At 36.7% G+C, this 288,358-nt stretch overlaps 1 protein-coding gene across 3 annotated transcripts; it reads right to left on the bottom strand.

Moving 5' to 3' along the window:
- Positions 1-128,099: 128,099 nt before the first annotated feature.
- ADGRD1 (adhesion G protein-coupled receptor D1) lies at positions 128,100-288,007 on the bottom strand. Of its 3 annotated transcripts, none has more exons than XM_033008431.2 (26): positions 287,410-288,007; positions 287,277-287,313; positions 283,136-283,219; positions 279,713-279,808; positions 276,667-276,789; positions 271,851-272,030; positions 270,417-270,671; positions 266,832-266,896; positions 265,854-266,009; positions 262,975-263,034; positions 261,599-261,716; positions 260,536-260,646; positions 260,273-260,348; positions 256,590-256,731; positions 203,354-203,427; positions 201,295-201,418; positions 185,087-185,190; positions 182,176-182,287; positions 176,036-176,189; positions 168,910-168,976; positions 167,830-167,896; positions 159,926-160,017; positions 136,484-136,610; positions 135,204-135,245; positions 132,140-132,232; positions 128,100-131,430 (listed from the first exon to the last, which is right to left on the bottom strand). In XM_033008431.2, the coding sequence occupies exons 1-26, from the start codon at positions 287,476-287,478 to the stop codon at positions 131,335-131,337; spliced, it is 2,724 nt and encodes a 907-aa protein (XP_032864322.1). In that variant the 5' UTR covers positions 287,479-288,007; the 3' UTR covers positions 128,100-131,334. The 3 variants fall into 3 exon arrangements, 2 of the variants coding, with proteins under 2 accessions (XP_032864322.1, XP_032864323.1); XR_006166755.1 differs by having other exon boundaries at positions 131,410-131,430; positions 132,140-132,227; XM_033008432.2 differs by lacking the exon at positions 279,713-279,808 and having other exon boundaries at positions 287,410-287,493.
- Positions 288,008-288,358: the final 351 nt, after the last annotated feature.

Raw genomic sequence — 288,358 nt, 5'->3', positions numbered from 1 at the left:
TAACAGTCAAGAGGCTTCTGTGGATCATCCATATTTCATCAAGTAGGAACAATTCCCACTGAAGTCAAAGGGATTTTACCTATGGTGTCTTCAGATATACTGGGACTTTTATGATGTCTGTGATCTAAAAATATACTTTTCTTGTGCACAATTTACAAGGTGTTCTGAAAGGTTAAGGATAGACAGATTGTCAATTGGCAGTCATCAGTGTCATTTGACACCATTTTGTAGGTGGGAAAATTGAAGCACAGAGGGGTTAAGACATCTGATGCTGATGTGGTGAGAGTGATAATCCAGAGATGAAATCACTGTTCCTCTGAATGGGAACATCTACTGATTTCAGTTGAGCTAGCAGTGACACTACAGACTTTGACTTTGAACCTCATTTTTGACACTTTTGTAGTCTCTACATATAGCAAGGGAAGAAGAATCCATTTCATTTCTGAATTACAAAAGCATCGTAACTCTTCTTCCTCCAGGGAGAAGGAAGCACATAGTTCCTTTTTACCATTATGTAGCAAAACCAATACTTTCAAAAAACCAATGCTACAGATTCATGGCTTTAAGGGATACAAGAACAATAATAATACTATACCTTAACTCCTTTGGGGGCCCATTAAGCATAGTGAACTAATCCAACTTTTAAAAAAATCATAAAATGCAATAGTATACCCAATGAAGACATATGTCCAAACAGTTAAAGCACCATATTGTTGACAGTATTGAAACAAATGATACATTTTTTTTCTAATACAAATGAATGTAAGAATGTAGTCTAATGGTCACAGCATAAAGGTGGGAGTGAGAAGACCTTAGATCTGAAGACTTTTGAGTTTTTCATATTGCTTAATTGTTTGGCTGGAAAAGACACCTTATCTTAGTATGATTTTCCCCTGTATATAGATAAACATATATTTTCAGGTGGGACTCCCAAATGTGTTTCATACAGGCAAAAAATATCATTTTCTGAGCCTGAATCCTTTTATGCTTCAGCGATTTATTTGACTATAGTTATCATTTACATTGATGTATATTAGATAGCAAAAATATCCATTACTGGAAGGGGTAGTTGTTTCAGTCCCTCTCACCATTTTCAACTAAAAGGAAATGCATTGTGTAAAACAGTAATGAAAGTTTTCTAGCCTTTCTTTCCTGTGCTTCATGCTAGAAGACTAAGGCACACTGAAAAATGATGAAGAACCTCTTTTTCTTGCCCAAAGGCATATCATCAATATTGTCAGCTTTCCTCATTGCTGATGTCTTTTTCCCTGGTCAGTGATTTTCCCTTTCTCAGACCTTTTTGAGGTAAATGTAATGACAGTATCCATAGGTTATACTTGTAAAGAGTGCTTTGCTTTTTTGAATGATGAGTATGGGCCATCTTGCTGTTAGAAATATGAACACTTAGACCTAGATCACAAATGTACTTAGGTGATTGATTACAGTTAAAAATTCAATGAGAATTTGATGCCAAAATGGTATTGTGGTGCATGGCTTTACCCTATTTGTTTTGTGTCTGTATGCAGGACAGTTGGTATGCAGACCTACCTCTGCCTAAACTGAAAGACACATGAAATGTTTTCCAAATTATTGCTCCAGCCTCTGCCAAGCTTTTCAGGAGTAAAATGTTGTAGAATACTCTACTTTTTCCTTTAATTGAGTGTGGTAGATACACTTGGACCAACTCCCTTAACCAAACCAACAGCAGTTTGGTACAGGCTCTAAAGGAGTCAAAGGCCTGAGATGTAGCTAGCCCAAGAACTCCCCTAGGAAAGCCTCAAAGGAGCAGAGTGACAAGGAGTCTCGTGCATACCTGTCTCATTGCACACAATTTGACTACAAGTCAACCACTTTATCCCATAAATATGGCAGCCTAAGTGAGTCTTCTTTGAACTCTCCCTGCTAGGCAGAGTGGCTGCATGGTGGTGATCTCCCCTTGAGCTGGGACACCTCTCAAGTTTGATCCTTGTTGCTTCAAGTTCTTTTACCAATGACAGATCAGTGGATGAACCCAATTTGAGTTCTTTCTGGATGGAAACTGGACCGCATGCCAGGCAACAATTCCCTTGAAAAGGGATGCCTCTCAATGTTAAGAGATATTAGTTGTTTAGCTTAAATAAGTAATTTTTAAATAGAATGAATCACTTAGAGTTATAATGTTGTGTGATTTAGTATTTACTTAGCATGAGTAGTTAGATTCGCTGAAACCTTAGGCCAAAAACTGTAAATTTCCACTTAGATTTACTGAACACGTACCTATTTCGTCAAAACAGGTGCCTCCACAGCCGGTGTAAATCAGGAGGCTTCAAGACTACAACTATCAACAGTATCTGCAACTTGACAAGATAATGAATAGCCTATCTGAAGACAGTGAAGGAATCTAATAAGGTGTCAGAAGATGTCAAAAGAAGCTCAGACCATCATTATCATTGGACCAAAGGATGAGTGGAAGGTGCATGAAGAGAGCGCATGAGTGTGGGTGAATAGTCTGTAAAGGTATAATTGCACAGGGATTTCTTTGGGTTAGCCCCTCTCCAGAAGCACCAGCTTAAGCTGATCCTGCTATTGTACCACTCTGTTAAGTTATTTATTATGAAATCTGATGCCTAAGAATCTGTTTCGGGAAACCTTGGCACTTTGGAGTGAACTAACACTGGACTCCCAAACTGAAGGGTTCAAACTTCAGAGTGAACTAAAACTGGATGCCCAGTCAGAAGGTAAGTGAATTGGGAATAAGCATGATGAAACTTTGAAATCTTAGCTAAGTGATATAAAGAACTGCCTTTGTACATATAATCCGTTAGCCATAAACACATAGAATCCTTTAAACATAAACCATTGACCAAGTCTGGGACTAGGAGTAGATCCAGTGGCACCTAGGCTCCATCCAGAGTTTAGGATGTCCATTCCGAAACTTGTGACTCAGTGGGAGGGTCTCCCTTACCTTTTTACACCTCCAATTTGTGTAAATGATTCAAAATTGATTTTAGCTCGATTTTCCTTTGTATGTTTCCTTCATGCAGTAAATAATAGAATGAACCTTGCCATCAAACTATGTTAAGTAGCTTTAAGTGATCATAAATCAGGATCCACGACAAATTGGCAGGATCATAATACACCCATCCACAACATGCAGGTATTCACCCAAAGCTGCCAAAAAAACCTGTTGCAAACAGGAATTAATTGAACTTTATGGTAGTGTTGGGTTAGTATTATTAAACCTGATGTATTATTACTGATGAAAAACCTCAGGCAGAGAACATATTAATTTTTCCTGTTCCTTTAGTTTGAGAAGTAGATCCATAAATAATACATAAATCTGTGGCTACTGTTCCTCTCCTCAAGCCATTTCTTATTTTTTGCAGATGTATGATTTCTTTAAAGGTTAGTAGGACAACATTGCAAAAGAAACAGTATAACCCTAGGAAATATAATTGAAATAATTTCTAAATTGTTGTGACCTTGTGATTGCAGTTTCTGCTGACAGCAGTTGCTCAATTTTTTCTGAAGATCATGAGTGAAATAACATTCTTGTGCTGTAAAAGAAACCTCAGTTATTTGTACCAATATGTGGAGAAGCTAGGCACAAGACAGTTTTTTGAATACTTCCTAGCACCACTCAGAGAAATTCTGAATGGTGTTTGGCAGTGGGACGTCAGTATTATCTAGAAGTTGCTGTGTAATTGGGCACTTGACACTCCCTGATGGGCTGCAAATACCTAAATTAATATTCTCATTGTGACAGGGGGGTTAATATGCAAGATATATATTGAGACTCATCATATAAGTTGTCCTGCAAGTCTCCAGTTTTCATTGTTGAACTTCAACTCTTTCCAACTTAAACTACAATTCATTGCTGAACACTAAAGTAAAACGTTTGTTAATCCCTGAAGTTAATTCCAGGAGGGTGGGTACCTCTTTTTCACTGAGTTTGAAGGTATTCTTAGAGCTGATGCACCTCTGTCCTCTGAAAGAGGCTTTCCCATTCTACACCATTTTTACCCAAATCCCAATTTTGAATTTAATATCTCTCAGTCAGAGCCTTACTACAGTAATTTTCCTATTTTCTAGTTGGCTAAAGCAAAAAATCTATTATAACTTGGATTAAATTTTCACCGAGTTTTCACATTCTGACTTGACAAAATTTTCCACTTAAATACTAATCAGAACCTGATGTAGAATAAGATAGCTGGTCATTTCTGAAACTTTAGTATATGGAACTGATTTTCTAAAACAAATACAAAAAATTGTTTTGTTGTTCAAACTGATTACTCTTTTGTTAATTAGTGTAGTGGGTATGTGGATACTATTAGAGAGGCAGTGGAATGACAAATGTTCATGGCTACAAAGTTAATGTCTTGACTCATCAAACATCAAAGCACAGAAGCCATTTTTTTAAACAATGCATATAGAGTCAATACTGCTGACTAACTGAAAATTGCCCTTGCAAAATCAGAGTAATTCATTGCTAGTGAGCTTGTGCTAGAACTTGGCATAGTAACATCAGGTATGCACCTAGGGGTTTGTTCTGTGTCCGTCATTGTTGTAAGAGTGAAGAATATGGCTGTAAAGAAGTGTATTTCTTTTTCTTTTTAAAATATTAATATTTATTTCGTTAAGCTATGTGGAAGTAACTTGCTATGCTTTTTTTTCCTGATGTACATTAGAATAATTTTTCTTTCCAACTAAATTCTGGTTTGCAATGCATAGTCAATTGATTTTTTTGATATTATGATAGTAGAAGTTGAGCACAAGGTTTCATAGACAAGGTGTTGCATATCATGTTTTATTTAGTTTAGTATTGATATGTAGGAAGTAAAAAACCCCAAACCACAAGCTACTGTAAAATTAATTCTTAAAGTTCTATTTTGATATTGCAAAACTTAAAAAAAAATATTTCATTTTTTTGTCTAATGATATTCTGTCTTCACCAAGAACTTTGTGTAAGGCTTGCAGGAATTGTTATTTTACATGGATTAACAGTATGTTTATAGCAAATACTGATTAGAGTATGTTCAGAAAATACAATGAACAAAACATTTTCAGACTGTTAGGCATTAATTAACTCATTCTCATCTATACATTTAGGAAAGGAGAGATCATGTATAATTTTTCACAGAGGAATTAAGAATCATACATAATACATGCAATTTGGCCTTTGCAAGCATTTGGCAGAGGAGGTACCCATTACCTGAAAAGGAAGCTTCTATAATAACAATAATCCCTTCAGTTCATTTTCAAAACCAATATGTTTTTAATGTTTGATGAAAGAGAATTTGTTTATTGCTGGGATTATTTATTTGCATCTGGTTATTTATGCAATTATTTATTTGAATGTAGAATTGAGAATTCAAACAAATGCTCACTGTCCATCACAGAGACATTTTAGAGGGATTTATCAGTATCACAAGTAATTATGATTTTTTTTTTTCCACACTAGTGCTTTTGAAAGAGTCACATGCCAGGCAATCAGCTTAATACCTAATCAAAGGAGTTGTCAGAGAGTAGTTGCTAGGAGCTTTCTGAATACCAGGCCTTTTAAAATTGAGTGTTAATATTGTTAGAAGCTTTTTAAAACCGTGTCCTTCTTTTTCCTTCAGTGGCTTTGACTGAAGTTAAATACAGGAGAGCCATTATAGCAGCTACCTCTCAGGTAAGCAGTGATGATTTGTGAGGAAATTAGTACAAGCAAGTTAGGTAAATAGGGATTTGCAGGAGAAAGGACGCTCTTGATATATGGAAAGCAATAAGCCACAGTAGGGGTAAAGGATGGCAATAAATTCCCACAGGGAAGTAAAGGACTTACTGATTACAATGCAAATAAGTGTAAAGGAACATCTTAAATCTGATTTAAATGCCAAGAAGAGTTTCCAGGAGATGGTCAGATATTGCAACAAGGCCATATAAATGAGATGACAACCCAGAAAAAAGTTAAATTCAACTGTCAGAAATATCAGCATGCTAAGGCCTTTTATATATGACACAAAACGATATACCAGAACAAAACCAATACAGCATCAGTGATATGGCAGGGGCAAAATACAGAGTATTTAATGGCACATGGGATGCTGAGACAAAGGACTCAAGAGTTTCTCACTGTTTCCTCTTTTTCAGATACTTCTTCTGTATCCTTTGTTATGTCTCCTACCTTTTCTATTCCATGTGCCTGAGAACAGTAGAAGGAGCAGCTTTGTAAATTGTTACATAGAACTGAAATGGAAATTTTGGAACATGTTTTTTGTTGCTTGAATTTTACTGCAGATTAACATATTTGTACTTCTGTGCATAAAATAATATAATATGAAGTACCAAAATGCTCTCTGACTCTTCATATTTTTGTTTATTTGGTATATTAGATGTACTTTTTTCAGAAGAGCATTCCTGTCCTTCTGTGCACATTCTAGAAAAGATGCTATTCTCCTCATATTGAGTCAAAAGGAGATTTCACACTTTGTATTTTAAAGGGTTGTGTTGGAATTATATTTTGTTTCAAATATGTTAATTCAATGAAACACCTAGGCAGTAGAGGCACTTTGGCACTTAGCTGTTATCCATCTCACTGGGATTTGGTACTCAAATGCCTCTGTGGATTGGCCTTAAATCTTGTTTAAATATTTTTGGTATCAATAATTGATTGCTATAAATTGCCATCGAAAAATATGTTGGGTTATGTCTTGAGCTGTAGATGAGGAGCTAGTCTGTTTCAAATTGTGACTGCAGGATACACTGGCCCCCTCACATCATTGCTGGAAAAGAGTGGCTGCAGCCTTAAGAAAAGAAGGAACACACTAACTATATCCACAGCAGTGGAGTAACCTGTCAGGTCCAAGTGCAATCTTCTCACCTAGTGTCTCTGCTCTGGAACTCAAAATCTGAAGATAGAACTCTGTGTAACAGTAAATTAAAACTCAGACTCAAATTGCTTGTCCCTGCAGAGATACCAGTGAAGCTACCTGAATAGTGGGAGATTCTTTGCCTTTAAAAGTGGACTGAAGTAACCTACTTACCATGTATGGATGTCAAACTACACTTACATATTTGCTTGGTTTGGAAAATCAAATTGAACTGGTGGAATAATTTAATGCATTTTGTTTATTTAGTTTAGTAATACATTAGGTTGTAGAAGTTAATTAGATGGCATCCTTTGGAAGCCAGGTATTAATTAAACACCCACTAAGTGCAAGAAGGCACCAGGGTTAAATTCAAAATCATGATGTTCAGTCACCACTTACCAATGCTACAAGGTGACCAAATAACTATAATCCATCTATTATTATATTTGGTTGAACTGTTGATTAATGAAACTGTTGACAAAACAGAAAGGAAGATTACTCCATAGAACATTATCAGGAATTAGGTGAGACTGAAAATGTGGTTCAGGTGTCTAACATCTGTATTGTGACTTCTGACAAGAAGAGAACAAAATGGCCTGGCTACAGAGAGACCTGGCACAGGTATCATTTCACTGTTACCTTTGAGTTGAAAGCTGATAAATTCACTTCTGTAGTTACATGGGTTGTTTTAATTGCTTGTTGATGGAGTAGTCTTTTTTTATTTCAGGACACAGGAAAATTCTAACAGTGGATTTGTTTCAATTCTGAAAATTACTCTGTCAGAGAAGGCTACTCTTTCAGATTTTTTTAACCAAACGTTTCCTTTTCCTTGGCCAAGTGTAAGATAGGTATAATATTAAAGACTTCCATGCCACTTTGCAATCTTCTGGAGGAATGACTGCACATTGTTCAGAAGGAGGAAAGGTCTCCACAGATTAGGGATAGCACTAAGGCAGTACAATACAGATGTACCTGTTGAAAGGGGGAAGAGGCAATGTCCAAGAGAGACTGGGTTTCTTTTTGTGGAATAATGAAGGCATATTTGATTATAGCCCATGTTTTGACCCTTTCTGTTTTCTAAAGAAACATCTTCTTTTATGTATGACCTTGAATGATGAGAATGCTGAAGCATATTTGAATCACTTCTGTACTTCTCTGGTTGGAGGAAGAGAAGTGTTAGGCTCCTAGTATCTGCATTTGTTTACAGCTTGCATCTTGGAATAAATGCTTTAGGTACCAAGACGTTGCTGGGCTTTGTTTAACTTATTATCTGTCTGAACTACCAGTATATTTTGTTAGAGTTTATACTAATTTGGCTGCAAGAGTTATAAAAAAACCTACAAGATAGAATTCTGGTTTTAATGAACATTTATGATGCATTCTGGTATAATTTCTCAGTGAAAAAAACACTTTGTGCTTCTGAAATGTATTTTTGCACCAGTTTCTAATAATCCTGTTTGATTTATAAGGCTATCAAAAATAACAGCATGAACTGGTCTTGAAGATAGGGTTTATGAAAAAAAAAAAAAACATCTAAAGGCTACTTTGGTCTCTCTATCCTTCTTCTTTCTCACTAGTATCACTTTTTTGCAACTGTCTTTCTCTATGCTTTTACCTTAAGTACTACCAATAACAATCCATCCGCTGTTCCTTTTATCGGTACTGCTTGACATCAAAAGATGTTATTCTTTTTTTTTAATACTCATCTTATGTCTATTGAGAAAGAGCAGTGGTGTTCAGTGGTATTGCCATGACTTACTCTCACCCTTAGGCAGCATGGTAAAGCTTTAATTTCATCCTGCCTTGGACAAGGATTTTGTGGACATGAAAGTTCAACTTAAAATAAAACTGGACGTTATTATTATATTTACTGCTCCCACTGGATGTATTCATATAATCTATTTGTTTTGACTTTCCAGAGAGGAAATCATTGTGCTTTCTAGTTTCCTTCACAGGATGATAAATCCAAGAAAACTGTAATCTGAAAACAGACTTTCAGAAATGATGTACAATTCTCTGTTAGTACTTTTAAGATGCTTGAAGAAAAAAATTTTTCATATGTCTCATATCTAAAAGCTAGTGATGTTATCACTAATCTTGAAAGCAAAAGCTGTTTATATTTTTCCTGAAGCAATAATTTTCCCATAACTGATTTGTTCCAAAGATCTGAGTGAAACTGATTGAAATTGTGGTAGGCCCCTCCAAATCTTACTAGTTGATTTACACATACTCCATCTACATGGACTGTTCTCTGAGAACTTTTTTGTAGTAGATTAAGTGGTCTTAGGAGCTGCCATGCTGTGAGATCCAGCCCTGGATCAAGTCAGAGGAAAGAGAAGTATAAAGAAAAAAAACTCCAGAACATTTCTGAATTGGAAGACAGATTTCATTTCTTTACTTTGCAGTTTTCATATTGATGAAAATATCATTGTATATGATCTACAGGAGACAAGTTTTCTCAAATCTTATGTAGTCATTACTTGCATGACTTAGCCTGAATCCATTTTGCCTTTCCAACAGGTAATTTTTTTTTCTTTTAAAATCTGAAAATGACCAATTCTATTAAAAAAAAAAAGTAATGATAAAATGAAATGTAGAAAACAAAGTGGCTCAACTCCAGCAAGGGGTTTAATCATTTAATGAATTAACTTTGTTAACACAGATTGGGAAAAAGCTGTTTTCTCTTCAGCAAGGATCAAAGAAGTCTGGAAAAAATAACAGCTTCCCTTATGGGTCATGAGTAACTAAACAACCAAAAGCTGCCTCTGAACCAAAAAGTCAATTTTATGTGTAACTGAAAAAATAGTGCAGTATTTTTCACCAGGATATTGATTTTCACCAGGATATTTTTATTGCAGGTAGCACTATCACAGCAGCATTTTCTTATTTCCACTGCCTACCAAATGTCTCCATGAGATATTGTGTCCTTCAGAGTGACATCAGTACAACCCTATTAGACACTGAAGGTGATGTAAATGTTCTCAGAATGCTTATGCAGGAATTTTCTTTCTGCAGACTTTTAACACTGTTTAGTACAAAAGGTTAATTGTGAGATAAGCTCCTATCTTTCTGTTTTGACTTTGCAGCTCTTGCAAAAATAGATGATAGGAAATAATTGTGATGATCTCTAGACCTCAATTTTAAAGATTTCATTAAACTTTAGACAATGCAATTCCTTCTAAGCTTCTTTTTAACATGCATTTGCCAAACAGGTATTTATCTGCTTGTAGAACAACGCATCTGATAGAAGGTGGCTAGTAGTGAGTGTCATTTCTCTGGCACTTTAAAGGCATAATTTATCCAATTAATAGTTTTCTTGAAAACTGTGTGGGTAAAATAACCCACTGAATAATTAACATTCAGATATAAAATATTGAATAAAGGTTAAAAAGTGTGTATCATAAAAGGCTATCTTCAAGTGAGTTAAAATGTTCTTACAGAATAATCATTCTAAAATACGGTACATAACTGGCAGTAATCCAAAATAAAAATAATTTAAAGAAAAAAGGTTTATAGCAGTTTTTCCTTTGTTTCACTAGAATCTCATTGGTTGCATTTGATTAATTACATTATCTTGGCTGTTCATCTTGGGTACATGCTTTTAATAAAGAATTGAGGAAAACGAAAAAATAGTTTTGAAGAAAACAACAAAATCATTAATTATGAGGACTAGACCAGTTAAATAAAAAGAAGGCTGTGACCTGATCTGCTAACAGCCTTTGCAGATTAGACTGCTGTGAAAAGGAATGGCAATTCTTCCTTCTTCATGTTTTTTATGCATAGAAGAGGATGAAATTGGTCTAATTTACACTGAGAGGTATGTAATTTTGAAAAGCCTTCCAGAATATAAGACTTGTAGAAAGAAGATGCCTAGTCAGTTTGTGGAGTGTCCAATGCCGGCTAATGGCATTGCTGAATGTTTGCCAGGGGTGCTAGAGATGACCTGATGAAGTGCTGGATAGGAGGAAAAGGTAGACTGCACTATATTTTTGAACCCCATTTCAGCTCATATTTCAATAACGCTGTAACCTGAAAATCCTGATTTTCTAATTAAACACAGTTTATATAATTTTGTTCTTTCTCTTCTGTATTCTTTGAAAGAGGCTTGTTTGGTAATCTATATATTTCCTTTCCAATGCTGACACATGTCTTCCATTTCTCCCAGCTTATTTTTTATTCAGGGAGAGGGAGCAATTAATTTTCCACTCTCTGATTTTATTAAATTATATATATATATATATATATATATATATATATAAAAATCATATATATATATATAAATCATATATATATATAGTCCAGAATAAAATATTTGTATATAAATACAGAATAATTTATTATATAAGTAATTTGTATAATTAATTTTGAAATTTTAAGATGCAAAAATTAATAGAATTGAGATTATTTTCTTTCATAAATATATTTCTTTACAGATAGATAAATGTCAAATTATAACAGAAATTGTTTGATTATATTGTTGTTAGCAAAAAACCATTTTTAAATAGAAATGTCTGATATCAGTACAGAAGAAAGATCAAGATGTAATAAATGTTTGCTGCATTTTTTATTTGCTAGGACAAAGAAAATTCAATGTCCTTAAAACAAATGTATTTTCTTTCTGTTTTAAGTTGACATTAAAATTACGTCTCAAGAAAAATACACTTAATACATCAGTTAAATAATTGTATTGATCAGACTGTCCTGCTAGACAATAGATTTGTCTTATACTGCTACTTCTTAGTACCTCTATAATTTTCTAGCCTTTCTATTATCAAATAATATTAAGTTAAAGTTTAAAATGTATTTAAAATACTCAACTGTCAAGGAATTTGAAACACCAGGAATCATCAATAATCTCTGCAACAATTAGGTCTCTAGTGATGTAAGAAAGTCTGAAAATAAAAAGTCAAATTTGGAGGATAGAAGTCAGACTCAATACTATTTTGCTGCAGTATCTCTAAATGTAATACCTAATTTAGTGCTGCTGATCATCACTATTTTTGAAGACGACCAACCAGCAGAAAAATATAAGAACATTTCTTAGATAATCAGTGGAAAAAAGCCATTACACACATGCTTCACCTGTAAATTCAGAGCAAAATTTTTTGGTAGAGCGTTTCTTCATGGTCATAAAATACTTCAGACAAAAAGCACTCAACACGGTTCTACCTGACAGTAAACAGAAGTACAGTTAGCACTGTAACCATGGCAAAAAGCTCTCGGTGTGGATATTGTATATGTGCTGTCTGGTTTTCAGGACATAAAGCATTACAATTTCTTCAGGTAAAAAGGCTTAGTCATGTGGCATTCTGTGATGCTCATCTGTCATTACATTTCAAATAATTTATATGGAGTATAATATATTTAGCTTTATCTTTTTTCTGCATGTGGCCTTTTTTCCTCAGAATATTTGTATTAAATCTGTTTTCCCCTTCTGTTTATATGTGATACTTCACTATTTGATTCTTCTGGATGCTTGTTTACAAACAAAGCCAAAAAATAATTGGTATTGAAATGCCAATGCAATATAAGAAACCTGCCTTCATTGCATTAAGATGCATAGAAAAATAACCATTCTGAGCTCTGAATGTGCACCCAAAATAAATAAAATCCATCACTAAATACTTTTTTCATCTCAACGGCCCATTAGTGAGCTGTCTTTGTATGCCAAATAACAGCTGAAAGCAAACAGCAGGAATAGGCTAAAAGTAAACATGCCACACTTGGAATTAGACAGGAGGCAGAGTTTTGGCTGTCTTCACACTTTATATTCACTGGCTTCTAGGGAGCAATTCTGTAATTATTACCAACCTAGGGGAGAAGAAAATCAGACTAAAATATAGTTTCAGACAGCATTATAGTGGAATATACAATATAAATAGAATGGGACTTGCTGCAAATGTTGTTACATGAATGTCATAACAACAAAGGAGATATGTGATGCCTAAGTGTTTAGAGGCTGTGGAAGTTTTTTTAAGGGGTCAGTTTTTCATTGGAAAATGCTTATTCAGCGTAATTGAAGAATTCTGTTAGCTCCAACAGGTCAAGTCTGCTGGAAGAAATCCTTCCAGCCATTTCTGGGCCACTCACCCCCCAGGGCCCCACACATGATTGTTGCTCTGGACTGCTTGGCTGACAAGCACTGCTGCCAGACCCCTCAGGTTGACTACGGACTCTCCTTGCCATACAGAAATATTAACAAATATCTGTTTACATTCTTCCAACTTTTTTTTTTTCTTTTTTTTTTTGAATTCCCATCTCTGGAAAATTGGTTCTGATGCTGAACAAAAAGTAGCTTCATCCCTTCCCCCTCCTCTTCTTGCTACAGTTTTGAAAATTAGACATTTCTGCAGGATGGAAATTTTGGCTTAGTGTCTGTCCTTTCACAAAATTACTATGAATTCTGACAGAGCAGAGTAACCAGCAGGCTACCACTGGAACTGTAGATTGAACATTAGATTGGCAGAGTAATTCTAAGGGGGAGAAGTACATTGAGGTCTAGCTGAAACTGGGAATTGTCATTACAAATCAGAGTGACGGTGCATTGGCAGAGCAGTGTATTGGGAGCATGATCTGGCTGCTTATCTTTCTAAACAAGTAAAACCTCCGTAAGCTTTCCCTGATTGATTCAGTCTAGTAGATATACTGTACTCAGAGCCCAAGGTAGAAATTATTGACTGTATTTTCTGTCTAATTTGTGAAGCTTGATGGTGATATTTATCTTATATTGGAATCCTTATGTATTGCAATAGAAAACAGACCACAATACAAAGTTACACAGAGTACATAAGTTTTTGACCAGATGATTTAAGCGATTAAGAGTTTGCTTTAAATCACTAGCACTGGAATATTTATTCTTTTTGTGTTTTTAGAAGTAATGCAATATTTGGTCTTTAAACTTGTTTGGTAGTCTCTAAGCAGTATTATAATAAATTGTTCCCTGACTGAGCTAGTACAGAACTTGCCAAAAATATTTTCTCAGATAAACACAGACTTATTTCTGCCATTCACTTATTGGTATAATTTCTTATCTTCAGCTTTTTCTTGCTACATTTGCAACAGCCTGGGAATCAATTAAGCCTTGAATTGCTTGGATGTTTACTTAGAGGAAAGAAACACTTGCATTTATGTAAATCAAACTATAAAAAGATCAAGAAGCTTGACAACTGTGAAGTGTTGAGATGATCTCTAAAAATATCAAGTAAGCAGCATGTTAGAATTTAGCTTAGCAGATACTCAACCTTTTATTTTCATGCTATCAAACAAGTCAACTCAGCATCCAGGGAGTTAATGATAAATGAAACTGGCTCTCTGGGGAAGTAGAATAAATGCTAACATAGTGTGTACTTTAGTTCAGATTCTGGTAAATCCTGCCTGCCTGCTTTTCTGGGTGGAAAGAGGATTGTACTGATACTTTCCAATTATATTTTTTTTTCTTTTTCTAAATTTTATCTGCATAAAAAGCAAAAAAATTTGTTAGGGATATCTGGAGTTATTGATCTTGTTGGCTGATAATCTGCTTAACTTCATGAACAATAGTGGGAAGAGTGATATTTTGAAAATTCTCATCTGCTAGCAAACCTTGTTGCAGGGAGAGGGACTTGCTCTCTGTTTGCCAGCATGGCTATTGCTGCATGTGCCACTGTGTGCTGCACTAGGAAGGATGGAAAGGCAGATCTAGGAGATCACGCTTCAGACTAGCTCAATTGTTTTTAGGAATCAGGTGGAAGTTACAGACACATCATCTTAGTCAGTGTTGTGAACCACACAAAACCAATATTAAGTGCAGTAAAATTATGTTTTTCTGTTAAACAACAAAACCACCTAACAACAGAAATTCCATGTTCTATATTTGCATCTTGCACTGGACATTCGCATCTCACTGAAAGAGGAAATTAAATTATTTCTACATCAAGGATTTTTGTGATCTTGCTTTTAATGAACCACTGACCGACTAATTTTTCTTCCTAAAATAGCACTGTTTCTCACATGGAACATTACCATTCCAATCTTTATCCCTCACACATGTTATACAAAGCAAATAATGTTAAAAGATATTTTTGCTATTGTTTGGTACAGAACATGCTTGCAATATATCTAGAAATCCAGAAGACCAAAGAATACCATATTGAAGAACACACTGCAATTATTTGTTCAAAAGGAATTTGTTAACTTATAAAGTGCAAAAAGGAGAAACATGGTTCACTGGTGTTAATACAGGAGCTAGAAAGTCTGGGTTTATCTTTTTACTTGCCATTCTCTTCTTCGGTGGCTTTCAATATGGCAGTGGATTCAGCTGAACCTCTGCTCCCTCTCTGCAAAAAATGGGCAGCAGTATCACAGTATTTCAAAGTGTTGTGCTAGAGAGCTGGAGTGCTCAAGATAATAGCGTAAAAGATAATGAACAAATGAGATACGGCTTTTGCTGAAATTTTAAATGGTATCAACTCCTGCATATTTATAAATATTACTGCTGTATCGACATTCAAGAGGCAAATGCCCAAACTGACAGATCATAAAATTTGATTTGCCTCCATACAACGCTTTCTGATTTGAAATATGTGCTGTAAATATGTGCACATCTGTATGCATGTATGCATATAAGCATGTATGCATCTATGTATGTGGATATTCATAGATCACTATTGGCCTCCAGAAACATTGTTAAATCCTGATACTGTTAATAAGTTTGAAACAGTTTGTATTGCAGAGGTCTTGCATTCATTGTCTACTGTATTACTGAAGCAGTAAGGGACTGAAATAGGCGTATCTGCTGTTTTACAAGGAAAAAGTAAGAGCCAGTCCCTTGTTTATTGAAAACAAAGGATTTAGCATAGAGAGCAGGGAGGGTCTAACTTTGTATATGTGTTTGCTTCCCAGCCCTCACAATTCTAGAGTTACTTGTGCATGAGCTATCTTGGGTAGGAGATACAGGTAACTTCGATTCATGGGGGTATTTATGTATTTTTCTATAAAATATCATAGTAACAATGAAAATATTGAGAAAAAGTTGAAATTTTGAGTGAATCAGCTTTGATTTTTTTAAATTAATATTAGATTTAATTTGTTATTAATTTTATAAACTATAACTACATGATAAAGATTCTGAAGAATTTTAGATTTCCTTATGTAGTGGTGTATATTCATATGAACACAGAACGTCAATTTATGTCATAGCCTCACTGACATTTCTGGAACTATACTTATTTAGCCCAGCTGAAGGCTTGGGACTGATGTAATACATTTCAGATAACGTAACAAAGATTTATATAATAATCTTATTTAATTATTGACTTAATTGATGTTTAATGAAAGTTACATTTACTTTAAAAATACTGTATTTCACCTCTTTTTACAGAAGCTATGGACAATTTTATCTAAAAGTAAAACTTGGAGAACATGTCTTTGAAGAGAGTCATCAGAGTAATTTGACCCCAAATAGAAATCTTGTAAATTGTTTTCACTTTTCTGTTTCATAAGGAGATCAGAATTTTAAAAATTCCATTCATTCCCTAATCTCTTAAAATAACCATAAAATCTTAGACATAAAACACTGATAGAAACAAGTTCTAATAAATCTCAAGGACAAAAACATTGTCCTTGAGAGTCTGATGCTGGTATTAATTTCTGCCATTTTCTCACCTTTGCCATTTGTGCTAACTGTGCCAGCTCTGCCTTTAAAAAACAACACACAGAGAAGGCACTCAGGAATAGTGAGGATCTGGCAGCCTAGCTGGCTAGCGGGCATTTTGACATACATCTATTGTTATCTGATTGCTGCATGGATAACTTGGGAAAAAAATTGCCACTGCCTGGAGAGGAGAGAGGTGGAAAGACATTGCATATTCTGCAGCTCCCACGAGGGCTCCCAGGCACGCACACCTCCTTCACTGCACTTGGGACCTCACTTTTCCTCTATAACGTTAACCGATGTCTCTGTACTGAAACTGGGGTTTGGTATGGGGAGAAGAATGACACTTGCAATGCTGATAATTGCTTTAAAATATAAGGGAATGAACTTTAACAGCAAATATTTTATCTTCTTGACAAGTAAACACTTTAGAGTTCCTTTCAAAGGGTAATAAAAATGGAGTGGCTTAAAGAAAAAAGGAAAAGAATAAAGGATGTATTTTGTGTTTGCTAGCAGGTCCTGAGCTGGTGTAAATCAGCTCTGCTCCGTTCAAGTCAGCAGACTTCTGGTGATTTATACCAGAAAGGATCTTTACCTTTTAACTTTAGTCCACCCATGGAAGAAATGCTTTATATGGAAGTGTTCCATTTCTAAAAAGGTAGAGATAATTTTAACCAAAATTTGTCTTATTAAAGCAAAATCAGAAATGAAAAAAAGAGGAAAATACATGTATACATGGGTACCCATTAAGGGAAGAAAGATAATACTGTGCACATAGGCTCTGCTGGTTATGGTGTACCTACAATGCTTTCTATTCAGCCATTGCAAAGGGAACCCAGGTTAATTAAAACAATTTTTTTCTCTGTTGAAGAAAAAACATGTTAATTTCCAGTGTCATTAGAATGTGATGACACAAATCAATGGCTATCTAATGGAAAAAAAGACTATCTGAGATCAGTGGAAGATTACTTTTCTAACACAGTTCTACCAGAGGCCAGGGACTTTCAATGGAGGGAGTGAATTTACATGCTTGAAAGCATGCTCTTGTTGAACTGGTAGGCAGATTTAAGTAATGTGATCAAAGGTAATTGTCTGGAAATGATGGTTACTGTTTGAATGCTGTTTTGTATGAACTGACCTGATGTAAGACACAGTTCTAGAGGAATGCACAAACCTTGAGGCACTCTAAATAGGGAATTGAATTTCCCTTGATAATTCAAGTTTGCATATCAGATTTGGAGCAGGGAGGCAGACTCTATCTAGGAAGACAGAGGCAATGTTCATATGGTTGCAAGTGTCCTCCTAAGGCTTAGGCTGACACATTATATTCTGCTTTGCATTTAAGTGCCAAGGTAGACAAGGTTAATCTCTTTATTTCATTTGAGGAATGATAATTTAAGTTGCTTGTAATCTGTCATTTTTCCCTCTAGGACTAGAACATTTAACCTGATTTTTAAGAGTATATCATTAGCAGAACAGACATAATTATTAAATCAAGGATGTAGATATCAGGTGTGAAAGATCTGGGCATGCAAGACTGCTGTGCTCCCAGTGTAGTTTGAATGTCATTACGTACGATACTTGGGCCCTCAAATATCCTTAAGAGATCCCACACTTTTATTAGGCTTTTATCTTTCATTTATTGTCACCACTAAGCAAAAAATACAAGAGAAGAAAAAAAATCATATTATTATTTCTCATGACTTATTAGGAGAAATTAAATATAACTGTAATGGCAGCTTCTTCATGGTGAAAAGATATGAAATCTTGAATGACAGTGTGACAGATGACAATTTCTGTCACATCAAATGGCCAGAAATACTGAATTCATTTTAACACTAAGCTACTTAAAGACTTTAGCAAAGAGGGAAGGAAGCTAAATTATTCAGGACTTAGACATACGCATAGACTTGCTCAAGATCAGTGCTTGGCACATATGCTAGTGTCCTGTTTTAATTTGCTTCCTCTGTTGTATTTCATTGCTTGTCTACAAGACCAGACTTCTTTCTTGTAGGCCAGTCTTTCTCATTTTACTCTTTCATGATGCAGTCTTCCAAGGTAATCGGGACATATTCTAATTAACTTTTGTTAATTTGAAGAGAAAGGGCCATTATATACCTTGGATGGGAAATGCTATACAAGGGTCCATTATTATAATGATGATTATTATTAAGCATTTCAGACTGTGACTGCCTATCTGCTTTATTGACAACTTATTTGCAATCATTATTTTTGTATGAATATTCATAAGGACTGTAGAGATATAAAGTATGATACTTGGCAACATTTATGCAATTAAATACACATTTAAATTCTGCTGATAGGAGTGGAAATTAAAATCTTCAGACTGATTAGAAGAAGGTTAGGGCCTATTAATCTCCACCATCTATACATCTATCCTTGTAGCTATCTGTCCTCTTTAGATGTTTCAAAGGTGTTCACCTATGCTCTGGAATTAAAGAATAATTTAAAGTTTTTTATCATATTGTAAAATGGCACAACTTAAAAAAAATTAAATATGTATTAATAAATATTATTTACATAAATATCCACATTGATATCTTAATCTCTCAAATGTATAAGTGACATTTTTCGTGCAATCACAAAATTTAATAGCTTTTCTCTGTGAAGAAAAGTATCTCATTTGAACAAACTAAAAAGAGTAAGGAGATATTAGACCTACGTTTGTATGACAGATAGAAATTTCATTTGAATAAGATCAATAATTATTCCTCAGTTTCTGAAAGTGCCAAAAGTTAGATTTCTCTAGTTACATTCTAGCTAATTGAAGCATTCCTCCTTTTCAACTTTTGCTCAGGGCTTCAGTGAGTGGTGGTTGTTTCTGGTCTTTTACTACACCATTAAAAAAGTAATAAGAAACTAACTTCAGTTTCATGATTATCTGCTGTTATCATGAAAAAAAACCACATCAGGCTGCTTGCTCTGCTTCTGAATTTTTCTCACTTTGCATCAATTTCAGAGAAATGGGAGATTTGCAGTAGAATTTTTTCCCAAATGAAATATTGCATTTGTTGAATTTTTGTTTGTGTTTTACAGCCATTGTCAGGAAAGAGAAAAGAATGGCAGTGGTAAAAGCTGGCTTAAAATGTTCCTATTGTATTTGAACAGACAATGCTATTGCATTCATTTGAAGTATCTTTCAGAGTGCCTGTTCACCCTTTGCATAGCCCTGAGAGTACATTTATTTCACACATCAATTACACACTTGACATTTTAACACTGTGTCTCTGATTTTAATGGGTTTTAGGAACTGCATTATGATTAGAGAGAAATGCTTCATTCAGGAAAGGAGACACCAATCACTTACATTAAGAACAGAAATATACATTGCAAAATGTTAAAATTAATGTAACTATAACTCAAGAAAAAGATAAAGTACTTGTAGAATTTCCATCTCTTAAGTTGTTTCTCCTGTGTAAGTCCAGAAAGTACACTGCTTGCTGTGATACTTAAATCTTTTTTTGGATCTGTGCCATTAAGAACAGGATTTCCCTCATGGTTATTACATGCCACAGCCTTTAGCATTGTTTCAAGGACAATTCAATGGAATTAGAATAGTTCTGAAATCACTACAAATATTGTTCTGAGTTAAAGAATTTCCCAAGTGGTAATTTGATATTTTCTGCTTGTTTTTGTAAGATCCGTCATTTAGTTTGAATGTCAACTACATGTGGCTAATGTTTGAAATAATCTTTTTAGGTCTTGCCTCTAAGAGTGTTGTGCTGTTTGTTTATTTCTTTTAATAAAATACTTCCCACTAATAGCAAATAGTCCAAAGCAAAGATACTTTTTTTGCATAACAAAAAATTTTTAAGTTCTGTTTAAATTGCCTCAGTCACAAATGACCTACAAGTCATTTTACAATGAATTTGCTTGTATTTTATTAGCAGTTGCATTACAAAAACTTTTGTAGTAATGGAACTTGATAACTGGACTTTCAACCTTTGCTGAGTTTATTCATTTAGTGTTTAAACTTCACACAGGGCTCCTAACTTTGCAGAAGCTGGAGAAGAGAATACTTGACAAAAGTAAACTATTTTAGTTGGTGGCTATCTGAGAATAAGGAAAAGACAAATGTATGCAAAAAAGCTTCAGATAAATAGGAGAAGTCAGATTTATCCTACTTATTCTTACTACTTTGGGTGGTGCTTTAGCTACTTCAGGAATCTCTAGAGCTGAGATATTTTTCAGCCCATATGAGCATCGGTATCAGGAATACTTCTCTTGTTAAACTAGATAGTTTTCCCAGAAAAATGAGACATGAAAAGCAATCTATCCAGTTTGCAGGCCAAGTCTAGCCAAGTATTTTCTCTTTGTCATTAATAATAATAACAGAGTGTATGCGAATTTAATTTTAAGTGAACCCAATTTGCACTTGCAAGTGAGCAAGAATTCATCCCTTTGGGAAGTCTATCTCTAAACTTGATAGTATGAGCCTGTAAGTGATGTATGTGTATCAGTCTCAGTTACTCTGGGCAGAAGGGAGTGAGTTTACATAGAATAATTCCATTTAACCTATGTGCATGTGTCATCCCTTATTTAAGATACTTTGCATATTCTTCTCAAAGTGTCCATAGAAAATGAGAATGCATTAGCATTTCAATCCAAGGAAATTATGACTAGATTTTTAAGAGTGTCTTATGCTGGACCAGAATTCGTAATGTTGTATTTGATTGAGTCTACATAATAACACCAGTGTGACACTTGGCCTGCATTAGGACTTTACACCCTGATCAAGTAGTCTACTGACAGACAGCTGAGAATCTCACTTCAAATAAAATCATTTGGCAAAGGAAGAACACCAGGACTCAGATGTGAAAGTCTAATTCTTACCTCCCCATATGAATGGGAAGATGGTAGAGCAGAGCTCTAGTGTGAAATGTTATAATTAAGAAGCTGCTTAGATTCCAGCTTCTCATCACTCACAATCAGTTAGTCAGTGCTCCTATCTCCAGCCAGGAACTGCCTGGGTGAATGATCCCAGCACTTTTGAAGGCAAAGTGTGTAGGGTTTCTTTTTTTGATAATTTAAATTAATCTGTTTGGCTGAGCGCTAACAGGGACTAGGAGTGCCCAGACACTCAATAACCAGGTCTCAGATGAAAACATGTTTGATGATTGTTTCAGATGTGTTGGCATCTCACTGCACGTCATGTCAATTTATTGTTCTACCCAGGGAGACAGGACAGGAGACCCACATACAATGTCCATATATTAGTGCCTTGCTGCTTATCAGTATGTCTAAAGCAAAGGATAAGAAGGGTATATGGGCTGTCCCTGTTACAGCTTCTAACCAAGAGAATTGTCTCAGAGGATGAGGCACCATTTCTGGGGTGAAATATATATATATATATATTTTTTTTTTCCCTGCTGGAATTACTTCTGACTTATAAATGAAAATGTGAAGTTTTATGGGGCTGCTGTTTAATGTACTTAAATTCTGTTATGGCAGACTATACTATCACTGCAGGAGGTAAATTAAATCTTCATCAAAGTGTTATGTAGAGCCTCTGGGCTAGGCTATCTAGGACATAGTGCATAAATTATACCACTTGGCTCAAGGCACTATGCATCATCTACACTTCTAGGTACAAATTTCTCCGTATTTTCCCTAGCTCCAGTGTGCAAATATGGAAGATGAGCAGAATCTTACTGGTTTATGCAGTGTTGGCCTCAAGACTCAAACCAGAATGTGATTCACTTAGAAGTCACAAGGAATTCTACAACTAAATCTTGAATTCATTCTGATGGCTATTTGATTTCTGAGTGCTTAAAGTATATTCAAATCAGATTTTTAATACTCAGAAATGTATTGATAATGAAAGTTGAAGTTCTCAAATTCATTTGCAGGAATGGGATCATCAAGGAAAACAGTATAGTAGATCTCATAGTCTAAGCACAACTGTTAACTACAGGTGCCATATCAGAGGTATAAGAGGACACATGCTGCACCATCCAAACACCTACTGATCTCCTCCCATAAACCACCTGTGTGGCTCAAAAACAAGTGGTGATAGGGGCACACTAATTGCTGTTTGTTGTATATCTGCAATGTGGTATTTGCATAGACTTCTAAATAATGTTTATATTCTCTTCCAAGTTGCAGTATAAGCATATAGATTAAACTCTATCTAGGATCATATATACAAATATTGGGGAAGTCTTTTTGGCTATAAATTCGTAAGGTCACATATTGATCTTTTGACTTAGTTATATACTGTCTTATTCAGTAAATGCCTCAATGGGAAGTTAAGGGAGTAAACTATTAATGAGGTTAACTGGATGTCAAATGGCAATTAGAACTGTGTTGTTAAACCATATTTTTTTTTCTTTTTTTTTTTTTTCCAGAGAAAGAGTGCTGAGTTGTAATATAATAAAATACTAAGTGTTTTTTTTTTTTTTTTTAAAAAAAAAAAAGAGCAACCCCCCATCTCTTCCTGCAAAATGAACACTAATTATAAAAAGGGAACACCTTTTAATGATAAATTGTTTCTGTAATATAAAATAAAATCTGTTTTAATTGTTTAGAGGAAAACCATGGAGCCATTAATATGTTCAGATATTCATGCAGAGCAGTTTTTTCCTGTTAAATCTAAATAATTATTCTCGCTCATGATACATTTAATTGATATTACATTTACATTAATAAACACCAAGTATACATTTGACTTATATTGCATTGATGTTTAGAAACTGTACCAACTGCCGTTCCTGGAGGTTTACAGACAAAAAAATACAGTACACAAGCAAGGGAAAGAAAGGAATAAAATATTCTTGGTGAAATTTATTTTCTTGCAGTTTTCAGTTCCAAAGACCTGCTCAGTACTCCCTGTGCTGCTTCATCTGTGATGAGTTAAGTTTTTGTGCCCATGGCTGAGGAATTAAGACACAGACATTATCCAAACTATTACTATTTCTGTAACTGGTAAGTCATAATAATCTAGAGGGTCTGTTCTTTCAGGGATGAGAGGTTATGCCCTCAGAGATGTCTGTACATCCTAAATCAGAATTAAGAGAAAGATTTTGATCACTAGTGCACAAGTCTATATGCATTTAAAATGCAAGATGTGATGCAACCTTTCTGTACTGATAGATTTTTTTTTTTTTTAATTGTTTATAAAGTGCTTTTAGGTCTGTTTTAGTAGACTGCAGCATTGCCAGATTCTATCTGCAGTTACAAGTGCAAACATCTTATTGATTACAATGACAGTTTTCTCTGATGGAAGAGTTAGAAGTCAGAGGGAAAGGTGTGTTTTGAACACAGAAACTGGCCTATAGTTCATTAACTGATAACTGTCCAATTATTAGAACATAGATAATGAAAGAGAGAAATGGCTCTATGTTTTTAGCACTTCATGTAATTACAGTATTTCCTGGTGCATGTTTCTTTCCCTGAATGGCTGTAAAGCTGACAAAGACAGCTTTGTTACTGTCTTGTAGCAAGAATTATTCCCCTGAATAATATTTTGAAAGAGCCAATATGCCACAGAATTACTGAATTTTCAGTGTATTCAGATTGGACTGTGGTTGTTGCCAAGCTCTTTCCTGCATGGTTCCAAAGGATCAACTAGGAAGATAACAATGATCTAATTGCAATAAATATGAGCAAACAGTTTAATTTGAAGAGCACTTAGCACTTTTAAGTATATATGTAGTCCTACTGTCTTGAGGAGTACTCTGAAGTCAAAGCTGTATACATCTTCTCTCTTGTTCCATTATAGCCTTATGGAAAAATGGATAAAAGCTCTTGATGCTACAGCTAACTAAAAATTTCAAAAAGTCTGACTTTTCAAAAATCAAAGCTCCCCCCCCAAAAAATTTAAAAGCCCTCTAACATTTCTGGTCAAAACCAACCCAATAAGATTCCAAGATTAAAACTTAAGTAAAGCAATGAATATAAAAAGAAGCAGTAAGTCCTAACCTAAGACTGTTGTTAATTGTCTCTTTTGGTTATGACTTCTTGTGTATCTGGTCCGATGGTCAGTTATTTCTGCTGCTTGATAAAAATCAGGACATTTTGAAAAGCATCTTTCATTTTTCAGGGTAGATTTAAAGCAATTCAACCACATCAGTATGATCAGAGAGTATCTGATATTCAGGGCTGTTTGAAGAGAGATTGTAGTTTCCATTTGCAAGCAGCTGCGCACAGTCAAGGTTGTGTGAGGTATTGAAGAAAATCTAATTTCAGACGGTCAGACTTCAAAGACTAGTTTACATATGTTCCTTACACAGAGGTAGGCTCCTGCCGAGTTAAGACCCTGCTCTAACCCATTTTCCGTAGACAAAATCAGGCACCCAGGGAGTTAAACTTTCTAAAATTCAATTTGTGCCTAAAAATAGATGGTAGAAACATTTCTGTGTTTTAGATAACAACAGGCAAGCCAGGCTTGCTAAATAATAATTCACCTAAACACTGAAGTGACTCAAAACTTAACTTATTTTTCAAAGCTTAGTTCTTAAGTGAATTGTACACATTACAGGATTGTAATGGGGAGAAGAAATGTGTTTTGTGTTCCAATACACTAACTTTATGCTTGGATCCATGCAAGAGGCTTAGTGTCAACTTCTTTTAGGTAGATCAGATGTGATTTGGCTCCTGAAAGCAATTTTTAATCTAAATGTAAAATACTGATTGCTTTGTTTAACTTCAAATTTATGACCAAGTGCTAGGTTGGTGTGCTAGTCCCCAGGTGATATGAATTGATTTTGAAGGGTTTTTTCTTACATGAAACTTTGAAGATATATATTGCCTGTTTTATTCTTGATACCCCCCTCTCTTATTTAATATGTATTATCAAATGTGATGTTTGTTTTGAGTGTAGAAAGATCTGAGCTTTTTTGACTCCTGGTGCTATGTTTTTTTTTCAGTCAGGTTTTGATGTTCTTAATTAAACACTAAATATCACTTGATATCACAGACAGTCACACTTGTCAGCTTCATACACAATTAAATGAGTATTATCTAACTGAACTTTCACTGCCAGCAAATAGATTCTGTATTTATGTTTCATAAGTTTGTTAGGATCTGATTTGTCCTTCACAAGTCCTCACGTATAATTATTACTGGTCCTAATATTGCTTTGACTAGTTCATTAACTACTCTATAATGAATTTCTTAAGGTTCTCAGTGCATACTGTTCCCTATTTTGGTCTGAAAGCCTGTTTTCTGTTGAAATCAACACATAAAATACCTGGGTCTTTGGGGGAAGACTGAGATAGTAAATACCTTGAATCCTTCAGCCTTCTCTGTTGTCTTGTATTTGCTCTAATTTCCTATTAAATAATCTCTACCTTGGTTACCTTCTCAAAGGAGTGAAAGAACCTTTTTCTTGTTATCGCTGATATTTCTTGCTAGTAATAACTCCCTTTAACCTTTATTTTTCTGATTGTATACTTGTCTAGTTGTATAATACCCTTCCATTCATCCTTTATGATGTGTTCTTTTAAGACTTTTAAGTTCTTTAAAAAGTCATGCTAAGTCTTTCTCTTCTATGGTAGACTTTTTTGCTTTTGTGTTTTTAAGATAGTGCATTTTAATAACTGCCAATTCTCCTGCACTTGTTTTTCCATTAGAATTTCTTCCCAAAAGATCCAACCTACTAATTCCCTGAATCTGTTGAATTTCACTGGTTTTATTGCACTGCTCTTTACAATAGAGAACTCTGACAGTTTCTTGATATTTTTCCCCCAAATTTCTTTCCACATTCAAATTCTTTCTTAACTTCTCTTTATGAGTTAAAATCAAATTCATGACACCTATTCCCTGAGTAACTTCCTCTGCCATCTGAACAAATGAAAATGTCCCTGAAACACAGCAAATACCTTTCAGGCATCCTGCATTTTCCAGATTTTTTTCAAGATAGAATTTGGTAATAAAATCTGGTTTTACAATTTTGTCCTTTGGATTCATTTATTGACCATAACTGAGCTTGATTTTTATCTTTCTCTGCTTACTGGTAACTTGCTTTATACAAACCCCTTTCAATAATATTGTTCTTTAACTTTTTGGAGAAAAGGAAAATGCTAGGGGCTGGATTTGCAAAGAATGAGTAATCCTTCACTCGGTGTTCGTACAGTTAAGCAGATAAGACATCCTCAAAGCAAAAGAGAGTCAATATTATTGCCATCTCTGTTTCATAAAGGGAAATTGAAACACAGTGATTGTCCAAAGGTCATTCTTGATGTCTTTGGAAGATTTGAGAATTGCTTTAAGTCTCCTTAATTCCAGTTCAGTATCTAAGTGACAGGTAGTTTTTTCTTGTGTTCATCTAGCTCTAGTTCACTTTTTAACAGTTACTCAGGTACTTTGTCATCTGATTTTGATACAATTTAATTAATTGCTTCACATTTAGGGTTTTTTAGTCCTTGCTGAAGAATAAATTGCCTTCTTTAGGGTTTCTTCGGAAAGACAGATTACAGAGAGAAAGGCAAAAAATTTGGCGTGAGGTTTAAGTGAATCAGAAATGGTGTTTCTGCTTCAAATGTTTATATAGCTGATTTTCCTGTCCACAAATATTTTATATATGTATATATGCATGTATATATGAATATATGTATTTAATGTTATATAACTGACTATTGGTTTTCTATCCATCAGTTTAGATGATAGTGATATATGCTTTTTATCCAGTTACTGAGTAGTCTTAGATGTGAATAACGTATTCTAAGCCTTGCTTTTCACAGTTAGCAGGTGGAGAGAGAACAGACTGCAGGGCCACAGCTCTCAGAGTCAGGATTTTATCCTTGTAAGAAGGATGGAAGAAAAGAAATAGTCAGAGATCCCTGCTACTCACACTATTAAATCCTACACAGCTCTTGATCAGCTGCATACTTTGATCCTACACTTATTCCTAGAAGGAGATACCTTGGATTCATACCCAATGAACTTGGCTTTCTTTTTTTTATATATATATTTTTTTTTTTCTTTTAAAGATTTTACACATAATCCTATCCCACCTCTTTCAAATGCAGAGCCTCTTGTTCCCCTCCCAAGCTTAAATCCAGAGGCTCCACACAAGAGGAGCCCTGCTGATTCCCATGTTCCAAGTACCTTGTCTAGAGGGGAGCCTGATTTACTTTTGAATGTTGGTGGATGTGATACAACTATTGAACCTATTTTCTAAACCCCATGAAATTGGATCCTTTAGTGACTCAGGTGGTCTTGCTGTTCATAAGTAATAATATCTGTAATAAACACACAAAGAACTGCCCAGAAGATCAAAACTAACATGTTATTGCCAGCAGCACTGAATTTTGCTCATCCAACTACCAAAACATAAATAATTTAAAAAGTAATTTCCCTTACTATTTCTCAGAATGAAACAGCAGCAGAAATGGGAAAGAAGAGCAGAAAAGAAAGGAGGAGAATGTGTTCATAAAAGCTGGAGGCTGATAGCAGTGGCCAAAGCAAACTAGGGAGATCTATCAGTTTTCCTGGTGCTTAAAATGCACTTATTTTGGTTTTCCATGGTAAAATTTCTGCTGAATATTGATGTCAAATGTGCCATTGGCTTATGTAACTGATATTCATTATTTGTCATGCAGCTTGGGGATTGCAGCTATAGGCTAAGACCTTTGTTGCCTGCCAACATACCAACTCAAATCAGAAGGATATTTCCTTCCATAAAGAGGTTAAAGTAACACAAGGATAAAATGAGCAACATACAGATGCAGACAGCTATGCATCTGCAAACTGTTATCCAATTCTGGATAGCAAGTTGTCTATCAGTCAGTTAATCATTTTGCTGAAGCTAACAGTATAAAAGAACACACTGTATTTAAGTTAAACGTGATATCCTAAATTTGTAACCATTTATAGCTGTGTTGGAGCAGATCAGGGACCAGGTAACAAAACCAAGAAACCCTCTTCACCCTTTATTTTTTTGCAGGAATAGTAATTTGCCTGCTCATAGCAAGGTTTCCTCTTCACTGGTGTAGCTGTACCTGGTGAGTACAAGAATCCTTACTCAAGCCTTTTTTATTGCTCTTCTCCTCTATATGGATATGAAGTTCAGCTGAAGTCTAGAAGGAGAAAAATATCTGTAGTTTTATGTCCATTTCATGCTGTTGTAGTTTATATAAGGAAAACTGAAACTTTGTCAGCATGGTATTTATTCAGTTCTTTTACATAATTCCCAGGGTTGAATATGGTAAAACAGGTAAGATGCGGAATTAAATTAATGAATAGTGTCACTGTTGTTTTAGTAGTTTAATCTAAGATGAAGAATGGGTGATGACTGTGGAATGATTCATTTCTGATGCACACTGACAAATTAGCATTCCTTGTGCTTGCTTTTGTGTGTGTAATTCTGCACTTCAGCAGAGAATTATAAACTGTAATTGGTTCACAACTGAAAATACAAAGGTTCAATGGTCTCTTCACTATATGGAAGAACTGTGCTAAGAAATTTGCTTCTGTTTCTTTATGTCCTTTAAGAGATAGCTGATCAAGGGCTCAGAGTTCTCAATGACATATAAATGATGAATATAGAAAGAGTGCAGTAAGCTCTGGAAAGCCTGCTTAGACTTTTGTAATTTGGGAGTTGTAATGCTTAGAGAAATGAGGTTTTGACTGAAATGGGGTGGTTGAAGGTCAGGAAATTTTCCAGTATGGTAGAATAAGATACCTGAATCCTGTATGTGATGCAGGCTCTAACTAGAGCCTGTTAAATAGTGGGAACCACCAGCTATGGGCTTTGTCTTAATCCCAGCCCCATGGGGCTGCATGCTGAGTGCTTCTCTCTGCTACAAGTTCAGAGTCTGGACTCCTTTCCTGCAAATCACAGACCACCTTTTGTGACATATTTAAACCCGTCATTCAGTATGTGGGAGGGCAGGATGACAACTCCCACTCATTTGACTATTCACTATACACAAGTGCACCAAAATCCAGAACTAGTCATAGGAGACAGTCTTCCTAGTTTCCCTTTGTGTCACAGCTGCAGGGTCATTCTTGTTGGCTTGCTTGCTCTCCCCTGACTTAATCCATATGCCCTTGGCTACAGAGTGAGGCAGTCATGACAAGTCTGGAGGGCATTCTGGGGCTTTGTAGCCCAGTGGCTGAATGAGGATCCATTACTATTGATCAGGGCAATGAATATCCAATCTTGCTCTCGAAGGGGAAGTGCTTTTCCTACTAAGCTACTATGCAATCTGGGTACCAGCACCAATCTCAGCTGTCACCTGTGAGTAGTGTTGCAGTGGTTATATTTGTTTTGAAATATGAAATGCTGGCAATGTATCTTAGGTCTTGTTTGAGCACTCCCGTGGGATTTTTTAGATATTTCCTGACTTGTCTCTGGTTTCCAGGTCTGGGGCAGTGATAGGAGCCATGTTTGTAATCTTTGGTACTTCTATGCAAGCATTACTTTAACATTTACAGGACTTTTCAGTGCAGCGTGTTGGAACTGAACTATTTTGGAGGGACCATATTTATCTGGTAAATACTTGGATATTTAATGCATGCAGTTCACATCCTACCGTAGATTAACTGCCGCCAGTTCCCAGATCAGCTCAGACGTATGTTCAGCAGTCTTTGGTGTGACTGCAGCATAGACGTACTGCACTTTCTAACAGGAAAGAATAGTGTTTCCCTCCTAAGCAGGGTTGCAGTGAGGTAGGAAACATTGTTATTTGTGTTATACACTAGCGAAGAGTTGTTGGATGAATGCTAGTATAATACGGTATAATATCTAGGAATCTCAATTCCTAGTAATCTTACCTTGCTTGAAACTCTGACACCAAAGTGTATCCCAAGGTCAGGTCATATGTGGGTAAGTGGGAGACAGTGGAACAAATGGTCTGTACAGCTGCGGTCCAGACTTGTTGGCTATAGGATATAAACTTGGACCGATTTTGCCACAGGCTGCACATTTATTTTCAGATCAGAAATTTAAAAATATTATAATAGGCTGTAGCAGTATTTATATATATATACACATAGATATATGCATATAATATATATACATTTATTTATGTACATTTATATATGTATATAAAGATATTCTGAATATATGAGTTTCTCTTCTCTTTGGATTTTAAAATTTTGATTCTGCTCTCTAATTGTCTTTGGAGTATCTGCAGGGTTTTCTTGCATTTGCAGGGAATTTACATTTTAAATTGCATGTGATGTGCTCCCTTTCCACTACTCTAATTTCTGAATGTCATTTTGATTATTACCATTTTTTTGACACAAGTCGAGGTACTTTGCTCCTTTCTAGCCACATAGCTTTTTTTTGCACCCCAAATCTAATTATTTTCCAATATGCTTTAGTATCCCTTTCTATAGGTAGATATTTAATTTTCAGTTGTTCACTTGCAGATTAGCATGTTTTATCTAATTATTTCTCCTTTTTAATCTTTGTACTCCAAGGGAAATGAGAAGATATGTGCTATCTGAATTTTTCACATCCTGAAGTTTATTTTAATTGACACAGCTCTTCACTGAAAAACAGCTGAATCCTTTTCAGCTCTTGCCCTTCCCCAAGGTGAGCTGGAGGGGATGAAGTCCATCCCCTGTCACCAACAGAACCTAGGGGCTGTTGCATCCTGGCCCTCCTACAGGGAGCCCTACACAGTGCCCATCTCCAGTCCAACTCTTTCGTTTTCTTTGGCTTCTCTAATTTGAGTTTCTGTGTAATGTTTATTCCTGGCCAACATTGCTCACAGGCACTTTGATCCTTGCAAAACCTCTCAAGAAAAAACAATATATAAAGCATCACCACAAGCACTATCTCTGTTTCTTAATGACATTGAACAGTTTTTCTAAAATTAAACAAGTGTCTTGCACAATTTACTTCTAGGCAAGGCTTCGAAAGATAGAGTTCATGTCAGATACTGTTGGCTTGTAGATGCCTCCCTTGTTGATCTTGACTTCTTGTCATTCTTTGTCTACCTGCTTAGAATTTAATTTACATGAAACATACATCATGACACAGAATTTTATGACAAATAGTTCTTGGAGGAGTTTGGGTGTTTTCTCCCTTTACCCAAGTAAGCAGTAATACAAATTCACAGGTGTAGGCATTATTGAGGTTGGTGTTTACTCTGTTGGGTGTGAGTCTTTGTGACAGCTAATTGTGTGCTCATGAAATACTTGTGATTGCATCTTTGGGAATAATTCCTATTTTGGGAACTCTCAAGCATAGATTGAATCAAATGGAATTTTTGTTCAGGGGTTCAAAATAGTGCTGCTAATGATGTTATGGGACATTCATTTTTACACACAGTGATTACAGATATTTACAGAAGAAAATGCTCTTTCTGTTTGAGAAACAGAGACAAGGAAGACATAAAGACATGTCAAGTCTTCATCTTGAAAAATTCAGAGGTATGCCATTTATGAACATAGCTGTTACAACAACTGTTTCTCTTCTAGTGGATTTAATTATTCTCTCCAGTGTGGTTAAGAGCCCCAAAAGTTTTATAGCTGTTAACAGCAGCTGATTCTATGCACAGGCTTGCATTTGTTGTTGGATTGTATTTAATATTTATTTGCTATTTCTTTGTTGGATTTCAGCAAAAATCAGTTTGTAGGAATTACTTTTATTATTCTTATCAGTTTGAAGCACCATAACATTTGCTTATATGATCATTCAATTGAAGACAATACCTGTTTCCATTACAAATAAGGGTGAGAAAAGTGGCTCATATAAGGGTTCTCTTGTCCTAGATTTCATTTTAAGTGAGACCTAGAGCTGTAAAAATATTTAGATAAACGTTTTAGAGTTATATCTATATATTTAGCTTTTGACTCATACACGGCTATTTAATTTCTTCGTGTCTTCTCAAATAAGGCAGTGTTCAGTGGGAGAGTGAGTTTCTGAGTCTGGCTATTGAAGTCAAAAGAAATTCATTTGAGTTGTGTGGATAAGGAAAAACAAAGTTGTGAATTCTTGCTAAAAATGAGGTTAAGGAGTACTGGTTGTTTACACAATGTACAATTGTACAATGTAATAGTAGACATTGCAATTGTGTTTGATTAACTGTTACTACTTTGGAGATACCAGTGTTATATCTGTTATCACCACTCACTGTCAAATGAGTAAAGCAGAGCATGCACAGTGGGACCCAGGTCCATTCGGAGGAGCTGAATTGGCGGCACTGCAAACTAACTTCAGGCTGCCTGACAGGACAGAGAGCGGGAGCAGACATACAGATCACCTGAACTGGCAAATAGTAGATTGCAGTGCAGCAGTATGCTGGTAACCAAGCACCTGATATTTCTTTCCCAGGAACAATGACTTCATGCATTTTCAGTCATTAGAGAGAGAGAGAGACCATTTCATGTATCTCATGAGCATCGAGTATCTAATACTGCTAATAGCTTACATCTTGTATATATATATGCCTTTAACTGTCTAGGACACACACATATTCTAAAGCTGGTTTAGTTTCATTTATGAGGTTTCTGCCTTCCTAATTTGAGCTTCTAACTAGAATCCCAGATGATATTAAAGAACTATTTCCTCTATTAAAGACCCAGAACCTGATAATTTTATTAATACTGCTGATGTTATCCTTCCTCAGAGTGGCTGCTCAGCAGTGCTGGTGGTGCTGTCCCAGATGCAGCTGTCTAGCAACCACTCTTGTAAAGTTTTAGGCTGGAGCTCTTGTCTAGCACCTCTTCTCATCTGGGTTTTCTTTATTCTATCACCTGACCATGCATTAAAACCTGTCTCATCCCTTTTACCTTCAGGGTGGGTGTCACCTGTCAGGTCTGACTTCAGTTACAAGTTCATCTTAATGTGTATTTTTGCCCTCTTCTTTTTTTTTTTTTTTTTTTTTTTTTTTTTTTTTTTATTATACAGGGGACTGTAGGGGCTAAAGTGATTGTGAATGAGTTACTGCAGTAGTGCCAGTTACATGGGCTCTCTGGACCATGAGGAGAGTCTGATAGGACAAGTGTAGATGGTGAACTTGTACAAACAGCCATTGCAAAGATTTCACTAGGAAACACACAGAGAAAAAAGAGATAATAAACACAAAGGAGTTCTCTTACTCTATTAATATGCATAACAGGAGTTATTTCCTGAGGCATGTCTTTATTCTAATAGAGTAATTTGGAGTACTTTTGAAAATGTATGCAATTAACATTGATTTTTTTTTTCACCATGACACTACTTAAGGTACCAAAATGAGAGCCTGATATGTACTTTTCTTCTTTGCTCTGAGTACTCCAACATTTGCACTTCACTTTCTTTCAGGTGAAAAACATTTTGTCTGCCATCTCTTTGCAAGCTAACATGAATGTCTCCTTTCTCTCACTTTACCACAGTGGTGATTAATGTACTTTCTGAACCAGTGAGATACTCACATTCCTACAAATCCTTTTTATTATTGTTACTTTTATTAGTTATCTATGCCCCATTGTGCTATGTATTACAAAGATGTAAATTTTCAAATTTCTCAGGACTGGCTTTAGTATGTACAATTGGATTGGAAAGTCCCCATATTCTCAAAGGTTAGCAATCTTTTGGGCCTGGAGTTTGGATCTCAGAAAGCTGTTTTTCTCTGGCTACTTTCCAAAACACAATAGCAGATGACCACAACACATACTTTGGTTACTGGTCCTGTGCCCATCTAATTTGTTTCTCTGTGTTCAAGGCACTGATACTGCCTCCCAGAGAGCAGCTCTCTGGGGTTTATCCCCAGCAAAGAAGGCTGGGCCCTGCCCCCTCCCTCCTGTGAGATTGGAAAGCAGTAGGGACACAGACCTGCACCAAGGAGCTGGAAAGACCTACAACCCCTATTTCAGATGTAATGCAAACATCTCTACTTGCCAAATGGTTCTCCAGAGGTGACCCTAAATAAGAAATACCTCACAGTCTGAAAAGTTTAGGTACCACACTGGCCAGATGTTCAAAGAGTATGCATACTGGTGTGCCATTCCTATTCACCAGATGAGAAACCAAGGCACAGAGAGTTTATGTGCCTTGTTCAAGGCCAGAGCAAGTTTACTGCAAAACTAGCAACACCAGGAGCTTTGTCCAAATTTCCTCAGTTTCCATGATTAATTTAATTCCTAATAATATTCTTAATTTTCATTCATAAAATGTTATGAATAAATCATATGCTGAATTGATCTTTTATGTATTTATTTACTTTGGGGCATATGTTGTGGCCTTAAACAGTAGACAGCACTGCAGACTCTTAATTGCCCTAGCAGGTAAGCTGACAGTAATTGCAGGAGTTTCAGAACTGACTCTCCTTTTAAGATCTCCTTCCTTACACTTCTCTCTGCAGTTGCAGAATACTGTTTTTTCCACTTTTCATTACTGTGACATCTCACTGAAGGCAGAGAGTTGACATTGCAACTAATGCTGCTATGAGGATTATCTGGCAGCTGAGAGAGTGATGGCCCCATCACTCTCTTCCTAGGTGGAACAAACTTCCAGCACTGCAGGAAGAAAAGTCTCTCATGCATATCTGAGAGGAGGTGGGAGGTCTGTACTCCTGTTTGTACCCAGAAATGGGTACACCAGCTTCTGGGGGGAGGGACAAGAGAAAAGAATATACCTTTGAAATTTACTATCCAGGTGCAAAATGAATGGAAGAAACTTGGAATGCAAAATGAATTTTCTCATAACAGCTGTAGAAAAAGAATACAGCTGCTGATAAATGCTCTTGTTTTGTAAGTGCAATGTTCTTTGTCAACTCCATGTTTTCAGCTCTCAAAAGCTCAGGAGAATTGCTGTGAATGATGTGCTCAGGATTTTTAGGAGCTGTACTCTTCCTTACACTTCTCTCCTTATCTTATTTATGTGAGGTTAGACAAACACATTATTTCAACCCCAAGAGAAATAGGCCAGCTCATTTCAGCATTTCAAAACTAGATGAAAAGGAGACTAGATAGTTTAGATACTATTTTAAGGCTCACACATTTAAGATTCTCCTGAGATAATGAATCAGTCATTGTTTTCAGAGGGGGGATACAGAACATTATTTTTGTACTAGAAACTTTCAAAAGAAAACCAGAGCTGTCTTCTTAAAATTAAGCAAAATTGCTGTCTGCTAGAATCTATACAGTAGAGAACTAATTTGCTCCAAATGCAGTGCAGGCTCATCCTGATCACCGTCTTTCCCAGGGTGCCAGCATACAGCCTTTGAGACCCTCATCTGAGGCAATGCAGCCAGCTGCATGGGATCACGGCTCTCTGCAGTCCTGGGTAGGGTGAAGCCTGGAAAGTGTGGGGAGCTTCTCTGTCCCATCACTCAGTGAATAAGGAAAAGAAAAGACCAGACATGACCAAAGACTCCAGGTGGAGAATGAAGAATACTGCCTCAACTAAGCTGAATTTATGCGTGTTTTTCCTGTTCTCTGAAGGTATTTCAGTTTACAAAAAGCAGATCAAAATTAATGAAATGAAGTTCAGTTTTTTAGTTGGGATCAATCTAGCAAAACATGAACAAAATGTTTAAACACAGACATCCAGATTCTGCCTCTGGTGAGGAGTCACTCTGACCTCACTCTGCAGCCTGAACTGGTGAGATAAAGAAGCTTGAAGAAAAGAGTTTGCATTTTATTTCTTTTTGAAATGAAGCAGAAAGTCTCCTTTTTGTGGATATGAGTACTTGAGACATCTGGGCTCCTGAGCTCTTTCTCAAGCACTTGAGCTCTCTTCTGTAGAAGTAGGCCCGAAGATTTGGCAGTGCACCATAACACAGAAAGTATGGTTAGTGAGATAAATTGTTTAAAAATATTAAAATTAGTATTGTTTTGTTTTGTTTTGCAGGATATCAGAATTTATTCCATTTAGAAAATCTCTGGAAAATGGAAGAGTGAATTTACATTGAAGGTAGGAAAGCTTGGCCGTGATGGAAAACATCAAGTTCATATTTTCCAAGCACAGTTAAGAAATCCTGATGCTTGTGTAATTCTAAGCATTGGAGAATAAGGTATAATCTTACACTGGAAAGTTTGTGGTCTTACAAACCTAAGTCATTCCTGTCTTACTAAATTTGCAAAACTAAGAAATTGTGCAGCACAAGCTTGACTTATTGAGTAACTTAAAGTATATAAAATCACTCCTGATTAAAATCAGTGGATAGGCAGCATGGATTGTTTTGTTTCATTTATTAAGAATATTAATGACCAGTATGCAGGCATACTAGATTGCATGCTTGTTCTGCACTTCAGTCTACATCAAACACATTTTCCAGGTGTTGAGATGCTGCAGCTGAGAGAGCAGGACCCATGTGCTGCTGTCATTTTATTTATTCCCTGAATTAGTATGAGTCACCTAGCAAAGCAATGGCAAAATTTTCAGAAACATGCCTGTGTGGTTTTAGAAGATAACAGTATACCAAGAGTAGCTAAAGAGATGTGCTTCTCTTTAATCAATACACATATAATATGGAAAGTTTTACCCAGATGACTGTATATATGAAGAATCCAGAGAATACTACCATAGCTCTGTGTGCAGTGCTACACAGGTAGAGAACTGTAAGCACCACAACACTAAAATCAGGATCCTTTCTTAAATAAACATTATGTTTTCTTTCATTGATATTAATTTTTACAGTATTTTGTGGCACATGAAAATCATTAAGTTCAGGCCTAAGTGGCCATTTTATTGAGTATTTAAATCCATGATGTTCAGTCCCATGGGAGCTGCCTACCCTAATGCACTCTTCATGAGGCACTGTTTTGACAACAGACAAGCATGGGAACTGCTGGTTCATACATACAGTCATGACTGTAAAGCAGGAAACACCTCTAAAGATACAAGCATATTTAAAAAGGAATTTGAACACCCAATGCCCATTTATTTTTAATGGGATGTAAATCCATGAATTTGTAGATGTCTTGCATTACCTCATCCTTGTTTATTTGGGAAATCTGCCAAAAAGTATGGCCAGTTATTTGCTCTGGAATTACTGTTATTGGTTTTGTTTGAAGGGAGAAGGAAGGGGATGGAATATTCCAAACACCTGCCAAACAGGACTGACCTGGAGCAGACATGCCCTGAAAAGTTACATTTTCAGGAGTGGGTTTTACAAAAATTAGGTTGTAGAACACAGAGTTTTTCTAAAGACGGAACTTGCAAATCACATAGTGTCACCTTGGAGTGATATTTTATACTGTGACATTCATTGCTACTCCAGCTTTCCCAGTGACTGTATAAATTGCTTTTGCAAGCAGAAGTTTATTGCATATATGCAATGTGGCTCTCTTGATTTTGCCCCTCCATCACTCCCCGAACTCCTCCCCAAAACAGATGTTTCTATAAAGTGATACGTCATTTGTTCCTGAGCTTTTCTTAATGACTGTGGTGGCATTTCTAATATTTCTTAGAGGCAAGCTACAGCAGCTGCCACTGTAATTGTTTCACTAAGTCAGTGAAATACATTTTACCACCAAAAAAATCCAGCTATAATTTAACAATTATTTCTTTCCTTGTTCATTTCCAGATCTGGATATTCATTCTGGTCAGTCTGGATATTCCCCATTTCTAAATCTCAGGATCCTACAAAACCCAGTGCTATCTACTTTTTGCTATTCATGTTGAACAAATACCTCACAGATTTGAACAATTTTACTAGACTAATTTTTCAGGAGACATTTTGACTTTATTTCTTTGTTCTATTTCAAATTCTCCTATTTGACTAGCCTTTACGCAGACGCATCATACTTAACTCGGATTTTTCATGAGGCATATTTAGGCTTCCTTTCTGGTATAGCTTACTTAAGGTGAGATCTGTCATTCTGCTTTATCTGTTGTTTTTTGTTGTTGCTTTTGTTGTATTTTTCTTTGTTTGTTTTGTTTATTGTTGTTGTTTTTGGTTTTTTTTCTTTTTTCTTTTTTCTGATTCTTCTTGAACACATTCATAGAAAAGGATCCAGGTAAATTTGTCAGCTACTCTGTAGGGTCTTTGATCTTTATTTTCTTTTGTTTTCTACTATATCACTGAAACAAAATTAAAATGTCTTATACACATTTTATACTACAGGCAAAGATCAAGTAAGATGTAAGACAGTCCATACTTTCTTTGACTTTGGTACCACCCTTTCTTTACTCTTCACATCTTAGGCAAATGCTGTACTCCAAGCCAATACTGAATTTCTTTCAGTAATTACAACACCAATTTATATAAAATTTATTTTTAATATCACAGCACAACTTCTCAGTAATTTTCCTTATACTTTTGAAAAATTGAAGTTGTTCATAGCAATTATTCCATAGTTTTATGTAATTAGCTGCTGTGGAAATATTTCTAGTCACCTATTTTAAAGAACAAAATAATAACTCTATCTCTGCAGAGCACTCATAGATATTCAAAGCCCGTGATTCTGCCATGACCTGCTGAATTGGTCATGGTTCATTAGGTCATGTTTTGAGGAGCTGCAGATGTTTGGACATGGAGATTTAATTTGATCCATTATATTAACTCAGGCCAGCTATGAAACTATGATCTGTATCCACATCTAAATTCTGAAAATGTTACAGTCCCATCAGTGCTAAAATTATTAAATGATACATATTTTGGATATTTGGGTTTGCTGTCTTCTACACTGTCAGTTGCAACTGCCACTACAAAGCATTAATGTCATGATATCTTTTCTGTTAGCTATTTATAAAATGTCCATAGCTGTGAGCATCATTCTCAGGGACAACCAGAAAATAGTAATGGTGCAATATTTAATAGCAATGTGTTTAATTCTAAATACTAATTAACACAAAAGCATTGCTGAAACTAATGTCTGTTGCTAAGCCAAATTGCAGAAATTGTGCAGTTTCAACTCTCATTCCAGTAAGCTTAGCAGTAGCCTGTGGGAAATGCAGAAGCTGTAACTAAAACTGTTTCAATTTTTAGAAGGGGCCTTTGAAGACGTAGATGTATGACTTTGATATATTTGAGAAAATGTAATTACAATGAGCAGTGATTTCCAGTTTTGTTTTAGCATGTTTGTGAAGAATTCAATCTGTACAATCATCTATATTTTTCCAAATTCAATCAGATAATAAAATGTCTGGAGTCAGAAAAGACCACTGCTTATTACATTGTCTCTGGGGAAAGGAGTGTCTGGTAGAAGATTCTTACTTCATTTGGCTGCTGTTGACTCATCCAGCTGATGTTGTTTGAATTTTATACTAGAACTGGACCTGGTACTGAAACAATAAAATCTTTCTTCAAAAAAAAAAAAAGGAAGAGTATGTGGGAAATTTTATTTTATGACAAGACAAATATCTGTAAATGGAAAAATATCGAGATTTTAGTGATTAATTTATGGATGTTAGAAAATTTGGATAAACTCAGACATATAATTTATCCAATGAGCAGACAATACAGAAATGCAACAGGCCCCAGGAAATGAAACTGCAAAGCATTGCCCATGTTAATAAATTATGGATGTTATCTTGTCTTTTCAATTATCCTGATCTAGTTTTGACAATTCAATTAATCAAAGAAAATTGTCTCTTTTAAAATTTGCTGTTTAGCCTAGTGTTCACTTTTGATATTAAAAAGAAGCTAGGTATATTAACTGCAGCATTCATTTTTTACCATTAAGAGTACTAGTGTGTTTCTTTGTCTTTGATCAAAGTTGTGGTGTGGTGAATTCCAGGCTACTATTTCTCATGTATTTCTTGTACTCTGCTGAATGAAAGTGCTATGGCAACTTTATATCAAAACAGACTTTAGAGTTATTGCCTACCTCTACACACAGGAAAATGCACTAAGGTGTTCTTTTATGCTATCTATTCCATGTTGAGCCTGGACAGAACTGTAGAAAGCTGACTATCCTTGTCCCAGATACATGTCTTTTGAACTTTACCTGAAAGCCAAGCTTTGCCGATCTTCTTCTGTGGGCTTTCATAGTGTGAGACTTGATTAGATTGTTCTTGATTATTCAGATAACTGTTCAGAGGTTTCAGATAATATAAAAAATAAAGAAAAAAAATCATTTGTACTACTTTCATCCCTTTTTTTTGAGAGGCCTTAGAGGAGTACTCAGAGAAAAATGGGTCAAATCTCAGAAGACAATGAAGCAGAAATTGTCCCAGTTCAGTGGGAAAGAAACAACAACAAAAAATAATAAAGGGACCCAAAGAAGCCACACAAAAGAGAACATTCTCCAGTACGCTATTCAAGTCAGTATTAGAAGCAAAACTTTCTTATCCTTTATTAAATAATCTTTAACCCAGGTTAAATTAGCTTCAAGCAATGCCATCAGTAAAGCACAGCAGTATCTCTACTTTAGAGATATAAACAAGTCTGTACATCCAAAGTATTTTGATAGATTGGAGGCTTAAAAAAATGGAAAAACAACCCCGAATTATTACCTAAAAACCAATTTCTACATGATAGAAAGAAAAACATCATTGGCGTTGTATGTCTCAAATCTTTAATTGGTCAAAAAGCAATATTTTTTAAATGGGATGTGTGGAGTCTGTGTGGGGGGTGATGTATGTAGGCATGCAGAAGAGGAGAGGGGTTTCCACAGTAATGGCTGGCAGAAAAGAAAAAGAAACCTTGTAAAAGCCACATAGTGCATAATTTTACATTTAAGTAGTTAGTTCTGACTCTGTCACTGTGGAGAAGCAATGGTTTCATCCAACTCTCCATGATCTGATTTTGTGTGATAATAAATCAGCCCTTCCATCATCACCTTTTTTCCCAGACAACAACTATTTACACAAAGATCAGTCTTTTGCTGGAAATACTTTCATTTAAATGATTCATAAGTTCATGTTTATTATGATGAAAAGTTGACATGAATTTGTACAATTCATTTTGATTCATTGACTTTCATTTGGATTCAGAATGAAAATAAATGTTGGAATGAGTTATGGAGGAGATGTTCCATTTTCTGGCCAGCCCTAGGGTTGCCATCAATTATTCACAATAACACTTTATAACTTCTGGTAAAGTTTTCTTACAACAACACTGTGAATCTGATGGAGGTATCTACAGTATACAGAAGGAGAAAGCAGACATGTTATGTGATTTGCTCAGGAATGACACAAGAACAAGCTGTAAACAGAGAAGTCGTGGACTCAGTTGACATATGACATGAACTCATCTGAGAGATGACAGTTAACAAGAGATTTCGTATTAAAAGAATAAGTCCTGATCTCTTCAAGTTTGTAGCTGGGTCATTCTGTTAAAAATTATAATGGATTTAACAGTCATCAATGAGCTGGGAGGGAAAGGGATGCAATATGTGCTGGCATATACATAACACACATAGATTAGAACCAAGTGCCTATAGGACAGGGCAGTCAGGAATGGTTTCCCAGAGCATATAACACTGGACCAGCACAAGTTGTAGTCCAAGGCCTTTAACTGGTCTGTTGCTGAGTATTCATGGAGCAGGCAGGCTCATCAGATCAGATATCATGGACTTTCTAGGGAAGAGGTGGGTTTCCTTATGCAAAACTATGTGATAGCTATGGCATTTGCAAGGGATGAGCATTTTCTTAGCTTAGACACTGTTGTAGTATTTTAAGGTAAGAAAGATGTTTCTAGCAGCTCTTATCCATGATGTAGTTGCAGCCCTTAACTGAATTTCTAAAAGATTTTATTCAGCAGTTTCCTGTGCTTGTACAGCAAACTCTCTTCTCCCTTATTTACATGGATCCTTGGTCTGTGCTTTTTCAAAATGGGGTCAAATATACGGAAAGACACATAGCAATTAGAGAAAAATAAACATAAAAGTTTTCTTGTAGTCTGAATATGACTTGTTTTATTGTCCCAATAGCTTCACAGTTCTTGAAATGAAATTGTCAGAATGAGGACTATAAGGGAGATTTAAAGGCATTTAGGCACTTTAATCCTATTGAGTTAGCCACCTGAATATCCTAAAAATGCTGACCCTCTCTTCAAAAAAGAGTTTCATTAAGCTCTAAATGCAATATGCAAATTGACTCTATAACCTCTTCCTTTTTACTGTCTGCTCTTGCATAATGTAACAACAGGGCTTTGAGCTTCGTGCTGTGTTCTGTTGCTGCTGGGTAATCCATATATGTACTCATGTTGCAGGACACTGATAAAGCTTTTTCTCTCCTGATGTAAGACCAGATTATTTAAGCAGCAGCTGTCTTTCTTCTGAGGGGAAAAGGCAGAGTAGTTATAATTTTTAATAAAAACCTACTCAGAATTTTTCTTTCCATCCACCATATGCTACTAGAATGTATCAAGTAGAAGACTCTCTTGGGAGAAAGAGTTAATAGCCTGTTTCTCACAAAATCGAGTTTAAAATTCAATGATGCTTATAAAAAGTTTATTTTAACATAAACATTTTGAAATAAACTGTATGCAAATAAACGATCCTTTTGTTGATATTCATTTTAAGGAGCCAATAAAGACTAACACGCAGAAATAAAGTTATTACATATTCCTTATCAGGCTTTCCAATGTCCACTGAAGTCAGGGGGGAGCTGCTATCCTACTTCAGCGTGCAGTATTGCAGACCTGAAGGGAGAACAGATCTGAGAAAAAGGGTTACCTGCTGCTTTAAATGGGACCAATTTAAACCCTTCCCTGCCCCTCCCTTCTTGCTTTATAGAAGCCAGCTGAGCTAAACTCCAAACAGTTTTCTCTCCACTGAAGCAGGTTGTAGAGCGATGTATGAATTACTCTCGAGAGGTAATCAGTCTGGTTTTAACATATATTTGCTTCCCCCCTTTACAAATATCCTTTTGGTGTTTTCTAGCTCCCCATTCTTTCATTTAGCTCCTACTCAGCTGACAGCTGTTATCTCCAGCACTGTTCTGAAACATGGTTGTGCTAAGGTGAATTAAACCACCTTAATATTTTCTAACAATGGTGATTTCAGCTCAACTGACTGTATAGGCTGGTACAAAAAGGTAATTACTTGCTTGGGTATTATTTGCATCAGCTATCCCATATTTTAGAGAAATGGGATATAAATGTTCAAGGTTAGTGTCATGTGGTTCCCACTGTATATTCTTATAACACAAACAGGCGAACAGCAGGTGTTTTATGCAGAACAGCCTTTACCAGAATAAAGCCATAATTGAAATGGACGTTGATGTCACTGAACAATTTATCTTCCTTAAAAGGGTTTTGCTTTACAAAAGAAGCTAATTTAGTCTGGGAAATTAAATTGATAGCCATGTGGGAACATTTGTCTAATTCACTTACAGAGTTGTATCATTAACCATGATTGTTTGATCAATATTTACAAAACAGTAGAATTTACTCAGTTGACAGATGTCAGAGTTCCTCTCCTCATTACTGAAAGTAGATTCTTTGTGAGTAACCTGCAACAACATCTAACTCCTTAGAGACTCAAAATGCTAACACGGTATTAATAATGGATTTTAAATACATGATACAGTCTTCTACAGTCTTTCAGTAGACAGCAAAAAAAAAGGAAAAACTCTTCTTAAATCCATAATATTAATATGTACCAGATACAGAAGTTTTGTAGTAGCCTTGCAGTATTAGATAAAACCTGGAAGATGCCAAACCTACTAAATCTAACAGCTAAAAAAATAACTACTTCTGTTCTTGGGTCATGTGGATACCAGCAAAGGGAGTGCTTTGAAGAAGGAAATACTTCCGCAATTACATGCATACTGCTAGGACTGTGTATTCTCGCTTTTTAACTGTGCCATATTTTAAGTCTTGTATCAGTTTTACTCTACTTCTGTCTTGCCCATTTTGACTTTTATATCTGTAGAAATTGATAGGAAAGACCTGTGGAAGCTGAACCCATGACAAATGTATTTTAGACCAGTAAGAGAAATTATTCAGGTCAAAAAATTTCCTATATGTTCATAATGAAATAATACAGAAAATATTTTTCTCTGAGCCTTCAGAACTTTCTTTCGTTTCATTAAAGCTGTCCTTCATTCCTACAATTTGTCATCATGTATTCAACTGTACATTCTGTGAATCATTACTATAAATCACTTAAAATATCTTATCTGATCTCAGTTCAGCATTGTCCTAGCTTGGGGAGAATATTTTTTATCAAGTGGCTAAAATATAGAGAAATATTATATCTTCCTTTCTTCTCAAACAAAATTCACTTAAGAACCTTTCTTTTTACTAAAGCTTTAGAAAGTTCTTTATAAGATTTATCTTTATCAACACTAGAGTCTGGGTGCTGCTAAGAGGTGTGGTATACTGTATATTCAGAGTAAATCATAATCGCATATTTTGTCAAATAACTTTTTATATAAAGGAATTTTGAATATTCTCTACTAAAAATGACTGTATTCATGATGGAATCTGAGCTGCAAAAATTGGCACATATGTTTGGATTTGGATGTGGGAATTCAGAGGAAGGAGCTTTGCTCACTTCTGTTACAGACAGGAAGGCTGTCTCTTTCACTTGGTAAAAATCTGTTGTTCCACTGTAGCAATTAGAACAATGGTGATTTTTGGGCAGGATACTACTGTTTATCAAGCAGTCTAATAGGAGAAAGACCCTTGTTTAAACAACATGGGGATTTTTTTCTGTGAATCCTGTTTTCATTGCTTTCATATATTTAACTTTCATGTTTGTGGCTCAGACTTTCACTGAATTAGCACAGGTATAATACTGGCAAAGGTTTGTTTGAAATAAATGGAAATTATTCCTCATTTTCCCTGACTACAATTACATCAGATTTTCATTATTTATTGATTCTTATAAATTTTGGTGCCTCCCCTCTCTCTTCCTCTCCCCATTCCTCCCTCTTCTCTTTAAATAATGGATTTCCTTATTGTAAGCTTTTCTGCATCTTGTCCTGGTTTTAAAAAAGGTATACTTACTTCTGAATGACAAGCAACACAGCAGTAGTTTCCTTCATTTTCTTTTTTTCCCTCACTTGACTTGCCTTCTGCAGTTAAAATAATATATTTTCCACTTACATAATTTTATGTTCTTCTTAAACCAACATGCAAAAATACATAAAACATGAGTAACTTGGCTAGTTCTCATTGACATTTAAAACCAGAAGCGTGACTGTATTAGGTAAAATATGCCTTTCTTTTCACTGCATTTTAATGTTATTGCTTTTCTCATACTGTAAATACTTTTTTAAAAGTCTATATCAATCTAGTAACAAAATACTATGATGCTTTGAGATGCCCAGCCATCATAGTAGGTATATAACCATGTCTCCTATAAGGAGTTATAAAAATTTGTGCAAGCTACAGGTCTGTGTTGGGGGCTAGATCATGCCTTTAAATGGTATACGGTGATTTTACTGACACTTGATCCTTGCCTCAGGTATTTCCTCCTTGCCTCCTTTACTAAGTATTTATCATTCAAAGGGTAAAAGTCATGTCTGTAGAAGTATTCACCGTGCACAGGATATGGGGGCATGGTACCTGGCCTATCATCCAGCTCCCTCTCTCTATTTAGTAAATGTGAAGGTGAAATGGAGCCAGATTTCTGCCTATTACTCATACTTTCATGCTCAGCTGTTTCAGACCAGGAGTTGAAAGCATAACTCCTCTCTGTAACCTGTTTGAATCTAAGGCCAGGATGTCATGCCTAGTATAAAGGTGATTCTTTAATTCTCTTGAGTAAGAAGCCAACCCCAGCTGAAATCTACTCTTTCATATCTTTTGGGATAAGTCATTCAGATTTATTGAGTAAATAGTTACGTAAGAATGCAAAAAGTTTGTGCAGCCCTACACTCAAATTCCATTTCTTTAGGTCAGTGTACAAAAAGAAACAACGCTAGGATTTCCAGGTAATGGATTGACATATGCTTGAACTTGAGACTTTAATTATAGTTGTCAAATCAGTGCTTTTGATAAGTGTGCTTCTTTGATTTCCTTCTATTCTATTTGGTCCTGACTTGAAAGTAGGAAAATAGAGACAGACATGGTGATATATTTGACATCTGACCTATTACTCTCCAAGAAAATGATACCATGATGGACCTGCTCTAATAAGAATTCAGAAGGTATTAATGTCTCTTTCAATCTAACAAATGTTTGACCTTTATTATGGTCTTACAGAAATGATAGCTGCTCATACTCACTCTTCAATTTTAAATACATGCTGAAAAACATTTAAATGTGGAAAGCTCACAGATTCAAGGCAAGTTCAAGAAATTGTTTCTGACTTCAGGCTTTTTAATTAATTTATGAATGATAGAATAAACTGGATCATGTTGAAGGTGGCAATCTAAAGAAATAAAAAATTTGTTTCACAAAGCTACGTAGAAGGCTTTTCTTTCTTTGGGAATCTGTTATATGATTCTACAGATTTTCATAGGTGTACTTTCATTCCAAGTTCTGGGAAGAAAGCCAGAAGTTTAATCCCATTTTGTAAGTGATTGGGGCCAAATTCTATTCCCAGAAAATTAAATGAGAGTTCTGTGATGGAGTTCAAATGAATTGGGAATTGACCTCTATCTAATATCTTTCAGAATAATTTATTAAAACTATTTCACTTCTTCCACTACTGCATTGTGAATGTAAATTTGTGCATTGGGTTTCAGACTCTGGGGCAGAGGGGAAAAGCAGATAAATAATAATTGAAATTCCAATTATATTAGCTTTATGCTTAATTCATATTGCTCCAAAAACAATTCAATGCACAAGTTCATGACATTATAGAAAAGTGTTGCAGAAGGGAGCACATCTGCAAAGATGTGCTAAATAAAAGAAAGCTTGAAAAACATAATGCCCTGATCTCAATAAGTCAACCTATAAAACTAAATCTAAACAAACCCTTCAGGACCAGGTCTACAGAGGCAGTTTAAACTTATCCTTATATTTGAACATGTTGTACAAGAAATGCTTAAAAGATGGAGCAAGTTTAATATTAAATAGCAATTTTTATAATACATTGCAATGTGATTAATTCTCATCTGTGAAATTCCACCTTTCTTTCCTGTTTAAACTCTCTTTGAGAAACTTCTTAAGCTTATTAGAACTCATTGCTTTATTGAACTTCTGTGATAAGGCTAAGCACATGAAATACTTTTTGTTTGGAACACTCCATGGCAAAGTATAGTTGTTCTACCCAAGCAGCTTTGCCTGTGACACTCACTTGAAAATTTCATTGGTTCTTATGGGTTTGTTCATACTTAGCAGATAGATAGGTATTTTATATATTCCAACTAAATGTAAGTGTATGGATTAAATTAATGCTTGGTCAATATTGTTATAATGAATGGTTTCTTTAATGAACAGGCAGCTCTCATTCTTTTAGATTATGATTTTCAAAGTAGTTTTGAGGGATTAACATATTAAATTTCAACAGTGTTTTTAAGATAATGGAGCACCTAACTTTCTTGTGTACACGTAACAAATCCTCACTAAGTTTTGTCTTAGATTTGTGTGCAAAAAAGAGGGAAAAGAGTAGGAGGGTTGGGATTCTCCAAACTTTTAAAAATTGTTTTGGAGATTTGCCAACCCTAAATCAATTAAATGGTGTTAGCTGCTTTGGCTGTCTCTCTTGGCTTGTCAGTTAGAGAAGTATAAGACCACATGGTTTAGGAACAAACAACAGTTTCAATACAAGTATCTTTTAAAACAATTATTTGGAAAATCTGTGGCAAGGAATAGTTCAAGCTTCTTTGGGAAAAGGGATAGACTGACTTGATGACATTTCCAGACTTATAACATATTTTATTATTATATGTTATAATATTTTAATATATTACAATTTCTAAATATAATACATTAATGTAAAAGCATTCATTTCTGCAGTCAAAATATGGGGAGAAAGCTGATATCAGAGAGTAAACTGATTTCTGAGATAACTGTCTAATGTTGTGGGATGGCAGTCTATGTCTATGCTCTTTGACTACAGAGGGGAATTAATCAGATGAGAAAAATCCACTTTTAATGACCCTGACCCTCAAAGCACACCAGTAACATTCCTCAGTTTTTATACTAATACTTATGACGAGAATGTGCCCAGCTTTAGGGTTTATGGAAGAAATTCTGGTATCTAATTTATTTATTTAAGCTTTTATGGGATGAGTTATGATTTGTCTCAACATCCACAGAGAAACTAAACAATATATGTTAACAATTTTTTATTTTTAAAGTACAATTGACAGGGAAGCCAAGGGGGGAAAAAAAATAATTAAAAACTGATGCTTTTCTTCACAAGTTTTTTACTAGACTTGATGATATTAGCATACTAATATTGGGATTTTTTTTTTTTTTTTTTTTTTTAATACAAACAAGGGTAATTTCAATGCCATATTTAATTGAACACCCTCAGTGGTCTTTGGACAAAGCATCTGAGTTTATGAAATGTGTTATTCAGTCACACAACAAAAAATCTCCATAGAAGATGGTGATGTTAAAGTTTGATTTTCTGTCATTTGGCACACCAGCTGTGCATAAAACAGAGGTGCTCTACTTCAGAATTATTCTAGGTATCATCCTAATTATTAGGTTCCTTAAATCAACGTGTGCTGATTTATGATGGTGCCACGTATCATTTGAGTTCATACTATCCTTATTTACCATCCTGTATTAATTTACAGATTAGCTGTCCACTTCTCCAGTGTTTCTTGCAGCCTTTACTTTGAAAGGTTGATTGAGAGGTTTTCAGTTTCTCAGCTGTGGGAACACACTTATATTCTTAAAGTTTACATTCAAAGAGGCATCTCTTTTCAGGGGTGGGATATCTGGTGAAAACCAGAGAGATCTGTGCCAAATTGCTAGAAAACTGGAGGCTGATGTGGAGAGCCTCTATTTGAGGAAACCAGTTTGAATCAGAGTGTCCTGGCTTGGGCTGAAATAGAGTTAATATTCCTTTTATGGAAGTAGAAGAGTGCTGTGTTTTGGATTTAACTTTGGGTTTGGTATGGGAAGAATGCTGATAGCACACTGATGTTTTCAGCTGCTGCCGAGATTTCAAGGACTCTCCGACTCCTCATGTCCTGCCCGTGCGCAAGGGCACAGGGAGCAGGGAGGGAGCATGGCCAGAGCACCTGACCCAAACTGGCCAATGAAATATTCCATATCATGGCACGTCATGCTCACTATATAGAGGAGGGGTGGTTGGGAAGGTTCTCTCTCTCTCGCTTCTGGGATTGCGATTGCGGGATCTTGGTATCTCGGGGTCACTGGCCAGGAACGGGCTGGATATTGGTTAGCAGGTGGTGAGCAATTACATTGTGCATTGCCTGTTTATATTTTTTTTTCTATTATTGTCACTATTCTTATTTTATTACCATTATTAAACTGCTCCTATCTCAGCCTGAGAGTCTCCCTTTACCCTTCTAATTCCCTCCCCCATTCCCAGGTGGGGAGGGGGAAGGGTGTGTGACCAGCTGTGGTAGTTGGCTGCTGACCAGGCTCAAACCACGACACAGAGGCAGCATAACCAGAAGTCACAAGCACATCTCAGACTGGCTTTTCCTTCTGTCTATCCTTTCATATACCCATCCACAAAATCTATTGAAAGACCTTGCCTTTGCTGTAATGTGCAAAAGAAAGCTTTTTAAAAATTTCATTTTATGAGAATAGAACCATTTGCCAATTAAATTCGCTCATGCTAAACAATGAGGATCTACCTAAAGGCTGATGTAAAGTCCTGTTCAGTGGCCAGAAGGGATTATAACTGGCTCGAGGTAAAAAAGGGAGCTGATGTTCAAATTCAAGCATTTGCTTATGTCCTCACTGAAGTTAGAAGTACTACTAATATGGCTCTCTTTAATCACACTTAACTGATTTTCAGGATCACATTTTTTAAGCACACAGAATAACTGGAGATAATTACTTTGACCTATTCCAACCTTGGCAAAAAGTTTCCAGTCTAGTTCCAAAACTTACATTGAAAAATAAAATGTGGAGGGAAATGAATTTTGAGAAAGTTTTTTGTCTATTTTGACTCATCTACTTGTAACCATGGAAAGCACCTATTTACTGCTCTCAGGTAGTTTTGTGTGAGTTATAACTGCTGCAAAGTGGCATATATTTCATTTTTGTCACCATTCTGAGTTTATTAAAGCTAGGCTAAACAACTAAATCTTGATAGAGATGGTTTTTGTGAAAACTCATCTATCAAGTTGAAATAAGTAGAAAAATAGCAGAGATGGTTTTTTTCAAAACCAAGTTTCAACAATATCCTATTTTCTTAGTTTAGAATTAAATATTTAGATTGTTGCAAAATAAAATGCATTTCAAATAGAACATATATTTAAATTTTTCAAAAGAAAATTCCAGTAACTTGATAACAAATTTTGAGAGTAATTTTGTTTTGAGTTAAATATTTTTGTCATCTCCACGTTCTCTATAAAAAGAACTTTACCACAGCTCTCCCAGTTTCTGATCTCAGTTTGAATCATCAGTCTTCAGTAACTTTTTTTCAATTAGGTTTCCATACAATTAAAAGAATGTCAGCATAACATATAATTTAGTGGTGTGACTGAACACAGTAGTGGCAACTCTAACATATCTCTACAAATTTAAGTTATTTTCAAAGAAAAGTGATGTGACCACACCTTTTAGGGATATTGCTTAGCATAGTGAATTTATTTGAGGACTGTGTCATTGCATTAGGTGGAATAAAAACCAATTCTGAACAAAAGTTCATGTATACAAAGTTATGTTTCATTTCCCTCTGTTTGGTAGAGGCTGTATTTGGACTGCCAACGGATCTATATGAATCTAAGTGATTCATAATTATATTTTGGGCTCAGGCAATATGTACATATAAATCCTGACAGGGTGCTACTCAAATCTTTAGTATATTGCTCTCTCTGTGACTGTTGGTGACTATGTATGCATTGATTCTTAATAAACTCTGTTTATAAACTCCAATTTCTAAATATACCGTGCTGCAACAAAAAGCTCAAAGCTTCTTGTTACAGCTCAATATATAATAGGTCAGCATATATACAGTCTTCAAAATTTTACTATAATTGAGAAATTATTTGTTCTTATTTCTTTAAATTAGCCTACTTAGGGTACTGAATATCTTCTCTTTTGATAAAGTTTTCTTAGAAGAAAGATATTTCTATTTCCTTAGGGACATTTAGAATGAAGCAGCTAATGCTGTCCACTTAGTGACTTAGTGTCATTGATTATATATTGTGGGTGACACTTTACAAAGGAATTGCTTTGTGCTTCCATTTTCAAGAGCATATCAGCAGGAGTGTGTGTTCATTTATTTGTCTATATATCGATATATTTCTAGACACACCTTTTTTCAAAAGCACTTAATTTAACAACAGTAAAAAGCAAATCACTTAAAACTGAACTTTGATGTGTTATCAAGCATAATGTATGAAATTCAGATTGTGTAAAGTCTCTGGAGAAAAACATGAATATATGCGAAGATTTTCTGACTTCTTTGCAAACCTGAAATGGTTCTGATGTTTTGTCAAGTTTGCATGTTTTTTCTGAGTAAAGCAGAACTTGAGTTTAATTGCAGTTGATTATATCAATGTTAGAAATCATGTGCCCCGCATGTTGCACAAAATTTAAAACAACTCAGTAAAGCAGCAACCTTTATGTACTATTACTTCTGCATAAAGATTTGGATAAAATAGGACCTGAGAACAGGAATGAAAAAAGACCTGCTGCTTCTAAAACAATAAGGACTTTAAAGATTATGATTATCTTGCATATTAAGAGTCCAGAATTTATCAAAATATCTGTCTCTCTTGAAACTAGGAAAGGACGGTTTTAACAGGACATAATTCTTCAGTTAGCTCAAAGGAAACTTTATTTAATTAAAAGTCAAATGAATTTCCTTTACTAATTTAAATATTGGAGGGGCAAAATTGCAAGAGGGGAAAAAAAAATTATTATATCTGGTTTTGTCAGAGTGTACAAATAATTTTGATTTGGACATCTTTTATCTTGCCCAAAATCAAGTATTCAGTAAAAGATTAAAGAAATAGGAGAAATTGTGGACTTGTTTTTCATGCTCAAAGTAAACTCTTGATTTTAATGTTCACTTCAGTTAAAGCTGGAAGAGCTGAAAGAGAATAACAGAAGTGTAAGTGAATGGCTTGAACGTTAGGGCATTTCCAAAGCAGCCAAATTTAACCTAAAATGTCTTAAGTCATGCTTTCCTTTGAGTTTCAGCACTAAAATTCAAAGGGACAGAAGCTGTCTACAGATGACATCTCTCAGGAGCAGGGGAGCTATTTGCCAAGCACTCTGCCTCTACCTTTGAGGCACTGCGCTTTCTGACTCCTCACACGTGAGATGACTTCTCTCAGCATTGCTTGAAATGGGAGCTCTAAATGGAGAAGGTAAAAGCTACAGCAGGGATACATCTAGCTCTCTATTTCAGGTTTCTTTGCAGGAAACAGAAGTAAGACTAATAGAAATATCTGTAGGTTCTTAATAAAAAAAGGAGACAGGGCTACCTCTATGATTAAGCTCAGGATTGAGGAGGAAACAATCATGCAATTCCTGTGAGTACCTGCTTGGGAGCTATGCTCAGATGCAGCCTGAACTCTGCTAACTTTCTGTGAGGTCTTGGACAAACAACTGTACCTCTTTGTTCTGCTTTTCTGTAAAATTGAGGTGGATTTTCATAGTGCTTAATCTGTTAGGCATAGCCAAAATTATTCAATGCTTATCTTCCTATCTGAATGACACTGGGATACATATCATTCTTTTCCTTCCTTACTCTAGGAATACTAGGTTCTGAATAGACATACCGCTATGTACAGTTGTTATATGGGTTCAAAAAAAGCACATATAGTAATGTGAAACTGATTTGTGGGGTTTTGTTGATTTGGGATTTTTGAGGTAGTATTTTGTTGGGATTTTTTTTTACACTTCCTGCTCTCAGCTCTGCTGTCATCAGCTAAACTATTACTTCTCTTTGTCTTTTAAAATATTAACTCTTCCATTTGTTATACACTATTCTCACCAGAATGTAGATAACCCTTGAAAATAAAGAGGTATAAGATCTCTCAGTTCTGTCTTCTCTAAATAGTGCTTTGTTTTCTGACATTGCTTAAGAGTAGCTCCATCTGTTGCTGTAGAGCCTTGTTGGAGTGCCATATCCAGTCCAAGCAGTAGGACATGCTTTATTTGTTTTGCCAGTTTTCTTTTACTTAGTTTTTCAGCATCCAAGAATGGACATGTGTTCTTGTAGCCTGAAGTGACCCATGTGGTTTCTTAGTGACAGAGTCTCCCATTACAGTCATTCCTAATAGAATAAACGGATTTCTCTTTGCAACATCACTGTATCTTTGAGGTGAGAAGTTATGAAGGTACAGAAATTATTAAGTTCTTGAAAGCAGGATGAGGAAGACTTAGATTGACTCATTTCCTTCCTGAGTCAGTTTTCACAGGAGTTTGAGCACTGCCTTCTCTCCCAGCTAAAGGGCGATGATGATAGAATTAAAATTTGGTCCTGCAGGTGACTTTGGAGAAAGTACTGTCAACTTTTGTCTTCCCATGTGAACATGAATTCAATAGTATCATTATCCTTAGCCATGTTGATGTCTTGTGGGAACTGGCTGACATCCCTCAATATTGTTTGCTACCTGAATAGCTTTTCTTCCAGCAGAACATGACAGCTGAGTGTTTTTATCTAATAGGGCCCCATACGCCACAGGGTCTCAGGAGGGAAGAGATACCAAATGCTCTAGCTGCTTATGTATTCGCTTCTAAAAGAGGGAAGGTCACCTAGCCCCAACTCATAGATAGAAAACTCAGTTTTCCTGTTATTTCAAAATTTCTCCCAATTAACTGTAAGTCTGCAAAATCACACTGGTGTAACAAGTTCATTCTACCTTGACAGCCAAGTCATAATCCACCATTATGGAATGAAGTCCAAACTACTACCCAGTCATGGAATACGCTGAGCACATGAGCGTTTCCTGAATGTCAGCTTGGAGTCCTGGTTGATGCTATTTCATTGAAACTCCCTTGAGGGTTTTCACTTGGGGAAGCTGTTATGCAGACATCAAGTTAAAAGTAGTTACAGCCATAGTCACCTGAATGCTCAAGAGTCCTTTCGGGAAATCTGGATCTTCAAATTCTGGGGGTATTCAGATCATACAGGTGTTATGGTGATACCAACTAAAACATAAATGGATGATGACAAGGAAATAAAAGGCAGGGGTAATTGTATATCTGTTGTGAATGGAGATGGAGAGGAAGATCAACTTACAAGTTGAAATAGATCAGTTAGAAAGTGAATGTATGGCAACAGAGAATCTCTGCTGCAACATAAAATGCTCTGTAACTTTTTGTGGGCATACCAGTTGTCTTTTTAGTCTTACAGTGGCATTCAATGCTTTCTTTAGTACCTCGGCACTAAGCAGGGAAAAAAAAAAAAAAAAAGAATCAGTATATTTATATGTTGAATGAGAGGAAATGACCCTGTAAAATTTACTATCAGCACAACTGTGAAGACTGTAAATAATAACGTGAAGTGTTTTCCCTTTTGATCATCTAAAGGACTTCTATGATTTCAGCACTGTTCTGCATTTCCTTTCATCTTGGACTTCTCAGTTTTGGAGTAGTTTTGATTCCTACAGTGGATTAAAATGCAAGCCATAGTGGCCAATTCTTGGTAACTCTTGCATTGATTTCAGAGTGCAAAATGTAGGGTGATTAATACAGTAGTTTTCAATCAATTCATTATTTATTGATAATCTGTAGGTGTAAAAAATGCCAGGTAGTGTAGGCTCAGCTAGTACGTTTAATTTCTCCTGTGCTCTCAGCAGAATGCTCATGAGATGGTTAGAAAGAGCTGAACAAACTGTGATCACAATAGGAATCAGAAGAATTATACTTTGATAACAGCTAGTTAAGACCTTATTATCTATGGCAATAAAAACTAGGAGAAAGACAGAGGCAGGAAAAAAAAAAAGAAAACATCTTGGTGTCTGATGCCTAGTACCCAGAAAGCAGATCCAAGATTTGCAGTCACAACAGTTTTTCTATATGTATAAAGAGATGTTAAATTATGTGAAAGGTTGTTCACAAGAAAATATAAGTGAGAGCATAACATGAAGGTACAAAACCATTTTCCATTAAAAATAAAAAAGTCACTAGAAGCAGAAAATTGGAATTACATATATTTTAGTTTTGACTTGTGCATTCTCTTTTGGCACAGTCTAAATAAAATTTAGTAAAAAAGTAATATTTCATTTAATTCATTTAGGTCTTATTGCTTCAAAACTACCTTTCAGAGGTTCTGTAGCAATAACATGACTACTTTTTTTTTTTTATACTCCCTGTGAGAGTTATCTGTGCATTAGATAATAATTCTAAACATGTCCAACATTTTAACCTTTCCCTTTTTATATACAAACCAGAGAGAGAAATTTCTGTGCTGCAGAAAATGATGATGCATACATCAAAGGAGCATGCTTAAGTGAAAAAAATGTGTGTCTTTATTGTCTGAGATGATACCTGATATGCAAGCTTGAGCTGTGTGTTATACATTAGGGAATGACAACTTTTAAAAAGAAGCCATGAAAACAGTTTCTGAAAAATATTCTGTGCACTTCCACTTAAAGTTCTTAACCTGTTTAATGTAAGATGTCCTACTAGAAAACAATATCAAATTGGAAGTGTATCATTGTTGCTCTGATTTTATTTTATATTTTGTGATTTTATTTTTACTGGTCATTTTGTTATTACGTATTACAGTAAAATTTAAGCTCTATTTGCTAATATTGTTGCTTTTGTAAGGGGTGTGAAGATATGAGATCACTAGCATCAGAACAACACACTGGGCTAGTTGCTTAGGTAAACCAACAAATGTGCAATCAGAATAATTCAATTTATACTGCGTCATAAAAAGCACACACTATAAGGCAATTTAAGCACAGTATGTTTATGACTTGCTAGATTTATTTAGTTATTTAACTGTAGTAGAGAAACTATTAACAACACTTTCAATAAGGTATACACCCAGTTCTCAACTGAGAAGAAAGGAAATGTTTTTCCTTCTGATAGACAAAGAGCCACCAGTACAGATTGATGTTCTGAGTCTCCCAAGAAGCTTGTAGAAGAACTGGGGAAAACATTTAACTACAATTTAATGCTTGAACCTTAGAACAACTGCTAGTGGACCAGTCTGATCTAATCTAGCCATTTCCAGAAAATCTCCTTGGTATAGTCCTGCCTCTGTGGAGGTCTAGAAGATATATGAAGTTTAGATTGGTAGCCAGAACCATATGTGGAAGAAAACTGGGTATATTAAAATATGCTTGAGTACAGTACAGTCAGATGAGTAAATGATATATCTGAACCATAATAAGTTCCAAGTGCTTGTTCATTTAACCAGTAAAACTGCATCCACACTAGAAGGATTTCACAGCTTTAATTATGTTTTTGGATTAATTAAAGCAGTAAAACTTTCTAATGTAGATGAGCCCTTGTTCATCTTATTTCTTTGCTTCCAGCGTGAAGTCTATCAGATTTGCAGTGGAATTTAGACACCCTTATTTTGTCATTTTGCATACATCTTAGTAGGGCTCCTAACAACTTCACCCAGTCTTGTGTTAACTTTTGCTATGCCATTTTCTCTTCATGACTGCACACTCATTATAAATCAGCTCACACTACAGCTCTTCTTGGAAGCACATTTTCTTAGGCTCTGTGGCTTTCAGGCATGGAAGGGTTTTATGAGCAAATTTGGTACAGTACAATCAGCATTACACTTGGAATGGTTTTATTTATCTTCTGATTATGACCCCTAGATGTCTGGTATGCAAAGAGGTGCTCGGATATCTCTTGTACTGTAACAGAATTTGCATTCTGTCCACACCAGCAATTTTACTGAGGCAATGAATATGATAGATGGCCCTGACATGTAGGGCCGGTGGTGTCAGCATATTTATAATGGCTTCTTTTTGTCAGTCTTTTTTATTTTTTCCTCCTCTTCTCTCTTTTGGCCCAAATATGGAGGTTTTAAAAAAGATAACAAGGATAAGATGGGTAGGTAAAAGATGAGAGAGCAAGATAAAAAAGGACAGTAATGTATACTATACATATAAGGAGGTAGTAAAGAGGAATATGAATTGATAATATATTGTGTATTTGCTCATCTTCGGTGGGCTGCTGTTTTCCACACTTGCCATCATACTTAAAGGCTCTGTCCAGTTAGGAGCATGCAGAATAACATTTCCGCTGTATCCTGTTGTATCAGTTGAATAGCATAAAATAATTTTTTAGGTCATGGCTTGGTACTGAAGCAGTCTCTGTGCCTTTCTGGAAAGGCTTCCAACTTCTATAAAAGATAGACATTGGAGTAGGAATGGCAGCCCCGAGAGTTATAAGATTATGATTAAAGTCTACAAATAAAACTGAATTAAAATCAGAAAATTTTAAAGTTGATAATTCTCTTTTACTTGGACCGTGGGACACATATTTTGATAATTTGAAATATCTTCTCTACCATCATGAAAACTTTTGTCTTTCCTTTTACTTCTTTAAAAAGTAAAGTTAATATTTTCATAAAATACTCAGTTTGGAGACTTCATAAATTACAAGAGGCTTCCTCTTTAGTCACAAAACTATGCAAAAATATTGAAGTATTGAAACAGTCTTAAACATTTTTAACAGTAGAATTAGTACTATGAAGTAATACCAATCAAAATCAGTATATCTACAATTAAATGTTACAAAATGAGCTAGTTTGAAACCTATAATTATTGGTCTAACTGTATTCTTGCTTTTGTGCTGTGTGACAATATAAGAGTCAAACAGAATTCTGCCCTCTGGTATTGTGCTGCCACTGAAAACCTGTGGACTTCTTTGTAATGAGTTATAAAGCTTATGCATGTGCTGGTTTATGGTATAGTTCCTAAGGCTATAATGGGTCACTGAAGTGTTTAATGTATGCATATGTTTGTCTGACTTAATAACAATCTGCTGAGAAATAAATACAAAAGTGAGACTGTGGATGGTTATAAAACTTCACAGGAAAGTACTGTTGTATTAACAATTTACTGTTCTTGGTTTAGTTGCCGTTGCTGATTATGTGATTGTCATTCAGTGAAAATGCAAGGGAAAATATAATTTAAACCATGTATTGATTATTAAAAACAAAAACAAACAAAAATAACAACAAAAAAAAAAAAAAAACAAAAAAAAAAAAAAAAAAAAAAAAAAAACAAAAAAAACCCATGACCACCACAACACCTCACTCCCTGGTAAATATATTTGGAATTAAAAGATAGTGCATTAGTTATTCACCTGTCTATGCCTCACCAGACCCGGGAGAGTCATAACTGATTTGCAGGATACAGCAACTCAGGCCTTTTTCCTCCTTGGGGAGCACCACAGGTTTCCCACTGGGAAAGACACAATCACAGAAAACACTCAGAGGCAAAGTTAATCCTGTGAACAGGCGAGTGAACCCATGGCATATTCAGGTTTTTGCTATAAATGGTTTCTCTCAGTTAAAAACATATGTGGCTTCTGTTGCTGGCAGGAGTTAAAGGTACTGCAATATTGCAATTTCAGCCAAGTCACTTCCACAAGATCTGCAAAAATGTGCAATAGCTAGTTTTTATTTTTTAATAGCAGAGTCCTAAATATTGATGATGCATAGGATTAAAATATGGGAAATCTTTCTGATTACAAGAAGGAGGACAGTCTTGCATCAGCATTAAATGGATTTTAGAGGCAGTGAGTACTATTTCTAGGCTTGAGTTCATAAATAGAATGGGACAAAAGGTCAGTTTGGCACATACAGCTCATTTACTGTTAAGCCATACAAAGAGCCTTGTAATAGCTGGGCTTTATAATAACTGAAAAACCAATGGATGAGTGGGTACAGAGAATTAACTTCATAATCTGAATGTTACATTTGAATGTTATTGAAAACAATTATAATTATTTGAGTCGCTAAACTATATTTACATGTTTTGAGTTTTCCCTTTGGGATAGTTCCCTGGTTTTCTATCACACATCACTGGCTGGTAGATATTAGGCTGCAGTTAATAGCTTTGCATTACATGGCAATATTATTTTGAGTACCTGAATGTAACAGCAGCAAAACACATCATGGGTTGTAGCTGTGGTCAAATCAATGCATTCATACAAAATGAGGAGAAAATGAATGTTGTGCTGTGTGTAGCTCTAGTTAGAAAAATGTAATGTCTCTTGTAAGAAGCAACAGACTTAATAGTTGGCAGCAAAAACACAGAAGTAAAGAACATTGTGACACTGTAAGGAACATGAGAGTTTGGTATGCTGTCAAAATCCCCTGTATTCCTCTAAGGAGAAATAATTTACTCCATGATATGTTGCTTTTAAGGAAATAGAATGGCATCTATAAATAGATAAACATCTAGGGCAGAACTAGCCAAACAACAGAATCTGGGTCGGAGTCAGCCTTTTTGTAATAATCTCTCTGCATCCTGGAGAGGAACAAAGCCTGTTGGGGTGGCAGCTGCCCACAGTTGAAGGCACTGACATCTGACTGCAGGGAGTTTGCCAAAGGCTGACAAAGCTCTGAGTTTCTGTGGAAAGGACTACTTACGACCAATTCCCTTAAGCACAAGTGATATTTGTGATTCATGGGCTCATTTCTCCAGATGGAGGGGATGTACCAAGCTACAAGACAGACAGAGAAACCAGTGAGGACAGGAGAGGCTATCTGTGCAGCAGACTGAGAGGTGACCTGGGTGAAAAGCCTGTGAAGTGGCTTCTGGCAGAAGGGAGACCCTTCAGCTCTCGTGTGAAGTGAACTCTATTTCACTTAGAGGTAGGGGGTCTGGGAATATGTCACTACAAAACAAAAAGCCATATGGAAAGACTAACTGGGCATTACTGCTTCCCTTAACAGATTCAATCTGTGAAATAGAAACACTACCTGAAATACTCAGGGCTAGCAGTAACACTTAAATATCAAAACTAGCATCAACTGTAAGATGAAATGCTGTGCAGCAGTGCTTGCTGTGAGGGGACAGACTGCTACAAGTATCTTCATTTGTGCCTTGCCTTTTTTTTTGTTGACATGTGTGACCATAATGTCGTTTGACATATACTTTTTTTGTTTGATATCTTTATTTTAAGTTTCATGCAGGTTTTTTTTGTTTGGTTTGTTTTTTTTGGTTGTTGGTTTTTTTTGTTTGTTTGTTTGTTTGTTTGTTTGTTTGTTTGTTTGTTTTAATCACTGGGAACAGAATTTCTCTTGCTGCAAGCAGAAAGAAAGCTGTATTGAGTTCAGGTGTGATAACAGGCTGCTGTTTTTGACAGGACAAAATCTTAAGCATCTATTTGTAACTGCTTTAGCAAGGTTTTGGTAGGGCAGAACTTGCAGATGTAGTAGGAAACATCATTTGTTTCCTCAATCCTGAGACTGATGGCTCTCACCAGTGGACCTCTGTAAACTAAGAAAACAGTTCTTCCTCATACCGCAATCATCAGAGCACACCAAGGTAAGGCTCTTCTGCCTTAATTTAGACATTTTCAGTACAGATACCTCTAGCTGAGCTGGGCATGCGGACTGCTTTTGTAGTCCATGGAGAGAAATAGGGAATGATTTGTCTTATTCTACAGTAAATGTCTGAAGTGCCATATAAGTCATGCTGTAGAATTGCCTATGTCTCTCCAAGGACCATTAAGATGTTGTAGATAACTTGTTGAAGACTTCTGAATTTACTCACCTACCAGCAGGTGAGGTGAGACCCTTCCCCTGGCCCTCAGGCGCCGCAGCCAGATGCCCCCTGGAAGCCATGTGTGCCCGGCTGCTGCCACCTCAACGCTGCCCCTTCCCACAGGGCCCTTTCCTGCAGTTTCTGTTTCAGCTTCCCTGCAGGTTCCCCGGGCTTGCTGCCCCTCACGTAGCATCTGGTGCAGCTTTTGGTCTCCCCAGGAGAGCTTGTGTGCATGGAAATCGCTTGCTCGCCCTTCAAGGCCCCTGTTTGCTGGCTTTAACTCAATGATTTGTACCCCATATCCACAGACCATGCATAAGGCAGCGTACATAGGATGTGATCCAATTTTCAGGATTTGATTGTGCTCAGTATACTTTTATCTACCAGGCTTTTAATCAATTCAGATTACTGCACAGTATTTAGCTCAAATCCAAACCTAGCAGAAAAGGACATCTTCCTTCTCATGGCTAGCCTTAGGCTACTCTGTTTCCATCTCAGTCCCAAGGTGTTTCTCTTAAATTTATTTATAGAGGAGACAAGTGCTGAGCTTGTTTTTCTGTTTCCTTGCACCACACAGTCATTTACATTAATGAGAACAGGATTCCAACTGCTCCACAGTCAAAATGAGGACTCAAGACAGAAATTATGGGCCAGATTAAGTTTTAATTTGCATTTAATTCTGGATGAAGTACCCTTCCTTCTCTTTTCACTCATATGATCTCTGTTTCATTGCTTTAGGGTTTCCTTTGTCCTGCTTTTGTGTTGTGGATTTGTGTCTTGATTGCAATGTGATTTCAATAATATTCGTAATTGCTCAAGTTTCAGTAGCTAACTATGTTAATTGAGGAGCTGGACAGATGGCTCAAGCATCTGATATTAAGCTTACTGTGCTGAAATGATGTAGCCATCAGGGTTTGAAGTGTTACGATGGGAATGCACTTCCAGAGGCTATTGAGTGCTAGAAGCATTGCACAGTGACACTCTTGCCAGGGCTGCAGTGACACTAGCTTTTAAGAGATCAAAAGAGGCATGAAAGTGTCAGCTTAAAAAAATCCCTGGAGAAATACTGTGATATGTTGGTATCTTCCAATTAGCTGCTGCATAGTCAACCAAAGGATATTTGCACATGCACTCCACTAAGAGCATCAAAGCTCCAGTTAGCCTTTATTTCTGGATTAAAGTAGAACTATCATTTTATAACTTTCATTGTAGACTTCAAATTGAAATAAAATCTTTCTGGTCTTCTCAATCCTCTGTTCATCTCTCTGGAAAGACTTTTCAGCAGCCTTCAGAAAAGAGGATACTTTGATAGCTAAGAACTGAGATGTTATTTCAGTAGATTCACAATTTTTCAGGTTTTTGTAGGTAACTATGTGAACTGGTGTGTTGGACAGATGGCTCAAGTATCTTACATGAAGCTTACAGTGTTGAAATAATGTAGATCTTGACCTCAGAGCAGCATATAGCTTCTATTTGTATGATTTTGGGCAAGTCCTTTAATTTCTTCATAGCAGAATAATTGAAATTTAAGCCAATATATTTTACTTTACAGCTTGAGTAGACGGAGGACATGATAGCTACCATGCTCACAGAAGGAATTCCTTGCTAAGGTTTCATTCAATAGCATATCCAGACAAGGGAGCAAAGAGTAAATGTGGGCCCCAAGATCCTTCCACACCCATAACCCATGTAGCCCTGCCCTGTTATGCTGCACTGCCATAACATTTTCCACGGAGAAAACAAAAGATTTATGCATATTGTTGAGTGACATGTTTCAGAAGAGAAGGTCACTGAATTTTGTTCCCTACATGCTCTGCCAGACTTTTCCTTCTGCTTTTCATTTGAAGGACAGTTTCTGATTAGGATACATTGAGCTGGGTCCCCCTTAATTCCATGATGTAGAAGCATAGTGAAGGTGGCAGCTACTGTCACTTCAAGATCTGCAATTATCTAGTCATATTGCTATATCAAAGAGTTTCATCCATTCTCTCAGTTCTCTGCCTTTTTTTTTTTTCCCTCCCCCGTGTAGGATTTCTATGTTTTCATGGGGCTCTGAAAGTCATCCAAGACTAATAGCTGGTTTTATTTTTATTTTTTTTTTCTTTTAGTTATTCTTTTGGTTTTCTTTTAGTTCTTTTCTTTAGTTACAGTGAGCTTTTCAGCCAGTCTGCAACTAGTGTCTAAACCACCTCCTTGTCTTTCCCATAGATAATGTTATTGTGTGCACACGTTGTCATTTAATCTTTCATACGACCTGTTCTGCAGAGATGAAAATAATAAACATGGACCTAATACTGCAGATCAACTGGAAAACCTGTCAATGGCTTCAGTAGAAGGTTTTCTTGAGTAGAGAAATTATCTAATCTGATTCATGCCCATCACCATGGTAACTGAGCACTGTGTAGAAAATTACCTATATCTGTAAAAGTATTGGCACATACACTGAATTCTTTCTTCCTTTTTTTTTTTTTTTTTTCCTTCGCACTCCCCCCCACCCCCCGCCCTTATTTATATGTCTAAGAAATTCAGTGGGTTTTTCTCTATCTTTGTGAGAGTTACATGAAATGGAGAGTACGGACTGTGTTTACTTTGTTATGTAGAGTAATTCCCTAGGGTAAATATATTTACCATTTATCATCTGTTCATATACATAATGCATAGCATATGTGTAGCTGAGTTGGCTAGCAGATAAAAAGTTTTTTCTTTTTTATTTTTAACCTTTCAGCTGAAAAGATGCATAAATATAAATCCCATCTGCAGATATAACATCTTTAGTGCTGTGTATTTCCAAACCCCTCCAGCAGCTGAGCTTTATATTTGAGGTCACCTGAAATTACTTTCTGTTACTGAATTACTGTGATATATCACAAGAGTTCCTGGATGTGATGCCCCATGTGAAATAGGCATGTCTAGAAATTCTAGCCAGCTCATGAGAAGTGGACATGACACAACATAATTTCCAAATTTGGTGGGTTTTTTATCAGAAATTTTAAAGTTGTTATTTTTTTGAAACAAAATACAGTCTGAAAGGCTAGATTGCATAGTATAAGCTATACTCTCAGTCTCTTTATTTCTGACAGTGTTTTTCAACGGCAAAAAAAAAGGCTGTTCATGAAGGTCACTCACAAATAGACCTGTGTCTATTTCATCAATGAAAACACAAGCAATAGAAATGGGAAAATAGAAAAAGAATAGTTTGACAATTCTATTTTCTCCTAAAATGTGTTTTTATTGTAGTGTTTATCTTGTATTTGGTATTTTTCCATCACTAGGCGCTTTTTAGAATCTGGACACTTATTCTGGAATTTAGAGCGGAGCTGAGATATCTAGAAAAATCTCTCTCTAGAGTATAACATTCACAGTAATAGTGTGGTCATAGAAAAAGCCATGGAGAGGAAAAGGTCTGTCTTTCTGCCTGGGGTCTTGCCACATCTCTCTCACTTAGCCAATGCAATCCATGTTGCTGTGATTTCAAAGAAATGTTGTGACGGAGTGGCTTTAGGCAAGATGGCCAGCTGTGCTTGCCATTTTTTATTCTTTCTAAGTAGCAGTCCCTTTGCAGGACTTGTAGCTGGAAGGAAATTGTAAAATTGTAAAATTAATCATACTTGAGTAGAAAAGGAATATATGCCAGCACTGCTCAAGACAGGGGCTGGAACATATGAGCTTCATTTTCACACTGAAAAAAGTTATTTGGTGGCTAAATGCATTTGTGACTCAGGGTTGTAGACAAATCCTAGATCTTTTTAAATAAGATGATAGTGATTTCTGACTTGTGAAATATGAATTGAAAGCATGATGTTTTATTGTTTTCAGTGCAGTTTTGTACTGCTTGTAAAGTACCACACCTCATTCTGAACCATGAAAATTAGCGACAAAAAGGCTCCTCCTTGAATTAACCAGAGGCTCATCACCAACTGTTCTGTTCTTTAGGCTGTTTAGAGCACCATATCCTTTTATTCATTTTCTTTGAGAGCATTGTGTGTTGCTGATGTAAATTTTGGATTTTTCAAAAGCCTTTTCTATTGCCACACATATACACTAAAAGTTCTAGAAGTGCCAATACTTCTGATTCTATGCCTTGTCTGAAAAGCAGTTTCAGTCAAAAAGTAATTATATATAAATGGCAAACATTTATTCGATAGAACAGCTCCTTTGTAAACTTTGAAGTGCACCTGCTTATTTTACCTAACAGGCAAAATATGTGGGTTTTTTCCTCTGTTGTTATTGAAAAATAACCAATATAGGGCAAGTGCATTCCCCTCTACCTTGCCCATTGTCAGAACTATCGGTGATATTTTGACTATAGATTATTAGGCAAAAAGTAGAGAGCTTGGTTTTGCATGTTACAGGTCAACCTTACCAAAGGGCTGTCTTTCTTCATAATGTTGTGCTTTGAATATTTTTTTCACTCAGTACCCATTCCAGTTTCCAAAATATACTAGGTTTTATGTTTGATTTGTCCATATTTCTAGGACTCCTAATTTTTTTGAGTTTTCTTTATCTTAAAGCATAATTATTAAAAAAGGCTACAGGTGCTAAAGTTATAGTAACATTTCTTTTTTCTCATAAGAAATATTTTGGTAATGACTTTTGACCTATAACCCACAGATTAAGAGGAGATTAGGGAGTGAATTGTGGCATAACCTAAAGGGAAAAAGGACAAACATTTCAGAAGGATCTGTGGACAGTTTGTGTTGTGCAGTAGCAGAAGGGAAGAGATGCTAAAGGTAGCACCATCTCAGGCTGCTGTGTGTTTGTTGTACGTTTGATGCCTGTTTGAGACACTGGCTGTCCCACGTTATTACTGGAAGTCAGTGTGGTACTAGGCCTAAACTAATAATTGTTTTTTCTTGGTTTATCATTTTAGGCACAGTCCTGAGCAAAGGCAGATAACCTGCTTTGTCACTATCAGAGTTGGCAGCTTGTCTAGTGACTTGGTGTCTCTTTGTTGCACTTCATTGATCCAAGTGCTCTTTGAGTGCCAGGGTCCTTTTTTTGAAAATCACTTCTGACCCAAATTTAACTGAGAGTCAAAGGGGCATAGGCTGTTACAGGATAGTTATCAAAGATCTTTAGGAGCTTAGACTCCAAATGTCAAATTTCTGTTAGGCTTTAAAAAGTTTGACGTGTTGATTTCCTATTCATTTCAATGTTTACATTTGAAAGTCCTATCAGACGTCATCAGCACCTCTTAGTTGCAAGTGGAGATGCCTAGACACTTTCGAAATTTACGTTTTTATCAAGAAACATCTGTCATACAAGGGGTGAAGATGGCAATGTAAAAAAACACCACTCCATTTAAATTACCAGGCTTGTATATGGTTAAAATGCAGTCTGCATTTAGCTCCTTGATAAAGTAGGCCATTTTTGTCACATATGTGTATTTAAAACATTTGAGCACCCACACTGGGATTATTTGCTGCAATAGAATGAAATAATAAGTGGTAGTTTTGTATTGTACGACAGCATAAATTCCATCTAGACCCCATTGACCTTTGATCAAAGCTCTGCATTTCTTAAAATCTCTTTCCTAGTAAATAGGTATTGCATATCTATCACGGATGAGACATGGAAATGGGTCAGGTGCTGGCTTCACGATCTCAATAAGGTAGCTACTACCGCCAAACCATTAGATAAAATGTTAAAATTTACTAGAACTAGCGGTGCAGATCAGCTATGGCAACAAAGAAAGAAATGAGCAATAGGAAAACTGGGGCTGAGCACTGGGACTCTGGGAGCTGTGTCATTGACTCACAGGGCTTTTGAAACTAGTTCTGGCATAACACAACCCTTGTGTCACATTTTGCTCAAGGCTGTAGATAAAGCTAAACTGTTGTCCTAAATTCCATGATAAAATCACACAGTGGTCTTTAGTATAGAAAGACTGTTTAACGGTCTCTACTAAACTCCTAGAGAAAACGCTGTTCCAGGGATGCAGAAAGCCAAGTTCTTTGGTTTCCTCAATATTACAGTGATGAAAATAATAATGCAGCTGGATCATTAACTTCAACAATGTCAGCATGTTCTCACCATTGCATTTACATTAATTAGTCTACATATTATTATTTAACAGCACACTTCTCTTAGATGAATTCACTAATGTACATTTTGGCTCCCACTATGTAAGGTACCTCTGCTTCAAAAGTAAGCTATTAAATGCTAGAAAAGGTAGAAAGATTTGTGGGAAGACACACAAATGTGTTCACATTTGAATAGAAGCACATAAAGACATTGAATGACAACTTTCCTGCATAAATCTCTTGCTGCTTACTATGCGAAAGTCTTTGTTTCTACATGTTTCATGTGCAGGCAGGAAAGAAAACAAAAAGCAGACTATCAAATCCAGAGGAGGAGTGGATTCTTGTTGTCCTGAGAAGTGAGATGTATGAACGGTTCCATCCAGGTTGCTTTAGCATAAATTAAGACACTGTTCACAGTCCAGCTGCTCCCGACACATTAAGCACTCAGGTTATGAACAACAGCCAGTCTTCATTGCTTTCTTCTATTGCATCCCTTCACAGCTAAACTTAGTCACTGAACTTGGACTACATCCTATTTGGATTAAAATGCAGTATCTGTGGGTTTTTTATTTTAAACCTGTTTTCATAACCATCAGAGTTGAGAAAAGCCTTTTGGTCAGAAGTTCAAATGTGGAATATGATACTTTAGGTTTTTGCCCTATCTATGTGCTGTCTTTTTAGCTGCAGAACTCAGCCTGGTCTTGTGGGCTGGAACAGCTCATCTTGCTCTCAGTGGCAAGTGTTGCAAATAACTTATAATGCGACTAGAATGGAAAAATTGGCACGTAATCAGTCAGATAACTGAAGAATTCATGGGCTTTTCAAGAAGCACAGTGGCTTTGAGTTGTAAGGTTCCCTTTTCTTGCCACCCTCCAACATTCTTTTGAAAAGGAACAAAGAATTCTTACATTGCACATTGTGTGACATAAATCTAACTATGAGAAGGGGGAAAGGCATTATAAATATAAAAGGAGAGTTCAAGGAAAAGAAATCAGAGAACTTCCGTATCAGATTTAGGGGGTCAGAACAAGACAAACTTAATGAAGTAATTTTGTTGATAAAATATTTATGTTTGTCAAATCTCTTCGTAGGTAAGCAGCATTAGCATGGGGAGAACTAGCCTGTTCTGAAGGTGATACACAGTTTGACCAAACATAGGTTGAAATATAAGCATTACATCTTTAAATCAGCAGGGTCGTCTTTTAAATATGAATCTAAAATGTTCTAATACCCTTCTAAAATAACTTGCAGATAAGAGGCAACTGCTTATAACAGATGAGACAGTGAAATCCAAGCTTAAATATGAGAGCCCAGATTTAATATATGTTACTGGTAATGACATTAGGCAAATTTGACCAGAATTCCATTTAGGGCTGAACGTGTAACCTCCTGATGTCTTTTGCATGATGCCATTCAACAGGTTGGAATCATGCTTTAGATACAAGAACTGATAAGACATCTTTTCTGGGTGTGTATTGAAATAAGTAGCAAATAAATGATGCTTTTGAATACAAGAGAAAAGTACAAATTAATCTTATTCTTTGCCAAAGGGTCAAAAGTTCATTCATGAATGAATATCCATCAAATATAGTGACCATAGGTAATAAAAGAATGAATCAAGCAAGAGCTTATGGCTTCCCCTATACATGAAATTAACTGTTTATTCAGTAAGAATCAAATTAAAACTGTTGTATTGATTCAGTTAGTCGTGAAGAATGTAAACTTTTGATATTGATATTTTTAAACTGTAGTTATATTAGCAAATGCAGGCTCAGGACTGGGTGAATTGTATGGGTGCCAATAGTGAAAATGTTCATTGCACCCTTGTGGTGTCAACCATGAGCAATTCATGAACATAAATCTATCAATTCAGTAAGTACTTCAGATATTACACACATGCCCTGAGTCCTGATGTTGTAACACTGGTGAGAAAACAACTGTCTAAATATTTCATTATCTTTGATTTCATCCAAGGCCTGAGAGATGCAGGGATGACAATATCTTTCTGTAACCCATATAACTCTGATCTTGGTCTTGGGTTGTTATATACATCCCTAGGACAAAAAATGCACAATGGTGCCTGCTAGTCATGATACCAGGTGCAAAATTAATTGGCTCATTAACCTTAATCAGCTTTTTTTAACTGTGAAGGTCTCATGCTCTGAAGATAACACCTTTAGCTTACAGTCACAACTGAGAATTAATGAGAATTTCATGCAACGTTAGATTATGGTTTTTTGGTGAGTGACTGTAAAAGATAAGATCCAAAAATACATTTACTCATCAGTTAAAGCTCTGACTTAAGCTTATGCAGACATATCTTAACCAGGTTTACTCCATCTAGGCTGTGGACTGATGAAAACTGTTCAAGCTAACCCCTCCAAAACATACCCACTTTCTCAGACTTGTAGCATGCAATGAGATCTTGTGCATGGTGTTGTATGCGCTTACAATAATTTGTTTTGTTAGCTCCAGTTCATCTATGCAAGCAACAACTGCAGACTGATTGCTGTATAACATGGGGATATTTATGCAATTGCAATTGTATGGAGTCTAATAAAAAGTGGTGGTTGGTTGCCTGTTTTGCTTTCTGTTGTGATGCCCAGAAATGCTTTCATAAGGATTTGTGTGCATCACTTGATTGGTACCATTCATCTCAGAGCTCTTTATACTGTTCTTAAGGAAAACAGGTGTAAAACTGCAATGATTAACAGGCCCCATAGCAACTCCAAAATAGGAATGAGGTAGACCTGACATACACTATACAGTTCTCCATTCACAGGGCTTGGTGGGCATAGCACAGGGACAGGAGGAAACTAAGAGAAGGAAAGACTCTGAGTTGTGGAGAATCTCCTAGGTAGCTGGAAGAGGCAACTGTAGGATAGAAAGCCTCTCAAGCTGAACTAATATGAGGCACAATAAATACAGAAGGTGGTTGGGGCTTTTTGTGTTGTTTTTGGTTGTTTTTTGTTTTTTGTTTTTTTTTTTTTTGTTGTTTTTTTTTTTGTTTTTTTGTTGTGTTTTTTTGTTTTTTTTTTTTTTTTTCCTTCTCTTCCAAAGCCTGTCTTTTATGCTTCAGATCTTGAGATGCACAGCACATAATCTGGTGTGTGGGAGGCAGAGAGTCCATGATTGAGCTGTCAATTTAAGTTATATATTGACCATAAATTATTATTTTTTGAGCCTTATTGTCTTCATTAAAAATCACTTTGTGCTGAACATTTCTATTATTTTATCAGAGCAAAGCTGGCTGTTTATCCCTCTAAAAACCATCCACTTTGCACTTTCTGAGTTTTTAAGCTTTTATCAAACCCTTTCAAAAGGAATCCCCTTTCAAATCTTTCAAAAGAATAAACTACAAACAACATTTTTAAGCGTTCCTCTTTTTTTAAAGTATTCTGGATCAAATAATGATTGGTACTGTGGAGATCAACTTTTTAAAACTACCCAAATCCAGAGTTATCTGAGATTGCTATAAAACTACTCATTATGTAATGATGGCCATAAAACTGCAATTATCCTATTTCATTCTGAGTTTTAATTATGTAATTGCAATGACTATGTTGATTGAATTCTTAGAATGTTTAATGGTGTTAAAGAAAATATTATGACTTCTTAGCCCATGTTCTTCAGAAGCACTTTTAAATGACACCAGAATTCACATTCTTCCCCTCCCCTTCCTTGCATGTATTATTTTTCATTAATGGGGGAGTTTCTTTTGAAACAAAGTTAAAGTGAAAACGTACTTCACGTTGGGTCCAATTTCCACATCTGGATCTTTTTGCAAGTATTAATTTCCACCTTCCTGCTTTAAAAGGAACTTAGTACTTTGCAGCATCATGTAGAATAAGTACATTAACACTTAATAGAGGCAAATTCCTGATAAAGAGGGGAAGTTTAAGACAGTGGACACTGTTGATATAGCTTCCTTTGGCATATCTTTGCAGTTCTGTTCATTTATGCTCAAGATAGGTGAGCTAAAATCAGAAAAGGAGCAAAAGAAGATTACTAATATAATCAAGATAATGGAAAGTTGATCTTTGACAGGAGAAAACTAGGGGCTATCTCATTCATTCTCATAGAATGAATTCTGAATAGGGACATAATTGCTATATATAAATAAAAAATGGAGGGAGAGAGAAGGATGATGGTGATACAAGAATAAATGGATATAGCAAGACATTGATACTTCCAGACTGCCAGTAGGTTCCCATCCACCAGAGCGCTGAGGTGCAGCAGCAGCCATTCCAGCAGAATGAAGAAGAGCCCAACTTTTCTTAAGATCAAGCCCAGAACCCTCATAGAGAGGACTCATGGCCATGGTGCTTGAGACAGAATAGAATTTGACTTTTTGAAGCAGAATTACCCCTTCTGCCTTGTGTTTGACTTCTTCACCAGAATAGCAAAGCATTTAAGCAAGTTCTAAGGTCCTGCTGAGGTGAGGACTACCCTGTTTTGAACTGAAGTTACTGTAATGATTTCCTGTCTACTCCAATCCATTTAATCCCCATAATCTCATAATTTTGGGAGTCAGTGGTTCCCTGAATTTTCAAAGAAGGTGGGAGATGCTGATGCTGAAGAGTCTTTGTGTAGGTCCCTAAAAAGCCTGAGACCTGAGGCTGGCATCACTGCTCATTGCAGAAAGGGACAAAGTCAAAGTACTTTCCCCATACCTGCAGGCTTGGAAAGGATACAGTGCATGCATTTTCTGCATGGGATTCTACAGGTTTTGGTACTCTTCTCTTTTTTTTTTTTTTTTTTTTTTTTTTTTTTTTTTAAGGCAGGGAGGGGGGTTGACATGATGCATCTGTCCCCGTTAACCCTCCTACGTGGATACATCTATCCCCATTGACAGTGGTGAGACTTTTGGCCTGGTGGAAGAGGCAACAAACAGTAAACTCTTTTCAAAACCTCACTGATAAGATTCTACATTGTCTAAAGCATTTTCCCTTTATTTTTTTTTTATTGTTATCTTTGTGACTCCAACTGACAGGGTAATGGGGCATTTCTACAATCACACACGTTGCTCAGCTACTCCTTTTTTTAGTAATTTTAATTCTTTAATTAAGATCCTATGTCATCTTATTCAGTTCAACTGCTTTCAATTAGATTTCAATGAAGTTTGCCCTGGGTTATGCAAAACCAGTTTAAGGACCACATGTTTTTCTTCAAGTGGTCCTACTAAGAAATAAGGTTTTCAGCCCCAATGAGTTTCTTTCAATACGCTTTATTCCATTTTCTTTTTCTCTGAAAATAAGATAAGTCATCTGAAATTACTTTTAGTGGTACATCGTGAATATCCGTAGTTCACAAATGAAATAGAGAATGTGTAACCAAATACTAGCACAGAATTTCATTCCTTGCAGATCAATGCATAAGTCTTGGCTACATTAAGGGTAAATTTCACGCTTAATGTAATTACTGCATCATCTAAGTTGAGTGATATTAATATGCTGATCTCTTTGGGACAGGAGCTGTTGCTTGCTGTATTCTTGGACAATGCCTCTCATACTGGAGTTCTAACTTGATTGAAATTTGTAGGTGTTACTATGAGATCTGAATGTAGAAAGTATAATCAGGAAAGCTTGGTGGCTTTTTTTCCCCCCCATAATTTATCAAATTGCTCAATATATTTTTCTCTAACATTTCAGCCTTTCCCATTTGGCAAATATAGATGTTTTTTCCAGAGCTTTAATGGAGGTAAAACTGTCACCAAAAAATAATAATTGCTTGCATTTCAGTAACAGTTACAAGCCAAAAAGCTTTTGCTTTGTTCCAGAATAAGAACCTAAATTAATATAGAGTCTAAGTTCCTTCTCAGCTTTTTAAAGTCTTCCACTCTGAGTCAATCATAGCTTCTCTGAATTGTAGTAACTTGCAATACCTTTATAGAAGTACTTGACTATTGCCTGTCCTAAGGAAGAAGATTTAACTTACAACTGTTTAGTAGTGTCATCAAACCTTTCACACAGGTATCACTAAGAAAATTACAGGATCAATGTTAACAGTCTTTAGCTATGCTAAAAATTATAATACCTAACTCCAAAGTAGCCTTGATGCTGCAATTGTTACTCAGGCAGAACTTTAAATAATAAGCAGAAGATTTTTCCTTTCCTGATTACCTATGGCCAAGTCCAAAATTTGTAACGATATTATACAAATCCAGTATAAGCAATATGAGCACTACATCAAAATGTATCAAATTCATTTTGATACAGCACCAATGTTTTCTTTGGAATCAGGAGGCATAGAGTAAACTGAAAGGAGAGGAAGAATTTAAAAAGCAAGCCCAAAGTAGACAAGCTCATAGTGAGTGGCTAAGCAATATCCCCATCTGCTTGTCTCTGAGTTAATAACATATGTGTACAGGTATCTGTCAACTAAAGCAATTTTTAAAGCAGCAGCTGCAAATGGATAAAAGCAGCAGTCAGTAGTACATCTGACATTCTTAATAGCACTTGAGCTTATGTCAAGCCAAGCTGGGAGTTCCCAAGCACAAGGTGTCAGCTCTCTGGCTCGCTGCAGGAGTATCCAGTTTCCTTTAGAGCAACAACTTCTCTAAAGCAAAGCAAGGAGTAAGAGAAGGATGTTCATAGAGATTGACTGATAATGCTGTCACACACCTTGTGTAACACTAGGGAAGATGCACATGACTTTTTAGTTCATTTAGAGGCGTGTTATTTCTCTCATCATGCTGGTTATGCTATTGTGCATCATGATGAATTCTGGAGGCTTTTATTTTGCCCTTTTTGACAGCACACATGCAAAGACATTACATTTCCTTTCTCTGTGTATGATACCTCTTCTTGTTTTATGTGTAAAAAATATTTGTAATTAGATAACTCACAGGCACCCTAAGCTGTAAGATGTAGTTTTTACATTAAGATTTTCAGCAGTTTAGTGTATTGTAGCCACGCACCATTTTTATGGAGGAATAGAGTACTTTTATGCATGAGAACATTCCAAGTCCATAAAATTTCAAACTTATTCTGGAAGGTAATGCTATTATTAGTCAGTAAGACTGGTCTGAGCAGAACACTAGACAGGGAGCCATGAAAACTTGATTCAATCCCCAGCCCTGCCCTTCGTCTTTTAGGTGATGGTAGGCAAATCAGTCAGAAGTTCAAACCCCATTTTAAAATGAACATTAAACCTTTGACTTTGCTTTAAATCATTCTGATATCTGCAAGTGTAGAGGACTGGATTAAAAGTAGGTGGCATATTATTAAACTTCAAATTCCCATTAAAACATGCCAGTATTAATGAGGAGTTGCAATATGATCTTAGTGAAATTGCTAAAAGACAGACACTTTAAAATAGTTGTAAACAGGAAAGAATTGTTAATAGATGACCTCTTTTTGAAACACGATCACTAGCTTTTCTATGATGTATTTTTTTCATTCTTTTAAACCGACTAAAATTCATTTCCTTCTGCCTTTTGTGTTCAGATTCCAAGGTACTGTCAGAGTGACTGTCTTTACCCTGTGTTGCTAAAGCACTCAGCATAGGCAGTCCCCCTACCTGGAAAAACAGCTTTGTAGAAGTCATATTCTTAGCTCAAATAAAATGATTCATTTAATTTGTGGGGCAGGTGGGAAAGTGTTGAGGCATGTGCTGCTCTTAAATAACACAAAGGACCATTTCTTTTCCCAAAAAAACCTGCTGCCTGAGTAGATATTTTAAAAATCCTCAGCGTGAATTTGACCACGTTATCTAACATGAGAGCAACTACAGATAGATATCCACTCACCTTTCTAGTCTACTGATTTCAGTCTAGTAGTCCTGCTTATATTACACCCTGTGCCTTTTAAAACATTTTGTAACACTTTCCAAATTGTGAAAAGAGCATGTAAAAACTCAGACACATTCATGGGCTTTGATTCCTCTCATGGAGGGCAGTAGTATTTAAAGTCCCAGAAAGCTCTGTCCTTGCCCAGAACAACCACAGCTTGCCCCAGGACAAGGTGATAGTACAGCTACCCCTCCCTATGGTACCTGGGAGTAAAGCAATGTGCAAGCTCTAAAGTATTTTTAAAGAGGATGTGTTGTTTGACAAGGAGCTACTGAAATTCCTTCAATATTAACATATTAGGGAGACCTCTAACCCTAGATGTACATATTCACAAAACTGGATTTTCCTAAAAGGTGTGCCATGGAAGAAGCTACTCAGAATGTCAGTCGAACTGGTTACTGTAATCTTGACCATAAAGACCTGTAAGCTTGCTCACACCAGAGTCACTAATCATCCTAAATTTCTACAACTGCACAGTAATCAGTGACATCTTCCAATGGGGGGGTGGGGGTGGGGAGGGAGAAGGTGGAGGGGCATGAAGAACCCAGGAAATGAGTGTAATAAATCAGTGATTATAACAGAGTTGACAAACCTGTTATGAGGTAAATCATAACACCTTGTTCTGCTAGTCTGGCTGACTAACAAGGAGTCTCTCTTCATATTCCAGATTTTCTCCTACCTCCTGTTTATATGTCTGTTTTTTTTCTGCTGATGGATTTATATTCTTCTGGCCATGTTGGAATGACAGGACAGTGACATCTGGTGACCAGTTATATGTACTCGTTTTACTTTTTGATATTCTGCCATAAAGCAGTTACCCCAAATTGTGGTAATTATTACAGAAAAAATCTATTAATAAACAAATTAATTATTTTCAAAAAGGAAGACCTCAGCAGGTACAATAGAGTAAATAAGAATGTCACAATTTTAGCCCAGTCTGCTGGAGAACTGAATATTAAGTGATTGTTTATCCATGTAGCCATCTGTCTGCCCACTGCCACCAAGCTCTCTATGGTCAGGTCCTATGTTGTCCCCAGGGGTAGGGAGGTGTGTGGTTTACATCTGCAGGGTGTTTGGCCTGAGCTGTTGACTGAACACAGATGTATAGTGTTGTGTGTTATTTTTAGACTTGGAGGAAGCAATCACTGAAATAGGTTGCTGTCTTCTCTACATACTACTTTAAAAAAAAAAAAAAAAAAAAAAAAAAGGCAAAAAAACCCAGCTCCTCAACCTAATCTGCTGTCACAGCTTTGTGCTTTGTTGTTTTTTTGGTGGTTTTGTTGTTTTTTTGGTTTTTTTTTTCTCAGTGGCCTGCCAGCAGGGCTTCTGCTAATAGCCTGATGTCTCAGCATGCTGTGCTTTTGGACCTATTAATTTCATAAACAGAAACATCAGTGCTTCCCCTCCCTTCAGGCTTTAAAGGGTAAGTCTATACTCAGTGTCTATCAGCCCAATGCTGTGGCTGCTAACGCTATATCTCTGCTACATCACACTACTGCTTTAGCTCTCAAATGTTCCAGGGGTCGTCCTGACGATATTGGAAAGTAGGTTGAATTTATCCAGAGATTCATAAATAAAAAAGAAATCAAGAACGATAAGGTACAGAGCTGTCTCTAATCAAATGAGTTTCCTGCACTGTCCTGTAAGGAGCTGAGGATAAATGGCACTGAGTTATGCCGTTATCCTTCGTGGCACTGCTACCGGTGCTCTCCCCTAGGAAAAGCAAGGCAGTTGCTCTGGGAAGTGATATGTCCAATGTTTTTTACTATTTTGGTGCTTCTGCCTGCTTGTAGCCTGCCTGGGGGGGGGGAGAGGGGAGGTACCTCTGCCTGTCCCAGGGCAAGAACAGATCAGGAGGCCCGTGGCCACCTCTTCTGCAGAGAAAAGAACTAAATACCTTGTGGTTTTCCTTCAGATCATCACCAGAGCTGCCGTGGGGCAGTGCTGCTTCTCAGGGCAAGCTTGTGTTTTGCTGCAGCTGCTCTCCTGATGAAGTGAGAATTTGCTTTCTCAGAAAAATGTTTAATCTTGTAGATGGTTGTTTATACTTTAGTAAATTTTTCAAAAATGAGATTTTTCTTTCGAGATCCAATGTTTTTTTGATGTTGAGTAAAGGGGAAATACTGCCTTTAGAGAGAGAGATTTTCAGTCAGATGACATTTTAGTAATACAAGTAGACGAAAAGGGAAATTAATTTCATAAACAGGTTATAAACAAAGACTACAGGATTCCTCTGTGCTATTAGAGTTTGCAGAATGAAGCAAACTACCTAGGTGTGCTCTGGGGAACAAAAATGAGTTATCTTTCTCTGTGTTTAAAAAACCCGCAACATTATCTTTTGGGTACATACACTAACAAAATCAAATTAAAACAAATGTTATGCCCTAAAGAACTGATCGATACCAGAATCCAGAGATGTGAAAGCACCACTGTACAAAGTAGGTAACTCAGGTACTGAAGGCAACAGACTTTGCATCATTCTCCCTTAGCTCACTCAATAATAGAGCCATTTTCTTATTTAATGAAATTAGTACTTAGAAAAAGCTGTTCAAGCGACTAGCAAAGGGTGGCTAGATAGCTCAGTGGGACCTGTGGCATGGTACTGCACGGAGAAGCTGTGGTGTTCCATCCCCTTCCACTGCGGTTTCAGGCTGTTTCTCTCAGGTGATGGATGTGGCTCCGCGGTCACGCTGAGCTTGGGTCAGTGTGTGCCTGTCTCGGGCTGAACTCTACAAATCCTGCCGTGAAGATGATCTCGGGCAGAGTCCTCACCCAGCCGCAGCCCTCAGGCTGAGCCTCCAGAGGTTTCTGCCCTCTCCAGCGCGGTGGCTCTGGGGACCCAGCGGGACGCTGGCAGGATGGATCCCGGGCTCCTCCAGCCCAGGGCCATCTGTTTAGCGCACACACCAATAAACCCTCTTCTTCTTTGTCTGCCTCAGCCCAGACAGCCTGGTAGCACAGGTCACAACCTCTTCCTTTGTGCTATGTCTGCCCCGCTCTGCCATTACACCATATTGTCTAGAAATAAATTTATATCATCATAAATTACTAACCTGTGCTATTAGTATCTCCACTGAGGTGAATAAAGTGCTACAAATTTTATTAAGTCTAATTTCTTTGCATATTGGTTCTTTCTATATTCCAGTTCCTGCAGGGCTTAGTAGATATGCAAATTATGTTTGATCCATTTTTGGAAGTAAGTTTTAATTATTAATAGTGTAATAAAACAATTAGAATAATTTTTTGGAGTTGTTAAAGATATTTTAAGTTCATGTCATTTTCCTAACTGTACTGTTGGGTATAAATAAAAATGGTTATTGCAATCTCCTGACCTAATGGGAATAACCTGGCAAGTATTATTATTCCAAAGATTTTTTTCAATCTTTCTTTTTTTTTTTTTTTCCATCATCTGAGCAAAGATGGATTTTTCCATAATCTCATTATAAAACATTCATAAATTCATAAGCAATAATGTTTTCCTTATTGAAAGTGGTATGTTTTGAATTACGGTTAAAGCATCTGAAAGTAATTTATCCCAGAGCTACATGGTGTCACTTGAGAAAAGAAAATCAAAATTGCTTTTGAATTTGCTATGACTTCAGTACTACTTGTAATGGTAACTGAAGTTGCTGTTTAGAAAAATTGAGTCCCTAAGCATCTTGAGGTACAATACTTGTGTGTGTGTATATGTGTATGTAATTTCCTCAACCTCCTAAGTACTTCAAAGCTTCGCTTTCTCATTCAGGTGTCTCTGATTCCTTTGACCTTGTGAGCATTTTAATGTTATACTTTCCAAAAATGACCATTGCAGCTGCAGTTGAACATTTTATTTTCCTTTTAGTGTTGTTTTGCAGTGGCTAACAGTATAAAGCTGAATTAGACAAACTGCAATGCATGTTCATATAAATTAATTATCCCTAATGATTTCCTGCCCAAATATACACTCCTTTCTATGAATTAAATAGAACACTGATTCTTTACTCTGGGAAAGTGACCATATGTTTACTCAGATCTTAACTTACAATCTTCTTATAGTTCTGAATGATACAAAAATGTATTTATATTACAACTTTGCAGGTTATGCTTTTTTTTTGTTTTTTTCTTCTTGACCCTTGTCCTCTCTCCACAGCCTGTGGGTGTGGAAGCACTTGCTGACCACCTACCCAAAAGCTCTGAAATGAGCTGTTTGAAATTTCAGATGTTTTACTGTTCTGATCAAGGTTGCTTTGATACTGTAGGAAATGGTCTGATTTTCCTTGTGGACGTAAGGAGCCTGTTGGCTGTCTTCAATAGAATAAATAGTTTCTATCCTTAAATCTCCACTGTGTATAAAATTCATATCTGCAACTCTGGGTAGATGTTACATTTCAGCTCATGAAGTGCTGCAGATGCCGGGCAGTTAGGGATCTCAAGTACAAAAAAATTTCTTCTACATCAGGAGACTGTAAAACATGATGAGTACTGGATCTGTTAAAATAAAGATCATATCATTTATGTAGTGATGATACTTTTCTGCCATAATAAGGCATTCACTCTGTATTCTGATAATCACTGAAATCACCATCCAAGCCTGCACCACTTTTTCAGTGCTCATTTTTTAAAGAAATGATTTTTTGTGGTTCTTTTTTTGTGTTTGTTTTGTTTTGTTTTGTTTTGTTTGTTTGTTGTTGGTTTTGTTTTGTTTTTTTTTTTTTTAGTTTGGTTGGTTTTTGTTTTGTTTTGTTTTTTAATCTAGTGATTTTTATTTGTATTGCATTCACTCTAGTTTTTATTTACTTAAGAGTACAATTCAGTTACTAATGTGCTACGAAGCCAACCTTATCTGAACATCTCTAATGTCATCCCACACCCAGGGGATGAGAAACAGAACACCTTAGGTCTATGAGGTGCCACACTAGCAAAGTCACTGGTTCTTCCTAGACAAGGTTAGCATTTTAGCTAATATCAGTAGAGAAGCAGACACTTCCAGCTTTGAACTGTCTTTGCCAGTGAGAACTACCCATTCTCTCATTTCAGCTCTTCTCAAAGTGTCAGAAGTCACAATGGGATGGGTATATAACTGAACATCCATTAGAGAAAAGCTGAAGGATGGCTCAAGGTCTCTTCAATATTTTTACACTTTATCTATTTCTTTGCATTTTTTTACATACAGGAGAAAGATTGTTTTTATTAGACAACTAGTCATTTATTTGTCCAGGTCAGGTTTCAGTGAATTATTATCGTTTCCATGTCTTACAGAAGGTAATGCTGTTAAAAGTGAAATGAGTCATTTATCCATGGGTCATGGCCTCCTTAAGGAGCCTTAAAGGAACTCAGGTTTCACTTATGGTCTTATTTTATTATTAAAATATGTATATTTTGGTATATTAAGATGAGAAGCCAATCTGGCCTTGATCTTATGGCAAGTCACTTTGCTCGTCTGTACTGTAGGTGCTCCCTTATGAGGAGAAACTTTTATCATCCTTTCTGAAGTGCTTTGAGATTCCTGGTTAAAAAACTGTACATCAGCTTGGAGTCTCAATTTCTTCCCATAAGAGGTCGATATAGGAAATTGCTTCTGATGTACTACCTTTTTTCTGCTGATTTTCCTCTCTATTATAAATAGTTCTGTAAACTCCACAGATAAATAGCTCATATTTTCAGCTATTTGTTTATCAACAATTGTTGGTTTTATATTATTTACTGTTGTTATATTGTCAGAGATAAAGAACTTCATGAAGTTTAATTACATATTCTTTCTCAATATGGCATTTTAAGAGATATGGATAAAAATTGCAGGTCGTTTTTACAGCTGTTTAAGGAGACGTAAACAGTTTTACTGGATGGTTTGGGGGCTACAAAGAGTTTTGAATATCATAAAATAATTGGGCTGGTTTTTGTGAATTAGACATTCAAATAAGGAGGAACTAAAATCTCACATAGTGCATTTTCATTTAAAAGAACAACAACTTTTATATATTGGTTGTTTTGCTGTCAAAAAGAGACAGGTCTCAAATGAAAAATAGTGAGGGATGGAAGGGATCATCTAGAGAAAGGTACTTGAAAATAGTGAAGATGAAAAAAATGATGGTACAAAGATGAAAGATGTTAAAAAACTTGCCCTGCATTCAATATCTAAAGGTGTTAGGAAGTTTAGTAACTGAGACGCTATTTAATACCAGTTTGATGAAGTAGGGTTACATAGTGAGAGCACTGCGACTGCCGCTGCAGAGTGTTTTTCTACAAAACAGTAGTTAAAAAGCCCTGTCTTCTTGGTTGGATAGTCTTTTATTAGATCTTGTGTTATATAAATGTGAGATCAAATCACTAAGTATGGAATATCTTAGAAAAGAAAGTCTAGAAAAGACAGAGAAGTAATAGCAATAAACTTTGTATCTTTCAGTAGTAGAGAGTCCTTTACAGCAGAGCGTGTTCTTCCCACAAAGAGGGAACACAACTCACTTGGATGGCCTTTCCTTGCAGTGCTCAACCTCATATGTAACCCTGGGGAAATGTAAAGGGAGGGACTCAGCAAACCAAAGGGTTCATTAATGTGAATTCCCAGCAAGAGGAAATACATGTCCTTGAAAAAAAAAGAGGTAGAAGATGTGCTGCAGTGGTAACTGATGCAGGGAAACAACAGGATCAGCTCTGATTTCATGCTGGGAAAAATGCTGATCTTGTGCACTATGAGGAGGGCTGGCAAGTTCTGAAAAATTTGCTGTGGGCACAGAATGAAGCCTCTGCAAAGTGTTTGATTGTCACAGATACCATCATCCCTAATGACAGAGCAATCTTATTTAACCCAGTTTAAGCCTTCCATCCTATAACAACCTCATTCCATTCTCATTAGTTAACACTGGGAGTTGGTGATGTGTTACCAAGGGATATGATTTGCTTTTCAGAAGTTAGAAATCTGATGGCATAAAAATTTAAGCCTTTTAAGTGTTCCCCAGCCTACTGTATTTTTATTTCTCTCAGTTCTCATGTGTAGCAGGGGATACGGTAAGTACTGAAATCAGTATGCACTGTGAAAATGTCCGAGGGACTATGACAATGAATATTTAGAAAAATTATGTATGGACAGATAGTGAAACCCAGTAGAAAAATCTACATACTTGTAAACAAAGGGAGTACATTTTAATGATGCTATGGGAACGATCACCAATCCTTTTGAGAAGATTTAAGTGTGATTAGTAAAGAAAAAAGACAACCTTTTGTTGAGGCCTCAGTTCAGCAAAACAATTACGGGATATCTTAACTGCAGTGTCAGTGTAGGTTTGTATTCAAATCTTAATGTCCAAATCTTTTCCATTTATAAAAAATTTCTCACATCTGTCTTGAATGGTACTTCGTACCTAGACTAAAAGGATAGAGGCTACCACAAATCTTAATTCAACTTGGAACAGCAGCCTGCCCTGTTTCTCATGAGGAGGCAAAATTAATCATTCAGGTTCAGATAGTGACTTGTGTCCTCCCCATGAGGAGGTAACTGCTTTTCCTACAGCAGACTGGGAAACAAGTATTGCCTGAGGCACATTGCTCTTCTCCATGAAGCACAGCAATATACTATAAAAATGAATGAAGCAAGCAGAGAAGAAATGATGACTTGTGTGTCATTGCACTGTAGTTTACCAACACATGACTTGCCAGGGCAAGACTTTCATGCTGGCCTTGTTAACACTTCAATGAACATAATCTTGTGTTTGCATAAGGACTCTGATGAAAATGAAGCTCTCAAATCCAAATGAGGACTCAGGATGGATTATCTCCATTAGTCCAAGTTCCAAACTGCAAAAATATCAGTGTTGTATATCTCTGTCCCTCTAACTCAATATATTATAAATCTTTGCATTATGAAGATGTGAAAACATTCAAAGACTTCATGCCTTTTGTTCCCATTCTTGTGATAGGGAAAAAAGTTACTCAGGTTACTCCCAAAGTTGGAGGATTTGTCGTTAGTTCATTTATCTCCTAGCAGAACAGTCTTGAACTCCTGTACAAAGAGGTAGACACAAAATATTTTATGTTCTTTGAAGTCACCCATCTGACCTTCTGCCTTGCAGAAATGGGATGGGTATTTGAGAAAGAACATGTTGACAGTGTCAGCCCAAGGCGTAAATTTTCTGAGAGATTTCTCTGGACCCCTGACTTATGGCAGAAGCAGTCCTATCCTGAACCACAAGCTATATCTTTTTTATAAGCTTATATAATTCCAGAGTGAAGTTTCCCATTTTTTGAATTACATAAACCAGACTGACCTCAAAACATTTATAAACATATCAGTGACTCTTTCCTTGCTCCTCAGCTGTGTCCACCCAGGCTTATTGTTAATTAATGTCTTTTTTTTTTTTTTTTTTTTTTTTTTTTTTTTTAGCATTCATTGTTCACCCCAATGGGCTAAAAACAAATATTGCAATTGGAAAGAGCTAGTAATATTGTGTTATTGTGTGACTCGTACTGACTCAAAAGGATGTCTGAGAAGACAGCCTGACTGCAGCCACGCAGAACCTGCTGCACGGGCATTGCAAATGCTGCAGCATTTCTTTGTCCCTCACTGCTCCCTGGGGAGAAGCTATTTTCCTTGCTGTTGTTTAAAAATGCATATTATTGCTAGTCAAATGGATGATCTGGAAATGTCAAATAGAAACTAGCTTAAAACCGGAAAAACAGCAGACTGCAAAAAGTTCTGTGCTAAAAAAAAGTGGCATCAGCTAAATTTGGAAGGCAGAGGGAAACCAATTAATAGAAGTATATTTGAAGGAGCATACAAAATGAGGCATAAAAACTTATATAAAAGGTTTTATTTTGGCAAGAAAAATAGAACAGTATATGGAAAGAATGATGAAAGTGGATAATAATGGTTTGAATGTTTTAAACAGGTTAGGGTTTGCAATATTTTCCACTTGAAGTGAATGCAGACTTCAGATGTTGTTATTCAAAGGCTTGGAAGTCTTTAACCAGGAAAGACAGTAATAGATATAGGTCAACCTGCTGGATAGTTGGTTGAATGACAAAAATGAATCCAGCTGGGCAGTAAAATATCTTTTTATTATTTTTTTTTTCTCTCTCTCTACAGTGCTGCATTGCTGTTTGGAGATGTTGATGATTAGGGTATTTCCCTCCCACTTTTATTTCCACCTAGAAGGCACCATCCCTTTAGTTGCATTAATAGTGATTGCAAGGCTGTTCTAGTACAGTAAGATATACTAATTTATGGAATTATAACAGAGATAATTTTTCATGCTCAAACTAGCAGTTATCAGCAATTTTTATGATGTGTTGGAATCTACCTAGCTATAAATGCTCTTTCCAGTTAAATAAGTGTTGAAGCTAAGTTGAGACGTTTGTTATTGCAAAAATCACTTTATTAGATTGTTTCATAGCTATTTTATTCCAGTATAAATCCATTTGACTTTACTGGAGAAAATTTTCATCCTCAACAGTTTTAATTAATTTATGGCAAATGTGGACATAACTTGCCCCCTAATGTCAATCCAGAAGGATAATACTTAGTCATCACATTTTTTTTTTTTCTAGAGGGATGCTCTAGAATGCAGCCTGCTAATGTGGATTACATGTCTCCATGTTCTTATTTTGTCAAATCTATCATAATGATATAAAATGTTAGCCAAGAGAGCTATAAAGGGTTATTACATTTTGGCATCCAGGTGCTCTATCAAACTATGTGAGATTCAGTACAGTGCGTTGTTTTAACCACTATTCAGCACAGTTTTAACCTGACTTGCTTTGGTGAAAGGCCAGATCCAGTGCAATCAATATGGCAATCCTAGGAAAAATTGAAAGGTAATAAAAGGCCTAAAATAAGTGAAAAGTCCACCTAGAATGAAACAAACTCAATTCTATGTTTTATAATTTATATGGAATTAATTCATATCATTAAACTTAAATGGCCTTCTCCTAGGTTTGGCATGAGTCAGAGTATGTACTGTGCAAAGTATGAAACACCTTTGCATACATCGCATTGAGCAGGTCAGCCTGTGCAGGTAGTACCACCAAGGAGCTCTCCATGGGACAAGTAATATATTGTTTTTTCTGGTGACTCTATGAATCTCTTGCTGATGGTCTCCAACTATGTACCACTGCACCTAAACACAGATGGGTTTTGAAACACCTCATAGTAGCACATTATTTTTCTGTCTGTACATGTATCCAAAAAAAATTTCTTGACTGGTAATCAATAATATATGGGCTGCCTCCAAGAATATGTTAATATTAATGTCAACATGAGAAAGATCACCCAATAAAACAGAATATATGTTTGTGCCATTCCTGTCCTTGCATTTTTTGGGCATTGCACTGTAATTTTTATGAGTGTAAGCTCTGTCCTATATCCTTACAGCAACATGTGCCACCACAATTCATCATTGACTACCCACACAAATACTATTTGCTAGAAATTAATCTCTTTTTTTTTTTTTCCTACATAGTTAGAGATACAAAGCAAGTAAGAGATGTAGAAATAATCAAGCAAAGTAGTCAAGAAAAGTGGAGCTTTTTTGATTCCTACTTGAAAATTTGTCAGCTTTTTTCTCCCTCTCTTTTTTTTTTTCCCATTTTTTTTTTTGACAGCAGATCTTGCTGCACAGATACAGTACCCTGTCTTTGTTCACTTGTCTCCAATTCTTTCCTCCCATTTATATATGAAGTTTTCCTTTACTTCCCTCCCCTTTTTTATTCTCTATCTTCCTCTATGTAATTCAAGATACTAAGCATCTGATGAAAACATCTGATGAATTCTCTTATTTAATTGATAGGGGAAAGGGAAAGATTCAGATTCTATGTGTAATACCTAGAGCTAAAGAAAACATGCCATAGGACATGAGAATCCAGGTGAAAATAATTTTTTTTTTTTTTTTTTTTTTCCAAACTGTCTATGGTATTTCACATAATTTCTATTCTGCTATGGTAACGACAGCATTTCTTTGTCTCTATATTGTCCTCTTCTCTGACACTTAGATCTACTTACTACATGGGTCCACTTCTACCTAACAGATTAATTGCCCATTTAGAGTAGTGAGTGTATTCTTTTTTTCTCTTTTTTTTTTTCTCTTTTTTTTCTTCTTTTTTTTGCTCTCCTCTTTTTTTCACTCTCCTCCTTTTTTTTGTTCTATTTTTTCACTGTCATCATTTTTTCATTCTCCTCTTTTTTTCACTCTCCACTTTTTTCACTCTCCTCTTTTCTCTTTTTATTCTCTTTTTTTTTTTTTTTAATCTTTTTTTTCCTTCCCCCCCCCCCCCCCATTTTGCTTTCAAGCCTCATGCAGGAGACTTTAAATCTACACAGAACCTAAAAATAAATATATGCTTAAAGGCTTTGCTGGACTAGTACCAGTGCAGTAGTGCAGTATCTCTCACACGATCAAGGTGCCACAAAAGTGATGTGAGCTCTCTCACTCCTCCCAGAGTATTTAAATGACCTCTTAAATTAAGGCCAACATTGTCTCTTGAACTGCTTCAGAAAACTGATATGAGAAAGACTGAAATTAAGTCTACACTATTTTATCAACTATAGACCTTCCTCATCTTGTATGACCTCACGTTTAGAACTTTGCTGAAATTGAAAAGCTGCAAGAGAATGGAGTGGGGCTGGCTGCTGAGTAGTCCTCATCATTTATAGTTCATACAAGGATGTAACATCTGATTAGGACTCAGGCATTTTTCTTAGTTTGGAATGCTGTTTCTAGAGTTTCACAATCCAAATGAAAGAGTTCACTAATAGTGGACAGACAATTATAATAACATCACAAAGTAGAAGTGTCGCAATTTCTCAGGCATAATGGACACTTCATTTTCATCTTTTAGAAAATCAGAGCTATTGACTTGGCTGAAGAAGAAAGAAGATAACAAAGGGTAAATTTTTAAGATACACAAGCTTTATGACAAAAATGGTTTGTAACAGATCAGCCAGATTAACCATACTTTGAATGGGTTTGTCCATAGTAGTGCCATGCAGTAGCATAAGAAGAGTAATTGGGGGTGTCATTTATAGACAAAACAAAGGTGCATATGCTACATGAGGGAGTAAATGAATCCCATATTTCCTGGACAACAGAACCTATACTGGTTAAGTTTGTCTCCATTTAAATTGTGGTATTTGAAATCAGGTTGGTTTGGCTGCCATCTCGGTACAGATTGAATGATATCCTAGTTAAACCATCTTTGTGGCTCCTACTCTGATTACCTTCTCCAGGATCCTTCTATCAGCAGAGAATTTGTTATTTTTGCCATAGACAAAGATAGCTTTAATTTAGAACTCTGACCCTTTCAGGATCAAAGTATCTGCATTCCAAAACTGGTTTCTGCTTCTGCAGGATGTGTAAGAAAATGTCCACATTGGGAAAATGGTGAGATACTCATCTTTCCAATATTATCTTGTTTCAGACACTCATTGCCTTAACATCTGCAGCAGACTATATCTTCTTGGAGAAAACAAAATTCATGAAAACATGAGAAAATGCAATTATTATAATAGGGTAGACTGAGCTAACAAAACAAATAATGCTATTTTCTTCCCAATTTCCAGATAAACATTAATCTTGTCTTATCCCATTCATCTGAAAAATGCAGTTATTGCTATTGTCAGTTGTTCAGTGACAAGCTTTGACTTGTCTAGAGTCCAGCTTGTATCAGACTGGCAACTGTAGATAGTGACAGTAATATCTCTCATGTCAGTTTTGATGGGATTTTTTTCAGCTGCTTTCCCATGAGACTCACTTAGTATTTTAAGCCTGAGATATTGACAGCACTGTGACCCTGCAGAAGTCACTGGCCATGGCAATTGCCCCTCAACATCTGAAGGCATGTGCTGGCCAAGTTGGTACTGATGGGAGTATCTTGTCTCCTGTGTGTGACTCAGTCTTCTCAAGGAGAGCAAAACATTGTATGGTTTGAGTTTACGCTAAATCAAAAATGTCTTTTAAAGGTAGTAAGCAATTGTAACTTATCCACGCATCCATATGGAGGTAGAAACAAGGCACACCACATATTTTATAGTTTTATAAATGTAAAAAGAATCACAGTGGGCTCAGTTAGCTGCTAAAACTGCATTTAAAGCTACAGAGAGATGCTAATTTAATTTTGGCTCTTTTTCTACTTTTGTATTATACATTGTAATGACATTTATGTATATGCTACCATTTGGAGATTTCACCTGAGACTGTGAGTTACATATTGGGAAGAGATCCTAACACACTTTACACTAGATGATATTTTCAATAATATGATTTTTCTGAACAGGAGGAGATGGATTCTGACTCATAATTATATAGAGTAATGTGCCCAGCTGATCAAAATTCCACTTTTCCCCTGGATTTCAAGTAATATGCATTCATTAAATACTGACTCTAGAAGTTACACTCTCCAAAATTACTGATATTTTTTTTTCTTTGACTCTCATTCTTTCAGCCTTAACCTTTGAGAGATGTTTTCTTTGCTATGTTTTTAGTGCAGGCTACTACTAAATATTTTTTTTTTAATGAAACTTTATACAGGGTTAATAATACTTAATTTTAATGCAAATAAAACTTCAGTCTGTGGTATTTCTAGTAAAATATTAACAAGTATCTCTGTAAATCAATATTACCACAACTTCCTATTCCCATCTAATGGCAGAGGAAAGCATTTTGTCTATGGAAGAATACACCATAAATGATCTTCAGGCTTTCTGCTGATCCAAATCAAGTGGTGCAAGCTTGATACTTTATTGGAATTCAGATGCATGCACGCTGATTAAAATATCGTTTTTTAACAATCACCATTAATATAGGTGTAGTGTTTCCATAATCTGAGGGTCAGCTTTTAATGTTTAGACTTAATGGCTCAGTGAATGTAATAGAGATTTCCAAGAACTAAACTCATACATGTTTTCATTTGTCTTATGACAAAAAGGCTTATCAGCTACAATAACTGTAGTACTATTTTCTCATTGTTTCCAAAGAGAATTTAATTGTTGCAGAAGCTTTATCTAAACGTATTTCTGGTAAGGTATTCTTAATTTCTCCAAGTATGTTAAAGTTTGTTTCATGATGCTATTACTTGCTATACTGTGGTGGCAAAGATTTTTTTAAAGACTGGGGCCAGCTCTGCTAGGACCTGTATATATGTATCACCATCCCAAAGCATTTACAGTTCTTATGTAACAAGTGAAAAATAGCTGGGAAAAAGAAGGCTTGTTACTGTTCCTTTACCACAGCAAAGTGAGGTATAGAACAGTTTAATTCCTTGCACAGATCAGTATGTGGGAGAGTGGGGAAGTGATCTCAGATCCCCTGTAGTGCTAAGATATAGGCCTATCCCTCTTGTTCAATTTAATTTAGTATAAGTATTCATTTTTAACTCTGCTTCTGTATAAATCATTTAGTAATAATCCATCCTCTTGAAACCAAAGCTATAGCAATCAGCTGGATGTGAATAATTGGTACTAAAAGATAAGTAAATTGTCTCATTCCCTATAAAAATGTCTTCCTTTCCGAATCAATTCAGCATTTTCTCTCTTCTAGAGAGAGAAGGATATTCAGGCTGCAAAAGGATAGAAGAAGAGTTTTGTTTTCATTATTTTTTTTTACTAAAGATCAGTAAGAAAAGCCCCATCTCTTCATTACATTGAGCATATAAAGAAATGGGTTCCTCCAGCAATTCACAAAACATCTGTAGCATGTTGTCAAATAGCCTGGGGCAATTACAGTGCCAGGCAGATTTGGATTCATTAGTATTACTAGCTTGAATACTTCTAATAATTAGCCAAGTCCCTCTGGTGATGAGTAGATAGTCTTTATAACTCTAAAGCCATGTCTCAATTACATAAAAGAAAGCGAGTTACTATTCACATAAGGTACAATAGGTGGTTTGGAAATCTGTTTTCTCTACATGTATAACACACATGTATCAGAGAGCTTTGTACTTTCTTTTATCTCATCTTTTTGCACAAAAAGGTGATTTAATTTTCATTGCCTTAATTTAGTGACCCATTGAATCATATTTATAACTGAAAGACATGGAAACATTTACTGATTACTTTTTTTAATTGAAGTGAGGGGGTGTTGGTTTTTACTTTTTCTTTTTTTTTTTTTTTTTCTTTTTGTTCTTTTCTTCCTCTTCCCCTCCTCCCTCCCCCCTGGCACCCTCATCCTCCCATCCCCCCTTCCTCCAGGATTCCTTGACATCCAGGAAGCAATGCATTTATTTCCTCTCCTGTTCCATGTTAAGGAAGAACACTTTTGTAAAACATTAAGAACACTTTGAGGAGAAATTAAATTCAATGAGAAACATAGATCAGGAGGCCTATTTTCAAGTTCTGTAAGCACATTTTAAAACTAATCTCCAATAAAGCTGAGGATCCTTTGAGGAACGGTCATAATACTGTATGCTGGGAAAACATATCTCTGTAGGTGTGTGCCAGAGCTTTCTCTTTTTATGCAGCTTCAAGTCTCATTCCATATGGCAAAAAAGTGATAGGTCATGAAGGAATTACAGTCATGATGAGTTTAATCCTGTTGAAATCAAGGAGAGTCTTGCTAAGAACTTCAGTGAGTCTGAGGTTTCACCTTTGGTTTTTGGAAGTTGGCCCCTTCCCAATTTAATGTGATTTATTCTTTGCTTCCTTTTAAGTTCATCCCCTGATCAGGCTTAAATTCGGGTTAGAGCTTCTCTCCTTTCTCTTACAGGGAGCAGCACTGACAGCTGTGAGCTGTGGCAGAAAGAGTGGAAAATAGCTGCTTTCAAGGAGGGACAAGGGTAAGGCTGTGGTTTCCAGACTACACATCGGTTTCTAGACTAAACACCACCACCAGCATGCCTGAATAATCAACAGCATGAAATCATGGCATTTCACTTAAAGTCATTCCAATCAAAGTGCCGTTAGGAAGGTGAAGAAACCTTTGAAAACATTTGCGATTTAAAGATGGTTTCTAAGATTTTTATTTAAACTCTGAATGTGTCTTAAGCCACTGAGGCCAGTGAAGCATTTAAGATGTGAGCCTTCCATTGCTTACTGTGGAGAGCAGTGTGTGATTAAAGCCATGTGTGTCCTCCAGGCACCTCACTGAAATGGGCTCGGGGGCAGCAGAGAATCATGAGGTTTTGCAGAAGCCCTTTTCTTTGATAGAGCTCTACAGAGAATTCCTACAGGGGCAAAAAATAATTTATATTAAGAGAGGCAGAAGTGGAGGAAAGCTTCAACTCCAAAGGCAACCTATATGATATTAAATTGAATGGTTTCTGATGTCTTATGTTGTATCTTGCTTAAAAGAGGGAACAAAGTGTGGGTTAGAGATACTGAAAGGTTAGACATCAAGCAAAGGTGTTTATTAATGTTCTCTATTACTAAATTTATTCCTTCATGTGGCACTCCTACAAAAGATAAAGATGTACAAATACTTGACAAGGAGAATAATCAGAAGGATAAATAGGTCTGAGATGGATTATTTTGTTGTTAAAAAAGGTGTAAGAGGAATTCAATACTTCAAAGATACACTAAAATCATATGTCATAAAAGAGGAGCTGAAAAACCTAGATACATTAACAATATCTGTACTGTTCATTAGTCCAGCCATGCAAGATGGCATGGAGTTTGGCAACTAGAAAGCAGAAGATTTTTGCTGGAACTGAGTAGCTGGTATGAAATGCAGGTTCAAGGCCCATACAATCATATCTAAGCAAACATGAAAGCCATTGACTTCAAGTATCTTGCACAATTTCCTCTATTAATGCACCGTGCTTTAAGATGCAGGCTCATTATTCGCATCCTTTCATTGGCTCTCTGCCCTTGTGTACATGTTCAGTATCAAAACTTGAAATAAAGAAATGTTCTACTTAAATGAATTTCTACAAGAAAATCATCCATGCACGTAATACCAGTGCTAATTATCTGTCATTTTGACAGATATATTAATTTACTGTTGATACATTTGATAATAAAGGGCCTGAATCCTGGCTTGTCCTTATTAGCTACTGACAGTTAGCTACCCACAGTAACCTACAATGTTGTCATTTTTACCTATATTTATACAATATAAGCAGGAAAAAGGCAGTGGAATTGGTAGCAATTTATATGTTTTGTTTTGTATTTGTATTTAAATGTGTGGTTAACACCTGGCTGCATTGTAAATCATAGCACTGCCTAGCTGCTTACATGATCTATGTATCTACATTTGTCTACTGCACTAAAAATAACACAGGAACAATCAGTCTATAACAAAACCAGGACGTGTTTCTTTTCTCTCTCCAGTAAGTACTGGCACAGCCACATCCAACCACCCCTCAAATGAGTTCTCTTGGCGTTTAATCCTGGCTGCAGAACAATTATATGGCAATTTTTTTCTCTAAATATAGTACCTGAGAAAAATGCTTATTAGGCATTGCTGTAGGCATCACTGTTTTTTACAAGCACACCATCAAATCTTTTGGAAAAAGTTTCACTCTGTTCTTTTCTCAGAAGGGCAAGGGTTACCTATAATTTTATTTTTTTTTCTCCCTATTGCTTAGCAGCCTTTAGCAGTTGCTTGATACATCATTTGATATATACATACAGATCATAGTGCAATCACAAGGTTGGAAGTTCAAATTTCCACCACATAATTTTTATGTATATTTTATAAAAATCTCTAATGAACTTCAAGTGCAATTTGACACATTTGTTCTCATGGAATTTCTTGTCCCGCTGTCAACAATCTGTGTACTATTATTTGGGAACCCACTTCAGATGGCCATTAATTATGCCTACTTAGTTAATGCCTTTTCTTAATTTTTTTAGACTTAATAGCATGCTATCATCTGGCAGCTTAATCTTTGCTTTAAAGAACAGTACCAACACATTAAAATGATGTGAAAATTACAACATTAACTTTACAGAAAAAATATCATTAGTACAAGAAGCACATTAAATTCCTCAAGGATATCTTAAGTGCATGGATTTTGAAGTTGATTAGAAGTACTTCTGCAGAAATTGTTATTTTAGGATGTTTGCTACCCTTTTTCCTGACTTGCTATAAATTACCACTGTAAGTCACAGATAGATGTATATATTCTCTACAGTTATAATACAATCTTAATGCAAATAAGGATACCTCTGAGGTTCTAGTTTATTAGTTAAAATATCAATAATCACAGTTTTTAATGATTTTGGCTGCAGGTCCAGTCAGGAACTATCACAACATGCCTGCATTTAAAAAGATTTATGTGCAATATTAACAGTGTATATATATATATGTGTATACATGGACAAATGCTGTTTTTTGTTGCACTGTCAGTTACCTATTTTTCTACCAAGACAACTGTCTGGCGAAAAAGCATATGCTGTTCTAAATGTTGAATTGCTTTGGTCTATATTACTGAAATCCTTTCAGAGGCATCATATAGCTCACTTTACCACTGTGAGTTTTATGTAACGGACCAGATTTAGCTGCATTGCTGGACTATTTCAGGCTGCTACTGCTATACAGAGCAGTTGTACATCTGGCATAACTCAAAATAATATAAAGCATCCAGACCTGTGGGTGAAATTCAAACAGTGTAATGTAAGGTTGTAAGATATAGTATTTTTGGCTTTCCTCTCCTGCTGGCTCATCACTGGGTTTAGTAGCCAGGAGTTGTCAGGAGTCAGATTTGCAGAGTATTGAGCACCTGAAGGCTCAAACAGGCACTCGCTGACATTTGCCAAGTGCCAAAGTGTGTTAGCAGACCTCTACCTCCTCACTGACATTCTGTCTGCCTGCCTTGCTTAGGAGCTTCTGCAAACCCAGCTAGATAGCTATGTTCACCTTTTGCAAATTTAGCCCTAATCCCATGAAGTGATCTACTTGATTACAACAAAAGTGTTCATTCAAAAATTGGAATCTGATTAAAAAAAAAAAAAAAAAAAACAAAAAACAAACCCAGACCAGAAATCTTTCTGTCCCACTGTTTCTCATTTGTAAATCAGCCATTCTTGACTCTATCTGAGACAAATGAACTGTCTTTTTAGAGACCTTTCTGACCCACATAATATAATTACATCAGACCATGGCAGGTTGATCTTTATTGTCTCTTCTCATGATTTCCAACTTCTGTTCCCATTTTATTTCTTTCCCGCATAAGATCATTAAGTAATATCTTCCCAGCTTCTATTCTCATGGCTAAAACCACTTCATATGAGTCTCTCTCTGCCATTACTGCATTTGTGCTGATCTTATTACCTCATAGATTTTTAGGCCTGAAGGGAGCCTTATAACATGGGGCCTCAGCCACTGTTAAATCAGGCTATAGGATTTCAGTCTATTATGTATCCCGTATCTAGCCCAGTATCTTGAGTTAGATTGTCAGATCTTTCCTAAAGTTATCACTGTGAACCAGAAGACTTCAAGACATGAAGGCCTACTGCCTTTCTTGGTCACTCATCCCTCATTTGCTCTTGTCCCTCTCCTAGGGCAATGACTGGATGAAGCCACTGTTCCTTCCTGTGGCATCCTGGAAAGATTTCTTGCCGTGTCCCATAGTTGTCTGCACTGCAGCACCTTGGCTTCTGGCAAAAAAGCCTTTTCCCACACTGAGAAAATGTTTCAGTCATCCCCATTCCCACCAGAGTGGCAGAGAGGACTGCTCATCGCATCAGTCTGCACTGGGCGGGTGCTGTCGTGTGGCAGCATCACATCAGCTAGCATATTTAAATGGTTCTGTTGTAGATAGATGTTAGCAAATCTGTTGTGTCATGTACCATACTGCCTTCTGATCTAACTATAATCTTACCTTTAGAAAAGCCAGTCTGACACGTTGTTCATCCTCATTTTTCTACAGACGGAGCAATTTCCCTTGATATTTCACCATCTGGGAATCCTCTCTTCTCTGAATTTAAATGTTCTGAGTCTCAGAAGGGCCATTCTGTTCTCTTAGTTATTGGTTATTCTCATTATCTTGATTAATTTTCTTATGATCAGGTATCTTTTCTTATTTTCTTCAACATAAGAAGTGTCCTGGACCCAGGAGGCATGAGATGAAAGCCTGTGATATTGGAGGTGTGGACCTGGATTTGGTTTTGGAATTTATTGACATCTCCTAGTTCCCTGGTGGGTTAGGTCAGGATCCTCTGGCTACAGCTCCTGCAACTTGAAGAACATGTGTGTCACACTTGTATCTATATCTAGTTTCTATTCAATTAGTGTCGCATTCCCTCCCCTGGCATTGTTATGTAGGTTCTAGCATGTACACATTAATATTCTCCAACAGTCTCTTCTTTTTACCTATATATTTTTTTTTTGCCTAGCTAATGTGATTTCTTTAGCCTGTATTTCTCATATGTCCTTTCTAGTTTTTGAAGATTACTTTGTCTCTTGTCTCTAGAGGAATCTGACTTACAATGGAATTCAGTGTATTGCTTCAAAGCACCCAGTATGCTATGACCCTGCATCCCATGCCTTAATCTTAATTTCTAAAACTGTGTGAAATGAAGCCTACATATAGATATATTTTTCAGGGAGACCTGAATTTTTTTTTGTATTTTCACTTTTCCGTCAGTCTGTATTTTCACACACTGAGTTGTTATTGTTTATTTTCAGACCCTCTTTATCTGGGGGAAAAAAAAAAAAAAAAAAAGGTCTGTTTTGAATCTCCTGTCTGTCATTTAGCATGAATTTTTACACTGATAACACCAGCAGATTGCCAGATGTACTTTTAACTTCTCTGCTTTGGAGATAAGACTGATATTAATCCCTTCTTTTTCAGTAATCTACTGAAGTATTTACCTGCCTGGAATCATCTTCTTTATTGATTTTTGGATTCTAAATTCTTTTTTTTTTTTTTTTTCAATATCCCTTCTATATGCTTTTCATTTCAAGTTGCTTAGATGAGTCATTACTAGTTTCAGGTAGGGAATGCATTTTCTGTGCCAGCCACTGAATAGCAACTTCAGATGGTTTCTTTTCCATAGATGATTTTTATGATTATTATTTTTATTCTTAGAAATGTCTTCTTTCATGATGTGCTGGTGGGTACTAGCAATAGATCTGACTGTAGTTTGCACTGAAACTCTTTTCTGGCTGTTTAAAGGAGCATTAAACTAGGAGTAAATTATTTGTTGTTTTTTTCTGATCCTCTTAAACTGCCAACATAATGAGAAATAAATATTGTGTAAAAGACAACTATATTCTAAATGTCTCTAAAAAAGTAATAAAGAGTTTAGTCCCAAATGGATAAAGGTGAGAAATTTGCTTGTATTTTTAAAAATAAAATTTTATATGTTAGCAGACCTCATTTAGAAATGAATTATTTGAGTAATTCTCGCATTCTGCCCAAATTAATTTAGGAGAGGTCAGTTCCAACACATCACAGAAAGATGATCCTTATCCAGGCATTTTTCTCTGTTTTGCAGTCATGTAAATCATAATAAGAATTAACATTTCCTGTATTTTCATCACAGGATGGTTTTATGGTACTTCAGGTGCAAGGATGTACCTTAAAACTCCCAGAGTGTCATGGGAATATAAATATAAATAATACAAAACTCAGAACAGATTTTGCATGAGGGCAAACCCTTCTCTAATTATTTCCAGATCTCAGGGCTTGTCTGTCGTTAGCATTTTTCATCAAGAGACGACTAGTCCTGAATAATTTTGTCTGCAGGCTCCCTGGTAGGCTTCATGTCACCTAATTATAAATGTGTGACAATGTAGGTGTCTGCATCTGAACTAGTCATCTAAGTAGTCAGTGGCAAGAGAGAGGTATTCTTGGAGTGTGGTTCCCCTGGAACACTTCAGAGGTCCGTGTGAGGCTGAGATAACAACTGCTGGTTTCTTTCTCTCGACAGTAGGGGGAATCTCAGCCACAGATTCTAATTTCTGCATGGCAGATATTTAAATTCAGGCATGTGTTTCTATGCCCTGTTTCAGAAGTCGACTCACCTCAAGCAGAATAAAGTGGTCATCGTCCCAAACAGGAGTGCTGTCGTGGGCTTGTTCAGGGATCCCTTTTGCATTTTAAATTCCTACTCCATCATAATTCAAATATATTATTAGATAAATTCTTGAAAAAAAAAATAAAATAAATGAAAATGCAATACCTTGGGGCTAAACACTCTGTTTTCTCAGCTAAGTATACACTTTTCTTGCCAAATACTGAGCTATATTATGAAAAGTGTCTTGAATCTACAAGGACAGAATACATTTATCAATTTATCTTACTTGTGTTTGCAATTACCTAGGTTTTTTCCCTCCTTTTTCCTATGCTGAAGATGTTTCATGTGATGGCATTGTCATAGAAATACACCAGCAACTGCAACAACAAAATTTCAACTGTCTTCCCTGTGTAATCTTGATGATAATGTAGCAAGATGTGTCTGCAAGAGCTTGAAGCTTCAAAGCAGCCAGGCTCATGCTGGATAAAACTGGACATTGGCACTTTAAATAATTTTTGAAACCAAAATGAAACATTCCTAAAAATAAGGGAAAATTGTATGTAAGTCTTAGAATTTTCTTCCTCCAAGGCAAGAGCTAGAGGATAGCTGAAATTATATTTTAAATGTAGGTTGTTTTTTTTTCTTTATAATGCATACCAATTACTCCTACAGTAAGTAGATCTGATTTCCTCTGCCAGTTTTGAGAAGATATTACTTACATTATAGATAAGGGCACAATTCTATGTCCAGCAGTGCATTAGCAAAGAAACTGTTCCTTGCACCTGAGGTCTCTGTCTTCTGTCTGTATAGCTCAGTGTGCCAAATTTGGACATCTGTCTTGGAGATGTCCAACAGCAAAAACTCCTATTCAAAACCATCTTCAGGTTTCCTCAGGATTTCCCCCTTAGTTTTCATGAACAATACTTCTCACCCACACACTCAAAAATTATTTATCACGTTCTATGTTCAGAGACTGGGACTTCCAAAATTACCATCCCATAGCTGAAAAGCCCAGGTTTCTTCTGCTAGTGAAGTCAGGAGAACTCCAATAGATCCAAATGGAAACAGCTGAGGAAAAGAAGAGGAAGGCTAGTTAGAGAGGTAGTGCAGAGAATGAATCTCTACAATATTGAAAATCAATAGCTGTTGTCAAAATGCAAATGACACAGATCCTTTATCACTCATTCTGAATCTACTCTCAAAACAACTCCTAGACTTTGAAGCATTTGTTGATGAAGTGATTTATGACTGCTAAAGCACCAACTTCTTTTTGTCTTTAAGTTAGTACATGACAAGAACAAAAACCAATATGGAAATAAGTAACAGTTTGCTTTCTGTTTTTAATTAAGTTTGGGAAAATAAGGTCAGAAGAGGAGTATTTGAAGTTGCCTTGGGGATTTTTCAGAATTCTTCTGTGAAACTGTTGCTAAAAATATAAAGAAAATTATGAGACACAATTGGAGCGTCTTTGTCTTGAATATAATTGCTTTAGAGTCAGCCTAGTACTCTAAAAGAAATGTGAAAAATTTCTGTTGAAGTATTTGGAAAATGAATTGACCTAGTGTTTACTCAGTAAAATAATTTGATGTAATCATGATCTGTAGCTGGTTTCTAGCATTTGCTGAAGCCAAGACTTGAAGGAAAAGGAAAAAAAAAAAAAAAAAAAAGCAAGTAATATTGAATGCTGGCACTGATGCGTTAAAGACATTAAATATATAAGTCAAATAATAGTTTTTGCATTTCACTCTCCAAATTAGCTTAGATATTGAATATTGGTTGTGTGTTTTATTTATTCTTCTAAACTGCCCAAGTCTAGAAGTTTTCTAAACTTTTTGACAGAGACGTGTTAAAGGCCATGCATTGAGCTATTATTCTTGCCAGGTTCCTGCAAAGAATAGGCTCAGAGAAATGCAAATTTGTATAGGAAATTCATAAGGATAAAGACCAGTGGAACCTCAGCTGAGAAATACTTGCAGAGCATTAGCCATTTCTGTGCATCACCCAGTCTTCATTCTTTTCCCACATCCTCTTTATTATGTTCTGCATTTCAAGCACTGAAGGTTTTCAGTCTAATCCAGCAAGGCATCAGCCGCAGTGAAAATTAACCATGTCCTAAATGTCCGTGCCCATCTCAGGTGAACTGAAATGTGTTAAAAGCTAAGCATTAGTATAAATGCTTCATAAAATCATAATCACAATCATTGGTAATAAAACATTTTGGAAACCAAGATGAAAAGCATTTCTGAAAGATAAATGAAAATAATTTATGATCATTATATTTGTGTTAAAGCAATGACATATGTAAGTCTTTAGATTTCAGTCCTCATATGTTTCACTAAGATTAATGTTGCTAAGTTTATTTCCAGCAAGACATGACTTTTCCACCCTTAGAAACTTAGTACACATAAGAGGCCTTACAGCTGCATCTTATCTACACCAGGCAGCAAAGCTGCAACACTGAAAGTGATGCACAGAGAATTTAGTCCACTAAGCTCAAGTGTTCTGATACAGAATAAGTAGAGATGGATACACAAAGAGCAAAGGCTTTCTCCCCCATGTACCCCCTTATGCTTTGTTTTGGGGATGGAAAACAGCTCAAGAAAAGAATTTGCTTTGAGGTTCACTAAATCTTATAATCCAAGGTCACATGACACCATAATGTTTGTATGTCATTTATTCTGTGTTACAGGCATACAGTCCTAATCACTTTGTGCATAATGGGTTATAATATTTTGCCATTTTTTAATTACATTAATTTGATGAACTACATTTTCATGACCCTCACTGTTTTAAAGAAATGCCATTGATAGACTGATATTTCAGATGAATTAGGTACCACTTCAGGTTAGTCTGGCTTATTGCCAAGCGTCATGATGGAAAAGAGTTTAAAATCTCTGGTTTTAAACCTTAGCAAAGAACAATTCTTTTTCTCTTTTAAATCTTCACTACTATAATTATGAAAAGCAACTCATTTTTACCATCACCTACGGGCAGAAGCTATAAGCTGCCATTTCTTTTCCTGTACAGCTGTCTGGTTCAGTAAATACATCTTTGGGGACTCATTTGCATTAGTTACCAAGAGATGATGTGCAGTAGTGAATGGTGGTTTGTGATTTGTAATGGGCTTTATCAGCCCTCACTTTCTAACGTGATTATGAGCTCTTCTGCCATTAAGGGAGGAGCACAGATTCAACACTGCAGGAGACCTGAAGGTTAAGACTGAGTAGGCAGGAGGGATATCATCTATCATTCCCCCTAGTATCTTGTAGTGGTCTGATGCCAGACTTTCAGCTAAGGTCCAGTAAGGTTTCCCTTTCTAAGGCCTGACAACTGTTTTTCTGAGTTCCATTAGAGTTTGGTATTATACTCTCGGAGCTTATGAGGGAGAGTAAAGTGCATCATATTTGTAGTTATCAAAAAAAAAAATAGAACAAGAAAGCCAAAGGGGTCTGCATTTAGATTATTTCAAAATATTTAATGTGTGGCTGCATTATTTGAAAAATAAGATTGATAAAACCACAGGATATAAGGCATTGTGGTTTTAGTGGAAAAAGAAAGAAGAGATGATAACCCCTTCATTGAGCAGAGGAGCTTTGTCCCTGAGACAAATGTGCTGGCAGGCACAGCCCTGAGTGAAAGTGAGGAAGGGGGAGGAGAGACGTGTTCTTTCTCAGCCAGTCTAACCACTTGTCTCAATATTAAAGAGCTCAGAGGAACATTTTGTAATATACTAGAAGATCTGTAGGGAACATGTCCCACTGCTTTTCAAAAACACATTGCACTTATTTCTTTAGGTAATCTGCACAGTTGTGATTTCAGGTTTCTTAGGTTTTCAGTAATACACACTTGGGCATTTTATTATAAGCCCATATCATGAAGTGTTTCTCCTGGTTGGTCTACAAAAAAACGCGATGGCACAAATTTACAGTAACAAGTAAACTCATTAGCTTCCAGTAGGGGCTCTCTTGCTGTGCACTTTGTATATTTTTGTGTTCAGACAGGAAGGACTGTGGAGTAACTGCTTTGCTTATTGTATACTTATTTCCCAAGTGAAAAAAATTGCATTTTCACTGAATAACATATTTTTCAGATTGATGTATGTTTTGTTGTGATGTAAGATATTCAGTGTTTCCTCTGGAGCAAATCAGATTGAGTGTGAACTAAGGGATTTGTCTTGCAAATTTTTACCTTAATGGAAATAATCGTAGTGTGTGATATATTTATATAGAATTTATCAGTGAATATAAATTACGTACCTCATTTGATAACATGTGTTCCAGATATCTTTTCTTGTATTTTGGAGTGAAAGAAATGGAAAAAAAAAGGAAAAAGATACTGCATTAAATTTATATTATTTAAAAGTATCATTTGATGTGGCCCTAATAAACACAAATGTCTGTGGTCCAGGTTAAGGGAAAGGTTCTTAATAAAAAAATTATGAGAAACATGCATGATTCTTTTTTTAATTATCAGTGTTGTTCTCTCCAAAATTGTTCAAAACCATATTGATAAAGAAAAGCCACACAGTCCTATGGGATCATCTATCTATAGTTATTTTAGCCTGTCATTACAGCAGTCTTTCAGCTTTATCAGTTAGTGTTCTCTCTATTCTTATCATTTCTCATTATGTACCTTTTTTTCATATATAACGATTATATCCATCAAAGCCCATTTTAATTAATAGGTTCAGCACTTTATTCTCGACAGTTAAACCTCTTTATTTTCTCTGGCTCATTTATCAGATGTATCTGTCAAAAATAGTTCTTGCCTACAACAAATATTATTTTGAAGTCTTACTCTAAATGTGAAAAGGACAATCTATTTGCTACCAGCTAGGACTGTTCTGTGGTTTATCAAAAATGAGGGGGTTGTTGTGAAATAATAGTAGTGGGATAGATGATTGATGTCACTAATTGGAGCCTGTGCTTTTAGATTAGGTGGACATATCAAAGACTAAATGCACATGAAAGCTGAATTCACCTCTCACCCTTACAAATGAGCTATCTCAGCTGGGCTTAGGGCATGTTGTTTAATCAGTAAGGAGCAGCCTCTGCTGATACTCCTGATGTTTTTCCTATTTGTCATTAAACGGAGGTCATCAGTCTCCATGACTCTCCCTTCGACCTTAGTATTAAATTTGATGTAAAGAAAACAAAAGAACTGATTAGTGAGGCCTGGAGATGTTTATCAGGGCTACAGGTGCCTTTCTCGACTGGAGAGTATTAATCTTTGTAAAATCAAAAGCTTCCATATAGTTGAAGGTGGGAGAACAAAATTACCAGACTTGAAAAATAAACACATTGTCTTTTTGTCCATCAGCAAATTGGTTTTGGTTGCTTTTTCCCCCAGCTGATTTGTCTTGGAAAAAGTTCATATCTTAGAGGTAACAAACTTCTTTTTTTCCTTGTCAGACAGCTTGTAGAAACAAAATCTTGCTTCTTAAATTATAATACAATGCTGAGTGTTTACTATCATGCTTTTCATCACTGTAGGAGCTTGCAGAGAATCAAATTTACTGCCAGATATATCTCCATGGTCCTAATAAGTGCCTTCCTTCCTTCGTGCAACATCCAGCTATGCAGCTTCTCTGTCCTGTGCAGATCTCTATATCATTTGCCTCTCCTCCATCAAAATGCAATTGTTAACATCTGATCAGAAAATGTCATTTAGATGAACCTTTTATCACTTCTTCATGGGGAAGCCAAATATGAACAAAATGATGGTGCCCTCTGAGATATCATGAGGGTGTTTTTTTCTTTTTTTTCTTTTTTTAAAAAAATCTGTAAGGAAGAAATACTGTTGATTGCATCAAGTGTTTGAAACATGATCAGAAACAATTCTACTCTTTAGATTTACATATGAAAGTCATAAGCCAAGGTTAAATGGCTTCTTTGTACATGTCAATACGGTACTCTGCACCAAGTGTTCTTGAGCATGTATAGTCAACTGCCTCCATCAGGAATGCAGGTTGGGGTCATATCAGTTTAATTCTTTATACTGTGACAGTACTATGCAGTAGACTTTCAGATAATTTAGAGGTAACTTGCAGTGATGGTTATGTATTGTGCGAGCTTTTTATCCTACTGAGTTTTTCAGGGCCTATGTGGGTAAGTCCCACTCTTCTCTCTTCACAAACTCTTCCCTGACATGCCTGTAAATGTGATGACTTCCTGATTATTTAGGCTAAAATGTGCATTTAGTTGCATAGGTACCTACACATGAAAATAAGTTAGTTATGTTTTTAAACTAAGAAATACACAGATTTAGTTTATGATAAAATCAGAGACACAAAATGAATGAGTTTGATGCTTTGATAATGTAGCTGGGAATAACATTCTTTCCTGTTTTTCAGTACATAGAAAAGTGTGTTTCTTGATATTGAGCAAATAAAATACATTTTATTATACTATAATTGCAGATGGAGAGACAGAGGGAAACCCTTATAACTGTGAGAATTAGATTTGGAAGAAAAAGAGCTTTAGGACTGATAACTAAAAGACTATGGCTTCGAAAACGCGACAATGTTCTTTGTAGAAAGCTCTGAACAGATCAGACTGGAACTTACTGAATAACTCAGTATGTGATTATAGCCCTTGGCGAATTGTCTGAAAGCATATTTTGAATTGTGTATAGATTTATTTGCTAATCATAGTAGTTTAAGCAATTTATGTGATCTAGCATATTGCAAGCCTTCATCTACCATCAGATTTATTTCTTGATCAGATTGTTCTGCCTTATGTGATTTAAATAATAATTTCTGTAAAACTTCTAGATTTCTCTTAGACAATGCATGTTCACCTGTGGGTAAGTCCACAAGCAAGAGAGGTGAGTTCACTGAAGAATTAGCATGGCTATAACTTCTGTGTAAGTTCATGACTGTTATCTTAAAGCTGGTGGGAAAGTTGCACTGTAGGAGCTTTGGTGTGCATTCAGATGGGCAGAGTTCAGAGAGTTCAAAGGGCTTGTTAGCCACTTCTTTCCATGTGAAGAGGCAATCTGTGTTTGCTTCTTCTGAATAGGAACAGGTTTAATATTCAAAGTAATCCAGTTGCACTAATAATAGCCTGTCCATACAGCTTTTGACACCACATCAGATACATTGGTTAAAACTTTACAGATAATCCACAAACCTCTGTTTTCTCTGTGAACAAGTTCAGTTCACTGGCTTACTGAGGTGAGAAGAAACAAAAAATAAAAGAAAGTAATTAAATAAATTACCTTGCAATGAACACATTGGTTTGCAAGGACAGCTGCTGAGAACAATCATGGCACCATGAGATCTTTTCTAGTTGAATATGCTATAATTCAGACTGAGGAGTACCAATGTTACATGAATGACATGGGGATTGAAAGATGATGCTGAACTGCTCCAACCTTCAAGGATCACAGCAGTCAACAAATCAGACCCTCATGTTGAATGACTAAAAATTCCCATTAGAAAATCTATGGAAAACACAACAGGAGTCCACCAACACCAGTCCATAAAATGGATGCTCTAGCAGCTGATCTGCAGCATTTCTCACTTTTACATTGCAAGGATTACCAGCAGCCAGCTAATAATCAGATCAGTGCCCTGCCAGTTTCCCTGTATCTCCATATCCTCATTATGCATTTATCCTGTGTTGTGTGTTATTACAGAGTAACCGAGCAGGCAGAATTGTTATGTTTATTCCAGAATTGACTTTTTTGAAGTTTATGATGTGAGAGCATATACCTTAGATATTAAAATTGATCCATTCTATAAGATATGAAATATTTGGGCAACAGCGTAGAATCCCATACAAAGTATATTTACTCTGAACAGAAGGTGTAGCAGACCATCAGTGACACAATTAAATCCAATTCCAAACTTCACCAAGTTTAAATGGAATTTAACTCGGCCATAAGTGTTGTTCTGGCCTTCTGCAAAGATCTGAAATTCTGCCAGAATTTATACCAGGAAGGGACTTGTTATAATAATTTAAATTAAGACAAGATAACATTTTGTGCTTGCAGGTGGCACAGTAGAATAATAGGGGCTGGTCTTGTAGCAAAGAAATTAAAATAAAATGTCAGTTAAATTAGTTAACTACATAGCCTGAGCCAATGTGAGATGCTTCAGTGCAGTTTCAGACCTTGAGTTATAAGGTAAAAGCAGACACAGTGATCAGAGCAGCCAGTTGGTCTGCTGCTCTTTGCTCTCAGCAGTAGGTAGGATATGGCATCATTCTTTGCATATGATCATTCTGTTTTCTGTTATGCATATTCACCAGTATTTATAATTATTTTGATTAAATTTGCAGCCATAGATGCTCATTAAATATAATGTAATTGTATACCTTTTCCTCTTCCCTCTTGCTCTTCTTCCTGAGTTTAACTATGACTCTGAATTTTGCCACAGTCCTGAAGGTAAGCATGTGTGAAATATGGACTGGGTACTATACATGTCCATGAAGTACTTTCTCTTGCTTCCTGGTAGTTGAAAGACAAGAGTTTTGTTCAAGGCCAGCTAATGACAGAGAAACAACACGTCCCTCTTGGCCATGCAGCCCTCGGATTATAGCTCCTACTCAGAACTGCAGATAGACATTAGTGTTATATATTACAGACATTGATGTTATGTATTTTGGAAGGAACCTTATTTCTTTGAGCTAATGAAACCATGTAAACATCAGAATAAAAACTAAAGTAGGAAATTTCCAGAAGTCCATGGCATTTGTTGGTGACCTCATAAGACTCTGGGAACCACACTAGTAGTTAACTGAGTTAGCCTATCTTGGAAGCGTGGATGTGTTGTTCTTCATAGCAGGATACAGATCCAGGAGTTCAATTGCTGCTTTACTCCCAATCAGTACAGAAAGTATTTCTGTGAGTATGCTCAATCTGTGTTTGCAAACCTTTCTGTGTGACACCATGCTATTTTTCACATTATTCTCAATGTATAGACATTCATGAGCTTTATTTTACGTGAAAATGGAGTTGTTGCCTTGAATATAACCAAGTTTGTTGTTTGTTTTGGTGGTTTGTTTTTTTTTCCATTTTTAACCTCTTTTGAGTTTCCAGTTTGTAATGAATCTTAAATTCAAGTCGGTTTTGACTGGGCTGTAGTCTGGTTCCCAAGGCTTGTGTGTTATCTCAAGGACAACAGTTTTACATGTATCATTTAACTTTTCTTTAATTTCTCTGGTCTGAGCTCTTACCAATTCCTGGGGGAATTGGTTTTATCGTGTTTCCAACCCTTCACTTTCACACATCTAAAGCATAATTTTTCTGTTCTGAAAACCCAGCATCTGGTTATGCTCATACTGAGCAAAATGAAATAATAGAGGCAATGGCATACCAATTAGATCACTAAAGAAATCACAGTCAGTTGCCATTTCCAGGAACATGTAGTACTTCTGCAAGACAATACTATTATTACCTTGCATTTGGAAGTACTGCACTCTTTCAACAACTTTCATGGATGTTTACCTCAGAACTGAATGACTCCAGTTTAATTTAAATGTAAATGAAAAGTACATAGTGTTTAAATGTTTAACAGACACAGAGGATTTTGAACAGAGCAGAAGTATTCTATTCATTTATTGCCACATCTAAATTCCTTATTCAGATCCAGATGATATTCTGCAGATTCCTTCCCTGCCTCCCCCCACCATGTAGATGGCCTTCAGGAAGACTTCCCAAGAGCTGTGCCAGCTTGGCTTCTGCAAGTTGCTGCTGGTTTCCTAAACTGTGGCTGGAAAATAGCTTCCATGATTGCAGAGTGTAACTAATGCCTTCTAAAACTTTCTTCACAATAAGTAGCAAAATCGAAGCAAATGGCAGGCCTTAGTTCCTGCAGCAATTCTGGATTCTGGCAGACTCTCCTGAGGAGTTCCTGGTCTCTTTTTATGGGAGTAAACTGCATGTTTGAAAAGAAGGACAACAGGGAGTCTCTTTGACTTAAAGCTTGCATAGCTTTTAGAGTGACTGTTCCCAGCTCTTGAAAATCACAGCTACAGTCTTAGAACTAAGAATAAGAAGGCTTGTCCATATCTTCAAAGCCTCTATTAAGTTTTACTTTGTACAGCCATTTATTCATAGGTGTTCACTATGCTTGTAACATCTTTATTACTGGTAATTTACATAATATTCTGGACACTCTATTTAGTGTCATTATTGGTTTTGATGTACTTCATGTCTATATAGTCTCCAGACTGTTATTTTGTAATTAGAAAATGTTATTTTTTTAACAAAAGAGTAAGATAGGATGAGGTCAATACTTCTGTTACACATACCTGTAGTACAGCTATGCTGTCCTCCATGGTGTATCTCCTGGGCCTGAGGACATCCAGGTGGGTAAGCAATAACAGTACAATTATTTTGACCTCCTTCAGCAATAACAGTGATTTGAACACATTCAAGTTTCTGATATGATTTTCTTTTCTATGAAATAGCTAAAAAATTACAATTGCAAAAAAAAATGGCTATCTTGGCTGTCTGAATTATTGCAGATTCTTGTTACAAGTTCTTGTTACAGCCTCTTTATTTAATTCCTCTGCCCCAAGAAAACATTCAATTTTTCATCACCTTCAACCTTTGCCAGTCTGGATTGTTCCTTGTTTCTTATATCTACTCAAATTAGTAATTGTAGAGATTGTTTTTAGCATCATAATATTAAATATATATATATAAAATCCTGCTGAATTTCACATTATTTTTGTTACTCTAACTTGCGTGGAGATCCCTAACATGAGAACTTGTGAATAGTACAGAAAATGCATTCTTCATACTGGCCAAGAGCTATGAATTTAGTCCTGTATGTGGCAAATTTGTCAGATTAACAGATTCTTCAGTTATGTTATGGCCACTGCTGGTGGCAAGTAAACAGAGAGAAAGTCCACCCATCTCAGTAGGAACTGGTTCCAATCTTGGAAAAGATGTTGCAACCACAGGAGTAGGTGATGGTGACTGCTACAGTGAAAGCTATAAAACAGTTTTTGTTGTATACAAAACTTCATGGGGGGACACTGCATGGTGCTGGACCTCGGCTCTCCCACGAATACAAATTAAACAGGAGTGCTTGGGCTGGCTGCAGCATCCTTTAGCCAAATGGTGCCAGAACCAGCATGGTAGTAGTAATTCGGAAAGTTTGACAAGATTTTCTGACTGGCAAATGAATGCAACTTACTTTCTGACCTCTCAAATTAAAGCTTCATTTTCTTTTTAATTTAAAGTGAAACCTACCCCTACTGGTTTGCAACGTACTAAATACAACAGTTTTATACAAGTATCTGTTCTGCCTAGTTCATGCAAAGAGGAGATGAATTTGTTTTAACAGGGACTGGTTGGTAACTGACACCTTCACTTAAAATATTGTTCTGAACATAGAATACAATATACCATAGTGCATTATATGACAACAGAAGTTCCCCAAGTAAATGTACCTTCATACACTATATTTTAGCAAAAAAATAATTTTTTCATTTACTTTGCAGAACAACTGTGTGATAAATAATTTCAGTCTTTTAGCTACTCACTGTAAAGAAGCTACATAAATAATTACTGGTTTACTGATAGCAATTAAGTTGGCCTAAGAAACCAGGATTAATAACACACTCTGTTCATTCTCTGGAATAATAATGTAGATGCCATTTCTAAACATCATATATCTTTATCTTGGATTCTGATAACTGTCAGCTCATCCAGACCAAAGGAGCTATGAAAATGTAGCTAAAATGGGGATTTCTTTCATCTCAGTAAATCTCTTTCCCTTAGCGCCTATTGTTGCAAAAGTCAGGATTCTAGTGAGGCAATTTTAATTTATTAGTGTAATCTGGGAAATTAGTTGCTGTAGGTTTTGGTTATACAGATCAATGGACAATAAAAACCATTTTGACTTCAATGAGATTTCTTTTCCTTTTCCAAGGATGCAGAGAGAATACTGAAAATAATTTGACTATTATTGTTTTATAAACTAAAATTCAAGTACAAAAGCATACAAAATAAATATTGCACCAAAATCTCTGATAAAGGGAAGTTTGTTGCTACCTAGCTATAGCTGTATGCAACCATGTAAAGACAACACCTTAGAAGTTGAAATAAGTGACACTGTTATATTAGAAACACACCTTTCTCCCCAAATATACATTTTACAGAAGGGAAAAAGAAGATATTTTTGAAAGCTTGTAGCTGATTTAGGAATCTAAGTCACATCATTAAGTGACATGGAGCCAAAACCACATAGTTGTATCTTCAGAAATATCTTTTGAAAGTAGACGTTGGACTATCGTATCTTTTTGAACATTTTGCTAGGTACCCACTTACATTTGAAGACTTCAATATATTTTAATGTTTGCATCTCTGTGATTTAGACTTTAAGACCTGTTCAGTGCCTTTTATTACTTAGGTTTCCATCTATATGAAAGCAGGATTTAGCTGTTCAAATCCTTTAGACCTTTTGGTGCTTAGTGCAATGACATGAAATAATTGAACCTGGCTGCGTAAAGATACAGCTAAGTGCTCAGCGACATATTGTAAAATGCCCACACAGGTGTCATGGTTTAACCCCAGCTCCTGACTAAGCCCCACACAGCCACTTGCTTGCTCCCCCTCTATGGGATGGGGGAAAGAATCCGAAGGGCAAAAGTCAGAAAACTCCTGGGTTGAGACAAAGAGAGTTTAATAGGTAAAGCAAAAGCCCCGCACACCAGCAAAGCAAAACAAGGAATGCATCCCCCCCTTCCCATGGGCAGGTGGGTGCTCGGCCATCTCCAGGACAGCCGGGCTCCATCACGTAACGGTGACTGGGGAAGACAAACGTCATCGCTCCCAATGTCCCCCCCTTCCTCCTTCCCCCCAGCTGTACGTGCCGAGCATGACGCCATACGGGCTGGGATACCCCTGGGGACAGTTGGGCTCAGCTCTCAGTTGTCTATTAAAATTTGAGACTCACACTCTTAATTTGAAGATAAAGAGGGTTTGATCAGTTTTTAATGCTAGAGGACGGATCAGTGATCACTGCTCAATGATTGCATTGAGTTTATTCTAGTCTTTCTCCAAATTTGACACTGTTTGGATAAGGGTTATGTGTGTCTCTCTCTGCTTGAGTCAGATTTTAATATGTTTACAATAATCCTGAAGTTTTATGTAAACTGAAATCTAGCCTGAGTGGGTAAATAGGTGCCTTCCTTTACAGTGTCTGTCAACTAATGCGAGTTGTCAACAACTTTTAATAAAACATCTGAAATTAGGTTCTCTGGCATTACCAAAAATTTAACTGAAACCCATCCATTGCTTGAAACCTGTTAGGAGACTAAGGAACTGAATTAATCTAAACATGTTAACACAGATGTTTTATCCTTTCTAGATCTTTTGATAGTGTCACACATGACTGCCATAACCTTAAGAAATGCCGGTGTTTCTATCAGGAAGATCCTTAAGAGCAGTCAGGAAGGAAAAGGTAAACCATTAGCTGTCCTTTGTGACCATAGAAGAATCTTTTGCAAGTGCCTATTACCTTTGTTTTTTTCCTAAAACAAAACAAAACACAATACTATCTGCTGCTTCCAAGGTTCTTCCACATCCAAATTCCCTACGTTTGGAAAAGTTCGCATCCACTTCAATGGCCAAAGCCTGCCTGCGTGCCTTGGCAGCGCGGGGCTGTGGCAAGGCTGGCTGTGCAGCTGAGCAGGCGCCAGTACTCGCTTAGCTGGGCTTGCCACACAGCACAGGGGTAGTGCGGGGTGAAGGGCTTCTCATGGAAAGCAAAAGACCTGCCTTTCTTGAGACCTGGACTCAAATCTCAGCTCTAGTCTTTTAAGTGTGTGACCCTGAGTAAAGAGGATTTTCCAAGATCCTCAGCTGTTGGATGAGACTGCATTTTACAAGACTGCTATGAGGATGGAACTCAAATTTGACTAAAATATCTAAGCTGGCATAATTTTTTTGCTTTCTTCTGTTCCCTACCTGTCCTGCAGTGGTGATTTTAGGGGAAATCAAGGGATCTATTAAACTGTGGATGAACTACCAATAACAATAATATTTCTAGAGGTACATTCTTAATGTCCTTTTTTAATTATTCTGGTATTATTATTACAGTTGTCTTTATGATTGTATTACAATAACACTGCAAGGCACTAAGCAGAGATCAGAATTTGGAATACTACGTGTGCACTACATATACAGAGTAAACATTTAATGCTCTAGCAAAAAATGCACACTTGAATTTTAAAAGTAGGTGCTAGAGAGGGATAAAATGAATAAATGTAAGAGGAGGAGACTAATGGTAATGGAAGAGTAATAGGTAGCAGAAATCATTAAATGTGACAGTTTGGTTCAACTCCTACTTCTTAAAAATTATTTTTGCACGCTTATATTTTGTGAGAGATGAAATGTGATCTGTGGATGAATCGGTTTCACTGGCATCACAAGACCTGTAGTTGTGAGAGGGAAGAAGTGAAATTACTTTCGATGGGGCATTTCAGTTTAGATGTTGTAAGAACATTAGGTACCCACTTTTCCAAAGTTTTTACAGCTCTTGGCTGTAAGGTCTTTGCTTTTTGCTTCAAAATGTCCTGGAATGGTCAAGTCTCCAATGTATTTGTTTCATAACATCTTGCTTGGATAATGTGACCAAGGTGGGTTTTTTCCAGTTTACCCTGGAAATAAAAAAGATTTATACTGTTTCACACGTTCTGATTACAGAAACAGCGATATATGAAGTAAATTCTTGCACTGTGACAGTATGAGGTAGGGAGAGCTATTTTCCTATGTTATTAGCAAAAGACACTGAGGCATGAATTTACACTTCACTACCCTGTTTTGCAAGACAGAGAAAAGGATCTTATGAGAATGATCTTGTGGAGATATAATCCAGAGTCAATGATGCTCCTAGTGCGGTCAATGATAAAGTCATGATCTTATTGTGCTTTGAAATAATCTTGTAAAAGACAGAAAAATATTATTATTTTTGTTGTGGAAATTTCCTTTATTTGTAATCCAGGACAGCTCAGAGGTAGAGAAAAATTAAGAGATTGTGCTGTAAAAAATCATAAGGGTAGATAAGTCCTGCCACAAAACATTTTTTAGATAAATAGATGTGGCAGAAGATGCTACGAGTAACGTCATTGTCAATAACCTTTTAACTATTTTCATCCCTTCAGGGTGAAACCAGCCCAAATTCCCCTGCTCTCTATGGGTATCTACCACCAAGCATTTGGTCATGGCAAAGTCTATGTGTGCTTTATTGGACCATGTATGTCTGAGATAAGTCAAGACACTCTAACTCTGATAGAAAACATCTTTGGAATTTGAAAAAAAATAAATGAAATTGAGGATTTTACATACGAATTTAGGCAAATATGAAATGGTGCGGTTCATTAACAGAAAATCATCTTTATGCCAGACTGATGTTACTTGTTCAGTTCACTTTGTTCCACTGTGAGTCTAATGAGAACAGAAGGGCAGGAGTAACCTTCTTAATATTACTTTCAGTCCTGCCTCTAAGGCATACCCTTCATATTTGTATTGGAGGCATTTCATTTAAATAGTTCTCAGGTCAGATTCATCAGAGTAGGGCAAATGATTTCAGGCTGATGGACTGCTGTGTAACTCATGGTTTTGTGTTTTGTTTTGTTTTTTTTTTTTTTTTTTTTAAAGTTATGGTCTTGTTCCTGAAGTATAATTTTCTTCATGATAAAATGCAGTGTGAGAAAGAGGTTTCACTTTAGAGAATATATACCTTGTTGCAAAACATTACTTTTTTCGCCTCAGTATTCCAGATTGCCTGTTAATGTCCCTAATGTATTCATTAGAGACTGGATGGATCAGCGTGGCACAGAACCAGAATAAGATTCACACCAGGAGATGTGAAAACACAATATTGAGATAGAGAAAGGAATTATTTTCATGTATGGAATAGAAATATTCTGAAGATACAGTATCTATACTTGCCTTCCACAAATATTTTTCTTCCTCTTCTTACATTTCCATCTGGAAATTACATTTCTGTATTAAGGCCTTGTATTTTTTTTTTATTTTTTGAAGTGAAATGGCATGTAGGGTAAACTGGTATCTTAAACAGCAATGACTTGCTGTGGACTCCTTGCTGGTGACTAGTGAACCAAAAATATCTACTAAAGTGAACAATGGGAACAAAAGATTATCACATTATTTACTCGAATTCAGCAGCAAGCTTTGATTGAAGGGGGTCTGTTTGTATGTTTGTTTCCCAAGAACATTTGAGTGTTTGACCTAAACAGAAGAAGTAGATATGAATGTGTGCAGGTAGTTTACTGCAGTGTTGGAATTTTTACCAGAAGCAAAGTTTGATACACATCTTTCTAGTTCATTGCATGTTTTGTCAAATGAGAAAACCAACCCAATGAGTGACTAAATGTTTTCTAGCTGGCACAATGTATATTTTATTGTAATATTCCATTTTGGTGAGTATTCAGTAATTTTGCAATTAGTCACTTTCACCTGATCTATACAACTAAAAATGACCTGTGAATGGCAAACTGTGAACATTTATGAAAAGATTTTAGCAAACAGTCTGAAGGATTATGGTTACTGTGAAGTAGTTAATGAATGTCAATGTCTCATCCAGTTCCAGAATAAGACATGACAAGTGGTTGTAAGTCTTTGAATAAATTGAGTCTATTAGGTTTCAGATTGGGGAGCTCATCAACTAAAATGGGATGGCATTCAGTTATTTGTATTATTTGTATTATTTGTATTATTTGTAGCATATTAACAACTTATAAATATTTGAATAATGTCATAGATTATATTTATTCAAAATGTCTGTAGCCTTTCTCTGAGCAAAATTTCTCATCTTGTAAACTGCCAGTCAAATTATGACAGTCTTATGGCAACCTGTTGTCTTCTGTTTCACTTTCCTCTGACTGGAAGATGAGAGATACAAGGAAATTAATAATAATACAAATGCAAAATAAGAATTCTATGTCAAGTTTTAGGATAACTTTTTTTTTTCCTTGAGATTTGGGGCATTTTTCAAATAAGATACAATAACCTCAGCATGTTTGTGAGAATATTATCATCAGAATTTCCATGCTATAGACGATCCAGAAAGAAGAGTACTTCAGAGGATGAAACACAGTAGTTTTCAGGTACTCTAGATGTAGCCATTATTTATCACTCTCATGCATCTGATTCCTATTTTGTATAGATGTTCTTACAAAAATAATTATTTTTAAATCTGTGCTGCTATACAAGAGTTACAATGGATCCTTTTTGCACTTCTTTGATTATTAAGACTGACTTATTGTGGAAGACCTTCTGTCATTCCACTGTAGGTTTCTAATTGTCTACATAATTCTGGTATTAGCCCTAAAAAGACCGTCTTGGCTTTTCTTTCTTTTTTTTCCCTGCACAGAAAATTTTGTTCACTTTCTGTGAGGATCTTAAATGATTACACCAGGCACATGCTGCTAATATAGATATGAGGTGGAAAAATACAAGGCCTACATCTTAGTATAATCCAGTTCCTGAAAACAATGGAGTGGGAGGGTATATTAAATGGCATTTCAGCAACCAAATTATTCCTCAATTATTATTTCCAAATTGGTCCTTCCCGAGTACTCAATTAACCAGGAAACTTCTCAATTAGAACACAAAATCTAAATAGAGAGTGCTTCTGGCTAAACAGGATGAGATGGGTTCTATAGGAGTACTGAATATGCTTAGGTCCACATAGCACCAAGATACATTAGCGCTGTAAGAGTAAACAGAGTAAACTTTCAGATAAAATACTGGCTTTTCACATGTAGTATAAATGTCCAGTTTGTGTCCATATTCCTACTAAATGTGAATTTAGCTTTATAATATCTCTACCAGGCTCTTCTGAATAATATTTAGCATCTCAGAAGCTCTGTTGTGTCTCAGCATGGTTTGGGCTGCCTGCCCTTTCTACTCAAGGAATGACCTATCTGAAAGTTGTAGTATCAACTATCCACAGAGGGAGGGACCTTCCTAGGCATGTGTTGGCTTGTGTCCCCATCTAAGTCACTTTAACTGATGCCTTTGATGTCTACATTACATGCCTAATCCATAAATTTCCTAGGCTGGGTTCTTTCCACTGCTTTAAAGCAGTTGTTACATGGGCAGCATCCCTGTCCTCAGTGCACCAGGACAGGTCTTGCATCTCTAGAGGCAAAAAAAAACAGCACTGCTGGTATCAGGAAAAGATATAATCAGGTCTAGCAACTTGAATTACCTCTTTGAAACAGTTATTCCCTTTTATGTGTTGGGTTCATTCATTAAAAAGTGTAGTTCTGACAGTGCCTGAATCGGTGCTTATTCTGGTACAAATACTGCCCAGGCTGACCTGCTGTGTTGTGCTAGTTAATGTTGTTTCTCTTTGGTTCTTGATCCTTTTAAGACTCATTTATTTGAAAAAGTCACACATGTCTAAATACTGGCAACTTTTATAGGTGTCATTGGAATGATCTTCTGAATTTGCAGTTTGCAGCAAGGTTGCAGATAGACTGATATTAGGGTTACAACAACTCAGATTTTCAAATCTACAAGTTTAAAGGTATGTATACATATTGATATATACCTATGTGCATACAGAGATCTCTAAAGAATAGTAGACTTGCATCTGACTTACAATTTGACTTATAGTTGGGAAACAGGAGTTCAGCGGAAATAGACAACTGAGTTTATAATAAGTCAATAAAAAATGTAGGGTTTCACTAAAAAAATCCAGCATCTTTTAACAGAAGTTAAGTGATTTTCTCATTTTTCTGGCCAGCTTCTATCAAGTTCATTACTCTTTCTTGATTAAATCTTTTCTAATGATTTCTGCCTGAGTGAGAAGCAGAGACAGAGTAGTCACAAATCACTCCTTAGACAGACTCTGACAGCGATGTATATGACTCATTTATGTTCAGCTGGATGTAAGTCTTTAATTCTTCTTCTTAACCATAAGGAAAAGGGTATAATCAGCAACAAATATCCTAAGGTGCGGAGCTGCAGAAGAACGACACGCCGAGACGGATTCAATGTGGGTGATAGAGCATCATATATCGTGTGTATCCCTTTATTGGTCCAGGGTACATATATTTATACAAACAACGCTAATTATTATGCCTACTAGTCACTAGCTGATTGGCTTAAGCTCTAAGGGTCGTATTTGCATGGTCCACCTACTTGCAGTTAGGTAACAGCACAAGCTTCTCATAACACTAAGTTTCTTATGTCACTATTTCTAATTCCTCTTAACCTGTTTTCAACACACCACGGTACACAAGGCCGAAGCATCCTTGACATTCTTCATGTATCAGCAGCTGCGAGCAGCTCCAGGCAAACCTCAGAGAGGCCCAGCATCAGCCCCTAGAACAGGCTCTGATCATACAACTGCTCGGTGGGCTCATGACCCTTGTCTCTGAGCCATTCTCCAATACTAAGGATGTAAAGTCTAAGAAGGGAAATTTCCACCATTTTATAGCTGGCAGTAATTAGAAAGTTGGAAAAAATGTTGCAAGTTTATCAAATAATTATAATAGCAAAAAAACAGAACCAGTGTAATAATACTAAACATTTAAGTTATTACAGTTCATTTATCTCACAGAATTTATTTATCTGCAGAACAAAAAGGCAACTTTTGCCTCTATATTTCTATAATTGGAGTTTATAATAAACAGTTTGGTCTTTGAGTTGGACCACTTGAAAATGAGTAATAGCCACCTTTTGACCTGAGTAGAGTAACTTACATAGAAAGAGTATCCTATTCAAGACCAATAACTGCACAGGTTTTTGATGCAATCAAATATTTCAGTGAAAGATATAGGTAAATTTTCATTATATCCAAAACATACTATTCTTATGTTCTAGCCTTAATATTAGCACACTATTCCTAACATTATGCATTTTGCTTAGCTTTACATGTTCAGGTGCTACCAGATAGGGGTGTGAGAAATTTGTTGCAGTGAGAACCAGAATGGTTTCTTGTTCTGGAATAGGCAGGTCTTCATTTTGCATTGCGTTAGCATCTTAACTTCATTTAGATTTAAACATGTGTTAGAAAATAGAGGTGGATGCTACTCTAGTCTGGATAGTGGAGTTGGGTTGCATGTATCTGTTTCAGCATCACAGTATTCAAAGGATGCATGCTTTTCCAGGCAGCAATAATTGGGAGAGAGGGAATGGCTACTCTAGTAAATCTGTGCTTACATAAAATTAAACATGTGCTAGGTGCAGAATAGCAACTTCTCTCAGTTTGGCCTTCCAGATAGAAGGGAGGGAAAAAAAACCTTTTCCCCACAACCACCTTTCATCTGTCGTTTTTCTCTTTTATCTACTTTTCCTCATATGTCTGATTGTAAGTGCCACCTTTTCTGACAGAGAACTGGGTTGCTCTGAGCAAGATAACAAACACGTGGTTTTGCTCCCACTTTCCTTATATAAAATAATATTTCTTATTGTATTTGTTCTGTTGCCAGCTCTTATCTGTAATTTAGATCATAAACCAGGACTGTCTTTTTCCAGGAACACTGAATACTGTAATGGCTGGTAAATGGTGATGATATTTTTATTTTTTTCTTTTGTTCTGAATATTTTAGTGTTTCACAACAGATTTGGGAACTATTCATATTCTATAGAAAAAGAAGAAACAAAAGCCTTTTATCCTCTCCATTTCTAACTGCTAAGTCTGGTTGTTTTAACATGTTGTCTTTCCTTTCTTTACCAAAAATTAGAGTGCTTTTTTCAGTGATACTAGTGTGAGTCAAGGCCTGATCCAAAGTTTACTGCTCTTCTTATCAAAAATTTCTGTCATCTTCCACTGGTGCTGGATATGGCTGGGAATCTTACTGTGCAGTGAGGGATTTGGATCCCTGGATAGGATAGCAGGCTTAAGGCTCCGCTTAAGAACAGCTTCCAAAAGAAGATGCTCAACTGTTTCTTCAAGACTGGTATTAGCAGGTTCTGAAACAGACCACACAGAGAGCTGCTCTGCACAAAGAGTGCTGAGAAAAGGCACAGAAAAAGAGAGCCCCAAATATTAAACAAGAAAACCAGACTTTAAAATGAGTGTCTATATATTAAATATGTCCACTACATTTTGGAGAACTGAAGCTACACTTTGCTCTCCAGAGCACCAGTTTCTTCTTTGCTTTCCACTTTCCCTGTTTTCTCTTCCACAACTGTCGTCTATAGAAGTATCTATTAAGAAACCAGACTTGGGGATAGAACTACATCCAGGGCCAGGTGATTCAGCTTCAGTCATGGACATTCACAGGTTATCAATTTATTGGTAATTCCTGAATTAAAAGGTTAATGCTATATTTCAGTATTGTTAGGAGAGAAGAAGACTAGCATATTTTAATTGTTTTCATAGTTGCCTTATAATTATACAAACTGAAACATTACATGGAGTCAGTCTTCTTGGTCATGTTTTGAAAAAGTTTATTTAATTCCTTTACTGTGTTTTAGGAAATTATTATTTCTTCCACCCAACCCCCATCTCTTCATTTCAAACAATATCATTAACATGCTGGATAAAGAAAAGTCTTTCTACTGTTACTCTGGAGGCCTGTCACCTTTTCCATCTCTTGTGGCAGTGTGAACACCCCATTAGACTATTTGCTCTTTCAGAAAATGACCCCAAAAGTTTAAGAGTACAAACAGCTGCCAATACCATGGGCTTCTGGTTTTTGATCATGGCCTTTAGACACTTCTATTGTATAAATATATATGATTAATAAAAATTGACTATAGAGCCGCTTCCAGAAACTCTTCTTACTAATGATAGTGACAGCACAAGAACCAGCAAGTAAACTCAAGGGGAGCAGTATTTCAAAAGAAAGATTTTACTGTTTATTGTTCACTGGGTTTGTGTGCTGCCCTTCCACATTCATCTTACTTACCAGTGAGGAGACCGGCTGTTACTTTGTGTTTATGCAGCCTTGTTTCTTGCTAGCTTCTAAACACTACTGTCATCAACAGTATTTTTTGTATTTATATTAATAATAATGAATAGCAAGTAAACACTGTAAACACCACCCACAAAAATGCTCAAGAGAATACTTTTCACAGGTTAGGGCACAGTTTACTGTTCTGTCATGAAATCTCCCGATATCTCCTTTATTGCTAAAGAGAAGTGAAAAAATTTTTGACTGAGATTCCATGGGTTTTACTGCATTCATCATCCAGTAAATCCATCAAGGCATTTCTGTCATGCTTATTATTATGGTACCTCAGCTCCTAGAACAGTGAAACTTAATTCCTTATTCACTGAGGCCCATGGAAGACTAACATGAGACCAGGAAAGTTATGGTCTCTGGTAGCTGATGGAGGCAATCAAATCCAAACAGTAGTAGGAGGTGGAGTATTGCTGGCCTGGGGCAAGTTGCTGATTAAATGATGCTTTTCTGGTAGCTTATGTCAGAGGAGCCCTGACATAACCTTCAGTAAGGGGCCTCTTTATTCCTCTTGAATGTCAATGAAATTATTAATAAGAAGATCAATTTAAAGTGTTGCTCCCAGTTTGGGTTGCCATGGAGACTGGTGACCTGCCATTAGAACAAGGCAGATTTGGGGAGCAGCCTGTGTGTGCTTGCTGCTGTTTGAGCTCGTTCTGTGACTTGGATGAAAATGCAGAAACTTACAGCTGTATATATCTGAGGCAGGGCAAATCTAGATGTCATGAAGCTCAGGATCAATGGCTTTCTGCTTCAGGGAAATCCTCTTTCTGTTGCACCCTTGCAGACTATGAGATAACAGAGTGTCAAGAAGCCTCCAAACAGAGCCTGCCTTGAGTCACGGATGTAAAACAGGTCCTGGATGAGGCCACATTCCCTTAGTACAGCACTATACTGGTTTTTGAACAATAAGGGGGAAAATAGCCTTTGTTATGTGAGTCTATTCCTCATCCTTTGCCTGCATCCATTGCATCGTGCTGAGGATAGCAGAGAGCTGGACCCAGTGACTGGGCTTTCTGTGCTCCCACTTACAAAGGGCTTCAGAAGCTTCTGGGGCAAAACATAATTTTTTGCAATATTAATTATCATTAGAGAACCAGTTTTGATAAATTCAAACCAGCTACTTACAGGTTTGTGTCCTTGATCTATCTGTGTGGGAAAAATACCTTCCATAGAAATGGTATTTTAAGAGCCTTAACATCCGTCGTGCTAAATTCAAAACCTAAAAGCAAGACACCAAGAGGTGGTGTTCAGACAGCAGCTGCCAATCAAAACACAAAGCTAGCCCAGAAGGAAGCTGGGGGGGGGGCGGGATGGCACACACACAGAACCATCCTGAACCAAAAAAAGCAGAGAGGGGAGGTAAGGACCTGGATCAAAGCTCTCAGCAGGACTTGCCATCGGCTCCTGGCTGCTGGAGAAGTCAGCCGAGGACAGGCCCTCAGGTGGCACGAGTTGCCATAACTTAATTGATGCCAATTCACAGCACTTCGGGATCTACTTCTCAGAGCTGTCTGGGCTCATGCAGAGGATGTTTTCAGAAACCTCTTGGCCAAGTATGGGTTTCTGTAAATGAATGTTTACAAATAAGCCACTTACCACCTGGGCTTTAGAGACAGCCACAAATTTCTCTTTATCACATAATATCACTCTTCCCAGCCAGGCAGAGCAATGTTAAATGCAAATGTAAAAGGGAACAAGTAAAGCGTAGGCATTACAGAAATGGACATTTACAGTATCTGATGTAAATGCTGGCAAGACCAAGTAAGAAATGCCCAAGGAGTTAAATAAATTGAAGAGGTATTTATGGGAAGTAACCAGTTTGAAAAAATGAAGAAGGGAACAACACTGTGAATGTATTTGATAACCATAAACAGAGACCAGCTGCCTCATACATCCTAGACAAATACAGCTTGACTTGTAATTGTGTAAACCCCACCATCTGTAGGAAGAAAAAGTTGAATGTAGAAGTGGAGGTAGCATAACCTCATCCCTCTGTCAGTCCCAAAATTAATACTACAAATGCAGCAGTACATGTAGACAATGTAGGAGATAAATGCCTATAGTTTATGGCGTGTTCTGGCTTCACTTGAATAGGTAATGCCAGATAAGTGGAACAGAAGAGTTTGGGGAGTGATTATACAAGTGACTAAAAAATAATATTGTTCTTAAAGTATTGTGGGAGGTGCCTAGTGTCAGTAATGTACTTTAAAAAGAGTGTTAATTGCCAGATAGATGAGATAACTGCAGTTGGGGAGTTTTAAATATGTTTATTTTAAAATGTCATGAACTAAAAATACAATCAAACTGAAAATACAGTAAGAATTAAAAAAATGTTTGCAACTAACAGTCAGTTTAGAAATTCATCTTTTAGATTACTCAAAACCAGAATGTTGTCCATTTGTGCGATTAAAACAAGGGGCCATAGCTCTGGTCCAGCCATCATGATCTACAGAGAAATCATACAGACCTAAGCACAGTAATCAATGTAGCTATGTAGAACATTGAAGTAACATGAACCAAACCTTTCAGCTTGTCTTTCTACAGTTTTCTAGTTCTCAAACTATCAAACTATTAGGTCTTTAACAGCACTCACTCTTGAAGACTGCTTGACTAAGGGTGGTTTAACATGGATTGCAACTTTATTGGCACAGAAACACAATTTACAAATTTCTTATACTTTTCAACTCACTCAAAGTCAGGAGTGGGAAGGAACTCTCTATTTGACTGAAATTGTATCAATAGTAGAAATAAAATAGCTTTAGAAACAGTTATAGTATGGATGATATAGTGCTTGCCCATTATTCAGACAGAGGCAGAGGTCCGGGTTATACAGATGATGTGTTATTATGTTTTAGTATCACTGTTATCATGTATGAGAATTTTATTGTTTTCTGTCAGGAATAACTTGTAGGAGTAACAGTGGTTTTGTCCATGACAGCAGGTGATCAACTCTACTGTGGTTTATGGGAATTTCTTATTTAGCAGAAGAGTAAATATTGCTCCTTTTGGTGCTCCCCATCACCCCTGCCCCTCCCAGGCAGGTAGCTCAGTTCCTCTGAAAATGGGGGTTAATGTACACTTTGACCCACCAGCAGATCTTGTGTGTCCTGCCGTTACTGCAGGGATGTTTCTTGACTGAAATCAGATTTTTTTGGCCAGGCTCGTACTGTGCTAGCAACCAGGGAGTTTGCAGATGTGTATATGCAGTGTGTACTTTATACATCACCTCCATAGAACAAAGTGAGTTGCTGTCTATAGCCTTTGGTCCAATCAAAGGAGAAGGCTGCAGTCTGCTTCTATATTACTCATTTTGCATGGCAATTTTCTGGGGTTTTTTTGTTGTTTCTCCTTAAACTGCATCTCTAAGTTCTTTCTTCCTCATCTTGGAAAGTACAATGTTTCACAAATTGTAGTACACAGAAGGAAAGCAGAGTTTAGCTGTTTTGAGCTTCCCAGTAGCATTTCTTGTAGTGCCATTACTGAGGCTGTTATCTGAAAAATAGCTCTATTAAATGAAGAGCTTTGATATGTAGGAAGAAAATTATTTGATATTTCTTTCCATGTTAAATTATTGTACTGATGCACATCCAAGAGGGACTGTATTTTTCTTGCAGAAAGAACAGTTAAGTGTTCATAGGACCAAACATTTTCTTAATGGGAAGATGTTATTAAAAGCTGCTCTACAAAATGTTTTGTTGTTTGTCATTGCAAGTTATGGCTAAGGTCACAGTTACAGGGGAAAGACAGACTGTGATTTCACAAAGTTTTCTCTGCACACAGGCATGAGCCCTGCAGAAGGCTTTAGGCAGTTGAAGAGGGCAGGGGGATGCGGTGCAGGGTGCGGGTAAGGAGGGATGCTGCGGGAGAGAAGGTCAGGGCTGGAGAACCCCTTCCAGGCGGGGAACCCGGTTGCAGCCCAGGTGCGAGACTGCTGCACTGGCAGGAGATGGCATTAAAGATGTTTCCCCTACCTCACACTTTCTTCCAGTTGCCCTAAGGTCCCTCTCAGCATGCCAGCTTTTGTGGGGGCTTCTGTTAGACCTGTGCGCTGCTGTCACCCAAGGCTGAGCCCCACAGCAGGGCTGTAATTGCACAAAGCAGCAAGTGCTGGACTTCAGGCTCTTCAGTGCCTTTGTTTGTAGTGCATGGGTCTAGTCTGTTGATAGACTAGAAAATAAGTTTGATTTCAGCAGTTCCTTTGATTTCAACTGCCGCAGATTCAAAGAGAAATTACTCATAGAAGTGACTTTCTTGAAGTCATGGTGCAAATATTACCCTTACTGTCCACTGAAAGCCTTCTAAGTGGCTGCTCTGATCCAAATAAGCTCTGCTCTTAAGATGGAAGAGCACAGCATGAGTTATTTTATTTTGCAGCACAAATGTATCCTGCATTGAGTGTCTGAGGCAGGCAATTCAGTAAGTGTAAATAATAACTGATTTTTGACAGAAATGCCTTTTACACTGGAGACTCTTCAGACAAGCAGAGAGCTGCTTTTATACATTTTTTTCCAGATACATTGTAGAACAGAATGCAGAAATCCAGATTTGTGACACTCTGGGTGATTCCTGCTCCCCTACTGGAAAAAAAGAAAAGACTGCACTGCTTCACTGGTGTGACTCTTTGTCTGTGACAAATGCATTGACATGACTTTTTCTGGGATTATTCATTTTCCTTAATGGGTTTGAGAGAGTGGAAGTTCCTTGACAGTATTATGGAAAGAAGCAGCAGCTACAGCGTGACAGAGAGGAAGTATATGGCATGTAATATATCCTGGCTCTGCAGCTGTGCTGTGGAATTAAATGCTGTCCTTTCCCCCGCAAAGTGTAAGTGATGCAAATTCCATCTACTATGGGGAAATCTGTTTTTAACTGTAGGAGGATCGCTCCTGAGGTTGATAAAAGCAGTGAAAGAAAAAAGGACAATACAGGAAATATACTACATACCATGCACATACAGTGCATAAAACCACAGCTCTGTGCATGAAGAGTGCACATTCAGTGAGGTAATGATGAAGCATTGACGGATACAAATGTGGGGGCCACCACGGGAGCTTGCCTGGCTTGTCCCGCGTGCTGTGTGTGCTCGCCTGGCAGTGCAGCGTGCTGCAGAAACCCACTTCAGGGGCTGCTGAGCTGCATCCAGGACTGGAAAGTCCCATGGGGTTTTGCGTGCTGGCCTTACAGCATCTGTCATGCTCAGGGGCTCTCGGTGAGAAAGGCTGTGTGGTCCTGTGCTGTGTCACACGCTTGCTGGCTCCGGGCACACGGGTGGCTGGTGGGAACGTCTGTGCTTACACGGGTTCTGCTGCCAACGCAGGGACAGTCGGAGTGTCGGGAAGAAGTCAATGAAAGTGGATGTGGGAAGGTGTTCTGGGAGCTGGATCCAACATCAAAGTCTTCCCAGCTGGGCGAGGAAGCAAAACGCTTTCTACAGCAGCTTTTGCTTAGCACTAAAGCTAATAGCTGTATCTATTCAAAACTTTATTCTGTTCAGTTGAGGTTCATACGTGTGTGTGTGTATAACCACCATATTCTGAAGATTACTAATCCAAGGAGATCTGGCTATCAGTATTATCAGGGCATTGATCAATTTACTCTGGCTGTGAGATCTTCACATGTGGCTCTTTCACACCAGCATGATTCAGTCTGTTAGTTGCTGGTGTTATCAACATCTCAGACGATTTTCTTCTCCACACAATGTGCATCATCTGCATGGTGATATTTCTCTATGTACTCTTTGCCCTATGCAGAGGTTTTGACATCTTTAATTAACTTTTTTTTTTTTTTTTTCAGTCTGTGGTTGACTGTGATTCCTAATGACTGATTAGCAGTAAAGGCTTAGGCAAACTACTTAGAGAGTTCCCAACATTAAAGTATTTTTTTGCCAGATGATAATCAGCCACTGGTTTTGATATCCCCTCAGTTTGAAGGCATAAGAAATTATTTATAACTCCACAAAATAATGGATAGTCTGGATTTTTAGAACTAATTCTGGGAGACCTTTTGCATGCTATGTATTGACTTGCTGTTAGTAGCAGGCAATACTGACCAAACTTTTAGGCATATAAAAACATAAGACTGAAAAATATCCCTACATCATGTGGTTAATGATACATAAACTTGCAGTGTATTCTATTGACAACTGAGAATTTAATGCATAATAGCCAATCTAAATGAACTATATTGAGCTTACCAATTGTGAAAATTAGTCCACAGTCTTTTTTTATTATATAATTATGTCCTTTGCTGTTGCTGCAGAAAGCTCTCTGTGCAAATTTTCGCAGATGCCAGCCTCAGCTCCTGAAGCCTCCCATGCAGTCATCAACGGAGAATATGAAAAGCCCATGGGTCAGTATGAGGACTGAGCTTTGCCCTTTTTCCTCTATGAACACATGCCCATATATGCCCCCTCCCTTTTTTTTTTTCTTCTGGAGAAGGTAAAATACAATAAATTTTAGTGATACACAACTGGCTAAGTGAGAAGACATGCTCACATTTAGTTGACCTGTACAGAATCTGAAACTAAAATGCCAGAAGGAAATGTGCTATAGTCAACATAATATGAATTTTAAGTTGTCAAAATACTCCTATATAAGGACTAGATTTTCAAGGAGCATTTTATCTTTTGCTGCTTAAGTTCAGAGACTCAGGGAAGGTAAAAATGTTGTTCTGTTTTGTTGTACATTTTCCTCCAGGATATTATGAGCACAAACTATAACTTAAGGTTTTTGCAATGCCAGAGTTGCTCTTTCTGCCACATTTTTTTTTTTTTTGGCTTGAATGGTTTTATGCATTATTCCATGTTTGTAAGTAGAGATGAACAAATGCTTAGCTTGGAGCATGCTTAAAGGAACACATGCAATGCCCAATCAAGCCTGCTTTTATACAGTAAGCACAGAAAATAACACGGGGAGAGAAAATTTCAGTTGCCGTTGGTATAGATAAACAGACTGGCTAAAACTGCTCTGTTGAGAATTACCCTTAGCGAATTAACAACTGGTCAAGGAAGCTGTTTGATGCACTGAACAATGCCTAAAAGCCACCCTTATGACTCAATATTTCTGTCATGCTTCAGCACCTGGTGAAGATGCTGATGTCAGCAGTACATTTAGTATTGTAATCACCCCTGACAAGATGAAATATGGCCTCTGAATTCCAAGAACATATGGGATTATTGGGAAAGAAAATTGTGTGAACAAGGGCAATTATAGCAATAACTATCCATGACATAGTACACTGAGTCATCCAAGCATAACATAGATATAATGAAAATACTTTTAAAGACAAACATGATGTGAACCAGTGCCAAAATTATCTAATCTATTATTCCATCATGAATGATAAATGTTAAAAATACCCTTTACATTTCACAAAATGGAAAGAAAGCATTTTTTTATGTATGCCTTGCTATATGATTTGGGAGGATACAAAAGGAAGACAGTTTCTTTGTAATGGGTATTGAAAGATGATAAAACACCTTTCTGGTCTAAATTCCAATCTTTAATTTTCAGGATATAATTGCTCTAGTTACTCTTCATCATGTAATTCCCCTCCTATTAAACTTTCCATCATCACCCCACTACATCTACACAGCTATGCAACATAGAGAAAGCAGGTGGCAGCCTATTAATCATAACAGAACGGGCCTGAACCTTGAACACATGCAATCTACAGGATTACACCCCTATGATGGAAAGCTTTTGGAGCTGTTTGTTCCTTGAGATGTAACATTTTTGATTTACGTTGTCATTTTCAGATAAAAGTGTAGTAGTAATTAACTTTTAATACAATATGCATTAGCTTTAAAAAAATCACAGTTTTGGTACATGATGACCCATTGCCCTGCTGTAGTGTGAAACTAGTCCTAGAGCCAAAGCTTCAGTCTCTGAGCCACTCAAACAAGGCCTGAGCCTTGTGCTGGTTTGCTGCGCTGGCTGTACTAAATCCCAGATGATCTCTTTCTGCTGGTAAAGCTGTAAGTTGGCTGTCCTGAAGGTGAAGAGGAAATCCCACCTATTTGATACAGCTCTGGGGCATCATCAAAGTCATTCCTTGCTTTTGTGCTGATGTAGCTTACGTGGCAGGTGGAGCCGCCAGCCCTACTGCCCATGCAGGGGGGCTCCCACCTGTACATTAGGCTCTGCAGCTGTTAGGAAAAAAAGAGAAATGGAGAAACTTCTGTTCTAATGCTGTAGCACTTAGCAGATCCTTTCCATTGTAACAGGGCACAGTAGTGCATAAATATATCATGTAGTGGTTAGGGAGGGACAGGACAAAGGTTAGGGGCCACACCGTACGATGATTTTGGCCTTGGCACTGGAGTCAGCAATAGGTAAAAGAACAAAAATTACTGTGTAGCATTATTATTTAATAATAAATGCTGTGTTTATCAACTGTGAATTTCAAAGTACTTAACAAAGAGGGCAGTGTCATTATCTTCATTTCACTGATGGGATAAACACATAGTCAGGAAAAGTTACTTGCTGAAGGTCACACAGCAGGATAACAGCAGAGCAGTGACAAAATCCCTGGCATTTCTGAAACATCAGCCTTTCTCACCATGCCTGTGATCCCAGGCATCCAAAACACGCATAGTTGTTGGTGATTAATAGTTGCTACAGTCATTTGGCTGCAGGAGAGTGCAAACTGTCATGGTAAGTTAATTGTTGCATGTGCACCCCTCTTCTATCCAGCAAATTATCTGTCCTCAACCACAGAAAATAGAGAAGACGATATTAGTGTGGCGATAGGAAGAGACTTCTGAAAGATGCATATATATTTAAAAAAAAATTATATTTATATATGTAAAATGTGTGCATGTATATATCTAAGTGTGTGTATATATATATAAAATATATACATATGTGTGTGTGTGTACATATATATATACACTCATACACACACTGCTGTATTCAGAGATCTGATAGAAGTTTCCCCTCTAAGTCTGAGATGGAATCTGTTTGTCATAACCATAAATGTTATTTTTTCACCTAGGAACTGATTTTGACCAGGTTGCTGGAATAGTTGGGTTAGAAGAAATAATCTGCAGCAGCTGTTTCATAAAATAGACTCCTTTCTTAAAGGTGAGGGAATGACTTTCCTCAGTATATTCTGTGGGTATAAACTTTAATATAAAAATGTTGTCTGCACATTACCTAGGTGCACCTGATGCATATAGTAGGACTTTTCATGTGAGTAAAACTCTGCTTGTTTAATCACAGTAGTACTCATACGGAGCCATAATTGTTATGCTGTTGTTTATAACCCAAGTCAAAAGAATAATTTGAACAAATACAAAGTTCTTTTAGGAAATTAAAATTTCTTATTTATTTTTGGGGAAAAACAACAAAACTAAATTATTTTACTACTTACTGGCAAAGTAATTCTTGCTACATTACCTATTTTAAAACTCACATCTCATTCAATTAAGATTTCATACCATTGAAAAAATGATGCTGTCCTGAAAAAAACATATTGCAATAGCTGCTATATACAAGCCCATAAATAAACTGCAAGATTTTCAGGCTTCAAAAGACTGAGGACAGGAAGAGATTGTTTAAAGATTCATTTGAGCATTTCTTATTCAGTACATTTGCTGCATTCAGTAACAACGACAATACATTGAATTAAACAAAAAGAATGGTCTTAGATGGCAATGGAATACATTTGTACTTTGTGGGGTTTTTTTACTATTTTATCAAAACCAGAAGAAATCCCATCCCCAACCTAGATCCTAACCTCATGTGACATAAACAACAGGATAAACTGCTTCACCACAGTAACATTCAAAAGTTAAAACATGGGACGCAGGTTATCCACAGTGTATCTCAGTAGATACAGGATAACAAATGCTCCCTCAATATATAATACATCTATGTCACATTCTAAAGTAAAAAAACAAAAATGTTTCCATGCTCTTCTTATTTTTGGTGAACAATTTTAAAATATGGTATAACTGGATGCAAAACAGATTTAGCCCCTTATACTACTGTCATTTCATAGTAATTTGTATTTTTTTTTAAATGGACCTTGGATAGTGACATAGGTGACCAATATACATCAGCACAGAAGGAAATGCAGGCACTGAAAATTGTGTAGAGGGTAATATTCTTAAAATTAAGACTTTAAAGAAAAAAGCGCTTTTATATGTCCTCTGGTTCATTCACAGAACTGTTTGTGCTATAATACAATAATTAGAAGATAAATGATCAAGGAGGGTTTCAATCTATATCCATGGTCACAGTGTAAAAACGAACCAAAAACCAAAAAACAAAACCACAACAAAAAGAACACATGCTCCAGTATAAAAAATATGCTTAAATATGTTGTCTGCACACAATACAAACACTGAACTCTGTTATCACAGTACTGTTCTGTTACAATCTCCTCCATACATTCCGAGGGCTCTTCCTACTGCATCTTTTGGGGAAAAAGAAATAATCATTCTCAGGCCAAGAGAAGTCCATATGTTTGCACAGCTGTAAGACAGTCCAGTGTAGAAAAGGCAAGGAAAAAGCTATACACAAAAGCCAAAATTAAGATATAACCATTTATATACTTAGGTTTTACTGACCCACCTTTCAGAGTTAGCCGTCAACAATTTGAGTTATTTCGCAATAAGAAACACAAGATTAAAAGCCTATGTATTTCATGCATGTATATGTGTGATATGCAGTATGTCACATTCTGCTTTGTTCCATCTGCATAAATCCAGCATAAATTGGGTGAAGATAAAACAATTTCTGTAGAATGTTTTAATTTGTAGCCACAGAAAATCTTTGGTTGACTGTGGGGTTTCAGTTTGGCAGCCATACCAGGTCTTGGCCAGGAAGGGGAAAAGATGGGTCCAAACTGAAACTGATCATTTTTTCTTAGTTCAGGAAGGAAACATGGAGAAAAAGTGTTTTGGATCAATCAAAAATGAAATGTATTGATGTTTTCTAAACTTTCAACACCATGTCTTTTGGATGAAACTTCACTAAATTGAGTCCTAATTGATGAATGTTTCTTAAAGATCACTTTACTTTTATTTTCTTTTTTACAGATTTACTATCCAATAAACAATTTCAACCCTGCACATTAAGGTGCAAATACCTTTTCTCTTTGTAATCAATCACAGATATCTTGCTAGGTTCACTGGGACAAGAAATGGCCTGAGCTGCTGAAGATACAAAGCCTTAATTAAGCAAAAAACAAACAAACAAACAAACAAAATCAAAACCAAAAACCATCACAAAACCTCTTAGCAAAAAGTGAGTTTGAAGAATTGCATATTTCCCCCTTTTGTAGTATTTTGATAGCCCAGTGTATTACTAAAGCTAACTACCTTGGTGATTCCTGTAAACCAGTATACCTGGGCTGTTAGGGAGACAGCTACTGCAAACGAGGAAGAGCTGGGGTTAAGGAGACATGGCTGCAAAGTCATTCTGCAAAGTGGGCTTCATCTTTGGAAACTGCTCTGAACACCCTGGATGCTGTGTAAATCATAGAGTAAGACACATATTTAAGGGGTCTGACCACCTCCAGGGCTTATAGTCTCTTTTACCCCCAGCTGGGAAGGTGCATCATTGGCACAGCTGAGATTGCATTCCCTTGTGCTCCAAACATCACTTCCGAGACCCTACAAAACACTGGTCAAAAGAAAAATTACAGTGGGGTTTTTTTTCTCCTTAAAGATACTTCATAGCAGTACTAAAGCAGAAGCTATTAAGTGCTGAGCAGAGTTTAAAACCACAAAAGACTCTGCAGAGACCTATTTAAAAGATGTCTGTAGGTAACAATACATAGACTTATTTGTAGTCTGGCTGTCTTCACAGTATATCATTGTGTTACTTTTTTGTGGTTGGAATTCGGTGTCTTGATTTGACCAGTAAAAGGAGACAGATATGTCACAGTGCTAGGTTTTGATGTCCAAAAGCTACAGCACATTTGTGAAATGCACTTGATGGACAGTTGTTGATTATATCCAAAAGCTTCAGGCAAAGCAATACAAATACTTTGTATTGCAATATGTCAGCAGACACAAATCAGCTCTAGAAATGCTGTGGACTGCTGCAGGACAACCTTAGCCGTTTCTGCCTTTTATAGGTAGGATGTGAACAGGAATATCTAAAATATTATTTGGCCATGATTAGATTTACATGTTACATATGCTGTTTATGTGCACGAAGACATATGTGTATATTACTGTTGTTAATTCCATGCCCATGCTGGGAGCTGAGTAGCTGGAACCTGCTTCTCCCTGAAGTCCTGGATGCCTTGTAGCATTTAAATTAATCACCACACTATGTATTTTGAATAAGCTTCACTTCGATAATTGGATTCTGTAAGGTAATAAATGTAAACAGAGAATGCACAGCAAGACCAGAATAGCCCCATTACAACATCACAATGGGAAGCATTTCATTTTAGAGCATAAAAATCCATCTTGCCAGAGGTATGTTGCCTTTCCTCAGTTCTGGGAGCTGGAATGATTCAGATAGCAATAAGCCCTTTTTGCGTACCTAGTGTTTTCATCATTGCTGACAAAACCATCCAGTGTATATTTTTGCTAGTTATATTTACAGATATTGCTAATAGCCAAGTGGCAGAATGTGTTACAGTTTCGAAGGCAAGCAGATGAGGGCTGTTTACTCAACAAAACAATATGGCAATGTCCAATTTATTAGGCAGTGATTAAAAAAGCAGTTTTCTACTGGTATTAACAGTGAGAAAAAAACTGGTGGACACTGTGTCAGAGGTCCTGAACATATGACTTGATTTTCATTGAGAAACTAGTATTACTGTCAGACTGCTGATAAATCGATGCGGTTGCCTGAATTGGTGCTTTTATCCCAGGTGTTCAGCTTTGTGGGGGTTGTGCCTGGCCTGTTCCCAGTCATCTGGAAATCAAAATAATATGGAAAAATAATATGTAAAATAGATTTATTTATTTTGCTAAACCACTCATGTCTGGATGAAATAAAAGCTTGAAAGCATCTGTTTACATTACAGCACTGTCACAGAGTCTTGAGAGCATATGCCATAAAGGATTTTTAAACAGTTGTTGCTGGGATATAAGGTGATTGGCAGCGATCAGTTAATAATACCTATCACTTCAGAAGTCTGGTTCTTCATAAAAACAAATGTCTTTTGCTTCAAGACAATTTAAGGAGAGCTAGAAAAGCATATTCATGTGTTGACTTATTTAAGAGCTTATTACTCGGGCTTAAATGTAAAAGTGCCCTATCAAAAAGCCATCATCATCAGACAAATATATTGCCAAAATGCTGTCTGAATGCAAAATATGAAGTCCATTACAATTGGTGGGAAAAGCCTTATTGATCCATACTCCAGAGTTCATAAACCTTTGTTTAATTTTATTCGATAGTTTACTAGAAAACAGAATTTTGTCCTTTGCTTTCAAAATAGACACTGTAGCTGCAACGTAATACTTGCTGATTACACTTGTCTACACCATGCATTAGACTACGTACTAAAAATACCCATGTGCCTTCTTGTGTTCTCTTCTTTCCAACAGAATATAACATGGAACACTTTCAAGTACAATAGGGGAAAAAAACAAAACAAAACTAAAGGAGGAATACTCACAATGTCTGAATTGAAGGGTTTCACGTTGATGTTGCGAGTCGAACTACTGGTAAGGGACCAGACTTTGGTTTTGTGCTTAAAGGCAGCTCTAACCTTTGGGAAAAAAAACATGAAAACCAGGTAGAATATTTATTTATAAAAAGTTGTGTTCATTTACACAGGTACAGCCTACACTCATTTTCCCATTATCCTTCCTCCATATTAACGTCACTGTTCTAAAAAACAACAAACAATCCACCCCTACATTTTTCTTCACTGATTTTAAAATCACACTTTACTTTTCAAGTACCCATATTTTAAAAACAAAGCATTGTATAACTTCACTTATATCTCATTTCATTGGTGACATTTTCATGTTATCTGTGTTATCTGATCCTTCTAGATGTCCAAGATATGACTGTATTACCATTCATCTTGTTAAAAATAAAAAATAAAAAAAAATCCAAAATACCCCAAAACTGTATGGCATGTAATCATACATCCTTAGTATTTGCAGTCCTGGTTTTAAAGATTTCATAAGGTGCCATTATACTGATTTTCAGAAGCTCAATAGGGCACTGTCATGTTTTCTAAATAAATATACAGCCCCAGGATGGACCACAAGCTCCCCCACTGGGGCAGGCTCTCCCTAGAGCTCATACAGCATTGATGGTACACAAATGCTATGCAGACATAAGTCAACTGCCAGCCTTTTGAAAACTGAAATTATTTAAAGATGCTGGATGAAATTCCCTACAGATGTAGGCAGATTCTGCACCAAGGTGAAAATAATCAGCTGCACAAATAAAAGATGGTGAGATAGTAATCCTTTAGGCCAAGCAGGTGAGATTTATCAAGGATTACTGGCTGGAAGTGATTGGCCAGTGTTATGATGTTGTGATAAAGAATATCTTGTCAGGAGGAGCATAGGGTGCCAAACACACAAAACAATCTTTCTTCCCTGTTCTACACTGCCATGGCCTCACCTACAGTACTGCTTCCAACATCCCAGGAAAAACAGGGACTAGGTGGAGACAGCCTGGAAGAGACCACTGAGAATGATCACAGGTCAAGGAAACACATGTTATGAGAAGCTCAGGTTGTTTAATCAAAAGAGGAGACTGAAGGAAAACAGGGTAAGTCTTAGAGTGTTCCCTTTCCTGTGGACAGGAACAGAATTATCTACTCTTTATACAGATAGTAGCTAAAACAGGAAATAAGAAGCTCAAACTGCAGTAAGAAAGATGAAAACTACAATTTAGGAGTGACAGCAGTGAGGCACAAAGTCAAATTGCTGAGGGAGGTCAAGTGGCTTTGATGACTGATCTGTCAGGGGTGACACCAGCACATTGGACGTGTGCTGCCCGAGAGGCTGCTCAGGTCCCCGGCACACCCGTTCTCCTGCGCTGCTTTATAATGTGTGCGCATTTCTTGTCCAGGCTGTTGTGGTTTGAGCCCAAAGAGAAACTGAGCACCATGCAGCCATTCACTCACCCCTTTCCCCTTCAGGAATGGGAAGGAAGAAATAAAGTTAAAGACTCAGGAATTGAGGTAAGGACAGGGAGGAGTGGCTCACCCATTACAGTCATGGGCAAAAGACAGACTTGTTAGGGGACAAAAAAAGAACATCACTTTCATTCACACACTAACAAAAAACAACCCTTAACAGGCAAGGTGGGACAGCGAGAAACGCCACCACATCCAAAAAAAGAACCACCATTCAAACCCAGCACACAGGTACACTGGGAATGCAGCTCAATCACTTGGAAATATCTTCAGATTTCACTCTATAGTATCTGAGTTTTATGACTATGGTAAAATCAAAATTCTCAAGAAGAATTCTCACAATTTAGCTGAGGAATTGTTTTAAATATGCACAGCCAATGGAGGTAATAAGACCTGTTCTCCAAAAATGACAGTTCATGTTAGCTACATATGAAGTGGTTTTTGAGGATATAAACTTTGAAAAGTTTCTGAATTTAATTTCTCATGAGGTTCCTGGAAAATGGCAACAATTCAAATGTTTGTATTTGATGTAAGACATCTGAAGCTTGACAGCAGGAAGAAAGTTTTCTGAACCCAGAGAAGAACAGAGTAAAGAAATATTTTTATTCCTTACCTTTAACCTGCCTGCTTAACTTCAGCTGATTTCAATAAAGATCAAGAATTTCAGAGTCAGTCCTGACTCTCCAGACTGATTGTAGCAAAGATCATATCAGTGCTCTAAGGCTGAATAGGTTGGCAAATATTAATAAATCATAACATCTCCACAGAAGAGCTGGAGTGCCATTTATGCATAGCAAGAAGCAGAAGGCTATGGGGCAGAGCTACTTAGCAGCATCCAGAAGAACAAGCTGTAGGAAAATCAAATCTATGTAGGTATTCACTGAGCAATAGCCCCCTGTCAGCATGGTGGAAATGGTTTTCATAGGAAATTTTCATTATCAGTAATACATGTTGCTGAGCATTTTCTGTTATCTGCCGTGGGAGGAGAGGATGCTGCAAACTCCAGGCCCAGTGGAGATGGTCCCCACAAGTCCCATTTACATCAGCCTTGCCTTGGCTTTACCCCAGTTGCTCTGAGAGCTCAATGCAAAAAGATGCTTCTTGGTCCGCTATGAAAGCCTGAACTTCCTGCCAAGAAAAATACCTGTAATATGTTCTACTCTGCTTGGTTTCCCATTAAGGATTGCATGATCAATGTCCAAAAGTATGTTTTGCTGAGAGTAATATTTATTTTCCTCTCTGGAACTGAAGATGTAACAAAACCAGAAGCTCATCAACTGCCAGAGTCCTGCTCCCACTATTTAAACATCCTCCCTTAACAACACAGCCCATGCCCTGCTCAGCCTCTCCAGCCCTCGGGATTTTTTTTTAATTTTCTTATGTTAAATAAAATAAATGGCAAGCATGAGTCAAAATATTGCAAGTCACAAAGTCACTAACAGTCATGTATTATTTGAAATAAAATAAATAAATCAGTGGCATAGCAGGAAATGATATTGGAGAAAGTCTTTTCTTGTTTTACACTTATGTTATTTGAATTTGGTAAGACCAAATTTTTTAACGCTATTTGGCTACATACCTCTGAATTCAGAAGACAGTGAAACAGGAACATGAAAAATCCCTGAAAACAGATAAAAGGAAAAAGGATGAAAATTGACCGTGAAGAATGAAATAAAATTATATATTTCTTGCACTATTGTACAAAGCAGGTATCAACTAAATGGAGATCTGTAAATATTGAAGAGTAGGCCAAACTGTGCTCCATAGCTGGAGAAACTGGCAGCTTTAGGTTTTTATGAGGCTTGTCTGGACTTTTTCCTGTTAAACAGCACCTCCAAACCTCTGGAGTGCTAAAGGAGAAATATGGCTGAAAAGAAGCAGAAATTCTCTTTTCATGACAACAAAATAACTTTTTGTCTCTGTTTGCAAAGATAATGTCAGAGGGAACTGCTCTTTGGGAAACACCAGATCAATATTTTTCACATTAGTAATGCAAGGTATTAGGATTAGGAAAATTTTCACAACTGAGTTTTGCTATATTTGGACTTTTTGTCCAATGGAAAGTGAAAAGGTCCCATCCCCTTTCTGTCCCCAAATAATTTTATTCAGAGTATTCAGTATTCAGCCAAATTTGGGGGCTTTATTTTGGATGAAAATTGAAACTTTTCTTACCAGTTTATGGGGAGAACTCGGTTGCACTCTTTTTGTGACCATAGTGATATTTGTTCTTGAGACATAAAAGGATTAACAGGAGTTCATTTCTTCTTCCTCTTTGTAACCATTATTTGGGAAAGGATTATCACACCTATAGATTTATGCCTCTACAAAAATGTCTGCTCAAAGCTAAGCAGATGATTATATTCCTTTTTTGACAGAGCTATTTTTCTGGATTTGTGTATTAAGGTGAAGGTCTAGTTGCCTGCATGCAAGAGTTGTGTGCGGCATGCGGAATAGCTCCACTTTTCTCCTTATGCCTCACCTTTCCCACAAACTTCTGTTCACTTTCATTTAGTCTCAGTAATGAAGCCTCAAACTGACACTGAAAAATTGTTCTGGTATCTCTACTGAAGGATCTTGCCTGTGGTACATGGTGCTGGAAGAATGAATTTCATTTCTCAAGCTCACTGTCTCATTTATTTAATTATTGCTACTGGAAACACTAAGGAATGGGATAAAAGGTCTGTTCATACAAAGACTAAACAATTGCCAGCACTGTATGGCCAGCACAGACTTAAAAGACAGAGGAAGAAACATAGGAAAAATCCAATAAACACAAGCATGTGAAAACATTACTAATGATCCATTTATTGGATCTCAGCAGTAGTTTGGTAGATATAAACTGTCCCACCAGGTACTTACTTGTAGTGAATTGAAAACAGCAAATATATACTGAAATACTAATGCGTGGGCATTGACAGCCAAAATCCCAAAGATCCACGAGCTTCCCAGGATTGGTAAGAGAACAGCGACGGCTTTAGCTGTTAGTCTGAAAGAGAAAATGAAAATAAGAGATGTGATGAGAAAGTTAAACAAATTTCAGCCCACACACTAGGGAGCTTATCAGTTATGTCCTGGCAGCAAGGCAGTGTGAGTATGAATCTCTTCACCAGAAAATTCTTTTAATGGACAAGTCTCTTAATCACTCATTCCTCATCTATGAAAATGGGGATAACAGAACTTTGGTATCACATGGGGTAAATACAGATCTAGAGTCAGTAACTGAGGGTGCAGGGGAGGAGATGGAGACATGATTATATAACTACTGCAGTCATATCTTCAGTTTACAATGAAGTATCATTTGATCAGTGAGGAGTCAAGTGTAAGAGTCAAAAACAGAGGGCAGAAACTGAGAACAAAGGAAGTATCACATGGAAAAACTACACCCACTGTATAGTATATCCAAAATACATTTGGTCAGCACTACATTTGAGTCAAGACAACATGCTATTTCTCTTATAGAAAGTGACTTGCAATTTTTAATCACCACAAATGGGAAGTAAAATGATGTACATCTGCCAAATGCAAATCCTTTAACACTCTGGTATTATTCTGCTACCACCCTGTTTTGTTCAGAGTTGATTCAGAGAAATGTATGCTAAATATTGAAATAGCTTGTGTTTTTTGGAGGTCCCTGGTGATATGTGTTCACTCTGCTTAGATTGGAGGAATTGACAGAATTTCAATAAAAGGTGGTATGACAGCTGAAAAGCTAATAGCACTGAGAAAATAAGAGGGATTTTGGGGTTTGCCTTAATGAGTTATGTACAGGATGTTTGTCACAGTGGAAGATGAAAAGAAATTGTAGTATACCAGAGAATTAAATGATCATGGAAAGTTTTCTGCAGCAGCTGCATTCTGTGGACCAGATTTCATATAAAGAATAAACAAAGGGAACCACAGAGAAAACAAAGGCATTGCGTTTAGAATTGTAAGATCACAGTTACGTCTCTTCAGTGTATTCATAGCCTTCTACTTTAAACACCAAAGAACTGTGCATTTTCTACAAGGATCTCATTTCCTTCATCTGCAACATGAATTAAGGGCAGCCAAACCTCACAGAGCACTCAGAACCCTGTAGGAGTGATACGGGCAATACTTGCATCCATTTTCTGCTTTGACGTAAACATTGTTAATATCTCTCTCTGCAACTGATTATCACTCAGCCACTTCCAAGAAAGACAGGCACAACTGATTAAATTTAACTCACAAAGATTATTACTTATCCCACACAGTTGTCTTCTCCTTATGAAGTCCTCAGAGCATCATCTCTGATTCATGCTAATGAATTGCTCTAAAGAATTGTACTTTTGTGTCTACATATACCCTGTAATATTGACTTCAAGAGTAATAGCCCTACAGAGTGTTTCTAGCGTAATCACAGAAAATATAGGAAGACAACTGGATTACTTTATGGAAGTCCATGCCACAGGATGCTATGGACATCTAAAAAGGATCCTAAAAATTCATGAAAGACAGTTCTGTTGTGGATTGTTAAATGTGACAATACAGACACAGCTGCTTGTGCAGGAAGTCCTTAATCTTTTGTATGCTGAAAGGCAGGAGTATATATTCAGAGAAGAATCACTCTGCTTGACTTTTACAGTGGAGTCAGGTGGACCCCCAGCCCATATGGTTTAATCCCAAATGGCAGTCCTTCTGTTCTTAGCCTAATCCATCTGCCTTTTTGATTAAAAAAATAAATACCTCCACAGTTCATTTTACATCAATTTGACCTGGTAAAGGCAGGTGTAAAATAGAACAGGGACAATAATGGAGTTAGCTAATAAGTCCTCACTCACTTTTTCCGAGTGATATACATCTAGCTCAGCACTGGGCAAGCCAAAAGCATTTATGAAGTCTGTACATTCTGTAATCACTCAAAAACTCCCATGAATCCACAGGGCAAAACATTCTTGCTGTCAAGACACTACTAACTAGACAGCCCAGTGCAATTTTGTCTGTCAAGGATAAATAGATGTCAAAGCTTTGCACACCCAGGCACCTCACGTTCAGTGACAGCTATCAAAGCACAAACTCCTCCTTCTGGGCAGCTGAGTACAATTATGGTGGTACAAGACAGAAAGCACAAAGGGACCTGTCCCCATTTGAAACATCCCAAACCAACAAGGCAGATAAAACTAATCACTACTTACCACAGCACTTATAAACACTTACTTAGCTCCTGTTGTAGCCCATGGGATTTAAGCACATGCTTATATTTAAATACGTGTTTAAAATATTTCTGTGAATTTAGTCTATGATACAATTATAGATAAAGAAGCCAAGAGAGCAGTAAAAGGGACAGGGGTAGTGAGAAACCAAAAGCCAGTCCATGCTTGCTAAAGCTACTTTTTTTTCAGAAATTAGCAGATTTGTATTCAGCTAGAAACCTATACAAGAGAGAAAGTTGGTTTAGGGAGATTAATGTCCTACTTGTGCCTTTTATCCCCTTGAACAGAATAAAGTAGAGGTTCAGGAGAGAAGTGCATAGAGTTGCATGACAAGAGACCACTTGTAATTACAACAAATATAAAACAAATGAGAATTTTATACAACACAATTCAGTGAAGAAATCTTTTAATTAAACTTAGAGACAAACCATCTTGTTAATTTCAGTGACCTGAGCACACACTTTTTTATATCCTTGATTAAAAGTGTATGTTGAAGAACTGCATGGGCTTCAGGTTTGCAGGGAAATCTGGGATGGGGAAGAATGTAGAATTTTTTTTTTTTTCTGTATTGATTAATTATGTCCTTGGCCATTAATATTTCTGCACAATTCCACTGAATTCTGCAAAGATTTTGTTCAGCCAGAAAATGAAGGAATCCCTTAAAGCTTGAGCTCTCCTATTTTTTTAAAAAAAAAAAAAAAAAAAAAAAAAAGCATTTTAAAAGATACAATTTGAAAACAACTAATACAAGTTTATTTTCATGAATCAAGGATGATTTGGGTTTTATTCTCTGTTAAGATTGAAGTCCATCACCTCTACTCTAATATAAGATGCGCTCCACTGGGGAGCTGTCAGCAGACCAGCTATGTGCAGAAGGACCTGTGTAATCCCACAGAGCCCTTGTGCCTTCAGGAAAATGCATCTGTGCAGGACTCGGGAGGAGGATACGTGAACACCTGGAAGATGGATTAGGTACAATCAGATTCCATGATAGTTCAGATGTCCTCTCCAACCTGATACAGCAGGTGATTAGTATGCCCAACACAGCTACACTTGTAAAACTATCTTCATTACAAACCACCCTTTTTTCTTTTCTCTTTTGTTCTCACACTCTCAATTTTTATGAAATTTGCAGTTTGGAATGCAATTTTCCCCAGCTGGTTTGTTGCCAAAAATAAGTTTTCATTATTTCTTTCTGAGTCAGAGCATAAAAAGCTTCATCCATGATTTGTAGTTCGGGGCAGAATAGAGTCAGTTACTCAATTTCAGTGTTTTCAAAATCATTCTTACAGTCTGGATTTTCAGGAGCCTTTACTATCACGAATGCCTTATATATTTTTTAAAATAATGTATTAATAAAGACTGCTCACTATTAAGCATAGGGTTCAGCATGTGCAGCAGAAATAAATAGCTAAAAATGAAGAAAAAATACAGATATGTTTCATGAAAATGTATTAATGTTTCATACACATCCATTTAGAAAAGCAGCCATGTGAGGGTGAAATTCATTTAAGACAATCTAAGGGTCATCTCTGTATATGTATGACTTAAATCTCATTATATATCTTTTTTATTTTTTTCCTAATTATTACATAGCTTTCTATGCTTCTGTGTAATGAATTTCATCCTATGTATGAAATTATTAGTTCAAGGTGTTTATGAGCTTTATTCACCAAGTAAAGGACTCAGCTCTATTGTTCCCAGTCCTCTTTTATTTTCTTCCACCTACCCCTCCCTTTCCCATCCTTATTTCATTTTGTCTTTGAACTTTAAAAAAGAAAAATACTAAATGTAAAATGCTGCATCAAGCACCATTAAGGTGGCAAGGTTAACAAATCTTAGAAATACAAAAGTTAATGTTCCACTAGACACATTAATTTCTACACACTGCACATACTTTATTTTTTTTATTCCCATTTTTCTTTTCTACATGAATATTTTAGTAGATTTGCTCTAGTACACTAAGAGCACACTCAAATACATGTTGTTTTTGGAGGAATACTGCATGACTTAAACTGTGCAACCTTAAAAAAAGTCACTACCATTGCTTCAGCTTTATATTGTCTATGAAATTGGTGACATGAAGAAGCAATGCTTTAGTGCAGGGGCAGGTCTTTACAGATACTAAGGTCCAGCCCCACCAGGACTTCATAAACCTTTCTAAAATCTTTCTTTGTCCTTGTGTCCTAATGTGTCAGAAAATGGAATGGCTGTTGCCTTATAAAGGACCCTCTAATTTTCTCCTGTGTGTCCCTCCTCATGCTCTGGACTTTGAAATTAGAAACAACCTGACAGCCTGTTTTTCACATATACTTTTAAAAGGTCAGATATTATTACTCTTCTGCAGTCTAATAGCATTAATTTTGGTGAGACTTTTGTCTCTCTGCATCTATAGACACTGAATGATCAGTCCTGGAATTAATTAATTAGGAATCAAGCAAAACCAGCACAAAAGATTTCTTTTCTCCTTTCTATTGTTTGCTTTTTCCAATATATATATATATATATATATATATATATTTTAAGTATATACCTGCCATTGCTTCATAATATAGACAAATTCTGGAAAACACAGAAGTATCTTGAGTTTGATTACATTTTCATATTCAGTACATATGGAACAGCCTCTGGGATATTACTAGCTGTACATAGCCTATCTATCAATTGAGTCTACGGTTAGGGTCTTTGCTCGCTCTGCCCCAACACTAACAATCTCTTCAGTTCGGCTGCAGAGACTTCTGAAGCATTGCTCACCAAGAACCACTTTGGCATGACTTGATTTCATTCAGATCTGCATGGCTGTTTATTGCAAAAAGCAAGCAGCAATGAATTAGTACTGCACAGTGCCACATCACATCTGCAGAGGCTGCTCTGCAGACATTGCTAGTCCTTATAAATTCATATATAGTCTCACTCACCTGAGCACTCATGTATGAACCCTGTTGTCAGAGGGGGAGGGTGGAGTCCTTTGAAAATCCTTAGAAAATTTTTCTAATACACTTCTTGCAAAGACAGCATTAACTTTACTAATTAATTGTTAATCAAGCTGTCCATTTAACATGCACTCACCCTTTGAACCTCCTGTTCAAAACAAGCATTTTTCTTCCCCTTTCCTGTTCTTACAGTTTAATTCTACTTCCAGAAAAGTAAATCTTGCTCTCCATAGATCTTCCACTCCAAATTTCTTCAACCGGCTTTATTCAGTTTCTTTTGTTTTAGCATTCAATTCAGTGCAGGATTTTGATATTTTCTGTATATCTCGTTCAGTCAGAGATGGACTATTAGTGTTTTACACCAGCTGAGATCCTGAAGTATGCACTAATCAATCAATAGAGGAAGGGAAGTTTTCTGAGTTGGATAATTATCATAGCTGTATTGAAGTCCCAATGTGGAAGAAGTACCGGTTTCAGCACCTCTGAGATGTATTTTCATTACCAACATCATATAAAATCATTGCACTGTTACCAAAGTTACTAGAAACATTTTTCCAAGAGCAGGGTTGGGCCTTATAGTTTTATTGTATTTACAGTTGGTTTGGAACAGCTCTACTCAACTGAGATTGCTCCCTTCCTCTTATTTAATCTCTGCCCTTTTCTGCTATTGCCCTGAGCACACTGTCGATATCTTACACTGATGCAGAACAACTACACTGACAGCTACAAGAAAGAAATTTCACTGCTTGCAGAAAGAAAGCTTTATTACTTCTGTGAAGGGGACCCCTAATTCACAAATCAATTTTATTGGTTATATATGGAGCATTAATCCTTTTAAAACTTCTGACATCCACTTTTCAGTCATGACGCTTGCTAAAGTAAGAACTGAACTCAGACCCATAAGACAAGATTATATAATAATTGAAGGAAACACTGTCTAAAAAGAGCAAAAATACTTCACAACATTTCATCAAAATAGTTAACCTGACAAATAGACCTTTTAACTGAAATTTCTCTCTCGTTTCTTAAACTCTTCACTAGCTACTGTTAGGAATGTCCTTAGTACTTTATATAAAAATAAATAAATCCAAAATCCTGTAACTAGTATTTCAGACTAATGCTGGGAAAAAGTTGAATTTAGCTTGAGTTTCCCATTTCTTACAAGTAATGTTCACTAAGACCTAAGATGGAAGCTGGAGAGCTGCTGGGAAACTACATGCAGCAATTCTGACTACAGATGAAAATGTTTTTCATTCCAGTTCAGCAGCGTTTATAGCACACACCTTGTCTACTCCTCCTGCCCAGCACTCTGGCTTTCATTCCTGCTGGTGCCTGAGGGTGGCAGCTCTTCTGGCCACGGTGTTCAGGAGTGCTGAGTGCTGCTGCTTGCTTTGTTACCTGATTCTCCAAGGAGCAAAACCAATACTAAGTGATTTAAGTGGTGAGTTGCTGCCAGCATTCAAACAGACAAATGGAAGAATACTGATAACCACTGATCTTTTTTAGTGAACAGCAATGAAAACATACACAACAGTCTTCAGGGCTGATCCAAAGCCACTGATATCATTTGGAGTCTACAGGATCAAACTCCCTACCACTCCCCAGTAAAAACAAACCAGGTCTCATGTCCTGATTTTGGCTGAGATAGAGTTAACTTTTCTTCTTAGTAACTAGAATAGCACTGTGCTTTGGATTCAGTATGGGATTGGTATGAGAAGAATGCTGATAAGATACTGATGTTTTCAGTTGTTGCTAAGAGATCAAGGACTCTCCAACTCCCCATGTCCTGCCCATGCGCAAGTGTGCAAGAAGCTGGGAGGGAGCACGGCCAGAGTACCAGATCTAAATTGGCCAATGGAATATTCCATACCATGTAACGTCATGCTCAGTATATAGAGGAGGTGCAGCCGGGAGGAAGGGGGTTCTCTCTCGCTTCCAGGATTGCGATTGTGGGATCTTGGTATTTCAGGATCTCTAGCCAGGAACGGGCTGGGTATCAACGGGTGGTGAGCAATCACATTGTGTATTACCTGTTTGTACTTCCTATTATTGTTATTGTTTTATTTTATTTCAATTATTAAACTGATTTTATTCAATCTACAAGTCTCCCTTTACCCCTCTAATTCTCTTCCCCATCCTCTGGGCAGGGGAGAGCAAGCGAGTGGCTGCATGAGGTTAGGTTGCTGGCCGGGTTCAAACCACATCTCGATAGAGTAATGCGGTGTGGGTGGTATAAGCAGCAAAATAGCCAAAGGCTTGAGTCAAATCTCTCAGTACTCCTTCTAACTTAGCAACCAATTTACTCCATATATTGCATGCAAGTAACACTGGGAGTAGGTATTTGGGGTTTTTTCAAAATTAAATTAATCTCTGAACTCTACTAGACATCTTGATCTAATGAGTAAAGCTCTTGTCTCAGAAAGGACAGACATGGATTTTAATTCTGCTTCTGCATGCGCTTTTTTCTCCTCCTACACTTTGTCTTGGCTATATAGACAATAAGGTTGATGGCATATGGAATGTCTTTTAATAAGCACATACACAGTTCCTAGACTAATCTTCAGTGATTTCTAGGCAAAACTATAATAAATTGGAATAAAAAAAAAAAAAAAAAAAAGACAAAACCACTGGTAACTGCAGATGCCATTTCCCATTTTCCCAAATGTTATTTGCCCTTTCAAAGTGTTGTTGTTAAATTGAATAAGAAATATTCACAGACACTTCAGATCATAGCTTTCTGGTTGTTGCCACTTATAATCCAGAGAAGATGCTGCTAGTCAAAAGTATTATAGCTATGTAAAAAATATATTTTGACTTCCAGACTACAACAGCAACTAAATTCAGATAGATTTTTAACACATGATTGGGAAGGGGGAGAGGCATCACTCCTTTTCTGTTGCTCTCAGTGTACAATACCCAACCCTCTCACCACAGACCCTCGCAAGAAGACAGATGTTGCCAAAGCAGTGCCACTTCTCATAAGTCTTCCCAAAAGCTAAGATGCCTTTAGTAGATAAAGCATTTGCCCAGAATATAGGAGATCTGGGCTCAAGTCACTCTTCTGCCTAATGGGCTGCAGTTCCCTTTTATACAGAAGAACATTTTGACTCCCTACTTGATGCTCATTCTCACCTCCTGAACCTGTTCCACTTACATTAAATAATTAAATATTCACCGGGTCAGAGAGGTGTGCTCCACAGATTAGTCATGAGGCACTCTCCTGTGAGAGGAGAGTCCTACCTAATACTTGCTTTATTAATACTTCTTATTTTATATTAATTATTCAGTGGAGCAGAGACTGAAATGCAAGTCTCCCTTCAAACCCTCATCAAGCCTGACTAAATAATGGCCACGACTAGAAATGGGGGTACCTTAAGGATTTTTATGTTGGGAATGAAATTCTAGGGGCTAGCAGCACTAACTTTTGACTTCAGCACCTTACAAGGGGTTTAGGAAGCCATCCCTTACTAAGGCCTCCCACAGATCAAGTCCCATGTCACCTCCATCACTTTCTAAATCTACAAAACTGATCCTAAAACTACAAAAGAAAAAGAAATATTTCCCAAATAAAGTAATAAGTACTCAGCTAAAACATGTTGTTCTTGTCTTTAATGCAAGCTACTAAGAGAATATAAAGAATTAAAATATAATGTCCTTGCTAGCTGAATTTTCACTGGTTACGATTTTCCCAGGGGAACAGAATTTGCAGTGGAATTTTTCCATTCTCTTTCTAAAATTCCTTCCTCCAACATTTTTTGACACTGATTCCCTCATTGCACTGCTGCTGAGACAGCATTCTATGCTTCTTGATCACCAAGCTCAAGGTTAGAGCTAATTTTCCACTGAACATTGCCATTGAGTCATCAAAGAAAATAATAAGAGCTTATTCTTACAGTGGAAGAGGCTTTGTACCACAGGATACCCTGTTGTAAGTGTATTCATTCCCAAGAGACACCCTAAAGCTTCTCTCTTCTCAGTGAAGTTGTCATTTTTAAAAGGTGACTGGGAACTTTTGCTAGTGAATAGTCTTATTGCATATTTGCGCTTTAATCATCCAAACATTGTGTCTCTCTGTTCTTCCTTTCATGCTCTGCTTCAACTGAAGCATCACTTGAACTGCAAGAGAAGCCACAGTGTAACAGAATATATTTTCTCTTTTCCCATAGCAATCTCTAAAAGAACATGCAGTATAAATATTTCCAGTTAGATGATCACTTAAGATCTACTGAGTATCATCATAGATGAGCAATGATACAATCCTTTTGTGTACAATCACTTATAATAAATTCACAATCAGTGGTGCATTTCTTTAAAATCCAGGTAGACTAATGAGTTGACTGTTGCAGTCATGTTAAATTTTTTGGAAGCCCAAAAATGTGCCTGCTGGAAAAATTTTTTGGGATACTCCAGTAATCGGTGGCAGAAGAAATTTCCCAGCAGTTGGTACTGATGACCATGGCCAGAAGCCAAAATAATCACATTCTCAGAAAACCATGTGGAAAATAAAAACAACTTAACAGAAAAAGGAAAAGAACAAGCCCTGAGCCTTACAATAGTGAAGATCTATGAATTTCTTGAGCATAAACCATTCACTTCCTTATTTCTTACAGTGTTTGGTTCTTCCTTCAAAGATGATTCTGGAGTTACTTTAAAGGAAGTAATAGGGGGAAAAAAGACAAGAAAATATTACCCACTTCCACTTCAGGGGTTCTTTAATAGTCTCACAAAACCAGATTGACTGGAAAGTCTGGAGGGATTAATTTGTTGTTTTAAAAAGAAAATAAATTGCAACGTTCTAATGAGTCAGGTCTTTCTTATACAGCATGCTATTATTAAGCGTCAGTCAGTTTCCAAAGGTGGAACAGTTCTCTTGTTTTTTCAGTTTTTACTTTACAGAGCAAGCACCCAAGAAAAGAACAGAATTTTTTTCTCACACCCAGACAACAAAATTTATGCAGGAGGATTTGTTTTTATCCATATACAGTTAAGCATGAGCTAGTCCTGCGTTCAAAAAGGTTATGATATTATTTCTGTTTCTAGACCAGAAAAAGATATCAAATAATTAATTGCCAAATATGACCATAAAGTTAGTTATAGGAGCAACATATTAATAGGATAATATCACCTTGGCTGCTCTGGATGCTTTGCATATGTGAAAATAGATGTTCCCTCAGACTACCCCCTTCTTCTAACAGGGACCTAGTGCTTAGCTCTGCATTGGAGACAGACCAGGAGAAGGAATTTGTTACGACAACTTATTCCCAGAAAACTCATTACCTGTTTTTTCCAAGGACAAGGCAATGAAAACATCCCAAAGGGCTAAATCCTGCCTGTGGGTGCCAGATGGACCAGGCTAGATGTCATCTACTTCTTTTCTCCAACATTTGCACCTAATTATTTCTTCCACTACAGTCTCCATTGTTTTATCTATTTTCAAAGTTCCCAATGCAGGACTTCTTCCATCTCATGACAGCTTTCTGTATAGACTGTCCCTAGGTATATTGTCAGTGTGAGGCATGAACCGACATTAGCCCAACACTTACTATTTTTAATTGGCTAAATCTCTGCAAGTCATCTTGAAACCATATACTGAAAATTAGTCTTATTGCGCTATTTACAGCCATCTGAATCTTTTTTATAGTTATTATATCTGTCCTGGGTTGAGTGAGTGGTGGAGTTTTTTGGTGACAGGAGAGGGGGCTATCGGGGCGGCCCCCTGTGAGAAGCTTCTCGAAGCTCCCCCAGCTCCACGTCAGCTCCACTTCTGTTTGGGAAATTGAGCCAATCAGCTGCACCTCTGCGATAACGTATTTAAGAAGGGACGTGGTGACGGGCAGTCGGACTTGTGAGGAGGAGTTGCTGCAGCTGCATGAACACCAAGGTCAGTGGAGGAACGGAGGAAGAAAGGAGGGGGGAGGTGTGCCGGAGCAGAGACCCCCCTGTATCCTGTGGTGAGATGGCAGGGCAGCCCCCCCCTGCCACCCATGAAGATCTACGGTGGAGCAGACATTGATTTATGGCCTGTTGCTCCTGCTCAGATGATCAAGGTTCTGTGCCCGAAGAAGGCCGGGGTCTCATGGGAAAAGGCAACCCTGCTGCTGTAATTCAGCGCTGGGAGGATTGCAGCATGCGGGGGAGTCCCACGCCGGAGCAGCTCGGGAAGGGCTGCAGCCGTGGGAGGGAATCCAGTCGGAGGAAGTTAGTGACCCATGACGGAGCAGTGTGGGGAACGCTGCGGCCCATGGGAGGAACTCATGTTGGAGAAAGTTTGTGGAGGACTGTCTCCTGTGAGAGGGGGACCACGATGGAGCAGGAGGAACAAGTTCCGGACACTCCCCTCACCGAAGATGAATAAAGTGGCAGCGCTGACTGCACCCCCCATTCCCTGACCCTGCACCACTGGGGGAGGAGGTAGAGATATCGGGAGCAGAGCTGAGCCCGGGAAGAAGGGATGGGTGGGGGGAAGGTGTTCTCAAGATGTGGCAATGCTTCTCACTGTCCTACTCTGTTATGTGTTGTTAGTGTCTGTAATAAATGTATGTTCTTTTTTTTCTTCCCCTAACGAGTCTGCCTTTTGCTCGTGATCATAAAGGGGAATTTTTCCCCATCCCAGTCCTATCTTGAACCCCAAGCCTGGTTCTCTGTCCCTTCTCATTGCCGGGGGGGGAAGGGAGAGAGAGCTGCTGCATTGTGGTTGGCTGCCAACCAGGCCCAAACCACGACAATATCACACCTTGAAAATCTTTGTTTTCCCAGCAGTAAACCAAGATGACAGACCCAGTGCTAATAAAGAGGGATTGTCACATTACAGAAGTTATGAAAAGTACCTCATAGTGTTCGCTTTTCCTTACATAACACGAGATTTGAGGGAAGAATTCACACGCCTGGAATACTGATATGAAAGGGCAGAGCTTGTTCAAAAAGGACATGCAGGGAAAAAGAAAGGGTATATCAAAAATATAGTTTGATATAGCGCTCTCTGCTGAGAGAGCCAGAAACTATAGGCAGATAGACCTTTCAAAAATCTCCGTGTAAAATTAAAAGCAAAGGAAACAGGAACAGTATGGCAGTGTACATCTATTTTGGCTTACCAAACCAGAAGACTAATGTGGATGGGGCCATTTGTTTCCCTAAATATCTCAAAAATTGTCCAAAGCACACTATTAGATGTTAACATGGAGGTAGCTTCATTTAATTAATGATAATGAAATATAGTTTTTAAGACTGTTTTTTTTTTAAGACATAAAACTACAGCCAGTGATATAACACCATTATATTTTTTTTTTCCCCTTACTCTGTGATGTCAAACCAGGAATATCATGCATTAAAAATATGAAGTAGCCCCTACTTAGTGCTCTATGCTGGTGATGCCTGATCTGGAGCATCATGTTGGGGTTTGGGTATCAGATTTCAAGAAAAGCATGGTCCTCTGGAAAGACTTTGGAGGGAGGCAAGGAACAAAAATGATTCATAATCTAGAAAATGTGGCCTGTCAAAAATGGGATGGATTTTGAGTATATAAGTTTGCAGGGAAAAGAAGAAACTGTTGTTGGTGTCCACTGGAGGAGGACAGACTCCTTTGTCCTTTCTTAAACTGACTCTGTAGAAATGTCAAACTTCTTAAGAGAAGCCATTAGGTAAAAAACTTATGAGCTAGCTACACCAGAGAGGAAGTCAAATTTTCATCCCCAGAGGCTTTTACCAGTATAAGTGATTGTGTTTTACACACAATTCAAAATGGTCAGGAGCAATTACACAGCCGGTTACCAGTGTTCAGCTGACAATTGGCAACTAACTTCAAAGCTTACTAGTTCTGAATGCCTGGGAACATCCAGAAGAAGCAGACAGAGTTTATCATGAATCTGTAGGTTTGGCAAATATTTATGGCTCTTAGCTTGAAGTCAGTGGGGCTCACAGTTTAATTTAGGATGGCAAAGTAACAATCACATCAGCCCATACACAAAATTTCTGTGGAATAACATTCATCCCCCTGAGGAACTGAACTCTGAAAATGATCCCTTGATGTAAACAGTCCCAGTGACCCTTAATTATGCAATGATATCAACAGAAAGATCATTCTTCCGTTTCCATGGCAACGGTACCGGCGAACAGCAAAGCTATCAAGGTCAGGAACATAAACTGAGAAAGAAAAGTAATTTTCTGTGTAATGGTTCATATGAGCTTTAACTGCAGTAGTGGCAAATAAATAGCCATATACTTGCTTGATCGCCTGTCTCAAATGTACATAAGGGAAAAAATAGAATTGCTGAAGTACAACTACAATCACACTGCCTTGCTATCTTGTAGTGACTGCTAACTGCTAGTGACTGCTGCTTTGGTGGATAACACAAGCTGCAGAAAAGCACTCAGTTATGCAATGCTGTAATGTGAGGGACTTGATTTCTTATTAAGCTGGCATTGAAGAAGCCAAGCAACATGCAGTTTTTATCTTGTTTATCAAAGCTAATGTCATAGCTGATGCTGTATTACATGCAGAAAATCCCAGTCAGAAAAGTTTCAAAAAATATTTTCTAATTTGTCAAAATCAAAATGTTTTACTAACTGCTTTGATTCTTGTCTTCCCCCAAGGACCTGCTTGAAATGAAAAATACAGAAAAATCTGCGTACTTCCCTACTAACCTCCTTAGAGCATGCAGGCTCTGTTGCGCCAGGTTCTGGTCCCCTCCTCTTTTCTCCCTCACCCATTTGCAAGATCCACGAGGTCTCCAGGAGCCAGTGGTTTGCGGGCTGCCGGCAAGCTCTCTCGTGGGGCGCGGGCTGGCCGCCGAGGCGGATGGCTGCTGAGGAGCTGCCCCAATGCCAGTGTTTCTGCCCGAGGCTCTCTTGGCTTTTTGGAACTGTCTCAAGCCCTTTGTTTTGGTAAGATGCTGCAGTATTGGGTACGACTGTGATTCCATATACATTATGAAAATGAAAAATAGGTTCTGTGGTATTTTTTTTTTTTATTTTTAATTTGTGAGCTGAAGATTTGCAGATTCTCTTGTTCTGTACAGTGGGCTCAGACAATAGCTCATGACAAGCTCCTTTATGTGGCTCCATACATATTTATGTCTGTCTTATTGCTGCTTACTTTTTTGAACAAATCATTTGAATCATTATTATCTCTACTCACATGAGAACACGCAAGGCTTCTTTATTCTGTTACTGTATTTGAATATTCCCTAGTTTTTTAATATCTTTATTAAAATAAGGCAACTGGAGAAGCTATATGAGACTCACTAGGGATAATAAATACAGTAGAGTTAAAGGACGTGGCTCTTCATGGGGTGATTACAGCACCTCACTTCAAAAAATCTCACTATTCCTGATATTCTCATGCTTTCAATTATCTCCTTTCAATTACTGTCTTACTTAACTGTCTTTTTGATTATTTCTAATATTGCTCCAAAAAAAAACAGCTTTTTATTCAGTTTCTTTCACTCAAATATATGTTTCTGCTTCACACCTTTTTCAATTGAAAAGAATTGGGCATAATTTCGATATAACATATCTATAGTTAATGGCATTTTATTACTTACCTGACGATAGTATCTCAAAGTTTGAAAGGACTTTTTATTTTAAAATAAGACATTTTCTTTATTGTAATTACATGTATTTTTCATCTATTTAATTTTATTTTGAGTGAACATTGTCAGGAAAATATGTAAATCACAGTTAGCTGAGAGCTGTGTCAGACTGGGTAGAGATTTACAAGGTTGCCGAGAGCTCTGCACAAGGTGCATGTTTAAATAAGCATTTACTTTATGCAATGTCATAACTATAATATTTGTCTTATTATTCTGCATAAAGCTGACACAGAGTTCTAAGATTATAAATTGGACCAAGGATGTAAATGCAGCACTTCAAGCAAACTCTTGAAGTCATTGCTGTTCACAGTGAATTGCACCATTTCATGATGAATGACCAACATTTAATTGTTACTCTGGTACCAGGCATAAAGCTATGACTCATAACACTGTCCTCCTACTACTAGTATTTTCATGGTTTAAAAACAGATATTAAAAGATTGAAACCTAAAAACAATTAAGAAATATTTAAAACAAAAGAATGTGAACTTCAAAGCTGTTTTTCACTGTAAAATTTCAAAAGCTGAAGCTTTCTACTGTAAGTCTAAAGTAAAGATGGCATGTCATTCTTTAGACAACTTAGGCTGGTGGGGGTGACACCACACATGCATTGTTCTCATATGATAATATATGCTATCACATTACTAACAACATCTTTGACCCAGCTCCTGTGTATGCTGGCACCTTGTATATCACAAAAGATTCATCAGGAATGATCCAACCTTAGAAGAGAGTTTTGTCCTCGTTAAATGCCATATAAATCCTGATTTGACTTAAGAAGGCCCTGTCTGAACGCAGTATGTAACCTCAAGCTCCTGCAGAAAACACCTTTCTCTAATGAAGAGTATATCTTTATACTCAGAAAATATCGTAATATCAATACTCTTATATATTAAGTTTTCCTAGTATATTTTGTACCTGTATGTTGTGTCTTACTGCCCTTCCTAACACAAGAAAGAAATAGGCATATGAGTATCAGAGCTGCTTGTTCCTTTGGAGCCCACAATCAACAGGCCCTTATCACCCTGGAGCAGTAAATCCTGTTCAAAGAGAAATGAGACAGAAAACAATTCTCACAAAGGACGATTTTGGCTCAGAAGGAATCAACCAAGAGAAAAAAAGGCTGTGGAAGGGCTCATGATGTCATCTTGTTCAGCTCAGCCATGAGACAGGATCAGCTGTTGCTCTTGGCACCAGAGTTAGCCCTGGCAGACATTTGTGCAACCACTTCTGAAAACCATTCAAAGAGAGCTCAGCAGCTCTCCAGGTGATCAACTCTAGTGCTTTGCAGCTCCCCTCCCACTATTGGAAACTTATAGATATTTGTTTTTTCTCATAAGCTTAAGTCTATTACTATTTGTCGCTTTTCCTTTGGTTTTGCAGGGTAGCCTCCTCTCTGCAGCTATGTTTTACATACTTCGAAGCTTTTATTACTCCTCTCAAAATGTGTCTGAAATGTGCCTGAACAATCACAACATGGCCTGGAGCCTTTCTCCAGTGCTATGACTCTTAACATCTGTGGTAAAAAAGTACTGCTATTACTGTCATTATGGTTCCTAAAAGATTAACACTTTCTCATTAATACTCTCATTGGCAACATTCAAACCCATGTATTTTTAGTCTAAAGCTCTGAGTCTAATAAGGAGATACCCAAACTGCATTTGTATTTGTCATATTCAATGAGCCAAAAATTTAATTAGGTTGAAGACATTATCATTGGTAGTAGCACTTCAGCTCACTAATTGTCATTGCTTAATACTTTCATTTTAATTTCCTTTATTGCCAGTCAACTATCCTCCTTCCAAGAGTTTCCATGAGGTACATCACTCATGCTGTTTGAAGCCACGTTCAATGAACATGATTCCTTACATACAATTAGAAATTGTCAAGAAAAGGAATTGCTGAAAGCAGATTTGGCCTGCCACACTGCTCTTTCTAACTGATGGCTCTCCTTCAGCAAATGGGAAAAGCTCTTTTCTTTTTCAGCAGAGCACAAAAAGCAGGGGCTCTGTTTCTCCAAGGGCTGCACTGCAGCATCTGCCACCCAGAAAGACACAGAAAGGATTTTCGAGTGCTGTGGATTTTGAATCCCCTTAGAATTCCAGAAGAGTTTGCAGATTGTAACTTGCTCCTTAACACTCTTGGAAGGGGGGAAAAGAAAAAATAGGGAAATAAGGAAATGGTATCACAAATTGGTGGAATTTAGCTATGGAGGGAGATTACAGTATCTCCTTTGGCAGGAAAGCTCTCAAGAGAGCTTCAAACAAGTGCTGGGATTGACAAGTATGTGCTGAGAAAATGAACAGCTGCAAATAACCCTTAGAAAGAGAAGTCTTTGGACATCAAATGACACAAAACAGGAATGGAATCACAATAATAAAATGCAACAAATATACAGTATCTTGCAGAATAATGCCTGATGTTAAAAGCACCAAAGGTACCAGCACTAACTCAGAGGGTTAGTATCCGAAACAAAAGGTGACTGGGCTGAAAGGCAGGAGGTATGTTTATAAACAAAGTAAAATACTGATGCCGAGTCATGGCATGGAATGGATCATTGATTAAACAGATGAGCAATTTGCCACAGTGCATTTGGTGTGCTGCAGGGATATAATAGACGGCTTTGCAAAGTGCTTTGGAATGGTCAATTACATGGTAAAACCATACAGATGTCTGCATCATCATGAGCTGTTAAAGGACAACCCTCTTGCATTTGTTTCTGTCAAAAGGAAAATCCTTCTGTACAGGTTTGTTTTGTTTTTTGTTTTTTTTTTTTTTTCAAATAAACAAAATAAGGAGTGGATTTGCATTAAAACTACATGCCCTGTTTTCTGTGTCTTGCAGTGGTTTATGCTATGCTAAAAAATGCGGAACTAGCATAACGGCTTACATGACTTGCTTGCCCTGCTGAGATTTCCTTGAAGACTTGTTTTGCTCCCATGCACTCCAGCTACTGCCATTTGTTCCAATTTTCAATCATTAATTTAACTAAACAGAAAAAAATTGTTTTCCTTCACTCAGCAGAGAACTAAGAGTCTGTTTTATTATTTTACAGAGTGAAGATCAAGCTTTGAGGGACAAAGGAAATGAGTAAAATGAAAGAAGGAATAGGGTAAAAAGCTAAGAAATATTTCCAATTTTGTTGTAATTGCTTTCTCTTGGATGATTATGATAGCTATCACTTCTGGTTCACCAGCTTCTGAAGTGTACGCTTTACAAAAAAGATAGAGATTTTTCCAACTCATTGGACCATTTCAGAGCAAGCAGTGAGAATGTATTCAATAAGAGTTGGACTTGGCAATTTATTCAAGAAAAGTTAATGAAACTGTCTCTTCTGGACAATACAATGCAAAAGTGAACTAACAGGGAAAGCGCAGTGTTATGGCTAAGCATGGTATCCATTTCTAGACTAAAACTACTATTCCTGCAACAGAGACATGTTTTGCATTTCTTCCTCTATTACGATTAATATTAGTCTTAGTGCAAAACTAGGGTCTTTGAAAATTGTATTATAATTTAACCTTAGTAATGTAGGAGCCAGATAACTCATGTAATCTAATGACTACCAGTGATAGACTTATTAAGGGAAGAGTTCACACCATGGTAAAAACGTGTACATTTCTAAAATTCTGTCAAATTGGATATCTTTTCTCACTGCAACAGAGAAGTAACTTCCCACATAAACACAGCAATGAGACTTTGACCAGGCAGAGGCACAAGAAAAAAGCTTTTTAGGTCCTAATAAGAGTTATTGAATTCATTGAGTGGAATTAAGACTTTACATGCAGCAGAAATAAGTAAGAAAAAGAGTTCAAATAGTCCATAACTCAGAAATGTAATCATGAGCCTTTTCAAGCACGTGAGCAATTCCATTAGTCTCCTTTAATTGTATTAAGTTTAGGAAGACTACTCATATGCTTAAACTCAAATATATGATTAATTATTTCCCTAAAAGAGGAGCCAGTCAAGAATGGATAATGCAAATCAAAGTTGTATGTAAGCATTTAAATGTTTCAAGGTATTTGATTCAGCATTCTATAAACTAAAACATTCAAATTGGCGTTTCAGAGGAAAATCTGTTCCCTGAATGCAAAACATTCTCAGAAAGCAGCACATGAATTATTACACAAAATTATTTTGCTGAGAGTCAATAGTTAATCATCTAATAAAAGGTTTACATATAATCAATCACAACTAAATAAACCAGCTCATATTATATATGTGTTCAATATGATTCAGAAAACAATACAAAAAGCATGTTCTTAAGTAAATTCAAGTAATAAATAGGACCTGATAGTAATTCTTTACTCAGCTCTTACCAGTAAACTGCTCTTGCAGAATTAAACTTTCAGACACTAATAAAAGTCACCATTTTCACACACACACACACACAAATTCCTACGATGACCAAATACTGTTCAGACTATCACAGGAGTCTATTATGCACTAATTAGCATCTCTGATCACATACTGGTTAATTAATTATATTAATTTTGCCTTAAATTATTGAGTATTTTGCAGTTTATGTATCTTATGAATTTATCTTTTTATTCTGCTGCTTCAGTTTATCCTATATTTTAATTTGGGGGTGCTATTATTATCTGCTTAAAACAAACAGACAAAAAGACATGTCCACACCAGTCTCTCTGAAACTAGAATAAAATGTTCAGCAAGATGCAATCTGATATCTCCATTGTGACAAGCAACATCTGAATATGAAGAGGTCAATCAGCCCATAATGAACTGTACTTTATTCTGGGCAAAATGTGAATGGGGAAGATGAATAATTAATTACTTCTGTGATAAAAAAGGAATTTTGTTCACAACTTCCTATTCTATTTTGGCCTTTAAATATGAAGTTCATTGGACACTGCCTTCAGAGCAGAGCACTGGCTCACCCTGATACATATTCTGTACTCACATTTGAGTCAGCATTTGAGAGGACCTGTTGCCATGTGGAAAATCAGGAAGAATTCCTCTAAATAATTACATCAGTTTATTGCTGTCTGTTGCCAAGAGAAACAAGCCTTGTTGGTAATATCCACTTGCGTTGCCAAGTAACTTAATCTTTAGGGAAGCTAAATACGCTCCGGTACTACACTTCTCTAACAATAAATATCCTTTCTAACTGATATCATTCTGGCTCATAGCTGCATCTTTGTTCTGACAATTTCCTAAGGTAAGCTCTGCTCAGTTATGGACTGATGGCCTAGGTGCTGTGAGGTATCACCCCTGGCTTGAGACGTGCACAAAGACGGTGTCTGAGTATGAGCTGGGCAGTCCAGCCTACCCTCACAGTCCCTGGGGAGAACTTTCAAGGTGAGATGAACACTTAACAGACAAGATCAACCGTATGGTACAAGCACCCATTTCTCCACTGATCAGGAGTCCAGGTGGAGGTGGTATCGCTTTACTGAGCCCTAAAGTTATGGGAGATGAATCCAGACCAGGTGCTCTCCCATCCAGGCTGCCAGCAGAAATGGAAGTCAGTCCTTGCCAGCGTGATCAAACTTTTCCTTTGGCAGCAAAGCTGGGCAAGAGGTGAGCCTGATGGTAAGCCTGTTCTGTAAAACCTGTCTGCTAGGATTTTCAGACCTTAACGGCTGTTTGGATTTGTACTCAACAACCACTGCAAGTGTGAGGCCTCTTAGTCAGGTTCTTAAAAGCAGATATAAATATTGGCCTGAGTTGCCAAGGATTGGTAAACTGCTGTTGGCAGCTCCCTCACTTCTGCTACAGGCACTTTTGTCCTTCTCCAGACAGTTTTGCTATGCCTTTCAGTTCATTACCCCTTGTAAACTTTGAAACCCTGCCGTTTAAGTGGTATCATCCAAATTGTTGCAGACAGCAACTTACTGTTTCTTATTGTGCTTTCCACTTAAATTTCATTCCAGCTTGAAAAGACAGCACTGAAATCCCTGTTTTTCCCCTCTCAAGTTTATTGGATTGAGCAGGTTTCCCCTCCACAGCTCCTTGCACTGCAGTTCTCATTTTGTGTCTTTGGCTTTCTGAAACCAGGAACACAGACTTAAAAAAACCTTCTGCCTTATGTACCACTTCACTGCAACATGGTGACAAAGTGCTTTCTTGTCTCATGACAATCACATTGTGTCATTTTAATTCAGCTGTGTTTCTAAGCAATTCTTGATAAATTCTTTCTAACATATTGCAGTTTCCCCCATAGCTGATATCAAATGAACTGCACTACTCAGATAGATGCCTGACAAGCCCTTTATTTAAGGCTGATCTTACACAAAGCATTTTGCAGTCTTCAGTGATTCCTCCTTAAGCCAGCTGAACTTGTTGATTCTTAAACTACCTTGCTGACAGCAGCTTGACAGAAATGACAGAACTTATTGTGTTTTTCTGATTTCTCTGTGCTCTCTGTCACTGATTTGTTTTGTGGTGCTTATCCACTCTCACAGATTAACAAACTCTAATCAACATCTGGGATCCTTTTAGTGGTTGGAGGCATGGGGTTTTTTTCACGACAAAAAACATTTCCCGTACAGCTGTCAGAATAGAACCCTCTTTAGTTTTGTTCTCTTCTTTTTTTGGAGAACAGTACCATGGACAGTATGATTTCACACCAGACATATAAACGTCTCACCTGTATAAGGAATAGTGATAACAAAAAAATTAAATCCAGTGTTAGAAAGGCCCTATATTTCTCTTTTTTTTCCAACAGACCAGTTACTTTCTCCATGACATCCTCTGTACATGAAACTCCATCATGCCTCACCACTATGCTGAATCAGGGTATAAATACTCTCTAAGATCCGATTTGGACAGCTGTTTATGACCTTCTCATTTCAAATTTCTTCTGAGGACCCATTTCTGTAATGATAGCTCCAGAAAAAGAGCTATTCTGTATGTTCTGTTTACCTTCAATTATATTTTATTGAATTAACTTAATTTTATGAGGAAAGCTGTTCTATCAGAGCATATTTCTGCTTAAACAATAATTTAACGATTTAATGCTTCCAGATATATCTTCCCATTGATTATCATTTTTCTCTACCAGCATCACTTTTGTTAGGTCAAGTCCTAAACCTGTATTTTAAAAATTACTTGGCACTAGGAGGATCTCTTAGTCTGGGTATCTGGAGACATCATCTTTTCAGTACAGATCTCCACCATTCTAAATCTACAGCTGATAAAATTTGAACTAAGAACATATACTCCTGATTAAATGTATTTCATCTTATTGTTAGACCAACCACTCATATATCATTTTACTTATGTACACACACATAGTTTTCTTTTTAAAAATTAATATATATTAGTGTGCAGGGTACAGTGCGTGTTGAATCAATTCTTTGTAATACAAGTAAGGAAATATCTAAGTACATAGAGCAATCTGTGTAGCTCCTCTTCTACTTATAGAGGTCGTACCTTTGTCTTCATAATTCTAATAGTGTATATAAATTGGCATTGACAATTTAGTTATTTGCTTCCTAAGGTTCTATATTTGATTTTATTTCTGAAGGTCACGGGGACTCAGCCAAACCTGAAACAGTCCTTTTAATTCCCAGTCTTTTCATTTCACTACTGTGTAATTAACTTATAGATTTTTGTGTAGACTTATTTACTGTTTTTCTTTTCCTGTTGGATAAATATACAATAACTAAACTAACTTCAATTAGGTAACTGTCACCAATATTTAAAACTTAATGGCATTTTTAATATTACATAAGTAATCCAAGCATAAAAATTATTCTTTATGATACCATTTCAGAGAAGTGGCACCAAATCCTTACCATACAATAGCCTGTGACTCAGAAACATCAAACACAAACCGTCAACACATTTTTCTTCTACCTAAGATACGTATTCCTTGAATATCCTTTTTATATTTGCACTAAAGCATCTTTTGGAGATACAAAATGGAATATTCAGTATCTTACTTTAAACTTGGTGTATTAAATTATCTTCTTAGCTATCCATATGTAATCCTATAGATATTAGAAATCAGAATTTGCCCTTGTGTATTCAGATGTAGCAATGTGTCTACCTTACATTTCCCCTCTAGCCTTGTTAGTGCAGTATTTCAAAGATGATACACTCTCAGAGAGGCCACCATCCCAAGAGGCTCAAAGCACCTTGATATAAAGAACCACTTGAATTTAAGCACACATTTATATCCAGCATAAGTCTGTGTGCTCTGCAGTATCAAGAGAGTCTTAAAGATAAGCATTGCCTAAATATTATGCTGAACTGAGGCTAGAAACAAGGTTTATCCTCTGAAGGAGCAGAATATTTGCAATACCCCAGTACAGATTAATGATGCTCTGTGAGATTTATCTTTGAATATAACAGGAAGAGGGAAGTCTCCATTAATAAAAGGGAAAATCATGAACCAGCAAATACTGGAGACTGTAATAAGCAGGAGAACTCTTTAGCTCATTCTGAATCATAGGTTTCATAAAATATAGGTTAACTGGCTGCATTTGAGAGAATGATATGCTACCTTTAACATTATTTGCTTTTACTAAAGAGGAATGATATCAGCATTCTGGGAGAAGTCCATGATACGTGTCTCTATGATATAACATTGTTCGTGTGAGATTATTAACCTGTTATAATATAATTTGAATGAGAAAAACTTACTTGAGGGCATTGGCATCACCGTGGACCTTATAGTTGTCTGCACTGATTCTTGAGATAACTCTGGTGACAGCAATGAGAATACCAATATTGACCTGAAGGAGAAGCAACGAGACGTGTTCAGAAAAGTATTGAAGGTGTCAGAGGTGCAAACTGCCCTAGGAGTGTATTGTACAAATAAAACAGTAAATAGGAACTTTCCATGTTGTATTTATTTGGCAAAAGAGATTTTCAGTTTTGGACTTGTATGGATTGATCCTTCTCAATGGATTTCCCTTTCCCCATAGTGGGTAGCTCGTTCTTCCTTTCCTCCTTTCTTTCCTTCATGAGCAGCTCTTGTGTGTTTAGGATAAGGCTTCACAGCTAAAGAAGTGCTCAGGATCCCTACCGTACAAGTAAATACCCTAATAATCTGCTACCAGCTGACAAATTAGACAAGAACTTCTGTAAACAGGGTTAAGTGTCTGCATGCTCTTTGTTTTTGTCCTCACTTGTGCACAGACTTCAGAAAGCACCTTTTCCTCAAGGTTACAATTCCTGTTTCCTACCAAAGTCTTCTTGCAATTTCAGCACAAGATTTTTTTTAAAAACAGCAATGAGGAAAACATGGTAAGCCTGAACTCTGCTCCTCAAAACCCCTGCCTTTTTTGATGTCAGGCCCAGCAAAACCATCAATAAAATGAAAAGAAGTCCCACCAGAAAAGTAGGAAATCTTGAAAAAAACAACACAGAAAATGTCTAACAAAAGAGAGTTTGCTCTGGAGTCACAGGTGAAGAAAGAAGAAAATCTTTATCACTTGAAGAAAATGCGGAAAAGACTGTCTTGCTGTGCAAAGACCTTGTGTATAAAGAAAAGAGGAGAGAATGTGAAGGTCAAAGATGCATTTCTACCTTCTTGTCCAAAGTTACACATCAGTTACAAAGCTAATATTTAGCATAAGCTAAGAACAAGGGTAGAACAAAACTATCCTGAACTACATAAGAAAAAGAAGAAGACTTCAAAATAGTGCTGTTGCTCAGTTAAAACTCAATAATCCATACTTTAGTTTGACATAAATAATCTAATGCTGAGGAAGAGAGGGTGAATTAAAAAATGTCTAAGTTTGAAGATAATGATTTCCTTGATATTTTTCAAATCTTCTGATTATTTTCTTAATTTTAGATTTGTAAGGGCAGATCATCACCTGATGTAAAGTAGGAGCATAGCTGTTTCATAGTTCATTTCTGCCATGGCTTTTTAGCCTGTCCAAAGAATACCCTGAGGAACCTGACAGCTTTTCGATTACAAGACTGCTTGTTGTTCAGTCAGCTTTACAGAGAAGAGTAAGAGGTCAAATTCAGTGGTCTTGGGAACATTTTCCCTATTCCCACCAAATCATATTTTGTAAATATTTTTTATAAATTCTTTGAGGTGGTAACAGCCATTTTTGAGAAACCCATTTATATGCTAAATATGTACGCTGACAGAAGCAGCAAATGATGAACATGAACAAGTTACACTTTCTCTTGTCTTTCTCTCTTCTTCTCCTACAAACTCTCCAATATTCTGCTGCATGTCCACGATCATCGTCATTACTTCAGTTTTTCATAGGAATTACACAGAATATGCCTTTCTCTACCCTTAGCTTCTTTCCTGACACGTTATCTTTCAGCAGCCTTTTTCAGTCTTGTATCCAAAATATCAGTCTCCCACTTCCCTGTGGATGTCTCACTGACAGTTCAAGTTCATCCTGGCACAGTTGCTCCATGTTCCCTTTTTCTGGTGACAGCAAACAGCAGCACACTCCTGCCAACCTCACAAGCTCTTAACCCTAATGTTTTCTTCCATTCCTAATTATTTTTAGACACTCCCAGAGGTTTTTTTTCTGTATAATATTTTTAAAAATATATAGATTATGTCTAAATAATGTATATTAAAATACTCCCCCAAAAAATCCAATGAGAAAAAAAAAAAAAAAGATTAAACCTCATTCTTCAAATTTTGAATATCTTACATCTTAAAAAAGTCAATGAATGTTATGAATGATAAGCACCAACAAATGAATATTCAGAATCTTACAAACTCTCACTCAAACTGGACATGAACCCAAAGATCTGGTCATGAAAACAGCACAAGTAAGAAAGTCTCAAAGTAGACAAATGAGTTGGTATTCTAAAGTATAAACTGTTCAGCATTTCTAGATGAATTTTAATTTCTTTATATAAATTCTTTATATAAAAGAAAGAAAATTATTTATATAAAGAATAATTATAATTATTCTTATAATTATTGTAACTATTTATATAATAATATAAATATATAATATAAATAATAAATTAATATGGTTTTATATATTTATTATTATAATTCTTTATACAAAATAAATTAAATTGAAAATTAATTTCCTAGGCATCTTCAATGGTCTAAAGTGGAAATTTAAAAAGGCCTTGAGCTTCTCCTCTTGTGCAGTCAGTGTGACTATATCCTTTGCAGGGTGCATCAGTAATATGTTTAAAAGATGAAGAGGAAACATTGTGATCTCACTGTTGATAAAAACCAAGGTACTTCTAAAATTATCAATGAACCATTACACTCAAGTCCCAAAGTTCTATATTTAAATTTCCTGAACCACTTGAAAAGTCTTGCTTGGTTATTTTGAGAAATTAGAGTAATCTCATCCAGCCTAAATAAACAGATTAGCTACAAAAGTCTTCCTTTGTTAATGTTTCAGTAAGTAAAACATGGAGATATTTCCACTGCCCTTATAATGGGAAATCAAAACACAGCCACTGAATTGTTCCTCCGGTGATTTTTTTTGGCATCTGAAATAAATATTTTGCCAGTGATTTGAATAGGAAGATGTTTAGTTGATGAAACACTTATTACTATTTAACCTATATCAGAATGTTCAAACTAGGAGAACATTTAGATATGGGAACTGTATATAGCTCCTATTTCTTCCTTTTTGCAAGGCCAGATTACCTGACACTTGCAGTTATTTTGCCTTAAAATTACACAGGAACTCAGAATATTTTTGCTTGCATGTAGTGGCCACACTCTACTTTAAAAAAAAAAAAAAATATATCTATATATATATATATATCAAATAACTTTAGAGCTTGTTTCCTGACTCACAGGACTCCTTTCAAGGCAGATTGTCCAACCCCAGGCACTTGCAAGTCTCTGCAAAATCAGCAGGAGCTGCCAGTTCCCATTATTGTAGGCTTGATCCAAAGCCCACCAGAACCCATGAAAAGTTCCCAATGACATCAGGGAGCTCTGGCTCACTCTAGTGACAACTTCATCTGACTAAAAATTGTCAGATCAGGAAGAGAGTTAAATGAATAAAAAGGACCTCTTTCAAAATCTTTTCTCATCAAAATTTTGTCAGACCAGATACAGTGAGACAAATTCTTTCCCTCAGTTTTTTTTTTGCAGGGGTTTCACCTAGATTTCCTCCAAATCTCGTGAGATTTTTGTTTCTTCTTTTGTACAGTGTAAAAAAATCCCATGTGTAAAACCCTCTGATGTGGTGTGTTACATCCTAGCCAAGAAAAGGCTTGGCAGGACAGAGGAACTTAAAAACAACAAAAAAAAAAAGGATAAAACATATTGCTTTAATTAAATCCATTGACCAGCTTTCCTCTAAAACCACAAACTATTTTAGTCTCTCCTTCAGTTTCGGGCAATGGTACAGGGAGTTATAACTGACTCTTCCAATCTGAGGTTTAACATACTCTCTCATGGTGCGAGTTAATTTGATCCTTATCATGACATCACTGCTAAGCACACTAACACTGCGAGTTGCAATTGCAGCCAACAGATAGGGCACATCAGAAATCATTACTGGGTAACATGCACCTGAAAACACAGCTCGGTAATTAAATTAGATACACGTAAAAATTTGGGAGAGTGATTTGGGAAGACCTCATTCCGCTTTTAGCTATCCCAGAGCAGCTACAGATGGAAAAGACTAAACTGAGCTATTTTAGACTTCTGTGTTCATGGCTTCATATTAATGCATGTAGTATCACACCAGTCTGAGCTAAATATCAGAGCAAAACTTTGAGACTGGAAAGGAAATACACAAGAAAATAAATAATAAACATAAGGTGTAACAGATCCCTGACTTCTCTTTCCTAATATTAATCTTTAATTTTTAATTTCTTACAATCTGTCCCCTTATTTGAAAAAATGTTGCATGCATTCTTGTTGGTTAAGTAAGAAGAAATTTAATTTTAAAATAGTAAAAGTGCTCATAACTGAGTACTAATAAGAAAAAATTAGAAGCTTAGCAACTCTAATCCACCACAGCACTGAGGTATGCACTGTCTTGAATGACTCTGAAGAATCCCACTGTCTCAGGGCCTTAAACACTGTGAGTCCAGTTCTGTCACCTTTTCCATGATGGATGATGTCTAATAAGGGACACAAATCATTACTTTTCCATCAGTGGCTCTACCTGCAGAGTAAGATAGTATTCAACATACGGAAATTATGCTAATTCTGCACTGGTACATAAAAGTATGAATAAATATGATAGGGCAAGAGAATTTATTAAATCATGTATGATCAGCAGATACAAGGGACAGAATTTTTTTTATATATTGAATATTCATAAGCAAGTACCAGGTGAAGACAGTGATGACAATTTCAGCCTGGGACCCAAGTTCCATGGAGTCCATCTGAAGACACTGGTTACAAAGCTGATGTCCCCACAACACAGAACTTTTAGCAATATGCTAATGAAAATCATTTAGCTACATAAAAATGCTGTTTACTGAAAGACTTTTAAAAGACCACCAGGACAATAACTACTTACAGGGAAAACAACAGAAAGGACTTGCCACCACAGCCCAGTATCTCCCCCCCAAAATGGATTGTTCAGTGCAGCACACCCATTGCTCCATCTACACAGATGCTTTCTGCAAAATTTCCTTAATTCTGCCATATCTATGGAAACACACCAAGGCAGCAGATGGTTGATAACAAACAAAGCCTTCTGCCAGAAGTTTTAATGTCTTGTTCCAAAAATTCAGGTTCTTTGTCAAGTTGTTTTTTTTTTTTTTCCCATTGAAGACATGTGCCAGGCCAACTTTGGCTGAGATCAGTGTGTTTTTCAAATTATTTACAACAAATTTTTTTGTGAAGCTGCCTTGAGAGGATGCTATATAAGTTTGGGTGGTGTGGTTTGGGGGATAAGTGAGAGTGATCTTTAAATCTGAAGGTGCAGGTAGAAGCCAAAAGACCTACACATAGAAGGAACTATTTCCTTCATCACATCTCTTGATTCAAACCCCGAGGAAAGAGTACTTTCGGTATGGGAATCCATATAGGGAGGTTCTGTGAATTACTCCCTAGAAAAGTATGTGTGAGTATATTTTCCCAGTCACACTCCCACCACATCATTCTGTTTTAAGGTTCTATGATGTCTATATTGCCTCTGAGGCTGTGGCAAGACAAAAGTAGACAGTGTCTGCCTAGTCTCTAGGGAGTGGGAGTTGAAAAGAGCAGTCCCCCTGTTTTCTTCACAGCATAATCCTTTTTCTTGGCAGAGACATACTGTAGAGGGAAGTAGTAAAAAACTGCTTTTTGAGAAGTATTTTCAGAGCTAAACACTAGCTTATGCAATGAGTGGCTAATTTGTTATTTAAAAAGCACAGGCACACATGCACACAGAAAATAGTGTTTAGCCTTGTTATTTCCCTATAGGCAGTAACACATTTTTCAGCTAGCATATTCAATGCCCAGAGAGAATAATTTGTCAGCTATCTTGCTGCTATTTTGGGCAGAGCTGCGTTTAGACTATTTAACAAATTGCTCTACATGGATCAACCTTGTGAGTTCACTCTTTCTCAAAATATTTGTATCTCTACAAGAATATAACTTGAGCTGCACAAATATTCCATATCGTAAATGAGAGCCAGACAGTTAAACCCTTACTTTCACTGGCAAGCAGCTATGCGTGCAAATTCTTGAGGGCTGTGCTCACTCAGGTGAGTGAGCGTTTCGCTGTCTGGAATGCTTTGTTTAATATCATCTTTGGACAGCATTTGGGAACTATTTGATTTTACTGGTTGCATCTCATTTCCTCTTTTGCTGCTGAACAATGGCCAGAAAGCAAGTGCTAATGTGAGAAGGAGACATTTGAATATTAGATTAATTTAATTGTTTTCCAGTCACCCATACCTACATGTCTTTGAATATAAATTCACGTACAGAAGGTCCAAGGTACAGGCCAACAAGGAATTATGTTTGTTGGAACAAGTCCAGAGCTGTTTAGCTAGGTTTAATCCAGTAATCAACATTTCTTATTTACATGTATATGTTTTCACTTAGGTAAAAGAAATTCTACCCTTACCGCACAGGGACATTCCAGTGTTGTCACTAATAATCTGATTTAAATGTTAATATGAGACAATTTCTGTCACATCAATATAAAAACTATTTTAATTGGTTTTTTAATATATGTTTATACAGCCTGGATTTTCAGAGGCTGTACCTCAGGTGGAAGACGGTGTACTGGGCTGGGCTGCCTGTCAGAGGAGCTGATTTCACTGTCTTCCAGGCAAATGTTAGCATGTCCACTCAGCTGGAGTGTAATGTTGCCTGCAGTGGAAAAGGTCAGCCAAGGGGCCACCTTCTGTTTGCTGAATAATTATAGATATATGCAATAGTAAACACTAGTTCTATAAGTATAGCTCTCATTCCTTCCTTTGGCTTGTGAGCAGAATTTGTGGGGTTTTCCTGTGTGATGAAATCTGAGGAAGTTTCACTGTGCTTTCCTTGGAAATCCTATATTTCTTAGGAGAGTGTAAGGTACAGTCAGTGGCTCCTTTTGATGCTCCTCCACATAAGTAGTCAGGATCTTATGTTACCTGACACTACTTAAATACCACAGCAGGCAGACTGTGGTCTAGATTTTTCTAATCAGTAAGTCTATTCCATGTTCATACTGTCATTCTAACATTATAACCATCAGCAAAACCATAGATAACCTGATCAATTAAACTATTGGAAACAGTGCTGAAGAGGAATAATCACCCACTTAATCCTTGCAAACACCCCTGATTCCTTAAGTAATCATAGTGATTAAGATATAAGTCACTGTAATTTAATGTGTGGGCATAATTAAACTGCTGTAGAGGATTCGTGTATCAGCACTGGAGCTGTGAACCTGCACACTCCCCTGGAAAGATGATGTTCCTCATAGCTGGAAGAGGTGCTTGCAGCAGCAACCTGAATCCCCGTAAATTCACCTTAACAGCCCTGCCTTGATCAGCTGGACAAACTGCTGTGCCTGACATCTAATTCAAAGTCAGAATAGCAGCACAAATTCCTAATCACTGTAAGGAGACAGGTGTGGAGGCAGCTTCTCATCTTCCCCAGAGCTCACCCAAAGGGTGACAGCTCATGCCGTTGTTTTAACCCATTCCTGCTAGCTGCTGACTGCTTGCAGGCTCTGCTGATGATCATCTTCACTGAGGGCACTTGCAAAAGCAAAAGCTTCAAATACCAGTGGGGTGGAATCAGCCTTTCAACTTTTATTGGTGTATATGAAACACAAACCACAAAGTTTGTTCTTTTAGCGGATCTCTCTGAGAATTATTAAAGCTCACAAGATTACTTGGTTCTACACAGTTCTTAATGGCCTCAAAGAGCTGTTTCAGAAGAGGGCTGTCCCAGTATTTTAGGTTGTATTTTTGTCTTGGAATACCGAAATTAATAGTGTGAGAATCAATATGCATAAACGAATACACAAGCACGTACAACACAAAAAGCAAAGGAACACAGTAATTCTGGACCATTCATCTTTGTTTTTTCACTGGCCTGGCACAAGGACTGACATCAGACCTCTAGATAGTTCTGCTGTGTGGCTGACACAGTGGTGCAACAAGAAAACAGCAGCAGCCATGGTTTTACCTACCAGAATTACAAACAGCGCCGGTGCCACAAAAGCCCAGATTGCTCCATTCTCTAGTGAGAGCCAGCAGCTGCAGAGAAAAATCAGAATTATTTTCGATGAAACACACAGCCATTTAATTAGTAATGTCCTTAATTAAAAAGGAGACTAAAAGAGAGTGCAAAAAGACTGTTGAATTTTAAAAGAGACATGATAGAGCATCAAAAAGATGCTCCTTTTCCCTGAACACTCAGGGAATCTGAGGCAGGATCTCATTTTGATTTGTATCTTGCAGAGTGTCAGTGACAGCTATCTGCTCCAGCACGCCTTCAAATATCATTAGGGGCGGAAAGATGTGAAGAAGGAAAGGTTTTATTTGCTATTTGTTGTTCTAGTATCCTGTATCACAGGCAGTGATTTCACTGCTGTGAGCACTCTCACTGTAGCAAAAGACAAATTGAAGATCTCCCTGCCTTGCCTGGCTGGTGGTGGGGAAGAGGCTGGGAAACATGCTGTCAGCTTCACATCTTTCTTACAGCAGTGACGATATAAGCTAGTTTGCCACACACAAAAAATAATACTTGCTTCAAATCTTTTGCTTATACTATGGTAGGATTGAATCCTATGATGTTTTTTTCAGATAAATTAGCTTTTCTTTTTCCAAAATTAGAAAGGAACTTAATATTCAAAATTTTTAACAAGACCCATTCTAGATCCTCAGATGCTTAACTGCAATTTTCTTAAAAATATTAAATATCTTTAATCAAAGACTATTCTCATCTTGTTAGAAATGTTTCAGCCCATGCTTTATTCTGTGTGTGAGGTAAGGAGGGAGCTCACTGTTGGAGGCCTTATGCCCCTGCAGCAAAAGGGAAAAACAGGCAAAACATCTCAGGAGCTTTTTGAGCAACATCTCAGCAGTGAAAAGCAAATCTGAGGCTTCTAAGTCTAAGAATATGCCTGTACTTCTGTCATGCTTTTTGCAGGAGATCTCATCGTCAGGATCTTGCAGAACTATGGCCCTGTTAACAGGTATATGAATTTTTCTCCACATCAGATTTTTCATCTTTATTGTACCTGGACTGAAGACATTTTCATACTCACTTGCCACTTTCTCCATAGCTGTCTAGGGACGATGTTGTAGAAATTACACAAATTACCAATGGGCAGCCTGCAAAAAGGCAAAGTCAGTGGCAATATTAGTAACAAAGATATGTCAGTAAACCTTGCGAGTTCAGCTAAATTTCGTATGGACTACAGAGTCAATTTAGAAGTCTAACTTGACATCCTCCTGCAGCTGAGTAATACAACATGATCTAATCAATTAATGTCAGACAAATAAAATGATTTTTCAATAAAACACTAGTTTAAGAGTTAAACTGAATTAGTGTTCATTTCATTGAGAATCATAGTCCTTTTTCAGCCTGGTTTTTGTTTATGTAATTTTTGTCTCTTGTTATTCAAGTAGTGATATCCTGTGAAGCAATATAAGGCTTATTCTAACCACTCTCTCCCAAGTAAGTGCACCGTGTTCAAGAATTGAAAACAATCCAGAAAGCAAAGTTGAATTTCTCACAGGGGTGCATGACTAGCAGGCGAAATGGCAACATTTAGTTAGCTAGATCATCACACACAGCATCAAGAGACAGTTATGAAGAGTCAGAAGCAAATTCAGATCCCACTCAGATGCCCAACCAAGACTTATTTTAACATAAATATGCAATAGCTCTACAAGATTTCTGTGTTTAAAGTAGACTGTGTTTCCAGATGAGTTTTGATTGTTCCAGTGTGCTGCATCCTGGGAGGTGGATGAACATTTTACAGGATTACCCAGGAATTACGAAGGCAGGCAGTTATGGGCCTGCTGGCGGGGGAGCTGCGTGTCCCTGGCCCCCGGCACTGCCGTATCCTGTCGTGCCACTTTAGCACAGCTTTCCAGGCCAGGACCTGGAGAGGCAGTGAGGTTTGTCTTGCCAACAGTTCTGAATATAGTAAACCTTCATCCCTTTAAATATGAAATGATTGTCTGTTAATTCCTCTATGATCTAATAAAATGTGAATGTTTGGGTTTTTATCATCTTATGGAATTTAATAACCAGGTCCCGGACAGATAAGTATACATGATAGCTTAAAGTTTCGATTTTCTTTTACATTCTTCAGGTTTTTGCATGAGGCTTTACAAAATCCTCTGACAAGAAATTTCTGCTTAATTTTACCAATATCATCCGCTTAAAATTCTGTAAAATTTTCCTGTAATGACAAAACTATAATTTTTTTAAAGAAGTATTTTCATTCTGTAATGAATGTGACTAGAAACAGCTTGTATTTATAAATAAGATAGATGCTCAGTAGTTAAGAAGCAGCATCTACAGGTATTGTTTAGGTCTTAGACTTTGAAATCCAAACTGCAAGATGGAGTTTAATATACCATCAACTTGATACTGCTCTCTGATGTTTGTCGAAATCAGGAATAACTCATTAGAAGTCATATTTGTATAAGACCTAAACAAAGGCAAGATTTTAGTTTACTACCACATTTGTCTATTTAAGAAAGGAAAGTCCTATATACACGTGAACAAAATCAAGAATAATTATATTCAACAGAGCAATTAAGCACAGACATAAACCCATCTGCTGAAACTCGGTCTGCCGTGGGTATGTGAGTCAGCTGGGCTAAAGGTCCCACAGGTATGTCTACACATTCCCAATCACACCTTTGGTTGCTGAGTAGACATTGTTTGGAACTGTTTGTCATCCACTGAAAGTTGTCTTTCTATGCAGGGACTTTGTCACAGAAGCAAAAATACCTGTGGCCAACTAACTCTCATTTAAACTTCTAGTCTGCCTTTTTTTTCCAAGTCAAATGCTGATTATTCAAAGGATTTAGCATCACTCTTCATCAATTTTAAATGGCAATGAAGAAGAAAATTAAATACAGAGTTCCTTTTGAAGATAATAAAACTTATGCAGATGAAACTTCGAGCAGTCATCTGCATAAAAAAGAGCTGTTAAGTCAGTGAGACTAAAATGGTCTGCAGCATATAGTGCAATGTTTGTTTTTTCTTTGCTTTAACAAGATATTAAGTGGTTAACAGCAATGGAGGCAGAATCAAAGTTTTGTGAAATTGGAGTGCTTTTCCTTTAAGAAACAACCATTCCATACATTCTATAGAGGTTGGAAAAAACTGTATTTAGCCTAAGGGGATCATAAGATTTGATCTGGACTGACAAATTCATATGAGCTATAAATTATACACAACATTAAGTGTATTTGCTTAATCTTTTGTCAGTAATAATTACATAAGAGGTGTGAAGTTTAGTCTACACCCATAATAGGTAATGTTAATGTTGTGCTGGCACTGGTTATCATCCATGAAAGAATTATGGTTATGTTTTTTTACTGTGTCTGTATGTTTTCTCAGTTAGTAGATGCTACAAATATGCTCACCAGCCCTACTCCAAATCGCCAAATTTATGATGCAATAGAGTGTGCTTTCCAGAGCACAGTAGCAGATGAAAATGTTCTAGCACACCTTTTGGGCAGATGATCTATGGTACCGGTGTCATCTGTGTCTCTGTAGTCCTAGAGCATTACAGCATCACATTCAAATGGGGTAAATCAACCCACACAGAGCTGTGTGCTGCTGCAGCTCGAGTTCTCTGGGTCCCCAAGCCAGCTAATTTAAAGCTACCTCCAGAACTTGGCATCAAAATACACCCTGCAGAGCAGGCATAAACTTAATACTTGATACAGGAAGTCAAATAACACAATCTTTGCTCAGACAGAATTCTCCCTGAGTTCAGCTCACAGTCACTAGAGTAAAGCCTAAAATGAATGTCAGCTAGATCCTCTTATTCAGCATTAAACTTCTTATCTAATGCGTTTGCTTTACATTTCTGAGGAACTAATGATAAATAAAATGCAAAATACCTGTAAATCTGTATGCTATATTTTGAAAGTTTCTGTGACTTCTATACATAGAAAAAAAAAAAAAAAAAAAAAAAAAAAAAAAAAAAAAAAAAAAAAAAAAAAACAGACAGGCTATAGAAACTCTGTGCCAGACAATTCAAAGCAATTTTAGGACATTAGTTCTAAAAGGCTAAATGTGTCACTTATTGGGAAAGATGAAGCATTAGACATAACGAAAGTATATTTCCTTCCAGAACTGAAAAGATCTACTTTACTTGATGGGGAAAAGCATACTCTCCCATTTGTTTTGTAGAAGTTAATTTTCTGTGATTTTCTTTTTCTTCTGCTGCATTACACTGCACCTATGAAGAAGTCTGGGACTACGTCAAGCAACAGCAAATGAAGAAATTTAGGTCTTCCAACAGCTTAGAACAAAATCATTCTAAGGCAGTCTCTAAAGTAAAGGAGATTGTCTGAAATAGGAAAACATGTTAAGGCCAAAGTCCCACAGCAAAACTGTATCATCAGGGTCCTACAAATGGGTGGGTGGGAAAAGTTTTGTTACAATAATCTCTGTGTGCTATGCTGAATCACCAAGGCAACAAAGTATTTTTTTTCCCAACCAATCTCAAAGTAGATTTAAAGGTAGAATGTTACCACCTTCCTCAAACTGCTCTTCTTTTCAATTCCTGACTACTACGGTCCTTGGGGTAATTTTAGCACCCCTGGAACTAAAGATAATACACAAGAACTTCAATCAACTCCACATTTGATATCCTGTCTCTCTGATTACTGTTGAATTCATTTTACAGGAGTAATATCTCTCAGAAATCTCAATAGATGTTAGGAGAGCAGTGATACTCAGTGTAGAGTTCCTTGTCCCCACCTCCTCTCATTGCCTCAAGTTTGAATTTGTCATTAATACAGACTTTGCAAACTTTTACACATGTAGCTAACCCAGTTTTTCTGCTTAAATAAGAATGATGGGTCTGGGTTTTTAAATTCAGGACTAAGGTTTGTCATTATTCCAGGAACTATGAGTTTGCAACAATCAAATGTATTCACACTTTAATTAAAAGCAAATAACAAAGAAATGAACTATCTCTTTTGACTAACATGAGATGAGACATCCTTCTCTTCAACTTCTTTCAAGCATTGTTGGTCAGTAATAATAACAATAATAAACAGCTAAGTCAAAGTGTAAAAAACTGGCCATTTTTATCAGATACTGGAAAATACATATCACTTTGTGTCCTTAGGATGGCACAAGAATGCTCAAATTCCTTTTGACATTTGCATTCAATGCAATTTTACCTTCATTTTAAGAGCCAAACAAAATAATTTTAGGACAAAACCTTTTTGGCCTTTTTCCCCAGCCTTGCAAGACTTCTATTTAGATGCAGGAATATTATGAAATATATGAAACTTCTCCTTATTGTACTTTCACCAAGTTTGTGAAGGAACAACTCAAACTCTACCCCATAGAACATGGGCACACACTGCTACTGAAGTCAACACTGATGCTTGATCTCTAATTAAACATTTCTATTCATGCTAACAAAAGAGAAAGTTGGGAACTGATAAACCTGGGTGTCATTTTAAGCATTTAAGTAGTGAACATGGAAATGTGGATTTTCTCTCTAGAAGCGTCATTATTCAGCAACATCAATGACCAAGTGAATGTGCATTAGCGTTAACTACCAGGCAGTGAGTTGCGATACTGTTGGCTGAATGAAGGTTGCCTACTTACTTATCAAGAGCTAAACAATTTGGAATGCATTTACCTAGTTAAATTACTTCACTGATAGTTAGGCACACTTGCAGAAATGATGTGATGTCAGAAATGATTAAGGAAATTCAACATTTAATTCAAATTTAAATACTTTGAGCCATGTGGAAAAAATAAAGCAATACAAACTACTTTCCATACAACATGGTAACTTTACTGGATTTCACAACACATTTTTTTTCCTAATCATTGTAAGAATAATAATTGGAACATGCATTCCAAAATTTAAATATTTGTCAAAAAAGGGCTTTTGAAAGGTTTACCCAGAGAAATGTATTACCGTTTTATGGATGATGTCTTCCTCTATCTGCCTCCAACAGTACCTTTGCTACATTTAAGAAACAGAGCTTGCCACCAGGTTTTTTACACAATCCTCACCAAGAAGAGCATTGCTAGAAGAACTGATATAGAAACTTCTACTGCTGGTGCTGACTGTATTTTGCTACGTACATATATTTTGATGACAAATACCTACTGGTATGCCTGTGGGATTATCCTCCAAATCATTGCTCAAAATACCACTGAATAGACTTTTGAGGAACCACATTCCATTGAGTTATGCACCAACAGGCTATGTACTCATTGTGCTAATTACTTCTAATTGGTAGCAATCATACTGTAATAAAATAAGGCAAAATGCAACATTTAATACTTGTCATATCACAGTTAGATGCCATGTTTATCCTTGTGTCTTCTATATCACTTTGTGGATTACTGCCATTTTACAAGCAAACCATACACTGAATGCCAGGAAAAAAAAGGTAGAAGTGCATTGTAACACATATAAATCATTAATTTATTTTTATAAGGTAATTAATGATTGATTGCAAATTTAGTTAATCAAAGCATCTGCTATAAGCAAATACACCAGTGAATTAAATGTCAGTTCTTAATTATTTTATTAACAGTTGTGGATTTTACATAATATTTCTGAAGGAGAAAGAGTTCTCAGAGGCTTATGAGAACATTTTCTTTGGTTTCATATGCTTGGATTCATAATCCATGACTCTGCATTAAATAAATCCACAAGAAACCTTTCTAACATCAGCAAGTTTCTCTACATTTAGTACTGAGTCTAGAAGAATCTACAAATCTGCAATGTCTTCAACCCTCAGCCTGTCTAGGTTAATTTACTTTTGGGTCTATGTGCGTGAAAATGATTAATTTAGCATGTTTTGAGTAGTGGGTTTGGAAAAAAAAAATAAGGAAATGTTTTACACAAGTCTACTAAAAACTCAGCAAAACAGCTTTCAAATGTTTTCAACAACAGAAGCTTTAAGGTTCATATTGTTGGCATATGAACTGGTCATTCCTTAAGCTGTTTTAAAGCAACCAGGTCAAGGACACATGTATGTATTACTCTTGAACCTGTCACAGAGAAACAATGAAGACAAAGAGAAAAAGTTCTAACTAACCAAACTGCAGTTTGTCACCTCAATCTAACAAATATCATGTTCAACAGATGACTGTATCAAATGGCCCTTAGACAGACCTGCTAAACCGGAGTTTTTAAAATGAAGAGAGGAATGAGTACAGAATAAAAAGGCTATATTAGAAAAGGACAAGTAGGCAGCTGTTGAAATATATACATGTGTGTATGTGTATATATATGTTAACAGTATTACTATCAGCCAGATCTGCATGGTGTCAATAGTTATTAAATATTCCAATTATGGCTGCAGTAGGTCTGTATTACTGGTATAATTGGTTTTCATTCGGTTTCCAAATTAATTTGTGGGTGGAAAGATAATGCCTATTTTAACATATTTTGACATTATCTGTAATTACATAGATACTCCTTTGCTATCTTTTTACATCTCTCCTTTTGACTCAAAGTATGAGGTTTTCATCTTTTAACTGTGGTGTTTTGTAAGGCATCATTGCTGTACTTCCAGGACAGTGAAAGCAAGCTAGCTTTCATCTTCTGTTAAGAGTGGAACAAAACAGTCATCTCTGACTCCTCCATATGCACACGGATTATGCTTTCATTACTGCATTTAAAAAGTTATGAATTGTTATCTGTGATAGTCCTGTGTCATAGGACTATTTTTTTATTCTTAACAATAATATTGAGATTCCATGCAGCCTTTTTCATATTAGGATTTCAAGGCACAAAACATCAACTAATGAAGTCTTGTGATACTCTTGTGCTACCACACCAGTATTTTTATGTACGTATTGCAGAATAGAAATAGAATAAGCCAGTGTTGTGAGAACAAAAAAAAAAAAAAAAAAAAAAAGAACACACCAGTGCAGTGAGACCTCCCTCCCACACTTCTGCTATTGATTTGATAATTAAGGATCTGATCTGGCCTAGTGAGGTCATGGAATTCATTGCAGTGAAATTAGATTTAGGGACTATACATTTTCAAGTCTGATTACAGTCAGAAAAGTTATACATTTTCTTATCCAACAGACCTACTCTCAGTAAGGCAAACTATGATCATAAGATGACAATTTTACATATGCTTCTGAGTATAATCTTGTCCTACAGTGAGGAGACTTAAAGCAAGTAGATATTAAATGCTTACCCCATCCAATTCCATAATAATATAAGTGCTTGCTCTCTTCTGACCCAAATACTTTGATCACCATACTGTAAAGGTGAAATCCTTCCACCAGCATCCATGCAAAAGCACTCAGGAAGAAAAAATGAAGGAGAATGGCCAAGATCTTGCAAGGCATCTAAATTAAGAACAAAAATTAATACAATATTTCTTCATGATGCAGTCACATTGGTTTTCCAATTTCTTTATTATTTCTGTATACATTTACATGCTAAATGCTAAATCACTGAAGTAAAACAGTCTTAAAAACAAAGTACTAGAGAATTTAATTTTTCTACAACATTTTCAGATAGCTTCAGAGTAACAAATCCTCTTACCTTTTAACAAAAACAAACAACATTGCCAAACATGATGTGGAAATCCAGACTGATTTATTTATAATAGTAGGAGCAATACTCTACTAAATTTTACAAAATATTTAAGAATTCAGAACTGAAGGGTCAATATCCTGCTGTTGAGCCTTTAGTAAATATAGGAGAGCCAAAGAAGTGGGAGTACAGGATTTGTCCTGTATCCTGCTGTGGATGGTAGAAAACTCAGCACTGTTCATGCCTCATTTTCTACAAATAACTGGTAGAAAGTCAGTAGATCAGTTAAGCTTGAGCAAAACATGCAAATTTTAAAATAAGGTGCCATACTGAACCTGCCTTTCTCCATGTGACTCTCATACTTTGCTGTTCTTCGTATTAAAAACAGAATAACACACAAATTAAATCACATTTTATTCCAGTGTCTGTCCATACTGGTTAGAAATTCTGTAAAAGTCTCATATGCACCTCTATCAGCAATAATAATATAGATGTTTCAAAAAATTATAACAAGCTATCATTTGTTCTTGAGTTCTAATTGCTTTATGATGGGCATCTAATTTACTCACCTATTTGAATTCTCAATTTCCCATAGTCTGAAGTATGCACCAGCTGTATATGAAGTCATATTTGACAAGAAGACATCTAGCAATTAAGGCAAAGAACTGAAAGTCTTCCCTGTAGGGTGTGTACAGAGAATTCGAAAATTCTTTGATAGTCCTTTATTTACTATGTGATATTAAGAGTCTAGAAATAGGAGCTAATTCAAAAGCTTAAGCAATGGCAAAATACTATCTAGAAGGTGATCCCACCTGGTGTAAACTGGACTCTCTTTCAATTTAAACTAGAACACATTTTGAAATTAAACAAATGTTGCCCAAAAAAGGGGAACGCCATGACAGAGGCAATGCAGCAAGAAGTAAAAGCATCCTCTTGTGTTATGTTTACACCCACTTCAGTGCTTATGGACCACTGTGGGCCACAGGAAATGTACTCTGGATTTAAGACCTGGTTTTTCTTTAAGTTGCTCCTCAAAGAGATCTTTACATTTTTCTCTAAGCTTCCTACCAGCCTACCTTAGTAAAACCTAATCCTTTCTTCTTCCCCACTCCTCACATATGCACACAGCACATTTTTGTTTCCCCACTAATTGCTTTTTGAGGATGTCTCACCACAAGTGGTTTCCCTCATCATACAGTAATTGAACAGATGTGACTGCCAGTGATGTTACCACAAGATAACCTTGTTTCGTTTGCTTTCACTTAAGGCACATTTTAAACACCCTGTTGGAATGAGTCCCAGCTATAGCTCAGTTTTGCATCCTGTAGCATATTGATGATGGTCACTCTGCTCTGTAATTGTAACATCCCTTCTGTGACGCCTACAGAATTTCAGAGAGGTTGCTTGCATGCAGTCAATGTAAGTAGGAATACTTTTTTTATCTCTTCAAGGTTTCCCTTCCTCACCTGGACAAGTCAAAGTAAGGTATCCAGGCAGGTAGAGTCTGTGTGCTGAGGAAGCATTACCAGTAGAAACTAGTTTGCTGCCATTATGATCTTCAGAGGTTAATTGTTCCCTTCGTTGCATTAGCTTAGCTGCCCTACAGTGGCATTTTATTTTTTTTTTTTTGATGATTAGGGATTTTGTACAATACTGAAAATTAAAATTTTGGGACTTGGTAGTATAATGAAAACTGAAGCTTTCCCATACCTTCTCACTTGTTATACTCAGCTGGTTCTGTGCTAGTGCAAGGGCATTCTAATGCAAATCCACTGTGACTACATGTATTAAAAAGCAATAACTTTGGTTTTAATTCATGTAAGTGAGATCTGTAAGTGGTTTACTGTTTGAAAATGTTTGGTGACACATAACTAAATCAGATTTGCTTATTGACAAATACTGTAAAAACCTTTCCAGTTAATTTAAGGCTACATAAGGCTATGGATTTCATGAGGCTATGAAATCCGTTTTAATGCCTTTTGATTTCTACCAGAAGATTAGTCCACAGAAATAAAAATGCAACATAAAGCTGACTGACAAGCTTGTTCTGTCAAATGGATACTTTCCAATTTTTGAGTATCCAAACTGTGAATCACAAAACAGCAGAAAAATAAAACATAGTGAAGTAGCAGGAGGCTGGTCTATATATAATTTTGTATAATACTGAGTTGCAGATTTTTACATCAAATCCATAGCAAAGTTGTTACTCATGATGTATTTGTGCCTTAATTATTACTTCGAAGGTACTCTTAAATGACAGAATTGCCTTCTTGAAAGACATTGAAAAGCAGAGAATTTATATATTAAAAACAAGCAGGCATCATATGATGCACACTACTTTTGTTAGAATGCCTCTAAAAAGTTAGATCTCATTACTGTTACTCTTAGAGTTGACTACTTGTGAGTCTGTGGAAATAGAAAAATTAGTCCAGCCAGTAGCAAGGCCTATCATGTTATAGCTGTTGAGAAAGTAAAGCAGACTCTTAGAAAACAATAGGCATTTGTTTGCTGAGGACAGTCTTAAAACAGATAGGTAAATTTGCATACATTTTCTAAATTCAACTTGTAATAGTGTTTTCAATTTAAGTGGCAATCTTTCTGCATTATACAGAGCTATTATACAGAACCAGGGAAATCATTAGGCTGGCACACGGATAGCGAAGTTATCTTAGGGACTTGGCAATGTAGAAAGAAAATGCTGTGTGTAAAGATATTTGCTTTCTCTAGAAGAAAGATATTCTGGTTTCAGGAATAATTGCCTTCCTGGAATATGCCATGATCATTTAGGATGACTGCTTTAGACTTACTAATGTTAGATATCAAGGACCAGCTTTTTTAAAAAAAAAAAAAAAAAAATGTTCTTGGATGTATTAGAAACTTCAAATTCTTATTTGTGGAAATAGTTTTGTGGTTAAAAATGATCTTTAATCTACAAAAGGAAGATAGTTTAGTATAATTTGTAAATTATTAAATAATACATATGCAATTAGCAGGGGAATACTGTATGCTATATCTGGAATCAAAAGCTATCCCTAGAGGCAGAGATGGGAAAAGGATAGACAGTCTAAAGGCAGTCATGCAGGAAAGTGATGCCAGCTCACAACCTGTTTCTGTGATGCCATTCCCTATTGCACAGTATTTCTTCAAGCAAACTGGTACCACTTCTTTCAAGCAAAGGCACTTATAAACTGTTTAGCACTAGATACACTTGTCTTTGGCAGAAGCAGAAGATTAAGAAATTTGCACCTTCTAGTGTAAACACTACCTCCCTCTTTTTGTAAACTACCATTTAGCAGTCATTTAAAGCAACAATTATAGGTACTAAAACCAATGTCAAAGCTAGTGAGAACAGAGCATGCAGAAGGTAAGAACACAAGACTAATAAAAGGATGAATCACAACCCCTGACCCCAAGAGGTTACAACATCAAAAATAAAAGTGTAGCAGATAGTATGTACATCATGCTTTTCAACTTTAAGATATTCACAGTATTGTGCCCTATAATTACTGTTGTTACGGAGAAGATAGGGCTGAAATAGCCATGGATTCCCTGAAGTGTTTCACTTCAGAAAGCATAAAACAGGTCTTGCTTTCTGTACACTACTATTTCAATTTAACTAAAATAAGTTTTGAGTAGGTATGAGAGAAATTAATACATGCACCTATTAAACTGCAACTTAGGTCTTTGTGAACATTTCGCAAACTTAGCTACTTCTGCTTAACTAAACAAGCAAGGCGTCTGTGTGTGGACAAGGCACATTATAAATGTAGGTGGACACTGGGACAGGTCTCTGGAGAACATGGGCTCTACCTACACCCAATTAAAACCAGGAAACCCAAATAATATTTCATAGTATTTTAAAAGACTGGAGGTGATGCTGGCCTTGATAAGGTATAAACATGTTTTTACATGTTATCTGAAGTGACTTGGTTGTATTGTCTGAAAATCTGGATGAAAAAGGAAAAACTGTGAGAATAAGACACTCTGTTATGCTGAGTGAACATTTTACTGCCCCCAAGCTTACATCCTTCCAGAAAACTTTTAGCTTTATACTTAGAGAGGATTATTTTAATGCCTGGTTTCCATTGCCTTCAGTTTCAAGTTATAACTGTTGCTGCTCTCCATTGTCTCAATTTCATTTATTTTCTAAACCATTCCCTACCATTTTCTCCCTTGCACATTATCTTACTCTTTCAGGACCTACCTGAATGTTAAACAGCAAAAGAGTACGAACTCAGTTTTACAAAATGCTTTTAGATCCTCAGGTAATAATGGCCTATGTAAAATCAGACATTATTGTTATTTTTAAACTTAACAGATGTTCAGGGGATCCCATTTGAGCTGAATAGAAATTTAAGTAGCTGTTGTATTGAAAAAATTAAGAGTGTGCAAACTTCGTATTTACTTGTACTGAGAATATAAAGAATAAAGGATTAATAGAAACTTCTTGCTGCTTTCAAAAGTAATATGGAGGAACAGCTGGTCACTAAAGTAGCCAAGTTTTGACCATTACAAAAAAAGAGCACACTGGAAGATTATTTTAAAATCAAGGTTTATTTCTGTTTTTTGCAGGTGGGACTTTCTATCAACAGTCCTTATGTTATTTTAAAGAACATTTTTTAAACACAACAGTGGAAACAAATTGGATTTAACTGGTATGTAATACTGTTAACTTGGCATATTTGTCTTAATATAAACCAGCTGTTTTAGATGCTAGTTTTAATGGTTTAGTTCCTGTTTCTCTGAATAAGGAATTCCTACCTGTAATTTCAAGTTCCAGTCTATGTGATCAGGCAGAAAAAGCCTTTACATGAATAGAGCTTAACTACCACATATGCAATATGAAGGTGTTTGTCATTTGCTTAAGTGGTTGCCTTAGATTATACACATGTTTTATGATACTGGGGATCTCAGATTAAACTCTTAGACAGTGATACTTAGAGGTAATGCTTTCTGCCACCTCTGGCTAATTAAGCAATATTTGCTATACCTTTCTCAGTGTTTATTACCAGATCTAATAAACATGAGTGCTACTTAAAAATAGCCTACATTTCCAGAGTAGAGATCAGTATTAATAAATCTGCTGCTGAGAAAAACAGCATATTCTACCACAAAAATAAAACTTTATGAACAAAAACCAAAGACCTTCTGTTTTGCTCTCCAAGAATGTAGAAGAAATTGCCACAGTTCCATCAGGAAGTTCATTACCTTCCAACAAGATGACTTTTTAACATGGAAAAAGAAAGGTAAAGCAGAGAATAGATGATTAAAGAAACCCCCACATACACCTTGCAAATAAACAACCCAAAACCTAAACAGAAATAAAAATACTTTACTTAAAATCAAAATTCATACAATTTTCTCCAATACAGAATTCCTACAGTTTTCAATACAGAGAATCGGTAAGTGAAAGCATGAGCCATACCAGGCAGAAGTCAGACATGCCATTTGAACACACAACTGAAATATTCTGCGTTACTATGGTGATTTTTCCATTTGATGGGTGCATATCTCTTTCAGTTTTGCAAAGATTCAAACTGGGTACTAGTTACAGTATGTTATAGTGTGTATATACTAGTTATAGTATGTATATAGTATATTATAGCACCCAGGATGGATACTATAACAATACTTGGATGCACAGAAGGCTTTATCCAGTGTTGTAAGATGTCATATTTAGCTAAGGTATGTTCAAAATAAGAGATCTCACAGGAGACACTTCCTTGCATGTGCTATGTGGCATTCATTCCATGGAGGTCCTTCACAAAAGACACAATCACTCTTTTTAGCACTTACCGTTCCAGGGCTGAACTGAAAGCTGGTGAGAAGCAGGATCTGAGCCACCAAGACAGCAAAGGACAAATTGGCATGGATATGATAACGTTGGTTGCGGATGGTGCTGACTGACCTGGCAGAAGACAGAAGGACACATGAATAAAACAATATTCTAAGAAGCACAAAAGTATTTATGATTAAACAGCAAGCATTTTGATTGGCTTTTGGTCATTCATTTTGGTGGGATTATCATGATGCCTTTTGAGCACTCCTTTCACCAGGATAGAATGGTGCCTAACTGGTTTCTTTGATATTCTGCTGCTGTCCTGAAGGCAACAGAAAGGCTGATTTGCATATTAACCAGCTCTACTGATGACTTGTGATAGAATATTAACAAAGTCTTGATCCTGAATGGTGCTGCACTGTCAAGGAAGTCAGACGTGCACCTCACAGAAAGCATACTGCAACTGTGTACCACCTAGCCCACCCTGTGCCACAGGGTTTCTGGTTTTATTTTGTTTGTATTTGCCTTTAGTATAATAAGGGAATGTGAAAAGACATTGGTTACAATTTTGACTTTACTATTATCAGCTTTTGAGCACAGGAACTATAGCTACTTATACGGATGAGCAGTGCCTATCTTGACAGAGACCTGACCTTGATTACAACATCATCTGAACATATCTCTCTTGGCTTTGCAAAAAACAGCTGGAAATCTGAAAAGAACATGCTTTCCTGGGAGTCTTCTGACCTCGTGTTTCTGTTCTCATCCAGAAATAGGAAGCAGAAAACAAACAAAAGCATTTATCTGAACATTTCAGGCCTTTCACATAATTTTATTCTTCTCTTGCAAAAAAAAAAGAACAATATTACTGGTAACAGGTTTTCTATTTCAATCCATCCTGCCTGCCATCAGTTTTAATCATTTCACGAGACCTGGACTATTTGGCTATGGGAACGGCAGTGCTTCCTTCACACAACAGTACACTCTCCCATCTTTTTGTTGTCTCATGCTGGATGGTGATGACTTTTGCAACTGCTGGTGACACACCATGCATGCCCCCTGCAGCAGGGTGACACAGACGACAATACCAATGATGCCTTGCTGTCATCCCTGCTCTTCCCACACTGTTGTAGCCAGTGCTCCATTAGAAGGGAGTGAAGAAGGAGACAACAACTATCAATGCCCTAAAAGTAATTCAAAGAGGCAGGTTGTGCTGCCTGGCACCAATGGCTTTCTAATAAGGAAATTCATGTAGTCTCAAACTGAAACATCGTTACCCAGAAGGCAATCAGGACTGCCCTCCTGGGAAACGGCTGTCATTGCCAGTACGCAGAGTAGCAAAGAACTTGCCAGATTCCTCTCCACTTACCTCATGGTCATCTAACACTACATTGCAAAATTTCACTTCAGCTGTTTAATGAGGCTCTGCTCTCCAGTGAAAACCTAATCAAATTATTTTTAATTGGCAGTTTGAATGATCCTGTATGTAGGTGGGGTGCTTAACCCTGTGACAGTCAGCTGGGTCCAAGCCCTCTTTCCAAGTCTTCTGTTTGATTCCAGTTTCCTCAGGAGTTTTCAGCCCCGCTGCAGCAATACCATCTCTTTTTGCTCCTTTTTACTTTCTAAACACTGTAACAACCAGTTTTGCACTTAGACAAAAATGGATCAGATCATTCCCCTTAGCTTAAAGATGCCAACAGCTCAACGCCAGATAGGCAGACGTTGGACTTATTTAGAGTGGATTTTGCCACGCGTTACACATTAATCCAAGTATGACCAACACAGATCTTGAAACTTGGAAATAATACAGGGTTTGGAACAAACAAACATTGCAAACAGTTTACTGGGTTTCAGCAAGTCCTTTTTCCTAGAAACTGGCCTCTTAACAGGATGTCCAAAAGACATGCTTAGGCACAGAAGTCAAAAATTGAAGTCCTGAGTAGAAAGAATACAGTTCAGTGTGTGAAAGGAGACAAGAATCACATTCCTCCCTGTGGTCCTGATCTGCTGTGCAACCCAAGGCAAGTTACTTCACCCTTTGTCAGGTTTTCTATTTTTTATTTAGACAGAAACCTCTATGAAAGCCTTTTCAGAAATGCTTGTATCAAGCCTAGCTGGGCCTCAAACTCAGTTGTCAATACTGGAATATAAATGGGCATAAAGACCCTAAGTGCCCTGTGTCAAAAACCTTCTCAGTGCAGAAAGCCCTTGAAGGGACTGCCCTGTTACAGGCAGGAGGCTGCAGAGATCCAGGGAATTTAAACATAAGCCATGGAGTGAATTGCACACTATCCATAGTGTCCTTCATCCTACTAAAGCAACACATTAGAAAACTATCTTAACAGAGAAGAGCAAGATATTTGAAAATAAATGTGGGTTATATGATGTAATTGTGTACAAGCTGTATGAAACAAAAGTGAGGCAGCTACTGTTGACTGAGTCTTCCTTTCCGGGCATACCTTTATAAACACAGTGCCTTACAGACAAGACAGTTGAAAAGCAGAAGTACTGATTGTACACTGCAAGCAACCCCAAGCTGTGTGTAGTGGAGGGGGAGGGGGTGGTCCTGCGGTCCTTGTTCGTATTGTACTTGCTTTGGGCTCCAGACCAAGCCCTCCTACAGTCTCCTTGCAAGATTCCTGAACTACAGCAAAACATGAAGAGTTTAAAAACAATCCAAAAATCCCTCATGGGATGGAAATAGATTGCTATATAAAGACCACCTAATTTCAGGAAATTAAGGTAATTTAGAAATAACCAACCAACTGTTACAAATACATGTGCAGAATCTAATTAAGGAAGGTTGTAGAATTAATAGCCTTTGTTTTATCCTGAACACCTGAAGGGATCCTAACCAGAGGCCCCAAATTCACTGCTTGGCTTTCTGAAGGATAGTTGTTCAGCAGGTATTAAGTTAAAACTACTCACGACAATATGGCAAATGTGATCAGTGTGATCGTCAAGCAGAAGATGGACAGAGCACAGCCAATGTAAGTGATGGAGGAGAGGGCCACCTGGTGTTCTTTTGTCAGCTGTACACAAAAAAAAAAAAAAAAAAAAAAAAAAAAAAAAAAAAAAAAAAAAAAAAACAGACAAAAAACAAACAAACTGAAATAAAAACTATTAATTGATTAATTGATTTATTACATTACAGAACTACAGGTCAGCCCCCCTGCACAAAGTGTTTCCTCCTCCACCTGCCCATATATAAGCTGATGTTCACAATCCTTCACTGATGTTCCTAACACGGGAAATGAAGATCTGGCTCCAAACTCAGTCCACGGCCAGATCATCCACACATCCAAGGCATTTTCGTTCCCTCTTTTATTTCATAAATCAGTATTTCCTCAGAATAAGTTAGTTTCTCTGCTGCTGTGATATCACCAAGCCTCAGATTAGAGCAGTTTATTGGGCTGCCCAAACAATATCAGCAATGGGATCCTCCACAGCTCACAGGGCACTTTGCTAATGCTCTCACGCTGCAATTATTTACATCATTGTGCAAATACCAAAAGTGCTTCACAGCAGTGAGAGCTGACAAACCAAGATAACCCATAAATCATGGGCCATTTATAGCCCACTTGTTTTGTTTAGTGTATCATGTTTTCAGTGCCTGTTGAAGGAGCTGGACTGACATCTACAGAATGGAAAACCACAGAAAAGACCCAGCATAAGCAGTCAGCATAAGCCTCTTGTCTCAGCCTCTGCTTCTATCTACAGGCACTTTTCATAGAAGTAATTCAATTTTCATGAGCATTTAATCTGTACCTCTGTAGTGCCCACTACCAGGGCCTATGTTAAATTCAGTGGGGGAAGGATAAATTCAGTGGGGGAAGGACAGTGTGTTTTGACCATTCATCCTAAATTAATCAGAAACTTTCTAAATTAATCAGAAACATGCTTTAATTTTCCATACAAGTTCTCATAACAGAATGACAAAAAAGCCACACCCAACAAAGGGAGCCAGGCAGTATTAATATATAAGTAGAACACAGCTAGGCAGGAAAATGTTTTCTCATCTCAGAAGAATTTTCAAACATTTTTCCTGACTTGAATTTGGATTGAGTTGACATTTTCATAAACTGAACATTTGGAAAGAAAAAAAAAAAAAAAAAAAAGTGGTCAATCAAAAACTTTTAATTTTGGTTCTTGGAATACTATGTTTTTCTTTCAACTTCTATTCACTATAAATTAAATTCCTATATAAAAACTCATTGAAAATATTTATTTGTTCTGACAAATACTGAAAGGAACAATATATTATGTAATTTCTTTGCAGTAACTTTATCTAATAAAAAATAATCCTTTCTCATGTTTTGGAACTTTCTATTATTTTCGCTACACACGATAAGAATTCCCCCCAAACAACATATTTCCAGAGATTATCAAACTCAACCAGTTCTACCATTAAACTTCCCATTAAAATTCCTTTTAAAGGAGAGAAATAACCTGCCACGTGGTTATGAGAAAACAAAAAAAAAAATAATTTTAAATACAGATAAAACCAGTGTGTTTAGTATATATATTTTTCTTGTAATTATCTGCCACCAGTATCAGCTCATGTGCAGTAAATTTTACAGCAGGATAGACTGTGGGCTGCTTAGCAATCTGAGAACTACTAAGTGATGCAGCAGCAGCATTAAAGACAACTGTTGCTATGGTGTTACAGTTCCTAGGAAATATGATGCAGCTCTTTAGTATTTTTTCTCTTTCAGCCAAAGACACATTTCTTTTCCCTGACTTGGATAGCATCAATTACAGAAACAAAAGGGTTCTGTGTGCTGAACCAGCTTAAAAGGTCCATATAATTTCTACAAAAGAGCTCTTATCATCCCTCATCCCCCTAGAGAAGCCATGTATAGCCATTCTTCACAGATTATTCCTGAAATAGGAATAACCTATGTGGTAAATTGGGCAGTTTAGAAATGATTTCCTCATCAGGGATATTCATGTCCAAAATGCATGGACCTTCTTTCCTGATTGCTCCAATACACAACCCTTTCTCTTGATACAGGTAGCTTGCGGTTCTACTGAGGGAGGAGGGGAGTAGAGGAAGCTTTTCCAGCTTCAAGTCACTCTGAAAACAGTATTTCTCAGCAGTTCAAGGCTTTCTTTCACTCTTTTCAATCCCAACACCTGCAGCCAGAAAATGTTCCCTACAGAGGTCAAAGCTGCTTAGTGCTCATTTAGATTTACAGTGGTCTATCACAGTGTTTGCATTGGCAAAGGCAGATAAGATCTGCAAAGGAAAGGTAATGTTTTACGATCACATACAAGTACAGGAGATACAGGGGATCCATCTAGTGGAAATGGGCAAAAATCAAAGCCTTTGTTTTTTTTTTTTTCTTTAATAATCCAAGAGAAGATAATGATCACACAAACATCTTTTTCTAATTTCTATCATAACTAACATGCCTCTAAGAAAGTCTTTCTCTGGGTTTTAGCTCGGTGTTCCCTCAGAAACCCCAGCAGGGCAAGACAAGACATGCACCAAGTTCTCCCAAGTGGAACCTGTGTCACTTAGAAACAAAAAAGGAAAAAAAAAGTCTCATCACAAAAATGTAGAAGATGCACTCAATCCTAAAATAAACTACATAGGTCCCTGCATCTATGTACTGAAAATTGCTCTTGCTCTGGTAAACACAACCAAAATCTGATGATGCTTTAAGAATGACACTCTTCAATCAATACCCACATCAGTCTGGTAACAAATATTTCAAAAGCAACACTGCTGTAGTTTACATTATTATCTTGCCTAGTGTGAAGGAAAGAAAGCCTGTAGGTAGTTTGAACCATTTTTTATTTATTAAGGAAAAGGCAGAGCCTGCGATACCTCCTCTCAAACTGAACTGTTGGGTTGGAGAGGTGCAAGAGAGTGGTCCCTGTCCACAGCGGCTCCAGACAGTGAAACAAGCTCCTTTTTGTGGGTGATGTGAATTGCAAGGGAAGGATACAGCATGAAAAGAAGGGCTGGAATGATTTCCAGGCTGTGGATCCTCATTTTTAAATACAGATATATGGTGCAGGAAAGAATAGAACCTGTATTTAAAATATCAGGTCTCTACTAACTTCTCACAACCCAGCTGTTATACTAGCTATGTATCTATGTTCACATTGTAAGGGATAACAAGCATGCAGTTTTTTAAAAATACCTGGATTGTCAAAGCGCTGTGCATCATCAATTAAGAAGCAATTTTCTCTAAATTTCAATGCTCTGATATGAGCTGATTTCATCTTACCTCAGCTTGTCTTTTTGAAAATTTTCTGACTTTGTGCATGATGTGGAATATAAAGCAGTAAATTGGGATGATCTTGTAGCCCACACAAAAATGCTAATCAAGATGTAATGCTATTACTAATGAAAATAGTGTTAAAAATTACTAAATAAAATATTGAGGAATCTGTGAAGTAGTCCCATGAGCCTGATTCTTACACTTGTCCCAATCTACATTAGATTATTCTTTTCTTCTAAAAGGTCGTGGTTATTTGAGTTTATACAGTTATTCTCTTACTCTGCAGCAAGCTGAAAAGCTAGGAAACAAGCTCATGCAGTCACGAGTGTTAGTAATCATGAACACTAAAAGACAGATGTTTCTTAGTTTCAGCTTTGACAAGCAGTAAAATCAAAAATTCATACTGCATATAAAACCCCTACCCTTTTAGTCTAGGCTGGAACACCCTTTACCTTGCAAGTGTTGCTAATAGCATGGACAAACATCTGGTGGTTTCAGTAGTTGCACCCATCTGCAATATTATAGTCTATTGTCTTACCCTTTTTCTCCCTCATTAAAGAAGTTAGCACATTGCTCAACATTTTATTTTGGAAACTCACAGGCAACCGGATGGCCTGAGAAACGATCCTGGAAAGATACCAGTTGAGATTCCAAATACATATTTTTCCTTTATGGTGTTGTTAATAACAAGAAAATGAGTGACATCTAACTCCTCTGTTTAACTGCACAGGAAGATGAAAATATATTATTGTAATGTGATTGTACTTTTCATCTCTGGAAAAGGTCAGTTGAGGCTGAAAGACTTGTTCAGTAGGCTATACATGAAAAATTGTTTGATCAGTATCTAAAACAGAAAACCTACTTATTTCTGTAACATTCATGAGCAACTGTATATACAATACAGCACAACAACCCATCAGAAAACTAGATGGGCTCCAGGAACACAAAATAGCAACTGGTCAGATCAGAGCATCTGTCTGGGCAACACAGGGCTCTCTCTGCTCAGTGTCCCCTTCCGGCTGTCCCCTTCTTTTGTGTGAAGTCTGCACTCCTGTCCCTTTTTCTCATTATTCATCTTGCAGGCAGCTGACTGCATATTTTCTGCTTTGCAAATGGAGTACTTTCAGCTTTCACCAGAAGAAGGAACATTTTAGGGAAATACTAATCTAAAATTTTCTTCTTTACATACTGCCAAGTATCCTATGTCTGCATTTAGAGGCAATATGTCAGACAGAGGGCTGATTGCAGATACTTAAAACAAGGTTTCTCATAGCTGATCCTGAAAGGGTTTGTCTGTATACCACATTACAACTTCACAATTTAGCCACCAAAAGCAGTAATATCATTGTCTATACTACCTTTGAAATCTCCTTTCTGAAAAGCAATTAATCTTCTAAAAAAATGCAAGTTCTTGAACCAAAAAATGTTTTACTGCCTTGAAAAATGAGCCCCGAAGTCTAAGGACTATATCATACCTATAATTTGTATTTTAGTGTTACTTGCTAGTAGAACACAGAATATAATATTTCTACATGTGCTTATAAAGTGTATATATTTTATGAAAACAAAGCTGTTTGTTTACTGGTGGAAATGTAAGACATGACAATTGTATTTTGCCCTAAGTCCAAACATAAGAGCAAGTTATATTTTAATGTCTCTTTTGGTCAGCTTTCTATCTCAAAGAAGCATTCCTACCATAAAGTTACTTAAAATGACATATGTGTTTTACCCTATTTATAGAACCAACAGATCTGCCACGAGATGATCAACCACTAGCCTGGGCTGAAATCCACTCTCAAGCCCTTTTTCAAAGGCTTGAAACAATATCCTATGAGATATTTCTTGGGGGGAGGGAAGGGAGGAGAGTTAGGGGTGAAAAATTAAGGCTCAGCCAACTCTATTGAAGCCGCACCTTTAAAATGCAATCTGAATCCAATTAAGAAAAGGATGAATAATTAACTTTGGCAGCCTGAGTGTTTCAGAGACATTAAAACGCTGGCCTTGGCTGAGGAAGCTAATGGTTTTAATTGCCTCCAGAAAGGCTGCTGAAATTCAATTTCAGTCCAGTGAGGCCTTTATTTATATATTAAATAATAATAACAATACAAATCTCTGTTTTCCTTCAGCTTGCCAAGCACTTTGTTATGTACATAACATTATGGTTTTATAAATTAACATCTGTGTTTAGTTCAGGAGGCTCAGTCTACTCACTGAGACCACAAGAACGATTTTGGTGGGACCATACCTAATGGCACTGCACAAACACTACTCACAGAAAAAAAACAGTCAAACTTGATTCAGAGACTTCTTTTCTCAAGCCACAATGTATCAGATACCATGAGTCAAGAGAAAAAAGGCCTCTGAGAGTCATGCTTTGCAGCACAATCATCTTTATCAGCCATTTCCAGCAGAACCGCTTTTGAATTCCCATTCGCTATTAACTCCACAACTCCTAGTGATCAGCAATAAAGTGCTACGAAGGGGGCTTTTCAGGATTAAAGGCACGTTTTCCTACAGCCAGTCCAGTCTGGTTGCTGCTTATTTAAAACTTTTCACTGTGACATAAAAAATTTAGAATTTTCCAAATACCTTTGCCAAGTTATTAATTAGTATTTTTAAAAGCCCACGTCGTCTTTTAAAGTAGTTCTGGGCGAGATGTCATCAAACAGTAGGTAATCTGCTCATTACAAATCACACACAGCAAGTTTTTAGTTCAAATGAAGCCTGAAGGAAGCATGGCAGGGAGGAAGGACTCAAGTTGTGAAGTGGTACCAAATTATAATAAAGTTTGGGGATCAGAAAAAGAGATATTTGCAAGTTCTTCCTCATATCTCTGTGTAGCACAAAGCAGTGTGCTTTTTCTGCCTTCATTTCAGGCCTAAGACTTTCAGTGTTTCTCAATAAATGCTAAATACTATATTTACAGCAGATTATCCTCTGTGAAACTGAAGGAGCTACTTTTGCCCATACACCTAAGACTTGTACATCTGTTCTCTACTTTCCATTCCAAACTCATCCTGTTCTCCAATTAACAGCCAAACTGCAGTCCATCAGAGAGGGATACGAGAAGAATAAAACCCAGCATGGATCCAGCAGGCTCTTGCAGTCAGAGAAATTATGGTATCTTGACAGACTCTGAGTCTGAGACTTTTTAGAGCAGTTGAGGATAATTAAACACCCAGGTCCCAGTAAAATTCAATGGAAATTAGTATGTCAACCTCCCTTATCCCAGGCTTGGGCTTTGATTCAGAAATGTCCATTTGGATTCAGGACTGTGGCCAGCTGCGTCTTGCATTGCAGCCAGGAGTCCCCAGGTACCCAGCCCTGAATTTCCCCTACATCACATTCTGGGGAGAAAGGGCATAAAAAGGCCAATACAGGAGACAGACTGAACTTGAGAGTACAAAATGACTAGATTTAAAGATATTCAACAGAGAACAGTGATGGATAAAGGTGCAGTATCATAACATTTTTAAACTGCATGGGGAAATCCTTTAGTCAGCAAGACATAGCTGCCAAATGGCTCAGTGCTTTCATTTTCACCATGGGAAAGAAGTCTATGTTATTTTGTTAAGTATTCTGATTAAAATAGAGTCCTGTTTCATGCTTCTCAAACAAAAGGTTTCTTTTGACCATTATAGCACTCTTAAATATTTGTGCTTTCCCAAAATAAAAAGTCATTTTTTGTTCTCTGCTGAGTGAAATTCAGCAACTGCCAAACAATTCTCTGAGGAATTTGAAGGGTTTAGTATCCTGCAGCATTAGTCCAACTTTTTCCATGTAATTCTATGGGATTAAGGATAGAACCAGAAAGTCTTCTATTTCCTCCCATCAAAATCAACAGAGCTGTACTGGCACAGGGGTGGAATAGCAAAAGAATGAACAATGGCTCTGAGTTAAAAATCAAGATTAGTGCTCAATTTTCAGGAAAAATGAGCATGAGCATAGTAAGGACAAAAGAAATATGATGCACAATCATACTGTGAACACATCAGTGAAATGTGTTCCTCCATGGCGACAACATTCACTGCAATAAAATGAAGGGGGAAGTGGAGAGAGTGAGAAAGAGCAAAGAGAGTTTACAAAGCAATGCTAGAATAAGAATCTAGGCTGATTTGTCTTTGTTCATCTGATGGGTAAGGGCTGTCTAAACTGCCTGTAGAGATCTCTTCAGTTAAACAAACTGTCAATGGTAATAAACAAGGATCAAAAAAATTGCAATGCCTATCCAATTTTTAAATATGCAACACAAAAGAAAAATTACTGGACTAAGACATTATTCTTTTTATGTTCCCAGCAATGAAAAGCATGCTGAGAAAAGTAATTATATTAAAATTACAAAACAGTAGAAATCTGAGAATGCCACATTATTTCAATTTCTTTGTCCTATTACAGTATATAATCTGAACCTCAGGTGGCTGAAAAATTTAAGAAAAAAGGTTATCATTTCAAACTGTTGTTTTAATGCCCCCAAGTGCAATGTTTGATTAATAATATCAATATTAGATTTAGGAAAACAATGCTCCAAACTTATAAGTTACACACCTATCCCACATATTTTAAAGTATTTCACAATATTAGGACATTTTCAAAACAGCCTTTATAAACGTGGATAGATGCACTTCATTCTCAGTCAGCCATAGATTGTCATAACTTACTTTCAAACTCAGCTGTAACCTTGAAAAAATGAAAACACGTATTGCCCCAAAGAAGAAATTTGGGATGTCTTTCCTTTAGCAAATATAACCTCACAGCCAAATCCCCAAGATTTTTCAAAATCCTGGGCTCCCTAAAGATGCTATGGGTTCTCTCTATAGCTCCAGCTGCAAACACAGATGTTTTTAAATATTTTCCTCTTCATAAATGCTTCTTTGCTTTCAAGCGCATTGGTGGGCAGCTTGAACAATTGATTGATCCTCCCTTCTGAATTATGGAACAAGAGCTACAAATGGGTTGAAAAACGAAGTAATTTCTTGCTTTAGAAATGCAGAAAATGTGTTTAAATCCTGAATAATTTCTACCACAGATTGTACGACACTACTACTTTGCTGGAAATGTCCATCCACATGTGAACTTTATAGTAGTCATCTTTATACCCTCACAGTTGGAAAAGACAGAAAGAGGAAAAAACAGGGAAAAAAAACCCCAAATAAACACAACAATTTAAGACAATGGTCTAGGAGCCATAAATTAATATTAGAGTTGTGTCCTGCATTGGCCACTTGTGAGACAGGGACCCAAACCTCAAACTCTTATTTTGCTGTGGGAGACAATGATTTCCCCTTTAAAAGGATTTTTGAACTCTGGGTCCCCAGGTGTCCACCATCCTTTTGCTGAAATGACATTTATGTGGCAGATGGTACAAATAGCCTGGCATGCTTTGTAGTTGTTGGATCACTATAAAAATAAAAACTGCCAGATGGCTGGCATATTTCCTGGCAGGAGCATAGGGCCCCACTGACTGATGAGAGGAAGTAAAGCTGCCCAAAATAAAATAATAGCGTCTGAATTTTCTTTGGAGTGCTTTTGAAATGCAGCTTACTCCATGTTGGGTTTGATTCCTGCTGTCTAGGAAGCACCTTGTGACGTTCCTCCATCTGACTGCGCTCACGTCCCTCCTTCCGATTTCATCTGTCCCTCCCGCCCCAGGCAGGGGCCCTCTCCACCAGCCACCTCTCCTCTGGCGGGAGGTGCCGCTGGGTGCTGGGTGCAGGAGGTGGCGTTGCAAGCTGAGATCTCCCCAGGCTCTGTGCCAGCAGGTGCCTACTTGAGGGAACATCTCATCTCCCATCCTCTGCTGTTCCTATCCAGGTTCACGCCTGCAGCACAGCAGAGCACTGTCATACTATAGTACTACAAGAACACCACCACAGGGACTATATCACCCTGGGTGTCCTCCACTTGGACTTTCTCCAGAAGAAGCAAACATAAACCAGTGTAAACATGTCAAACTAAATGGATTATTTATTTTTCCTACTGCAGCTCTATTAATGCACTATTGTCTCCCTAACTATAACATTGCAGGGCAGCTGGCAGAATGGGTTTGTCCTGACTGCACCAGACGAAGCAAAAGCTGGGACACTGTTCTGTGGATCAAGGAAGGAGAAGGACAGACACGAACCCCCAAGACTGCAGCTTTAGCAATGATTTCCTATGATGGACTATTTTACTCCACCTCAGTTTTCCCCATCAGAAAGAGGAGCTTGATCAGACCAATAAGTTTCCCAGGGGAGGCGTACATGAATTAGTTAATATGTGCACAACTACTCTGAACGTCTCACTGACACGTTTTGTTGGGGAGATACAACTGTAAAATTCCCAATCTTACTAACTTGATCAGAATTGTGAAAAGACTTCTCAACTGAGTTTCCAAATTCTGATCATGTGCTGACCTTAATAACACCCATGAAACTTCATAAAGACAATCAAGGGCTGAACATGTCCCTTCAGAAACATTCTTCTCATCCTTGGTCGTATTTTACTTTCAATTAATTATTTATTCATTTAAACCAGTTGATGATCACTAATCTCCAAAACTCCAAATAAATGATAATGAATCTCAGCAACCAAGCATGAATTTGGGCCAGCAATGATACAGACATAACAACTGAGTGATAAAGACACAAATAATTTCAGCATTCCAGGTGGGCCAATTCATCAGCAAGCTAACAGGTCAGTGCCAGCCTGACATCTGACCACCACATGGTTGTAAGTTTTTCCAAGATGGTTATTCCGTTCCTGAAATAAACTTGTTACAACTGTTAATGCCCTGCATCACTAAAAGCAGCTAAACTGCATACATAGATCTCAAGCTAATCAGCAGTTTTTCTTACCGTTCTTTCACAATCACTGTGACCTTAGTGCATTCAAGCTCTTGCTGAAACTAATATAAAATATGGTCTAGTGTTCAACTACACCTGTAATCCGAGCTCGGTTTTAGCTATTTTACAGCATTTAAAGTTCTTTTTTTTTTCATACACTGCTGTATAGCACACAGATATCAGATTGGAGGTTCGTTTTGTCACATTTAAGTTAAAATTCCAGATTTTAAAATTTTTATTTGTGATCTTGTCTTCAATTTGTCTGTCTGAAATATTGGAATAAAAACACTTTTTCATCTTAGCAGATTCCAGTCTCTGGAGATTACTTCCAGCTGGCATACAGTAGAACAGTGACTGAATTAGTCTAACCTGTTTTGAGTAAAGATCAAGAAAAATCAAGAACTCACAGTTTGTTCCTAAGAACTTTCTTGCATTTCTATGCACCCTGGAAATTAAACCCACCTGACAATCTGCTCCATAAATGTCTAACAATTTGCCAGCATTCCTCATCTCACAATTCTTCAAGTATTCAAGAGAAAATACCATCAGATATAAGATATCCTACAATTTTGTTCTTATGAATGTCTTACTGAAACAAAATGAAATCCATGTGAGACTCTGTAACTCCTCTCCAAGCCAGGTGCACAAATTATTAACATAGTTCTGTACCTTATAATAAAATTGCAATGATAAAAATCCTGAGAATACATTACAGCATTTATGCCCACAAGAAATGCACAAACTGTGCAAATAGATAGAGAGATCTGCTGGATATTGGTGAAGGTGCGAAAATAAGCTGGACCAGTACTAGCAGGAAAGAAAGCACTGGGGCAGGTTCACAGTGTGTCAGAGCTGACAAGGTCTGGATCGTGCTATTGCCCTATAAATGGAAAAAGCTAGACTTAACTGTGTGAAGAAACAAAGAAAGGGAGTTAAGCGAGGAGATTCTTGCTCGAATTTAACATAACTCAGAAGTCACCATCCTTGACAAGTAGTTATCATACGAGGTCAGCTCTCTGGTCATTAAAAATGCTCACCACAAGTATTTATGTGGCAAGTTACTTCTGAGGAAGGTCACTTATTTTCAATACTTGTTGCTTAGAGACACTTTGACTTTTTCTGAACCCAGAGAGTATACCATACTCTCCGGTTGTGAACAGCAAACTCTTTAAAAATCTGCAATGTCTCATTAATGGAAAACTTATGTTTTGTTTTTGTTTTTTAAGCAAAAAGAAAGTCAATCTCATGAAGAGGAGCTGAGGAAGTCAGAACCATTATGTCGTGGTTTGGGCCTGGTTGGCAGCCAACCACAATGCAGCTGGTCACCCTCCCTTCCCCCTCCCCACCTGGGAATGGCAATAAAACGAGAACAGTGATGATGATAGGGGGAAAAAAAAAAAAAAAAAAAAAAGAAATATATAAACAGGCAATGTACAGTGTAATTGCTCACCACCTGCTAACCAATATCCAGCCCGTTCCCGGCCAGCGACCCCGAGATACCAAGATCCCGCAATCGCAATCCCAGAAGCGAGAGAGAGAACCTTCCCAACCACCCCTCCTCTATATAGTGAGCATGACGTGCCATGATATGGAATATTTCACTGGCCAGTTTGGGTCAGGTGCTCTGGCCGTGCTCCCTCCCTGCTCCCTGTGCCCTTGCGCACGGGCAGGACATGAGGAGTTGGAGAGTCCTTGAAGTCTCGGTAGCAGCTGAAAACATCAGTGTGCTATCAGCATTCTTCTCATACCAAACCCAAAGCTACATCCAAAACACAGCACTCATCTAGTCCCTGAAAAGGAATATTTACTCTCTTTCAGCCCAAACCAAGACACCTTATTACACTGAACTGGACTCAAAAGTTCATGGATTTCCACATCAACAGTGCTCTCCCTGGGCACGTTCACCCAACTGCTGCACACATACTGGTCTGTATTATAACTCTTTAGAATTGTCAGTATCCCCCTCTTTTTTTAAAAAAAAAAAAGAAATGCTTTCTGTGCATCTGCCTGCCTTTTGACAAGAGGTGGTAGAACCATTCATACTCTGTTTTACTGTTCTGCTAACTGGTGCATTAGGTTAAAGGCTGTTATGCTGCCCTTGGAGATGATGTCTGCCTGTTTGTGCTTACCCTGAGAGCTGCATTTATCTATACAATGGAGAGAAATACTTTCCATAGGAGAAGGAAAGTATAAAGCACCCAATGTAGGATTTCCATGAAGAATAAAGTAAATTTTTTGTACTAAAATACAGCTTTTCATGAAAATCTCTCTGATTTTCAGGCAATCCTGTTCCAATTTGTTTACATTTTTCATTAAAAGCAGACCCCTTTTTATAAGAAGCAGAATCTAGACAAAAAATAAACATTCTGGCAAAAATAGTGTTCACGTGGAAAAATTTCATCCAGTTCTATTTATACAGCTACAGATATATAATAGCTATATAAGTAGAACTGTTCAAATGTGGGCAATTGCATACTCCTACCTTCTCTTTTCCTTGTCTCATATTATCCGTTAACTCCATTTATGAAAAGAAAAATACAAAAGCTCAAGATTGAATATACTATCATTGCAACAATTTCTTAGAGCACTGACAATCTAGTATTCCAACAGATGATTTATATGGGCCCTTTGAACCTTGGCTCATGAATTTCAGAACGTGGTAAATAAACACGTATATGTGTTTAAAATCCACGTCATTTTAACATTTACTTAACAGGGTTCCAAGGACGCCTGGGAGAAGTTTCCAACTGTCTAGTTGATTCAGTAGGCTCTATTGCTTAGACATGCGAAGCAAATACTTAGCAAATGTTTTAGGAATTTGTATCTGAGCATAGTCTGCTTGTATAGCTCAAAAGCCAGGCAGATTTTTTGCTCGAATCTTAAGTGTATGACAATTATATAATGAAGATACCAATTTTTTTCAATGGTTAAAAAATGTACTAGCACAAGATAATCCTAACCAGCCAATTTAAAGGGTCTATCTTGGTCAAAGATTTGGAATGAGATCCTGTGATGAGCTCTGAGAGGGGAACTGCATAATAGCCAAATGAGAGGAACTGGTATTAAAGCATACTGAAGGGATGGCACCCTTAATTCGCTTGTTAGTGGCAATATTACCTGAGACTCCACATGGGCCCACTGTCATTGCCACCTCGCTGTAACATCAAGCTTGTGCAGGTGATGGGAGGGCAGGGCAAAGCAGCCCTGTCAAGGCATAGTTCAGGTTCATTGTTCTGCTGACCGGGGAAGCTGAAATTTTCTATTCTACAATGTATTTATAAATGCTGCCAGTTGAGGTGCATGTAAAAGTTTTTTTCATGTAAGATTTATGAAGTTAGAAATTAATGCGTATTTTCTACCCAGCCTGGACAATATTCCATTGAAAGCTGAAGAAAGCATTTCAAATTCCCATGGATTTACACTAGGAACATAAGGACTCAATACTGCAAATACTTCTATCACCTCTCAGCATTTCGCTTTTCCTGCCACAAACTTATAAATTCTCTTCTTTTTTTCTGTTCAGAAATGGGACTTTAGGTGGAAGGGGTCAAAATACGACAGAAAATTACAGGAATTAAGTCTCATTAAAAAAAAAAAAAAAAAAACAAAACAAAACCAAACACCCTAATTTACACAGGCTTTTACAGTACTATGTCACATAGGGAATGTTTTTATGCATCAGAGTGACTAGGTCTGTGTGTCTCGCATCCATCTAACATCTCAGTAGCACTTTCATTTTCTTTTCTAAATTATCATAAAGGAAAAAAAAAGCAATGCAGAAACGTTCTATGCAAACTTTGGCAGCTACAAATACATTAAATCAAAAAGTTAAGAAGAGAGAAAATACTAAAAGTAGAACCACTAAATGACTGTGAGGAACCGGACAGTCCATTCATATCCAGCCTTTCCTAGTTATGCATTTCAGATGTCTAGGAAAGCTTGATTTCAAAGACTTTATATATAAAATATCTTTGATCTCCAATTACTAATATTTCAGAATATTAGAATTTATTGTAGCATCTCATTAATCAAACAATCTCAGATCTGTTTATCTGAGAGTTGGTCCTTCCAGAACTATTCCCCAGTGTAAAACTGACTAATCTTTCATTGGCATTGAATTGGTGGACAATCTGTCTAATCCTAGCTAAATCCCTGTATACTGCTCTTTAAAACTGAGTTGTTAATAAAAATGCATTTCTTCCATTCTACTTTTGTCTCACAAGATGGGAACTTTTCAGGCAAAACTGTATTTTATTGTGAGTAAGAAGGGTTCCTAGAAAAATAATACTTGAAAATCAGCTGGGGTCGTTAGGTGCTTTACAAGTAATAAAGATAATAATGGTTAGATAAAATCTGGGTGACCTGAATGAGACATCCCCATCTTCAAATGGTTAGACTAATACAAAGGGCTGTGGATATTAATTAAACTCTTTGGATAACAGACCGTCTTGTTCTAAACTGTGACTCTGATCTTGATGGCATTACACTGTCTAACTAGGATTACTGTGTGAGTAGTTGTGCTAAGAGTGTTACTGAATCAGTAATTCCTAATAGGAGTCTGGCATGATTTATTCTTTGAAAAGACTTCGAAAGAGTTCCCTTATGCTGCAAACTCATTGTTGTAACCATCTGCAGGAACCTCTGTGCTGCCCTCACGAGCACATGCAGCCCATCCTGCAGCAGTAGCTGTCTCGGCAAAACTACTCTCTGAAGGAAGAGCAAACCCATCATTCAAACCAATTAACAGAAGCCTGAGACATGGCCATATAACCAATACATCCACGCCAACAGAGATGACAAAATCCCTCTAGCTGTACCACAGAGGACACCACACTTGTTAGCAGCACACAGTGATAAATGTGACAGTAGGACACCTACTGTACTACTGAAGCTCTTCTTCAGTCTGTTAATTCATATTATTAAGATGGGATCTGTAGAAATCTGAGAATGTGCCAGAGAATATAAATTTTACAAACAATTATTATGCATTTCTTTAAATGTGTGGTTTGTAAATTATTTCTATTACACATTCATTATTTATTAACAGAGGGTTGTCTGAGCAGGGTTTCATCACTAACTCCACTGGATCCTCCCTGACAGTAGCACACTCCAATAAAGCAAAACCACATTTCTTGTGCTCATGGCAGTGCTGTCTGTCTGTCTGCTAATATCCAAGATGGGGCTGACCTTGCCTGGTGCTGATTTTTGTAGAGGGAGTCCTTCAGCAGGCACAAGCCAGCACTTCTCCTGCAAGGAACAGACACTCTGCTCCATCTCTGAGGAAACCTCAAGGCATCGTAAGGTATCATAAAGAAAAGAACATGTTTAGTGAGGAGAACAATGCATTTGCCATCAAAGGTTTATCTGAAACCAGTGATGAATATGAATAACAAGCTAAGGTTTTGGCTAAACAGGGAAAGTGTCATATACTAGCTGAAAAGAGGCTTGCTTGGTAACTCTTTGGACAAAGGAACTGAGCATAGAGAAAATTGTACACAAGGGGTTCACTCTTAACTCTAAAGCATCACTTTCTTTCTCATCCTTCTTCTACACAAGCCCCTACCTGGCAACAAGGTGAAGAAACAGCAACAGGGAGGCACTCGGAAAGCTGGCAGAGACAATGGTAGGGGCCAGCTGACAGTAGAGCTTGCTTCACATGGAGTTCAAGCTCAGCTGTTCATATTCCACAAGTCTAGTTACTAAAACCCTTAAACAGCCAAATCTCAGCTGTCTCTGTCTTGAAAACAAATCATAAAAGCCAGGGTCATCTGTACAATCTCCTCTAGTGCTTTTTCTGCCTAGTATTTTAAGAAATCATGTCAAAAGGGTGAGAATAAAGTAAAGAGAATTCCCACCTACCACAGATGTGTTTCATTTCATGCTCCATTTCAGTTCCCAAAAGTTTTAAGAAATAAATATAGTCAAGAAGTATTAAACCATCATCCCAGAAAGCAAGATGTGGAATAAATCTGAGTTGGGCAAAAATGAGCCCAGTTCCAATCACTGATGTGGTGTGAAGATGTAAGTGATGCATTTATGCTTCATTTTTAACAGGTAGATTTACTCCTTTGCTTAATCTCACCTTCAGAGGCACCACTTGCATCAGAATGGCGAAGTTAGTGAGGTGGTTACAAAGACACACTGAGTAGTTGAGATCCCCGCTCTCCCGCACACAACCTTCATTAGACCAAACACCAGTTCCATTGCTGCAAAGCACATAAAAATGGAACATAATCTCTATCAAAATTCATTTTATCAGGTTAATTTGACATGCATTGTACTATACAGGAGATAAAAAGGTTTGAAAGCCACCTCAGGCTGGAACATCCACAAACACTGTTAGTGTCTTCTCAAATCAATCATGAAAATAGTTAAGGAAAATATTGACTGGAACAGTGCCCAGACCAGGTCCCTACATGAATGTCTCTAGAAATTTCTTCCCAGTTTTATAACCAATGAACGATAGCTACATTTTTCCTTTACATTGTGCAACCCATTTATAACATTTCACATAGACCCAAATTTCTATATTCTGAGAACTATAGTATCAGACAAGTCAATAATCATGCAACAATCTAAAAAGTCAGCGTATCATATCTGCTGCCCCTCCCTTACCCACTATCTTACTCATCCTGTCAAAGCAATTCAGACTGACTGAGCACGAGCTCTAGTGACCCATCCCTATCAACTGGGTTTTGTCACTTCATGATCAGAGGTAGCAAGAGCAGCTCCTGTTCCACTGAGGACGTGGCTGTGTGGCCTGGTCACAGGACTGCACAGGACAGTGACCCTCATGAGTTTCCTTATTCCTGGAGCCAGGGAGACCCAGGAACCCTTGTGCTATCTCAGTCTTGCACAGCAGTGGGGACACAGAAGCCACAGCCACACATCTGGGGGGACTTCATGGGCTCAGGCACCATAAGCCACACACTCCAACTGCCTGCTTCTTAACCATTTATTACTTTTGATATTATTCTGGGTCCTGAAGCTAGACTGATTGATCCGTACTTTTCTTGGTTCTTATTTTAAAGATAGGTATTACATCACCTTTTCTCCATCTTTTGGGATCTCCTTAAGGTCTCAGAGAGAGTCTGTCACAGGTCAGAAACCAATTGCTTACTCTTTAACTACATGCACTAGGTAATAAGACCATCTTGACACAAATAAAACTCATCTGGAAGGACAGATTTTATATTTCAGATTCTATCCTGAGGCAAAGCTTCAAGGGCCCAAGCCCCAGTGGAAAACAGTACAGGAACAATGTCCCAGCCATATTAATTCACTTCAGTAAAATCTGTTTCTAATTTATTGTAATTTGTGAGTAACCATAACAACAAGTAACTGCCAACAGCTGGGACAGTTCAACACACTTGAAACAAAACTTCAATAAAATAATTACAGTGGCCTTCCCATGTGCATGCCGGATTGGAGGGATCGCAGTATTGCAGGCCATTGCTACATCAATTAGGCTTACACTGTTACAGCTCAAAAACTGTTAATCCCCATGAAATTCAAAATTCAGCATTTGTATTTTTTTCTCAATTAATTCAGTAAGAGCAGCATGTTTGGAAATCAAAAACAGATTAAATATATTCAGAGCTCAAAAAAGAAAAATAGCTACTGCTTTTCCATAGTTCCTATTTTCTGAGTGAAATTTAAGGTGATATTTATTTCCCTTTTATTCTAATCTGCATTCAGGGGCATAATATTTCTCCATTCCATGCATTGGCCAAAATTCACAGCTCTGAAATACTGATCTCACATGATGTTGTGACACAGTCACAGATCCAGTGAAAACAGTGTCCCTGCTGGACATTTGCCATTTTAAAACATCCAAGCATCTGCCCAAGAGGACATACTCATAAACCAAGATAAGCATGATTTGTATCAGTCTGCAGTTTTGATTCCAAAATTTTTCTGTTTCTCAACTACCTACCTAACACAGGCTCTGTGAATAACATGTCTCCTATTTATGGTAAGAAGCCACTATCAGATTTTGGTTTTTATAAACCAGTGGATCCATTTCTTTAACTATTTCTATGAATGAAAGAGAACAATAATCATATAGGTAATATATAACATCATAAAATAAGTGTAATTTAGTCAAATCAAGTTAAAGAATTGGAAATTATGTAACATACCTATAGTCCAGAAACGCACAGTAAAGATGAACTCTGTTACTCTTGTTTAATGCTTGGCTGTATTGTCTGGGAGTCTGCAAGAAAGAAAATATGAACTTTGAAGGAATGTTTAAAATGGACTAAATTCCACTATTCAACTACTTCAAATTATAAGTGTTTTAATAACTTCAATAGACTTATTCTAGATTAACACACCATAACTGAAAGTAAATTTTGTCAGCCTTTGTAGCTTTAACACAAACTCCAAACATGGAAACGTTGGTATTCAGTCTTAATTTTACACACTGGGATTAAAGTCGTGTCACTTTGAGTGAGAAATCTGTGTTCCATTTAAGTAAATAACAAACAAGAATTATTTATCGTATATAAGCACAAATGTATGTGTTAATTTTTGCAGGATTGGGGCATTATTCTTCAGCATATATTTGACTTTGTTGAGTTTTGTTCTTATTGGGTAATAAAAATCTCACATTTTAGGATTAATAGCACTGAAATATGTGCACTGCAATGATCAACTCGCAGACATTTTCTTTCCACAATAGTGATTATTTTAAAGCACACAATCAAACTGAAAGAGCAATACCGTAATTCAAGATTCTATTTTAACACACCTTAGCATTATAATGACATAATTTCTATCTTCCATAAACAGATTTAACCACTAACTCAATCTTCTCCATTCAGAAAGCTTTGAGACCCCATTCTCAACTCTCTTACACCAGTTTCATGACAATAATTCAAAACATAATGGATTGAAGTAATAATTTGTTATAGACAAAATATGCAAACTAGAGGATTTCCAGGATCTGTTCAACCTTTTCTAATACATGAATCTAGGAAGTCCACATTGTGTTAGATCCTACCTTAAAGCAATTTTTTAATTACAAGAGTCTTCAACACAAACAAATCACTGGTGAATTAACAGCTCTTGGATTATTGCAACACAGTTCTGCTGCCAACCTAAAAGATAACCAAGTATTGCTTTCCTTGTTTTAGAGAAAGGAGGAGAAAAAACCCACTGCCTCATCATGCTGAAACTCAACCAAGTACAAGTCATACCTGGTGCAATTTTCGTCCTCTCCCACAAGTCAAAGAATGAGTGTCAGGCACAAGGTAGCACAGTTCCCTCCTTACGAGCAATAATAAAGCATTTCTGCCTAACCCCGGACATTCACACATTCATAACAGATTTCCACACACTTTGAGTAGCTATGCAGTAGATAAGGCCATTTACTTCATCTTAACTCACATCTCTGGATAACATAAATGGAATTTTCTTATCTGCTTGAGCAACATTCCCAGTCAAAATTTCTAGTTCCTTGACTCACCCTGTTTTCCCTAAGCCTTCATCATAGAAACAGCTGAGATTGCAGGTCAAGTACACACAGAAGCAAAGAGAACTTTGTGAAGAGGAAAGGTTGCCACTTATCTGCCGAGGGTCTCTATCTTTCCCCTTTGACTCTGGTGACATCCTATAGCCTTTCATGAGAGGAGCAAAGCAAACAGTAAAACCTCACACTCTCATATTGTGTCACACTAGGAAGTGATGATGGGACCAGATTCATGTCCCTCCTCACCAGGAAATATCTCACTGATATAACCCCCAATCTGCTCACACCCCTTTCTTTCCAGCTCTGATGAGAGAGATGTGGTAAAACCAAGTATATGGCATTAATTAATACAGAGGAGTCCTTCCTTGTCTGTGAAAGCTCTTACCCATCACTGGCTGCCCTGTGAAGGCCCCATGTAAGGCTTCAGGATCAAACTGGTATGTTCCCTGATAGCTCCATCAATTCTGAACTTCCTGTTCCTTTCAGAAAGTCCCCCACCACAACCCTCACTTTAACAATGGCAGGAGTCCTGTACACCTTCCAAATCACAAACCACCTATGAAATATGGAGTGTCTTTCAGAAACTACTTCCTTCCCTTAATCCCATTTCTTGATGCTCAGAGTGTTCTTGAACACTAGCTTAGAAACTGCAGAAGACTAATGATCCATAACTCATGGCTGGAAAACTGTCTTCTGTAACTTCAGTTAATTTAGAGTTTTGTTGGTAGAGTTCATTCTCTCTTACCAGCAGCAAGGGCGTGTAGCATAATGTTTGCCCATTGCGCTGTATAATGTTATGTCCATCATGTCTATAGCTTTCCTGAAGTAAGCAATTGAAAGAGTCTATTGTCAGTTTGTATTATAAATTACTTTACTTCTATGACAGACAAACAGTGGCAAAAAAAAAAAAAAAAAAAAAAAAAAGAGAGAGAAAGATCTGCTGCAATAACAGCTAAGATCGTACAATAACTGTCATATCTGATTTGTATGATATCTCTAGCTAAATCTTGATTCTGAACACACTAAATGGAAAGAGCACCACAGGGTCATGTTGAAAGAAGACATAGCACTTCAGTTGTGCATCTTTTTACACAAATAAATCCCAGATGAATGTTTTACCCTCAATTAAGTATCTCTGGCAAGGGACAAATTATTGGTTTTCTCCATCTTTAACTCTAAACAGAGATGTCACTCGTCAGACAAAGAACTACACCAAGTGAGGCTATAAAGTCTCTGAGCTGTCCAGAATGGTGTGTACCTATATGGAAAAAGAAAAGTTAAATAGTGCTTATATAAGAAGGGTCCATATCAATTTGCCTATTTACTTCTCTTAAAGAATTTGTCCCATGTTTTAACACACATGACATAGGCCTCCCAAGGCTTTTCAGTACCATTTATGATAACTATATAAAATTTTCATCTTCTCAGACTTCATTGAAGTTCTGCAACAAAACCATCATTAAAACATAAAGGCCCCCAACAGAAACTGTCTACAATGAGGAATAAACCCTCTGATCTTCAACAGCTCTACTTCAAAGTATTCTCTAATCTATGAAAAGTGAACTGACTGTACCTCAATACTACATTTTTTAAGTTAAACTGTGTGTGACAGCTTATATGTAACTTGGATCCTGTAGCACTGAAGATATTGATTTAATGACATTGATAGCAGAAAGCTTAATATACAAGTAGGCTTTTACCCTAAAAGATTAAGTCACTTGAGTGTTTATAAAAGCCTGTGAAAAGGCTGTTTATGATCTTTCAGTAGTGTAGAAAGGGAAAGTACCAGCACACTAAGTAATCCAGGATCTGTGCATCAGTTCTCCTTAATCTAGGTTCTTTATATCAGTCCTTCCACATGGAGAGGGATACACCCAGCTTCTTCAGAAAAGATTTACATTAAAAGAGGAAATAAACTTCATGTCACTGAGAAACACTGCAAACTCTATGTCTGTCTGATAGATCAGGTATCTTGAGGAAGGACTGCTCTGTTCAGCATCCCTTAGACTAACCACTGAGTCTGTAAATTAGTCAGAATTACAAGTAAACCAGAGAAACTCACTGTATGTGTTGAGAGCACACAGAGGATATGCACGGATGTGTGATGGGGATATGGTACTTACATTGCTGGGAACTAGGCACAAGGCCACGGTTAGTGGGTGAAGAGGCCAAAAAAGGGGGGTGGGGGACTGAAAGGACTGCTGGAAATCTTCAGGAAAACCTAGTTGCAGGAAATGTCATGAACACAATTGCAGAAGAAAAACAGTCAGCCAGCTGCTGCTGGGAAAGCTAGCCAAGGAAGAGAAGCCAAGCAGAGGGTGCGGTGAACCTTTATGAGATTAGCTTGTTTCTCCTCTCCTCCCCTGAATTTGAAAAGAAAATATTTAGCTACATAGTGGTGACCACCAAGGAGGAGGGTGTGCACCTCCTAATTCAACATGTATTTTTCTCCAGTGTGAAGAAGGACAAATGTGTGGATCAGATCTGCCATTGATCTAAACTCCGAGGCAAATGTGTTGGGTGTTGGACTTTCTCTTGTCCAAAGCAGTTGATAAATTATCCTATTAAGTTCAATTTGGAGCTCACTTGTCTCTACAAATTACAGCATTTTGTCTAATTCAGAGATTTCGAAGCCTTGTTTTCTCAGCCTCCAAGGATATCATGGATTATTTTGAAGGTGGCAAGAAAAGGCACTAAGACAAACAAGTCTCTGGCCAGTATGCTTGTGTCTTTTGTGCAGTTCACAGCCCCACTGAAATACTCTTACAGGTGTATGAATCAAAAGCACTTCTTATTCTATTTTATGGATTAAATTAGAGACTAAAATGATGCTTCTAATTCAAGGATTTCCTGTCCTCACAGTGACATCTTGACTTAGCGTGACCTATCCAGGGCCCAAAAGGTTTATTGATTTACTTTTCCACCTTACATAATCTATTTCTCCTAATTATCTAGAAAATTAAAACTTTAAAGTACCTTCATCTACTCAGTTCCCAGGAAAAAGACAGACAGAAAGAGAATAATCACCTATTTCTATAGTGGTTATCTTGGCTGGTTTTTTTTCAAGCTGTAAGAAAACTGCATTGCAACAGACCTTGGGCTTAGATCATCCAACTATTTTAATTTACAGTCTATTTGACTGATTCACCCTAAAATGTAACTAGCATATGTAATTAAAAAAATGTTACAAATTGTACAAAAGTGAATTTAGTTTATGTGTTATGCATAAAAGCCAAACCTTTAGTTGTTCCATTTTTGTCAACAAATCTATGCCAACACACACTTACTGAAGCAACAAGCAAAACACTGTAGGCTCCCAGGGTCAACATGAAAACCCACTGATTGTATTTCTTAATGATACAGTCATACAGTTAAAAAAAAAAGAAAAAAAAAATCCCATATCACAAAGGGTGGAAGACTGTGACAGACAACAATATAAAGGAAAAAAGCAGTAAAATATCACAGGCTATCAAGGCATCTGAAATTAGAAAAGGTTGCTATATGTAGTTGAATATGGATTGGGTTTGATTCTTCCTTTGCCTGAGGTTAAAAATAATCAATGTACCAATTTTCTGCAAAAATATTGCTAATCAAATGCCACACCAATAGCTTTCCCCAGTTCTCAGAGTTCTCCATTTAACAGCTGCTGTACCGGGCAAGTGGTGGGAGAATAAAACAAGTAATGAAAAAAACCTATGAGCAACAGACTGAAAAATATCTTGGCTGCTCTACTAGATAACATTTTTATAAAGAGAGAAAGAAAAGGAGTAGGGAATGAATGAGGAAATTGTCCTGATGCTTTTTTTTTTTAATTATTGTGCATACCAAAAAAATTTGATTGCTTCTGAATGTGTACAGTATCACAAGATCTTGCTATTTTTCTTAGATGAGCAAGTCCACATCCTTTCAAATAAAAATGCCATCCTCTTAACAAGATTCTATATTTCTTATAGCACCAAACAAGGGGCTTCACCCAACAGCTGCCAAAACAACATCTGACCACTTGCAGATCTCAGTGCTGTTTGTCAGGCATTGTGCGTCTGTAGAACAGTTGCTTTTATGATCTACAGAAACTTAAACTATTACTTGGCTCTCATCTTTCTTCAGCTTGTTTCTCTGATCCACTTGAAGTTACCTGCTTATAGCACAGGTAGGCTTCACAGCACCTAGAAAAGTTGGGGCAGTGATTGCTGAATGTACTCTAGGTGCCATGTCATCACAGTGTTAAAAGAGTAATAGCTCTTCTCTCTAGTTTTGGATGCTAAATATTATAAAAGTCTTTTTTCCAACCTGCTCGAGGAAAGCTGCAATTTTGAAATAGAAAATGACTGAAACCTTTGAATTAAAATTATAATCTCCCTAAATACACATGCACAGTTCCCAAATGGCTTTTCTTTAATTTTACAGCTAAAAAATTCCCACCCTAACATAGAAGTTACATTCACATCAATCCCTTAGCCAGTTAACACAGCACACCATCAGTGGGTCAGCGCAGAGGCCTGGACTCAGGAATTTTGAGCACAAAGCACCTTGCTCGGCCTCACTAAGCCATATATCCTCTATGGACTATGTTTTCATACAATCCTCAATTCAAAAGATCTCAAATATGTAACAGCACATTTCTTCCACATTTCTTTCTCTTTGCCCTGGGTGCATATGGGCATGATGAGTGTTTTGTGTGTATTTGTAAACAGTAGGCAGTGACAAGTAGTTGCATGCCAAATTCCTTCAGCTTCAAAGCCAAAACTATTTAAGATGCAGTACTGCAGCGTAAACTCATGCCAAACTCCCATTGACTGCAATTTGGATTAATAGTACTCACAATATTGTTGTAAATCATGGTAATAAATGGAAAGCACAGAAAGGCTGAAAAATATCCATAGAAAGAAGAAGGTTCATTTTCATTAGAGATGCATGGAACTGACTTCAATGGAAGGCAGGCACAAAACTGCAGGATAAGAACCTTTGAAATTCAATTTGGGCAGCAACCAAGTTACATTAGTAAATATTTGATGTTTAAAAATTCTAAATGCCAGTCAGTGAGAAACAGGGCTCAGCATGGCAGCCTTTCCTTATGTGAGCACCAATAAACACCAGATCTGTATGAAAAGCTGCCTTAATGTTTAAGTGAAAAAATTATTTCTCATGTCCCTTAAAGGATAGTTCTTTTACAAATTATGACAAAGTAAAAATACTAATATTCTCCTTCTCAAAATAATCTCATTTAATAATTAGCAATATAGCATTCAGATGATTTTGACACGTTAAACAGTTATATCCATATGTAAGAAAAAATTTTATATGTAGATAGCTGTCTAAACTTCCAAGTGATTTAGACATCTAAGGATGGACTATGGAGTGCAGAGTTAAGTCACTGATACCAAAACACCTGGGAAATGTTTTCTCACCTCTTTGAGTTTGAGCAAGTCAATTCAAATGAGAGAGCAAGCAAGAACGAGTTTCTTTCCTATACGTTACTGATAGAATTGTTTATGCAGAACCAGGGTCATCAACCTTGTTGGGACTCCACATTGCCTCCAGCTGACTCAGGACATAACCTCCAACTAGATATTACCTCTCCAAAATTAATGAATGCAGTCTGATTCCAAAGAGACCTAATTTAAATCAGGTAATTTAAAATGCAAGTTATTTCACTCAAGGTCCCTGTGTTGAAGCAGTTACTCATTGCTTAAAAGACCTTATTTTGTTTTAATGTAAAGCAAAGCCCTGCAGAGCAGCTTTTCTGCTTTTGCCATCTCCCCTCCCATCCGTCACACACACAGGACTACCAAAACTTCATATCTGACAGAAGAAGAACCCCAGCTTGATTGTCAGGGTTCAGGAAGGGTTTGTCAGACTGGCAAATAAATGAATAAAAGGAAATCTATCATTGTTTTCATCAGTAGACCTACCTGAAGTGGAGATTGCTGAGAGGCCTTAAACACCAAATCCCATGGGGTCATTCTCCCCTAACCAATCTCTCATTTATATCTTTTATGCTGTGATCTGTTTTAAAACATATGAGTTAGATGGACCAGGCTGAAAGTAATCTTTGAGCATGGATGAAGCTAAGATAAAACTACACTACCCCAAACCTCAGCATTTGACCTGGTTCTTCCAGGAAGTAATTTTGTGAGATAATACTTGCCAAAGCTAGTTATTAATGCAACTGATTGTCATGTTCATTCCTCTGGTCCAAGACTGTGTTGCTTTATGCTGCTTCTGTACTCCTAGGCTCCTTGAAAACATTACTCTTAATGCAAATAAAGTCAAATATTATAAAGTTGTGCAAACCATCCACTAGCCTTGCAAAATTCTAGTCACATGCTGCTAGAAGCCTACAGGCCTTTTTGGATAGATGAATGAAATACTGTTTCAGCTTGTCTCCACCCTCCCTACAATCAGCATAATAAAATAGATTTTTGTGATCATGCTGATACAAATTCATGATAACTTTTCAAAACTGCTTGGGTAAGTAGATGACTGTGACTTTTCTTAAGGTTTTTTGTCTCCTTTTGCTGTGACTTTTTCTGCTACTCTGCATTATTATATTAAAAATATATTGCTTTTCTAAAACATGAAGCAGATATTCCTTCTATAGGCCCTTTCTTAATCTCCTCTGTTTTTCTTAACTCATATGAAAGTACTACTAAAGGAAAACAACTGGTCTGATTCATAGTGAAAAGGCTATTTAAAAATGGACACATTTTATAATCCAACAGAACCATAATGAGAGGTAAACAAATCTTTTCTTTTTCCCTCCACTAACCTGTAGTATTTTGACATAGGGAGAAATATTTCCCTTTGCCATACAACTATCCAGGCCCACTGCAGAGATCTGTAACAGGAAACAACGTCTAGGTAATGACAAGAGCTGTGACAGGAACCAGAAGGCAGGCATAAAGCATAATCCCTTAAAGGGATGCACAGAGTAGAATCAGTTTTAAGAATACTTTTCCTATTAGGTAATATTTCCACAATTCTTAGTTTCCAAAACAGCGTTTGGACATTTCCTCCTGATGGCTTTTTTTAAATAAGAGAAACATATGCATCAGATGAGAACCATTCAAGATACTCAGATTTAGCATTTAAGATGCAGTTGTGATTCTCAATCCCCGTGTTACTGAGGCAGAGAGAATTTAAATCAGAAACAAGAAATTGGGACAACTCAGCACCAGCTGGATAGGCATTGGGCACTTCGCCCGTTGTGCCACACTGCCGGTGGAGGCAGTCAGTGCCTGAGTGTTTGCTCTGATTTCCACGGTCCAGTCACCCACATCCAAAAAAAATGCTTGCCTGGGTTTCTGATAACTAGATTTCACAAAACTCAGCTGAAACTGAAACCCCATAAAACAGGGGTTCAGTACCTACAAATAACAAGCACCACCAGAAAGAAGTTGCACCAAATTCAAAAACAGCATGAAGCTACAAAACCCAAGAGCAATGACAAATCTCACTGGCACTTTTTGGTTGAAGTTTTACATTCTTCTTTGCCAAAACACAAATGAAGTCTGAATTAGCAAACATCTTTTTTTCCTACAAGACTGCAAGTCATAATTATAAGAGGAATCAATCAATATTCACTCATATTTATTATGGAGTAGGCTTTAGAGACTATTTAGGCAATTTTTCACATGAGGAGCACTTAGTAGTTAGCCCAAGATAGATTTCCAAGTGAATAGTCAGTATGTGTTACCTTTTCTGAGTAGACAAAAAGAAAAAGCATAAAGATGTCCTAATTTTTCTGCAGAAAGACCAAACAAAGTCTGCACTCTTATTTTTGAAAAGCACAAGGACTTCAACAGCCTGGAGCAGTGCAACATTAAAAATTCATGCACTCTGCATGATAATAACAAGAATAATGGACTGTTTATGGAATAATTGGAAATAATACATTTATATTCTTTATAAAGACATCAGTGCCCTGCCCTTCACCTGCAAGGACAAAATTAGCTTCTGGGAATAAGTAAATTTGGAAGTCAGGGAATGCAAGAGGTCTGATATGGCCAAAAACCACCCATGAAGCAGGATAAAGACAGAAGGCACCATGGAAATAGGAATATGGCAAGGGGGCCAGGGCTACTGGTCCTGGGAAAGGTTTCCTGAGCTTCATCTGGGAGCGCAGTTAAGCCAGTGAGGCTTTACCCAGGGCTCCAGCTGAAGCACAGTCCTGTCTCCCATGTACAGACCTGAATAAGTTTTAGCAACCCTTGGTGAGGGGAAGCAGAGGTGACAGCAAAGCAGCAAGAGCTAAGTGAGCACTCAAGAACCGAGGTCTTCAAGGCACAGGCACAAAATTCCTTTTATTTTGTGTGTGCACAGCAGGTAACTTAATGGGACTCTGGTTTATGACAGATTTGTTAACGTGAATAAAATTGTACTCCTAAAAGAAAATACCAACTTCTTCAGTTGTCAGAAGCCTCTTCATCAGCTTTAGTGAGAGTTTGATCAGGTCTGCATTGCACGCTTTGAAAAAAACAAGATTTTGTAAGATATTCACTTGGTTTGTCATCATACATTTGTAGTGTCATCTTTGCTAACATTTCTTTCCAAACAAAGGACCATGTTTTAAAGGGTGTTTTGAAATTGGGATTTAATGAAAGCTTTGGGAGGAGTTTTAGTAGTTCACGTCAGAAACAGAGTACCAGGCTCAATGGTAAAAATATTTACCACTCAGTACATTTGTTGCTAATATTTTTTTCTAGGTCTGGATTTATATGTTAGCATTTTCCATTCTCATTAAAATCCTGGCTATGCGAATGTTGCCTCTGAAAAGCAATGCCTCACATTCTTTGTGAATTATATGTGGCAGCCTTTGTTTTATATTGACCCTTTCGGCTCTTACACCCCTTGACTAGCTGCTAATCATCATTTATCCTTTCACCGTCTCTGTTAATCTCCGGGGAGCGGGTGGAACAGACAGTCAATGGAAGCGATGGAGTATAAATAATGACAGAATACAATAAACATTCCAGTTGCAGTGCCGCATCTCATGACAAAGACTTTCATAAAGATACAGTGCACAGTCCTATGATAAGACTGTTGTAACTAGACTGGAAAATATTACAAAAAACTTATACTTGCTTAAGACCAAATTATTCAGGCCCACTAGGTGAGATAAGGGAATGTTTATTCCAAGTAATCAAAAAATCACTTAGATTCAGGACACTTGGTTTTATTCCCAAATTCACTTTCCCCATGTGACTTTTAGCATGTTCTTTCTTGTCTCTATGTGTTTCATCTCGCATTCCTTATCCTACCTATTTAGTCTGTAATGTCTCAGACTAAAATATGACTCCTGCATCTTGTTCTTTTCAAGGTAGGAATCCAGGTAAAGTCTGAAGAGATCAGTGTAGAAGGCTATGTTCATGCGCAGCCTAATACTGTGGCATTTTCTGGTAACAGTTGTGGATCATCTGAATATCACCTTAAGTACCCAGTTAACATGGGGGCTTTCTTCCCCTGACTTCTGCCTCCCCGAACTGTGGGTGGGGATATACATGCCCACTGCTTCAATTGTTCCAGTTCTAGCAAACATATAGCCACAGAATTAAAATTATCTGAAAAAAAAGAGAAGATCATCCTCAACAAAAAATGCAAGTTTTCTATCACGTTGATAAGCTACAGCCTCTGTCGTACGCAGTACAACCAATAAATGACACAAGGAACCCATGGCAATGAAGACAAGGACAGGAGCAGGGCTGCTCTGTTCAGATACAACCCAGATCTGCACCCGATTTGGTCTAAAGTTAATCCTCATCTTGAGACAAAAATGCTCTTCAGTAATGCTTCTTGAGCAGCAGAGAGAAGTAATGCCCCCTCTTGCAAGACTCTATCTCTTAGAACTTAATATACCATTAAGATACTATACTCTGCTAACTAGATCTTTCTAGGATTAATTTCATGGGTTTCCATTTCATTTTTTTTTTCTTTCATAGTGGAAAAAAACCTCTCAAGACATTTACATTTTTCTTCTTCATATTTGAATCTTTTCTCCCATTCCTGTACATTTGCCAAATATGAGTCGTCTTTGAGATCGTTGCATGAATGGGGATGAAATTCACACAACTATTTAGTTTAGTGTCATTTTTCATTCACAGGAAGTGTCAGGGTGCCAGAACTAGTTGATTTGTTCATCAGCCACATCCAATGAATTGAGAACCAGTCTGGAAAAAGGCCTGGTCCATTAACTCCAGCTACAAAGTTGAGTAATATGAGACAAAGCCATCGCGTTTGGTTTTCAGATGTGAAGATGGAAGTTAGTGGAGCTTTTGTGTGCGTCTCTAGACATAACACAGATAGAGATATTGTTGCTGATACAGCAGTGACAGAAAAACAGCCAACTGCAATTTAATCCAGGGTGCCTGGCTCTGCTACGGCCGTGGTGCTGCATGAGGACAGTGCCAAGAGGCTGCAGTGCTGGCACGGCCAGCCGCTCTCCTCCCATGCCCCGTGGGGAGCCCGGGCTGGCCCAGGGGTCAGGGAACCCAGGGCAACTGCTCTGCCAGCCAGCCGGAGAGCTCTTGGGACTGCAGCAACAATACAAGGGCAACCTCAAGGCTGCGTTTTCAGAAACACAATAAATGCAGCACTCCTGAGAAGATGGAGCTCTGAGTTTTCAGTATATGGGGTTTTTTTCAGGATAACCAGGATGAAAGATTTAAACTAGGGGTACATTCAACCTTTCAGTCTTTTGCCACTTATTTGCAAATAACACTAGATTTTCCCCTTTTCCTCAGCTAAAACTTTACATGAACATTTGACCAAGAGCATTGTGTGCAGCTGTACAAGAGAGAGGGCAAAGCAAACCCAAAGCACACTGCTCAGGAAGAGGAACAAGCAGCCCGATAATGTACTACTTCCTGGCAGCTGATTCATCTGGGCATATCATAAAGTGCCACATAAAGGCATCTTCTGCCATAAATTTGAATACCTTCATAATTACTCAGCTCCCAGTTTGTCCTATTTGTCTGGAGCTCAGTTTTTCCATGTGATTCCTGAATCAGCAATAGGTCCCTCTGGAAACTGAGCTAATGGTTTGAGGAATGCAGCTATGGCCATTAGAGCTTTGCAAAATCTCCAAACTCGTTTGTCAATTACTTTGTACAATAATTTAAAATGGGCAAAGAATGAGAAATCTTATGTTCTCCCTTCAATGGAAATGATGCTACGCCCCTTTCCTTTCCCTTTCTTGCACTTCAGTGAAATGTCACTGTGTGGTAACTTGGATTTTTTAGCAACTTGACAAGATGCAGCGGCCAGTACTTAAGCAACATACCAGAGTGCCACATTCCAGTAAACTCCTGTGACACAGGGACCCTGTAAATCACTTGGCATCTTTTCTTTTCTTGTTTTTTTCTTCAAGTAAAATATATTATATAAATAAGGGAAATGCTTTTAGATATAATAAAACCATAAACATACACAAGCAGAAATTGGTGACTGTACAAATTAACTTACTGGGATAATTCTATAGAAATTCAGAAAAATTACAAACTAAAAATCAAAAACCTTCAGCAAACTGCTGCATGACAGTAGATTTGCAGGGCTCAGAGGCACCCACTCTGTTCCCACTGAACCTAGTAGGGAAGCTCCCAGTGACTTCAGTGGGTGCAAGGCACAGTATTGCTGTTCCCCTGCGATTAGGAGATGGTCCAGTTTTAGGAACACAGAGTCTCAGAACATTACAGCAACTATTTCAGTGTCATCTGAGTGCTAGTTCAGGATGCTTCATGCCATGGAGCATGGAGATTTCTTTCTTTTGCTAACCACATTATTTTTGGAAACATTCTTGCTAAAGTTCATGGGAATATTTCTAATGGGACAACACTTGCAATTAAGACCTCCTTTTTATAGTTTATAAACACTTTAATAAGTGGCTGACAGCCTTAAAAATAAATGTATTTTTTAATATACAGATGATGATTAACCTGTCACAGAGTGATACACAGTCCAAATAAGTCAAGAGATTCCTTCCAACCATTACTTAGAACTTAAGAACTTTCAGTATCCTCATAACCAAAAATGACACATGCTATGCATATCTATCCCATGTCCATATCGTCCACTGCTTATTTAGGAATACTTTAAAAGCGGTTCATTAAAAAAATTCAGAGTAATTCCTTACATAGGAGGAGAGGCTCTTTCACAAACTCTTGTGGTAAGTAATTCAAAATTGAATACTTCTAAAAATGGAGAATAGGAGAAAGGAAAAACAACCTTCCCTGGTGACGTACTTAGATTCTATTAAGCACAGTAAGTTATCAGCGCATCAAAGTTATCACCAGAATTCTTGGACTGTTCTGAACGCAAAAGGCTTAGCTGCAGTTAATGGGAACATCACACAAGTGCTCTCATAAAACTTCACTGTAAGGCTTCAATTTCCTAGTGGGGACCATGATCACTGTAGGGGATAGCCCAGGTTGTCCCACTAATAAATCAGAAGTTTAAAGCACCAGAGTGAAACAGCCTGGAGCCTCAATACAAAGAAAAGGAATTTTGGTCTCCTCATGCTACACAGAATCAAAAAGCAAAAGAGCCTGTGGAACAGGACAGAAAGATAGGAAGAGGGAAGGAGAACATACCCCTTTCTTCCTCTTGGGCTCAGACACGTATACGAGTTTGTAATCTGTTTAAGAGTACTTCATACTAGAGTAATGAAAGACAATACAATTTTCAAAAGTAGCAAAATTCCATCTGAAACATTTACCAACAGGTTTATCACTGATGCCTTTTCAAACTGTGTTGCAGAACAGTCAGCCTTTGGTGTCATCCAGTACTTGTTAGGTACAGTTTAATTAAGATGCACCCAGTGCACATAGTGGAGGGCAAAGAGTAGCTCAGGGAATCTTCTAAGCACTTGCAGCAGGACTTCAGTAACACAGCAGGCCTCTTATTTCTTTATTACACAGTGGTGATTAATTTCTGCTTATTTCCCACCAGCAAAATATTGATCCAATCAGACTTTTTTGGAGTTTTGTTGCTACTTCTCTTCGCGCTGTTTGCCTTGTCAAACTCTCCTAGATCTTTCCACATTCATCCTCAGCAGAGAAGGAAGAGCAACAAAATCAAAAGACCACATCCAGTGTCTCAGGGGAGTTGGTACAATTTGGGAATATCTAACCTTTAATGTCTGCTACCTATAAAAGCAGTTTTTAGCAATCTGATCATTAAGGATGTTCAGTATGACTTTTCAACGCAAGGAATTTTAATGCAATTTTATAAACAGACCTGTCATCATCATGCTTAGTCTCTTCATCTTGCACTGGACCTAAAGGGAGCTTCAGGGTGAACACAACTGTAACTGAGATTGAGTTGTAACACAATTCAACAAACGCCTGTATGTCTGACCCAACCTGCCTACAAAGTGAGCATCATTACAGAATTCATGGCCTGAACCCAAACCCATTTAAGCCAGTTAGAGTCTTTGGATTTAAAGGATATTTGGATCATTGTCTTTGTTATAGGGCCAGCAAAATTCTTCATTAACACCCTCAGAGATTTCAGATTCTGCCAGACTTCATTACTGGAAGCCCAACAAGAGCTTTCCAGCACTAGAGCCCTTTACAGCACAAAGGCGGGGCCCAGTTTGAGGGCACATTTTACTTTTTTTTCCTGCTTTTCTAGATTGCACTATCTTCTAGTATTTTGGTTTTGAATGACTCAGATGCAGGTTGCCCTAATGCTTACGAGTGTGAGATGCTGTATTCAAAGGACCAGCATGTGTAAGGCAATGTTCAGGACAGAAAAATGATTGCTGTATGCAGTGGCCCTTCCCACTCTTTAATGTCTTACATGGTATCCAGCTGTATCCTCTTGCCAAAATATCTACTTTTCTGTGAAGAGGAATTTGCAGTCTTGCTGGAGAACATTTCAAACATCTGCACTGAGCTTAGGCATTGCACATCACAGAAGAGAAACCTAGGTACTGATTCTGCATCACATAAAGACATGAGTATTATTCCCACTTGAGTCTCCCAAAGAAAGGAAGGGGCTACTCAGGCATTAAAATTATGCATGTCCTTTTCTGCACCACTGTAAGAATCTTCTTCTTTGCTGCCAGTAGAGATATTGAGGGGATGCAACATATCTATCACAAGAAGTGTCATGAGAAGACAAAAGGATAAAATACATGCCAAGACATCTGTAGGCAAAATTTAAACATTCAGGTGTACTGAATAGCTATTTGATGCACTGTTGAGGGCTATTGTATGTAATCTGTATTGCAGATGCATGCTTTACGCTTGAAGAATCAAGGCTATTAAAATACTGTTTCTCCCTATATCCACATGCCACTTGTACTGCTTTTAGCTTCTCTTTCTTCCCTGCCCTCAAGGACTGAAATTATAACAATAACATTATTTTTTAATTTAATAGAAGGAATAGTGAAACTAATTCCAGCCTTGGGCAATCCAGACAGCAGTAATCTACTCTCATGCTTGACGTATTGTGTATAAATTAGATTCCACCTAGATTGTATCTTTTTATCAACCACATGACAAAGAACTGGAATGTGGAGCTCCATTCTGTTCTTTTCACTGGGTGCCTAACAATCCCTCTGTCTCAGTGGGAGCATAGTAAGATATTGAAAAATCTAAAGGTAAATTAAAGCATACATAACAACATAGCCCATGTAATAGAATCACTGTAGATGGCTATATACGTTGTGCAAATTGCAGCATACAACTATGCGGTACATGGATATTATAGGTTACAGCACTCGCTAGACTTGGATTCATCAACTTCAGCTGACAAAAAATGACATCCCAAATACCGACTTTCGCCTACTTCTTCCTAGTAATTAACACAAGCAGCCTTTAATGTACGTTACACCAGGGGACTGCTATCCAACCGTTAATAATGCACACAGGCCAACAAACATAGCAATCATGAGACTCTGATATGGCAGTCTCCAGTTCCCCAGCATCAATTACTAACACAGCTCCTCTGACACAAGCTATATAAAGCAGTTTGCTGGCATGCTGAGGGCTGAGGCAAGGTTTAAAATATCTTCAGAAAACTAATGTGTGCAGATTTCCCACAATTAAAAGCAATGTTTTTTCTATTAATTTTGATTGTAAAATTTAAAATATTCTTTCTTTTTTAAAAAAGCTTATTTTTTCTTGTTGGTTGGTTGTGTCTTTTAAACATACTTTTCTTAGAGGGCCATTTGATGAAAACAAAAGAAAATTATTGTTTCCCCATACTCCTCAAGGTCACAGAAATTTGAGAAATTACTTCCACGATAGGCTGAAATAGGGTGGATTATTCAAACAGAACTATTGGCACCTAATTCTAACTTCATATATCTATAGTGTTTCTTTTTATTCTGTTCTCAAGCTGAAAAACTTTATGTGTTTGGGCACAGCACAGAACTACAAACTAAAATACATCCTCTGGACCATGCCAGCAGTATTTTGACTGCGGTTGGAAATTACGCAAACATGTGGATGAACACAGGAGAGAGAGTCTCAGAAAATACATTCTGTTCATGGAACAAACTCTCTCTGATTAGATTAAATTAGACTCCAGTTTATCTGATAGTAAAAAGGATCACATCCAAAAAAGAACTGCAGCTACAAATGTTGAGTGCACAAACAGTCTGTGCTCAGCCTAGTCAGAAGCCTGATGAAATACAAAATTACCTACTGGGGAAATTTGGATAGCTTTTTCATATACATAGAGCAAAGAAGAAAATTACAAGTATGCCTGTCCATGAAATTGTTTTGTGGTACAGAAAATTCATCAAAGATTCATGAAGAATTGTTTCTTATTTTTCCTGAAATTTTATATGAAACAAATATTCCCCTCTACATTTTCTTTGGATGTAGGGGAGCTGTTTTAATTTTGTTTGGATTTTCCATTTTTGTTGTAATGTGGGACTGGAAAAATAAAAATGTTTTGAAATTCCAAAAATTAAAATATTGAAAAGTTCTAATTTTCCATACCATTTCCCCCAAACAATCACTCAGTGATAAAAAATTGTCCCCTAATTTTGAACAAAAATACTATGACATTTTCAAAAAATGTTGATATTTCTCTTCCAGGTCACTTTCTCTTGTTTCTCAGCCTATATGTAGTACAGCAAATTATTAAATTCAATCATACTAAATCTTTGCCCAGAATACATATCTTGGTATTTCAGAGGTATACATTATCACAGTCCAAAGTTTGACTACATAGCATATAAACGAAAAAGCCTGCAGATATTTTTACCACCTAAGGACATATGTGTCATTTTTTGGTTTTGCATATTCCCCCTAGATGTTGTCCTACTTCTTTATCCAAGCTTTTTTTTTTTTTTTTTTCTCAGTATCGGGAGTTCATTCACTGATTTTGGTGGCAAAAGGATCCGACCCACAAAATTCAAGTAAACTAAAGATCAGTCCCACTGGGGTGATGACTTCCAGAGATTTTTATTAAAATAAAAGAGAAGCAATGTTTTTAGGGCTTGCTTGTTGTTTGGTTATGGGTTGATTATTTTTGCTGTTGGGGTTTTTTTTACTCTTAAAACATTACAAAGCCTGAAGCCAACAGTGTCATTTATTTATCTGAGTCTTTGTGAGGTAAAGGTCTCTAAAGATCTTGTTTTCATTTTATGTGAAAAGGGAGGAGAAGGGGAACAACTTTCCTTTGAGCTCATTTTTAGTATTTCAACTTTTAACTCTGAGGACAACTTCAAGGCCAAACTAGACACCTAAAATACAGGGTTTCTAAAGAAAATGCTGACAGCCTATGAACTATAAAAGCCATGGAGAACCCTGTAATAGTAATAATAATATCTTTCATTTATATATAGTGCCTTTTCTCCCAAAACATCCCTTAAACTATAAGTCAAACTATCTCATCTGTGGTAGAAAAAAGGACTAAAATAACAAGTGTTGTAAAGTTCTGGATTGGAGAAAGGTTCCACCCCTGGTTCAGTTGCTGGCGAGGACTTTATTTCTAGTTAAATTGAGTTTAAAACTAAATGAATTAATTTGGGCAGCTCACCTGGTCACCAATGCCTTCCCTGTGAACTGTTCTGAGTGTCAAGAATGAGAGCAGGCACACAGTAAGACCAGATGTCCAAAGATTCATGTGGTGAAAAAAAAAAGATTTCCTGTAGGGCTTTGAGATCCGAGCAGCTTGAGTCACAGACCGCAGTGCACGGCTGATAACTCTGAAGATCCTGCGCTTGAGATTTCCCTCCAGAGAACTCAGGAAGGAACAAGTCACCAATATGAAAATATAGAGGCTCTTTATCTGGGTAAATAATAGTTGGGAAAGAGAAAAAGAAGATCATATTTTCTAATAGAAACTAGTAAGACTGCAATGACTTTTCCAGTTTCAGTTAAATCTTTCTGTTGAGATGGTGACTTCAACAGAATAAATTTACTCCTGAAGTTTCTCAAAGAGACCAAAGTTACAATAAATAAAAATAATAAAGTGAACTATATGTGAATCCTATATGAATCATAGAAACTAAGCATGTAACCACTTGAGGAAAATTGAGGCTGCTTCTTCGATGTATGCTAATTCTTAACACATTACATGGTATACAAGAGATCTAGCTAAAAACATGAAATCATTAAGAAGATAATTTTAGACAGAACTTAGTGATTTATTTTGCTTAACGGTTTCTTCTCCAAAGATCCTACTAGCAAACTGAATAATAAGTGTCTGATTCAAATTTATGATGAGAAATGGACACAAATCAAATAGTAAAATATTTGTGGCATATGGGAACCGGCAACTATGTGAGCTACCCAAGTTGTTTTCAGTTACTTACGCTTGCTTTTGTTGAAAAAATAATAACTATACATAAACAGCCAACTTCTGTTCTCTTTGAAGTCAGTGGGAACTCCTGCCATTGACTTCAGCAGGACCAGAATGTGGCCTCCTTGGATCTTATTTGGAAGGTGGGGGTGGAAAGTTGTTTAGTTTTTGTTAAATATGTGTATTGGAACAGGAAGACTTGTCACAAACAATATAATATATTATCTGCCAATTAATTTCAACCAGTGATGCAGCAGCAATATATCCTAAAATCTCTGTTTTAAGTCTTTATTTGTGTTAAGTGCCGATATGCCAATCACCGAGCTCACACACAGTTTCTGATCTGAAGAACCAAATATCTAAATAGAAAATAATGGTTAAGAACAAAAAATGTTGAAGGATAATTGTGTCCTTTTCACAGATGGGAGAACTGAGGCACTGAATTATTATGGAATATTTCCCTTGAGATAATTCATCATACTTCCTCTTATTTCCTCTAAGGGAATCAACTACATTTAAATAGTTTGTTCAGAGTTACAGAAAGAGATTATACCAGAACCAGAAATTTAATTTAGATATAAAATGCTTGGTCACTCTCCTTTTGTAATTGCAATCATTCAGTTTATAAAACTGCAGATCACTAACATAATAATCAAGGGTATCATAGCAGCCCTAATGAAGGGACCGTCTATAAGAATTTTAAAGGCAGTAAAAGGATAGAGTAAATATTTAAAATAAGCTTCTTACACAAATAGGTTCACCTTACTATTTATCCTTACAGAAAACAGATTTACATATTCTGGACTGCAATTATGGACAAAAGCAATTAATACATTAATTCAGCAACATGCAGAAACTGCAGGAAACGTGAATAAAACCAAGTTCATACTGAATAAGGTTGACAGAAGATCATACATGCTTTTGTTTCCAATAATTAGAACAAACCAAAGAGACTGTGAGAAGTTATATGCTTAGTTGGAAAGATATGAAGCATCTGAGTTTCCCCCCACAGAACCAGAACTTCCATGTGTTCGGTTTTGTATCACGGGCAGAACTCTTAAGGGCTGCTTAGGATAATGACAGATTCTCTGATGGTTCAGCTTGATCCAGCTATATCACAAGGCCTATTTAAAATTGGAGTGGGCATATCATAGGAAAGGGAAAATAATGAACAACGGTGAATTGGCAGAAAGATAAACTCTACCGAAACAGAATCATTTCCAGTCTTTTTTCTTATTTTAACTTCAGAAAGCTCAGAAGTCTAGGACACTGCTCCAAAACTGCATGATTTACTTACAGCATATGTGAAACTTGGCCCACAAACTGCATCTTTTTCAATTTCATGGGAATGACAGTTGCATGAGATTCATCGTAGTGCCTGGTTAGCCACGAACCAGAAATGCCACATGAAAAGCTATTTTCATAACATTTACGTCCAGTTTAAATACAAATAAAGAAGTGCATAGTCTTACACTATATTTTTAAGCTAAAAATATATTTTTGAATCTCATTAAAACTTAGGTACTGTTTGTTTCAGAGTTTGAACAAAGGTTCATATAGTTTTCATTTTTATTAATTTTATTAAAATTTCCTATATTCTTATAGTCAGTCCTGCAGGACAGAAGAAGTTGCCTTATTCCACAAAATCTTCAAGGTTTTCTGGAACAGCTGGGTTTAAATTTTACCCTTCTAATTTAATTTGCTGGCCAAATCTTTTGTTTGTTTTAGTTTTTTCTCTACATATCTTTTTTGGTACCTTTCCTAGCCTTTTATAATACAGTCAGCTTTGCATGTCAGCTTTTTTCCTGCTTCCAGTGTTCTGGATCACCACAATATGATGATTTTCTGAAATTAAATACTTTGATTTAAATAGATATCTACTGAAGAGAGGTCTTGTATAGCATTAAGATTTAATAAAAATCAGGACTTAACAGAAATTTAAAGGATAGTTTAAAAAAAAAAAAAGGTTTATTTACAGTACTAAAAATGAACCAAATCTTGCAAAAGCACATATACCCAGAGATTAGTCTAGTCATTTTTATATGTATAAGGCCAGCCTCAAGTGCTACTGAACAGGAATACAATTGCACCTGCACTCATAGCACATAGGTACACAACATGCAAGGCAATGGAAGATAAGGTCCATGTTCTCAACTCAGCATAAGAAAGCCAAGTTCTCCTGAATTTAGCATATTTTATAACAGTTTACACTCATTGAGAACCTTGACCTGAGGACAATTCATCTTGTAAAGTACTGCAGACCCTTTTTGCTTCGGGATTTTCCCCAGATGCTTCTATCAATTACAAGTCATCAGAGTAGGAAAAAGGGGATTTGGATAAGGGATTTTATTGCTACCAGAAAATGAAGAAGGAAGCCTGATGCGGACACTGAGCAATTCACTTTGTGGCTAGGTTTCTGGATACAATAATTCAATATAATTTGAAATAGCCAAAGACAAGACAAATCTTATTGTAAATAAGGCCACAGAGACTATGACTAACTTATACATATGCAATTCTAACACCCACAAGTATAAGCTTAAAGCTATGTGCCAAATCCTTTTATTTTTGTCAGAAGTAATTTTAGATTAGCTGAATGACATTTTTTTCATGATTAATTATTTTTTTAAAATGTGGAATGTGAAATGAACATTATTATTTTCTAAACTAAAGGGAGCTCCATTTTTTAAATCAATCTACATAATTCAATCTACTTGAAAGGGCAAATTATAGCTTGATTGTAGAGCAATTTTTCTAGTGGATATCACTTGAATGACTATAAATATATTCTTTCATGGGCACTATTTGCTATTGAAAACTGATGTTACTTAATTAAAGGATGAAAAATATCTTAGGCACTTCAGGTCAAAAAATCATTGAAATGACTGTTGCTCTACAGATATGCAGTTATATGTTTCTGGAATGGGTCTTTTAGACTTCGAAGTCTGAGTCCAGGCCTCAAAAATAGTTTTGCAGATGCTCCTGGAGCTACCCACACAGGAGAAAAGCACAGCCAAGCCCATGGTTGATTTTCTTTCACTGATGTCAGGATGACAGTGCATCAGCTTGTAACAGGAAGACCACAGCCACACAGAAAGGTGATATCCTTTGGAAAGAGCAACCATGGGGTCTGCAGGTTGAAGCAATGAGTAGAGCACTCGTACTCATACTTGTAGAGCTCAATGCACTCATCTGCATGGGTTGTATTTCACTCATATTAAATGGCTCTCAGAAAAGATTTGGTCACAAACTTTCTGAGCTGGCCCCCACTGCTTAGTGCATCAATCACTCCATTGACCAGGTTGCAATAAAAAATATACGAGTGTAGAGTTTATATTCTGAACAATAAACTCTCTCTCCAGAAATGTTACATTAAATAAAGAGTAATGCAGAATTTATTACCAAGAGCTGATTATAAAGACTGTGAACCATGCCCTGGGTTATTATAATCTGATTAGTATAATAATCTATTTTATCCATCTCCATGACAGTTCAGTGCAGATTATCTTAAACACTTCAGCTGGTTTGTGCTAACCCACTGAGAAGTTCTTCCAGTTGCACTGGCTAGCATTAACTTACAATGAAAAAGTTTACTGTGTTAAAAATAACCCTTTCAGCATTTAGGAAAAAAAAAAAATCCCTTTATTTGTATTTATCTTCTCATTCTTCACATTTTGAGTCATGTCTCAAGATCAACTAAAGAAGGCCTTATTGTGGTTCCAATTATATAAATCCTTGGCGTTTATGCCAACACTTTTATTTGTCATATTCATTGGAACTGACATTCTTCTGGACTCTGTTCACACTATGACTTATGAACTTAATTGAGTTTCATTTGTTTTGCTGTTTAAAGTAAATTAAGACAAGGGTGGGGGGATTTATTCTACCTCATGATCTTTATTTTCTAATATTGTGCAACATGAATTCAACATTCTAGCTGCTATTGAATTATGCCATCTATTATGCCACTATGCCAAGGAAAGGCCTTACCTACCTATTTAAAAAATCCTCTTCATTTCAAAACAACTATTTCATTTAATCCCTATAACATAAAGCAGGGATCTCATCTAATTATACTCATGCTAGGGATGGGGAGCTGAAGCAAGAAGAATAAAACTAAATTAGCAGCTGTGCATGAGATGAGATGGTTGTGCAAGGGACTGAAGTTCGGTCTCCCAAATGCAGTCTTAGGATGGGTCATACATGTTCTTAAAATAAGCAGCATTAGAGGAACAACTGGGCAAGCTAAGGCTTAGAGGATCTCGGAAAGTCTTAAAAAAAAAAAAAAAAAAAAGAAAAAGAAAAAAACAAAATAACAATATATGATAAATTATGCACTCAAGCAGATTTAAGTCTCAAAATATCACCATTCAGGAAAAAAGTTATTTTCCTCTGATACTGCTGGTGTTGGAAATAGCTTCCATGCATCTAGGCAGCAGAATTCCTGTCTCTTCCTGACAGTCCTCTGCAGGCATGAGCTGCTCAACAGAGGCCATGGAAGGAAGAAAGCTATGGAGATGTATATTGCATCTGCCTTTCACAGAGTAGGTACTGAGAAGTTGTACACTAATCAGGACCCCTCTACCTGAGTATAATCCACTCCATTTCTTCTTTGGATTCAAGATTCTTCCATCTCTGCTCCAGTCCAAATACCTTTGAAGCCAAATCCAGTCTACATCATAAGGTATTATATAAATAAAAAGAGAACAAGGTGATACGAAATCTTCATGCTGTTACAGTTAATTCCTGCACTACTTCCTCATGTTAATAAATTGCAAAGTTCTGCCTGACTGAATCCCAAAAGACTTGTTCTACAAAAGATTTTATGCAAAGCTCACTGATGTCCAATTGAGTTCTTGCATCAGGGAAAATACTGTCTCCAAGGAGTAAGCCACTGCACCAGAAATGAAGGTCCACTTAGAGCATGTGTAGTTGAGATAGAGAGAAAAGAAAGACTTGCTTAATCTGAAATTCTGAGAGCAGAAAAGCATTTTATTCTTGATTCCCAAGACTCTTCATTGATTCTTGGAGCACTGTTTGGGTTGGTTTTGAGGTCAGAACATTTCAGAATCATGTTGTGTAGGGTTTACAAAACACCCTAACAAGGGCCACTGCCTACTTCTCATCGAACTTGCTCAGTGGAGGCAGAAGACAATGTGACAGAAAAGCACAATGCTCAATTCCCTCTAAAGTACAGATCCAAGAATCTCTTGCAAGGTATGCAACACTTTCCTCCTAGAAAACCCCAGCCTAACAACAAAAAGCTTCAAAAGTCCCTCAAAACCAGAATACTGTAAGCATAGGTTAAATGTTTTTTGTGTTTAGGTCTGAAAATTGTTCGCCTATAAACCAGATGTTTGGGATTTTAGGTGACGGAACTCACAAAGATCCTTGATGACCTTTGGGGAACTCAGGGTCTACACAGCAGAAAGTCAGAAAACTTTCTTGACAACCATGGATACATATAATTATACAACTGTGCATGCATAATTTGTGCCAAAGTCTTGTCGAAAGTGGAAAGTAGTGAAAGAGAATGATAATGAATAAGGTTAGTTTGGTTATCTCCTTAATGTGGATAGATAAGGCTGATGATCATCCAAACAGAGAGAACACCACCTCAGTTAAATGAACAGCTATTAAAAACAAAAATTGCTAAGGGAGAGTAGTGATAGCTGGCACTTTGTTAACCAGCCCCAAGGCAGACATTTACATATGAATTAAAGTCTCAAAGAGGGAACTGAATCAAAGTTAAAAACTTCTGATGATTGACTGCAAAATAGCCATTGACATGACTGATTTCTGATGAAACAAGCACTGATGACAATAAGGAAATGCTATTTAAAAATAATACTGTGCTATGCTATTGAAGTATTCATAACAGGAAATGCAAAGTAATTCTGCTGGAGGAATAGCAGGGCATCTCAGAGATAGATGATGTACACAGGAAAGGAAAAGTCTGATGGGCCCACAGAATATTCTGAGTAACTATTTTTTGTTCTTCTTTTAAATCATGTTTCAAAATGGTTTATGAATCCATCTCCAGTAACCTACAGAGGATTAGACAAAACCAACCTCAGGATAATACTTTAAAAGAAACTGGATTTATCCTTAGGAAGAAACAGGCCCATTATATCTTTCACATGAGATTTCTCACCAGCTTTTAATTTCTAAAATAGTGTTCTAAGGGTATGCTCCACACACCTTTACCTGATCTACTGGGTCACCTTCTACAGTAGCCTGCTGTTCTCTGCACCTTGTACAGTGTCTAGTTTCTTCCCAGCTTTCAACCTGTCTGGTTTATCCCATATGCCAGCTCTGACACAGTTCTTTTCATAAAGTCCCAAGTTATTTTACTCCTCAATTAACAACTTAATCTTCTCCCTTTTCTTTCTGAATTTGGTAAACAGCAAATTTTTAAGCTTTCATTTTGGTGGCTTAAAACTTCTTACACCTGCTTGTCAGTTCTGGGTTGACATATTAAATATCCTATTTGCCTCTAATGGACGGAGTACATACAGGTTTCAGCCTGTTTAAGAGGGTACAGAAAAGTGAATACATTTGAAGTGCTGACACCTACAAACTCCAGATGGAAATATGAGCACTGATCAGTGGAAATATATTCAACTGCTGGCCTCCACATACATTTCTCTTTATTATGTATCTTTTCACAGAGTTTTGGCCTTGAACACTTGCTCCACCTTACTGAGTTTTATTCCCCATTCTATTATTCCTTCAGTCCTATCCATCCTGTAATTTTATACAGACGGCACTGGGTAGGTTGATCCACCTCATAGTTAATCAACCTAGTCCTTTCTTGACAGCAGGGATTGATTACAATACTCATCGTTTCTCCTGAATTATCTTGCTTACTTAAACATTCCCAAAGAATTCTCTGACAATGGAACTGCCCCTTTATCCCTCTGACTGTGTAACGGCCTGCTACGTCCAATGAGGACTGTAAGATTATAACTGCTAAATTCATTTAGTTTGCATTCTAAGTGTGGAATCTCTTCTTGTGAGTATGAAATCAGGTGTCAAATGTACATGCCAGACAAAAGAGGGTTAGTATTGTTCTAGGCAACCATTTTAGTAAGATAAACAACTCAAACTGTAGATTTGGTGTATATCCTACACAGAGTTATGAACAGACTCGGTGTTTATCTTCTCATTATTTACCTCTATAGATACTGTTTCTATGTTCTTCCTTCTAATTCAAGAATCAAGTTCTGTTCTACATTTACCACTGTTGATACAGACTATATCGTGGTATGCAGTACAGAAAATGAAGTTTGATTTTCAGAGAGCTATTAAGAAAATCAGAAATCACTGATTTTATAGAGAGAGCAGTCAGAAAGAGAATACAAATTTTGTCTTTTCAAACTTATGCACCAAACTCCATGAACATGTTGTCTCAGGCTAGACAAGAAGAATTGGAGGTGAATAAAACAGGTATGGAAACACTTTACTAAACTGTTTGTTTCAGTATAGCTTCCAGTTAAATCCATCATAATTCCCAGAAAATGGAAGAAAAAACAGATCCAAAATATCAGAGTACCACAAAGACTACTCAAAGGTAATCTAAAAAGATGCTTATTAAATTTCATCTTTATAAAGTTGCATATCACAATACAAAACACACTGAGAACTTTGCCCTTCAGGGAGATTTGTCTGCATTTGGTTTCTAAAGTCAGCAAGAACTATCTGATTTCTGCTCATGGAACAATAAACAGAAAAGTAGCAGAAACTCTTGGAGACGAGTAGAAGGTATCTCAGGCAATGAGTAGAGCCTAGCAAAGACCTGAGTAGTTTGGTTATAGTGACTGAAGTAGCAATCAGGGCAGGGAGTTGTAGTTAGATGTTCTAGATTGTCAAAAAAATCCATTTTCTTCATGGATACAATGACACCCTACATGCATGTAACAAAACATTGAGTCTTGTTTCATTTTTGAAACAGAAAACACTCTGAAAACATTCAGATTCAATATCACATTAAAACAGTATATATATTCCATTTTTAAATACTGAAAAATGTTTCAATTTTAAAAAGACACAGGTCTATAAATAGTTAGCCAGAGCTAGTCAATACTTCCAGCGCAAGTGACACCTAATTCAGCCCATCCAAAATTACAACTTTTAGTGAATAAAAGAGTAGTTAAGGAAAACATTTCCTCAGCATACAGCACAGTTAATTCCCCATCACCCTCTGACTCTCTCAGGAGCCCTGGGCATTTTACCTGATGCACACTGACCCCAACAAGCCCTGTACTGCTCTGCCAACCCTGGCCCTGCTGCTCTGACCTGAGCAGAGCACCATCCCCTCCTGTCCTGCCCAAGGCAACACAGCACAATACAGCACTACTTGGCTCCAAAACTCAACTTCGCAGCTCATTAATACCACTACTGTTATTAGAGAGGGTACAGTAATAAAGATCTTTGGAGTCTGTTAAAATAGCACAGCCACAAGTCCACTGATCCTCTTTTCAAAACTAGGAAAGAAAAAAAAAAAAAAAAAAAAAAAAGATAGTTCTTTTCAGTATAATTTTTTTTTTTTTTAAGCTGAGCAACCTAAAGGAAGGGATTTTAGTTCAGGCTCAACAGAAACATAATTCTGGGAGATTTCTTAACTTGCTTTGTAAAGTACTTCACCCCCTGGGCTTCAGGGCATGGAGAGAAGTACAGTAAACACAAATTTTGGGATAACTTCATTCACACTGAAAAGGTTTGCCAACACACTGACACCAGAAGAACTTCCTAGTAGACAAGGATGTCGTTTATAACAGCAAAAAATGTTTGTCAGTCAAGCAAACCCAGTTCCCTGAATGACATAGTCTGTTTTTGTACTGACACGGGCAGGATTGCCTGTATAATTGTTATTGTTTGGGGTAAAGAGCAAACAATGGTAATGTGGTGCTGGCCCAAACATTTCTGAGAAACAAGTACATCTTCTCCTGTGCTCTAGAAGTTATTGGAAATGGTCTGTGATTCAGCTAATTTCACACTTTAGTCAGAGCTGGACTTTGACCAGGGTCACTAACATTTTTGGATAATTGTTAAGGAAGCATTAAAATGCAATCCAATTTCTTATAAAAGAACCAGTCCATGTGAATTATTGTCACACATTCATTTTTCTGACTTGCTATACAGTTTGTACTATAAATTGTGGACTTGGAGGCAAGCAAGTATAAAGGGAATGCACCTCCCTTCCCTGTCATAAACCTGAATGCTAGCTCTACATTAACTGTCCTGAGGGTAAGGCAGTACAGAGACATGAGAATTGGTTACCTGGACCAAAACATGTCCAAGTGACCACTCTCAGATATTTCTTCAGTTTACTTTTTCTGAAGGGAAGAATGGAAGAAACCTCACATTGTCTGGGGCAGAAACATGGTCCTAGTTCTCTACCTTGCACAAAAAAGAGACATTTTTTAAATTTATCAGCACTTGCCATATACTGAAAAGACCCAGTCCAATATAGAACATTTAGTCCATATAGAACATTTCTGAAAACCTTACTGTACATGTTGTTTACACCTGTAAAAAACAGACAGAGCTTTTGCTCAAGTCAAGGTACTATGTTTTACATCCCTTCTTCACAAATGTAAATGACTCCTGCAGGCAGTAGTGAATTAGGTACTGTGGATATTTTTGTCTCTGTTTATCACTATGTCCACACATGACAACATGGAAAATAGAAGTGACAAACAGCTAAGTTGTTAGTACATTGAGGTAAAACTCATGAAAGACAAAATATATCGTCAATCTCCTTCAAAATTGTGATGCAAAGTTTTTTATGGAAACACTCTCAATAACTTATATGTATTCTGGACATAGCAAATTACTTTAGCATGAGCAAACAACCCATTTGTCTAAAGAAGTGTTCCTAAGAAATATCTTGAAATTATTTATAATTTGTAATGACAGAAACCATCCCCCCAAAAAGTTTTAGTGCATGGAGAGATGTAAAGAAGCAAATATACTTTGTACGTGACAGGCGATTGCTCTTCTGAGTAATTTCTTGTCTATTGTTTGAAGTGTATTTGCTGTTGCGCTCTAAAGAGCAGGTACAGAAGTAACTGAAAGTAGCTGGTTGTGTCAAATGAGAAATATTTAATGAGAAATCTTAAAGAGCCAACCTATACCCTACTTGGGAGACTTGAATTCACTGATCTGCAATAGGAAAGTTGCAGGGTGACTGCAAACAAGAGCGCCCATTTGGCCTTCCTCCATCACTCCTGATGAAATCATGTTTTCCGGGGGCCAGTATAGCTCCACAGATGTGCTCTGCCTTATAAACAAATGAGTGAGGTGCCTTGGGAACAGGCACTTTAATGTACAAAACAGATTGCATTCTGTTCTGCCACAAGCAAATAGATGACCGAGTGAACAACTGACAGCTTTATTTGTAAGTATTTCCAATCCTTTCTTTGCACCAGACCCTTAACACCTTCATCACAAAACTATTTTCTCCAGTTCCTGGAGCCTGGTCCCACAGCCTCCATGACAGCACATTTCCGGAAACAAGGACAGGCCTAAATGCCTCTTCATACCTAGATGGAAACAGGGACCGGTATTTTGTGAATTTCTGCTAGTTAGGTTTAGGGGGGTTGGCCTGAAGTAAGAGGAAAGATGATGGATGTCCTCCCATCTTCAGGTGAACCAGAATGGTGCAGATATATCCATATATTACACAAAAACTGCCAGTTCTTTAGCTCCTGGATTAAAAAAAAAAAAAAAAAAAAAAAAACAAGCAATGAAAGAAGAGCTGGCACAGGGCCAGCAACAATTTTACAAAAAGGTGAAGTACATGCCTGAGTGTTAGACATTAAGTTATTGTCAATCAGAGTGCCTTTTTGTGACATCTCAAAGTCACACTTCTTAGGGTTGACTTCTCAAGGAAAGCTGAGAATCTCTTATTGCAAGGACTGGAAAAGGCAGAACTTGGCCAGACTGAAAACAGAATGAAAAAAGTTGCCCTCACTGTTTTTCTTTCGGACCTGAAGAATGAACAATACAGATGATTAACAAAGAAGCAACAGATGTTTTAGTGCCCATTTGGAAATTCAAGAGATTCATATACCCTAAGAGACTAAATAAGAACTGCAGTATTTATGACTAATGCTTCCACGCCATAATCCAGGCTGCATGCTCCCTCTTATTTTCCCAGCTTTGTGTTTAAGTACTCGCCTCCTCTGTCCTTCTTAAACGAATAATAAAAAACCTTACAATTTTTGTAACTATCCCACATTCATCCAAGAGCCTCCTGAGACTAAGCATCTTGGAAACATCCTGCAATGTCTGAACCACTGGAAATCTTAAAATCCTTTGTACCTTTCAGATGATCTCTCATTACAGTTCAAATGGGTGGAAAAACAAAGAACAATGTGGAATGGGTAATTATTTAAAATTCAATAATTATCCAGGGGCCTTCTTTTTTCAGATGTTTTAGCCCAGTCTGACTGCAGTTCCAATAAACCATCTAAGAATCTAACTCTCTAGCCACAGTGGGTGGCCCAAGAAACCTGTAAAAAAGGCAGGATTATATCACAGTGAAACATGCTTTGTTTTATAGACTCACCCCAAGCAACTTAGGTCTCTTTGCAAAACTAATTGGAAAGACCTAATTCTCATCCAACCCCACCACTGTCAGAGTCTATATCAGGTCATGACAACAGGAGACAAAAAAAAAAAAAAAGAAAAAAAAAAAAAAAAAAAAAAGAAAAAAAACAGATTTCACCAACTTGCTTTAGGTCACAATAAATTTGGGGAAATACTTACCCACATTAGAATTTTAATATGCCCGTGTAAGCTGAAGCACAGACATTAAAGGATATCCCTTCAGAAAACAATGCCTGAACTGATCTTTTCTCTAAACTAGGTATATACTCCCATTTTTAGAGCAGCTGAAAGAAGAAAAAAGTTGAAGCTGACCTCTGTCTCCCACTATACTGTTGTAAAAGTGGGAAATGCCAAACAATAGCTGAGGTATTTCCTAAGTGCCACCAGAGCATGGCTGCCAGCCCCCACCTCTGGCTGGAGGGAGCACAGACTCAGACCATCAGATTCAGGACTGACTCACCAGTCTATGTTTACACCTTCTGCTCCAAGAACGTATTTTGACAGCAGGCAGTGTATGCTACCACCCGCCACAAAGACAGAACATTCCTGGAAGGGAGTTTCTCTTTTTCTTTCACAATTTATATAACTTTAAAGGTATTTTTCTGTTTTAGCATCTGCATCTCATTTTTTTTCTAAAACAGACTTTACAAGGCTCTTGTTTCTTCACGAGCAACAGCTGTCAGGTTTGATGAGAAGAGGCTCTGCATTTTACAGAACATGGCTACAGAACACACACCTTAAGGGCAATGTTTTGGCCACACAGAACCAGAAAAAAATCTTCCTCTACCTTACACAAGAATTTATAGGATTAAGATCCATTGGGTCTCTTATGTAGTACTACTGTTAACATGGGTCATGTTTCACAGTGACATGATATCTACACAGTTATTCTAAAGTTGGGCTGAAAATACCCCCATCTAAATTTTGAGCCCAATTTCCACCTCTGCTATATTTTCTATCCACAAATGTTAAATACAGTACTCCCAACTTCATGAAATTTTTGACATGTTTAAGTATAGTCCTATGTTAATCCTTTCGGGATATTCACTGCTTTTAAAAAAGCATCTTGTTTCCGTTCATGCTCTATTTTAGGCAAGGCACTTCTTTCAGAAGATCTGGTTTTAATTTACATTTGAGTGACTGCCACTGCACAATGGCCATTCATGATGAACATGTTCAATAAACTTAACAGCCTTATGATGTGCTGTTTCCTGAGATTAGTTCCATTCTATAACATCTGTAGAAGAATACATTAATTTTTTTAATTTGCTTTTGTTGTCTAAGAGAAATTTAATGCCAGTAGTACTGGACTATGAAGACTTATTAATAAATCAAGTTTTTGCCTGCTTTGTCAAGTTTTTCATTTCTTAGAGATGCCGTCATAATGTCTTGCTAGGAATATGAGATCCATGAATGAAAATAAAGCCAGTCCAGAGCTGTACTCCACAGTTTCTGCCCTTAACTTAAATTAGGTAAGCATGCTAACTGGTGTCTGGTACTAGTTATGTTATGCAGATATTCTGTCTGAAAAAAATCCAACAAACTACCAACTTAGTTCTTGTTCCCATAAATTATTTACATATATCTTTGAACAGCTGATGCTAAAACGATGCTATTTTTATTTCAAATTAAACATCATGTATATCTTACTTACTTATGATTTTTAGAAGATAAGGGTTACTCAAAGTTTAATTAAAACCAAAGCACAGTATCTTACAAGATTTTTTACAAGGACACTCTACTGTTTCAAATGTCATTAACAGAGAGGAGCCATGTTACTACTAAGGAGACCTGTGTAATCTGTAATTATAATAACTGTCAGGAATTGATACGTGTAGTAACAAAACAGTAACACTAGCTGCATTGTTTGAGTATTGGCCTACTCACATGACACTGCAAAAACTCATTCTTAATTCCATAATCTTTAATATATTTTAAATATAAATGGCAATTCTCTTTCATGGATCTTATTTTCATTACTTTAAAAAAATTGTGTGTCCATAACTGCTTATATCAAATCCATTGAAATCAGTCACAGCCCACCCACCATCTTTGATCAAACCCAGTAGAAGGAATGAAGCTACTGTTAGGATCTTGGAATAAAGACGATAAATCTTCAAGGTATTACTTATATAGGAGAAATTAAATATAGGAAGTTGTAGGCTTTCAGTCTAAAATTGCTTACTATTTCACAGTTTGTAATTGTAGGAATAAGCACATATGTTATTCCAATAATGTTGTAATTGTTTATTTTTCTGGTGGAAAAGACAGGAAATCACTTAGCAGAATGTTAGAAAAAAGCTTACAAACACCTTAGAGACATCATAAAGATGAGAGCATAAGAGCAAATTTCAAAGGAGTGACTGACTGTGGAATCTTAGGAGCAGGCAGAGACTCCTGTGCCTCTATAACCTCCCTGCAAGAAAACTAAAGTTTTCACAAATAGCTTTTACTCTGTTACGCTAGGAATCAAAAAGGATTTCCAAAGACACTTTCTGTTCATAAAGAAAGCAGAAAACAAAGAGTGTACTGAAGGGTTAGCTGCAACAGGATCTTTTCCTGAAGACGATTATCACTAGTTGATCCAACCAGAATTGGAACAGTTAAGCAGATGTGATATTTGAGCTGCACTTGGTTTATTTGACACACATCTTCACTGATAACATTTTCAGGAGAAAAATCATCTCTATTGTCCCGTGTTCTCCATCAAGTGCATTCCTTCCCCAGCCTGTCCTGGCACCACCAGGCACAGCCGTGTTGGAAGGCACTGCCTCATTGCTAACATTTTCTTAAAGTCTGGAGTTTTTGTAGCTGGCATGAGCGGGACAAAATGAACCCTGGAAAATACTTACACAGATTATACCAAAGGAATGTAGGGCAAGGATTAAATTATAAACCAAAGTGGTTTTAAATGAAATAACACAGCAGGTTGTGATGGCCATTTGATATGAACTTTTAGTATCTGACTTCAAGATATGACAGAGGAGTAGGTGGTAGATGTGAGAAAGAGGGGACTCCTGGTTTGCCTCAAGGTTTGTATATCCCAGGTGGGGTCTACATTCCTCCTACCATCTCTCCAAACTACTTCTCCTTGACTTAGAGCCTAGAAAATCTGGTCACCTTAATATATAGTTGGCAGCATACCAATGTAAAAGTCCACACTGACATCTGAAAGTGATCATTTTGCTGCCCACACTGGAGGAACGTTTCCCCACAGGAATAAGGAATTTTATGAGTGTTATAAAAAGTTACTGGCACTACAACATATTATCATTGTGGTATAAATTACTGATCTGCATGTCAGTTACAGGCCAACTAGGATAGCAGCCAGAACCATCTCTCTGCACTGAAAGAGCTGCATGGGCAACTGTCTCCCTTTGCAGCCTTCATCCTTAGTGTCACCTGGTGTATTCCTCCCCAAGAGGGATGGATCCAAAGCAGAAAGCAGAGAGGGGCAGAGCAGAATGCTCTTGCATCATGTATTGATAGTAACACAACTTCAACAACAATGTTTTGATCACATTTGTCTTGCTGACAATAAGAATAACACTATTTTTCACCAATTGATACCAAAGCTGAAGTTACTTTTGACATACTGTCAAGTTTAAAGTAAATTAAATAGAGTATACTTGAATATACTTAAGTATGCCTAGTTCTTAAAATATAAGATATTTACATTCCCATCAGACCGTATGTTTAAGTTGCACAAATATTTTTTTTCAAGCACTCTTAAATTTACCTTTGTTTTTAGCTTAAGTTTTCCTGAAGTTGTCAGACATTCTGTGACAGAAGGAGATACTGTGTATAAAATGCAAAATACTGATATGTATACTGTCCCTCATATTCCTAAAGCGAACGGGTTTGAGCAGTCTCCCAAGCAAGCCGTTACACAGCGGCAGCAGCAGCACAGGGAGGTGGCACCTTGCACGGGGCCCTTTCTCCCCCTTTGCAGGGAGCCGAGGGGTGCGGGCAGGCACGTACCGTGCACGGTTAAGCTAACAAAAATGCAACCTGTGCCAACCCAGGCTGCCCAGTGCAAAAGGGGAATCCAGCTAAGAGTGTAGGCTTGGTCTGGTTCCTATCTGGTCCTTTACTTTGGGGAAAAAAAAGCAGCATCCAAGCCCTGATCGATTAATCAGGAGTTATGTAACTGAAGTAACACTGAATTCTGGATCCTGTAACTTAGCACAAATTACAGCTAGATGATACGTCTTTATCTCCTGTTCAGAAACCCTGTGCTATGAGGCAGTGTCATATAAAGAATACTGTCAGACAAATGAGGGAAACTGCAGCTCAGACTGAAACAATTAATCTGTATGCAGGGGTTGTCATCATTTCCCATTAGTTTGGAAGCTCCAGCCCTGTCAGTGATCCATCAGTGGTTCCAAGACACATTTTTATTTTCCGGGCTCTATAGCTCTGGGCTGAAATGTCACATTTGTGGTGTCATCATAACATACAAAATCTGGTTCAGTCATGCAAGAAAGAATATGAGGAAAAATAAAGGACTTTCACAGTCTCAGTACCTTTTCCTTTTAAATTTTTTTTCTCTATTTTTCCAAATGCACTCATTAGACTTAAATATTGTACACTGCAGAAAATGTAAAATGGGGCAAGTTTTTCTCAGCAAATAATCCAAACTTCAATCATTACAAATATAAATCTCCATATCTCATCTGTACAATCTTTACACTGAACACAAACAGTACCTCTAATTCCTTAATGCGTCTCTATTGCTCTGCACACCATATTGTCCACAGCAGGGAACTTCCCTGTGAGTGCTGATCTGCATAACTGCAGTGAAATAGGACACACAGGGTGGGTTTTAGCTGAGCAAATCTAGGTGTTTATCACTCCAGGTTGCCTTCATATCAAGTGGAGACAAATAGGAGTAATTCAGCCAATACATTTTAAACAAAATACTTTGGCATGAGATTAATCATATCCTGGAAGAACTAACATCTCTTTTTGACTGCACAGATAGTCTGGGCTGTTGGGCAAACATGGAGATGTCAGCTGCATAGGGTGTTAAAATACAAAAGTGTTACTCAAACACACCCTGACCCAAAAGCAAACAGGTCTTTAAATGCAAACTGGGTACAAGCTTCATTCAAATAGAGGGTAAATGAATATCTACATACTTTTACAGATCTGGCCCCACGTATTTTCTAAATTGCTAAAGGGGCCCAATGGAATAGCAGTCAGTGAAACTCCATGTCCCAGTCATTGGACTGGTCTTCCTATCTTTTGACCCCTGGAAGGTCCAATAAGAGTTTTGTCTGCTCTTCATCTAGTGTGAAGGCCAACACATCCACCTCTGACATTTTGGTTTAGTATTCTACAATTCAGAAATTACCTAACTCTTTGCTAGCATTAAGATGCGTGCTGCAAAAGTCAACACAAAAAGCTGTGGTATGAAAGTGAAATTCCCTGATAATCTGAAATAAGTTATGAGAAAGACATAGAAGCTTAGATATCAAGTAAAAGATAGAGATGAAATGTGTGCAGCAAGAAAGCATAAGCAAAAAGCATCATTTATAGCAGTGACACTGGTACAGAGTTACTGTATTGATTATTTGCCTTTATACAACTGATCACTATGTTTAATCTAGTAAATCTCTGGGGATTTTGACATGTCATTAGTAAAGACAGAGAATATTGTAGATACCTAGGAAAAAATGTCACATCATGGAAGAAATGCAAAATTCAACATTTCTGCCTACTCTGTAATTTGGAGATGTTACATGTAGTTTAGAAAAATGTGGCTACCAGAAAAGCTGTCTTTCTGTAATACATTGTACTTCTGCTTTAAAAAAACAAAAAACAAAAAAACAAAACAGAAAAAAAAAAAAAAAAAACCAAAAAAAAAAAAAAAAAACAAAAACTTATGCATTGGTTAAGATCATTATTATATAAATAATATCTTTCTAACACAAAAGGAGAAAATCTTGTTAGGTCTACTCAGATAGGATAAGGAGTCTCCACGGATTCTGTTCCAACTAAAATAGAAGATTGCAGGCTGGTAGTGTAAGGTCCAAACAGCAGAAGAGAATTGTGGCTTGGTCAGTCACCGCTTTTGATCCTAAAGCATAATAAGAGATCCAGTTTGAGATGTTTCATAGGCTTTCAAAGAAGCAACAAGCAAGTTACCCAGTAATTCTTTCTTTTTATATTCAGGATTTGGCTGAGTATTCTGGGGGGTTTTTTACTGTATGGGTTTTCAGAATATACATCAGTTCTGAGCATTTTAACAATATACAAAATTCAAGACACCAGCACCATTGATGATCCCCAAAGTCATGGATTATTCTCACTTTCCTCACTGAAGCAGCACAATTTTAAGTCAAGAGCTACAGTTTAAAATTTGGCTTTTTGGAGTCTGCCTTCCAGGAACAGTCTTCAGTAACCACTTAAAATTTGCTGCTCTGCTAAATATTCTTGCCAGTACATTTATTTTCTGCTGGCGAGTTGATAGTTGCAGGAAGCAAACTTTAAATTATTTTTTTTTCTTAAGTGGAAGAATATTTATGGCTGCATTTTTTTTTTTTAATAATATTTACTGAGCTCTAACTTTCCTCAAGAGAACTCCAAAGAATGAGTTAAAAACATGTAAATCGAGTTCTGAAATACAAAATATTCAAGTTGAGGGAAGTAAAAAGCTAATCAACAGTCTGCAGACTATGCCAGAATAATGGAAATATACAATAAAGAAATATACTATATACTGAAGTTGTGCTTTTGTTCCCTTGAGTACAGACTTTACCACAATAAAGCACTAAGTTTATGCAATTCTTTTTATACATTTTACTGGAAATCTTTCTATCATTCCATCAGGTCTGATGTTCACAGGATATTCTTGGGTTTGATGCTTGTGAGGTTAGCTGAGAAATACATGATTTAAAGTGACATTACGTACTCCAAGGTGTTTAGATAAGTGTAAGGTTGCACATTTCTTAAAATAAATAATCAGGTTTAATGACACATTTATAAGGAGCTTTTTCCCTCCATGCTGTCTTCAAGGGATTGTGCAGGACTTTTATACTGAATGATTTGCACACAGCATCCTATTTCAGCCTCCCAACTGGTCATTCCCATGCTGTGTTTTCATTCCTGTGTATTTTAATGCTAAAGAGAAATCTACAAAAGAAAATAAGGCAGAAAAAATCCCTGTTAGGCAAATTACGTGTCTCTAGTTAAGATGTAAGGGTGGGAATTTCATGGCCTGACATAGACCTGTGCCTCATGCTCCGATGACTCCAAGCAGAACCACGGGCACACCGAGCGTATGGCCGCTCCGGGGAGCACCCTCCCACAGCTGTGTGTGAATGCAGCTCGCCTGGGCACACACCTCCCTGGCTCCGGACACTTGGGCTATGACAGCAGTAATAAATGGGCCTTGAGTATCTGACGGAACCTCGCTTAGTAAAAGCTTTGACCCGAAAGATTAGAAGTTAACCTTATCACATGCCAAGCTCTGAAGTGAATGAGTTGACAGCACTTGGCCATTTTGCAAGAGAGCTCGGTCCCGCAGAGGATGCCGAATTTATGCCTATTTGTCTCACACTGGCAACTGTTCCCAAGAGCAAAGTAATGCTTCTCTGAAACAGAAATAGTGGTTTTGCTATATTTTCTTCTGCAATATTAAATTATTCCCTGGATGATTTTTTTCCTTCGCCCACACCTTTTTTACACCCACTAACACTTTGTCTAACTTGGCAGATTTTCAATGTAAATATTTCTGCTCCTTGAAGGAATTTACATAAATCCCAACTGCTTTGCAAGGGAGAAATGCATGAAGCTGTCACAGCTCCTTGGTGACAGTTTAGGAGGACTCAACACTGCATTCACAGGACCAAGAAAGGGAATATTTTGACCTCCTTTCCAAGTGTGCTCTGCCATTCTTCAACCAACTTCAGTTAAGAGTTAGCTTTAAGTTTCAAAATTTTTATATGCTAGTCTGAAACAATGGTCTGAAACACATTTTTACTGGTAGTGTTTAACAGGTTTGTAGTAGTGACACTTTTGCAAATTTTAGCAGTATTTTGGAAGTATGATGGCTGTACAATAATACTCTGGGGCCACTGTGGCTGAGTCTGAGAATGTCTTTCCTGGAGCAGGTACCTTTAGTTTGTACAAACTGGCATAATTTTATTAAAATCTGTGAACTCCTGCTGATTGACTCTATATGAGAACCCAGTCCCACCAAATGGTTAGCCAGTTTCTATAACCATGTTTTCTCCCCAGTTTCAGAAAGAACAAACAAGACCATTGGACTTGAAAACAGATCATCACAACATCACAACAGCTGCATGTATTGAAATGAGTGGAAATCAGGACTTTAACACTGACATAAATGTAGGGGGAAAATTTTGTATGAATCACAACTCAACCACTAAATAGAAGGTAAAACTGAGAAGTCAGAGATTAGAATGAAAATTCAATACTGTTCTAGCTTTTTAATTAGTTGGAATGCATAATTAATGACATAACATTGCAAGGCTGACTTTCTTGACAAAGAAAAATTGATCCAGTTCTGAGGGCCTTTAAGTAATACTCCTAAAAGAAGAATTAACATTTGTCTGCCATCTGCAAAAATTAAAAAAAAAAAAATAGGTCGAGTGGGGGAAATAATACACACACACACAAAAAAAAGCTTTCTCCCAAATCTGAAATTCCACAACTTGTTGAGGGTAGAATTGTCATCCCTAATAACAAGTGGGAACCAGAAAGATTTCATCAGTATAGCTGAATAATTACAAACATCACTCAGGAAAACCAAATTCCCTGGTGTGTTTGGTGCTTTCTCCAAATTTATTCTTTTGCTGGCTATTCAAGATGTATTTTATATCAATTATCACAGCAGACAGAAACAAGGAATGAAAAATACAGACAGCAGCGCTCCTGCAATTAATGCTGTTGATATTATTTAAAATATCTTTAGCCTACTAAAAAGTGCATTGTAAAATTTGTTGCTAAAGAGCAAATATATTCACATAGTCTAACATGGACCAATCCATTTCTTATGTGCCACAGGATATTTTTTCCCTTGTAACTTTATTAATTAGAAATCTCCTTGAGCATTCAGTTTATACGTTCTCTACTTTATAGCCACAGAGAGACTATGAAAGGGAAGTGTCCATTGTGCATGTGTGCATTGCAAAAATGTTAGATCTTACTGAGGCTTTTCATACCAGCCTATAATGCATGTCATAACAATCTCTCCAAAGCATGGAGAAAAGTCACTCTGATGCTTTATATCACCTCTCCCCTTCCTCCTATTTATACAGAGTGGGAGTCCTGAGGTAGCCCGCAGTAGCATCCCCAAACTTTTGGTAATATCACAAGTTATTACATGATTACACTAAAAAGAGATTTAGTCATACTATACGGGATTAATTTATTTCACAGCTCTGGTTAGTATGAATGCAAAATAATGAAGTTAATGACTCACAATGGACTTAAAATCTAGTGACTAAACATTTTTTACTACATGATAAACTGTGCATGTAGGGATTAATTCCACCCTAAATCCTTACATGATCTGTCAAAGTACATTTCATCAGCATATCCCGTAAATTCTTCCTACAGTGCACCATACATAATATAAATACAAGGCATGGTTTAATACTAGCATGGAAGCATTTTATCTTCCTTCTACCAAAGTCCTCAGGTGTAGTTAAAGCCCCACATTATCTGTCAAAGCACTCCAGCTCTTGCCTAATTTTCAGCATATGGAGTTTAATATTAACAATAAGCATACATATAAGTAGCAGGCTATTAAATGACTAATAGGATAGATATAAATATATGGATACAGTTACGGTGAACCAAAAAAAAAAAGAAAATTTACCTCTTGACCAGGTTAGACTTGTTCTAACTAAACTTGAGAATTTAGTTTATCCAATACTGGAAATACTTATTTATTTTTTTTCTCTGAAATCAACAAAACTTCCTTACTAAAAATACCTGTGCCTCCGAGACATTACTTTTTTACACTTATCTTCATAAGGATTTTGAAACTGATCTTTATATAAAGCATTTTCTATTGTCTCCTACATTAATTAGATGTATGAAACATCTCCAGACTCAGCCCTAGAAGAAGAAATAAAAGCAAAACACCAAAATCCAACAATCTGAGGAAAATAATCTCAAAGAAAAACATGCTTAAAAAAAAAATCAAAACCCTGGGGAAAAGGAAAGAGATTAAAAAGGATAACGTAAGGAATATTTTTTTTTAAAAAAAAGAACAGGTTAATATTCTGAATTAGAACTTTAAACTTATCCAACTTCCACTTACTGCAAATTATTTTTTTTTCTGTTTCATTTTATTTGTTCATGCAATTTGTCTTATTACAAATTTCATATCCACTCTCTCCTTGTTTAGCCCTATATAATACCCAACTTCAGCAAAGCACTTAGCAATGTGCTTGATTCAAATCACTTGAGTAATCCCTGTAAAACATGTTGCTACATTCTTTGTTCACTCTCCTAAACTGTGATGCTCTGGTTGTCATACTGAAAGCGTTATCGTCTAAACCCTGTCCTCGTCTAGAGCGCACTTTCCCCTTCAGAACATATGTTAGTCATTAAATGATAGCTTGAACAGATCAAGATTACTGAAATTCATTGCGAGTCACTGCAGAGGAGGAAGGCATGCACAGCTAGCTTCAGGGTGAGTCATTGAAATGCAGCTCCTCTTGGCTGGCCCTCTCCCGATAGGAATCTTGTTGCTCACCCAGCTTGTGTTAGCTTCTTAAATTGGGAAGGAATCAACTTTTTTTGTTCTTTTTTTTTTTTTTTTTTTAAAGGAAAATCCCTCCTTAGCAGCTGCGTATTTCCTGCTAGAAAAGCAACTCCAAGTTTCTATTACTAGCTGTTAATATCATTATCTACCAGTTCTGTTGAAAAGCAAAGGAAGTTGAGTTAAAATGTCTGGTGTAACAAGTGGTGAGGAGGGAAACAAGCAAAACCAGAAACTTTCTGTCCACATATTTCTCTATGGTATGGACTCTTGTGCCATTTCTGATCCAAAATTAACAGTATTTTCTAACCCAGGGTTTTTATTTATGTTGTGTGAACTAAATACAAGCATTGTTTTAGAATGGTGTTGTTACAGTAACACAGCCTCTACTTAGCCATAAAGCTGCCTTGTAAAAAGCACAGTCACAGCCACAATGCAACATCAGGTGACTTTGGTTTTGCTTTAGAAGAAATGCCACTATGGAAAGGCAAAGGCAGATCACACTCACCACTGCTGAGCAGGTGCCTTTTTTTTCATTGCTGGTTAAACACAACAGCTCAGGATCGTAATAAAATATCTGTGTGATTATTTCTGTATTAATGCTGCTAATCACCAGCAGCAGAGTAGACTGTGTAACTGGTATTTGTCCCTCTTTTTTCTATTATGGTTGTGAGGACTCCACTCTGAATGAGGATCATACTCTAGTTTTCCCATTCAGTGGTCCAAGGCAATATTCACAGCATTTTCCTGCAGAAATTGTGAATATTTGAAGGGGGAAAAAAAAGCAATTTGCATTAAGTGAACTTGTAGAGTTTTCAAATCTTCTTCCTTGTAACTATAAATTCATTCCATTAGGAAACTACTCACTACTTTATCACCAGAATAGCAATGTCGAAGACAACTTTTCAACCCTCATTAACAGAAACAAAGCTTTTTCAGTTCCACAAAACCATACTGAGCTCCCTTGCATTCATTGTTAATGTCTAATCTTTGTAATCTCTGTTGCCAGTATGCAACTTTCAAAAATTCCTAGTCATATCCCTCTTAACTGCAAGCTGATATAGGAGTTTCATGTTCAAAAACCTTAAATACATCCACATGAATAAATTTCCTGTTACCACCCCTATCCTTCTAGATCTTATACTCTTTCGGACACACACACCCCCACACACCACTCCCCCTTACCTCCACTCCCTCCCCCCCCAAAAAAAAAGTGATTTAAGGGATTTAAAAACATAGCCTATGGCATTTTCACAACAATGTTCTAAACCAGCGTATGTGCAGAAGACCCTATTCTTTTCAAAACAAGTTCCATCTTCATAAGTTAGCCTTTCATTACCTTATAATTTTCAGTACATTTTTGCATATATGTCTAAGGCAGTAGAAAATAAATCAGGAAGATAAAAACTGAGTTAGTATATTTGCCATTTTCTGAGTGAAGTACCATTTGTTTATATGCATATAAATTTCTGTCATTCATGACATATAAATCATTCCTGCAAACTTAAGAGGTTTCACAACATGGGTAGACATGCCAGAAGACTAGGAACTTGAATACAAACATGTGATAATGTCTTGGATTGGCAAGAAATGTAAACCCAGAATCTAAAACTCAAAAGAACATGATCAAAGAGTTCAAATTATGCACAGTTAATAAAATAGCCTAGTTCCCTTGATACTGAATGCTAACCTTTCGAAGTCACCACTGGTACAAAAAACACGCAACAGTTACACCAAAGTATCTAATATAGAACGTACAACAGGTTATTCAAAACCCATACTACTGAAAGCAATGAAAAATAAATTAAATAAATCTACAGTTGTAGATGGCAACTCAGATGAAATAATTAGTGAGAAATTATGTAGTGAACTTTCCACTTGTTATTTACTTAATATACATGCTGTCAGAATTTTGCATTTCCATAATTTAGTTTTACAGCGGGCACTTACTCTATTCCTCATAAATATAGGCCCATTTAACTTCTAGGACTCGTCCTGTGCAACCAGTGGTATCATGGCAATTCTTCCTCTCACAGATACACATAAGACATTAAAGACAACACTGGTTTAAGAGCAGTTCTCAGCACTTAGGTACACGGTCTACTCTGATTTAATTCTTTCCAAGAACACAGTAAAAAAAATAGTAAGATAAGTAGCTTCGGAAAATCTAGATCATAAAAGTATGCCAGTGTGTGTAAGACTTCCAGTATGAAGTCAGAGAATGTACAGTGTGACATAGCTGGAATGTGAAGGTTCAAACTAACAAATCAAGAAAAACAGACAAGAATATCTTCCTTGAACTTCCCTTCACCACGGTAACTTATCTGGAAGACGAACTGAGTTGAATCTGCCTAGAGTTAAGTCAATAGGTCCAAAGAATCCAAAAAGTCCTTTTTCTTTTGGCTTTTTAGATGGATTATTCAAGATGTAACTAATGGAGAGATAGAGATGCATTAGCATTTGATTTCTACTCACTTAAAAACACTGGCTTCCAGCATGTGAGTCAGCAGGTCAACCATGGATTGTAGTTAAATTAGAATTTTACATTTACATTTAATATATCTCTTTACAAAACAGTTTTGAAAACATACCCTCTCCAACCATCTGATTCTCATGAACTTGAAATTCTCAATCAGCAAAACTATTTCTGACCTTTTTTTAAAAAAGATAATTTGGACATTTTGAATCTAAATCCATTTTTTTGTGATTTCAAATGCTACTTTCTTTCATAACATTTAAATATATATCTGTATTAACACTGTGCAAAGAAATACAGTGTATTATAGCAGTAACTCTGACAGTTCATTAAATGTAGCACAACTAGCTGGAACTCCTGCAATAAGCCATCACCACATACAAGAATGCTTTGAGGATGTAGTCACTGATGAGGAACTGGAACAAGGGGAACTAAATTGAATTTAAAAATTGTGGTCACTGATGGGACAGAACTGTACATCACTGGACCAGATTCAATCATGTCAAATATAAACCCTGTAATTTTCTCTTCTCATATGACAAATGTTCAAAAGCAGAGAGAGAAGTAGCACAAGATGTCACAGTTCTGTAAAATAGGATAACTGTGGAATTCGGCTCTTGGTTTATAAGTCTGCAAGATTTTTCTTAGTTTATTGCTTGATATCAACTAATCTCCAACTGCTGATGCACTGTCACTTGAAAGCAGAAATTCGAAAGAGAAAAAGCAGATGCTTTTTGTTGTAGATTGATAACACTTGGTTCCAGTCACCACTGGTTATTTTCTTTAGGCAAGAGGTAATTTTATAGATGCTAAGTGGAAACTGGCATATAAAATAACCCACATAACCAAAGAATAAAAGTCAGCAACTAAACCTAAAATTGAAAGTAAACTTTACTTGCACACTTCCAAAAACCTTTTAATCACTTCATGATACCCTCACTCCTGTTGCAATTCCACTTCAAAGGCAAAGGACTCATTTGCAAAGAAATATTGAGAACTTGTTTCATGACAAATGAGTGATAACACAGGGAAAGTATTGTGCCTCCAAAGGCTTAAGTCTGTTCTGACATGGAAATGAAACTTTCTTTGAATTATAGCTTATTACAATGCAATCCTGATTCTTACAACAGACAATCTTCAATGTGCCTAATTAAAATCTATATTTTTTGTTACTCAGCCTTTCTAGGCTTTTAGAATGGATTCATATGAGAAAATAATTCCTAGGATGTTTCTGTTACTAACATTAACAATACAGAACTATTGCTGTATTGTTAAAAGATGTGGTATATCATCATAATGACTACTGGCATTTTAAGGTTGCCCAGGAGCAAGAAAATTAGCTGCAGCTATGTACATTTCTCATTTGAACTCAATGGATTTTCTGTATTCTTTACTGCAAGGATTTAACTTGCGTAACAAAGTACTGAACTTTGCATTGATTTTTAAATTACAAGCTTTATTATTTTTTCTTTTTGCTTTATTGTGGTATACTCCATAAGACTCACAGTTTTAACTGCATTTTATTCAAGTTTTTCTGGCAAAGTCCATCCAGTTAAAAATGATACCTTTCTTCTGCAGATGTGGGCAAAAGTCATTGTTTTTCCTTGATTGATATATAATTTAGTCAACACTTAACTTGCCATAAAAATAAATTGGCTCCACATTGATCTGTCTCTCTCATGGTAGCACTAATATTTGTGTACAAATGGGAACCTGTTCTTCTCTCATTTTATTTTCCTATTATTAATGACATTAAACAAACCTCAGGATATGGCACACTGCTGGCCAGGCAAAAGTTGACAGAGAGAAGGATGACGTTCAGAAACCTTTTAAAGGCAAAAGTCCCGTTGCCTCATTAAAAGCTCTATGAAAACGTTCCTTAACCTTGTCTCTATCTTCCTGAACTGCAAGAGGTCTATCAGTACTCTTTTATAATGGGATCACAATTAAGAGAAGAGGAGGTCTTGCTTTTCCCTGTACTTTACCATCTCCAAAGAACCACCCCAAGAGAGCACTTCCCAGACATGCAGGCTGCACTTACAATAATGAATGCTGATGCTCTCATATGACTCCTGGTTCTGGAGATTTAATAAAGTCATGTAACGCAATATGAGATGGGATTAAAAGGAAAAGCTGATAAAGCTTGATTGACGAAGCGCTCTAGCAAGGAGCATAGAGGAATCAGGTCACTGTGGGGTTCTGATGGGAAGCATTCATTGCAGAAAGTAAAAGAGCAGAAACAGAGAAATGATGGAGAGAGGAGTTGGTTAAAAAATCAGGAGGGAAGCAGTTGTTTGCATGATTCAGTGTAATAATATGGTAGAAAAGATTAACACTTCATGGTCAGACAGGCAACTCCCCAAGCACTACGTTCATTAAAAAGAACCACATGGTACAGAGGAATGAGATGGAACAATGCTAAATTAGTCTTAACTTGATAGTATCTTAGCAAAGCACATTTTTTTTTCCCAGAGTCAAACAAATCTCTAAATGGTATTTGCATTAAATATATCTGGGGGAAAATCAGCTACATTAAGAGTTCCCAATTTACATCCAATCTTCATGTGAGGCCCCTCTCACAGAGGTTGTAACGGTCAGGAGTTTATAATTCTCCAAAACCGCAGCTGCACACGTTCCCCTTCAGCAAAAAGGAAAGGGAAAAATAAGTCCCTGGAGAAAACTACAGAAGCCTCGAAGTGCTTGAAACTAATGTACAAAATGTCTTCTTCTAGTCATAAAGTGATTTTCTCTATGTTGCAAATCAACAGTAAGAGATCAACAGAGCACTGAGCACACTGTGCTTTAGTTCATCATCCCAGGTATGAACGCCCCCTTTTGCCTCATCACCTTAGTCAGCCCTTTACCCTTCCTGCACCAAATACACCTGGATTTACACCATGGCCGGTATTTCTATGTGCTGAAAAATGGTCATCTGCCTTGTCAGGAAAGACAGGAATTTATAGCTACTTTGTCCTCAAGACAGTGTCAAAAAATAACTTCACTGTGGTCAAAGATCAAGCTCTATGCTCCATAACCATATGGATTTTACAAAATATTGGTGCAGGTTTATATCATTTCCCCCTCTTTGCTGCCTCTCTGACACTTGCCAGAGCGTGCTGTGTATGCATTTCAGCCTTGACATTCCTCTCTTTTAAATTTCTACCCAGTGCTGTAATTTCTTGAACCATGTAAGTGAAATGCTATTTCTTCTCTAGTTGCTTCTGCTATGAAAAACACCTTGATAGAAAACCTGCTAGAAACAGAAATTTTTTGAGGATTCTTAGTGGGATTAGTTTAGACAAAATTTTGCTGGTAAAGAGAAATGTTTATATTAGAATAAATACTGCAACCTATTGTAAAGAAATAATTAGAAAACGCATCTTTAATATAACTTGACATCTTGACAGCTATGAATAGTAAAGTCTGTCTGAAGACAACATCTGAAGCTTTGTCAATCTTCTTTGATCAATATGTTGGGAGTGTAATCTAAAGTTTTTCCAAAAAAATCATAGACATTTTGCAAAGTTTAACACCTCAATACAAGCCCATATTCAAATTCTTTATGTCCATTCAATACTAAAGCTGAAATTATATGCCTCAGGGTAGTTCCACTAAGGGGCATGAATCTGGCTTTACTCTACCTTTAGTATTTTGGTCTTTGGACATGCTATTAAAATTACTAATGCGTGCACCAATCTGTAACAGCGATTTTGATATAAGTAGCTATCCAGTAGGAGCATACCCTATTCTTTTGGTTCAAGTTCATCAGTGGCTCCCATAAGCACCATGCAGTCAGATTTTCAGCCATACTACACATTGGCTAGAGATGAGCAACAGTTACCACTGTTGATCTTACTATTTATTTGCCTTATTCTCACTCCAATCCTCCTTGATGGGCTTGAAGGTTTCAGTCTCTAGAACAACAGAGACTACCACATACCACAACCTGACCCAATCAGCAGTATATCAAGGGAGCTGTTAAGTTTAGTGGAAAACATGTATTCACACAGAATATGCTGCAATTACAGCCAATACTATCTGTCAATGAACATAATTTTCTTACATTACAGCCTGTGTTTGACAGTTTTTCAGGTGAGCTATCAAAAGAAAACAGTATGTATACACAGAGAAACTTCTCAACCTTTGTACAGGTGTATGTTGACTGGCAAGACTGTATTGTGACAAACATTGAATCAACAGTATAAAATATTTAATGAGATTTAAAATCCCACTATTCATGAAACAGCTTAACAGAGTGACAACAATAGATCCGAGTCTACAGTGTGACAAAGTACTACTGGTTCTCTCTTGTCTTTTATCTTGTACCTTAAGCAGTGGGAAGGAAGGGACAATCATTAAAAAGATCCATTAATGTAATTCTTCAGTATGTAAAAAGTCTCAAGCAAAAAGGTCCTCAATGATCCCCAAATATCACAGGAAAAGCTATCTTATATCTACAGAGAAGGAAAATGAGAATTGCTTTTCACCCTAGCTATGTCATTGTGTTATAGAAGTAGACGTTGTGGATAGAAAGAGCAGATAAGCATTCCTCAGAATGGCAGAAAGAATAAAACACTTAATGACTTTATGTTCTTATGCAAAGAAGTTAATTTTAAATCCCTGATGAAGTCTTCTTGCAAAACAATCTTTCTAAAGCTGTTAATATTTTCATAAGATAAAGAGTAACAGAAAAAGCAGTTTCAGGGATTGTGCAACAAAACAAACTGTTGTTAGAATAGTGACAATTAAAAGAAAAATAACACTATAAGAAGTAAAACATTTGCATCTATCCTATCCACAGGGAGTCTTTACTTCATAAGAAAAATTAAACAAGTAATATTTTTATCCCGTGAAAAAATTGGGATGACTTATTCATCCCGATTCATGAGAAATTCTATTTTAAGTCAGAAAGCCATCTCCCACTAATGGAAGCTTGACTAGAAAATTTTCTGCCTGCTCTGTTGGTAGAAAGAATGACAACCAGCAATATTGGTCCCATGAGAATCCAGCTGCAAGCTTGAACATTAAGGCCTAATGGCTGTACTTACTGACGTCCAATTCTTTTGTCCTCTCTGATGGAGGTGTGTAGTCTAGTCTCCCTAGTCCCTGTACCTGGGAAATTAACAGTGTATGCATTAATTGTGAGGTGACTTCCAAGCTCCTGGGCTCCACAGCACCAGTTCAGCCTCCAGTCTGTTCGCAGACTGAGCTCCCATCTCCTCAGTGCACTCTGCCCTCTGCCTTGTGCTGCTCTCTAGAAAAGGAAGCATTAATATGTCATTTAGAAATATTACCTGCATTCTTACCTAACTGATTAGATATTAGCATCAGTTTGTATTGCCTCATGTTTCAAAAAGAAAGAGAAACCTAATAATCTCACAAGCTCCTAAAAGCTACATTTAAAAATGCAGACAATTTCAGAGAAACGTTGCCTAAGAGAAGATTTAACTAACAATGAGTTAGGCTGTGGAATGATAAATGCTCTGTGAATTTTTGATGCAAGAGGTGGTATTCAGTCCTCAGACATTCTCTTTGGAACTATTTCCTAAAATAGACATAGCTTATTTTATTTCCTTTTGTTTTCTGGTGCTCAGTGATTGGCATTTTTCCTATACACAGTAGAAGAAAAAGAATTAAAATTTTCTTAAGTTGGGCCAAGCATCACTACAATCAGCACAAGAAACCACATTTGCTTTTTACCCCTTGTATTTTTATTCTTGTGAAATCCGGTAGAGTCCATTGGAGTAGCTATAACTAAATCAGATCAACTGAAAACCATCACTCAAACTTAAATTTGAATAGAGAAAAACTATTTGTTTGGACTTGTTATTTTTTACTTTTTCTTATTATACTTTCCATTGTTAAACTGAGAACATTACGTGGAATGAACAGGCAAATATAAGAATGAGATTTGTATCCACTTCAAATGTTTCTCCTATTATTACAAGCAAGCAAGTAGTATTTTAATGGATGAAACAGGTTTCTGAACCAGATTTTATGCTCATTATATTAAATCATAAACTTACATAAATATCTTGACTGTTAATCTTTATTTTAAAGTGCATACTTCAACACAGTGATCTTGCAGACAGAAGTTTTTACATTTTAAATTCTACTTTAATTTCATGAACAATCATACTCAACTGAATGAAATCACTTCAGACACTGAAATAATACATAGTATGATAAAAAGAACTTGTGCTGCTTTCATATGAAAGTATTCAGAGACATTCAGTCATTTCCCAATCTGCTTAAGTAAATTCACTTGAATTTACTTCTGTAAATTTGCTTAATTAATTTACTTAAGTAAATACACATGTAAATTGTCTAAATTCGTATTTTTTAAAATTATTCCATGGAACTAATTGGAGACACAGCAGTGTAAAAGACAACAGATTTGCCCCACTGTTGACATACTTAGACATAACTGGAAGGTATAATCTATTCATCCATTCCTTAATACTAAACATACCTGCTAATTAAAAGCCAGAAGAGAAATTATATTCCCAAAGTCATAGGTGTCAGGGGCAAGCAGTCTTCCTATCAAATTCAGTGTATATACCACTTCAGCAGAGCTGCACATATTCTACTCACAACTCCTCAGTATGCATCTTCCTCACAGAAAAACTTTCAGTGTATATCTATCTACATAGTATCTTCGTTTCTAAAGATTACTCACTGAATTTGGAATCCATATACAAGATACCCAGAGGCATTTGGGTTGGTTCTGTTGCTCACTGATTAATAGCTTTTTTTAACAAATTCATACCAAAAGCAAAAAAAATACAAGAATGGCAAATAACTAGATGTATTCCCATTTCCCAGATCTCATACTATAGCTTTAGTAATCCTCTTTACAAACTTTTATGCCTAGTTCTCATTTTAAACACTTACTCTGATGCTAGATTACACTCTTCCACTGGGAAAACAATCAAAATGAAATATGGCAAACAATAATTTAAACAAAATATTTTTTGATGTCAAAGCAAATTTTCTCTTTCAACACATTTGATGATTTCATAATGTTTTGGTATTTGAAAGTTTCTAGCATTTGTATTTTTTACATCTGGTTTGAAATTTTAAAAGTGCTTCACTATCAGATAACACTCAAATTAGGTTTTGGTACAAGCAGAGAAAATACCTCACACAGTTGCATTTAGTTTTGATTTTAAAAACACTGGAGAAATTGATATTTAGCCCAGTGTGGGACCAGTTTCTAATTCAAGTCCACAGGGGTAAGAAACACAATGAGATTATGAAATTCCTAACTGTACTTGTGAAGCAAAACTTCATTGTATCACTTAAACTTCTCATCAAAGTAACAGGATGGTACCACTTAATAAGATGCAAAAGCCAGCAGCAGATTATTACTGGAGGAAGTAAGTGGGTGAAGATTTCCGTCTTTCAGAGGGTTGTGCCTTCTGTGATTTATCCATCTCATTTCATGGTTATATGCTTAAGAGCAAAATCTACTACAGTTATCCCAGTACAATTTCTTGAACAGAGTTTAAGATCATGCTCACTACACACTCAGAAATGCTTTCCCCTTTATAATTAAAATTTTCAGAAGTTTAAATACAAATGTAATGACATGTATTTATGGACTGATTTCAGACAGCACCCATTAACACTATGCAATAAGTTTCTCCATTTCCTGCAAGGATTTTAGATAAATAAATAAATAAATAAATAAACAACATTTAAAACAAAAAAATAGACATGCAAAAAACCCCACTACAAACCAAAACCAAGTCACACCCAGATGGGTGTTAGCATGATTTCCAAGACTTGAACATTCCACAAAATGGAAGTAACTGTAGAAATGTTATGGTAGATAATAGATGCCTGCCTGTGAATGCTTTGCCAATTAGCAATAGGAGTTCAGGAGGAGAAAACAGCCACTTCCCTAATGCACAACATAAAGCATACACTGCTCTAGGTAGAGTCTGCAACTCCAATCAACCTGTATCTGTTATACACAGGATATGTTACACAGACATGTTCATATCACATTCTCATGGATTCATCTGAATAAAACAGAAAGAAACAGATAATAAGTATAAAATTTCTAGCTGTATACCAAGATCCCAGTGATCTTCACAGTGAAAGTCAATAGGCACAAAGAAATAAACCAAAGGTTTAACAGCCTGACAGTAAATCATACTAAAGCATGAGGAGGTACCTGAATAAATAAAGCAAAGTACATTTTATAAATGATCTATACAAAATATAGAGTTTTCATTTCACAAGTGCCTGCCTCTAAGAGGCCGCTAGGGACATTCAGGAGAGACCTTAGTTTGAAAAACTGTCAACAAAACAACACTTTTCATTTCTATGCCTTAAGGTTTTTTCATATATTTGTTTTCTGTAGCCTATTCTACCTTTATCAGAAGCCCAACAGGAAGAAGATAAACTGGCTTGAAAACAGCCATTGAAAGAAAATATGATAAAATATTTGGAAGAACATCTAGGAGATGTTTTCTATGAAACATTTAACAATTGAAATCTTTCTTTTCCATTTCCATTCAACACTAAGTCATAGATGCTGCAAGCCTCATGCCAGCATCTCAGAGTTTGAACTCAACAGTTCTCCATTCCACTGACAAGACAAAGAGATGCCTTTTTCTCCAAAAGCAAACAAAACCATCTATTTTTACAGTTTCTTGATGGAATTTGCTAATTTGTTGAAAATGAAATGTCTTACTGAAATTGAACAGTTTGAATAAATCTTGTGTTCAAGTTTTTTGATTCTCCTATTTCTTGTCTCTTGTTTCTCAGGTTCAGAGTGTTCTGCTCTCTAGAAAGGGCAGTTCACACTAGAACAGGGATTTGAACCTGCTCCACTCCTAGCCCAGGAGATGCTCTGCCCATCATACTTGTACCTGACCTTGGAGGACCTCCTTCTCTGGGTCTATTTGTGAGAACGTTCAAAACGCCTCAGTTATCTCAGTGTGGATTAAGACCAAAATTCTTGGTTTTGACAGCTCTAATGACAAAGCAGTAATTAATATCAACCTATTGCAGATTGCACAAACACATCCATAGAACAATACATACAGAAAGGCCTAAAGATAGACTTGTCACTTCACCTTCTTTTGCAACATGTCCACTAATCATCTTTTTGCAGTGACAAAAACAGAAGTCATTGAAGCCTAATGGTTGGAAAAATACAGTACTGTAGTCAGAAATGCCATCTGAATTGCTACCAAAAATTCCCACAAAAATTAGAAGAGAAATACAAAGAAGTAATCACAGACACCAAAGTTTTAAACAGCCCTGATAATAACCTAAACTGGTAGTTTCCATTTCACTTACCAATTTGTGGGTGAGCTGGATCGTAATAAGAGGAGATCCTGACAGATTGTGGGACAACTTGGGTAGAGGTTCCACTTTGACTGAGATAAGATAACTGGTTGCTGAGATCATATAACCTTTGTAGGCAGCAGCCTCGGTAATCCTTGGAAAGAAACAAATATATTAAGGAAGTAGAACAAGAAAATTTTTTTAGTTCATCTACAACACCCACAACAGGAACATAGGACCTCCTTTGTCCATTCAAGTCAATGAATTTCTATAGGGGAGCAAAATCTGGTCCCAAAAGATCCTACAGGACTAGAAGCAACAGCTACAGTGTATAGGGAACAGCTTTAGACATTAGGGGACTTGATATAATAAATATACCTTCATTCTGCTCCTCTTTTCCCAAGGTTTACAAGCCTTGCTGAAAGTGCTTTAGATAATTAGAGAGAATCCTATGTAGGATTCTAAAAGGATCTAAAAATAACCTAAGCAAAGCAACCTGAGTGAGGAGAAAACTTTCAGAGGTTTCAGGCTGTCTAATAAAACATACATATTAGTGTGCAAGACACATGTAATGCATATAAAAATATATAGGAATATAGGAATATATTTAGAAGTAAAAGTATAAATATATAGGAATATAGGAATATATTTAGAAGTAAATTATAGCTTTACTTTGAAAAACTGATTATGTCCAGTTAGGTTTGTTAGAGATTAAATCAGGTCACAATACAAACAGATGAACCTGACTAAACATCTTATTAGTGCAGGTAACATTTTTTTTTTTTTTTTTCCCAGGATAGTAATTTTTCAGTACATAAGAATCTTTTTATTTCTACTTTCAGCTAAAACTTATGACTTTGACATTTTCGCAAATTTAGGAGTATCTAAGATCCATTTGGCTGTAGGGTAAAATTTTTTACGTTATCAGTAACAAACTGTGCAGGAGTAAAATGTTCTCTGTCATCTACCTCTTCAGTATGTGAATGAATGGTATTTACTATAAGAAATACAAGCCATGGTGAATTAACCATCAGCATGGGTTTCCAAACATAGCACAACGCTGGAAAGACCTAGTTTGCAAAGCACAGTAAAACCACCTTTTTTATATCTGCCACCTCTTTGCAGTGATTTCTTATTTTTCTTTCAGAAAAAAACAAACAAACAAACAAAACAAACAAACAAAAAAGGTGATGTCAGACATTAAAATAATTTCATCCAGTTCCTCAGCAAAATCAAATAAAACAGAACTCATTTAGCATAACCCCAAGCACCTGTCCTTAGTTCTGACCACAAAAAAAAGCATCAGCATCAGAGATTACTTCTGCTTCCAGTAACCAGCACGTGAATTGAATTTGTTTATCTGAGGGCAGAATTTACTACTCTAATATGAAAATTTTAAGTTTAGAGAGGGACTTGTAATGTTAAGATTACTATTTGAAATTTTGAGATTTCTCCTACACCAGGTTTACAGGATGAACATTTTTCCCCACACCAGTTATCTGCCATTTTAACTTTAGAGGGCCAGATGAATTCTGAACTTGAAAAAAATTCAGCACAAACAAGAATGAGTGTTTCTGTGTTTCATGCTTGCATATGCAAGCCCTTCTTCACTGTGGCTGTGGATGTTAGATGGCAATGAGTCTGTCATCCTATTACCTTCGGTGGGATTACTACAGATTAACACAAACTCTATATGAGTATGACCAGAAGCAGAACTGGTCTTGAAACCTTTTTTGTTTTGATGTTTTTTTTTTCTGGGGGGGGTAAAGAATCAAAACTAACTCCCTTTAGAAACTGCTATTTATCTACTCTGAAAATAGAAGTCATCTGTCTGTACAGCACAAAAGCACCAAGAGTTTTGGTTTTAGCTTTCCACCACAAAAAAAAAAAAAAATAATTGCCTTGAAGAAGAAAATGGAGTGACTTCAAATTACAGGTGTTCAAGTAGCCCAGTGCTAGAAGGAACATAAAGTCTTTAAAACAAACTACTCTGCGAAAATGTTATTCTACTGAAATGTAAGCAAAAAAGATGTAATAGTACAGCATAAAAAAGAAAACCAAGCAGAAGAGAAAAGCATACTTATTTTTAAAACATTTTTTGAATACCTGGGGTTTGATTCCACAGAGGAAAAATCACTGAACTAGCATTCCCTGTATTGCTAGTTTTTTAGGTGCTGTTTTGGATAGGTCTGCATCTAGAATTTTATAGGTGTGATTCTGTAGTGCATCATATACTGCAAACAGTTTGGGTAGTTCAGATTAATTATAGAAATCTAGGACATGTTTCTTCTCCAGTGTCTTTGTGTTTCTCTTTAACATTGCAGCAAGCACCAGATCCTTTCTTCTCAAAAATGAGTGCTAAAAAATACATACAACTCAGTGGAACCGGAATGGGTCTCCAGATTGTCCTATTCCACAGAATTCAGAGGATCTACACAAAGATGACATAAGTGGTTTATTTTGCTGTATCAGAGTCCTAGGAACTGCAGACTCTATGACAATGCATTAGAATACTATGTTTTGACATGCAGCATCTTTAGTCATATTGTGTTTGCTAAACTTTGACCTAAGTCAAGACGATATTAATTCTCTTTCTCTCTTTGAGAAGTTGATGTTATAGCTCATTATCTTAATAAATTGCACCGATCCTTCTGTTCAAAAAATATCAGATGTCATAGAATATTGCATCTATTTCTTCATGTCAGTAAGAAATATTTCACACTAATGATATGGTTCCTTTACAGCCAACTGCCAGGTGCCTTTTTTTTTTTGAGAGAGAGCAGGGTAAACAATAGTAAAGCTTGCTACTTGATTTAAAAATGCTAATTAGTAATAGCTGTGTGATTATCTCAGTGTCATAAGCCAGGATTCTTCATCCTGAAGTTCACAAATGAGTTCCCATGATCACGACCTTTTGTGTAACTCTATGTGAAGAAAGGGAGACAGCCCCTGACATTCATGACAGCTAAAATGCTGCATCTTTCCTTCTGCTGTCATAAACAACACAGTGAAAAGTCACAGATTGGAAAAGACTGAGAGAACATGTAAACTAATCTACTTACCCTAGTGAAGATCAAATAAAAACATAAAGTCATACTAGCTTAAAAGGAAAGTGTAATGATTTACATGAATGGCCTTGCAAAATTCCATGGGGAACTGTATTGCCAAGAGGCATACAGCTCTGCATTTACTTTATCTTATCTGCTAATGATTTCATTGATGCAGCATATAAAACAAAAGGTCTTTAAGGCATTGCCTGGTCTCCTGTTATAAAATTACCTTACAGGTTTCTAGGATTAGGATTCAGATTTTATCTGAAGAGGGATGTTATGTTTTCTTACTTGCTTCATCTAAGTGCAAGCTTTATCTTTATATGTGTCAGGAGAATAGATGTAATTTCCTTTTATGAGACAGATTAAAATTATGAAATGCTAATACCAGATCTGATGAATGGAAGGAGAAGACAAAGAAAGACAAAGATGTCGCTATGGGAGTCTATTTTAGTACAACATAAAATAAAACATCTAATGTAAGCTTTAATCTCTCTCTAGTTAATGACTACATGTCCTCAATATTGCAGAATCAGGATTATGGCTCGTAATTTATTTACAGTTGATAATGACATGACTGTTATAAATGTATATCATTAAGGTAATAAACAAGCTGTTACAGCAAGAGAGATCCGAGATACTCACTTGGTATCCATAGGGTTGATATTATGAAAGAAATAATGCATGTTATGGTAAAGCAGGCCGACAATGGTAATCCAAACTGTAAAAAGGGAAGAGGAGTTAATCCTGAGAGCAAAAGTTGTAACTAAGAGACAGTTCATGGGGTAGTAAACTTTTATTTTTTGGTACTTGGAAAAATAAAACAAACAAAAATCTGTTTTCAAGAAAAATCATTTTTGGATACCCTGTTTATATGACCCTGCTGCTCCCTTTAAGTTTTTCCTTACCTTCTTCATGAAAAGCTTCACTGGGAATGGAAATATAACTCTGTCCTTGAGATGGAAATCGATAGTGGGACAAATTCAGAGTCTGAGGATGCATTTTGACCAAGGTGTAATCTGTGTAACCCAAACAAAAATATTATATGAAACAAAAACAGATAATCCTATTGATTATAGCCTCTACAACCTACATGACTATTTAAACTAGGCTTCCTTAATAGATATTGCAAGTCTTGAATTTGAAACATCAGATGTTTGCAGAAAATATAGTAAATTCCATGAGTATAAATTTGCCTTTTATATCTGACTCCTTTGTGACAGAGAAGGTGGTACACGGACTGTTAATATACCATGGATCACTTCACCCATGCTCAAATACTGAGCTTACCAGGACAAGTAAAACCAGATTGATAACACACTCTTCCACTGACATTTGAAGGCATTATTTCAGATCTCCACTGCTCCATTTGAGAATGCCAGTGTCCAAGACAGTACATGCAGTGATTAATTAGTGACTGCTCAGGTTATTTGCCCCCTCACACAGGTCTCAAACAAGGCAGAGCAGAATGCCAGAACAGATAAATTACCTTTGCTACCTGTAGCATCCAAAGTCACAGATGAAATCAGGGTGCTAGGATGATAAACAGCGGTAAAATAAAATTATCCTAAAAGGTCAAAACTATTCCTATTATTTGCAATCTCTTGAAAAACCCTTGCAAAATTAAGGTTTTGTAGCATCCAGACATCTGCAATTTCAAAGTGCTGCATAAGAGCTCTGGGCCTTTTAACTGCCTATTAGTATACTATAGTATTACTAGATTCATTTCACAGAATTCATATTCTATACCCCTCCCCAAATAACCTCAAGGAAGTTCAAGTACAGTCAGAGCTGATTAACTCTGGACTAATGGCACAGTCATCTTTCTACAACTGAAACACACTTTTGTATTCAAAAGACAATTTTATCTGGTTTGATTTCCTCCTTCATGTTGGCAAAGGAGGGGCTGCAAGCATCGAAGCATTTAGGACATCCAAACAGTCCAGAGAGAACATTTTTGCTAAATCCTACCTGCCACAGATGATGTGCCCTCAACAGTTAAAGGTAACAAGTTTTTGTCCAGATTGTGCGTCACATGAGCCATCACACTGTCAATAGTTTGAATTAAACTTCCAAATATGTGAGCAGTCTGGAGGAAGAAGAAAGAGAAGGGTCTACAACAAATAAAACTGCAGTTCATAGCAAAAAATGCCAAGGTGCCATCTTAAATTCCAGTGTGACTCATCATTCAACTGTCCAAAGTCAAATGTGACTTTCTCTACAACATTTTCCACATATAATGGATAAAATGTTACACAAATTAATGCCATCCAGAGCCTGACTTTATAAAATACTATGTGTTATAGAATGTCTCCAAATGACGCTCTGCTCCCACCGCCATTTGACAGTCAATTATATTCAGGATTCAGCAGAATGAGGCCAAGAACTGAGCAGATTATTTTGACAATATATAAAGACTGGTATCAGATCTTTATTGGAATATAAGCTGAGGCACTATAGTTTGGCTTTTCTTTCATCTTTATTAAAATGGTCCCCAGTATAAAGCTACTTTCAGAGTGATTATATGCCCCCTGGAAAACAACCCTCCAGGTTAAAATTTGATCCATAAAATCTCAGTGTGAATGCATGTTTCAATGAAAAAGAAATCTATTTTATCTGAAACCTATTTATATCATAGATGATCAAGAATTTGAGGTTAAGAACTTATATCAGTTAGACATCTTTTTGTCTTAAAAGCATTTAGGCTTCAGTGAGACATTAATTAACTTTAGCCTCTCCTTTTTCTCAGTTTAAAAGTTCCCTGTTCTGAAATCTGTGTTCCCTTAAAATTCAAGCAAAAATCTTGGGAAATTCCTGGGTTCCTCCTGCAAGTCTTTCTCTGCACTCTAAAAGGTAGATTAGAAGAGAAAGAACATTGATACAAGTTACTTTTCCTTATATTAGGATTAATCTCTCTGAAAGCTTCAGTCCACTAAACAGGTAAGCACTACCACATATTTCACACTCATTGGAAAACATCAATTTATAAAACAAATATAAACTTTTAATTATCAAAGTTCAATGCCAAAAAGAGTGATTAAACACTTAGTTTAGTGACGATATCTGTTAAAAGTACAATTTTGTTTCATTCATCTGGAAATATGTGGAAACAACAGCAGATAACTTTTCTCCTATTTTTAGCCCTCAAAAACACATTATAAAAGAAAACAACATAATTATTTCATCTGTGTATCTTTACTGCAAATATGAAAGTGACATATGAGAAAATTAACTAATCATACTGCCAAAAAGTCCTAACAAGAAGAACAGAGGCAACCAATTTGATTACTGTCCATGTAAAATTATGCAACTGAAGTAACCTACAAATCTAAGACCTTTTGTCTTACCTCTGGGACATCAATCCAGTTGGGCAAAAACAGAAAGTCTTCAATAGCTTTTAAAAATGCCTAAGAGATAAATAAAACTATATTATTTGATTATTTATTCATCAGCTTCATCTCCTGGTAAGGATCCACGGCAGATCTCTGCCAGTATTTTCTTTGGTTTATTTTAAGATGACAAGCTCACTGTCATTCAAGTCACAGATTCACCTCTACCTGCCACGCTCTCATCATGTTCTGTATGGTGACACGTTAAAGTAATAGTTTATTAAAATTAACACCACTGTGATACTCCCAAAGTACAATCATACTACAGCTGAGGTGACAACACTGGAACTAAGACTAAAGTGAACTTATTCTCTCATTTTATCTGAACTCATATGATGTTAATACCTCTTTTACTCTTAGATGACTAGATAATTCAGCAGAACTAGATAAATATCTGGGTCTCATGACTTGTACAATTTATTATCTACTTAACTTTTGCACTTAAAGTTTGTTTTTGAGGTCAAGATCTGTCCTGCTGGACACTCTTTAAGTGCTTAGCATGATACAGTCCCTGTCCTAAGGAATCTTGCTGATGAAGACAATAGAGAAGAGAGCACAGAAAATTACACAGGAAATTAAAATAACAAAACCCACATCTCCTACTTCTCTGTTAAAAATGTCTTAAAAGCATCAACAGAATATAGAACATTTCCACTGAGAAATGTGGAAAAAAAGCTGCAAGACTTTTCTGAGCATAATTTTACAAGCCATAATACACACGGCAGTACCAGAGCTTTGCTGTATGAGCTTACTTTCAGGCAGCACAAACCTTGCAGCCCCTCTCACATCCAGTGTGGAATTCTACCCGGCATGCACAGCAGTTATCCTAAACCCAGGGCCCAGCCCAAATTGCTCAGAGCATTCAGTGAGTATCTCTTTTCAGGTCACAGCATTACTCCAGAATGACTCCAAAAAAGACATATTAGACCACTGGAAAGGGAGGGAAAACAGGAGTGCTGGAGCTGCTGAGCAGAGCAGCATTATAACAGAAAGCACGTCAGATTTGTCAAAAGCAATGCATTACAGATGTGTGTCAGTAATCAGAAAGTTTATTGCATATCACTTAAATCAAATTTTCTTGTGCTGTGAGGCATATGACAATCAGGACAGAGATAACTTTACAGAAAATAGCATGCATGCTCAGTGCCTGTCTGTCAGGGAATTAGCTGCAGACAATACAAAGCCTAACCATCAATCAGACAAATGACAGAGTCTGTATGTATGATCAGGACTCTCTTGTGTTTACTTCCCAAAATAGCTTTGCTAAAGATAATCATGTCCCATATTTCTGTCTGCAAATCACTTTCATGGCACACAAAGCAGCATCAGATAGCATGAACAAGCAACCAAATGGCAACTGAAATGATGTGGGAAACAGGTATGATATCTGACAGGATGATGTTAAATTTTCAATTTAGAGCCCACACAAAATTTTCAGCAAAACAAAGGAAACAATGTATTAGAGCTTTTTAGAAGGGTTTTTGCTACATATTAAACTGTGATCCATGAAATCCAAGCTCTACAATTTGCAAATGCTAAGCTTTTAACACAAACTATCAATTGCTGTCCATGTAGTTTTCAGAAGCATTTGTTTATATTGTTTGTCTGAGTAAATAATCCTTGTCACTCTGGTATTACCCGCAGGCCAGAGCTGATTACTGTAATAATAGCTTTCTAGCCTGCTGAAATCAGGGAATTAGATGCCCATCATTTTACAGAAGGCTAGCTTTATGTTAGCAGAACATGAGCCCTTGTCCTCAGCTCAGGCTGCAGAATACGCCCTTTTTTTTCTTTTTTTCTTTCTTTTTTTTTTTTTTTTTTTTCCTTTGTGAATTAACGTAAACAAAAATAAATTACTCATTTAAGTTTTGGACCTGATCTTTACATGAACCAGTTTCCGTGGAGATTTTTGATATATCTGTCCAGGAGATCCGGCTGTGATTGGAACCTGGTGCAAGATAAAGCTATTAGCTTACCAAACCCAAGGCCACCACCATCCCAACCAGGCCTTCTCCTGCAGCTCTCTGCCTCCAATGCGGAGCTGGCAGAGCAGTGTGTGTGTCTCTGCCGCTGCAGAGTCCAGCAAGAATAACGCGTGATTTTGCAGAAGAGAAGCTGCAGAAGAGGCACAGCTTGCCCTCTGCTTACTACAGGAGCAATAAATGCTAACAAAAGGTTGGACAGAGAGCAGTACTTGATAACTTTTTAACCCTCTAGTGCAGGTGTGAAACTTAAAGATAGTAAGTTACAACTTTATACTTGGGCAGTTACCCGGGGCCACACTGATAAGGCCATGACCAGAGTGAATGCTCCCTGTTTACAAGTTAGTTAGTTTGCTATTAGCTCATGCATGCATCCATTTTGCTGCTGTCACTACGCTGATTACAGTGGCTTTATGTCCTGCACGTGACAGATGACTGTCAAACTCTACTGCATTTTGAATCAGGTGGGCCATGCAGAGAAATGCTGACTTTTTTTCCAGAATTATATATTCTTCATTGGGTAAGCTTTCAGGTGAATTGAAAAAAAAAAAAAAAAAAAAAATTCTTTTCTCCTCCTCTATTTCCCAGTCAACTAAATAATTATTTCTGACATATGGTCATGATTCTGAGTATTTGTAATTTATGGATTAAATAATATCCCCAAGAACTAATGAGCTCTTTAAACTATTTTCTCTGGTTGAAGCTCACCTTCTGCTACTCCCTAAAATAGCTACTGCTTTTTACATATGGATTTTCTGCAGTCAGCAAAAACTTTCAAAGTTGCATTCAAAATTCCAACTTCTGGAGAAATTTCAGACTCATCTGGGTCCACACACAAATGTGAAAGACACTTACCTCTGTCAGGCTTAGAGCAGTATTTTCTGACAAGGACTTGTTGGGCAAGCTGATGAACACGTTCTCCAGGTAGTCCAGCATGGTGTTGGGGGAGTGGAAGTTCCCTCTCTCCTCGGTTAGATTAGTTATGATGGGATGATAGGCATTTGTAGAGAGCTACAGGAGAGGGATATAACTCATCAGAAATTGTTCCATCCAGTAGTCATTATTTATTGTTTAACTGAAAATTTTGAGGCATAGCAGACTGCTGTGGTTAAACACAGGAGGCTACATAAGCCAAGGGTAAAGGAAAGATAGAAAGATAAGATAAACACAATATACAGTCACAGCTTCATTTTTTCAGTAGCAATTCAGGTCCTATAGACCATGGTATCTCGAAAGCCTCTGTAAAGAAAACTAATAGATCTTTGACACTGTAGATAGCAAGAAAGTTTAAAGGAAATGAGGAAAAATTAGCAAAAAGATAGAATCATAGAATGGTCTGTGTTGGAAGGGACCTTAAAGACCATCTATTCCCAACCCCCCTGACACAGGCAGGGCCCCCTTCCCCCAGCCCAGGGGGCTCCCAGCCCCGTCCAACCTGGCCTTGAACCCTTCCAGGGAGGGGGCAGCCACAGCTGCTCTGGGCACCCTGTGCCTGTGCCTCACCATGCTCACAGGGAAGAATTTCTTTCTTACATCTAAATGTTTTTGGATGTTCTATATCTTCAAAGTTCATTGAAATACTTCAGAAGTTTCTACATTTTTTAATATAGAAAATATTTTTATTTAACCTCTATCTGCTGTACATGAAGACTTCTGTAGTACTCTCATCTTCCCACAGTAGCTAAAAATTCTCCATATGCATATCTGAAGGTGTTTATAACTGGGATATTAAAATAAATGCCATTAATGAAAACTGTAAAGTGAGGAAGTCTGTAACTCTGTAATAGATACGCATTCTGACATTATAGAAGAGAGTTATGAGGACTCTCCTACCACAGGTTTTGAAGTGGTTGTCACCACAGACCATGGAAGCGTTGAAGAAAACAAAACTTGCACACCTGGGGAAAAAAATATACACAAATGAGAGTGTTAACAAATCCAATGTTCCCACAACAAGTTGAATCAGTTCTAACTGAAAGTAACACATTTGTTGTTCTGTGGCTTTTACTTATTTGCAGTACTATAGCTACACAGGCTTGTTTAAAGCATTTAATTTACTGATTCTCTCATCAATTTTATATCATCATCTTTATATAGACAAGCCTTGAAATTTAATCTAAGTCTTAAACACTTAAACCTTTGTTTGCAAACAGAAAATTTCAAATATTAAATCTCAATTTTAAAAAGATAGTGTAATTAAAACACTGGCATTCATCTCCCTTCTATAGCTCTTCCCTCAACATTTATGCAAAATATTTAAGGAAAATTCAAAAAAAAAAAATCTATGTCTTATCAGAAATTAATAATAATCTGAAAGCATTCTTGAAAATTTCACTTATGACCTTGCCGTATTTTTGTGTATGTGATAAACTGGGACTGGGAACATACAAACACTGGAAAAAATGAAACTCAAGTCTAAGCTATGATCTTCAAATGTTAATGTTTACTTACATCTTGAGTCTAAATTGCGTGAATGCCAAATAAAATCACACCTTTGAAGGTAAATTCAGAAAGACTTTTCCAAATTAAAAAAAATCTGTAAGAAATATTCAAAGCCAATGGAAATACTTTCATTGCGCACAGAAAAACTAAGGAACCCTCAAATAAAAAGAATATTGGTATAAATTGTGGTATACTAAAGCTTTTGGGGCATGTCAGTTTTGCATAAAACAAGTAACGGGGCAAGAATTCAAAACACAAATTTCATTAGTAGTATAAGCATATTATAGATAATGTCTCTATTATGTGTTTGTAAGTTGATTTCAAGAAACAAAGAGGTTGCTATTAATCATACAGACTTTACTAATAAATGTCACCCATTACCACTATATCCATTGAAAATTATCATATGAGCATGTCATAAATGATTTATCAGAAGACAGAAAAAATAAACTGAATTTTGGATGGTTTCCAGTTTCTCCATTTTAAAAATATTGATTCCTTTATATGTAAAGGGATTTATTGGTCATTTGTGATACAGAAATAAAATTTTCTTCTAATCTATGTCTTACCAAGAATTTATATTTGCCAGGAGTGTGGTATTTCAGCACAATTAAAGAGTAGTTGCATATATAGGACACATTTTTCTCACAGATCCAAAAGGAACATGATTATTTATTCTGTTAAAAAACAGGCTGTCCTATTACGTTTCACATGTCAAACCACATTAGCCCAGCTTCAACCCTGCTTTAAGTCCTCCAAAGTCAATAAATATATACCAAGAATAACTTTTGTTTACTATGTTGATTAGTATTGTAATATCCATTGCTTCCTCTGAGAATGTTCTAACTTCATCCATCAAATTGGAAATTTTATAAAATCTAATTGGTCCACTACTTTGAAGGAAAAAGCAAAAAAATCAATACTCCACATTTCTCAAGTGTTCTAATTCACCTGAGCACTTTAAAATAACATTGGCTTGAAATTCTTTACACTTACAAAAAATATATATACCTGTTATCCCTTTACATTTTAATTCCTAAGCCACTAGAAAATACAAATCAAGCTTCACTTTCAATTAAGAGGCTAGAAATTTATTTTTCACAGAAAATCAATAGTTCCAGATGACCCTGAAAACCTATGAACTAGAGGTTTAAGGAAAAAAACACCTAATATCATGCAAATTGCACTAAACTCACAAAAGCTCACAGCATGAACATCTCTATAATTCAGGGAGTTTGCTATAGAGCCTTCTAAGAATCAGCAGGGATTGAAAGGTAGGATACAGGCAAATTTCTATACAACTCTAAGAATTTAGACTTCAGCAGAATTTGAGGGCCCACCTCTTTCCGCAGAGTTTCAAAAGCTAGCTGCAAGCATTAATATCCAGCAACCAGATATTTTGAGCCTCATTAAGACTCTTTCCAAACCAAAGTGTGGAGGAAAGAAGTAGAAACTTGAATCCCAAACAGGATTTGTATTCATGGAAAAAACTTTCCATGATGCCTTGATTGTTTGCTAGAGTAAAGTATGGGAAGTTAAAGGGCTTCAGAGGATGGTTGCTGTGAGTTTACAAGAATAAAAGGGTTAAGAAAAAAGAGTTTTCTTTGTATTTATGTAAGTCATATGTCTCTGACAGTGAAACAGGGCACACATATAGATGGATCAGGTCAATTTGAAAATCTGCTACTCGAGTTTAGCAACATAACATTCTTCTGGAGTTACACTAAATCAAAGAATGTGATTTATGGTAGCTTTGACTTGGATAGTGTTATAGTAGCCCTAGATTGTTGTGAAAGATAAAACAGCATTTTTTCAAAAGTGACCAGGACATTCTAAAGTTAATAAAACTTGTCGGGTTTGGGTTTTTTTTAACATTTTAGAATGATTTTCTGTATCAAATGAATACTTTCCCAATCAGAATTTTTGAAGACTTTCATAGGAATTACTTTTTAAAGTATAAAGGTTTTAAAATAAAAAACTTGAGTGAGATTGTTTCATTATATACCAAGTGGAGGGTTTTCTTTTTCACTGGCTTCAATTCTACATAATCTAGTTTATATTTCCTTTTTGATAAAATGTATTTTGTATATATTTGATTGGTATAACCAAACCTGGAAGTCACAAACACATGCATTCTCATTTCCAGGTATGCATCAGAAGTTCTGTGTTATTCAAAGAATTTCCATTGTGAAAATATTTCCCATGGGTTTAGACGCACAAGAGTTATGGGTGTAACTCCTTTAGCTCTCAGTAACCTAGTAGGAATAAATGAAAGCAGGGAAACTGCCAGCAAAATCAGATATTCCAGATGCCCCATATCTTTATTCCCAAGATGAATGTTTTCTAATTGCTGCTCACACATAAGCACTTAACAGTAACAGTCTTTCTTGTAGTGAAAAGTTTATAATAAAGATCTATAGAACAACTGATAGCGTTTACTGGACAGTCTTCTAAGTGTTTGTTCTAATCCTGATTCTTTGCCTTTTATATTGCATTTCAGCTAATATCTTTCTTTTTAGTTTATAAGCATACATGAGTTAATAAGTCTTTATTGTTCCAGGAACTGGAGAGATAACCATTATTATCCACATCTGCTGGAATACGCTGAGTGATTTGGCTCTAAGTTACACAACAACTAGAGTGCAAGTTAGAAATCTGGAGTCAGTCTTTCCTAATATTGTCCTACCTCAAGTCTAATTATTGCTCCTCTTCTCTTGATCTTAGGGGATCTGACAATGGCTGAATACTTCAGGTCTTGCTAATTTCTTATTACATTTTTAAAGACTAGAACTCAGGATGAAAATACTGCACATCCAAAGATAGCTGAGAATTTTGGTGACATTCATACCTAACTTTTTTTGCCTCTAAAAATTATGTTCAATAGCTGAAAGATGAAAAATGAACACAAATCTTACACACTAAACATTTTTAAGTCAGCATCTTTACAGAAGATGAATTATGATGACATATACTCACCAATAGCAGCTGTAAAGTACTGCTCAATTTCATTGGGGGTGAGTGCCCTTTCCCATATAATGAATTCATCAAATGCCCCATTCACATAGCGCTTAGTCTGATCCCGCTCTGTCCCAGTCAGTAGATTTGCACTGGGGTCTCCGTAATCATAGAAAACTTTCCCATAAGGATCAGTTGTGTTTAGAGTTCCGTTCACATAGACTTTCAGTCCTTCTCTTGATTTCCAAGTAAAGAGTATATGAGTCCAATAAGGACCTGTAAAATATTAAAAGTCACAGCAAAATACATGAATCAATTCCATTTAGAGTCTTTCCTGCTCAGTATGTTTTTGCTGACTTGTGCAATGCTATAGAGCTCTATAGGAAGTGCTAAGAGTGAATTATGGAATGCTGATGTCATGTATATTAATTTTTACACCCATGGGGAAGCCCATACTTTGGCAGAATGCCTGTTAGCTTTTGTCTGAACTCTTGCTTAGGCTCACTACAGTTTCATAAATTACACTTGCTAAGTGTTATTGGCCAAGACTTGAAGTCTCTTCAATACTGTCTCAAAACTCAGTTCAGCAAGAACTGCATAAAGACTGCAAGAACTGGAGAACAAGCAAATAGACTAGTTAAAAGTTTCTTTGTTATCTCTGAGAGCCTGAAAACTTAATATTAATTTTCACTTGGATTGGATAATCCACAAACGCGTGAATTATTCTCACCATTTAGTAGCTTTTCTCTTAAAATAAGATTTCTAAACTGATTTATTAACCTTTATAAAACTCTTCTACTACAAAGTGAGAAAGTCTTATTTTACCAATGTACAGATAGTCAAATTAAAGCAAGAAAAAGTTTATTGGTATTACTAGAAGGCTATAAATTGTTCCAGTCACTAGGTAACATTGGTTCCCAGCAATACACAGTTTAGATACAAGCAGTAAGATATGTGCTATACCAGAATGTTTATTAATACTATGCCATGGCATACAACACTCGACACTCAACAGATATCAAAATGACCAAAGCACTAAACACCCAGTTAGGGAGTTACCAAATAAAGTTTTAATTTAGAAGGCAGTAGAGGACAGCACACTTATCCAGTTTTAGAATATACTGGGAACCATCAGGGATTTTTCACTCATGTTTCCATCTAAGCACCCATTAATCTGTTGATGTCTGTAAGAATTTCACTTTATAAACAACTGGAAGTTGAGTCCAAGGACCGTTACTGAATGTTAAATGTGCTATAATACAGTATCACTGGTTTTTCAGTCCGTATTTTATCTGTCTCTTCCCACATCAAGAAAATTCTTAAGCAGAAAACTCTGTAGCTATTTTTGTATGTTCACTTCTCTTTCCTGAAGTTGTATCACTATATCTCTCTGCAAGAATAAAGTAAAATATAACAAATAAATTAATTAAAAAAAAAAAAAACTATACATTTTACCTGGTGGACTAAAACTTGCTTTCCATTTCATCATTGCATTCCCACGGGTGTAAAATTCCACTGAGCCTTCACCTTCATTTGAACAGATTTTAAAACCACTGGAAATTACTTGTCCACCAGAGGCAGGGAGAAACTTAGCCTGCTGGTCTTGAGTCTTCCAGAAAAAGGAAAATGTCACTCCTGATAGAAGCAAATGAGAGGAGATTTTAATAAAAAATGCAATTAAAAGTTTCCAATATTGTAGAATACAGAGTGGGAATGCTTTTGAGAACAGATCATCTACTAGCATAAACAAGGACAGAATTTTTAAAATCAACAATGCTCTAATAGTTTAAACCAAATAAACATCTCTTAGTTGGCTCTATATCACATGCGCATACTCAGGACATAGGAGTAATCATGGCTTTCTGAGTATTTTCTATCAGTTAAAACTAAATTTCTTTGAGCACCAGGAGTAATGGCATCTTTTTTTCTTACAGATTTATGCTTCCATCCCCTTTGCCTTTTTTCTCCAGTCTCCTTACTCTTCTCACTCTCATGTGATGATCCCCTTTTCCTCCTGTGATCTTCACTTATTTCAAAATACCAGTTGCTCTCATATCTCCATATCCTCTACCAGCACCCACATCTTTATTTGATCTTCACCAAATGCTAGCAGAGTCAGAAATAGTACACTGACTGCTTCCAAGATACTGATGCACTAACTGGCTGCCAGCATGCCCATGTTTACTGAGTAGCATCCATTGCCAATTACACTTTAATTCTTCTAAGCATGTTATTGCCTGTGTTTTCACACTTCAGTGTTCCAACAACTGCTGAAAGGAAAAAAACAATGCGAAAGAAAGGGATAGCAACATGTTCAGAGCCACAGTCAAAATTATGTGGTCCCCACCTACACAAACATCAAATAATTCTTCCCAAAATGCAAATGCAATCCTGCAAGTGCACATGTGATTAACTTTGTCCACAAATGATCCTGTTCAATTCACAGTAAATTTTACTATTATACTGTAGAACTGAAGAGTTCTTCAGACCGCACATTAGTGAAGAAATATGATTTTTGTAAGATGGCTTATTTCTTTAATAAAGGTTACCCCAAAAGGCTTGACTGAAACACAAGTAGCAAATTAAACCTCCCTCACACATCAAAAGTTCATAGTGGCTCTGCTGTAGAGGTTCTGCAGTCAAATGTAATTACAAAGAAAATGGCTCAGCTAAACAGCTCCTAAAAATGTTCATCTCCAAATTTATAGTACAAAGTGCTAATAAAATCTGAGTTCAGAGCAGGTTGAGAAAAAGTTTATGAAGTACAGAAGTGGAAGAGGTTTTGTCACAAAAAATCATAATGTATTAAGTTGGCAATGATCCTGGAGATCACCGAGTCTAAACTGCCTCAAAGCAGGGGCAATTTCAGAGCTAGATCTGGTTTCTCGGAGCTCAGCTGAGATTTTAATGTCACTACAGATGCAGATTGCACAGACTCTCAGTGCAAACCATCCTCATGCTCGGCCACCCACATTGCAAAGAAAATTTTTTCCTTAGATCTAATCATCATTTCCTGTGCTACAATATGCCTGTGTTGCCTGCCACATTTTCATTGTGCATCTCAAAGATCATTTAGCTCCATCTGCTTCTATAACCACCCATCAAATAGCTTAAGACAGCCCTTAACATTCTCTTTTCTTCATGGGAAAGGAAAAGCCTCAGCCTCCCCCTGCGGTGTCATATTGTCCAGCCCCCTAAGTCATCTGATGGCCTCACTCTGGCTTGTCAGCATCTCTTGTATTGGGGGACAAAAATGGGACATAGTACTTCAGATATGCTCTCATGAGCACTGAACAGAGGGGAATAATCACTTCCCTTAACCTGCTGATTATGATCTTTTGACATGTAATAAAAATATCTGTCTGGATGATTTTATTGTAAGCAGCTCTGCACACCCCCCAAGCAATATGAACTTTGCCAGTTTGCTACGAGATAGCCCAGAACAAGTTAATAAAGCCCTCAAACTATTATGTAGATTTGTTGTTAAAAACATAGCGGGGTTTTTTTGATGTGTTTCATAGTTTTATAATTAAAGATAGAAAAACCTCAGACAGCTCACTACAGTCATCAGAAATACTCCCCTCTCCACTACTCTCTGGAAACTATTTTTTTATATTTCACGTATTCGTTTGTCACATTAACTCAGAAGAAAAGTTAAAAATTATATTATTGCAGAATGAATGATTTAACGATGTAGTATCTTCCTGTCTAACTGATCTTTCCGTTTATCCTCATGACAGCACCCATCAATTTACACGATCTACATACCATTCCCTAAATGCTTTACACATTATAAAATAACCACAATGAAAATGTTAATCAATTATCATTGGCCTCCTATAAATCAATCAATATAGGAACATCATCAATCACAATTTGCTAGATCTTAATGTATATAGATTTAAAGCTATAAATGCTGTGAACTCCCAACTGAAGAATTTGAGGTCTGTCGTAAGCAAGTTGCAATACCTTCATCAGTAGATATGCCTGAGTTCGTATTTCAGCTTCTTTACCACACCAGTAACAGGTTAAAACACTGATCCAACCCTCTTGAGTTACCCCCTTGTACCTGCACATTGTCTTTCACCACCTCAGTGAAAGGGCCACCAAGGCCAACCATGTTAATTACTGCAATTTCTCTGTCAAAACATCACAATCTTTTTCCAGTGCTTCACCACACTTCTGAAAGGTATGGAAGTGCTGTTATTCCTTCTTTACAGGCTGAGAGATGAAGTTTAAATGATGTAGACAAAGACAGATATATATATCTGTATAACAAAGAGTTATACAGCATGTCTGCAGTGGAGCTGGTTTCCCCCATCTTTGACTGTCTATCCTATTGGACTACCCTGTAGCTACTGATCACTCTGTAGCCACAAGAAAACTGTGGATCCAAATTCTCCTTATGTGCATTTTGATTCATGGAATGACAAAAGTAAAAATAAAAATTAAGTCAGGCACACAATAAACACACAGCTTTATGAAATGCTATGTTGTGCATAGGGCTGCTTGTTTTAAAGGTTTTTTTTTTAAAATTTCAACTTCACATATGCTGACTAAATACAACTTCTTCTATTGTGTTCAAATTAATGATTAAGAGAACATTCTCTTGCATCTTTCACAAATGTTTCTTCTGACTGAAAATGACATTTTAATGAGGCCAAAACTGCTTACAGAAAACCATTGTTTAAAAATTACTTGAGAAAGAAAGAAGGCGGGAAAGAATGTTTCAACATTTAAAAAATAAGAATTTGTTTTCTCAAGTCAAAATTACAGTTCTGAAATGTTATTAAATTTAACCTAGGAAAAAATACTGGGTTTTTTGTTTCATAGGTTGTAATATTTCATCTGAAAAGATCCAAAGATCATTTTGGAAAGCATTCCTTGCTTAAGTGTACTTAACACCAGTTTCACACAATTGCAACCAACAAACATCAAGGGATGTTTAAGCAATAGTAGGTTTGAATAAAATTACATCTTATTGCCACAGGCTTTATTTCATTCATAGAAAAACAGAGATACTCTCTTTAGATAAAGGGGTCTTGGCTTTTTTCCTTTTTTTTTTTTTTTTTAATACCTGTTATAGTGATTTGGTATTTATTGTTTATATGATTTCTTCTCTTTACATTTTATCTGCTGAACATTTTAGTGTTTTATGTGTTTAACGTTCTAGTTTGTGAGATACTGGGAGTGCTCTGGTACTATAAAAATAATTTATTCTGATTATTATGTTATACTATAGATGTAGAAATAATATGACTTACTGATGAATTTTATTTCCCAGTGGTATGAAAAATGTATGAAAAGATACAACATGTATCAGAAAATATACCTACAGTAGGATACTGAGTTACTTTTTCTAGTACTCTCAGGTAATAGCTGTGTACCATTGGCTTTCTGAGATTTTCCTACTTTAAGAAATTCATACACAGCTCTTGCCATAGCAGCTCAAAAAACAAAAAAATCCTATTTCAAGTAATGTTATCCATTTGAAGAATAGCCTAAATCAAGGCCAAAAAAAAAGCAAGAAAATTCTATGTTAAAAATACTTCTTAAACTGAGGGACTGCTAGAGTTTATATAAGGAAAGCCAGCATTTTCCATTGATCCTTCAATTTTTTACTGAATCTCTAATGAATGTTTTATGCTAGTAACTAGTTGCATGTTTGGTTTGACAGACATATACAATTTTAATCATCTGAAATCAATGCATTGTCAAACCTGTGCCCCCTATTTCACCTGTTATTTTGTGAGCCTAGCCTAAGAAAAAGGAAAAGAAGCAAAATAGAATGAAGAGATTTAAGCACCTATGAGGACAAGTAGATTACAAGACACCAGAGACTTGAAATTTTTTTTTTTCTCCAAAGATAAATCTAAAAAAACCCCAAACCATTCCTACTAAGAGGCCACCCTGAAAAACTGTCTCCTAAATTTGAAGCCTGTAGGACAAATTCTTTGTCAAACTACAGTTCTGGTAGGAATTAATCTTGGTGCCACAGGCAAGATTTTGGGCACTGTAAGCTTATTTCTGTTTGAATTAATTACACTGTAGATCATTGATCTGACTAGCTCGTGATTAGTTCTAATTTAAAATTCAGTTTAAAAAGACTAAATTTTCAGCAATCAACACTCAATTGTCTAAAAGTCAATAAAGAAAAGTGTCAAGCTAGAATTTTAGAGAGTACATAGCAATGAGGAAAGAAACAATGATTATCAAATTACATAATTTGACAACAAAAGAAAAGTAAATAGCAATTAATTAATTTACTAACCTTCAGGTCCACAAACTTCTGGATTACTAATGCAAGAATTCTGATAGCTTCCAAAGAAGAGAAAGGTAACTCCCTTCTTTTCAGTGACGTAAATTCCTTTGTTCACCATTCCTTCCACAATATCTGAAGGAAAAGCAAAATATAGTTTACCATTTATATAAAACAAAACTTCCTGGAAACATTAATTTAACAGATTCATACACCTCATATGTTTATCTTGTCCTAACTATAGGTTTTATTTTGTTGGGTTTTTTGGTTGGTTTTTTGTTTTTGGTTTTGTTTTTTTTTTTGAGTTTGGTGGGGATTTGCTAGTGGTTTGTTGTGGCTTTTTTTTTGTAAAAAAAAGAACCATACAGATAACTCTTTCGAGTTTGTAAAAGTGACACTCATTTCCATCTCTCTGATTCTTGATTAACTAAAGACTGCTTGATAGAACACATACATTATTATTATTTCAAATTAATCTGAATAAATATTATGCTTTCCAGAGTTCTGAATACCTGACACATCACAGAGGTATTAAGCTGAGTTAGTGAAGAAATTCTTTAGTCAATCAAAAATGTAACAGAATAGGGCTTTCCCTCATTTTTTAAGGGAAATTTTGTGATCAAAAGCTACTTTTCGTTAAAAAAAAAAGTTCAATGAAATATACTCGACAAGCTATATTCAAAAGACAGAAATATATGTCCTTTTCAGACATCCTTTGGTATGGCATCATTGTCATTTTGAAAGGCTATTTCTTTGTCTAACATGGATAATGACTAATTGTCTTGTGATTTGACTGTGATTTGCTTGTGTTCCCTCCTAAAGAAAAGCACTGTTGGTTCATCTCTTACTAGCTAAAACACATGAGCCTTCTTAATATTAAAAAAATTATGCTTGTTTATTATAGGAAATCTCACTAATGTCTGAAAGTCCAGCTGATAGATGATGATGTGAATTCATTTCACTTGTTCCAAGACAAAAAGAGGGACTAATTTTAGCAATGAAATCAATAAGAAATCACAATCAAAAAATTCTGCTGTGTTGAAAAACCTGAATTCCACAGAACACTGAACATTCTATCACCTATTTCCAAGCAGACAGAATGTAATTGCTCATTATGGATTTTCATGTTAATATCATTGTTTGTGATGGCATTTCTGCAAGGATTGTGAAGATTCAGGACATTGATTTTAAGATCCTTCTCTATAATTCTTTCTGAAAAAGTGTTAGGAGAACAGTAGCTCCAAGGGAAACATCAGCAATGAGAATACACTTTTCCTGCTCTGAGAAGCAGATGCTGCCAGCTAGGTGCTGCCTGATATTTGAAAATCTAAAGTGATCATAAGGTGAAACAAGGAAGGCACACAAATGGTCTAAATCACATGAAGGGTAAGGGGCTTATCTCTGTATATCTACCTGACCTAACAGAAGCCTTCTGCACAGCACAGCACAAATCATGCTGAAGATGCACAGTCAGTGCTAGAGACAGACCATCTATCTGGAGTGATAATCACCAATACTGTGGTCATGGCTTCGAGATGGTACATCCTTTTATGCAATGGGGACATGGGGAAAAGAGCACATCTCATTTTCAAACTGCAGACAACAATCAGGCATGAGGACAGCAGTCACAATGCTGGCCCATCTGTAGGATAACACCACTCAAGGAAACAGCAACAGCATGGCGTAGCTCTCAGTGAATGTATGTCTAAATATTTTCTTAGTTCATTCAAAATCTCAACACAAATATCAGTTTTCAGGTACCTTCCATGACCTTTCAGGAAGAAGTTATCAAGTTCGGTCTCTAATTGATAGATTAAATTTAGTTTCTTTTAAAAATGTGAGTGTGTATTATGGAGTAAAGCAAACATTTCTAAGTTCTTCTACAGTCAATTGAATTCTAAATTAACATAGCCAGAATAAATCCCATATGGTAATACATTTCTGTTTCCATAGCATTTCCTTTGCCATTGATGTCACTCTTTTTAATGCTCATATTGAATATATCTTATTATGTGAGAACTATGCAAATGGTCTATAAAGCAGATAAGAAAGAACTGAAAGGAATTAGGGTCATTTGAAGTTCATTATTAATAGAGTTCACATTTGCCAGCATAGTTTTACTGTTAGAGTAGAAAAATAGTGGGTTTAACATTCTAATATAAACCTCCTAGTATCTGAGCAGCCCTAATGACAGTCCTACCATTTCCATCCTTCTCCTTAGGTCAGATTTTTCAACTAGATGTGAGTTAATACCTAATTGTAAAGTGCACAAGCGGTCACATTTCAATTGCACCTACATAAGTATAAATCCTAGTGACTCAGATTAAATAATTTAAAGCTTATGCTGTATAGATGTAACTAGTTTCCAATCTGTCAGATTTCTGCCTGGACAACTGTTATTTTCTGTTCTTACTTTTATCTCTTGGTGTGTTGATGTTAAAAAAAAAAACCAAAAACAAAACATTGAAAGACATACATATACAAATGTTGCTTGCCTTAAAAAAATAAAATAAAATAAAAAACCAAAAACAAACAAACAAACAAAAAAAAAACAACAACAAAAAACCCCACCCATATGTTAATCAAAGATGTCATGATTGACAAGGTCTTACTTCCAGGCTTTTTAAATTTGCTAGCATTTTTCTGTCTTAATGTGTTCTCTAAAAATTACTATTTAATGATGATAAACAGATGGCTTTTTTTTCCTTTTAACCTTGAAAGACAAGAAAAAAAAAATCAAACTATTTTTTCTTGTATGTTCCTCTGAAATGTCATCTCTGTTTCTTTTAAGCTTAATAGAAATATTTTAGGTTTTGGAGGACCACTGAGGCCCATATTCCCATGGACTGCTTAACATGAGGATGCCTCTCCCAGGAGATCAGAGTAATTCAGATAACATTACACGGGTGCTTTTTCAATAATGTATGACAATGTAAGCATAAATAGAACTTTACCACTTGGCCACTTGAACTAAAACTCACTGTTAATTTTGAATCCAATGTTACAAGAACCATCCAAGCTTGACAAATGCAGAACAAAAAAATATGTAAATCCTCACCTACAGTTGCAGAGAAGTTAGAGTAGGCAGAGTCATTGGTATATACAAAGGTAGAGTTATGGGAAGGAAGCACAGTGAAGTTGTGGATTCTTAGAGCTGGGTGGAACAACAAAAGAAAATAAGCAAATAAGCAAAACAATGAATAAACACAATCAGTAATGAATTAACCAGTTCATATCTCTCAACATAGCAAAAATCACAGATGTTGGTCAGTGGCCTTTAAAATTATCATACAACCACTTATCTCAAGGACTCTTATGCATGTAAATGTTACATTATTCAACTACGCAAGTTAAGTAAATACAATATCACTTAAACTTTTTTTCCTTACTGAGAAGGAAAAACTATAAAAAATACAACTGCAGATGAAGGGCTCTGAAGCATAAACATGCTGGTAAAGAACTCTGCAATTATAACAAACATCATTATACTGGTGTAAAATCTAGGGGCAATTCAAGTCCCATGTCCACTTCTGGGCTCCCCAGTACGAGAGACATGGACATACTGGAGCAAGTCCAGCAAAAGACTGAGAATGCTGGGACTGCTCAGCCTGGGGAAGAGAGAGCTCAGGGATCTTCTCAGTGTGTATAAACACTGGATGGGAGGTGTAAGATAGTGCCAGACTCTCCTAAGTTGTACCCAGTGAACAGACAAGAGGCAATGGGCACAAATTAAAATACAAGAAATTCCATAAAAACGTGAGAAAAAATCCCAACTTTTTTATATCTAACAATATTTTTTTTTCTTTGATAATTTAACACTATCTTACATACTGTAATTATTTACCCTGGGCAGGCAAATAGAGCTTGATGGAAAGCTCATGAAAGTAAATAGAGACACTGATCCAGGATTTACAACTGAGCTCACAGAAGGGAAAGGCAAATGTTCTTAAAAAAGCAAAACAAAACAAACAAACAAACAAAAACCCCAAACAAACAAACAAAAAATGCATATAAAAACCTTAAGAGAAAAATGCATGGAAAAGAAGGGATCGGATGAAAACCTGAACGTGGCCACATTTTTAATTTTTTTTTATTTTATTTTAAGTTGATTGTGTCCCTTCAATTGCTTCTGCTGCTGAGACAACAAAAAAAAAAATTTGCTGACACTCTCTCACAACACAAATGGATTGAGAGATATAAATCTGGCTTCACACACAATGACTTCAACAAATAAAATGGATTAACATGACGGACAGATTATGATGCTTCAAGGATTTAAGAGGAAAAACATGGAATGAAAATAATTGCATGATATGATGAGTGGAAAAACAAGAAAGACTAGCAATAAACAGAAGAGTTGTGTAATCAGAATAGTATCAAAACAAGCAAATTGTCACCTGCATTAGATTACAACAATAAAGAAAACTTTTCTTGTATATCAAAGGCAAATATCAGATAGAAACATAAAACCTCTGCTGGAGGCAGTTGAAATAATATCTGTGTATTATAAGACACAATAAAAGCAACTGAGAAGAATTTGAACTATCCACTACAACATTAAAGAAATAATTCAATGTCAGAATTGCACTGCAGAGAGTAAGACTTCTGCCTACTGGCATCCTCTGCAATAATAGTGAGACAAAGTCCTCCAAACTTTTTTCAGTAAAGTCATGTAGCTGGTTCATTTATAAAGTTATTTAACACAATGTCATAATAGGAGTCAAAGGAGATTGCTCATGTGAGCCAGTCCCATTCCTGTAAGTGAAGGAACTTATATGTTCTGCTTTATCTCTTTATGTAGGATCAGGAACTTTATATGTTCTGCTTTATCTCTTACAAGAAACTACTGAAAAGATTTCTGAATTTAGCTGAAATAGTGGAATTTAACATAATTTGAAAAACAATCTAACATCAATTGTCATTTTTCCAAGACCTATATTTTATATACTGCTTTCAAGCACTTTCGAAACAAATTCATTGTGAGTGCCAAAACAGTTCTAGATATGGAGTGCTTTACTCTTCTTGAAACTACATGAAGTCCAATGTCAGAAAATTACTTTAATACACTGTTAGAGAACTCATATGGTAACTTTTTGTAAGCCAAATTATGATTCTATTGAAGTTAGTAGGAATGCTGCCATCAGCCTCTAATGGGAGCAGAATATTGCCCGGATTTATAATGGGTCAGCCGATTTCATTCCTTTAAGAAACTTTGTGGAAAGATGGGTCAAAGTTTAAGCTTAAAATACTTGAACACCTCTGAAATAAAAGGTTTTAGATATTTATGGATCTTTTCTCCACTTGGGAACAGAGATTGATATTGCCATTTTTGTGTAATAACTAGCAATAACTGCACTTTTGTAAGATTTTTCATGTAAGGTTGTAAAGGTCTCTCACTCCTGATTTAATCTTCTGCAGTGATCTTTCTGGCTAGAGATATTACAGTCACCTGTAGTAACACAGCAGCTACCCCTTGTACTAGTACAAAACAGTTTAGCTCAACTGTAAAGGTAGTCAGCCAAAGTGTGAGAAATACTGGGGAATATACATCAGGCCAACTTGGAATTGGCTAAAATGTCAGAAGATAAAAAATAGTTCATGTGGAAATTACTAAGGGACCTTTGAGTCTCAGAAGGAGGCAGTGCATAGCTGAAAATTTCATCTGAAGGGAACAGCCCTGCAAGCCCATAACGCTGCGATGGAATACAGTGGTTTGGTCAAAGCTCCATTAATTACATCACCTGCACTTCCCTGAGAAGCCCTTACTACCCTTTATGGTCCTGATGTGAAACATCAGAACCAGAAAACTGTTGAATCCAACTGGACTGCATTTTAATATCATTCACTTTGGGATCCTGTAGCCCTGACAACTGACCCTTTGAAATTGGTGAGAGTTTTGCCTTACCAAACCATTCTTGATTTTGCCCGATTGGAAAAAGAATTTGAATTAATGCTGCAATACTATTTCTTAAGAAATACTCAAAAGCAGATAAAAATGAGTAAGAAGTATTCAGATAAGAGCTTACACTTCTCTTTCTATAGGTACTAAATGAAATTTTCAAAAGTGCATGAAGAATTTGGGCATTTAATTCCTTCCAAAAAGCAAAAGGAAGCAGGCATCTTCACTACTGGCATACCCGAAGATCTCAGTCACTGAGTGTATTAGTGCGTGTTATGCAGGTACCAAACCAACTAATAACAATGTGATTTCAATGACTTTTTGGATCATAAACCTTTTCTCTTTATAACCTTAACAATGCATAGACAGCCCATAAAATGTCTGAGAATACTCTATAAAAATCAGCTCACAAATACAATATCATTTGGACATCAGAGCACTGTGAAAACATTAACTGAAAAAAAAAAATCTCAACTGCTGTGGTACAAAAGCTAACCCCTTTTATTTCTCCTGCTCCCTTTCTACTTACAGACTGCCACAAATACTTATGTTATTGCCATTGTCAACGAATCCTTTGTCTACCTCCATTTGTATCCCGAAACTCATGAATTCCATCCACATCTTCCAATGGCCAGTAATGGGAAGCTGATGCAAGAACTCTGAACCCTTTCAAGAAACACAGATGAAAAGGTTATAAAATTAAGGACCAACAAGGAGTGCAAGTCTCCATAGAATAGAACAATAAAGGAGGACAACAGGTTAAGTAAAACAAAATATTTTATGTAAATCATGTATGGCACATAAGTGAGATCATAAATCAAAATGGCAGAGTAGATTAAAGCCATATATCTGATTGACCACTACAGAAAACCCATTTTAAAAACTCAACTGATTTTTATTTTAAATGCACTTAAAATGTGTAACAATCTCTGACTAAATTTTTACTAGTGTGCAGGCAGGATTCATTGAAGTAACGGTTGAGGAGTCCTTCAAGAATAATTTCAAGATTTTACTGAGATTTTAAACACATGGTGGATAGTATAAAGCACCAAGAAGGGAACGCATGGGGGAATGTTTAGTCTCTATAGCATACTACTTCTGCTCCTGCCTCCTCCACAGGTAACTCAGCTCTCTGCAATTCAAGGGAGTAGAAGATGCTAGAGTTCCCAGGAGTCTTATCCTCTCTCCAAAACCCACTGGAAAACAAGCGCAATTAATTCAAGCATTTTCTCACCTTTGGTCTTCTACAGAGAGACACTAGTCAGGCATAGTAAGCAGCAGTACTCAAAGGTGGAGAAGCTGCAACACGGATGAGAGTGTAGGTGCCTGCACGGTTGTTACTGCCTAGTCTACCCTTCCTGATGTCTCCAGATAACTCTCCACCTTAACAGTCATATAGCAGAACTTCCTTTAACAGAAGGAATTTGATGTTCCTCGGGAGAAGGAGTTCCACAGTACTAAGCAACATATTGAAAAGAATGTACTCCTCCCCATATGGCATTAGCTATTCTTTCAGAACCTTCTCCACTACACCAAAACCAGAACAACTCCTTGTGGCTGATAAGAACATGTTGTTTCCCTAAATGTCCTCTTAGCAACAGGTGGACAAGATGCCAAAAGCAAAACATCTACTGGTTTCCATTGATAGATTTATCCACACAGTCTAATGAGTTTGAAGAGATTTTAGTAGATGTGACTACTCAGACCTGACCAGAAGTGGGCTGCCCAAAACAATCACATTTTGTGTTAAGATAACATTTCTATTTTAAGGGTAGAGCATTAATAACGTAGGAAAACATTAATTATAATTTCTTATTACCTTGTTAGCTGCAAGAAATCTTTTATTCTCAAAATAATTAATTTAGCCATCTGCGCCAAAATAAAATAATAATCTCCTATGTGTAAAAAAGTTTTAGAAGGTTGATACAGATATACAGAAATTTTATTGCAAATGCAAATGAGAACGTGTTTTGTTCACCATCATGGCATATCTTCCTATTAGTTTGAGTTAATCTTTTCTTTGGGAGGTGGGTGGTGGAACAACACAATGGATGACAGGGACAAAGAGAGCAAGCATTTATATTACACCATATCTGTAGTTCTTTGCCCTACAGTCATTTTTCATTCCCAAGCAACCTTTCAAGAACCTGAGGTACAAAGCTTATAGAGATAAGTTTGTTAAAAACACTTCAGCTGTCATACACCATACAAAATCTCCCCACACCTAGTGTGCAAATTAAAACAAAACAAAAGCAGTGTCCTTTGACATTCACAGTCTTTCCCGCACCCATCTTCACTCTTGAGATCAAAACAGCTTGCCTATTTGATATTTATTCTATTAATCTAATGTCCTAGATACAAACAGGATTTCTTTAACATGGACATGAAGGTGCAATAATTTTATTTGTATCCCTAAACTGCCTAGCCTGCACAGTGAAGATCACTTTGTTGTCCTCCATCCTCATGGTATAGTTTCAGAACTGTGACAGAGTGAAGAAATTAAGATTATTTTTAATAAGAGTGTAAAGCTAATAAAATTGCTAGACTCACAACAAGCAATTGTAGATCTGAGAACACAGAACTAAAAGAAGTTCTGCATCTTGTGAGAATACACGAACTATTCAGACTTGCTTCCAAACTCAACTATACCTAAGATATCTAACAAATTATTAATAATTGACCAGGATCTATTAGCGGACTACCTAACTAGAAACTTTTGCAGTTGTCAGAGGTTCTCCCACAGAGAGGGAGCATGAACATAAATAGATAAGATGGGGATGTCTTCAGAGAAATAGATGAGATTTTATGGCTATACATTTCCTTTGAATATTTGCAAGATACAGAGAAAGGCATATTTGCTAACAAAAGGAGAAAGCTACTGCCAATGTAATAGAATAATGACACAGAATAAACACGTACAAATCCCAGTCTGAAAACTCCAGGTGATCCAAACTCAACCAAGCTGAGCATGACAAAGCACACTGAAGAATTTGGATATAGGAACAAATATTTTTGCATATATTTAAACTAAATCTGGGTATGTGCTTAGTTCTATCTTCAAAGAACATATTCTGGCTGCTGCTGCAAAAAATGAAATTTATAAATTTCTTTGTTATTAAGATCCATATAAGCTACCTGTGCTAATGTATCTCCACACATCTTTCATCAAACTACCAGTTCCATTTTGGAGAGCGCAGAACATGCCTGCTGTTCCACAGTGTGCTTATATGCAAATATCTCTTGATCCCATTAACATCTCCCTTTTGTATCAGGGGAAAAAAAAAAAAGGACTAAAGTTAAGAGGTAGTAGAAAAAGAAAATCAGAAAAATAGAAAAGAAAAATTCTGGGAGAAAATTAGATGATGCCAAAAAACTGTGTAACAACATGGGACAAGTATTTTAGTAGTAGTAGTAGTACTAGTAGCAGTAGTAGCAGCATCATGACAAAGACATTGCTATGGTTGGCATTAAACTCATAAGGAGAAGCTATATTCTAAGGAGCTTACATTAAAAATCTGGAAAAAAGTGGGAATGGAAATAGATATACAACAACGGGAATTGCCTAATTCCACACTGCATGTCAGTGGCTTTCGCAGCTCCCAGTTCTGAACTATACAAAGCCATGCTCTTACCCTACTTCCAGCCAATCAGCCCTGAGGAGACCTCTGAAAACAAATACCTGTTGCATTGAATTAAATTTATACTTGCCATATCCTTTCAATAAGTGACTACACAGTGTTTATAACAAAATCACAGTACTTATTTACAGCCTAGCTCAAAATCAGAAAGCATCACTCGCAGTTATGCATACACACACACTATACTACAAAATAAAGGTTGTGTAACTTGCCCCCTTTTTGAGGGAGGCTTTTTTCCCCCACTATTTTTCCATCAGCTAGAAGCCAGTGATCCTCATCTATAAGAAATGAAACTATTTCTTTGGTTTTAAGTGAAGGTACGACAAAAGAAACTAATCAGGCTGAAGCTACTACAATAGCAGACAACATGGCTTTTCCACAGTACTCTGTATTTTATTTTAAAATAATTGCATATGGTTAAAACTTAAAAGCACAAAGCAATACATGAATTGGTAAAGCAGTAAAATTGTACTTGTACACCACCATGAGGCTTGAGGTTAAACTATTTATATAAAGAGAAGAATTCTGCAGTTATACACACAGACCCCAAATAATCTTTGAGCAAGTTTTTTCTACATTGAAAACAGATGAGAGATCCTTAATATGCTCTGTAACTGATTTAAACTTAAGCATGAAGGCTGGGAGGAGGGTAGATGACTTGAAGCCATGCTGAAGTACGGCAAAGTATACAAGCTGGTATATCTAACTGTAAATTATTGAATTGAAAATGCTGAACATTAAGACACTGAGGAAAAAAATAGTCTGTGTAGAGGTCTGATTCAGAAACTCATGCTCAAAAAATATAATAATAAACAGTGTATATAGGATTTTTCTACATATCAAATACAAGCAAATTTTCTCCAAATATATTTCTATGCAGAATATTTAGTAGATAGGTTACTGAATTTAAAATGACTGGGACAGTCTGATACTTTAGACATTATTACATTTTTAGTACAAAGCTGACATTCAAACATAGGATCACAGCTTCTTTGGAGCTACTAAGAAAATGAAAAATACAAACAACAAAAATCAAATAAATATTTAAGCTTGTTGTCATAAAATGTAAATAGAACGTTCCTTACCTGGGTGTTTGGGTAGCTGGGAATAGTTTCCATACACCTGCACATAAAACATTACATAATGAGACATAGTGAGGCAAAACTTGCTAAGAGAAATACAAATATATCTCAACGCTGTCCATATTTAGAATATTACCTGATATTTGTACTGAAATAAAATCAGCAAAGAATAATGACAACAGATCAGAGATAATAAATTCTCCATGGTCTATTTAAAGTTAAAAGTACAATTGAAATAAAATTCCTGTAAGATTTCAATCATAAGTTTTCCTTTGATACTTTTTGTATTAAAAGGGACATTTTCCATGCAGGTTCAAAAAGTCCGTTCCTTCAGTGATGGCAAAATATCCTTCCAGACCCTTTAAGGAGTATTTGCTTGCTTCACACTTTGATCTCTTCATTTAACTATAAATAAACTATCGTGATTGGAGGAAAATTAAAAGAAATGTGCATCAGATCCGAAAGTTGTACTGTTCCATGGAAAGAAGTCAAATATTTCTGTTACAATCTGTGCCAAAAAGAAAAAATCTTGTTTTCAACTTTCTTCCTAAGGTTGTCTTTTCCTTTCAATTAGTTTCATGTTGTCAGAGATCTGAAGCCAGTTTTAGTTTTGCTAGCAAGAAAATGTACTTCCTTATAGCACATAGGGCGTATAACCCTCAGTATTTCCTCAGAAACTGAGCTGAAAAAGAGTTGCTAACTCCTCGCTTGTCCAGCTCACGTTTGCACCTCCATCCCAGATCTTTTTGGGTGGAGAGCAAGTCTGAGTGATGTCATGCTTTCTTCTCAAACTTTGTCCCATTCTGGTACTCTATTTATATCACGTTGCTGCTGTCTCTTTTCTGGGTCCTAACACCAGCCTGTTAGGAACAAGTGGAAACAAGTCGATGTGCTTCAGCAAACAGATACAAGAGATTACTGCTCCCAGCAATCTGCACGCTTAAAGAAGACTCAAAGCCAGAACAAATGTTCATATAAAACAGGTTTTGGACAGATGTTTTTGAAGGGAAACTAAGATCTATTTATTAAAATAACAGATTGTATTTCTATCTAAATAAGCATGACCTGTAAAAAATTACTAATTT

This window comes from Tyto alba, unplaced genomic scaffold (genome assembly GCF_018691265.1).
Source record: "Tyto alba isolate M040663 unplaced genomic scaffold, T.alba_DEE_v4.0 Super-Scaffold_44, whole genome shotgun sequence".
NCBI classification, from domain to species: Eukaryota; Metazoa; Chordata; class Aves; order Strigiformes; family Tytonidae; genus Tyto; species Tyto alba.
Note: the sequence above shows the minus strand (reverse complement) of the source record. Positions and strands in the feature narration are given on the sequence as shown.

What these genes read in the sequence shown, in the direction of transcription:
- ADGRD1 (XM_033008431.2), bottom strand. Translation starts at nt 287,478, where the DNA reads ATGGAGAATTTATTATCTCTGATCTGTTGTCATTATTCTTTGCTGATT. An exon ending in GTACTTTACAGCTGCTATTG is followed by an intron (nt 266,897 to 270,416) that starts GTGAGTATATGT and finishes TTTTTTCCCCAG; the next exon opens with GTGTGCAAGTTTTGTTTTCT. An exon ending in GGTGATGCCAATGCCCTCAA is followed by an intron (nt 136,611 to 159,925) that starts GTAAGTTTTTCT and finishes TTTCTCTTTCAG; the next exon opens with ACTAACAGCTAAAGCCGTCG.